Source organism: Salmo salar, chromosome ssa19 (genome assembly GCF_905237065.1).
Source record: "Salmo salar chromosome ssa19, Ssal_v3.1, whole genome shotgun sequence".
NCBI lineage: Eukaryota > Metazoa > Chordata > Actinopteri > Salmoniformes > Salmonidae > Salmo > Salmo salar.
In genome coordinates, this window is record NC_059460.1 from 60,578,341 (window position 1) to 60,822,133 (window position 243,793).

Here is a 243,793-nt window from a genome sequence, read left to right on the forward strand (position 1 = left end):
ACTAGACAAACCCGTGCCATACGGTCTATGGCCCATGCTCTCTTGCCTGCAATTGTAGGAGGATTTGAAAAAGTATATTTTTGGTAAGAAGAAGCATTTGCTCCTTTCCCTGCCTCTGTGCAACGTGGTCTCGGGGGGCAATTTGTATTATTCTATAGGTAATTCTGTGACACTCAATTTAGTATGAGATTTATATATAGAAGGTTGCGCAGGGATTGGAGCAAATGCTTTTTCGTACCAAAAATATACTTTTTCAAATGTGAGGGTACATTACGAATGAAATAGTGGTTGTACAATATCATGCGAACTGGAGGACATATTATCAAACATCTTACTTGGTTGTACAAAAGCATATGAAATAGATGACATAAGTTAATTATGATATGCCTTGGAGGAGGTATAGTATTGCAAATATTTATCTGAGACCAGATGTTGACGGTTAGGGGACCTAATGACAAGGGTTAGGTGAATTGGGTTAAGTTTGGAATAAAGGTTATCTTCAATGCAACCGTTGTCCCGACACGACTTGACCACGCAACTTTTGGATTGCGACTGTCGCGGATTACGCCCACCCATGCACCCTCCCCGACCAACCTTCTTACTCAAGTCACTAGACCATCGGGTAGGTTTTGGAGGAGCTCATACATTCGTGAAGTATATTTCCTATGGCTCTGATCCAGACTGCTCTGTGTCAATTAGCCTACAAATTCTGCGCTGTTCATAAAGCTGGTCTTCAATCACAATTTGACAATTGATAGTCACCCATCAGACTATTGTCAATGTATTAAGTTATTGCCTTTAGGCTATACATTATATGTGACATTTGTTTTGATATAGTTTCAGTTAGTGCCACAGTTTCTAGGTTGTGTTGGAGCCTCTGCCAGTGCCACATAGCTAAAGTTAAAAGATTTGTGAGATGGGGATTGCCTAACTGCATGGAGAGGTCACGTGTAGCCATACACATGATAGTTATCGATGCAATTGATAGGCCTAGAAGTCATGCAAGTACTGATGTTTTCTATTGGGGACTTTATGTTGAGTAGGTCTAAATATGGAAGGCTACTATTGTTGTGATGGCTGGTCAAATGTATGAATGGTATGTCTGTTTCCAGCACCTATTTGCACGTGCATATTTTGTGTATTTGCATGTATGGCATAGAAATGGTCTGTCATTGGTTCAGGTTCCCATCACTTTTTCTCGGGAAACGGGAAGAAGCTTTGTCAGAAAATCTCGGTATCCCAGTTACCTAATTATTGCTCCTATCATTGGTATTAGCAAGGTTCTTAGTTTTCGGTTATGGTAAAGTAAGACAGTAATCTCATAGGTAGGCCCAGAGCCTTATATAACGAAATAGCTTAATGACTGTTTATGAAAAAAATCTAAGCCACATTTTAAATCGGCCTACCAATGATTTCGTGGGACAGTTGCACATAGCCTACATACATTTTATGGGCTTTTTTTTTTTTCTCCAATTGCAATGTCCAACGGAATGATGACACCAATCAGACAGCGGTAATGCGGGAAACCGAGAGAAGGCAATCGTTTGTTTACTCACATATTATCCAATTGGCCACTCTAACAATGAAAATAATTGTCTTCAAACATGGAAAGCAGTTGGGAGGAGGCAAGATCAGGTGGGACCATTCTAGCCAATGAGAGGGCAGATACGCGTGTGAACATCCAGCACAACTCCAATACTGTTTTTTTCTCAAAGTTGCAGGGATGTCACGTGTCCTACTTATTACAGTAAACTCATAACCGAAAACAATGCACACACCGCACATTCGCAAATTCATTTTGTCCTCCCACACCAAACGTGATCATGACAGGCAGGTTGAAATATCAAAACAAACTCTGAACCATTTATATTAATTTGGGGACAGGTCGAAAAGCATTAAACATTTATGGCAATTTAGCAAGCTAGCTTGCCGTTGCTAGCTAATTTGTCATATTTAGCTAGCTTGCTGTTGCTACAGTAGCTAATTTGTCCTGGGATATAAATGTTGAGGTATTTTACCTGAAATGCACAAGGTCCTCTACTTTGACAATTAATCCACACATAAAACGGTCAACCGAATCATTTCTAGTCATCTCCTCTTTTTCTTCTTTGGACTTTATATGGCGATTGGCATCTAACTTTCATAGTATTACCACGACCGACCGACCTCAGTTCATCTTTCAATCACCCACGTGGGTATAACCAATGAGGAGATGGCACATAGGTATCTGCTTCTATAAACCAATGAGGAGACGGGAGAGGCAGGACTTGCAGTGCGTTCAGCGTCACAAATAGAACTGACTTCTATTTTAGCGCTTGGCAACGCAGACGCTCGTTGGTGCGCGCAATGATTGATTAACATGTATGTGTACATTTTGCAGCACACGCGACGTGAGCGGTGTGGTCAGCATGTTATTGACCTCCATACAAAAACTCCTCGCTTAGTGAGCAAAAAAAATAAATTCACCTGCTGGAGAAGACAGATTTCTTTTGCCTCATCCTCTCTGGTTTAGCCTACGTCAGAGACCAGAAGAGGAACCGACTTGAATGATGGCCAAAGATTATTATCAGGTTTCTGCTTTCATCTGTGTGACAGGTGAGTATGTAAGTACAAAAACTAAACTGTTTATCTTAATGGCATAGAAGACATCCCATTCAGAGAATGGTTTAACCACTGGAATTCCGTTGTTCAACCTGAGAAGAGTTTTGCAGGTTTGGTACTTCACTTGTGTCTGTGCTCAACTGCCACAGCTGTAAAAAGATATATTTAAAAAGTTTGTTCGTTTTTTTTTAATATAAATTCACTTCTGGATTACAATATGAATATTGGATTAGCTAGCTACTAGACAGACCACAGCCTGTCATTTCCAATGAGAACAAATTAGTCAGTGGGCAGAACAAGCAAGGAGGGTAGAGCCAAGCACGAGCTAGCAAGATCCTATTGGAGCGTTCTAACGTGCATCTGCATATTTCAAAATCAAATCAAATTTATTTATATAGCCCTTCTTACATCAGCTCATATATCAAAGTGCTGTACAGAAACCCAGCCTAAAACCCCAAACAGCAAGCAATGCAGGTGTAGAAGCACAGTGGTTAGGAAAAACTCCCTAGAAAGGCCAAAACCTAGGAAGAAACCTAGAGAGGAACCAGGCTATGAGGGGTGGCCAGTCCTCTTCTGGCTGTGCCGGGTGGAGATTATAACAGAACATGGCCAAGATGTTGAAATGTTCATAAATGACCAGCATGATCAAATAATAGTAATGACAGTGAACAGGTAATGGTTCCATAGCCGCAGTTGAAACTGGAGCAGCAGCATGGCCAGGTGGACTGGGGACAACAAGGAGTCATCATGCCAGGTAGCCCTGAGGCATGGTCCTAGGGCTCAGGTCCTAGGAAAGAAAGAGAGAATTAGAGAGAGCATACTTAAATTCACACAGGACACCGGATAAGACAGGAGAGATATTCCAGATATAACAGACTGACCCTAGCCCCCTGACACATAAACTATTGCAGCATAAATACTAGAGGCTGAGACAAGAGGGGTCAGGAGACACTGTGGCCCCATCCGATGATACCCCCGGACAGGGCCAACAGGCAGGATATAACAGCACCCACTTTGCCAAAGCACAGCCCCCACACCACTAGAGGGATAACTTCAACCACCAACTTACCATCCTGAGACAAGGCCGAGTATAGCCCACAAAGATCTCCGCCACGGCGGGGCGGGAGGGGGGGGTGGTGGTGTGTTGAAAACATTATGTTTTTGAATGACATCCCCAAGAGGTAAAATATATATTGAAAAAAATAGTGGTCCTAAAACGGAACCTTGAGAAACACCGAAATTTACAGTTGATTTGTCAGAGGACAAACCATTCACAGAGACAAACTGATATCTTTCCGACAGATAAGATCTAAACCAGGCCAGAACTTGTCCGTGTAGACCAATTTGGGTTTCCAATCTCTCCAAAAGAATGTGGTGATCGATGGTATCAAAAGCAACACTAAGGTCTAGGAGCACGAGGAAAGATGCAGAGCTTCGGTCTGACGCCATTAAAAGGTAATTTACCACCTTCACAAGTGCAGTCTCAGTGCTATGATGGGGTCTAAAACCAGACTGAAGCATTTCGTATACATTGTTTGTCTTCAGGAAGGCAGTGAGTTGCTGCGCAACAGCTTTTTAAATTTTTTTTGAGAGGAATGGGAGATTCGATATAGGCCGCTAGTTTTTTATATTTTCTGGGTCAAGGTTTGGCTTTTTCAAGAGAGGCTTTATTACTGCCACTTTTAGTGAGTTTGGTACACATCCGGTGGATCGAGAGCCGTTTATTATGTTCAACATAGGAGGGCCAAGCACGGGAAGCAGCTCTTTCAGTAGTTTAGTTGGAATCGGGTCCAGTATGCAGCTTGAAGGTTTAGAGGCCATGATTATTTTCACCATTGTGTCAAGAGATATAGTACTAAAACACTTGAGTGTCTCCCTTGATCCTAGGTCCTGGCAGAGTTGTGCAGACTCAGGACAACTGAGCTTTGGAAGAATACGCCGATTTAAAGAGGAGTCCGTAATTTGCTTTCTAATGATCATGATCTTTTCCTCAAAGAAGTTCATGAATTTATTACTGCTGAAGTGAAAGCCCTCTCTTGGGGAATGCTGCTTTTTAGTTAACTTTGCGACAGTATCAAAAATACATTTAGGATTGTTCTTATTTTCCTCAATTAAGTTGGAAAAATAGAATGATCGACCAGCAGTGAGGGCTCTTCGATACTGCACGGTACTGTCTTTCCAAGCTAGTCGAAAGTCTTCCAGTTTGGTGTGGCGCCATTTCCGTTCCAATTTTCTGGAAGCTTGCTTCAGAGCTCGGGTATTTTCTGTATACCAGGGAGCTAGTTTTTTATGACAAATGTTTTTAGTTTTTAGGGGTGCAACTGCATCTAGGGTATTGCGCAAGGTTAAATTGAGTTCCTCAGTTAGGTGGTTAACTGATTTTTGTCCTCTGACGTCCTTGGGTAGGCAGAGGGAGTCTGGAAGAGCATCAAGGAATCTTTGGGTTGTCTGAGAATTTATAGCACGACTTTTGATGCTCCTTGGTTGGGGTCTGAGCAGATTATTTGTTTCGATTGCAAACGTAATAAAATGGTGGTTAGGGAACTCCTCTTCTGTAAAGTGTGCGTGTGCAGTAACTCAATTCGCCTTTGCACTCCTAAACAACGTGATTTTTAAAAACTTTTGCAAAGGGAAAAGTCTACAAAACTTAGTCCATTCTGTTCATAACATATTCTAGTTTTGGGGAAATAACTGTATTGAGATCAAATGTTTCATTGATGAGAACATTGGCGGAATGTTGGCCAAAATACATTCGTTCCATCTTCTCCCACTGCCGGCCAGTGGGTTTCCTCTTACTAACATGTTTGACAGTGACTGGAAACGCTAAGCGGATGCTTCACATTGATACATCTGGTGAAATATCTGTCTCATTGTTCTATCGGTGACTATGAGATGGGTCCAATTTATGTCTGGCGAAAACCAAACACTGCATTCCACAGTAAGAACCTCATACCAATGGTCAAGCATGGCGGTGGTAGTGTGATGGTTTGGGGATGCTTTACTGCCTCAGGACCTAGACGTCTTGCCTTAATAGAAGGAACCATTAATTCTGCTAAAATAGAGAACATCAGAAAGGGGGCAAATACTTTATCACAACACTGTATGTTACCCCTTGGCAGCGTTATCAGAAAGCCCAGCATTGATTTTCACTGCTATGCAGACGATACTCAACTTTACATTACTGTGTCACCAGAGGATTTTAGCTCCATGGATAAATTATTAGACTGTATTAGTGATTTATATACTTGGATGGCTCACAACTAGCTCCAGCTAAATCAAGACAAGACCGAGGTACTTATTGTTGGAGCCAAAGCACAGGGAGAGAATCTAGCCGCACATTTTAATTCACGGACAATAAAGATAAAACACTAGGTAAAAAATGTAGGTGTTATTTTAGATTCTGAATTCAATTTCGAAGTACACATTAGGAATGTGACCAAGATGGCTTTTTAGCACCTGAGGAACATTGCCAAGGTGTGTCCGTTTCTCTCTCAGGCTGATACGGAGAGACTCATCCAAGCAGGCTTGACTACTGTAATGCTCTCCTATCTGGTCTACCAAAGACATCCATTTGTCAACTGCAAAACATACATATGCAGCAGCACGGGTACTGACCAAGACCATGCAGAGAGCACACATTACACCGGTTTTAAGGTCTCTGCACTGGTTGCCTGTGAGTTTTAGAATTCATTTCAAGATTATTCTTTTTTTTTTCATCCATCCACGATTGTGCACCCCAATACATGTCAGATATGCTTTTAAGTTACGTACCAAGTAGATCCCTCAGGTCCTCTGGCACTGGCCTTTTAACTACCCCAAAGCCTAGGAGCAAGAGGCATGTAGAGACAGCCATTAGTTATTATGCCCACAGCCTCTGGAATAGTCTGCCAGAGATCCTGAGGGGGGACAAATCTGTAGACATATGTAAAAAAGATCTTAAAACACACCTTTTTTAGCTTTGCTTTTCCTTTTCCTTCCTTTTATTCATTTAGTTATTCTTTATTTTTCTATCCTCGTGTTTTTTTTTGTGTAGTAAATATTTAAGTTGTTATGAATTTTTTCTGTGAAGGACATTACGTTGCATTCTGAAATGTGCTGTGTAAATAAAGCTTCATTTGAACTATCTAGCTAGGCGAGGGCGACGCCGTAGGGCTGGGCAATATGGCCAAAATATCATATCACAGTATAAAAAAAAAAAAACATTGATAGTATTTGACGGTATTTTATGTTTATGAATAATACAAAGGCAATCACACATCTGAGTTATCTTTGTTGCAGGTGCATGGTAACAGTTGAGTAAGATGAGAAAGAATAAGAAACCTGCAAACTGCTCTTGCTAGTATCACTGCTCTTTATTAAGCTGTTACGTATTGGCCTCAAAAGCTCTGACAAAGGCCTTGAGGCCGATACGTAAAAGCTTAGTAAAGAGCAGTGATAACAGCAAGAGCAGTGTGCAGGTTTCTTATATTTTCTCATGTTTTTGAATAATAAAAGTTCTAAACTGACTTTGAGTAGTGCGTGACCCAAAGGTGGCAACACATACAGTGGCAAGAAAAAGTATGTGAACCCTTTGGAATTACCTGGATTTCTGTATAAATTTGTCAGCAAACTTGAGTCACAACAATAGACAAACATAGTGTGCTTAAACTAAAAACAAACAAATTATTGTATTTTTCTTGTCTATATTGAATACGTAATTGAACCATTCACAGTGTAGGTTGAAAAAAAGTATGTGAACCCCTAGGCTAATGACTTCTCCAAAAGCTAATTGGAGTCAGGAGTCAGCTAACCTGGAGTCCAATCAATAAGACGAGATTGGAAATGTTGGTTAGAGCTGCCTTGCCCTATAAAAAACACTCCGAAAATTTGAGTTTGCTTTTCACAAGAAGCATTGCCTGATGTGAACCATGCCTCGAACAAAAGAGATCTCAGAAGACCTAAGATTAAGAATTGTTGACTTGCATGAAGCTGGAAAAGGTTACAAAAGTATCTCCAAAAGCCTTGATGATCATCCGTCCACGGTAAGACAAATTGTCTATAAATGGAGAAAGTTCAGCACTGTTGCTACTCTCCCTGCAGAATGCTCAATGACGTTTAGAAGAATCCTAGAGTGTCAGCAAAAGACTTACAGAAATCTCTGGAACTTGCTAACATCTCTGATGACGAGTCTACGATACATAAAACACTAAACAAGAATGGTGTTCATTGGAGGACACCATGGAAGAAGCCACTGCTGTCCAAAAAAAACAATGTTACAGATCTGAACTTTACAAAAGTGCACCTGGGTGTTCCACAGCGCTACTGGCAAAATATTCTGTGGACAGATGAAACTACAGTTGAGTTGTTTGGAAGGGACACACACCACTATGTGTGGAGAAAAAAAGGCACAGCATACCAACATCAAAACCTCATCCCAACTGTAAAGTATGGTGGAGGGAGCATCATGGTTTGGTGCTACTTTGCTGTCTCAGGGCCTGCACAGCTTGCTATCCGACAGAAAAATGAACTCCCAAGATTATCAATAAATTTTGCAGGAGAATGTTAGGCTATCTGTCCTCAAATTGAAGCTCAACAGAAGTTGGTTGATGCAACAGGACAACAAACCAAAACACCGAAGTAAATCAACAACAGAATGGCTTCAACAGAAGAAAATTTGCCTTCTGGAGTGGCCCAGTCAGAGTCCTGACCTCAACCTGATTTTGAGATGCTGTGCCATGACCTAAAGAGAGCAGTTCACAGCAGACATCCCAAGAATATTACTGAACTGAAACAGTTTTGTAAAGAGGAATGGTCCAAAATTCCTCCTGACTGTTCTGCAGGTCTGATCCGCAACTACAGAAAACGTTTAGTTGAGGTTATTGCTCCCAAAGGAGGGTCAACCAGTTATTAAATCCAAGGGTTCCCATACTTTTTCTTGCCACTGTATATTGTAAGTGATTTCAATGGGTCTTTCTCCATTCTAATTGTTTTATAGTGTTTTATTCAACAACAACAAAAAATTCCTGCACTCATTTGAGGTCATTTCCACACTGCCACGTAGGGCTGCACAATATGGGCAAACAATCTAGGCCTAATCTTATTGTTACGATTAGATGTGATTTAGAGCAAAACACTTGGGTAAACTGCTGGAAATAGAATGATTATTCTAATTCTATAGTATATAGTAGGGGGTGTAATATTCATATGTGAATACATACTGAATTATAATTGGATGCATTTTACCGCCGTATCATACTGTGCGGTGATTGGTTAAGACCACCCAGACGGTTAGGTCATGGTCAGTTGATCGTGGTTGGAGATAGGCTAACATGTAGTTGTAATTAGTTAATAAAGAGTTATGTTAAGAAACATCCTGTAGTTCTGCGTTTTATTATTTTGTACAAAGTGTACAAAACAAGACAGGGGGCACTTTGAATCGTGTTTGACATGACAGTAAATGAAAATGCCAGGGAGGAGTTATTGTGACAGTTGGAACCAAAGTGTTGACATGTGTTTCCTAGGGGACCGTGTAATCTGATGCTACATTCAATGTTTTCTTTTAGCTACTTCATGTAGCTAACATTCTTGCTTTGTGTATTCCTCTTTGATTTAGGAGATACTGTAGCACAAAAAACATGCAGATGTAGGTTTACACCATCACTGGTATTATCAGGCTGTATAGCTAGTTACGTTTGCTCTGACTCAGCACATTTATTAGCTAGATAACGATTAGCAGCTAACAATATTTAGGCCCAACTTACAAAAAAAATACTCTATGCCTCCTGCCTGTGCATTATTGCTGCTACCGCCCACCACCAATAGGAAGTGTCACCTGCGTCGTGTGTTTTGTTATACTGCACATAATCAAGCTAGTTTTTATTCAACCTTGACATTGTGTTTTGCCGTTGTTTTTCATTTGTGAGCTGTCTGCTTATAGTCAAAGACTATCTACAGTACTAGTCAAAAGTTTGGGCACACCTACTCATTCAAGGGTTTTTCTTTATTTTTTACTATTTTCTACATTGTAGAATAATAGTGAAGACATCAAAACTATGAAATAACACATATGGAATCATGTAGTAACCAAAAATAAAGTGTTAAACAAATCAAAATATATTTTAGATTCTTCAAAGTAGCCACCCTTTGCCTTTGACAGCTTTGCACCCTATTGGCTTTCTCTCAACCAGCTTCACCTGGAATGCTTTTCCAACAGTCTTGAAGGAGTTCCCACATATGCTAAGCACTTGTTGGCTGCTTTTCCTTCACTCTGCGGTCCAACTAATCCCAAACCATCTCAATTGGGTTGAGGTCGGGTGATTGTGCAGGCCAGGTCATGTGATGCAGCACTCCATCAGTCTCCTTCTTGGTCAAATAGCCCTTACACAGCCTGGAGGTGTGATGGGTCATTGTCCTGTTGAAAACAAATAATAGTCCCACTAAGTGCAAACCAGATGGGATGTCGTATCACTGCAGAATGCTGCGGTAGCAATGCTGGTTAAGTGTGCCTTTAATTCTAAATAAATCACAGACAATGTCACCAGCAAAGCACCATCACACCTCCTCCTCCTCCATGCGTCACGGTGGGAACCACATATGTGGAGATCATCCGTTCACCTACTCTGCGTCTCACTAAAAACACGGCAGGTGGAACTAAGAATCTTAAATTTGGGCTCATCAGACCAAAGGACAGATTTCCACCGGTTTAATATCCATTGCTCATGTTTCTTGGCCCAAGCAAGACTCTTCTTCCTATTGGTGTCCTTTAGTAGTGGTTTCTTTGCAGCAATTCGACCATGAAGGCTGGATTCACGCAGTATCCTCTGAACAGTTGATGTTGATGTGTCTGTTACTTGAACTCTGAAGCATTTATTTAGGCTGCAATTTCTCAGGCTGGAAACTCTAATGAACTTATCCTCTGCAGCAGAGGTAACTTTGGGTCTTCCTTTCTTGTTGGTGGTCCTCATGAGACACAGTTTCATCATTGCGCTTGATGGTTTTTGCAACTGCACTTGAAAAAACTTTAAAAGTTCTTAATTTTCCAGATTGACTGACCTTCGTGTCTTAAAGTAATGATCGACTGTCATTTCTCTTTCCTTATTTGAGCCGTTCTTGCCATAATATGGACTTGGCCTTTTACCAAATAGGGCTAACGTCTGTATACCACCCTTACCTTGTCACAACACAACTGATTGGCTCAAATGCATTAAGAAGGAAAGAAATTCCACAAATTAACTTTTAACAAGGCACACCTGTTAATTGAATTGCATTCCAGGTGACTACCTCATGAAGCTGGTTGAGAGAATGCAACGCTGTCATCAAGGCAAAGGGTGGCTCCTTTGAAGAATCTCAAATCTAAAATATATTTTGATTTGTTTAACACTTTTTTTCCCCTACATGATTCCATATGTGTTTTCATAGTTTTGATTTCTTCACCATTATTCTACATGTAGAAAATCATTAAAAAAAAAAAAAACTCTTGAATGAGTCGGTGTGTCCAAACCTTTGACTGGTACTGTATATACTGACAAGATACTGGACTGACAATGGAAATAAATGTTCGCGAAGGCAGGCGGGATCAGGCGGGAACATTCTAGCCAATGAGAGGGCAGATACGCTTGTGAACGACAGGCACAACACCGATATAAAATATTTTTTCTCAAAGTTGCTGGAATGCCACGTGCATCCACTAGTACTGTATCAATACATTGGAAACAACCTAAACATTCCAAAAGTATTTTCGGTCCAATAAGCCTCATGTAGCTAATTAGCAATTACGTTTTATGTTGACCAAATTCGACACTCATTGACCTCCATACAAAACAGCCTGGGAGACTTCAGTCTTAATATTATATAGTATCATATAATATAGTAATATGGAATGTAAAGGAACATTAATATTCACATTGCAACCTGCTTATGAACATGGACTTGTGATGGTCCATGTTCCTGCCAGTAGCGCATGCATGCTATTTCCAGCACAATATGAGTATTGTGAATTAACTGTTTTAACAAGCACGCAGGTTATTCATCATTCTGTCCTAGATGTGTCACAGTTTTTGTTTCTTCATTGATACTCACTTTTCCATCCTTCTCTCTAGCCCCCCATCAGCTGCACTGGGTGGCAGTGGGCGGCAGCGTAGCCTGGTGGTTAGAGCATTGGACTAGTGAAAGGTTGCAAGTTCGAATCCCCGAGCTGACAAGGTACAAATCTGTCGTTCTGCCCCTGAACAAGGCAGTTAACCCACTGTTCCTAGGCCGTCATTGAAAATAAAAATTTGTTCTTAACTGACTTGCCTAGTTAAATTATGGTAAAATAAAATAAATTAAAAACTGTGAGCAGAAGGGGAGTGCTAATATGAAGCAGGAGGACTCAGAGCCCACACCGATTAAAGAGGAACAGGTCTCTGAAACCTTCCAGCGTGAAAAGTGAATCTGATAATGATCAGAACCCATCTTAGGCTTCACATCTTTACCAAACCCAAAGTGAAGAAAACCGAGAGAGTGACTGTCTACCCAACAACACAAGTGCAGAGATCAAAACAGAAGTAGATGGAGAGGACTACGGAGTATAGGAACCAACCAGTGACTCTCAGCCCCTCTGCAGTAAACCCAAACTGTTCTGCAGTAAAGAGTGAAAACGGGGATTGTGTTGATGGGGTGGCAAGTGGAGGACTTATCTCAAAACTAAAGCCACTCGAATCAACTCGGGCAAAGGAAGAACAAAGCTTCTAAATGTCTACCAATGGCAGGAAAACCAGTGAGCTGAAAGTGCCATTAGGATCTAACACACGGGAGAGACTACATGTGTTCTGTTTGCCAAAAAGGCTTTTGGACAGCATACACTTCACAAGCAAATGGAATTATTCACACAGAGGAGAAATCTTTCAATGCGAAGGCTGTGGGAAATGTTTCAGCAGTAAGGGAAAACTGAAGAAACATGTTAAGATTCATACTGGGGAGGTGAGATACAAATCAGAGAGAAAATATACCTGTCCTGTATGCAGAAAAGGCATAAGCACAGCATTTGGGTTTAAAAATACATCAGAGAATTCACACAAGGGAGAAATTATTTCTGTGCCTTTTGTGTGGAAATGTTACCCATCAGCAAATTATCTTTAAAAAAAACACCAGCGCACTCAAACATTGAGAGAAGACATTTCGGTGCAAAAGCGCCCTGAACATGCATTTAAGGATACACACAGGGTACAAATGATGTTATTGATTAGAATGTGGCAAATAAAGTGCATTCAAAAAGTATTCAGACCCTTTGACTTTTTCCACATTTTGTTACGTTGCAGCCTTATTCTAAAAATGTATCATTTTTTTTCTTCATCAATCTACACACAATACCCCATAATGACAAAGCAATAAGTTTTTTTTTTTAAATTGCACATTTATAAAAATAAATGATCACCTTTACATAATTATTCAGGCCCTTTACTCAGTACATTGTTGAAGCATCTTTGGCAGCGATTACAGCCTCGAGTCTTCTTTGGTATGACATGTCAAGCTTGGCACACCTGTATTTGGGGAGTTTCTCCCATTCTTCTCTGCAGATCCTCGCAAGCTCTGTCAGGTTGGATGGGGAGTGTCGCTGCACAGCTATTTTCAGGTCTCTCAAGAGATGTTCGATTGGGTTCAAGTCCAGGCTCTGGCTGGGCCACTCAAGGACATTCAGAGACTTGTCATGAAGCCACTCCTGCATTGTCTTGGCTGTGTACTTAGGGTCGTTGTCCTGTTGGAAGGTGAATCTTTTCCACAATCTGAGGTCCTGAATGCTCTGGAGTAGATTTTCATCAAGGATCTCTCTCTACTTTGCTCGGTTCATCTTCCCTCGATCCTGACCAGTCCCTGTCACTGAAAAACATCCCCACAGCATGATGCTGCCTCCACCATGCTTCACCGTAGGGATGGTGCCAGGTTTCCTCCAGATGTGATGCTTGGCATTCAGGCCAAAGATTTCAATCTTCATTTCATCAGACCAGAAAATCTGTCAGATTGACCATCGGGTTCTTGGTCACCTCCCTGACCAAGTCCCTTTTCCCCAATTGCTCACTTTGGCCGGGTGGCCAGCTCTAGGAAGAGTCTTGGTGGTTCCAAACTTCTTCCATTTGAGAATGATGGAGGCCACTGTGTTCTTGTGGACCTTCAATGCTGCAGACATTTTTTGGTACCCTTCCCCAGATCTGTACCTCGAAACAATCCTGTCTCGGAGCTCTACGGACATTTCCTTCGACCTCATGGCTTGGTTTTTGCTCTGACATGCACTGTCAACTGTGGGACCTTATATAGACAGGTGTGTCACTTTCCAAATAATGTCCAATCAATTGAATTTACCACAGGTGCATTCCAATCAAGATGTAGAAACATCTCAAGGATGATCAATGGAAACAGGATGCACCTGAGCTTAATTTCGGGTCTCATAGCAAAGGGTCTGAATACTTATGTAAATAAGGTACTTCTGGTTTTATAAATGTGCAAACATTTATAAACTTGTTTTTCACTTTGTCATTATGGAGTTTTATGTGTAGAATGATGAGGAGTTTTTTTTATTAAATCTATTTTAGAATAAGGAGTAACGTAAGAAAATGTGGAAAAAGTCAAGGGGTCTGAATACTTTCTGAATGCACTGTACTTTGGTAGGAAGGCAAGGCTCACAGACCATTTGACAATTCACACAGGGTAGAAATCACACGTGTACAGTATGTGGCCCATGCTTTAATGTAAAGTCAGCACTTAGAAATCATGTGAGGGTGCACACAGGAGAAATCACATAAATGCACTTGGTGTGAAAAATGATTTAAAACACCACCTGCTCTAAAACAACACCGACGAAACCACACTTGTGCCTTTTAGAATGACCAGTGATCTCAAATGCCACCAGCGGCGAACTCATTGAGAGAAACAATTTCCATGCCCTGGATGTGGAAAGTGCTTCATGACATCGACTAAACTTAGCGGTCATCAGCTAATTCACACTGGAGAAGAACTGTGGCAAATGCTTTAGTCAACAGGAGCACCTGACAGGGCAAGGACTCATACAGTAAAGAAAAAAACGATTTAAAGATCCTGTGCAATAGAAATCTTAATAATATAACACAACAAATCATTGGCTCAGTTGTATTGGTCTATACCAACATTAATGGTATTACTTTACAATATGACCAATGTTTTTAGATGGTAGTTACAGTTGCGGCCAAATATATTCGCACCTTTGCATGATTCACTATTTCTTTTAAAATAAATGGAAATTTAAAGAACGTTTGGCGTTCACACTTGTATTTGCTTGATTAACAACTTCACAGGACTAAGAAAAATGTATTGGGTTGGCAGAAAGTGATTATTGTTAACTGTGTAACTTACGGTATCTAACCTGTGGTAAGTTGCAGATGGCTACAGGGTAAAAATAGCCATTCAATCAGTTCTGTTACACTTGGTTTGATTTACAACTCTGTACATGCAAATGAAGCAAATATATCACACAGTACTCAATGACATCAGAAATCTCAAATCAATCTTTGTCCTAAATCAACAGTAAACCAGTAAAGCCTACAGTACATGGATACCAGCAGACTGATAGCTTAATCAACGAATAGGTGTCAGTATCTTCACAGATCCTTTATAGGCATGATATAAACCAGGATAGAGTGGCTGAGTGAATGTGGCCTGGACTCTGTGGAGGAGGTTTATTGTGCCAGTTACGATGTAGAACAGTGGTCACCAACCGGTCGATCGTGAAAAGCCAACGAACGATAAAGTCTTGCGCTCCTTTTTTAAAATCGTGTTGAGCTGTTGCCGGTAGGTGCACTTGATTCAAAAGTCCTGCGCACCGGGTGAGCAAAGTGTTCCCATCAGACAAACTCCGCTTACTCAGCGGACCGGCCAATCTGTGACTAAATCGAGTGCACTTACTGTGCTGCCCTATCGGATAGCTCAAATCACCGTGGCTACAGAGCTTCCATGACCCAGGCCACAGCCAAATTTAATAGGCTACTAGCCTACGTAAGATTTAATAACTTTTAAAACCATGACCACAGAGACTGTCAACGAATACAGCAAAGAGCTGCTGTTTTTATGAGTGAGTTCATGTTTAAGTTTATATTCAGCACTGTCACAGTTTTTATTCAACACTATTACAAAATGCGCTTCTCTGTACCATGAACGAGTAGCCAAGTATCGATAGCCCTGGGTTTTATTATTATTAGCAGCTCGTCGTGACGATTTCAATATTAAGGAATATTTAACTTTATCTGGTCATTGGAACAACATGAATTTTTGCATGAGGCAGCGGTGCGACTCGAGTTTGGCCATCAGGTGGAAGACGGTGTCCCCTCTCTCTGGTCAGTCTCCCCGGTGGAAAGGGAGAGAGCAGGGACTGTGAGAGGCGGTTGGGAAAAATCGTAAATTGCAATTGTAAATTGTCCGTACTGTGAGACGCCTGAGACAGCACTACAGGGAGACAGGACGAACAGTTGATCGTCCTCGCAGTGGCAGACCACGTGTAACAACACCTGCACAGGATTGGTACATCCGAATATCACACAGGGCGGCAGGTAGCCTAGTGGTTAGAGCGTTGGACTAGTAAGCGAAAAGTTGCAAGATCAAATCCCCGAGCTGACAAGGTTAAAAAAAAAAGTTTAGAAAAAAGGTTGTTCTGCCCCAGAGCAAGGGAGTTGTTGAACAAGGCACTGTAATTGAAAATAAGAATTTGTTCTTTAACTGACTTGCCTAGTTCAATAAAGGATTAAAAAAAAATGAACAGCTGTGGTACAGGATGTCAACAACAACTGCCTGAGTTACACCAGGAATGCACAATCCCTCCTCAGACTGCAATAGGCTGAGAGACTGGACTTGCTTGTAGGCCTGTTGTAAGGTAGGTCCTCACCAGACATCACCAGCAACAATGTCGCCTATGGGCGCTAGACAGGACTGGTAAAAAGTGCTCTTCACTGACGAGTCGCAGTTTTGTCTCACCAGGTTCATCATCGAAGGAATGAGCGTTACACCGAGGCCTGTATTCTGGAGCGGGATCAATTTGGAGGTGGAGGTCCGTCATGGTCTGGGGCGGTGTGTCACAGCATCATCGGACTGAGCTTGTTGTCATTGCAGGCAATCTCCACGCTGTTCGTTACAGGGAAGACATCCTCCTACTTAATGTGGTACCCTTCCTGCAGGCTCATCCTGACGTGACCCTCCAGCATGACAATGTCACCAGCCATACTGCTTGTTCTGTGCATGATTTCCTGCAAGACAGGAATGTCAGTGTTCTGCCATGGCCAGTGAGAGCCTGGATCTCAATCCCATTGAGCACGTCTGGGACCTGTTGGATTGGAGGGTGAGGGCTAGGGCCATTCCCCCCAGATATGTCCGGGAACTTGCAGGTGCCTTGGTGGAAGAGTGGAGTAACATCTCACAGCAAGAACTGGCAAATCTGGTGCAGTCCATGAGGAGGAGATGCACTGCAGTACTTAATGCAGCTGGTGGCCACACCAGATACTGACTGTTACTTTTGATTTTGACCCCCCCTTTGTTCAGGGACACATTATTTCATTTCTGTTAGTCACATGTCTGTGGAACTTGTTCAGTTTATGTCTCAGTTGTTGAATCTTGTTATGTTCATACAAATATTTACACATGTTACGTTTGCTGAAAATAAACGCAGTTGACTCAGAGGGTGTTTTTTTTGTTGTTGCTGAGTTTATATAGTCTATAGTCTATAGTCTATGCCCTCATACAGTGTCTATAGGAAGTCAATACCCTACAGTGTTAGGAAGTCTACACATACGCACGCACACATCCACCACACACACGCTCACACACGCTCAACACACACACACACACACACACACACACACACACACACACACACACACACACACACACACACACACACACACACACACACACAATCATTAAGCCATTTAGTTTATACTATAGGATGTCCACACACAGTTTGTAAGCCATTCAGTCCCTACTGTAGGATGCACACACACGCGCATGCACACACACACACACACACACAGTCAGTAAGCCATTCAGTCTCTACTATAGGATGACGTGTCCATAACAGTAAGATTTTTCCCATGTTTTGAGACATGCTCATTTCATGTCATGCTTCCTTTCCATTTCCAGATATCAAAAACGAAAGCTAAATAGTCAAATCAAGAAAACTCAAGATCTGACAAAGAAGCAACATGAAAAGAAGAAAAAACAGTGGCGGGAAAACTCAAAAAGGTATTACGGATGAAAGAAACAGCGACAAGCTGTATTGGACATAACACCATCAAGCCAGGAAGATAACAAGAGAACAGCCATTCTCACCTCAGCAGGTAAATGTCCCTGCCACTCACTCAACTCCTAAAAGAGAGACACCATGACCAATGAAGACATCTACCCCAAAGGAATCACCCAAAAAGAGAAACAGAAGAAAGAAAACACTATCAAAATGGAGGTCAAAGTTGCGCTACACAGAAGAGAAGCTGCTGGAGAGGACCAAAGAGATGGTCAACCTAAAGAAAAGACTAAAAAGACTTGAGATGATGGCCAAGAGGGAGCAGGTAATTGTCAACATGGAAGGCAGAGAGTTCCAGAAGAAAACTACAAAGCGAGGTCATCAGAGAACATTACCCAGAGAAGACTAATGTGCAAACGTGTTAGCCGCTTCCTTCATCAAGATGAAGTCTCCACTGTACTAAATGGGAAATCCAGAGAAATTCGGAAAAAGAGACAGATATTCTGTAAGAGAGCCTTAACGGACACTATGAAAAATCTTCATAGAAGATTTCTGTCTGCGAATCCAAGGCACAACCTTTCCAAGGCTCACTTCTTTAAACTTAAGCCATTTTGGATTGGCCAGCGAAGAGTCACAGACAGAGAAACGTGCTTGCAAAACGCATAGAAACATCATCAGCAACGGACACTGTACGTGTAGTGTGTGTAGTGATGATGACGTGCTGTTCTAATGTTTTTGTATGTGTTGTTTTTATGTGTTCTCTGTTTTTAGCCTATGTATGTTATGTACTTTTGAAGCACTGCAAAATGAAATTGATTGAACTTGAATCCATGATCTTGCCAATATTATCTCAATTATTTTCAACATAAAATGTTATGTTTTTAACCATCAAAATAAAGAAAGTCGAACACTCCATGTGTAATCTCCCAGCAATTTAATGGGTATTTACCAACGTTTCGGCATCAGTGTGCCTTCCTCAGGGTAATATCATGAATACTTGAACCAGGTTATGTAGAAACACAGTGCAATTAGTGCAACCAATGACAGTAGTGAGGGGTGTGTCATAAAGTTAATTAAAATGAATTTGTGAAACTGTTAAAAAAAATAGTATATAGCATATTAAAGGATATTCAGTAAGCCTCCCTTTGTAGTAGTAGGATCTCGATGTTACCTCTCCTTGGTAGAGCAACATGCTCAATGCCTGTGTATTTGAGGGAGGAGATGGGATGGTTAGCTTCAACAAAGTGAGCTGCTACTGGATAGTCAATGTTCTTACACCTGATTGAGCTGCGGTGTTCAGCTATGCGTTGTTTTAATTGTCTTTTCGTTTGTCCTACATAGGCTTTTCCACATGAACAGGTGATGAGATAGAGTACTCTCTTGGTCTTGCATGAGATGATACCCCTAACAGGGCTCTTTCGACCTGTATGTGGGTGTCTGAAGAAATACATTTTTATAGTGCTGTTGCACTGTGCGCATGAGCCGCATTTGTAGTTCCCATTTGGGATAGGTGTCAAGAGTGTCTGAGTGGGCTCAGGGGGCATGTCAGATCTCACCAAACTGTCTCCAATATTACGACCATGCTTATAGACCACCAGTGGAGGTTCCTTGAAGAGGTGTGCGATTTTTTTGTCTGATTGCAGAATATGCCTGTGCTTTTTCAGGATTGCTTTCATTTTCTCCGAACCCTTGGTGTACTTAGTTCAAAAGACGGTTGCGTTGTGTTTCTTCTTTGGTTGAATTTTTAGTAATTCAGCTCTTGATTTTTTATATATTTTCATCACTGCCCCATCAAGAGTTTTGTCCTTGTAGCTTCTCATTTGGAATTTATGTCATTTTTTTTAGCATTTTTTTTTTTACATAAAAAATATTAGGTTGTAGATTGCGGAAGGTGTTGCGGTAATGAGAGAAATCAGTCAAAAGCAAATAAATGAGAATCACCCCATCAGTCCAGTAAAATAAAAAAGCTAATTATTTCAATTCATGCTCCACAGTGCCTCACAAGTGCTAAACCAACTGATCTATTTTATCAAAGCTCGAGTTTTGAAATATAATATGGTCTTATTAACAACATTGGCAGGCCAATCATATAGCCATTATGCTGTGATAATGTATTAGGCCTACTGCCCAAACCTCATTCCTATAAAACTGTTTGTGTGAGGCTAATGTAAGCAGTACACATCAGCTTGCTTTTTGACTGCGAAAGGGATATTGACTCAGAAAAGGTTGGTGACCACTGATGTAGAAGATGTAACATGCGTTTACCAAAAAACAAAACACGCAGAGATTACATTCGCTAAGTGCGTCGTTGAGGCGTGTGTCGATACTGATATGATCGAAAGAAAGGCAGCGCTGCAGTCTGATCTGCTTCCTCCATTCAAACTTAACATTAGAGTTATTCCACAATACTGACGAGGGATCAGCTCATAAAGAAATAGTCTAATGCTTACACTATAATAATGCACTAAATCAAGATTTGGCACATAATTGCGCACTTTAGGCTAAACATCAGGAAATATATTAAGGCAAAACATTTCACAGTAGCCAAATGTCAAAATAAAACAACTGAATGAACATGAAATTGATTAACATATCATCGAACTATATAGGCGTATTCCGTAGGTAGGCAGTTTATCTTTTAATGCAGTCATCTCGGTTTTAATTTGAAGCATGTTTTTATCCTTTGTTGTTTGTAACAATTGCAAAGACCGTGGCAACTTTAGTTGTAGTCAACTTCGTTGTGAAGTTATCAGTGGTCACAGAGAGACGGATAAACACTGTGATTCTATGTTTAGCGGAGAACTTCTGTGTATAAAGTGAAGTGGCAGTGCAAAAAAATCATCTAACGACGCACTTATGTTATCAATGTCCCCTTTGCCTTATATAACTTAGACCATCCCATATAACCCTCAGGACTTCATCCAGCTTCAACCGCAAAACTTTGTCCATTTCAACCAGCCTATATTAATATAAATATACTGCTCAAAAAAATAAAGGGAACACTTAAACAACACATCCTAGATCTGAATGAAAGAAATCATTTTATTAAATACTTTTTTCTTTACATAGTTGAATGTGCTGACAACAAAATCACACAGAAATAATCAATGGAAATCCAATTTATCAACCCATGGAGGTCTGGATTTGGAGTCACACTCAAAATTAAAGTGGAAAACCACACTACAGGCTGATCCAACTTTGATGTAATGTCCTTAAAACAAGTCAAAATGAGGCTCAGTAGTGTGTGTGGCCTCCACGTGCCTGTATGACCTCCCTACAACGCCTGGGCATGCTCCTGATGAGGTGGTGGATGGTCTCCTGAGGGATCTCCTCCCAGACCTGGACTAAAGCATCCGCCAACTCCTGGACAGTCTGTGGTGCAACGTGGCGTTGGTGGATGGAGCGAGACATGATGTCCCAGATGTGCTCAATTAGATTCAGGTCTGGGGAACGGGCGGGCCAGTCCATAGCATCAATGCCTTCCTCTTGCAGGAACTGCTGACACATTCCAGCCACATGAGGTCTAGCATTGTCTTGCATTAGGAGGAACCCAGGGCCAACCGCACCAGCATATGGTCTCACAAGGGGTCTGAGGATCTCATCTCGGTACCTAATGGCAGTCAGGCTACCTCTGGCGAGCACATGGAGGGCTGTGCGGCCCCCAAAGAAATGCCACCCCACATCATGACTGACCCACCGCCAAACCGGTCATGCTGGAGGATGTTGCAGGCAGCAGAACGTTCTCCACGGCGTCTCCAGACTCTGTCACGTCTGTCACATGTGCTCAGTGTGAACCTGCTTTCATCTGTGAAGAGCACAGGGCGCCAGTGGCGAATTTGCCAATCTTGGTGTTCTCTGGCAAATGTCAAACGTCCTGCACGGTGTTGGGCTGTAAGCACAACCCCCACCTGTGGACGTCGGGCCCTCATACCACCCTCATGGAGTCTGTTTCTGACCGTTTGAGCAGACACATGCACATTTGTGGCCTGCTGGAGGTCATTTTGCAGGGCTCTGGCAGTGCTTCTCCTGCTCCTCCTTGCACAAAGGCGGAGGTAGCGGTCCTGCTGCTGGGTTGTTGCCCTCCTACGGCCTCCTCCACGTCTCCTGATGTACTGGCCTGTCTCCTGGTAGCGCCTCCATGCTCTGGACACTACGCTGACAGACACAGCAAACCTTGCCACAGCTCGCATTGATGTGCCATCCTGGATGAGCTGCACTACCTGAGCCACTTGTGTGGGTTGTAGACTCCGTCTCATGCTACCACTAGAGTGAAAGCACCGCCAGCATTCAAAAGTGACCAAAACATCAGCCAGGAAGCATAGGAACTGAGAAGTGGTCTGTGGTCCCCACCTGCAGAACCACTCCTTCATTGGGGGTGTCTTGCTAATTGCCTATAATTTCTACCTGTTGTCTATTCCATTTGCACAACAGCATGTGAAATTTATTGTCAATCAGTGTTGCTTCCTAAGTGGACAGTTTGATTTCACAGAAGTGTGATTGATTTGGAGTTACATTGTGTTGTTTAAGTGTTCCCTTTATTTTTTTGAGCAGTGTACATTCCCAAATATGTGGACACCTGTTTTTCAAACATCTCATTCCAAGATCATGGGCATTAATATGGAGTTTGTCCCCCCCTCCCTTGCTGCTATTGTAACAATATAGCTTCCATCCCTCTCCTCGCCCCTACCTGGGCTCGAACCAGGGACCTTCGGCACACATCAACAACTGCCTCCCACGAAGCATCGTTACCCCTCGCTCCACAAGAGCCACGGCCCTTGCAGTGCAAGGGGAACAACTACTTCAAGGTCTCAGAGCGAGTGACATCACCGATTGAAATGCTATTAGCGCGCACCCCGCTAACTAGCTAGCCATTTCACATCAGTTACACTATAACAGCCTCCACTCTTCTGGGAAGGCTTTCCAGTTGATGTTGGAACATTGCTGCAGGGACTTGCTTCCATTCAGCCACGAGCATCAGTGAGGTCGGGCACTGATTTTGGGCTGTTAAGCCTGGCTATCAGTCGGCGTTCCAATTGTCATGTTGAAACAGGAAAGGGCCTTCCCCAAACTGTCGCCACAAAGTTGGAAGCACGGAATCATCTAGAATGTAATTGTATGCTATAGCGTTAAGATTTCCCTCCACTGGAACGAAAGGGTCTAGCCCTAACCATGAAAAACAGCCCCAGACCATTTTGTCTCCTCCACCAAACTTTACAGTTGGCACTATGCATTGGGGCAGGTAGTGTTATCCTGGTATTGGCCAAACCCAGATTTGTCTGTCAGACTGCCAGATGGTGAAGCGTGATTCACCACTCCAGAGAATGCATTTCCACTACTCCAGAGTCCAATGGCACCGAGCTTTACACCACTCCAGCCAAAGCTTGGCATTGCGCATGGTAATCTTAGACTTCTGTGCGGCTAGTCAGCCATGGAAATCCATTTCATAAAGCTCCAGACGAACAGTTCTTGTGCTGACGTTGCTTCCAGAGTCGGTTTGGAACTCGGTAGTGAGTGTTGCAACCGGGAAGGACTATTTTTACGCGCTTCACTCAGCGGTTCCGTTCTGTGAGATTATGTGGCCAACCACTTCATGGCTGAGCCGTTGTTGCTCCTAGACCTTTCCACTTCACAATAACAGCACTTACATTTGACTGGGGCAGCTCTAGAAGGGCAGAACTTTGACTAATTTACTTTTTGGAAAGGTGGCATCCTATGATGGTGCCACATTGAAAGTTTCAGGAAGGACATTCTACTGCCAATGTTTGTCTATTGAGATTGCATGGCTGTGTGCTCGATTTTATACACCTGTCAGCAACGGGTGTGGCTGAAAAGTCGAATCCACTAATTTGAAGTGGTGTCCACATACTTTTGTATATACAGTGTATGTATGACTATATAATGTAAATATATACCGAACATAAATATAAACGCAACAATTTCAAAGATTTTACTGAGTTACAGTTCATATAAGGAAATCAGTCAATTGAAATAAATTCATTTAGCCCTAATCTATGGATTTCACATGACTGGGCAGGGGTTTAGCCATGGGTGGGCCAGGGACGGCATAGGCCCACCCATTTGGCAGCCAGGCCCAGCAACTGGGGAGCCAGGCCACGCCAATCAGAGTGAGTTTTTCTCCACAAAAGGGCTTTATTACAGACAGAAATACTCCTAAGCACTACCACCCCCCCCCACCTCCCCCCATGCGTGCTGCTCACCATGGAGCGATGGGAAAAGGTTTTTTTTCCCACAACTTCATCCACATCACTCCAACCAACACCACAACCCCCACAGCTGTCCACCCCTCTGTCACCTGGACCCAGTGGGATTCGGCTCTCGCTTATGATGGAATGGCTACCGGGTGCCAGGGGTTCCTGCTCCAGATGGAACTCTACCTGGCAACCGTTCACCCGGTTCCCTCGGGATACGAGAGCGTGTCTGCCCTCATCTCCTGTCTGACTGGGAAAGCACTTGAGTGGGCCAACGCGGAATGGGGGAGTATAGACGCTACGTTGGTCCGCTATGAGGATTTCACCAGTCTCTTCCGGGCGGTCTTCGATCATCCACCTGAGGGGAGAGCGGCGGGTGAACGCTTATTCCATCTCAGGCAGGGGATGAGGAGTGCACAGGAGTTCGCACTGGACTTCAGGACCCTGGTTGCCAGCGCGGGATGGAATGAGAGGGCCCTGATCAACCATTACCGATGTAGTCTACGAGAGGACGTCCGTCGGGAGCTGGCCTGCAGGGACACCACCCTTACCCTCGACCAGCTGGTGGCTTTATCCATCCGGCTGGATAACCTGTTGGCTACCCGCGGACATCCGGATCAGGGTCCGCCCATTCTGTCCCCCAGCACCGCCAATTCTACACCTATGGAGCTCGGAAGTGCTGCTCTAAGGGGGAGCTATTTCCTGCACTACCTGTGGCCACAGAGGACACACTGCTGGTCAGTGCTGGAGAGGTACCCCAGGAAATCGAGGCAGCAGGCAGGGCACTGGTGGATCATCCTAGGTGAGTATGCACTCAACTCACCCAGAGCTTCCTGTTGCACACATGTATATATCTAAAGAATTTCCTGAGTTTTCCCCGCATTCTCAACATAAGGCGCAAGTAGATTCAGGTGCAGCTGGGAACTTTATTGATCGTTTGTTTGCTCGTAGATTAGGGATCACTATTGTTCCTGTTGATGTGCCCTTCCCTGTACATTCCTTAGATAGTCGTCCTTTAGGATTGGGTCTGATTAGGAAGGTCACGGCTCCACTATGCATGAGAACGCAGGGGGGGTCATGAGGAGAGAATTTGTCTCTTCCTGATAGCTTCTCCTGTGTTTCCAGTGGTGTTGGGGTATCCCTGGTTGGCTTATCATGACCCCACTATTTCATGGCAACAGAAGGCTCTGAAGGGATGGTCACATCAGTGTTCAGGGAGGTGTATAGGTGTTTCCGTAGGTGCAACTACGGTGGAGAGTCCAAACCAGGTCTCCACCATGCCCATCCCCTCTGAATATGCCGATTTGGCTCTCGCCTTCTGTAAAAAGAAGGCGACTCAATTACCACCCCATCGATGGGGGGAATTGTGCGATAAATCTCATGGTAGTCGCAGCACTTCCCAGGAGTCACGTGTATCCTCTGTCACAGGAGGAGACGGTGGCTGTGGAAACATATGTCACTGACTCTCTGGGACAGGGATACATTCGGCCTACCATTTCACCTACCTCCTCGAGTTTCTTTTTTGTGTAGAAGGAAGGAGGTTTGCGCCCGTGCATTGACTATAGAGGTTTAAATCAGATCACTGTGAAGTATAGTTACCCTCTGCCTCTCATAGCCAGTGTGACTGAGTCATTGCATGGGGCGCGCTTCTTCACCAAATTGGATCTCAGGAGTGCTTACAACCTGGTGCGTATCCAGGAGAGGGATGAATGGAAGAAGACATTTAGTACCACATCTGGGCACTATGAGTACCTCGTCATGCTGTATGGGTTGATGAATGCTCCATCAGTCTTCCAATCCTTTGGTGTATATAGATGACATTCTAATATACTCCGCTACATGCGCCGAGCATGTGGCTCTGGTGCGCAAGGTGCTTGGTCGACTGTTGGAGCATGACCTGTATGTGAAGGCTGAAAAATGCTTGTTCTTCCAACAGTCCATCTCCTTCCTAGGGTATCGTCTGTCAGAGTCAGGGGTGGAGATGGAGAATGGCCGCATTTTAGCCGTGCGTAATTGGCCGACTCCAACCACGGTAAAGGAGGTGCAGCGATTCTTAGGGTTTGCCAACTACTACCGGAAATGTATCCGGGGCTTTGGGCAGGTAGTGGCTCCCATTACCTCACTGCTTAAGGGGGGACCTGTGCGACTGCAGTGGTCAGCTGGGGCAGGCAGGGATTTTAATCAACTGAAGGCTCTGTTTACCTCGGTTCCTGTGTTGGCTCATCCTGATCCCTCCTTACAGTTCATAGTAGAGGTGGACGCATCCGAGGCTGGGATAGGAGCTGTGCTGTCTCAGCGCTCGGGTACGCCACCTAAACTCCGCCCCTGTGCGTTCTTCTCAAAGAAGCTCAGCCCGGCAGAGCGAAACTATGATGTGGGGGACCGGAAGCTGTTGGCTGTTGTCGGAGCTCTGAAAGCGTGGAGGCATTGGCTTGAGGGGGCTAAACACCCTTTTCTCATTTGGACTGTCCACCGCAATCTGGAGTACATCCGGGCGGCGAGGAGAATGAACCCTCGCCAGGCAAGGTGGGCCATGTTTTTCACCCGTTTTGTTTACTCTATCCTACCGACCAGGTTCCCAGAACGCTAAGGCAGACGCACTGTCTCGAATGTATGACACAGGAACGATTCACGGATCCCACTCCCATAATTCCGGCTTCTTGCCTGGTGGCACCGGTGGTATGGGAGGTTGACGCGGACATCGAGCGAGTGTTACGTGCGGAGCCCACTCCCACCCAGTGCCCAGTTGGACGTAAGTACGTTCAGTCTAATGTTCGTGATCGATTGATCTGTTGAGCTCATACGTCACCTTCCTCTGGTCATCCTGGCATCGATCGGACAGTGCGCTGTCTTAGTGGGAAGTACTGGTGGCCCACTTTAGCTAAGGACGTGAGGGTGTATGTTTCCTCCTGCTCGGTGTGCGCTCAGTGCAAGGCACCTAGACACCTGCCCAGAGGGAAATTACAACCCCCGTTCCACAACGGCCGTGGTCACATCTATCGGTGGATTTCGTGACGGATCTTCCTCCGTCACAAGGTAACACCACGATTCTGGTTGTTGTGGATCGGTTTTCTAAGTCCTGCCATTTCATTCCTTTGCCCGGTCTCCCTACGGCCCTACAGACAGCGGAGGCCCTGTTTACACACGTTTTCCGGCAGTACGGGGTACCTGAGGATATAGTGTCTAATCGGTGTTCACATCAAGGGTCTGGAGGGCGTTCATGGAACGTCTGGGGGTCTCGGTCAGCCTGACCTCAGGTTTTCACCCTGAAAAGTAATGGGCAGGTGGAGAGAGTTAACCAGGATGTGGGTAGGTTTCTGCAGTTCTATTGCCAGGACTGGCCGGGGGAGTGGTCGGTTTTTATTCCCTGGGCAGAGATGGCCCAAAATTCCCTCCGCCACTCCTCCACTAACCTGTCTTTGTTTCAGTGTGTACTAGGTTATCAGCCGGTTCTGGCACCGTGGCATCAGAGCCAGATTGAGGCACCTGCGGTGGATGATTGGTTTAGGCGCTCGGAGGAGACCTGGAATGCTGCCCACGTACGCCTGCAACGGGCCATCAGGCGACAGAAGGCGAGCGCCGACCGCCACCATAGTGAGGCCCCGGGATATGTGCCGGGAGACCGTGTCTGGCTCTCGACCCTTCACCTGCCCTGCCGGAAGCTGGGTCCGCAGTTTGTGGGGCCATTTAAAGTCCTGAGGAGACTGAACGAGGTATGTTATAGGTTACAGCTTCCCCCTAATTATCGTATTAACCCCTCGTTCCATGTCTCTCCTCAGGCCGGTGGTGGCTGGTCCGCTCCAGCAATCTGAGGTACGGGAGGTTCCTCCGCCCCCTCTGGACATCGAAGGGGCCCCGGTGTATACTGTGAGAGCCATCATGTACTCCAGGCGTTGGGCAAGGAGTGTTCAGTACCTCGTGGATTGGGAGGGGTACGGTCCGGAGGAGAGAAGCTGGGTGCCGGTGGAGGACATACTGGACCCTTCCTTGCTGCAGGAATTTCACCGTCTCCACCCAGATCGCCCTGCGCCTCGTCCTCCGGGTCGTCCCCGCTGCACGTCGGGGGGGGGTTACTGTCACAACTTCCGCCGAAGTTGGTGCCTTTTCTTGTTCGGGCGGCGTTCGGCGGTCATCGTCACCGGCTTTCTAGCTATCACTGATCCACATTTCTTTTTCCATTTGTTATGTCTTGATTGTTCACACCTGGTTCCCATCTCGTTATGATTATTTTCCCTATTTAACCCTCTGGTTCTCATTATGTTTTGTGCGTGATTGTTTGCTTGTCATTGTGTTAGTTGTTTTGTGTCAGGATTATTTATCCCTGTGTGGATTTTGACTTATGAGTTTCTTCGAGAGTAAAGCACGTTATTTTACTCAGTTCTGTGTCCTGCGCTTGACTCTATCCTCACCTCCACATAACTGACACTGACAGCCAACAGCAATGGTGGACATTCTTGCAGGCAGCATGCCAATTGCACGCTCCTTCATAACTTGAGACATCTGTGGCATTGTGTTGTGACAAACTGCTCATTTTAGTGTCCCCAGCACAAGGTGGACCTGTCTAATGGTCATGCTGTTTAATCAGCTTCTTGATATGCCACACCTGTCAGTTGAATGGATTATCTTTGCAAAGGAGAAATGGTCATTAACAGTGATATAAAAAAACGTGTGCACAAAATTTGAGATTACATTTTATTTCAGTTCATGAAACATGGGACCAACACTTTACATGTTGCATTTATATTTTTGTTCAGTATGCTATGAGGTTGGAATAATCCTGTGAAATTGTGAAAAATGATGATAATCCCCTTTGGGGTAAGAGCTGTTTGTGGAGTTTTGGCCTGCCACCTAGGCCCACCCATGCCTGCGCACCTGTTTTTTATTTTATTTTACCATTTTAGTTGAAAACAGTCATAGTAAGTTAATTTATACCTTAAGTGGTCCTAAAATTTAAAATCAAAACAGCAAAATTATCCTTGGCATGACATCTTTAAACAATTCCACATGTTAGCTTAGTAGAAACCCCAAGACATAAAAAAAGAGGCCATACACACCAGTCAGGGCTTGGCAGGAGGAGCAGCTTGGAGCCCTGTCTTCAGTTTCTCCACCAATTAAACAAAGTTAATGCTCCTGTTAAGAACAAGCCTTGGTATGAAAGTCTGTCTGCACTGGGGGTAGCTGTAGACTCCACTGTCATCTTGAGGGTGTTGAGCCAATAACTGAAAATTCACTGGTTCGATTCCCCGAGCCAGCAAGGTGGAAAATCTGCCGTTATGTCCTTGAGTAAGGCAGTTAAGCCCCAACAGCAGCTGTTCCCCAGGCGCCAAAACATTTTAATTATACAGATTAACAAAACACACAACAGTGTTCATACCTTGGTTTTTGTGGTAAATGTGAATGAAAAAAACTGCTTTGATAATAGTTTTCATACACATACCTTGTCCATAATGTAGAGGCCTATGGGATATTCATTGAAGAGGTAAGGGAGGAGGATGGTAAATGTGATCTGCACAACATGACAATACCAATTGACATACCTTTTGTATGCCTCCTTGTCTGTATACCTGCAGACACAAACACAAAAGTGAGCAGTTAGCCACCCAATACAGCTAGCCTTCAACATATTCTTATAGCCTACATATTCTTACCTCTTCGTTGCTTGATATCCATTGAATTGTGTCCATTCTCTGTTTTCAAAAGATTTGCACAAATATGAAAAGATAGACGGTATCATTATGAAACAATATCAATGTACAAGGGACAAACCTTACCTTAAATTGAGGAGATATTTACATTTTTCAGTTACATGCCTTCACCTGCTGTCCTTTCAAATTCTAATCCAAATGTTTCAGTTGGGCAGTTAGGTTGCTGCAAGAAACACCACCAACTAAGGAGGTTCCTCTATGAACCCCACCTCTTATGGGGTTCTTGGAAGAACCTTTTGGGGGCCATTTTCAGTGCCAAGAACCCTAAGGTTATTCTGAGAACTTTGAGGTTCTTAGAAGAACCCTTGTTGAACCCTTATTTTTTAGAGTGTGGCAGGTCTGTCCAGCAGAGGGCATGAGTGGTCTGTCACAGCCAGAGAGAGTGAACATTCTCACAGTGGTCTATGTTGTTCAAGATCAACAGCTCTGGATCATCATTTCTCCCTATTCCGTAACAGCCAGTGAATGCAGAGAGAGAATACAGGTGAAACAAATACAGCCCTCCAAACCTTCACTATAACTTTCTCTGTTTAATGGGACCGCGGCAGGGCCTTCGATGGGTTACAATGACCTGAGCATGGTAAGAGGGAGGTCCAGAAAAAACCATCATTATGAACCATCATCATCAATAACTTTAGTTACACTGTCAATAAACTTATGGAGGACTCTGTCCATAACCAACACAGCTACTTCACTGCTGATGGGGGTGTGGTTTATACACACCTCCCCTCACGTTACAGGCTCACTGAAGGGATTCAATTAAGCTGCCCGGGGTTTTTAAATTTAACTAGGCAAGTCAGTTAAGAACAAATTCTTATTTACAATGACGGCCTACCCTGGCCAAACCTGGACAACGCTGGGCCAATTGTGCGCCGCCCTATGGGACTCCCAATCACAGCCAGATGTGATGCAGCCTGGATTCGAACCAGGGACTACAGTGACGCCTCTTGCACTGAGATGCATTGCTATAGACAACTGTGCCGCTCGGGTGAAAAGGGGTTGCAGTGGGAAAGTTAATTTAGCATGGCCTGGTGTCCTCGGATTGGGGGAGTTTGTACATTTTAGTCCATTCCATTGGTCATTAAGTGAAATCTCCACCCACTCACGGCACCGGACCATGCAAAACGAACTTGCCCATTCATTTTATGCTGTATTCATAGCCAAGTGTTTCAAGCTGACCACCATTGTCCCAGTTTCCCAAGAACTCCAAGGTAACCTGCCTAAATGACTATCACCCTGTAGCACTCAGATATGTAATTATGAAGTGCTTTGAAAGGCTGGTCATGACACACATCATCATCCCTGCAGGACTTGTATATCAGGCGGTATCAGAGGAAGCCCAGAATAATTTCCAAAGACTTCAGCCACGGTAAACGGTACCCGAGCAACAGCTCTCGGACCAACAGGCTCCAAGACAGCTTCTACCCCCAAGCCATAAGACTGCCATAAGACTGCTAAATAGTTAAATGGTTACACAGATTATCTGCATTGACCATAGATTGCACTGACTATGGACACTCAGAAGGCTATATGTACGCACTATATACACACACACACTACATATGCACATACAAACACACACACACACACACACACACACACATAACATACAAACACATACCGACACACACACAGGCACATACCCTGCCCTGAACCTTAGTCACTATTCTAGCCGGCACCTTAGACTGCTGCACCACCGCTGCTAAATTGTGGATGCCAAAAAACATATATTGTTTATAATGTAGATGTATGCTCCAAGAAGACCCCATTTGCTGTCCCCCTGGCGGAAGACCCCACCCCCTCCGCAGGAATATCTCATCTCCCGTTAACTCCACCACTGCTGAAAAAGATCCTAGGGGAAACACTGCCTCTATGATAGTAAATAAATAGTGCTTGTGAAATACCAACTTTGGCCTTATGGTTAGAGGAGGTGTCCCATTCATAGGGCCCATTCAAGCTGGCCCGCAAGGTGGTTTAAGTGCGGCCCTCTGGACCTCGGTGAAGACCGAAATGCAGCCTGCAGGGAAAAATGAGTTTGACTCCCCTGGGTTAGTGTCTGCCCTGAGATTGGAAGGTTGAGAGTTTGATCCCCGGCTGAGTCATACCAAAGCCTGTAGAAATGGGACCCAATGCGTCTCTGCTTGGTACTCAGCATTAAGGAGATAGATTGCGGGTAAGGCCCTATGGGTTGTACACAGCTACTACACAGCTACACCTTCAATGGCTTAATGCTTCTCCCCATGCAGTGGTGGAAAAAGTACGCAATTGCCATACTTGAGTAAAAGTAAAGATACCTTAAAAGAAAATGACTCAAGTAAAAGTTAGTCACCTAGTAAAATACTACTTGAGTAAAAATCTAAAAGTATTTGGTTTTAATGAAACATAAGTATCAAAAGTAAAAGTATAAATAATTTCAAATTCCTTATATTAAGCAAACCAGATGGCACAATTTTATTTTTCTTTATGGCTAGCCAACACACAATATTTGACAAACCAAGCATTTGTGTTTTGTGAGTCTGCCAGATCAGAGGCAGTAGGGATGACAAGAGACATTTCTTTTGATAAGTGTCTGATTGGACCATTTTCCTGTCCTGATAAGCATTCAAAATGTAACAAGTACTTTTGGGTGTCAAGGAAAATGCATGGAGTAAAAAGTACATTATGTTCTTTAGAAATGTAGTGAAGTAAAAGTAGTTACACCATTTTCCTGTCCTGATAAGTATTCAAAATGTAACAAGTACTTTTGGGTGTCAAGGAAAATGCATGGAGTAAAAAGTACATTATGTTCTTTAGAAATGTAGTGAAGTAAAAGTAGTTGGACCATTTTCCTGTCCTGATAAGTATTCAAAATGTAACAAGTACTTTTGGGTGTCAAGGAAAATGCATGGAGTAAAAAGTACATTATGTTCTTTAGAAATGTAGTGAAGTAAAAGTAGTAAATAGTAAAGTACAGATACCCAAAAAAAGGAATTAAGTAGCATTTTAAAGTATTTTAACTTAAGTATTTTAAAGTTTACACCACTGTCCCCATGTGAGGGGGAACTGTAACGAAGCCAAGTGAAGAGTCTGGAGGCTTTTCTAGTACCTTCCCGCGAAGTACTGATGGGCAGTCCGAGTCGTATCGGTGAGCCGGGTCATTTGGCTACCAAACGGCTCTTCGTTCAAAATGCTTAAAAATCGACCTAGAACCATTTAAAAAAAAGCCAAACTACGTTTATTTCACGCACTGAAAACATCCGGGTGGACCAGATTGATGCGCTCTCCCCACTATTTATTGCTTCTGTCGTGAGGATTCATCCTCTGTAGATAATTATTATGTAACTTATCTTCAGAAAAACTTTGTTTTGAGCTCAAAAAGCAGTAGTAGCAGAATGAAAATCAGGGAGCCAACTGAATGGCTTTCACCGATGCGATTCGCTTCCCGACGTTCACCAAAAATATCCGTTCATTCGCGAACGACTCATCATTACCACGTAGGTAAAACCAGAGCTGTGTCTATAGGATCTGCTTCTTATGAAGCTGGACCAAGAATAAAAACAGAAAACTCACAACATGAATTGTCTGTTTTATTAGACTAGAGCGGAAATACATTACAATATGTCCCCACCCTTACCCATGTATTTAGGGTCTACATTGTAGTTTGTTTTACACTTGCATGGCTTTGTATTAACTAGCTTATATAAATAACGTTAGCTAGCTATAAGACGGAGGAGGTAGCGCTGCTATAACCAAAACGAGCATTCTCCCCGGAAGTGGGTGGTGCATGCCAATAGTTTTATGCTAACGTTAGTTAGCTATATAGTAGCAGCAACAGCTGGTTGCTAGTTGATTTTCTTGCCAAGACAATTAAAAACTGGCAATTACGATACCGGTAATGGTTCGATATGACAAACCGCAACATTCTGGGTAACATTAGCTAGCAAGCTAGCTAGGTAACGTTAAACGCAAAACGTTTGAAGGGCTTAGTTTTGGTGTTTCCTGTGCCCTATGATCTAAATCAGATTTGCTGTCTGGAAATAGGTAAGCGACTGATTGCACTCATGTTTTTCTTTACATTTCGAAATATTTGTAAACTAACTTGACTAACGTTAGCTAGCCTGCAACCTAATGCACGATTTGCATTTTATTTCTAAGGTCCTAACTAACTATCTAGTTGGTTATAATGTGTCGTCCAACTAACGTAATCAGATCGCTAACGTTAGTTAGCTACAGTAGCTGCTATCAACATGCATGTTTACTCTGGCAAACAAACCAGCTAACGTTACCTAGCCTATCTATGTACTTTAACAATACTCACTTAGCTAAATAGTTAGCTGGCTAACTAAGCTAGTTAACTACCTAGCTTCGAATCAAATAAAAATATCACACATGCGCCGGATATAACGCGTGTAGACTTAACCGTGAAACACTTGCATTGAGCCCTTCCTAACGGTGCTAGCAGTAAAGTTAGTTAAAGCAAAGACACTAGTTACAGTAGGCAACTAAGTTAATTGGCCAGATCACAAACTAATTTGTGCGTTGTTATAGCTAGCTAAACTGTTTATCACAACAAAAGTAGAACTGTCAATCAGCTGGCTAAACCCGAAAGCGAAATCAAATGCTCGCAAAATGGACATTCCATGATGTGGTGCTATGAAGATGCATGTCCACAACGCTGTCTCACACACATTCGTATTATATTATACATCAGTGTCAGTACACTGTATACATTGTAAACATGGCAAACACGCCATTTATACAGCTACCTATCAATACAAGTAATGGTATAATAAGTAACTGTCCAAAAACAAGGAACGGTTTTTAGACTGGCCAAAAACCCTTACTTGTGTTGATGGCTAGCTGCATGAATTGCGTGTTCAAATTTAATTGATCACATGCAGATGTTATTGCGGGCTTAGCTAAATGCTTGTGGATCAGTGTGCTGTTTGATTTTTGAGACAACATGCGAACAATATTTTTCTGCTAAAGGGTTTGAAGGCTTCTTGTTGGGCTTAATGCATACTACTAACTAGTCTCTCAAGCGTTTGCATTCATGTCAGCAGTTTGTAAGGCTAAATACTGGACTGAGAATAGTGTACCATGACCATACATTTGAGTATGCAAATATGGTTTTACAAACTTTGAGGAGTGGCAGCATCCATATCCCAGTGACACTGCAAACCTGGAAAAAGATGTGTGTATCTTCTATCCATGCAAAAGACTGGGCTGCATCGCTAGAGCCTACTCTGGCCTAAGGCTACTAGCTATGTTGTCATTCCACTCCTAACCCAGTGCTGGCACCAGATTTGGAAAGGAGTGGTAGGAGTGGGTTTAGGCTTAGTCAATGGCACACTTCCCATCACCTGTTAAACCAATGCTTTGGCAATGGCTTGGCTGGAGTAAGGTTTTTGCATGTCCTGATTTAATGAGGTTGTTGGTCAACAACATCCTGAGAGTCTGGCAGCTGCTGGCCCTTCTCATTCTGCCGGTGACAGCCTGGGGCGTAGAGTTTCTCCAGGATAGGACATAGCCTATTTATTTTATTGTCACCCCACACACACAATTTTAACTTTTCCCGTCTGTCTCCCCGCTACTCTTTCTTTTTCCTTCACGCATCTTGGACTCTATCCTTTCGCTTTACTCTCCCTCCCTCCTCACCCGTTTCCTCTGCTCTCCCTCTTATTTCTTTGTCCCATCTTTTCCTCTCCTCTACCCACTCTCCCCCCTTCCCCTTCTCCCCTTTCCTTCACTCGCCCTTTCTCCTCTGCTCTCCCTCTCCTCCACCCACTCTCCCCTGTTCTCCTCTACCAACTCTAACATTCTCTCATCCCTCCTCTGCCTCTCCCATCCACTCTCCCTCTTCTCTCCACTTCTCCGCATCTACCTCTCTCTCTCACCTCCTTCCTGTGTCTTTGTGTGCTCGGGGCAGGGGGCTGAAGGAGGATGGCGGTGTGGATCCAGGCCCAGCAGTTGCAGGGGGATGCGCTGCACCAGATGCAGTCGCTCTACGGACAGCACTTCCCCATAGAGGTGCGCCACTACCTGGCCCAGTGGATCGAGGGGCAGCTCTGGTGAGTTTACACCACTTTTCTCATGACTTTTATCCCTTTTCCCCTCTTATCCGGGTTAGTCTTATTGATCATATTGATGGCTGCAGTCCTAATGCATGTCTTAACATAGGCTTCTGTTTTTTTTTTCTTTTATACAAATTGTGGACAAATCATGCACACACTCTCAAATAGGTGCTTAAATGTCCCACACACAGGTATTTTACTTGTGCTTGAGACTTGAATTTGCATTGGCCTTGCTTAACAAGTGCATGGTATGCACTGCTTTTGCAGAGTTTCATTTAACATTGGATAAGCTTCAACTGAATGACGCTTTGACTTAGCCACAAAACAGTTGTTGCAAAGTGCACTGACTGAGAAAAGGGTGAAATGTGTATTGCATGCGGGTGTGTGCACGAGAGGTAGCAATGGCATTTGTTAGTTATTTTTTTGCTTATTCGTCCACTTGTTCTCTGTAGTCTTGAGTGGGTCTTGACAGTTTTAGTTCACTTCCAAACAGTGGAGAATTTAAGGTAAAACAGTGTGTGTGTGTGACTGTACAAGAAAATTAGTTTGTCTTGTATGCACATTTGATTTTACGTTTTATATATATATATTTATTTATTTATTATTTTTAAATGGTCTCTTAGGGACCTGGAAACCCAGAGAGAAAATTTTAGGCTAAATATGTGTGTGTGTTTCTAAAGAATTTAGTCTATTTGACAGGGACAGTAGCACATATATCATTTGAGTTTTCACATCGTCTATGTGCTGGAATTTGCTATGGAGCTAGTTTACATCTGTAGTACTTGTGTGCATGTGAGAGAACAATGTTGTGTGAAATGCACAGAAGGTTACACAGGAAAAAGAGAACCTGTGTGTGTTACATTGAGAGAGCTGGAGATAAAGGCATGGATAATGAGTATATAAAGCCATGTCCCACAACTTAATACTTTTGATGTTGTCTGTTTGACCCGGGCAACCCAGGGATTCTGTGGAGCTGGAGAACCCCCAGGATGAGCTGAAGGCCAAGCGTCTGCTGGACAGCCTGGTGCAGGAGCTGCAGAGGAAGGCCGAGCACCAAGTGGGGGAGGACGGCTTCCTGCTCAAGATCAAACTGGGACACTACGCCGGCCAGCTCAAGGTAAGAGACCAAAGGGGCCAGAGTGTGCACCCTAAGTAGAAGCGGAACTCTGGTGTAATGTAGCTTGAATTACATGTCTTCTGGTTATCCAGCACAGAAGACAAGACTGTAGGCATGAGCTGATTAGGCAACACTCTACCTCTATGGGAGAGACACCTACACTAGTTTGTGTTAATTAAGGGACGCAACATTTCGCAATGAAAGATGAAAACCCAGACCTGCCCATTTAGAGAAGCTTGTTTTCTTCCAATTGGTGCCTAATTAAGGCCCAGCACTGTTACAGCGGGAGGTGGCTAATCCGGCGTTGGATCACACAGAATTTTTGGCACCTTGAAATGAAGCAGAAGATTAGGAAAATTCCAAAGACGTTTCTCTGTAGCACTCTTTAACTTCACAACGTGGTACGAAATGGTCACTGCGTCGAGGGTCAAGTGGCAGTGTTACAAACGCCTGGCTCCCACACTGATGCTAGCCCACAAAACCCATTTCAGTTGATTCATCTGATTGAGTTAGCCTTGTTAGAGTATGTATGCAGTATGCTCTCACTCCCCTGGTGGTGCAGGGCTCCGTAATGGAACAGCAGCCCATGCTACTGGGGTGGCGTCGTGACTACAGTGGCTGTCCACTTCCTCACAGTGCAGCTGTTTCTTTGTGTGGGAGATTCTCAATTAGACAGAAGTCTTGTCCTCTCTTTGACTCCTCCGTCCTCCTCTCCTCTGAAAACCGATAAGTGGTCGAGAAGGGTGCCAATTCGGTAGTAGGCGAATGGAGGAGTTTGCTCCCCTTCTCAATTACCTCCTTCAGCGAAGGATACTGAAGTGTATCCTCTGCGGAAGAGTAGTGAAATCTTGTGTGTGCACGTTTTTGTTTTTGTATCTGCAGCTGTTTCTGTGTGTGTGTTTTGTATGACAAATGCATCCTTTCCTTCCTCAGAGCACGTATGACCGCTGTCCTCTTGAGCTGGTGCGCTGCATCAAGCACATCCTTCACTCGGAGCAGAGGCTGGTGCAGGAGGCCACCAACGTGAGACTTGCGCACACACAGTGTATATAGCTGAAATGACTCCCTATTCTACAAGACAGCAAATCATATCAGTTGTACAAAATGCTTTGTTCTATGATGTCGCTCTCTGTTGAACGGGCCCCCCAGCGGCCTTGACTACACTTCATCCTGCCGGAGCTCTGTCATCCAATTGGACGGCTCTCTCACGGCCTCTCTCCCCATTGGCAGGCCGTCGGGAGCAGCGGTGGGGGCGGGACCATGGACAGCCTGTCCCAGAGGCACCAGCAGATCAACCAGACGTTCGAGGAGCTACGCGTGTCCACGCAGGAGACTGAGAACGAGCTGCGCAAGCTGCAGCACAACCAGGAGTATTTCATCATCCAGTACCAGGAGAACCTGCGCATCCAGGGTGAGACGCTGACTGCCTATATTACAGCAGCGCTTCTCCATGCATTCCTGGAGGGATTAACCCACTTGGGCACACTGTAGCAAAATGTTTCGCAACCAAAACAAGCATTTCTTGTTGGACAAGTTCAGGTAGTTCTTCCCCATTTCACTCTGTTTTCTTCCATGTTGTGCCTAATGAATACGACCCAGATTCAACTAATCGACCGCGCCTCAGGGCCTTGATGAGCTGAATCATGTTAGAGTGGATCAGCCCTGTTAGTGGTTAGAGTAAAAGCCTGCATACTCCGTATAGTAGCTCTCCAGGTGGGTGTATGTAACGGGGAAATTAATGTATTTAACCATGCTGCCACCTCCGCTTCTCCCTCTTCTTTACTCCCTCCTCCTTCAACCTCCCTCCACTCCTCTACTCTTCTTCCTCCATTCATCACCCCCCCTACTTCAACCCTCCACCTCCTCCTTCCCCCTCTCCCTCCTCTCTGTAGCCCAGTTGAGCAGTCTGTCGGCCGTGCCGGCAGAAGAGCGAACCCAGAGGGAGACCAGCCTGCAGGCCAAGAGAGCCACCGTGGAGGCTTGGCTCACCAGGGAGGCCAACACACTGCAGAAATACAGACTGGTACGCTTCTGAACATGCATACATACACACACACACACACACACACACACACACACACACTGCAGTCTGTTTCTGCAGTGTGTGTGTATGCATGTGCATACACAAGCAACACATTCAATACTACTAGGGTGGGGCCAGAAGCATAAACATTTCCTCCAATTAAGGGAATTGGGGAATTAACGAATTTTACAATTTGGTGTTCTATTGATTTCGTTACTATAAAATGACTTGAGCTGGTACAGATGTTAGTAAACCATGCAATTTATTAGGCTACAGCTGAAATAAGTTCAGATGGGGCCTCCTGAGTTGCACAGTGCTAAAGGCGTTACTACAGACCTGGGTTCGATCCTGTGCTGTATCACAACCGGCTGTGATTGGGAGTACCATAGGGCGGTGCACAATTTGGCCCAGCATTGTCCGGGTTAGGGGAGGGTTTGGCCTTGGAGGCTTTACTTGGCTCATCGCGCTCTAGCGACTCCTTGTGGCGGGCCGGCAACTGCAGGCTGACCCCGGTCGTCAGTTGAACGGCGTTTCCTCTGACAGATTGGTGCTGCTGGCTTCCAGGTTAAGCGGGCAATTGTTACGAAGCGCGGTTTGGCGGGTCATGTTTGGCGGGTTATGTTTCGGAGGACGCTTTGATCGAAATTGGGGAGAAAAAGGTGGTCAAATACAAAAAATAAGTTCTAATGAACTACACTGGGTGGTGGAAGTGCATGGTGATGAGCTTGATGCTCCTTTCCAATAAATATTGAGGGTCTTATTCTGGTGACATGATGATCGATGCTTGGCTGCCGTTAGACAAATAAACTCTTGCTCTTATCCATAATAACCTCATGTAGACTAGTCTACCAGCACTGTGTCTGCCAGCTGTTGGCTAGAGTGCACGTGCCAAGACCAGGCACTTTTTTCTATTTAACGCAACAGTTTTTGTGACAATATCGGTAGAGTTGGAAATGCGATGGAAACACGTTGAACTTCAGATTTGTATTCGGTACATGGAAACTTAAGTGATAAAGTACATTTTGTGTGCACTTGAGCTGACAGTTTTTTTTATTTTTATATATTTTTTTGGTTTTTTTTATCCACAAAAAAAACATGCCACTGGTGGGAACATGCACATATTTTCTTTATGCAGATTCCAGAATATTCGAATTAAAATCTGTCGCCAATTGGATGGAAACCTAGCTTCTGTGTGTCTCTCCATTTTTGTGTTTGCGATTTTCAATTTTAATTTTTTTGTGTGTGTGTGTGTGTAGGACCTGGCGGAGAAGCACCAGAAGACTCTGGGCCAGCTGAGGAAGCAGCAGACGCTGATCCTGGATGAGGAGCTGATCCAGTGGAAGAGACGTCAGCAGCTGGCCGGCAACGGGGGGCCCACCGAGGGGGGACTGGATGTCTTGCAGTCCTGGTGAGTCCCACCACACACACACACTCCTAGCTGTCCATTGTAGTCGATGCGGGCGACGCTCCTCTTGGATTGCGGAGTAGGGGCTTAGTCTCTCTCTCGCCACTCTCCTTTACAAATTGAACACATAAACAGCTCTCCCGTCCCTCACTCTGATTCTGCTTTTGTGTGCGTGTGTTCTTGGGGGCTTGTTCTTTTTTTCCCTCTCCAGGTGTGAAAAGCTGGCGGACCTGATCTGGCAGAACCGGCAGCAGATCCGGCGGGCCGAACACCTGACCCAGCAGCTACCTCTGCCTGGCCCAATGGAGGAGCTGCTCACCAAGCTCAACTCTGACATCACCGACATCATCTCCGCCCTCGTCACCAGGTAGGGGGGGGGGGGGTTTGTTTGTTTTCCAGGTTATCCACAATAATGCAAAGAGTACAGGTGTGTTAATGTGCTGATCATGATGTGTGTGCTTCTGTACAAGTTTGCAGAACTGCATGCTCAGGGCAGTATAGCCCGATAGTTCTGTGTGTTTTGTATTTGTAATCATTTGCCTCCAATTCCAGTCTAATGGAACACATTTTTGTTTATTTAATAAAATACAAAGTGTTGGTCCAGATTCCATATATACTGAACAAAAATATAAACGCAACATGGAACAATTTTGAAAGAGTTTACTGAGTTACAGTTTATATAAGGAAATCAGTCGATTGAATTTTTTTTATTTGTCCCTAATCTATGGATTTCACATGACGGGGGAATATAGATATGAATTTTTTGGTCACATATGTACCTTAAAAAAAGGTATGGATGTGGATAGATAGGGTTGCAAAGGGTCGGAAACTTTCCATGGGAAGTTAAGCCCTGGAATTTGGGGAATTTTGCTTATATTCATAAAAAATGTCAGCTTATATCAGTGAAACTTTTTTTGTGGGATAGACATAAGGCAATTCTAGGTCTTGTGGCATATTTTGGTTAAACTATCCCCAATTCAATGGAATTGCAACCCTCTGCATGCACGGTGCACTCTTCCATCACATGTACAGCTGATTCTCAAGATCTTGCACACTGAGATGCTATTGAGCCCACACTACCACACTGTATGAGCCAAGGACTACATGCTTTCTGGTAAGTTTTGATTACAATACTGGATGGGGTGAATATATTTAATGAAGCACATTATTTTTTGTTAACTAGTAAATAGTAGCCTACAGCAAAGGGTTTAAATAATTTCTTAACAATTTCTGCTAGTTTTTGCTACCATGTGGGTCTTGGCTTGCTTGAGCCTGCTAACTGAGGAGTGTTAATAACCTGTTTCCATACATGTTTCATTATAAAACATTTATCTTACAAAGGAGTTGTTTAATCTAACTGCTTAACTATTTATCTGTACATGGAATTGTATTTTAAAAAAAATTTTTAAACGTTTTTTTTTCTTCACAGGATAATGCCACAGGCACTATCTGATGGGTGGAGTCATTTCACTGTAGCTAATGTAGAAGGAAAAGCTGTGTACATTTGCAAATACTGTGCCAAATCTTATGTGAAGAATGCAACAAAGATGCAGAATCATCTGGCCAAGTGCATAAAGTTCCCTCAGCGCTCACAACAAGCAACATCTGACAAGTCCCCCTACTTCTATTCGAGGTGAAAATGATGAATCAGACACCTTATCGATAGTAACAGCTCCTGGTCCTCCTGGAATCAGAAGCTTTTTTTTGACTCAGTGGAGGAACGTAGTCAGATGAATGTCTTGCTCGAGCTGTGTATGCAACTGGTTCACCGCTGCTCACAGGCAATGTGTATTGGAAGAGATTACTGAATGTTCTTCGCCCAGCATACACCTCTCCAACCAGACATGCTTTATCTACTCATTTGCTGGATGCAGAGTTCAACAGAGTTCAAGTGAAGGTCAAGCAAATCATAGAGAAAGCAATCATCTCTGATGGGTGGTCGAATGTTCGTGGGCAAGGAATAATTAACTACATCATCTCCACCCCTCAACCAGTATTCTACAAGAGCACAGACACAAGGGACAACAGACACACCGGTCTCTACATTGCAGATGAGCTGAAGGCAGTCATCAATGGCCTTGGACCACAGAAGATATTTGCACTAGTGACAGACAATGCTGCGAACACGAAGGCTGCTTGGTCTAAAGTGGAGGAGACCTACCCTCACATCACGCCCATTGGCTGTGCTGCTCATGCATTGAATCTGCTCCTCAAGGACATCATGGCACTGAAAACAATGGATATACTCTACAAGAGAGCCAAGGAAATGGTTAGGTATGTGAAGGGTCATCAGGTTATAGCAGCAATCTACCTCACCAAGCAAAGTGAGAAGAATAAGAGCACCACATTGAAGTTGCCCAGCAACACCTGTTGGGGTGGTGTTGTCATCATTTTTGACAGTCTCCTGGAGGGGAAGGAGTCTCTCCAAGAAATGGCCATATCACAGTCTGCCAATATGGACAGCTGCATCAAGAGGATCCTCCTTGTTGATGTATTTTGGGAGAGAGTGGTAAGCAGCCTGAAACTCCTGAAACCTATAGCAGTAGCCATTGCACAGATTGAGGGAGACAATGCCATCCTGTCTGATGTTCAGACTCTGCTTGCAGATGTAAGAGAACAAATCCGTACTGCCCTGCCCACTTCACTGTTGCTCCAAGCAGAGGAAACTGCTGTTCTGAAATGCATCAAAAAGCGTGAAGACTTCTGCCTGCAGCCCATACACGCCTCAGTGTACATGTTGGACTCCAAGTATGCTGGCAAGAGCATCCTGTCTGGTGCAGAGATCACCAAGGCCTATGGTGTCATCACTACCGTGTCTCGCCACCTTGGCCTGGATGAGGGCAAGGTTCTTGGCAGTCTGGCAAAGTACGCTTCCAAGCAAGGGCTTTGGGATGGAGATGCAATATGGCAGTTGTGCCAACATATCTCATCAGCCACCTGGTGGAAGGGACTTTGTGGATCTGAGGCTCTTTCCCCTGTTGCTTCCATCTTCCAAATCCCACCAACATCCGCCATCTGAGGGCAACTGGTCCTTGTTTGGGAACACACACATCAAAACATGCAACAGGCTGACCAATACAAGGGTTGAAAAATTGGTGGCTATCCAGGCAAATTTGAGGCTTTTTGAGCCTGACAATGAGCCATCCTCAACAAGGTTGGAAAGTGACAGTGAAGATGAGGCCTCAGTCTGTTCAAGAATTGGACATTGAGGAGGTCCAGGGAGAAGACATGGAAGCCTGAGAGGAAGACAACCAAAGCTTTAGTTTCTAAGACTATCATTTTACAGATGTATGTTGAAAATGTTATTGGGAGATGTGATGGATCATTCAATATTCCCTTTCGTTCAGTGAAATCATCCCATGTGAAGAGTCAACTCATTTAATTAAAGTTCAATTTGTAACTAAATTGTTTTTATTTCTATTGGAAGGATTTAATAATTTGCAAATGTCTACTTATAAGGTAAAATATTTGTTTCAGTCTCCATATGATATGGTAAATATATCCAATGCAAAAAAACATCTACATTTAAATGGTATTAATATTAATTCCCATGGAAAGTTTCCACCTCACAATTATCCCCAAATGTGCAACCCTAGACGTGGATCAGAAAACCAGTCAGTATCTGGTGTAACCACCATTTGCCTCGCACTTCTCCTTCGTAATGACTTGATCCGACTGTTGATTGGAATGTTGTCCCACTCCTCTTCAATGGCTGTGCGAAGTTTCTGGATATTGGCAGGAACAGGAACATGCTGTCTTACACAGCATCCCAAACATGCTCAATGGGTGACATGTCTGGTAAGTATGCAGGCCACTGGGACATTTTCATCTATCAGGAATTGTGTACAGGTCCTTTCAACATGTTTCATCTGCCCGGTACAGTTGAAACTGGGATTCATCCATGAAGAGCACACTTCTCCAGTGTGCTTCGAAGGTGAGCATTTGCCCATTGAAGTTGGCTATGATGCCGAACTGCAGTCAGGTTAAGACCATGGTGAGGACGACGAGCACGGAGATGAGCTTCCCCGAGACGTTTGTGGTCCCGTGTGGCTCAGTTGGTAGAGCATGGTGTTTGCAACTCCAGGGTTGTGAGTTCGATTCCCACGGGGGACCAGTACGGAATTTTTATTTTTTTTTAATGAAAAATGTATGCATTCACTACTGTAAGTCGCTCTGGATAAGAGTGTCTGCTAAATGACTAAAATGTACATGTAAAAAAAGGTTTGCAGAAATTCTTCGGTTGTGCAAACCGAGTTTCCTTAGCTGTGTGAATGGCTGGTGTCAGACGATCCCGTAGGGGAAGAAGCCGGATGTGGAGTTCCTGGACTGGTATGGTTACACGTGTTCACATGAGGCGGGTTGGAAGTACAGCCAAATTCTCTGGTAGACTTGAGACATCTGTGGCATTGTAGTGTGTGACAAGCTGCTCATTTTTAAAGTGGCCTGTGTAATGATCATGTGTGATGATCATGCTGTTTAATTAGCTTCTTGATAATCCACACCTGTCAGGTGGATGGATTATCTTGGCAAAGGAGAAATGCTCACTAACAGGGATGTAAGCACATTTCAAGGGTCTTTTATTTCAGCTCATGAAACATGGGACCAATACTTTACATGTTGTGTTTAATATTTTTGTTCAGTATATGATCATGAGTCATAATGCCTGATAAGGGCACAATCAGGAAAACCAACACTTTGTATTTTCTTAAATGAACACAAATAAAGTTCAATATGGGTTTGAAATCAATATGTAAACATGGCTGACATTGCATAGGCCTATGCTATAAGGTTCTCTTACGAAGAGAGAAATATGCACTTGTGTGACTCATAAAGGGGGTGTGTCTGTAGCACGTACTTCTCATTTCACCCACCCGGGTAATGTGATGGAAAATGACTAAAATGTCACTGTTAAGAAGCCCTGGAGGTCCATCCATCTGTAATAAGCACAACACCAGGTGCATTGGCCAATTCATTGACAACTTCTGCTTTAGCTTACTTATAGAGCGGGTACTGCTTGTTTGCTGAAGTCGGTGTGAGAGAGCGAAGTTCGTAACGTGGCACGAGCACTTTCACAATGTGCTGAAACCCCCTATTCTCAACTACCGAGAATGGGCGCATATCCACGGCTATAAACATACCTATCGCTCTCGTAATTTTCTTTGGCCCAATCAGAATCGGCTACGAAGGGCTGCTTGAATGCAGAGGGGAGGTGTAGTTATAATTGTTTTGCTCTGGTGCTAGGAATACTGGGGTGATAGGCTCTAGTTGTTTTAATGGAATAGCCAGAACACGAGAGATTCTGCCCCGATTTTCTTCGAGGCTTACAACCGTGTTGGCAGCCTATAGGTCCGGTGTGTTATATCTATTATGTATTCATTCAGGTTCACAGTGCGGCCCAAACTGAGATCCCAAAATGGTTTAGTATGAATACGTGTACCATTACACCCCTACAATCTGTAGATCATGTCATTTTATCTTCTTTGTACGCAGCCTCTAATCTTTTAAATACAGTATTTACCCACTTTCTCTCACTCTTTTTCTACCCAACCATCTTTCCTTCTTTCCTCCCTTGCTACATCCATCCCTCACCCCTTGCCCCCCTCCTCCCTCAATCCCTCACCTATCAGTACGTTTATCATCGAGAAGCAGCCGCCCCAGGTGCTGAAGACCCAGACTAAGTTTGCGGCTACTGTGCGCCTACTGGTGGGCGGGAAGCTCAACGTGCACATGAACCCCCCGCAGGTCAAGGCAGTCATCGTCAGCGAGCAGCAGGCCAAGGCCCTTCTCAAGAATGAGAGCACCCGCAAGTGAGACACCACACACAAACACACCCTCTGACAGGCATTCACACTAACATACACACACAGGGCCGCAGCCAGGGTCTGAGTTTTGGTGAGGTCCGGATGAGTTTTTTTTTTTGCCATGGGGTGGGGAGAAATGTTTGCTGTCTTAAAGCTTATTTCCTGCAATTTTACACTTTGCCATGACTTATGCCATGTTAATATATCTGAGAGTAACTAAAGAAATTGTGCCCTGCATACCCGGTCTATAATTCAGCCATGATTACTACAAGTGTAGATGGCTGGCTAGCTAGATGACCTACGGACATGGGCTAATTCGGTGACTGTCAGTGATTTGTTTAGAATCGCGCTGCGATGGATAGCTGCCGTTTTGCGGCCCTCCGACCAATTTTATTTATTTATTTATTTTTTGCGCTGATCTAAACTTTTTTTTTGTACATAATGTTTCCGCCATTGTTTCCTATGACCGAAAAGACCTTCTGGACATCAGAACATCGATCACTAACCTCGATTTGCATCACAGGAGGTTGGATTATAATTGGTTATATGGACACCGAGAAACGCACATTACACGGAGTTCACAAAACATTAGGAACACCTGCTTTTTCCGGTACACTGACTAGGTGAATCCAGGTGAAAGCTGTCATACCTTTATGGATGTCGCCTGTTAAAAACCACTTCAATCACTGTAGACCGGTTAAATAAGCATTTTTAAGCCTTGAGACAACGTTTGTTTATGTGTCATTCAGAGGGTGAATGGGCAAGACGAAATATTTAAGTGCCTTTGAACGGGGTATGGTAGTAGGTGCCAGGTGCACCGTTTTGAATGTGTTAAGAACTCCAACGCTGCAGTGTTTTTCACACTCAATGAACCTGATTGTGGAAAATGTATGCTCAGTTTGTTGTGCACGGTATTTCGGTACCGTGAGCAACATTTTAGCAACAGACTTATGTGCTAGCTGTCTAGTCTGTGTTTTCTAAATGTGCAATGAGCATAAAATGGATGCATAAGGAATTGGCAAATCGTTCTCATTCTGAGAAATTAGCATCTTATCCAGGTAGGCCATTTGATTTCAACATCTAAATAAAGTGAACTATCTATTGTTCAAACAGTTGGAGACAGACAGGAGGGTATATTCATAACAGTTCAACTGTTCTACCTTGTTAGCAAAGCAAATAGATCCAAGTTGGCTACACTTTAAATATAAAGATTAGCTGGCTACTCACTAGCACTGGGCTTGTGCTTGAGAGATTGTTTGAGACCTGTGTTAACTTTCTATAATGCCTGCTACCAGAAGTTGGTCATTATTAGTGGATGTGCATTGCATTGGATGGTTCTGGTTAGATTTTTAACAAAACCCCTTTTGTTAAAAATCTAAATCATATTCATAGACATGAAAGCCAGATCAGTGAATATTGCAAAAAAGCAGGTTAAACTATTTTGATTCAATTATTAACGTATTTGTGGGTCTTATGGTTGAAGGATTATATTAACTCTAGGTATAATTTTACAAGCCCCTGAATTCATTAATCATTCCTGGATGTTTGAAATGCAGTCTATTGACCTTTTTTTAATTGTCCAACAAAAGCAGCTGGTGTCTATTTACCACCACTAACCGATGCTGGCACAAAGACCACACTCAACGAGCTGTATAGGGCCAGAAGCAAACAGAAAAATGCTCAGACGCGGTGCTCCTTTCTTCCAGCATGTCACCTGTGCAACTAGAGGATACAAAAGTCCATCACCTTTACTCATTAGTCAGTGTGGAGCTGCTGGACGAATGGCAAGTCAGTTTGTTTGGCTTGTGTAGGTAGTTAGCTAGCTGGCTATGTGATCATTTGAATGATACATTAATACAGCACTCCCCCCCCACCTGCCCTGGTTGGATGAACAATGTGGACTGCGGTGTGAGGGGTTGAGAAGAGATGCCTGCCTCATAGGGGACTATTTCTGACTACTGCTGAGGTGTGGTGGTCTTTCTTGCGCTTATAGCTACCGAAGCATCACCTAAATGGGTGCTACACTTCAGTAGTGGACTATCCAGCCTACCTACGGAGGAGGAGGAGTCAACAAACAAGGTGCCTGATGAAGAGCTACGACCCTGTCTAAGTAACTGATTGATGCTGCTCCCTTTCTGTGCCATCGAAGCTCCTTCCGCTTAAGCTACTGCCAAGCCTTTCTGAATTGCCTTGCTGAACAACAACTTATCATCGGAAGTTGTGGAAGACCATCGCTCAAGACCTGCCAGATCTCTACATTTGTTTTGTTTGTTTTTACAGCGTCTTTGAGATTATCTTTGTAATGAAAAGCACTATATAAAATAAATGTATTATTACTCCACACACAGAATCGGATACAAAGATCTCCCTCGCCCTCCATTTGGCAAGTCTGACCATAACTCTATCCTCCTGATTCCTGCTTACAAGCCAAAACTTAAAACGGGAAGTACCAGTGACACACTCAATACGGAAGTTGTCCGATGAAGCAGATGCTAAGCTACAGGACTGTTTTGCTAGCACAGACTTTAACATGTTCTGGGATTCATCTGATGGAATTGGCATAATTAAGTGCATCGACGCCGTCGTCCCCACAGTGACCTTACGCACATATCCCAACGAAGCCAGGGATTACAGGCAACAGCCGCACTGAGCTAAAGGCTAGAGTTGCTGCTTTCAAGGAGCGGGATACTAATCCGGACACTTATAAGAAATCCCGCTACGACCTCCAAGCCATCAAACAGGCAAAGCATCACAACAGGACTAAGATCAAACCCTACTACGCCAGCTCTGATGCTCGTCGGATGTAGCAGGGCTTGCAAACTATCATGGATTACAAAGGGAAACACAGCCACGAGCTGCCCTATGATGCAAACCTACCAGACAAGCTAAATACTTTCAAAGCTCGCTTCGAGGAAAGTAACACTGAACCATGCATGAGAGCGCCAGCTGTTCCAGATGACTGTGATCACGCTCTCCGTAGCTGATGTAAGACTTTTAAACAGGTTAAAATTTAGAAGGTCGCAGGGCCAGGCGGATTATCAGGATGCGTACTCAGAGCAAAGTGTTGTCACTGACATTTATAACCTTTCCCTGACCCAGTCTAAAATACCTACATGTTTCAAGCAGACCACCATTGTCCCTATGCCCAACAACGCCAAGGTAACCTGTCTACATGACTATCGCCCCGTAGCACTCACATCTGTAGCCATGAAATGCTTTGAAAGGCTGGTCTTGGCTCACATCAAGGCCATCATCCCAGACACCCTGGACCCACTCCAATTCGCATACTTCCTCCACAGATGACACAATCTATATTGCACTCCACACTGCCCGCTCCCATCCTGACGAGGTACACCTATGTGAAAATACTCATTGACTACAGTTCAGTGTTCAACATCTTAGTGCCCTCAACTCATCACTAAGCAAAGGACCCTGGGACTGAACACTTGACGGACTGCCCCCAGGTGGTGCGTGTAGGCAACAACACATCTGCCATGCTGACCCTCTTACACGTGGGTGCATCAGGGGTGCGTGCTTAGTCCCTTCTTGCACCAGGGGTGCCAGGACAACTACCTCTCCCTCAATGTGAGCAAGACAAAGGAGCTGATCGTGGACTACAGGAAACGGAGGGCCGAGCACACCCACATTCACATCGACGGGGCTGTAGTGGAGCGGGTTGAGAGCTTCATGTTCCTCGGTGTCCACATCACTAAGGATCTATCATGGTCCACACACACCAAGACAGTCGTGAAGAAGGCACGACAACGAAACTTACCCCTCAGGAGGCTGAAAAGATTTGGCATGGGCCCACGGAACCTCAAAAGGTTCTACAGCTGCACCACTGAGAGCATCTTGACTGGCTTCATCACCGCTTGGTATGGCAACTGCTTGGCATCCGACCGTAAGGTGCAACAGAGGGTACACCAGGCGGTGTCAGAGGAAGTCCCTAGAAATTGTCAGACTCCAGCCACCCAAGTCATACTGTTCTCTCTGCTACCGCACGGCAAGTGGTACCAACGCACCAAGTCTGGAACCAACAGGACCCTGAACAGTTTCTATCCCAAAGCCATAAGACTACTAAATAGTTAGTCCAGGTAGCTACGGTTTTATCTATCAAATCCAATTTTTTGTCACGTGCTGAATACTACAGGTGTAAACCTTACCGTGAAATGCTTACTTACAAGCCCTTAACATTTACATTTACGTCATTTAGCAGACGCTCTTATCCAGAGCGACTTACAAATTGGTGCATTCACCTTATGATTAGAGGTCGACCGATTAATCGGAATGGCCGATTAACCTGTTTGGGATAGGGGGCAGTATTTTCACTTCCGGATAAAAAAACGTACCGATTTAATCTGGTTACTACTCCTGCCCAGAAACTAAAATATGCATATAATTAGTAGATTTGGATAGAAAACACTAAAGTTTCTAAAACTGTTTGAATGGTGTCTGAGTATAACAGAACTCATATGGCAGGCCAAAACCTGAGAAGATTCCATACAGGAAGTGCCCTGTCTGACAATTTGTTGTCCTTCTGTAGCATCTCTATCGAAAATACAGCATCTGTGCTGTAATGTGACATTTTCTAAGGCTTCCATTGGCTCTCAGAAGGCACCAGAAAGTGTAATGGGGTGTCTGCTGTCTCTGGGTGAAGAACAGCAGGAAAATTTGTTAGTGGTCAGCCTGGGAACAGTGACACTGGAGATGCGCGTCCACGAGACTACTCCATTTTTTTCTTTCAGCCTTTGAATGAATACAACGTCGCCCGGTTGGAATATTATCGCTATTTTATGAGAAAAATAGCATAAAAATTGATTTTAAACAGCGTTTGACATGCTTCGAAGTACGGTAATGGAATATTTTGTAATTTTTTGTCACGAAATGTGCTCGCGCGTAACCCTTCGGATAGTGACTTGAACGCATGAACAAAATGGAGCTATTTGAATATAACTATGGATTATTTGGAACCAAAACAACATTTGTTATTGAAGTAGAAGTCCTGGGAGTGCATTCGAACGAAGAACAGCAAAGGTAATCAAATTTTTCTTATCGTAAATCTGAGTTTAGTGAGCACCAAACTTGGTGGGTGTCAAATTAGCTAGCCTGTGATGGCCGAGCTATCTACTCAGAATATTGCAAAATGTGCTTTCGCCGAAAAGCTATTTTAAAATCTGACACCGCGATTGCATAAAGGAGTTCTGTGTTAGATATTGGTGAGGCGTTCCGCTAGCGGAACGTCTGTCCCTAAAAGGTTAATTAGGGCCGATTTCAAGTTTTCATAACAATCGGTATTTTTGGCCACCGATTTGCAATTAAAAAAAAAAAATGTCCCCCCCCAAAAAAACCATTTATTTTATTTTTATTTTACACCTTTATTTAACTAGGCAAGTCAGATTAAGAACACATTCTTATTTTCAATGACGGCCTAGGAACGGGGATAGCTGCCTTGTTCAGGGGGGATTCAGGGATTCGTTTATGCAACCTTCCGGTTACTAATCCAATCCAATGCATGAGGAGCCTGCATGGCAGGCTGACTACCTGTTAAGCGAGGGCAGCAAGAAGCCAAGGTAAGTTGCTAGCTAGCATTAAACTTAACTTCTAAAAAAACTATCAATCTTAACATAATCACTAGTTAACTACACATGGTTGATGATATTACTAGTTTATCTAACGTGTCCTGCGTTGCATTTTATCAATGCGGTGCCTGTTAATTTATCATTGAATCATAGCCTATTTCGCCAAATGGGTGTTGATTTAACAAGCGCATTTGCGAAAAAAGCACTGTCGTTGAACCAATGTACCTAACCATAAACATCAATGCCTTAATTTAAAATCAACAAACAAGTATATATTTTTAAACCTACATATTTAGTTAATATTGCCTGCTAACATGAAATTGTGTCACATCTCTAGCCTTCATTGCACGCAGAGTCAGGGTATATGCAACAGTTTGGACCGCCTGGCTCGTTGCGAACTAATTTGCCAGAATTTTACGTAATTATGACATAACATTGACATAACATAACTCGTAAGCATTCATTCAGACAGCACTTTCGTGCGTTTGCCAGCAGCTCTTCGCTGTTTCAAGCTGTTTATGACTTCAAACCGGGTGGGTATAATTTGTGGAACGTTCCAACAGGAATCTATTCCAAAAACTTCGAAAATAACAAGGTTGCCAAAAAACAACGCATACAAAGTTGTATAGCGGCAGAATAAGATACCGGGGTAGTGAGTTGTCTATTCCATTGCGTTTTTCACTCATCACGTTTATTCCGAAAAATGTCTGTCCTCACTCTGGTTGCCTATGGCCAAACATTAAGAATAAGCTACGTGGTGAGTTGATGCCTATTCGGCAGCTAGTTAGCTAGGATTGTATGCGTTGCTACTTTGAATGCGTTGTTGGTTGGCAACCTTTTACTTTACAGATTCCTGTTGGAACGTTCCACAAATTATACCCACCCCTTCAAGCCTGTCAACTCCCAAGATTAGGCTGGTGTAACCGATGTGAAATGGCTAGCTAGTTAGCGGGGTGCGCACTAATAGCGTTTCAAACGTCACTCACTCTGAGACTTGGAGTAGTTGTTTCACCTCCTCTGCATGGGTAACGCTGCTTCGAGGGTGGCTGTTGTCGATGTGTTCCTAGTTCAAGCCCAGGAAGGAGCGAGGAGAGGGACGGAAGCTATACTGTTACACTGGCAATACTAAAGTGCCTATAAGAACATCCAATAGTCAAAGGTATATGAAATACAAATCGTATAGAGAGAAATAGTCCTATAATTCCTATAATAACTACAACCTAAAACTTCTTACCTGGGAATATTGAAGACTCATGTTAAAAGGAACCACCAGCTTTCATATGTTCCCATGTTCTGAGCAAGGAACTTAAACGTTAGCTTTCTTACATGGCACATATTGCACTTGTACTTTCTTCTCCAACACTTTGTTTTTGCATTATTTAAACCAAATTGAACATGTTTCATTATTTATTTGAGGCTAAATTGATTTTATTGATGTATTATATTAAGTTAAAATAAGTGTTCATTCAGTATTGTTGTAATTATCATTATTATAAATAAATAAATAAATCGTCTGATTAATCGGTATCGGGTTTTGTGGCCCCCCCAATAATCGGTATCGGCACTGAAAAAAAAAATCATAATCGGTCGACCTCTACTTATGATATCCAGTGGAACAACCACTTTACAATAGTACATCTATATCTTTTTTTTGGGGGGGGGGGGTTAGAAGGATTACTTTATCCTCTCCCAGGTATTCCTTAAAGAGGTGGGGTTTCAGATGTCTCCGGAAGGTGGTGATTGACTCCGCTGTCCTGGCGTCGTGAGGGAGCTTGTTCCACCATTGGGGTGCCAGAGCAGCGAACAGTTTTGACTGGGCTGAGCGGGAACTGTGCTTCCGCAGAGGTAGGGGGGCCAGCAGGCCAGAGTAGGATGAACGCAGTGCCCTTGTTTGGGGGATAGGGCCTGATCAGAGCCTGAAGGTACGGAGGTGCCGTTCCCCTCACAGCTCCGTAGGTAAGCACCATGGTCTTGTAGCAGATGCGAGCTTCAACTGGAAGCCAGTGGAGTGTGCGGAGGAGCGGGGTGACGTGAGAGAACTTGGGAAGGTTGAACACCAGACAGACTGCGGCGTTCTGGATGAGTTGTAGGGGTTTAATGGCACAGGCAGGGAGCCCCGCCAACAGTGAGTTGCAGTAATCCAGACGGGAGATGACAAGTGCCTGGATTAGGACCTGCGCCGCTTCCTGTGTAAGGCAGGGTCGTACTCTGCGAATGTTGTAGAGCATGAACCTACAGGATCGGGTCACCGCCTTGATGTTAGCGGAGAACGACAGGGTGTTGTCCAGGGTCACGCCAAGGCTCTTAGCACTCTGGGAGGAGGACACAATGGAGTTGTCAACCGTGATGGCGAGGTCATGGAACGGGCAGTCCTTTCCCGGGAGGAAGAGCAGCTCCGTCTTGCCGAGGTTCAGCTTGAGGTGGTGATCCGTCATCCACACTGATATGTCTGCCAGACATGCAGAGATGCGATTCGCCACCTGGTTATCAGAAGGGGGAAAGGAGAAGATTAATTGTGTGTCGTCTGCGTAGTAATGATAGAGACCATGTGAGGATATGACAGAGCCAAGTGACTTGGTGTATAGCGAGAATAGGAGAGGGCCTAGAACTGAGCCCTGGGGGACACCAGTGGTGAGAGCACGTGGTGCGGGGATGGATCCTCGCCACTCCACCTTGTAGGAGCGACCTGTCAGGTAGGACGCGATCCAAGGGTGAGCCGCGCCGGAGATGCCCAACTCGGAGAGGGTGGAGAGGAGGATCTGATGGTTCACAGTATCAAAGGCAGCAGATGGGTCTAGAAGGATGAGAGCAGAGGAGAGAGAGTTAGCTTTAGCAGTGCGGAGAGCCTCCGTGACACAGAGAAGAGCAGTCTCACTTGAATGACGAGTCTTGAAACCTGACTGATTTGGATCAAGAAGGTCATTCTGAGAGATGGCAAGAGAGCTGGCCAAGGACGGCACGCTCAAGAGTTTGAGAGAAAAGAAAGAAGGGATACTGGTCTGTAGTTGTTGACATCGGAGGGATCGAGTGTAGGTTTTTTGAGAAGGGGTGCAACTCTCGCTCTCTTGAAGACGGAAAGGACGTAGCCAGCGGTCAAGGATGAGTTGATGAGCGAGGTGAGGTAGGGGAGAAGATCTCCAGAAATGGTCTGTAGAAGAGAGGAGGGGATAGGGTCACGCGGGCAGGTTGTTGGGTGGCCGGGGAGAGGTCATCTGGGGAGAGAGGGGAGAAAGGGGTCAAAGCATAGGGTAGGGCATTGTGAGCAGGACCAGCGGTGTCGTTTGACTTAACAAACGAGGATCGGATGTCGTCAACCTTCTTTACAAAATGGTTGACGAAGTCATCTGCAGAGAGGGGGGAGGGGGAGGAGGATTCAGGAGGGAGGAGAGGGTGTCAAAGAGCTTCCTAGCGTTAGAGGCAGATGCTTGGAATTTAGAGTGGTAGAAAGTGGCTTTAGCAGCAGAAACAGAGGAAGAAAATGTAGAGAGGAGGGAGTGAAAAGATGCCAGGTCCGCAGGAAGGCTAGTTTTCCTCCATTTCCGCTCGGCTGCCCGGAGCCCCGTTCTGTGAGCTCGCAATGAGTCGTCAAGCCACGGAGCAGGAGGGGAGGACCGAGCCGGTCGGGAGGATAGGGGACATAGAGAGTCAAAGGATGCAGAAAGGGAGGAGAGGAGGGTTGAGGCAGAATCAGGAGATTGGTTGGAGAAGGGTTGAGCAGAGGAAAGAGATGATAGGATGGAAAAGGAGAGAGTAGCAGGAGAGAGAGAGCGAAGGTTGCGACGGCGCAATACCATCTGAGTAGGGGCAGAGTGAGTAGTGTTGGAGGAGAGCGAGAGGGAAAAGGATACAAGGTAGTGGTCGGAGACTTGGAGGGGAGTTGGAGTGAGATTAGTAGAAGAACAGCATCTAGTACAGATGAGGTCAAGCATATTGCCTGCCTTGTGAGTAGGGGGGGACGGTGAGAGGGTGAGGTCAAAAGAGGAGAGGAGTGGAAAGGAGGCGGCAGAGAGAAATGAGTCAAAGGTAGACGTAGGGAGGTTAAGGTCACCCAGAACTGTGAGGGGTGAGCCATCCTCAGGAAAGGAACTTATCAAGGCGTCAAGCTCATTGATGAACTCTCCAAGGGAACCTGGAGGGCGATAAATGATAATGATGTTAAGCTTGAATGGGCTAATGACTGTGACAGCATGGAATTCAAAGGAGGAGATAGACAGATGGGTCAGGGGAGAAAGAGAGAATGTCCACTTGGGAGAGATGAGGATTCCAGTGCCACCACCCCGCTGACCAGATGCTCTCGGGGTATGCGAGAACACGTGGTCAGATTAACCACTGGATTCGTAGTAATATGTACATACAGTTTAAGTCGGAAGTTTACATACACCTTAGCCAAATACATTTAAACTCAATTTTTCACAATTCCTGACATTTAATCCTAATAAAAAATCCCTGTCTTAAATCAGTTAGGTTCACCACTTTATTTTAAGAATGTGAAATGTCAGAATAATAGTGGATAGAATGATTTATTTCAGCTTTTATTTCTTTCATCACATTCCCAGTGGGTGAGAAGTTTGCATACACTCAATTAGTATTTGGTAGCATTGCCTTTAAATTGTTTAACTTGAGTCAAACGTTTTGGATAACCTTCCACAAGCTTCCCACAATAATTTGGGTGAATTTTAGCCCATTCCTCCTGACAGAGCTGGAGTAACTGAGTCAGGTTTGTAGGATCCTTGCTCGCGCACTTTTTCAGTTCTGCCCACAAATTTTCTATGGGATTGAGGTCAGGGCTTTGTGATGGCCACTCCAATACCTTGACTTTGTTGTCCTTAAGCCATTTTGCCACAACTTTGGAAGTATGCTTGGGGTCATTGTCCATTTGGAAGACCCATTTGCGACGAAGCTTTAACTTCCTGACTGATGTCTTCTGATGTTGCTTCAATATATCCACATAATTTTCCTACCTCATGATGCCATCTTTTTTGTGAAGTGCACCAGTCCCTTCTGCAGCAAAGTACCCCACAACATAATGCTGCCACCCCCGTGTTTCACGGTTGGGATGGTGTTCTTTGGCTTGCAAGCCTCCCCCTTTTTTCCTCCAAACATAACAATGGTCATTATGGCCAAACAGTTCTATTTTTGTTTCATCAGACCAGAGGACATTTCTCCAGAAAGTATGATCTTTGTCCCCACATGCAGTTGCAAACCATAGCCTGGCTTTTTTATGGCGGTTTTGGAGCAGTGGCTTCTTCCTTGCTGAGCGGCCATTCAGGTTATGTCGATATAGGACTCGTTTTACTGTAGATATAGATACTTTTGTACCTGTTTCCTCCAGAATCTTCACAATGTCCTTTGCTGTTTTGGGATTGATTTGCACTTTTCGCACCAAAGTACGTTCATCTCTAGGAGACAGAACGTGTCTCCTTCCTGAGCGGTATGACGGCTGCGTGGTCCCATGGTGTTTATACTTGCATACTATTGTTTGTACAGATGAACGTGGTACCTTCAGGCGTTTGGAAATTGTCTACCACGGATGAACCAGACTTGTGGAGGTCTAAAATTTTGTTTCTGAGGTCTTGGCTGATTTCTTTTGATTTTCCCATGATGTCAAGCAAAGAGGCACTGAGTTTGATGGTAGGCCTTGAAATGCATCCACAGGTACACCTCCAATTGACTCAAATGATGTCAATTAGCCTATCAGAAGCTTCTAAAGCCATGACATGATTTTTTTGGAATTTTCCAAGCTGTTTAAAGGCACAGTCAACTTAGTATATGTAAACTTCTGACCCATTGGAATTGTGATACAGTGAATTATAAGTGAAATAATTTCTCCAACAATTGTTTACAGACAGGTTATGTGTCATGCACAAAGTAGATGTCCTAACCGACTTGCCAAAACTATAGTTTGTTAACAAGAAATTTGTGGAGTGGTTGAAATACGAGTTTTAATGAATCCAACCTATGTGTATGTAAACTTCTGACTTCAACTGTATCTACCTCAATTACCTTGTACACCTTCACATCGACTCGGTGCTTGTACCTGTGTGTATATAGCCAAGTTATACTTAGTCATTGTGTAGTAATTAATACTGTTATTACTTTTCTATTATTTCTCTATTTTCTTTCTTTCTGCATTGTCAGGAAGGGCCTGTAAGTAAGCATTTCACTGTTAGGCTACACCTGTTGTTTACGAATGTGACGTAGAAGATTTCATATATAACGAGGAAAGCTGCTAATGCACAACATAGTTTTGAAATTGCACCTTGTGTATTCAAACTTTCAACAGTAAGTTAAAGCCCTGATTGAGTTCCTATAAAAACCACTTTTTTTAACTGAGGTCCGGACCACGGTGTCTTCATTGTTGGCTACAGCCCTACACACACAAAATGTGAAACTTCTACTCAGTCCAATTCTAGGGCCACTACTGTCACCTGCAACCAAAAGTTGACAAATATACACATTTGTACATGTGTACACACACACACGACAGATTTATTTCTCTGTCTGTTTTGCAGTGACAGCAGTGGAGAAATTCTCAACAACAACTGTGTGATGGAATACCACCGGACCACAGGAACCCTGAGTGCTCACTTCAGGAACATGGTGAGTTAGGACAAATAAACACCAACATGCTTTAAAAAAAAAATACAATTATGTCAAACGTGTACTTGCGTATTAACCCTTTACACTGTTGGGAATTGGCCTACATGCATAGTGCTAAATTGAAATGTTTCTTACAGAAGAAATATGAAAAGCATATGCATAAGCTTGGTAGCAATTGAAAGGGAACCGTTGGGATATTATGGGAGCATTATTAGACCAAAGTTGAGGATACAACAGTTCACCTAACACAAGACTGAATTCAAACATTACACAGTTGATTTTATGTGCATTTTATATTGACTGTACTTTTCGCTGTATTTGTTGATAACGAAATCTGAAAATGCATGCAGTAACATAAGAATATTTCTGCAAAATATGTGGTAGGTGCAACATAAGACAAAACAAATGACAAGAAGAGCTCCCCTACCTGCTATTGAGGAACTAGAGCAAGCACAGAGCCCTGCATCACACAATTACTGTTTGCGGGCCATTTTATAAATCGCGATCTGAGGTGTGCATCATTTGAAAGCTTGTTCTATTGCCAACATGACCAGCTAAGTTATAAAATATGATCTTAGTGTTTGGGCTTTCACAGGGCAATTCGGGTAGAAATGAGTCGGGCGTGCGTTCAGGTGGACAAACCGGTTCATTCTGTTCTGAACAACACAGGGTTGTGATGCCATGTCATCTTGTAACTGTACATCAGACATGGTGATCATAAACTTTGAAACTGGATGTATTATGTTATGGAAAGGTGAAGTACACATTTGGACTCACGTGTTTGGCTTGCTTGTATGACATCAAAAGCGGTGTTTAATATAATTCTCAATGTCTCATCTTTCACAATCCATAGTCCTTTTAATTTAGTGTTTCCATCTCCCAGACAACAAATGTGCAAAGGTTGCCCAATTTAGCGGGAGGGAGGGGAGAAAGTTCTTGTTGCGAGCGGTGCTCAAGTTCAGAACAGCTGTCAGTCAAAACCCATAAAGTGCTTTGAAGCTCAGAGCCTAAGTTCTGACTTAACTTAAAGCGTTTTACTGTAAAGCCCCTAAATTGGAAAGCGATGGTAGATCAGTGCCCAAATCTGCCTTTTTCAACCCATATACAGGTACGAGTGTAAAGGGTTGATACGCATGTGTGAATTGGGAATGTGTTTTTTGCATATCCCAACTCCCCCTGAGACACCCTCGGAGAGTGGGGTCACGGCCAGGGTCTGCCATTATCAAAGGCAACCCTGGAGCTATTAGGTTTAAGTGTCTTGCTCAAGGGCACGTCGACAGATTTTTCACCTTGTCAGCTAGGGGATTTGTTACTGGCCCAACACTCTAACCGCTAGGTTCGAATGATTTATTCTTATAAATACAATTACATTACTGATGTATTGTAATTGGATTTAATTGCCATTTTACTCCAAAACCTTTTGTGGTTTTGCCAAATTGTGATATGTACATGTGGTCAAAATGTTGTAGCATTTTTGTAGTTGTGGTCGATAAGCAGAGATTGTGTTGTGGTCTTTCCTGTGCTGTGTAGTCCCTGAAGCGGATCAAACGGTCGGACCGTCGCGGGGCAGAGTCGGTCACAGAGGAGAAGTTCACTGTCATGTTTGAGTCTCAGTTCAGCGTGGGGGGCAACGAGCTGGTGTTCCACGTCAAGGTTACAGGAAAATCCACTTCCAGAAACACCAGGGCCCAGTTTGTCATAACATTTCATCCAAATCAAAATAATCCTGTGTTGTGTTAAATTCTGTGTGGTCCCGCCATTTTTGGGGGATGCAGTTTAAGACAAAGGGAAGCAAATCTCTAACATACCTCATAATGCTATTACAAAGATCATGTTATATGATATTTGGTTGAAATATTGTCTGTGTCCTTAAATGAAAGGGGAACACAATTTAATGGGGCAACAGGATTGAGACAACACAGGATCATTTTGATCAGATTTGATGTCTTTCATTTAATTGACATCCTTTCTGTAGTGAATTTTGAGTAGGATGACTTAAATTAGTGTAATTAATGCAGTCAGTGTAACTATTTTACATTTTTTCCCAGACATTATCTCTCCCCGTGGTGGTGATAGTTCACGGTAGTCAAGACAACAACGCCACGGCAACGGTCCTGTGGGACAACGCTTTTGCAGAGCCGGTGAGTTTATTGGCCTTTACTGGAAGACACTTTGCATACACCCCTTTTGCACATCTCTTATCTGCCACTGTAGTTTATCTAAGAGTTGGAAAAGCTCGGAACAACTCCTGTATATATCAATCTTATCTCTTTTTTTCTCTTTCCCTGATTTCACCCCCCCCTTTTTTTTTTTTTTTGCTGTTCCAACCCTCTCTTCCTCTCCCTCTCATACACACACACTCTGCTTTCATCCTCCATCCCCCCTCCCCCAGGGCAGGGTGCCATTCATAGTTCCTGACAAGGTGCTGTGGCCCCAGCTGTGTGAAGCCCTAGACATGAAATACAAGGCAGAGATGCACAGTGCCCGTGGCCTCTGCGACGACAACCTGATCTTCCTGGCCCAGAAGGCATTCAGCAGCGCCAGCATAAACCCAGAAGACTACCGCAACATGACCATGTCCTGGGCCCAGTTCAACCGGGTACGACCGTTTTTGATTTGACTTTTAGATTGTTTTACCACTGCACTGACTTACTACCGCAACATGACCATGTCTTTGGCCCAGTTCAACCAGGTATGACCTTTTTTTTCTAACGACTACTTTTTATTGACTGCCTACACAACCTGACCATGTCCTGGCCCCAGTTCAAACAAGTTCAACCGTTTCACCACTGACTCCTACTGCGACATGACCATTAAACCACTGGAATAGGGATGTTTCCACACAGACTTCAAGCTGGAATCCGATGACGAAACAGCCACGTCCGTTTGCAGTATTACAACAAAAGTAATTTTACTGCAAACAACAGTTCCCCCCCGGACTTCATTGCACACACGTTTAAAGAGCACTATGTATTGTAATTTATTTGACCATTCTCAACAACGCTCCTCAGCTCGGCAACAATAACAATGGTGGTGGGGCGGCCAGTGGCACTGTTTCACCCTATTGCGGATTCCATCTTTAAGACTTTAACAGCAATACCTGTGTCAAAATAGTATTTGTAATAGAAAGAAAATCAAACCTGGTTCACAATACCATTGGTTATCTATGCTATCCACAGGAGAGCTTGCCTGGAAGGAACTTCACTTTCTGGCAGTGGTTTGACGGAGTCATGGAGCTCATGAAGAAACACCTGAAGCCCCACTGGAATGACGGGTGAGAGAGGAGTGGTTCAATTCAGAGCTTTTCCATTAGTGGCTGTGTGGCCAAGTTCTCTGGACGCTTCTTCCCAATAGCTTAACACGCTCATGCGGCATTATCTACTTTACACAACAACAAGAAGTACGTTCCTGCTGCTCGCTCTGCTACTGCTTTCCCCTCCTTCCTGTTCTCACTCGCCCCAGACGTGATCTGCCGTTTTTGTCTGGTGTGCAAACTTTGACAGACTTTAACTGTAAAGTGCCTTTCTTTGTCGTAAGCTGTCTGTAATAAACGACAATCGAATTTACCCCACACACATTGTGACATCTGTGGGACGGGGCGGTTAAATTCGCTCGTGCAGCCTCAGCCTTTCCATTAACCCTGTTATTAGACAATTGTTGATGAAAGGAAGGTGTTGAATAAGCAGCCTTTTGACCATGCTCTTATTGTGAAAATACGTCTTTAGAATTGTGCAATGAAATAGTGCAACGTGTGTGCTTGTTCTTTTTGTTTTTACATATTGTGTGTGAGTGCTTGCGTGCACGTTAACTTTCATACTGTGTGTGTGCGCGCGTGTACTGCATACGCACGTGTGTATGTTTACGTACTGCGTCTTCGTGTTACGCAGGGCGATCTTGGGCTTTGTGAACAAACAGCAAGCCCAGGATATGCTGATGTCCAAGCCCAACGGGACCTTCCTGCTCCGCTTCAGTGACTCTGAGATCGGGGGCATCACCATCGCCTGGGTGGCAGAGAACCCTAACAAAGCAGGTACTGTACTCTACTGCCCACCTAGGAGTAAGCAGAGCGTTTTCAGACCAAAACGTGAGCCCATGCATGGCTGTCCACATCGTGTGAGGGGGTGTAGGTAATTGAGGCAGGAAAAACGTTGCCGATTTTATTCAGTTGGTTGACAAACGGCTAACATAACGTAGATGCATATGATCTTAATATGTAACTTGATGTAAACATTTTTAGCTGTAAAACTGCTGGAGCAATATGTAGAAATAGCTCTACCATTTCCTGGTTTCTAAAATGTAAACTGGATTCTTAGTTTATGTGACAAAATAAGCAGTACCTGACCTTTTCTCTTCCGGGGACCACCAAATTACCTTCAGAAGCTCTTGAGGAACCACCGTTTGCGTAGTCAGGGATATAAAAAAAAACATCTTGCCGGTAAAATTTGGTCCAGTTTAGCAGTGAATGTAACAAATTGAAGGCTTGTTTTTATTGTTATTATTATAAACAATTTGTGTTGTGAAAACCACCTGCAGTAACCAGGTTGAAAACCACTGTAGAGAATCATTCTACCATCAAAACCGTTTAGAAATATGTTTTCAATAACCAAAGATATACAGTACCAGTCAAGTTTGGACACACCTACTCATTCAAGGGTTTTTCTTTATTTTGACAATTTTCCAAGTTGTAGAATAATAGTGAAAACATAAACTATGAATTAACACATATGGAATCATGTAGTAACCAAAAAAGTGTTAAACAATTCAAAATATATTTTTGTTTCTTCAAAGTAGCCACCCTTTGCCTTGAGGAGAGCTTTGCACACTCTTGGCATTCTCTCAACCAGCTTCACCTGGAATGCTTTTCCAACAGTCTTGAAGGAGTTCTCACATATGCTGAGCACTTGTTGGCTGCTTTTCCTTCACTCTGCAGTCCAACTCATCCCAAACCATCTCGATTGGGTTGAGTTTGGGTGATTGCGGAGGCCAGTTCATCTGATGCAGCACTCATAGATGCACTATTGTAAAGTGGTTGTTCCACTGGATATTATAAGGTGAATGCACCAATCTGTAAGTCGCTCTGGATAAGAGCGTCTGCTAAATGACTTAAATGTAAATGTAAATAGCCCTTACACAGCCTGGAGGTGTGTTGGGCCATTGTCCTGTTGAAAAACAAATTATAGTCCCACTAAGCGCAAACCAGATGGGATGGCGTATTGCTGCAGAATGCTGTGGTAGCCATGCTGGTTAAGTGTGCCTTGAATTCTAAATAAATCACTGTCACCAGCAAAGCACTCCCACACCACCACCTCCATGCTTTACGGTGGCAACTACACATGCGGAGATCATCCGTTCACCTACTCTGTGTCTCACAAAGACAAAAGCAATTGAAACCAAAAATCAAAAATTTGGACTCATCAGACCAAAGGACAGATTTCCACCGGTCTAATGTCCATTGCTCGTGTTTCTTGGTCCAAGCAAGTCGCTTCTTCTTATTGGTGTCCTTTAGTAGTGGTTTCTTTGCAGCAGTTTGACCATGAACAGTTGATGTTGATGTGTCTGTTACTTGAACTCTGTGAAGCATTTATTTGGGCTGCAATTTCTGAGGCTGGTAACTCTAATGAACTTGTCCTTTGCAGCAGAAGTAACTCTGGGTCTTCCTTTCCTGTGGCGGTCGTCATGAGAGCCAGTTTCTTCATCAGTGCTTTATGGTTTTTGCAACTGCACTTGAAGAAACTTTCAAAGTTGTTGAAATTTTCCTTGTTGACTGATCATGTCTTAAAATAATGTACTGTCGTTTCTCTTTGCTTATTTGAGTTGTTCTTGCCATAATATGGACTTTTTGTTAAAAGACCATCTACTGTATACCACCCCTACCTTGTCACAACACAACTGATTGGCTCAAACACATTAAGAAGGAAATAAATTCCACAAATGTACTTTTAACATGGCACACCTGTTAATTAAAACGCATTCCAGGTGACTACCTCATGAAGCTGGTTGAGAGAATGCCAAGAGTGTGCAAAGCTGTCAAGGCAAAGGGTGGCTACTTAGAAGAATCTCAAATATAAAATATATTTTGATTTAACACATTTGGTTACTACATGAATCCATATGTGTTATTTCATAGTGTTGATGTCTTCACTGTCAGGTCGTACACAAAACTACATAATGGACTTTTTAGATGTTCTCTGTCTCCTTAGTCCAGGTCTCTCCCTCAAAAAAATGTGACGTCAATGAGCCTAATCTGGCTAAATTGAGGTTGAAAGGATGTTTTTCTATGATCTTGTTCTCCAGGGGAGAGGCTGGTGTGGAACCTCATGCCGTACACCACCAAAGACTTTTCTATCCGCTCACTAGCCGACCGCATCAGTGACCTCAACCACCTCATGTTCCTCTATCCCGACCGGCCCAAAGACGAGGTGTTCTCCAAGTACTACACCCCTCCCCTCTGTACGTACCCTCCTCATCCTTCACCTTAAACTTACATATTTTTTCTTAAATAAGTTATCTCAAATTTGGCTCTGTTCTCATTTTCTCTCAGCAAAAGCAGTGGATGGCTACGTCAAACCACAGATCAAGCAGGTTGTTCCAGAGTACGTATACTGTCATGCATATAACAATTTTTTACTATTTCTAAACCCACACACTGAACTGATAATACCCAATTCCAAATCTGGCGCTAGCCTCTACCCTATCATATGGTGATTTGTAATTGGGCAATTGTGTGAAAATTACTTTGCTTTGTTTCTCTTTTGGTTTATGATAAAGACTCATGAAGCATTTCTAAGTTATATTCTTCAATAATCAATGGGTAAATACCCCAAATATATAAATAGCTTCCCAAATCCCAGACTGTAGCTTTAATGTGATTGTACTTCCTGTCCTCCCTGTAGATTCACTACTCCCAACCCTGAGCCGTCCAGTGGGAACCCCACCTACATGGACCAGGCACCCTCCCCGTCAGTGGCTCACCCCATCAACTTTGCAATTTTCCCTCCCATGTAAGTACACTACAGATGGGAATGTATCAATGTACAGCAGTGACTAGTCATTAGATTACATGCAGTTCCCTCTAAGCTGCGTGCGTGCCCGGCTGCCCACCTCCCCCTCGACTGTCGCGCAGAAGAAATACCAGCCCACGCACAGATGCACAAGATTACTCCGTTAGTTTACACTATATATTTATATCAGCATTTTTCTCTAATATGGGACTTGTGATTGAATCAACATATCACCAACTCTTTGAAAGCAACAAACTAAACAAATCTAACTTTGCAAGATTGAGTCAAGGATTTTGTTGTAGGTAGAGCGCACTAGAGGAGAGTTCTGCCAGGTAGCCTACGAGCGGTATTTTTCTTTATCCCACCATCGCGAGAGGGTGCGCTTATCAGATCAAAGTGCAGAGTCGCGTGTGCACATTTGTTGACATTTGCAAGTTATTAGCCCATATATCTATAGATGTATATCTGTAGATATATTTATAGGTGTGTATGTATAATTAAAAACTACAAATTATGTTTTAAGTAGGAATTGGTTTGAAGCCGAAGAATAAAATAAATTCACATGAGCACCCAATGCGTATTTCACTCATGCGCTACCAAGGTTTTCCAGCACACAGCTTTGACCTACTACAGTAGCTATGTTGGTCTATTTTACTTCCAACAATGTGTAGGCAGGTTGCTTAGGATTCAAACATTCTCAAACAGCCTAATTCATACTCTTCAGCGGCATGATGGACTTTACAGTGACCTGCTATTAAAATCATGTTTATCATTAGGCTATAGTAAGTCAAATTTGTGTGCAACAAAACCTTGGTAGCGCATGGGTGAAGTACGCATGTGAATTTTCTTTATTTTTCGGGTTCAGACCAATGCCTACTTCTCATTTAAAGGTTTGTTTTTTGTTTTTCATTTCCTTACTTTTTACACCGCAAGTTGTTTATGCAACATTATTTTACAACATTTATAATACACCACAAAACATTGACAAATGTCAACAGAAATAATGTAGTTATTAGTATTTCTTTAATATTAACAGCTTTTTCCAGAGGGAAGCAAAAAAACATAAACCTATATGGACTAAACTGGGAAACATTTCCCTGATCTCTTAACAAAACAATCGAGCAAGCTCCTGGAAAATACACAAATAATCAACATGTAGCCTACCCATTAACTATTTACATTATTGACTGTCAAATTAGTTGGCTCAGAGAGCAAGGCATGAAGTGGCATAAACTGCTCGGTGTTCTGCGCCAGCAGAGGGCCTGTGCTACTTCTCCCCCTGACATCCTAGTCCTCCACCTCGGTGGAAACGACGTGGGATACACCCACGGAGGCGGCAGATGTGCGGATTTAGAGGTGATCATCCGATTTGTTTCCCGGGACAAGTAGTGGTACGTGGGTAAAATCACTGGGGAAGCCAAGCCAGGGGCTTATTACAACCTGTGTTGTGATAATTGCGTTGTTTGCTCTAACCTGTGAATTCATATGCCACTGGGATATATAGGCCTAAGGCCGAGACCATAAGAAGACAAGTCACACAGTGGCAGAATAAATTCAGCCACACGTTTGTTTCATCACAAAGCCAGAAAGCAACATTTGTCCGGTGAAGTCTACAAAGAACATTGCATTTAACAAACAGTTACTTGACTTACAACATGGTCAAGCAAGTTCATTTAATAAATTTGGGTATGTCATTTTAGGCGAAAATTGAAAAAAAGGGGATAAGAGGTTTGCTTCCAACATTTTCAGACCACTAAACAGCTGTTGATTTAGAACCAGAGTTACCACAAGTTGCAAAGAAAACAGGAGCCGCCTCCACTATTCCAGCACCATTTCAACATCAAATCACCTATGCTTAGTCTAATACAGTGACAACTTAGAAATACCAAAGACGTTTTTGTCCAATCAACTGTAAGCTAAATATGTTGTGGCTGTACATGGCACTGATTTCTGTGTGTGTTGACTCACTCTACTTGTAGAGGAACGCCAATGCCATCCTCTTTCATGTTGCTGAAACGGTCTATGACTCCATCATATAGTACACACTTTTAGATTTTTTTGTCCTAGGCTACCTGGGTAAATTGCTTGCTCGCTAGCCTAACTTCATTTCATGGGCAACTATGAGCCAGCATGTTAACATTAGCCTACTACATATTGAACTTCAATCATCTAAGGCCAGGCGTACAATGTATGAGTTTATGGCTAGATCAGAATCGCCATTATAATCATTAGCCGGTACGGAGAATTAAGTAAAACCACAAGTCCAAATCCCGATCTTCATCCATGGCTAATTTAGGAAATGAACTATTTTAGCTACTGGAGGACAACGACGCAATGAGATGTTCTGTCAATGACATTTTACTTTTATTGTGATTGGTGTGAAGCCAAATCCAAACTGGCTTCCCTTGACACTTTTTATTATTTATTTTTTTTTGGTACTCCAGAACCATTCAAAGTTGAGCTCACTCAGTTTAGCTCAACACTGATTGACTATTATTTTCTTATGAAAGGAGGCCAAATGCTCGCTGGTTTCCCTTGCTATTGAATTAATGCTATGGGGGGGGGGGGTTCTAAGCTGACATATGGAATTGTTTTAAGATGGTCAAACTGTGGATCATTTAGCTATTTGTTCTAGAATTTTAGGAACCCTTTAGGTATAAAACATATTTTGAGGGGATAAAATATTGCATTTGGCTTTCTTCAGCCCATAGAAACACATTGAATAACACATTCATAAATGGCAAAAAAAAAGTCTGTCAAAAAAAGAAATAATAAGTAACAAGGTTTTGAAGTGTTTGTCCTATATCTAGGAGATATGAGAGCTCAGGATATTATTTTAAAACATATTTAACCCCTTTTGGGTAGGCACAACTGCCTCCACACTTCCATAAATGTTTTATAACCAGTACCGGTTAACTTCAGACGAGTCCCGTGACACTTGTGGGAGTCATAGAGCAAAACATGTGTTCATGAGTCTCCCCTTGCCATAGAGTGGTCATAGTAGTTTTCTTGGCTAAACCGTTCGGACGCTGCAGATGTTTTCTTCTGAAGACCGATTTTTTTGGGGGGGGGGATGTCTCATGGTCTGATAAACGCCTCCGTTGCTCGGCCACCTTCCACTGCAGAGGCGGAAGGCAGCCATAGGCAAATGAGGTGGGTTGAGACGCAGCCCATGCAAAAACATATCTCAAGCTTAAATTGACGCATTTTGATGGGGATTTTTTTTGTTACCGTGTGTCAATCGACTCCAGGTGTTTTTAAGAGACCTCTAATAATAGAAAATAAGCACACACCGTGCTTGCGTGTGCGCCCCGGTCAGTCTCTGTGTGTGTTGGGACTGGGAGGAGGGGGTGTCAAAACTATACACGAAAGAGAAATGTCAAAATCCCTCCTCCGAGAGGAGAACTCAGGACCTTTAGATCCCAGGGCAGTGACGTTAACCACTACACTACAAACCCTGACATGAAAGCATTATCTTGACACTATTTAAATGGAAAGTCTGGTGGTGACAGGAAGCTTTCATTGCACAGTGTTTTGTTCGTTCACTCTGTACTGATTTTAAACATTTATTTCTCTGGCTTGGTTAAAAAAAAAATCTAAAACAGTTGCTGTATTGAAACCGGTAACATAGCTAACCAAGTTGGCAAGCGCAATGTTTTATACAGTACATTTTAGTACGTTACAGCCTTATTCTAAAATTGATTAAATAAAAATAAAAAATCCTCATCAATCTACACACAATACCCCATAATGACAAAGCAAAAACAGGTTTTTAGAAATGTTTGCAAATGTATAAAAAATGTAAAACGGTGACTTCCCGAGTGGCGCAGCATTCTAAGGCACTGATCAGTGCTAGACGCGTCACTACAGATCCTGGTTTGATCCCGGGCTGTGTCGGAGCTGGCCGAGACCAGGAAATAATTGGCCCAGCGTCGTCCAGGTTAGGGGAGCGTTTGGCCGGCCGGGATGTCCTTGTCCCATCGCGCTCTAGCAACTACTTCTGGCAGCCGGGCTCATGCATGCTGGCTTCAGTTGCCAGCTGTATGGTGTTTCCTTCCACACATTGGTGCGGCTGGCTTCTGGGTTAAGCGAGCAGTGTGTCAAGAAGGAGTGCGACTTGGCGGGGTCTTGTTTCGGAGGACGCATGGCTCTCGAACTTCACCTCTCCCGAGTCCGCCTGGGAGTTGCAGCGATGGGACAAGACGGTAACTACCAATTGGATATCACAAAATTGGGGAGAAAAGGGGGTAAAAAGTACATAAAAAAAAAAAAAACATTAATAATTAAATTAAAAAAACATTATTTACATAAGTATTCAGACCATTTGCTATGAGACTCAAAATGTAGCTCCTGTTTCCATTGATCATCCTTGATGTTTCTACAACTTGATTGGAGTCCACCTGTGGTAAATTCAATTGTTTGGACATGATTTGGAAAGGCGCACACACCTGTCTATATAAGGTCCCACAGTTGACAGTGCATGTCAGAGCAAAAACCAAGCCATGTGGTCAAAGGACTTGTCCGTAGAGCTCCGAGACAATATTGTGTCAAGGTACAGATCTGGGAAAGGGTACTGAAAAATTGCTGTGGATTTGAATGTCCCCAAGAACACACTGGCTTCCATCATTCTGAAATGGAAGAAGTTTGGAACCACCAAGGGACTTCGTGGAGCTGGCCGCCGAGCCAAACTGAGCAATTGGGGGGGGGCATTGGTCAGGGAGGTGACCAAGAACCCGATGGTCACTCTGATAGAGCTCCAGTGTTCCTCTGTGGAGATGGGAGAAAGTTCCAGAAGGACAACCATCTCCACAGCACTCCACCTATCAGGCCTTTATGGTAGAGTGGCCAGACAGAAGCCACCCCTCAGTAAAGGCACATGACAGCCCGCTTGGAGTTTGCCAAAAGGCACCTAAAGGACTCTCAGACCATGAGAAACAAGATTATCTGGTTTGATGAAACCAAGATTGAAGTCTTTGGCTTGAATGCCAAGCGTCACGTCTGGAGGAAACCAGGCACCATTCCTACGGTGAAGCATGTTGGCGGCAGCATCATGCTGTGGGGATGTTTTTCAGCGGCAGGGACTGGGAGACTAGTTAGGATTGAGGCAAATATGAACGGTGCAAAGTACAGAGATCCTTGACGAAAACCTGCTCCAGAGCGCTCAGGACCTCAGACTGGGGCGACGGTTCACCTTTCAACAGGACAACGACCCTAAGCACACAACCAAGACGACGCAGGAGTGGCTTCGGGACAAGTCTCTGAATGTCCTTGAGTGGCCCAGCCAGAGCCCGGACTTGAACCCGATCAAACATCTCTGGAGAGACTTGAAAATAGATGTGCAGCGACGCTCCCCATTCAACCTGACAGAGCTTGAGAGGATCTGCAGAGAAGAATGGGAGAAACTCCCCAAATACAGGTGTGCCAAGCTTGTAGCGTCATACCCAAGAAGACTCGAGGCTGTAATCGCTGCCAAAGGTGCTTCAACAAAGTACTGAGTAGTGGGCTTGAATACTTATGTAAATGTGATATTTCAGTTTTTGCTTTGTCATTATGGGGTATTGTATGTAGATTGATGAAGGTTAAAAACAATTGAATCAATTTCAGAATAAGGCTGTAATGTGGAAGAAGTCAATGTTTTTGAATACTTTCCGATTGCACTGTAAATGGCTATTTCCATGTGCAAATGTTATGGAATGCATTTGCTCCATTTGGTTTTACTAGTAGACCACTCTGATAGGCCTACATTATGCTCAAATAGCCACAGTAGCCTATTTGGCCACTATATAAAACTAATCTCGGTGTTTACGGTAAAGACACGCTGGAAGTTTCTCACAATGTTGAAGTTTCTGCTCACAGGACCTGAAATTGACTTTGAGCTGATTATTGTAAATGTAGTATTTCACATTTTGGATGATTTTATATCTATATTTGGCTCCAAGTATGTGTGTGTGTATGTATGTATGTATATATGTGTGTGTGTGTATGTATATATGTGTGTGTGTGTGTGTGTATGTATATATACATACATACATACATACATACATACATACATACATACATACATACACACACACAACCAGTCAAAAGTTTGGACACACCTACTCACCCAAGGGATTTTCTTTATTTGTACAATTTTTTTACACTGTAGAATAATAGTGAAGACCTCAACTATGAAATAACACATATGGAATCATGTATTAACCCAAAAAGTGTTAAACAAATCGAAATATATTTTAGGTTCTTCAAAGTAGCCACCCTTTGCCTTGATTAAAGCTTTGCACACTCTTGACATTCTCTCAATCAGTTTCACCTGGAATGCTTTTCCAACAGTGTTGAAGGAGTTCCCACATATGCTGAGCACTTGTTGGCTGCTTTTCCTTCACTTTGCGTTCCAGCTCATCCCAAACCATTGCAATTGGATTGAGGTGGGGTGATTGTGGAGGCCAGGTCATCTGAAGCTGGTTGAGAGAATTCCAAGAGTGTGCAAAGCTGTCAAGGCAAAGGGTGGCTACTTTGAAGCATCACACAGAAACGCCAATATAAACCGTTATATTCTCTCTTGAAATCGGAAAAAGTCCAATGGGAATCAAAATCCCTTCCCTTGGCTTTCAAGGCTAGCACACTACAAACTGTACCAGAAGCCCAGTCAATGCTTGCTTAGTCACGGGTTTCCTAATATGGTCATTTTCGGAAGGTCGCAACAAACGAAGCATTGCAGATTGAAATGCCCTTAAAAGAGCTGACGTGATTTCTAGGGCTGGGAATTGCCAGGGACTTAACAATAAAATATTATCAAGGTGCTTCGGTGCTGATACAATATGTTTTAGAGATTCTATATGTATCACGATTCTATATGTATTGTGATTCAATACTGCAATTTTTATGAGTCGATGTTCCAAACATTTCTCACTGTATGTCTGCTGCAGTGGGACAATGGAGAGCCATGACAAAACCACGTTTTAATCAGTCTTGGAGATACAGTAATGGGTTAAACTTGTTGGCTCGCCTTTTTTAAAAAGAAGAGAGCGAGATATAATGATGAGAAATACTGCCTAGTAAATCAATACTTGGAGTCACAGTATCTATATAAAATAGGAAAACAATTATATTGCGACACAATGCTACCCTCAAATTCAACTCTGGACTTGAAATTGCACTTTTTCATTGTTCCTCTCTAATCAGGGACTGATTTAGATGTGGGACACCAGGTGGGTGCAATTAATTATCAGGGAGAACAGAAAACCATCAGGCTTCGGACCTCGTAGGGTAAGAGTTCAATACCCCTGCCCTACTATATAGATTCTTAACCCCATCACTAATCATTCCTTTTCTCTACATGTCCGGCTTTTGGTACAGATATTCTATCAGATATCACACAACGTTATGCCTTACTGATCGCGGTCTGTATGTCTCCCTTCCCACCCCAGCAGAAGTGACCCCATGATGGACGCAGATGGAGAGTTTGACCTGGAAGACACCATGGATGTGGCCCGACATGTGGAGGAGCTTCTGCGGCGGCCCATGGCCAACCAGTGGGACGGCCAACAGTCCTGAACTTTCACCTTTGACCCCTGACCCTGCACCCCAACAAGAGCAAGCACCCACAAAACATCCAATGGTTTTGGTTCCATTGGTTTATATTGTCTATTTTTGTCAATTCTCAAAGGTGAAATGTAATATTTGACAGTTCTTGGATTCTTCTCTGATCTTCTAGACGTGGCAATTGATTATTTAAAAGAAATAGCTAATTGTACCTGAAGAAAAAGCACAGTAGAAAAGGTTTGTTTGGAAGTAAGTACTGAGAAAAATGTAGGAATGTGTGTTACTACAATATACAGCAATATTTTTACAAAAATGTTTAGCTATGCTGCTTATGGCCATACTCTAAAAATGTTTAAAGGGCAGGAAGGCCTGCACACTGTTTTTATGCTCCCAATTCACAGCTTTATTGACAACGTTTCGATCCGAACCGGATCTTCGTCAGGTCAAACGAATGGAGTGCTCACATCTGAAAATGTACACATTTCACCTCACATGACCATGACACATGGTGGGTGTGGAAACAATTCAATTAACTTTTTCTCATAGTTAATCAGAGTTACATATGGTCATAAAGTATTATATTCGTACAAATAGGGCTGAGTTAACCTAGGCAACATTTTAATACGGTGGCATACGGTGGCCATAGATATAATGACAGTGACCTATTTCAAAAACGAACTTGTGTACCTCTAATAATTTAGATCTCAATGAGATGGGCACATGTAGTAGTCTTAGAATATATAATATGTACAAAATGACCAAGTGGTGACCTGGCTGGCAAGACAAGTCAACATTAACATATTTTTGTAACAAAATAGTCTATCAAACTCTTTGTTCATAGCTTTAGGAGACATGGTGGACACGGGGAATCCAATGCAATTCTCTTCTCAGTAATAAATTAACTGTACCCCCCCCCCCCAGTAGCCTTAACATGTTCAATACCCATGTATCTCAGAGAGCTGTTGTGACAAGCCTCCGTGAAACGTGCAGCCACAGTTTCTGTGATCAGGAGTCCTGATATTTCTCTTGTGTTCTATGTTTTCAGAGCTCGTTTCTTTTTTTCCTGCATGGCATAGACCACATATGCACTTGATCAGGTATACCTTTTATTTTATTTTGTATAACACGTGATACACTTCATCTCAATGGCCTTGCCTGTGATGGGTTGATTGAACGTTGTGCATTTGTTCTTAAAGTTACACTGGGTACATCAGCCACATCTGTAATTACTGTCCGGCACGTTATCTAGGAAGGTGCTACGTGGAAGGGATGGTTTAGGAGTGAGAATAGGTAATGTTGTTCTAACAGTCCCGTGCATCATACAGCCAATCCTCTGGGTAACGGCAGGAAGCCTAGTGGTTAGAGCGTTGGGCCAGTAACCGAAAGGTTGCTAGATCGAATCTCCGCTCTGACGAGGTAAAAATCTGTCGTTCTGCCCCTGAGCAAGGCAGTTAACGCACTGTTCCCCCGAGCTCCGAAGACGTGGATGTCGATTAAGTGCGATTTTTAAATGCGGGAGACACATTTCAGTTGAAGTCATTCAGTTGTACAACTGACTAGGTATCCCCCCTTTCCCTGTTTTGAAGTGTTCATCCAGACAGTGCACTTGATTGTACTACAGATCCTGCTTATACAATTGTATTGGGTGATAGGGAGGCTCTTTTTCAGGGAAAGGTACCTTTACTCTTTTCAGGTTGGTATTGTCAAAGAGAGGCGCTTTAGTCAAAGTACACCGCATTTCTTTAAATGCTCAGTGCTGCATTTGTTTCTAAAGGTTTGGAATGTAACAATTAAATGATTTGAATCTTGCGTCTACACACCGTTAAATTCAAAATCAACATAACAAAATTGCCATTCAGAATGAATGAAAATGTTTGAAGTAGATTCCACCGTTGAGTATTTGATATACGATAGTACAGTATTTTGACCCTTTGCATCCTCAAAATGGGGCCCTTGGTTTGAAATGCCATGTGCTGTGTACATTCTGCCTCCCATTACATGCGTAATACATGTACAGCATCTTCTGCCTTTGAATGTCACATTTACTAGCCTTAATTCAAACTCCTCTTGCTTCTTATTACACTGAACTAGTTTCACTTAGTGTATCAGTTTATTTTTCTAAACAAATTAACTGGTAACTAGTAACTTAACTATTGAATTGCTACTCAAATTCATTAGACTACATTATAAACTCAGCGATTACCAATGACCCGCTCTCTTTTTGCTTGACTAATTTAGTATGAATTAAAAACAAATCAAAATAATGTACCTTTTGCCCGGATCATACCTTGTTGTTTAAGACGTTAATGTTAAGTGTTACCCATTCACTGAAAATATAAATTTTGAATGGGCTGTGTGATTATGTATTGATATTTTTTTAACTGTATGAAATCATGTTACCTATATTTGCAGGCCCTGTTCCTGACTCTTAGCTACCCACCCTTTATCTCAAGTACCACACAGCTACTACCTTATTTGCCTATTCAGAAGTACTTGCGCAGTATCGTAGCTTCTCTCCTTCTCTTTCTGTGCCTTAAGACACTGACCACGATTGTGAAGTGGCAACACCAATGTCCAGGCAAGAGATTGTATAACCACATCCCTTTAGTATGCTCTTCCTCGCCTTTACAGCACCGCGTTCAGGGCATGGGCAACGTTGTGGAGTGTAGATTAACAAAATACAGTGCCTTGCAAAAGTATTTATCCCCCTTGGCGTTTTTCCTATTTTGTTGCATTACAACCTGTGTTTTAAATTGATATTTATTTGAATTTCATGGTATGGACATTCACAAAAGTCCAAATTGGTGAATTGAAATAAAAAAAATACTTTATAAAAAAAAAAACGGAAAAGTGATGCGTCCATATATATATTTGCTATGAAGCCCCTAAATAAAGTCTGATGCAACCAATTACCCTCAGAAGTCACATAATTAGTTAGATTGCACACAGGTGGACTTTATTTAAGTGTCACATGATCTTAGTGTGTGTATATATACACCTGTTCTGAAAGGCTCCAGAGTCTGCAACACCACTAAGCAAGGGGCACCAGCAAGCAAGCGGCACCATAAAAACCAAAGAGCTCTCCAAACAGGTCAAGGACAAAGTTGTGGAGAAGTACAGATCCGGTTCGGTTAGAAAAAAATATCATAAACTTTGAACATCCCGCGGAGCACCATTTCAATCCGTTATTAAAAAATGGAAATAATATGGCACTACAACAAACCTGCCAAGAGAGGTCCACCCACCAAAACTCACAGACCAGGCAAGGAGGGCATTAATCAGAGAGGCTTCAAAGATAACCCTGAAGGAGCTGCAAAGCTCCACAGCAGATATTCGAGTATCTGTCCATAGGACCGCTTTAAACCGTACACTCCACAGAACTGGGCTTTACGGAAGAGTGGCCAGAAAAATAAGAAAACATGTTTGGTGTTCGCCAAAAGGCCTTTTAGGAAACTCTCCAAACATATGGAAGAAGGTACTCTGGTCAGATGAGATTAAAATTGAGATTTTTGGCCATTAAGAAAAATGCTATGTCTGACGCACATTCAACACCTCTCATCACCCCGAGAACACCATCCCGACAGTGAAGCATGGTGGGGGGGGGTGTATATGGCCAATATACCACAGCTAAGCGCTGTTCTTATGTACGACGCAACGCGGAGTGCCTGGATACAGCCCTTAGCCTTGGTATATTGGCCATATACCACAAACCCCCGAGGTGCCTTATTGCTTTTATAAACTGGTTACCAATGTAATTACTTGTGGTATACGGTCTAATATACCACGGCTGTCTGCTATCAGCATTCAGGGCTCAAACCACCCAGTTTATAATAAGGAATCACATGAACTCTGTTGACATTTCTGTCTGTGACGTTCCACGTTTGCCTACTGAACGTAGCCCAGGTTTAGCCCCTTATTACCCTCCCCATTATTACCCTTCCCATCGATCATAATTCACTACGATGCGGCTAGTCTCAGGAAAAGATACTTTGATGTATGGTTCATCCCAGAGATTTCGAGGTGACCACACCTTAGGCAGAGAAGAAACAGTGCCTACCGGTCTAAATTTACTGCATATATTCAAAGCTAGCTATTTTCTTGTGCTATTTTACCACCATAAATGCTATTTTACTACCAATATGTGGCATGCAAATTTGTATGTGAATTAAAGTTTACTAACAAATGTAAAATGGGCAGAGTGGATATGAGCTTTTCCACTCACAACACCATTTGTTTTGTTGCTTTGCTTAAGTCTATTTTCTCAGCATTTGTTTTTTCTTGTTCAAGTCGAGACATATATGGGAAAGTACTGTACAAATTGTCCTTTTTACTTGTAGTTCACCTGTATTTCTTAACTGTGTGGGTTTTAGTCTTGAATATATGGGTTGTATTACACAAAGCAGAACCAAGAAGTCAGAAAGCTAACTTTGATTAACAAAGAAATAACCAGTAAATAGTTAAGGTAAATTTCACTATGGGTTCTTGAAAATCATTGCCGTTATACCATACCTTTTGAAAAAAGAGATTAAATACTTTCAATGGAGAAACATTATTTTTAAGTCTTTGCTTCATCTGTTTCTGGGAAACCAGGTGCATGGAATAAACTGTATACAGTATAAAATGAAAAACTCCAGCACAAAATTTAGAATACTCCACAAGATATACCTTGAAGTTCAGTTGATGAACATTGACCCTGCTTTGTGAAATAGATTTTAATCTGTCCTGTGTTTTTACCTTGTTTGCTTATAAATATAGTATAGTGCCCTGAGTTTTTCCCATGTAACAAGACCAGGAAAAATTCTGGGCCCTACATTGAAGTTGGGGAAGGAGCCAGAAATAAAAGTTTTATAAATAATTTTAAATCAAGTTTGAGTGACAATTTTGTGTGTGAATATAAAATGTTTTAAATAAGGGATGTAGTTAACTAAACTCAACGATGGAGTTGAGCGGCGACTAGTGTCGGCGGACTGGATCTCGGTCACATGAAATTATCAAAAACTGATTTCAGCACCCAAAGAATAGCCATTAATTACACAGAACAGTATTGTGTGTAATTGCAGGCTATTCTTTGGGTGCTGAAATCAGTATTTTTTTAAATAAAAACGGAGCTCTAGTCTGCCTACACTAGTCGCCGCTCAACTTCATTGTAATTCATGGAGTTGAATCAGCTATAAGGCACGACGCAAAGCAACCAGATCAACTCGTATAACCCTTTTCATAAGTGCAAGTGAAACTATGATTCTGAACTGAGCAGGCCTTGCGGTGCACTGTTCTGTAAACCACATTGTGTATGTATTTATGTCAAATGTATTTGTTGTGAGAGCAAAATTGCAAGATTGTTGTAGTACTTTTATTGCATCAAATGGTTGTTTTATGCAACAGAATAAGGGGTTGTTTGAGTGCTCATCTGTGTGTGTTCTACTGAGGATGGGCCTCTGAGATTTACGATGTCTTTGGGTGATAACTCATACTCTGGAATGCGGAAATGTTTATTTTCTATAGGGTACCAAGGAGAGATGACCCCAGGGCTAGACCTTGGTCTCTCCACAAAGAGAACTGTTTTTACAGCAGATACTGTCTGCTGTGAATTATAATTATCTTTCATACAAATCTTAACCTTGTGACCCATTCCATACATCTCCTGCTCATCGTGTTGACTGAAAGAGGTGAATCTTGGCTATAACAGACCTTTGTACTTAGGTCTCGGGGCTCTTAAAGAAACATCTGAGGGGGATTCGTCGACCAGCCATCATTATCGTAGAGCACTCAATCGATTCACTTTATATGTGTGTGTTGTATTGACCTGCTCCCTTATTAATAAGTGAATAAAGATTTAGGTTAAGTATAACTCTGACTTGTGTGATAAGTTTGTCTCTCCTCGTTTGCTAGTAAAGAAATTAACCACTTTCTGTACTGGTTTTCATGGCTAATTGGACTTTGGTATAGTCTTTATAATGCAGGGAACATGGCACAGTCCAGAGGTTGAAGTATGTCGCTGTGCTATGAATTGTTTTCTTGTATCTGAAACAACCGTACTAAAATATTCTGAAACACTTTATACCTATATAACCATATAACCCTTATGTCTATGTAACTACAGTAACACCTTGCTATGTAATGAAATGGTACATGAGTTTGTGTCTGCGAGAATGTTTGGAGACGCAGGTTATCTGCTCCACAGTGACAGCCTTCGTCTCCAAAGATTTCCTTTCAGTTCCTCTTTTTTGCAGTTAACATTCACACAGATGGAAGCGTTCCATTTCTGCTTTCCATAGTATCATTTCTTCTCTCTGTTTATTTTTTTTTTAAATTTTGAGTGTGTTACTCTTATTTTAAAATTGACAATGACATTGTCCCTGCCAGGACACCAATGTCAATAAACCGTAAATGTGATCTTTCTGAACAGATGAGTTTGAACTCCCCACCGAAGACTGTGGAGATTATCATGGCCGGTATATCATCCTCCCCTGACACCTCTCCCCTAAGTCCAGTGCTGTTGCTATGACAATTGTGGTATAAGAGGACAGGGTATTTTCCTGTATAAGAATGGCCAGGTGACAGAGTGGGCTATGGGGGAAGAAGGATTCTGAACACCTAGGAGCTGGAGGGGGTAAACGTGTCTCTGAGGCTAAAAAACACTAAAGATTTCGATATAGCAGTGTACATATGAGAAGAACACCATGATAATGACAAAGATGAAGAGAGTTCAGGAGACAGTTGGAGGAAAATGGCAGACATGAAGTATAGGAATATGGAGGTGAAGGATAGAGAGACCGGTTAAAGTGCCTACTGAAATTATTCACACCCTTGCTGCGCAAGACAGCCCGTGGTTTATGCATGCCACATTTCAGCTTTACGCTGTAAAGGGGTTACGGTGAAAGTAAAGTAAAGTAACTTACTGGCAGCTGTTTTGATTTTGAGTTTGGCAGGCGTCTTAAGGAGTACAGAAGTACCTCATCCACTGATGGCGGGGCTCTGGTGCCATATGGCTTGAACCCCGCCATGGCTGCTTTCAGCTGTATTTGTTATTTAACTGATATGAAGTAGTAAGCAAATCTTATCATGAAACTCAGGTGACTGATTGGAGTGGCAGCAGGTCTTATACCTGGTTGGCATTGCAGTTATTTTGATCCTTCTTGCCCCGTAGACAATGTAAGTCTAGAAGCCTTTGAAGTTGAACCAAAGGGTTAGTACTTGTGAACTTTTGATTAGACCACGCTGAGCAGATAATTACATCCGGTAACAAATTCCGTCTAGTTGGACTTGATCCAACGCTTTTGCACTAAAGCATCCGTACCACAAGTCCACCAGCATTTTCTGATACTCAGATGAACTGCATCACATGCAGAAATGTGTCTGGACAGTTAGTTCACAGTGATGAGATGCGTAGTTCTTGAAATTCACACCACTTGCGACGAAAGTTTGAATCCTCCGGGGGGTCATTTTTTCTTTGACATGTGGACGTACATTGTGTTGAGAAGGTCGGTGCAGTCATCACCTTAAAAATGAAGATTAAGAATGAATTTCAGAAGGAGCTAGGCCTATGACTTCCTTCAGCCTTCTTCACACTGCTACTAGGGCCTAATAATATCTTAGCATATGAGAGCTGCATGGATGTGTACACTTGCCGACATGTAAGTTATGCCTAAAACATTTTGTGCTTTTTTATAATCATTAACCAAATATTTAGGAAGAGGTCATCATTTCATGGACTCTGAAGGAAGACACCACATGGAAAAAGTGGTAAGCAAGTTATGTAAAATAAATTGATTTTCAAAGTCAAATGAATGTATAGGTTTCATGATGCTTGTATCTAAACCAAAGAAGATTGTTTTATACATCAGTTGGTGTCTATAAGCTACAAAATGACTAGATCCTAAACCTATCATAAAAGTGACCCTTGTTGTGTGGGCTAATATAGTCCAAATGTTTGCCTTGGAGTAAGTTGAGGCAATGGCCACCATACCCCAAATGTATGTTTTATGCATTTGCAATGTATCATGCATATGAACTCAAGATAGTATATTGAACAAAAATATAAACGCAACATGCAACAATTTCAACGATTTTACTGAGTTACAGTTCATATAAGGAAATCAGTCAATTCAATAAATTCACTAGGACCTAATATATGGATTTCACATGACTGGGAAGCCATGGGTGGGCCTAGGAGGGCACAGGCCCACCCTCTTGGGAGCCAAGCACACCCACTGGGAAGCCAGGCCCAACCAATCAGAATTAGTTTTTCCTAACAAAAGGGCTTTATTACAGACAGGAATACTCCTCAGTTTCATCAGCTGTCCAGGTGGCTGGTCTCAGACGATCCCGCAGGTGAAAAGCCGGATGTGGAGGTCCTGGGCTAGCATGGTTACACGTGGTCTGCGGTTGTGAGGCCAGTTGGACGTACTGCCAAATTCTCTAAAATGACGTTGAAGGCGGCATATGTTAGAGAAATGAACAAATTCTCTGGCAACAGCTCTGGTTGACATTCATGCAGTCAGCATGCCAATTGCACACTCCTTCAAAACTTGTGTTATTGTGTGACAAAACTGCACATTTTAAAGTGGCCTTTTATTGTCCCCAGCACAAGGTGCACCTGTGTAATAATCATGTTTTTTTTATCAGCTTCTTGATATGCCACACCTGTCAGGTGGATGGATTATCTTGGCAAAGGAGAAATGCTCACTAACAGGGATTTAAACAAATGGGTGTACAAAATATGAGAGAAATAAGATTTTTGTGAGTGTGGATAATTTCTGGGATTTTTTATTTCAGCTCATGAAACATGGAAGCAACACTCTACATGTTGCTTTTATATTTTTGTTCAGTGTATAAGACATCACCAAATCTGAACTTTTAGGCCTAAGGCTCACATTTGGGCACAGGTCAGGTAGGCCACTTTTATGTTTACTCAAGCAAAATATATAAAAAATAAACATGAACAAAAAGGGTAGGGCTAAACAATTAACACAATTAAATAATGAATGTACATGAATTAGCTGGAGAAATAAGCAGAACACGAGAATGTAATCAAGCATACTATATACAGGGTCAATCAGTTACAGTACCATCTTAAGTAAAACTCAATCAATCAAATGTATTTATAAAGCCCTTTTTACATCAGCAGATGTCACAAAGTGCTATTCAGAAACCCAGCCTAAAACCCCAAACAGTAAGCAATGCAGATGTAGAAGCACGGTGGCTAGGAAAAGCTCCCTAGAAAGGCAGGAACCTAGGAAGAAACCTAGAGAGGAACCAGGCTCTGAGGGGTGACCCGTCCTCTTCTTGCTGTGCCGGGTGGAGATTATAAGAGTACATGGCCATTTAAGGCCAGATTGTTCTTCAAGATTTTCAAACGTTCATAGATGACCAGCAGATTCAAATAATAATCAGGGTGCAACAGGTCAGTAACTCAGGAGTAAATGTCAGTTGGCTTTTCATAGCTAAGCATTCAGAGGTCAAGACAGCAGGTGCGGTAGAAAGAGAGTCGAAAACAGCAGGTCCGGAACAAGGTAGCAAGCACGTCCGGTGAACAGTTCAGGATTCCCTAGCCACAGGCAGAACAGTGGAAACTGAAGCAGCAGCATGACCAGGTGGACCGGGGACAGCCAGGAGTCGTCAGGCCAGGTTGTTCTGAGGCATGATCCTAGGGCTCAGGTCCTCCAGGAGGGGAGGGAGAGAGAGAATTAGAGGAGCATACTTAAATTCACAAAGGACACCAGATAGAACAGGAGAATTACACCAGATATAACAGACTGACCATAGCCCCCCGGCACATAGACTATAGGCATAGGCCATGCTTTCCACCTGGCTACCCCTACCGCGGTCAACAGCACTGCACCCCACAAGTCTTCCCCATTTCTCCTTCTCCCAAATCCAGTCAGCTGATGTTCTGAAAGAGCTGCAAAATCTGGACCCCTACAAATCAGCCGGGCTAGACAATCTGGACCCTTTCTTTCTAAAATGATTTGCCGAAATTGTTGCAACCCCTATTACTAGCCTGTTCAACCTCTCTTTCGTGTCGTCTGAGATTCCAAAAGATTGGAAAGCAGCTGCTGTCATCCCCCTCTTCAAAGGAGGGGACACTCTTGACCCAAACTGCTACAGAGCTATATCTATCCTACCCTGCCTTTCTAAGGTTTTCGAAAGCCAAGTCAACAAACAGATTACCGACCATCTCGAATCCCACCGCACCTTCTCCGCTATGCAATCTTGTTTCAGAGCTCGTCATGGGTGTACCTCAGCCACGCTCAAGGTCCTAAATTATATCATAACCGCCATCGATAAGAAACAATACTGTGCTGCCGTATTCATTGACCTGGCCAAGGCTTTCGACTCTGTCAATCACCCCATCCTCATTGGCAGACTCAATAGCCTTGGTTTCTCAAATGATTGCCTCGCCTGGTTCACCAACTACTTCTCTGATAGAGTTCAATGTGTCAAATCGGATGGCCTGTTGTCCGGGCCTCTGGTAGTCTCTATGGGGGTGCCACAAGGTTCAATTCTTGGGCCAACTCTTTTCTCTGTATACATCAATGATGTCGCTCTTGCTGCTGGTGAGTCTCTGATCCACCTCTACGCAGACGACACCATTCTGTATACTTCTGGCCCTTATTTGGACACTGTGTTAACAACCCTCCAGACGAGCTTCAATGCCATACAACTCTCCTTCCGTGGCCTTCAACTGCTCTTAAATACAAGTAAAACAAAATGCATGCTCTTCAACCGATCGCTGCCTGCACCTGCCCGCCCGTCCAGCATCACTACTCTGGACGGTTCTGACTTAGAATATGTGGACAACTACAAATACCTAGGTGTCTGGTTAGACTGTAAGCTCTCATTCCAGACTCACATCAAACATCTCCAATCCAAAGTTAAATCTAGAATTGGCTTCCTATTTCGCAACAAAGCATCCTTCACTCATGCTGCCAAACATACCCTCGTAAAACTGACCATACTACCAATCCTCGACTTCGGCGATGTCATTTACAAAATAGCCTCCAATACCCTACTCAATAAACCGGATGCAGTCTATCACAGTGCCATCCGTTTTGTCACCAAAGCCCCCTATACTACCCACCACTGCGACCTGTACGCTCTCGTTGGCTGGCCCTCGCTTCATACTCGTTGCCAAACCCACTGGCTCCAGGTCATCTACAAGACCCTGCTAGGTAATGTCCCCCATTATCTCCGCTCACTGGTCACCATAGCAGCACCCACCTGTAGCACGCGCTCCAGCAGGTATATCTCTCTGGTCACCCCCAAAGCCAATTCCTCCTTTGGCTGTCTCTCCTTCCAGTTCTCTGCTGCCAATGACTGGAACGAACTACAAAAATCTCTGAAACTGGAAACACTTACCAGCTGTCAGAGCAGCTCACAGATCACTGCACCTGTACATAGCCCATCTATAATTTAGCCCATACTCTTCCTCTGCTGTATTTATTTATTTATTTATTTATTTTGCTCCTTTGCACCCCATTATTTCTATTTCTACTTTGCACTTTCTTCCACTGCAAATCTACCATTCCAGTGTTTTACTTGCTATATTGTATTTACTTTGCCACCATGGCCTTTTTTGCCTTTACCTCCCTTATCTCACCTCATTTGCTCACATTGTATATAGACTTATTTTTCTACTGTATTATTGACTGTATGTTTGTTTTACTCCATGTGTAACTCTGTGTTGTTGTATGTGTCGAACTGCTTTGCTTTATCTTGGCCAGGTCGCAGTTGTAAATGAGAACTTGATCTCAACTTGCCTACCTGGTGAAATAAAGGTGAAATAAATAAATATTGCAGCATAGATACTGCAGACTGAGAGGGGTGGGTCGGGGGACACTGTGGCACCGTCCGACGATACCCCCAAATAGGGCCAACCAGGCAGGATATAACCCCACCCACTCTGCCAAAGCACAGCCCCACACACCACTAAAGCGATATCAACAGACCACCAACTTACTACTCTGAGACAAGGCTGAGTATAGCCCACAAAGATCTCCTCCACCGCACGAGCCCGAGGTGGCGCAAAACCAAACAGGAAGATCACGTCTATGACTCAACCCACTCATGTGACGCACCCCTCCTAGGGATGGCATGGAAGAGCACTAGTAAGCCAGTGACTCACTACCCGTAATAGGGTCAGAGGCAGAGAATCCCAGTGGAGAGAGGGGAGCCGGCCAGGTAGGGACAGCAAGGGCGGTTCTTTGCTCCAGTGCCTTGCCGTTCACCTTCGCGCCCCTGGGCCAAACAATGCTGCTAGCTTTCGTGGCAATAAAGCTGTGTTTTTTATATTTTGGATCCAATTGGGTCCAATACAGACCCAAACCAATTTGGATCCGATTCTCCCTCATCTCTGACATATTTTGGTAGGATCTGGCAGTGGCGACCCATCATTCAAGGCACCTGTTTTGAGCCCCACCTGTTTAGCCTGTTTTAAATGTTATTTTGGAATTAATTCGTGTCACATATCAGTTTGCAAACAATGTAAAAACAAATGTATTGAGTCGAGTAAGGCAGCTCCAAAATGCAGGTGTTTCAGCCTAGCTCAGTGCTTTCTGTGGTGGAGGGGTAGCCAGTGAAAAATACAGAGCATAGGCATTGGTAATCTTCTCTAGTTGCGCCATGATTGGCTCAGTGTTTTGTGATTCATGGTGACACAACGTCACCGCAGAATCTAAAGGGAGAGCTAGGCAGTTCAAGCCCCCTTGGGTGCTGCCGTAGATTTATATTAGGACCCACCAAGAAGGCTCAAGATCATTGGCCACAGATAAAATGACATCAAATTACGTTATATCTACCGTAGCTTTGATTGGACTGACATCATACTTACTAAAGTAAGTATACTTACATCATACTTACAAAATCTTTACTAGCAAGCTAGACAAGCAGTTATCATCATGAATCACATCTACAATCTACTGGAAAATCCTTTTTAATCCTTGTCATATGAAGATAAATTATAGATAAAACGTACCGCTGCTCATCGGCCATTGGACATAAACATTACACAACAAGTTGAGAAATCGCAAATTCAAGGAATCAGTGCCTAACTGCAAGTATTGCAAAGCAATCACTATTTTGCTTCCCCTACCTGCTATTTGGTGGAGAGGGTGTGTGGTCCTATTCTGGGTTTAAGGGTTTAAAACATCTGTCTGAAAGGGTCTCTTTTCCAAGCTTAAAAGGATAAACATTCAGCACCAACACCATAGGCCAGAAAAGGTTGAATACATTGGCCAAGCTGTTAATCCAGCATGACTTCTGCGTTCCAAAAAACAGGAAACTCGTAACTGTGAAATATCAGGCTTCAGTGAGTTCAAGACAATTGGGAACTCCGACTGGGAAAATACGAGCTCCGACTGGGAAAATAGGTTTTGAAAAGTCTGGAACTCGTGCCTCTTTCTAGAGCGCCGACCTGAAGATCACTGATGTCATGATTCAACCTTGTTTTTTTCCCGAGTTCCTAGTTGTCTTGAAAGCTCCATAAATCCAGAGAATGCCAGATTTTTATGGCAATGTTTGATGACAAAATTTGCCCACAAGAAGGACCACCGCGTCACCTTCCTGTTCAAGGGAGCACAGCACAACAATGGTGAGTCCAATCATGTATTGTATGCTGCTGTAATGATGCAATATGCCAGGGAGATATGTATACTGTAGCTAAGAAAGTAATACAAAGTGTACGTTATGTAGTAAGCTGTTAGTAGCCCATATGCCTCACCCTAATAATTTGATCCCCAGAACTTAGCCTACTGTTCTGACTTGGTGGTGCACATTTAGCCTATAGCCTGTTTTAGAGAAATGTCATCATTGAATATTGTAAGAGCTTTCTATGTCTGCTTATATGCCCCCTTTATTTATCCTACGGTTCTGACTTGGTTTACAGGGAGAATACTCTAAGAATGGCCCATGTTCTGAATTATGTCATTGTACATTTTAAAGGTGCTGAACAAATAGTTATATTGACTATGTCCATCTTAGCTCGCTCGTTAATGTCTTCATCAAAATTACGGTTTGCCTCTTATCTGCTCATCGTTCCCTTATGACATAGCTTGTACATCTCAATTGTTATATTATTATATTGCTCAATTGCTTATATAGGTCTATTTCACTAGTATCTTATTCATCATTTTAGGCAATGTTGGAATGATTTTATTGTTTTGCTTACTTTTTATACTATAATTAGCTCATGTGCTTTTCTTGACGAGGAGGAGATACTATATAATGTTGTTGGGTCTGTAACCATGTTTACCAGTGACAGTCTCTTCCCATTCAAATTTTTGTTTTCAACAAAAAGTTCAGTAATAAACCCATGTAATTCCAGTTGATATTGCAAGGGTTGTTGTGTTTGCGCAATGCGCTATCTGTGCCTCGGTATATTGTACATAAAAGTGGATCCTCATGATTGTATTTTCCTTCTTTTTTAGACCACATAGGCCTAATAAAATACTTCAAATAGTAGGCTAACCGAGTCTCTCTCTCTCTCTCTTTCTCTCTCTCTCTCTCCCTCTGTGGTGACTTAAAGAAGAGTAAAGTTAATGCCTCAACATCTTGCTGAATTTATCCAAACTAACATTCTGTCGGTGTCCATTTTGAAAGTGCTGAACGAATAGGTCTACCTCGTCACAGCTCATTTGTTTATACTTGCTTTTACTTAGCGCTAAGTGTTAATGATATAAGAATAAACATTAGGAATTTACTGAACATAAATGTAATAATGTTTGTGTATGGTTCAAAAGTCAAAACTCATTTTGGCGTTCGTTATTATTGAAGGAGAATGCAGTTCTTATCGAGTTACACAAATCCACAAGGAGTCAGTAGAAACCACATTTATTTAAGCGAGTCAGCCATGTCAGCTATGGTTTTTAAAAAGACAGTAAATGAGGCTGAATGAACTGTTTCGCTGCCAGACTAGGCTCCGCTGATAGCCAGGTGTAGCGGTGGTAAGGATTCACTCCATGGTGCTGAAAGGAAAGCTCTGCTGTTGGGCCAGCTTTATGTAGGCCCTAACAGTTTGTGGACACTGTTATAGTGCAATTAATGCTGGCATGCGTCTAAAAAAATATGTTGTTTGCCCCACCAAGATTTACATGCTAAAATTGCCACTGGGATCTGGTATACCTCAGATCTAAATCGGATCGGTATTGATTTTGGGGGGAAAATGACTGGGTGCTGTCGGTCTCGGATGGGAATTTTACAGATCCAATTAGGTTCGGATCTCAATTTTGGGATCCGAAAAGACCTCTACCTCCAATTCCTATGATATTGTACGACCATTAATCCATTTGTAATGTAATGTAATATAACGTAACATATCATACTAAATGGGGGGGATCAAATTTACATCTCAAATGTTAGGCATTGCCCTGAGGCCAGGGTTCCTGCTGACACCATGGAGGAGAATGTCATGGCCCAGAAGTTCCTGCTGTGACTGCTGGGCTGGGGTCCGATGTCTCTCCAGGTGCCTCTGTCTCGTCATTTAACATTCAAACAACCATGTTCTTGACACCTAGAATCCAACCAACACAAATACTGCAAGCACTGGTTGAAAAGCAGCCATAAGTAGTAAGACAGAGTAAGTGGAGAGACATTTGCTGCTGTTCAAATGTGGATTGGATTGGACTGTGACTGAAGGAGTGGGATGTGTCTATGTTTGTATTTGCATGTCGTTTTCTCTGCCTTTTACCCGCAATGGATTGTTTTATTTTCTCGTTCACTACCCAGTACAGTAGGTGGCGGCAATACAGTTTATATGTTGTAGTCTGCCAATAAACTTCAAAGAAGAAGAATCAGCAGAGAGGAAGAGGCGAAGCGAGAGGGGTATACTCCGCCCAAAATTCGTCTACAAAAATAAGACCTTGAAGTGAGGAAGTTTTGTATGGAGGTCAACAAAAAATGAAATTACTAATTTGCTATGTGAGGCTTATTTGATCGAATATAAGTGTCGTAAATGTTAGGTTGTTACGAATGCACTGATATACGTGGACGACCGTGGCATTTCGCCAACTTAAAAAATGTACTTCTATCTTTGACGAAATGTATGTCCATTGTTAGTGGCCACTCGACCGTCTTGTCTATATAATAGAACATCTTTGGTGACCGGTCGAAACAAGGAAGTGAAATTCTTGCTTTAAAACATCTTGCAAAGTGAAGAATCCTCATGTTTTAAACTTAGTTAACGGACTGGACAATGCTTTTCCATTCGTTAAAGTTAACAAATTGACCGTTTTAACGTGAACGATAACCTTTGATCTTATTTTGAAATGTTTTATGAGTTGATCAGTTCGATGGCTGTATTAGTGCGCTCGAAATTGATTCGTTGTGCATTAGTCATTACAATTCTCTCCATTATTATAGCCACTGGACAAAGTCTTGGTAAGCTACATTATGAATATTTCAAGTGAACCATTGCTTTGACTACTGAACTGATAGCCTAGCGGTGATGTGTCCTTCCATAGTGATAGCCCTTTTTAAAGTTCATTAAACTTCCCGTTCTTGGTGGGAAAATAACTTCTTAGCCTATGTTCAGAAACAACTTAATGGAATATGAACAGCCCATGGCTATTTCTGACGAATGTAGATGGATCATGTTTATCGACTGATTGTTATGAATGTGTGTAGACCAACAGCGCTCTCGTGTGACCGATTCTGTGCTTTCTACCTTGTGTAACAGAGCTCCTCGGGATGCTGCGTCCTTTACCCAGTGTGCTTGGAGTCCTGTCTTTGGGTGGAATGGCCCTGCTTTGGAGGGACATAAGCTCGAAAGTGAAAGGGGAGAACCGGACTTTGAGCAGTCTGCTAAGCCAGTATTTTGCCGTGAAGGTTGTGGGTTGGCTGGGTAAGCGGCAAAGAGGGAAACTGGAGGCCGATACGCAGAATATACGGCAAGTTCAGGAGGAAACTCTTCTAAAGCGCCTGCGCAAGACCGCTGACACACGTTATGGAAAGCAGTATGATTTTAGCTCAATTAAAGGTAATCATTCCACGTTATTATAAGACACTTGCATAATAAGACACATTTGTTAACTTGCACGATATAGCCACCAATGACCATGCACGTTCTGCTCTCAGCATATTCGACCTCAGCAAAACCTTGTGATGTAAGGTCATTATGCCAGTGATATAACTTTTTGCTAAGTGATTGACTGCCTCTGATCTGATGACATGCTTGCGATAACTCACATCACGTTTCCTCAAATTGCAATAAATTGTATGACGTAGGCTAGCCCAAGAATGTACTCTTTTAAAAGTGGTGTAGATGAGCCTACCATTACTAATGCCTTTTCAGACTGTAAATCAGATTCAGTCTTTTACGATTACCTCTTGATGTTACCAAATTAAAATCTTGATACCAACCTGGCCAGATAGTTCGATTTGCGTCAGTTCTGCCGTCAACCAACCTGGCCAGACGGCAGAACTGACGCAAATCATACTATCAATCAACCTGGCCAGGTAGTATGATTTGCGTCAGTTCTGCAGTGACATTCTGTGATTGGTTTGCGAGACTGGTCAGCCGATTTAGGCTACGTCAACTGCAGCAGTGTATTTGATCTGTGCATGTGCCAGCAGCTCAGAGAAGGGTGTATTTGGTCCGCAATTCTGGGCATTCCTGCATCTCCCGGAACCCCTCTTTATACTTCTATTGGTCCATTTTTAACTTAGGACAGGCGTGAGGCAGGGGCGCTCAAGCACAGTAGGTGGCGTTAATGCACAACGTTGGATGCCAGCTGCGGATGAACCCCTCAGATGAAGGGGTGGGGCAACGGATATTGTCCATCGGTGTATGGCTAGCTAGCTGCCACCGTGCCTTCTTCAATGGTGTTCACCTGTGGCATCCAACGTTACATTATTGTGCATTAACGCCACCTACTTAAACGTAACTTAAAAATATACCCCGCCTGTCGGGCACTGTTTTCCCGCAGTTCTGTTAACGGCGAGGGAAGGTGTTTGGCGGGATTGACTCTGTGTGTTAGCTAGCTAACTAGCTATCAAGCTAGTTAGCACACAGTGTTGCTCCAGCCTCCTGCCTGCTGTGCTAGCGGGAGGTGGGGGTGACCGGTAGGGTTGCACATGTTCGGGAATATTCAGAGGTGGAAACTTTCCTTGGGAATTAACAGGAATATATGAGAATTAACGGGAATATATGAGAATTAACTTCTTTGGACTAGGGGTCAGTATTTTGACATCCGGATGAAAAGCATGCCCAGAGTAAACTGCCTGCTACTCAGGCCCAGAAGCTAGGATATGCATATTATTAGTACATTTGGATAGAAAACACTCAGAAGTTTCTAAAACGGTTTGAATGATGTCTGTGAGTATAACAGAACTCATATGGCAGGTGAAGACCTGAGAAAAATCCAACCAGGAAGTGGGAAATCGGAGGTTTGTAGTTTTTCAAGTGATTGCCTATCCAATATACAGTGTAAATGGGGTCATATTGCACTTCCTAAGACTTCCACTAGATGTCAACAGTCTTTAGAATGTTGTTTCAGGCTTCTACTGTGAATGGGGAGAGAATAAGAGCTATTGGAATCAGGTGTCTGGCAGAATGGCATGAGCTCAGTCAAGGGCGCAGCCATGAGAGCGAGCTGAGTTCCTTTTCATTTCTGAAGACAAAGGAATTGTCCGGTTGGAATATTATTTAAGATTTATGATAAAAACATCCTAAAGATTGATTCTCTACATCGTTTCACATGTTTCTACGAACTGTAATTGAACTTTTTTGACTTTTCGTCTAAACTTAGTGCTCGCGCATTTTGCATTTGGACTGAACGCGTGAACAAAAGGGAGGTATTTGGACATAAATATGGACTTTATCGAACAAAACGAAATTTTATTGTGGAACTGGGATTCCTGGGAGTGCATTCCGATGAAGATCATCAAAGGTAAGTGAATATTTATAATGCTATTTCTGACTTTTGTTGACTCCACAACATGGTGGGTATGGCTTGTTTTGGTGCCTGAGCGCTGTACTCAGATTATTGCAAGGTGTGCTTTCGCTGTAAAGCTTTTTTGAAATCTGACACAGCGGTTGCATTAAGGAGAAGTTAATCTTTAATTCTATGAATAACACTTGTATTTTTAATCAATGTTTATGATGAGTATTTCTGTAAATTGATGTGGTTCTCTGCAAAATCACCGGATGTTTTGGAAGCAAAACATTACTGAACATAACGCGCCAATATAAACTGAGATTTTTGGATATAAATATGAACTATATCGAACAAACATGCATGTATTGTGTAGCATGAAGACCAATGAGTGCCATCAGATGAAGATCATCAAAGGTTAGTGATTCATTTTATCTGTATTTCTGCTGGAAAATGGCTGTATGTATGTTTTTTTGTGACTAGGCGCTGACCTAACAATCGCATGGTATGCTTTCACCGTAAAGCCTTTTTGAAATCGGACACTGTGGTGGGATTAACAAGAAGTTTATCTTTAAAATGGTGTATAATACCTGTATGTTTGAGGAATTTTAATTATGAGATTTCTGTTTGAATTTGGCGCCCTGTCATTTCACTGGGTGTTGTCAAATCAATTCCGTTACCGGGATTGGCGCGGGAAGGGATCACTAAGAGGTTAACCTAAATATATGCAAATTAATATCAATACCATTTAAATGTAGATGTTTTTTGCATTGGATATATTTACCATTTTCATATGGAGACAAACATAAACATTTTACCTCATCATAAGTAGACATAATTGGAAATGATTAAATCCTTCCAATAAAAATAAAAACAATTTAGTTACAAATTGAACTTTAATTAAATGAGTTGACTCTTCACATGGGATGATTTCACTGAACAAAAGGGAATATTGAATGATCCATCGCATCTCCCAATAATGTTTTCAACATACATCTGTAAAACGATAGTCTAGAAACTAAAGCTTTGGTTGTCTTCCTCTCAGGCTTCCATGTCTTCTCCCTGGACCTCCTCAATGTCCAATTCTTGAACATCAGACTCTGAGGCCTCATCTTCACTGTCACTTTCCAACCTTGTTGAGGATGGCTCATTGTCAGGCTCAAAAAGCCTCAAATTTGCCCGGATGGCCACCAATTTTTCTACCCTTATATTGGTCAGCCTGTTGTGTGCTTTGGTGTATGTTCCCAAAGAAGGACCAGTTGCGCTCTGAGGCGGCTGATGTTGGTGGGATTTGGAAGATGGTGGAGGCAACAGGGGAAAGAGCCTCAGATCCACAAAGGATCTGGCGAGACACGGTAGTGATGACACCATAGGTTTTGTTGATCTCTGCACCAGACAGGATGCTCTTGCCAGCATACTTGGGGTCCAACATGTACACTGAGGCGTGTATGGGCTGCAGGCAGAAGTCTTCACGCTTTTTGATGTATTTCATCAGAACTGCAGTTTCCTCTGCTTGGAGCAACAGTGAAGTGGGCAGGGCAGTCCGGATTTGTTCTCTTACATCTGCAAGCAGAGTCTGAACATCAGACAGGATGGCATTGTCTCCCTCAATCCGTGCAATGGCTACTGCTATAGGTTTCAGGAGTTTCAGGCTGCTTACCACTCTCTCCCAAGATATATCATCCAGGAGGATCCTCTTGATGCAGCTGTCCATATCGGCAGACTGTGATATGGCCATTTCTTGGAGAGACTCCTTCCCCTCCAGGAGACTGTCAAACATGATGACAACACCACCCCAACAGGTGTTGCTAGGCAGCTTCAATATGGTGCTCTTATTCTTCTCACTTTGCTTGGTGAGGTAGATTGCTGCTATAACTTGATGACTCTTCACATACCTAACCATTTCCTTGGCTCTCTTGTAGTGTATCCATTGTTTTCAGTGCCATGATGTCCTTGAGGAGCAGATTCAATGCTTGACCAGCACAGCCATTGGGTGTGATGTTAGGGTAGGACTCCTCCACTTTAGACCAAGCAGCCTTCGTGTTCGCAGCATTGTCTGTCACTAGTGCAAATACCTTCTGTGGTCCAAGGTCATTGATGACTGCCTTCAGCTCATCTGCAATGTAGAGACCAGTGTGTCTGTTGTCCCTTGTGTCTGTGCTCTTGTAGAATACTGGTTGAGGGGTGGAGATGTAGTTAATTATTCCTTGCGCATGAACATTCAACCACCCATCAGAGATGATTGCAATACAGTCTGCTTTCTCAGATTTTTCTTGACCTTCACATGAACTCTGCATCCAGCAAATGAGTAGATAAAGCATGTCTGGTTGGAGGAGTGTATGCTGGGCGAAGAACATTCAGAAATCTCTTCCAATACACATTACCTGTGAGCATCAGAGGCGAACCAGTTGCATACACAGCTCGAGCAATTCATCCACATTTCTCTGACTACGTTTCTCCATTGAGTCAAAAAAACTTCTGATTCCAGGGGGACCATGAGCTGTTGCTATCGATAAGGTGTCTGATTCATCATTTTCACCTTGAATAGAAGTAGAGGGACTTTTGTCAGAGGTTGCTTGTTGTGAGCGCTGAGGGAACTTTATGCACTTGGCCAGATGATTCTGCATCTTTGTTGCATTCTTCACATATGATTTGGCACAGTATTTGCAAATGTACACAGCTTTTGTCCTTCTACATTAGCTGCAGTGAAATGTCTCCACACATCAGATAGTGCCCCTGGCATTATCCTGTAAAGATGAGAAAAAAATGACTAAAAACAAATACAATTCCATGTACAGATAAATAGTTAAGCAGTTAGATTAAATAACTCCTTTGTAAGATAAATGTTTTAAAATTAAACATGTATGGAAACAGGTTATTAACACTCCTCAGTTAGCAGGCTCAAGCAAGCCAAGACCCATATGGTAGCAAAAACTAGCAGAAATTGTTAACAAGATAGAAATGATTTAAACACACTTTGTAGGCTACTATTTACCAATGGCCTACAATAAACCATGTATGTCACATAAAATATTTTCACCCCACCCAGTATTATAATCAAAACTTACCAGAAAGCATGTCCTTGGCTCAGACAGTGTAGTAGTGTGGGCACAATAGCATCTCATTAGTGTGCAAGATCTTGAGAATCAGCTGTACATGTGATGGAAGAATGCACTGTGCATCCCGGGCTTAAAACATTTCCCGAAGGTTTCCAACCTTTTGCAACCGGTAGACAGTGTCCTTCACCCCTGCCTGTCGGGCACTGTTTTCTCGCAGTTCTGTTAACGACGGTGAGGGCAGGTGTCCTTGGCTCAGACAGTGTAGTAGTGTGGGCACAATAGCATCTCATTAATGTGCAAGATCTTGAGAATCAGCTGTACATGTGATGGAAGAATGCACTGTGCATCCCGGGCTTAAAACATTTCCAGAAGGTTTCCAACCTTTTGCAACCGGTAGACAGTGTCCTTCACCCCTGCCTGTCGGGCACTGTTTTCTTGCAGTTCTGTTAACGACGGTGAGGGCAGGTGTTCGGCAGACGAGACCAAAGGACACTGACTATCGGTATCTCCCGCTAGCTAGCAGGACTCTGGGTTCATGCAGAATCCAAATGGGGGGCTCATGCATGAACCAATGGGATGCTCTAGGAAGGGTTGTTCATTTTTTATATTTTTTTATATAACCTTTATTTAACTAGACAAGTCAGTTAAGAACAAATTCTTATTTGCAATGACGGCCTACCCCGGCCAAACCTGGACAACGCTGGGCCAATTGTGCACCGCCCTATGGGACTCTCAATCACGGGAACCAGAGACTTCAGTGACGCCTCTTGCACTGAGATATAGTGCCCTAGACCGCTGCGCCAATGCCCGGCGAACCCAAAGAGTGGTTCCCTGACCGGGAATCGAACCCGGGCCACGGCGGTGAGGGCGCCGAATCCTAACCACTAGACCACCAGGGGTTCTAGGAGGGGTTGTTCATGAAGGAACCAATGGGAGGCGCGGGGGGCTGGGTGTGTATAAAATCGAAGTATAAAAAGGGGTTCCTGCAGATGTTGGCTGCAGTCAAATCAAATCGGTCACATGCGCCGAATACAACAGGTGTAGACCTTACAGTGAAATACTTACTTACAAGTCCGTTAACCAACAATGCAATTTTAAGAAAATACCTAAAAATGTAAAAATAAATAAAATAAGAGTAACAAATTAAAGAGCAGCAGTAAAATAACAATAGCGAGGCTATATACAGGGTGTACATGTACAGAGTCAATGTGCAGTGGCACCGGTTAGTCGAGGTAATATGTACATGTAGGTAGAGTTATTCAAGTGACTGTGCATAGATATTAAGTTACTGGGATCTGCCAATAGTGTGCAGCTGCAGCCCGCAAGGGCGTTCCTGCATGTGGGCATTCCTGTATCTGCCTGACAGGAGGGGAGGAGAGGTGAAGGAAACTGTCTACCGGTCGCCCCCGCCTCCCGCTAGCAAAGCAGGCGGGAGTGACACCTTGTTATAACTAGCTAGCTAGCACACCGTGTTGTACCGGGGAAAACCATGCCTGACAGGCTGGGGGTGACACTGTGTGCTTGCTAACTAGCTAGCTTGCTTGTTAGCACACGTTATCGCCCCGCCTCCTGTGTACCTGAGAAAACCATGCCTGACAGGCAGGGGGCTAGGGTGACACCGTGTGCTAACTAGCTAGCTTGCTTGTTGGCGACACCGTGTGCTAACTAGCTAGCTTGCTTGTTGGCGACACCGTGTGCTAACTAGCTAGCTTGCTTGTTAGCGACACGTGTGCTAACATTCTAGCTAGGAAACAGTGTCACCCCTTCTCGTACATACTGGAGAAAACTGTGCCTGACAGGCGGGGGCTAGGACGACACCGTGTGCTAGTTAGCGTGCTAGTTAGCAAATGGTGTCGCCCCTACCTGTCAGGCACAGATTCCGCCCTAGCCCCCACCTCCCACCTGCTGTGTACCGTACTAGCTGGCTAAGCTAGCACACAGGTTCCTTCGCTCCCGCATGCCGAACACCTGCCCTCGCTGTCGTTAACCTCTATGGGCTAGGTGGGACGCAAGCGTCCCACCCGTGGTGCACTCCATCAACAGCAGGTGCATTTCAAGAGCGACAAATTTGAATCCAAATAAATGTCAAAATTCAAATTTTTCAAACATACAACTATTTTACACCCTTTGAAAGATAAACATCTCCTTAATCTAACCACGTTTTACGATTTCAAAAAGGTTTTACGGCGAAAGCATAAATTTAGAGTATGTTAGGACAGTACATTTACAAGAGTTGTGTGTAATGTTTTGTCAATTCAAAGACAGGGTCACCAAAACCATAAAACCAGCTAAAATGATGCACTAACCTTTTACAATCTCCATCAGATGACACTCCTAGGACATTATGTTAGACAATGCATGCATTTTTAGTTCTATCAAGTTCATATTTATATCCAAAAACAGCGTTTTACTATGGCATTGATGTTGAGGAAATCGTTTCCCTCCAATAACCGGCAGTCAAGTCAGCACCACAAATTAAATAATTAAAATTAGAAAACATTGGTAAAATATTATATTGTCATTTAAAGAATTATAGATTTACATCTCTTGAACGCAATCAACTTGCCAGATTTAAAAATAACCTTACTGGGAAATCACACTTTGCAATAATCTGAGCACTGCGCCCAGAAAAATACGCGTTGCGATACAGACTAGCCGTCATGTTGGGGAGATCTAAAATCGAAAATACTATGTAAATAATCCATTACCTTTGATTCTCTTCATCAGATGTCACTTCCAGGTATCACAGGTCCATAACGAATGTAGTTTTGTTCAAAAAAGCTCATCATTTATGTCCAAAAATCTCCGTCTTGTTAGCACATGATCTAAGCCCGCCGGACTTCACTTCATGAACGAGGGGAAAAAATATATTTACGTTCGTTCAAACATGTCAAACGTTGTATAGCATAAATCATTAGGGCCTTTTTTAACCAGAACATGAATAATATTCAAGGTGGACGAATGCATTCTCTTTTATAACGTATTGGAACGAGGGTACCCAACATGAACTCGCGCGCCAGGTGTCTAATGGACCATCATCGTTCCATGGCTCTTGTTCGGTCAGATCTCCCTCCAGAAGACTCAAAACACTTTGTAAAGGCTGGTGACATCTAGTGGAAGCAATAGGAAGTGCCAAAATATTCCTCAGCCCCTGTGTTTTTCAATGGCATAGGTTTAAAGGTAATACAACACATCAGGTATCCACTTCCTGTCAGAAAATGTCTCAGGGTTTTGCCTGCCAAATGAGTTCTGTTATACTCACAGACACCATTCAAACAGTTTTAGAAACTTTAGGGTGTTTTCTATCCATATATAATAAGTATATGCATATTCTAGTTACTGGGTAGGATTAGTAACCAGATTAAATCGGGTAAATGTTTTTATCCAGCCGTGCAAATACTGCCCCCTAGCCTTAACAGGTTAACAGAACTGCGGGAAAACAGTGCCCGACAGGCGGAGGCGAAGGACACTGTCTACCGGTGTACGGCTAGCTAGCTACCATTGTCGCCCCGCCCATTCTTCTGTGGAATTAATCAGCAGCTGGCCCCCACCGTTATTGTGGATTAACACCACCTACTGTACAGTAGCGCCAACGGCTTCTTCCTGTCCTAGCATAAAAATCAACCAATCGAAGTATAGAGGTTCCTGCAGATGCAAGAATGCCCACATGCAGGAGTGCCCCGAATTGCGAGCCGCAATTGCACCCTTCTCGGATCGACTCGCAACACCAGCCACATTACACAATAAAGGCAAAAAGGTTCTGACACTGCTACAACTTTGTCTGAGCCTACGACCGCACGTACCGGTACTTAATTTGCAGACTTAGACCATGTCACAGTCAGCCAAGACGTCTGACAATTGTTTACAACCTAAGAATTTGTCTACGACGTTGAACTTTGGTCTGGGAAGGCAAAATCGTGGCATAATTAGGCTAAAATCGTACAGCCTGCAAAGGCGTTTGTTTTTCCAGAGGTAGACTGTTTTGGCTGCCAGAGCCATTCAAATACTCCATCTAAATGTTCATGGATTCTCGATTGCTATACGATTCTAGAAAGAAAGCCCTTTTTTATATCACATCAAAATGAAATAATTTCACAAATGCAAAATATACTCTTAGTGTAGACTGTTTTAACCCGCTTTATCACAGTTTCAGGCGACAGTATTTTTCAGTTACAACACATTTTGGGCGGCCTTCTTCTGTTCCACACAGGTGTTCGGAGCATGCTAGATGGTAATGCTGGATAGCTAATTAGCATAAGTTGTCGTCTCGGTCTTCCGTTTGTCTTCCATAAACACGTGCTACAACATGGAGCTAAACCTAAAGGCAAAGACTGTGCTAAAGGTGTGTAGTAATTTAACCTTTTATTATTAATTCTCGTTGATATGGAAGATACCTTCATCAATAGGCATTAAAGGTACACTACAGTTCAAGTTTGGGGTCACTTAGAAATGTCCTTGTATTTGAAAGGAAAGGATTTTTTTTTTTGTCCATTTAAAATAACATCAAATTGATCAGAAATACAGTGTACACATTGTAAATGACTATTGTAGCTGGAAACGGCAGATTTTTTTTAATGGAATATCTACATAGGCGCACAGAGGCCCATTATCAGCAACCATCACTCCTGTGTTCCAATGGCACAGCTGAAAACTGTTGTTAGCAAATCCAAGTTTATAATTTTAAAGGCTAATTGATCATTAGAAAACCCTTTTGCAATTGTTAGCACAGCTGAAAACTGTTGTTCTGATTAAAGAAGCAATAAAACGGGCTTTCTTTAGACTTGTTGAGTATCTGGAGCATCAGCATTTGTGGGTTGGATTACAGGCTCAAAATGGCCAGAAACAAAGAACTTTCTTCTGAAACTCATCAGTCTATCCTTGTTCTGAGAAATGAACACTATTCCATGCGAGAAACTGCCAAAAAACTGAAGATCTCGTACAACACTGTGTCCTACTCCCTTCACAGAACAGCGCAAACTGGCTCTAACCAGAATAGAAAGAGTGGGAGGCCCCGGTGCACAACTGAGCAAGAGGACAAGTACATTAGTGTCCAGTTTGAGAAACAGACACCTCACAAGTCCTCAACTGGCAGTTTCATTAAATAGTAACCGCAAAACACCAGTCTCAACGTCAACAGTGAAGATGCAACTCTGGGATGCTGGCCTTCTAGGCAGAGTTGTAAAGAAAAAGCCATATCTCTGTCCAGTGTCTGTGTTCTTTTGCCCATCTTAATCTTTTCTTTTTATTGGCCAGTCTGAGATATGGCTTTTTTTTTGTGTTGTACGGTCTCGAGACCACATATTTGGGTGTCTCGGTGTAGGATGTAGTTTTATAACCCAGCCCTAGCCTGTGGTTGACCAATTAGAATTCCTTGCAATACAACTGGGCCAATGGCCAAATAAGAGGTATCCTATTTCAGGCTCAATGGTCCAAATCGTTTATACATTGAGAACTTGCAATGTAGCTATGAGTCCCTGAGTGAAATTCCATGTCACTGACCCATTGATCATTAATCCCCCATTACAGAAAAAACACTATTTCCATTGATCATTAGTACTCTATTGACTTTTAGTCCTCTTGACCTTTAGTACTCTATTGACCTCTCGTCCTCTGTGTTGTGTATTATCTTCTCTTTTTTATAAAACACAAAGGGCCAGTGGTGTAGTGGGCATTTTTTTCAGTGGGCATTGCTTATACTCACTTCTTAATCCCTACTGATGCGTATCAAAGTAGTGTAGTGGATGTATATGATTTATCAATTATGTAGTACAATAGAGAAATCATGCACAAAGTACCCTACAGTCGTAAAGCACGTGAAATATATTCACGTGGGCACCGCACACACAGCCTAGTTTCAGCAGAATATCATCTGCAGGCAGCAAGCGTGTGCAGCGTTCAACTGGTTTTGGGATGGAGCAGCTCACAGAAGAATGACATCGGTAGCTGGTAGGGTAGGAAAAACGTTTAAACTTATGATATCTGCCAGTAAATGCTAACTAAGGCAACAATGGATATGCAAATCATGTGTTGAAAATGTTTAATCCAATGTGTTGGTTAATAGGCTATTGTCATCATGTGCTGTTTGCATCAGTGGCGTCGACATGGATGGGCCTGGGTGGACAGAGGCCCACCCACTGGGGAGCCAGGCCCTGACAGGCCTACCCAATCAGATTGATGTGGTTTAAGCATTGTTGTGGACTTGTGGACATTTGTCTTGTCTATTAAAAAAAAGTGTAATTTTGAGAGTGAAAATCGGATAAATCTGTAGGAAAACTCATTAAAACAACATAGGAAAACAGGATTTTTCACACCTTTCCTTCGCTGAATGAGCCATTTGGGAACATTTTAGCAAAATTAGAATATACCCACTTCTTCAGGCACCACTTCACCACTGCATAGGGCTGATGGAAAGACAGCAGTCACACACATCATGATGTTAAAAGGATGAACTCGGACATAATAAGCCAGTAGGTCCCAATCATAAGAATACAAAAACACAACCGTTAAAAAAAACAGTTCGCGTTTAGCACACAAAGTAACCGGTGACCTAAAGTTTAAAGTGAAACTGACAGCATTTTAACTACTTTGCAGATATGAAACGCTCCAGCAGGTATATCTCTCTGGTCACACTCAAAGCCAATTCCTCCTTTGGCCGCCTTTCCTTCCAATTCTCTGCTGCCAATGACTGGAACGAACTGCAAAAATCACTGAAGCTGGAGACTCTTATCTCCCTCACTAGCTTTAAGCACCAGCTGTCAGAGCAGCTCACAGATCACTGCACCTGTACATAGCCCATCTCTAAACAGCCCATCCAACCATCTCATCCCCATACTGTATTTATTGATCTTGCTCCTTTGCACCCCAGTATCTCTACTTGCACATTCATCTTCTGCACATCTACCATTCCAATGACAAATTGCTATATTGTAATTACTTCGCCACCATGGCCTATTTATTGCCTTACCTCCCTTATCTTACACACACACAGTGAGTGCAAATGAGGTGTGTGTGTGTGTGTGTGTGTGTGTGTGTGTGTATATTTTTATATATAAACAAACATACAGTAGAAAAATAAATAAATGTATAAATAAATGTATTTATTTTTCTACTGTATTATTGACTGTATGTTTGTTTATTCCATGTGTAACTCTGTGTTGTATGTGTCAAACTGCTGTGCTTTATCTTGGCCAGGTCGCAGTTGTAAATGAGAACTTGTTCTCAACTAGCCTACCTGGTTAAATAAAGGTGAAATAATAACAAATAAAACGAACAGACAATCAACATTTCAGTCACAAATATCAAATTCCCAGTTTATGCCTCAAAACCAACTTTATAAGAAGTTTTAAAAATAGGTTCTATTTGACACAACGTTCCATGATGTACAGTAAGTCATTGTTGGCAGAATAGATGGATGCAGCTCAATGCACGATTAATATAATTCACCAATACATTTCTTGGTAGCCCCAAAAAGATTGCTATAAGGTTGTAAATCCCAGCTGGCCTGGTACATTGTTTGCTGCCTCCATTCTGGATGCACTGTTTCAGTTTCAATGACTCAATATTTTGGACAAAAACAGACATGTAACTAAGGCTGGGAATGTCAATACAATCAAACTAGCAAGGGCGACGACCACAAGTCTGTCATAACATGGCTAATAGGTTAGCGTATCTATTTATGTAGCAAACTAAAAACACAGAGGCTAACGTTAGCTAGATAGCTAGCTAGATGATAGGAGGATGTCATGCCATTGGAGGAGTGGCTGAGTAACAGCATTCTTCCCCTCATGTCGTTTTTTTGATAGCTATACACAGCTAGAGATGCAGGTGCCATTTGGTTAGCTAGCAAGAACTTGAGCGACTGTTATACATTTAGCATATCTCTTGCGTTCGCAAATCCACTCTGGCTGTCGACTCCGATTTTAGAGCACTCTCATCTGTGTGCCAGAGCGCAAAACAATGGATGAATTTTACGAACGTGCAGCACCTGCTGAAGATGACCGGTGTCCATAAATGTAGACAAAAAAGTAATAGTTAGTCAACAACGCTCTAGATAGCATGTAAACAACATAACCAGCTCTGCTACAGCAAGTAAAATGGTCAGAGTGAGGTGTTCTCTTTTGTGTCTGGAAGTAGCTAGCTGGCAAGCTAGCCAACTTTACCCAGTTAGCTTGAGTGCTTGGTTGGGACAAGCAGGCATTGGCAGGCAAGCTGCTGAAGGACGAGGAGGAGGCTACAATTCCCCATCGTTTAGCAGTATAATTTTGACGGCCAACTAGCTGTGTCTATCAAATATCCCTTCATTAGATTTTAGCTCATCTCGCTCTGCTAGCATTAGTTGTTGATGTGCATAACTGAGGGAGAGAGAGCGTACATTTTCATGGTTGTTTGATCGATAGGACTGTAAAGTTCCCAAATGTAAGAGGACTCCTGTGGTGTTAAAATATTTGCAGAAATCCATTCAGGTGTATTTTGTGGCTTTTGGCAAATGCGCTCTAATGATGTAAAGTCACGCTGTTGCAACTGCCTGTAAACTCACAGTCCAGTTCAAAGTGAATGATGGCAGGCCCGTGTGGCAAATGGCGTGTTTGTATAAAGGTCTACTGTAGCTCTGATTGGCTATAGCGCACCAGTCTGTGTAGACTCCGGCCCTGGACAAGACAGTGTTTTATTTACTGCAGTGTCTATTAATTATCCAAACGCATGCCCGCTTTCCCACTCTATAATGTTATAGAATTTTCACAAATGCCTCAGTATACCTAATTCCCAAACATTCCAAGAATTTATGAAATTGTGAAAATGACCATATCTAAGTGATCGCTTGTCAGAATATATTTTTTTTAAGTGTCATTCTTCCTGGGAGTGTATATGAACAGATTGTAATAAGATTTCATGTTGCTAAAATGCTGTCAGTTCCACTTTAAATTCAACAATGTTTCACACCTAAGTTATTTTCAAAGAGATGGCTAACAGCAAGCATGTTGCAATAAAAATAACAGTTCCACTCACCAGATGATGATCATTTGAAGCTTAACTTCTTGTTGAAAGTTATTCTTGAAAAGGGAGAAGCTAATAAATTAGCTACAACATCCTCTTTGATTACACCTACTGCAGCCGCTGCAAACTAACCACCAACAAAAGCTAGCTAGCTAGATCGTGGGAATACTACTGCTTGCAATTGCGCAGTGACCTGTTGTCCTTCAAGAAATGTTGCCCTAATAAGGTTGAATGGCAGATGCCTTTTATCTAGTTTCTGGTGGCCTAGCCAATGACTTAGCTAGCTAAATATATCTCCCCAGAGACCAGCAAAGAAAAATTCTGATTGGATATTTTTTTCTCTTCAGTGTTCACCCTTTCCTTTCCAGCAAAAACTGAAAAGATTAAATCAAACATCATTGAAAATAAGATTATTATTATTATTATTGGAATCATTATTTTATAAATCCCTATCCCTTCTCTGAAGGCATAGAAGGCCCATTCTTCCCCACAGTGTTTGGGTTAGTAAACATTTCTAGAGTGGATCTTTTTCCCCTCAGCATCCATTTTCACTATTCTGACTGTCTCTAAAGAATCCATATGAACACAGAAATACTGGACATTTTGAACAAAACTACAATTGGACTGACATATTTCTGGTCTCGGTCTTGACTCGGTCTCTTATATTTTTGTTCATTGTACAATTCAGACAATGTTCTGTGTCCTCAGACTGTGAGGCCTTTCGTACACGTCACCCGGTGACGACGTATGAGCACTATCGTGAGCTGGTGGCGCGAGTGGCGGCTGGAGAAGAGAAGGTCCTCATAGCTGAGAAACCCCTTATCTTAGCCATGACATCGGGTACATCTGGAGCCAGTGCCATGCTGCTGAGCACCAAGGACACCAACACAGAGTTCTTCCTACAGGTCAGTCAGTGGAAATACTCCCTATTAGCCCCAATGACAATTTTCCTTAGCTACCATTACTTGTTGGCATGTGTTGTGGTGAAATCAAAGCTTTCACCTATCCAACTGTAAATACTGTGCTTATAGGAAGAGAGGATGACCATTTTTATTTTGGTCATGACTGTGTGTGTTTGCGTGTTTTGTCCTTGACACTCTCACTGTGTGTGTGTGTGTGTGTGTTTCCCTCCACCCCAGGGCGTGGCTGTGTGTCTGGATGCCATGCGGCGTGCGTTCCCGGCCACCGACAGCCTCCAGCGCACGACCAAGCTCTTCTACTCGCCCACCTTTCGCCAGTCTGAGGCAGGCATCCCCATTGGGCCTAACTCCTCCACCCCGGCTTCGTCCCGCCACATGCTCAACCTATACACCACACCCGCACCCGCCTTCCAGGTAGGCTTGGCATCAGGGTTGTGTTCATAAGGGCACGCTGCAGCAAAATGTTTTGCAACGGAAAGGAAAACACTTTTCTTATTGGAGTTCATGTAGTATGTCTTTTCTGTTTTCTTCCTTTTTCCTTTCTAATAAACAAGACCCAGAATAGAATAGTGCGTTTTGTCAGTTTCGTGAGACCTGAAAATGTGCCTTCTGTGTTTGCCTTGGCTTTCTGGGCATCCCCAACGTACACATGCTTGGAGTGGCAGAGGGTCAGTGCCTTGCTCAAGGGCATAACGGCGGAAGAAACAGAATGCTGTTGTCACAGAAAACATGTTTTTCAAATTGGAAAGTGTAAATATGCTACTACGATAAACAGGGAAACAAAGGTTATCATTATGTGTCTTTGTGAACTTGAACACACTTCTATATTACTATAATTATGGTGCCAACCTCCCATCCAGGTGCCCAGTGAGAGAGACACCCTCTACCTGCACCTCCTCTTTGCCCTCAAAGACCCCAGTGTGGGCACCCTGGAGTCCAACTTCGCCTCCACTGTCTTTTATGCCTTCAGTGCTCTCCAGGTACTGTAGCTAGAGATAAACACACATACAAGGATTGGGAAAGCTGGTTTACTATATTGTGTAAATACTGTATAGTTATACTCTTATGTAAAGAGTACATAGGATAATCCTCCATTGCAGCACTCTTATTACTGTGTAATTATTTATATTTGACGATGCCATCTTCTGTCCGCCCCTCTCCCCTCCCCCAGGAGCGTTGGCAGGAGCTGGTGGAGGACATTAAGCTGGGTCGGGTCAGCCCTGCTCTGGCCCTGGAGCCAGGGGTGAGGGCCAGCCTGGAGGGCCAGATGAAGCCAGACCCGGAGCGCGCCACCCAGCTCCTGACCCACTTCCAGCAGGGCTTTGTGGGCATCGCGCGGCGCCTCTGGCCCCAGCTCAACCTGGTGCTGGCTGTGGACTCTGGATCTAATCAGATCTATGGGGAGATGCTGCGGGAGCGCTACTGCCAGGGGATTCGCTTCTACTCACCCTTCTACGCCGCCACCGAGGGTGAGTGCACAGGAGACTCATCACCTTGTGACATCAAGAGTATACAGTCTTCATCTATTGAGAATGACAATGTAACAGTGGCCCTGTCTGTGTGTCTGCCTCTTACAGTGCGTGTGTGTGCATGTGAGTGTGGTAGTTGGTTGAAGCCAAAATTATAGCAAAGACCATAACATAATCAGTGCTTGATTTAGACTAAAATAGGTGCCGGTACTCATTTTGGGTGCCAGTACTGTTTATAGTATTCTCTCGGGTATGCAATCTGGTTTCCACTCAGGTTATGGATGTTTCACTGCAACCTTAAAGGTACTCAATGATGTCACCATTGCCCATGATTCTAAGCAATATTGTGCTGCTATTTGTATTGACTTGGCCAAAGCTTTTGATATCGGTAGACCATTCTGTTCTTGTGGAAGGAGTATTGGTGTCTCTGAGGGGTCTTTCGCCTGGTTTGCTAACTACCTCTCTCAATGAGTGCAGTGTATAAAGTCAGAAAATCTGCTATCTCAGCCACTGCCTGTCACCAAGGGAGTACCCCAAGGCTCGATCCTAGGCCCCACGCTCTTCTCAATTTACATCAACAACATAGCTCAGGCCGTAGGAAGCTCTGTCATCCATTTATATGCAGATGATAGTCTTATACTCAGCTGGCCCCTCCCCGGATTTTGTGTTAAATGCTCTACAACAAAACTTTCTTAGTGTCCAACAAGCTATCTCTACCCGTAACCTTGTTCTGAACACCTCCAAAACAAAGGTCATGTGGTTTGGTAAGAAGAATGCCCCTCTCCCCACAGGTGTGAGTACTATCTCTGAGGGTTTAGAGCTTGAGGTAGTCATCTCATACAAGTACTTGGGAGTATGGCTAGACGGTACACTCCTTCTCTCAGCACATATCAAAGCTGCAGGCTAAAGTTAAATCTAGAAATAGTTTCTTCGATTGTAATCGCTCCTCTTTCACCCCAGCTGCCAAACTAACCCTGATTCAGATGACCATCCTACCCATGCTAGATTACGGAGACATAATTTATAGATCGGCAGGTAAGGGTGCTCTCGAGTGGCTAGATGTTCTTTACCATTCGGCCATCAGATTTGCCACCAATGCTCCTTATAGGACACATCGTTGCACTCTATACTCCTCTTTAAACTGGTCATCTCTGTTTTCCCGTCGCAAGACTGGTTGATTACTAGCATGGTGCCGACAGAGATGGTCGCCTCGCTTCGAGTTCTTAGAAAACTATGCAGTATTTTTTTTTTATGTATTATTTCTTACATTGTTACCCCATGAAATCTTAACTTCTTTGGGATAGGGGGCAGTATTTTCACGGCCGGATAAAAAACGTACCCGATTTAATCTGGTTACTACTCCTGCCCAGAAACTAGAATATGCATATAATTAGTAGATTTGGATAGAAAACACTCTAACGTTTCTAAAACTGTTTGAATGGTGTCTGTGAGTATAACAGAACTCATATGGCAGGCCAAAGCCTGAGAAGATTCCATGCAGGAAGTGCCCTGTCTGACAATTTGTTGTCCTTCTGTTGCATCTCTATCGAAATTACAGCATCTGTGCTGTCACGTGACACTTTCTAAGGCTTCCATTGGCTCTCTAAAGCTGCCAGAAAGTGGAATGGGGTGTCTGCTGTCTCTGGGCAAAGTATAGGAGCAGAGTTTGTAAGTGGTCAGCCTGGGGACAGTGAGACTGGAGATGCGCGGTCACGAGAACTCGCCATGTTTTCTTTCTCTCTTTGAATGTTGCCCGGTTGGAATATTGGAATATTATCGCTATTTTACGAGAAAAATAGCTTTAAAATAGATTTTAAACAGCGTTTGACATGCTTCGAAGTACGGTAATGGAATATTTTGTCACGAAATGCGCTCGCGCGTTACCCTTCGGATAGTGACCTGAACGCACGAACAAAACGGAGGTATTTGGATATAACGATGGATTATTTGGAACCAAAACAACATTTGTTGTTGAAGTAGAAGTCCTGGGAGTGCATTCTGATGAAGAACAGCAAAGGTAATCCAATTTTTCTAATAGTAATTCTGAGTTTAGGTGACCCCGAAGTTGGCGGATGTCAAAATAGATAGCCGTGATGGCCGAGCTATGTACTCAGAATATTGCAAAATGTGCTTTCGCCGAAAAGCTATTTTAAAATCGGACATAGCGATTGCATAAAGGAGTTCTGTATCTATAATTCTTAAAATAACTTAAAATAACTGTCAACGTTTATCATGAGTAATTTTAGTAAATTCACCGGAAGTTTTCGGTGGGTATGCTAGTTCTGAACATCACATGCTAATGTAAAAAGCTGTTTTTTGATATAAATATGAACTTGATTGAACAAAACATGCATGTATTGTATAACATAATGTTCTAGGAGTGTCATCTGATGAAGATCATCAAAGGTTAGTGCTGCATTTAGCTGTGGTTTGGGTTTATGTGACATATATGCTTGCTTGGAAAATGGCTGTGTGATTATTTTTGGCTATGTACTCTCCTAACATAATCTAATGTTTTGCTTTCGCTATAAAGCCTTTTTGAAATCGGACAATGTGGTTAGATTAACGAGAGTCTTATCTTTAAAATGGTGTAAAATAGTTGACTGTTTGAGAAAATTGAATAGTGGTAATTTAGTTGGTTTTGTATTTCGCGCAGTGCGATGCCATTGGCTGTTGGCTAGGGGCTCCGCAGGCGGAACGGAGTTCCGCTAGCGGAACGTCTGTCCTCAACAGGTTAAGTCTTATTACATACAGACGCGAAGATCTATTGGATATAAGAGCAACGTCAACTTACCAACATTACGACCAAGAATACGATTTTCCCGAAGCAGATCCTCTGTTCGGACCACCACCCAGGACAATGGAGCGAAGTCCAGTAGGCGATCCAAAACAATGACGTCGCAGACGAAGCAGCCACCTGGCCAGGCTCCATAGACGTGCACACCGCTCCTGAGTATACTACTATCCAATGTCCAGTCTCTTGACAACAATGTAGATGAAATTCGAGCATGGGTTGCCTTCCAGAGAGACATCAGAGATTGTAACATTCTGTTTCACGGAAACATTTCTCTCTCAGCATATGTTGTCAGAATCGGTTCAGCTACCGGGCTTCTCCATGCATCGCACCGACAGAGATAAACACCTCTCTGGGAAAAGGAAGGGCGGGGGTGTATGCTTTATGATTAACGGCTCATGGTGTAATCATAACAACATACAGGAACTCAAGTACTTCTGCTCATCCGATCTAGAATTCCTTACAATTAAGTGCCGGCCATTTTACCTACCAAGAGAATTCTTGTCAGTTATAGTCACAGCTGTGTACATTACCCCTCAAGCAGACACCAAGATGGCCATCAAGGGACTAGACTGGACGATATGCAAACTGGAAACCATACATCCTGTGGCTGAATTTATTGTAGCTGGTGATTTTTAACAAAGCAAATTTCAGAACAAGTCTACCTAAATTCTATCAGCATATTGATTGCGTTACATGCATGCGCAATACCCTCGACCACTGCTACTCTAACTTCCGCGATGCCTACAAAGCCCTCCCCCGCCCTCCCTTTTGCAAATCCGACCATGACGCCATCTTGCTCTTTCTGTCTTATAGGCAGAAACTCAAACAGGATCTACCAGTGACAAGAACTATTCAACGCTGGTCCGACCAATCGGAAGACACGCTTCAAGATTGTTTTGATCACGTGGACTGGAATATGTTCCGGTCAGCCTCAGAACAACATCGACCTATATGCTGACTCGGTGAGTGTGTTTATAAAGAAGTGCATTGGAGATGTTGTGACTATTAAAACCGACCCTAACCAGAAACCGTGGATGGATGGTGGCATTCGCGCAAAACTGAAAGTGCGATCCACCACATTTAACCATGGAAGAGGTCTGGGAATATGTCTCAATATAAACAGTGTAGCTATTCCCTCCACAAGGCAATCGAACAAGTGAAATGCCAGTACAGGGACAAGGTGGAGTCGCAAATTCAATGGCTCAGACTCGAGACATAGGTGGCAGGGTCTACAGGAAATCACGGACTACATAAAGAAATCCAGCCCCGTCACGGACACCGACATCACGCTTCCAGACAAACTAAACCCCTTCTTTGCCTGCTTTGAGGATTATACAGTGCCACCGTCGATGCCCGCTAACAAGGACTGCACCCCCCCCCCCCCTCTCCTTCTCCGTGGCTGATGTGAGTAAAACATTAAAACGTGTTAACCCTTGCGAGGCTGCTGGCCCAGACGGCATCCCTAGCCGCGTCCTCAAAGCATGCGCAGACCAGCTGGCTGGTGTGTTTACGGACATATTCAATAGCTCCCTATCCCAGTCTGTTGTCCCCACATGCTCCAAGATGGCTACCATTGTTCTTGTACCCAAGAAGTCAAAGATAACTGAACTAAATGACTATCGCCCCGTAGCACTCACTTCTGTCATCATGAAGTGCTTTGAGAGACTAGTCAATGGTCATATCACCTCCACCTTTCCGGCCACCCTAGTCCCACTTAAGTTTGCACACCACCCAAACAGATCCACAGACGACGCAATCGCCATCACACTGCCATATCCCATCTGGACATAAGGAATACCTATGTAAGAATGCTGTTTATTGACTACAGCTCAGCATTCAACACCATAGTACCCTCCAAGCTCATCAACAAGCTGGAGGCCCTGGGTCTCGACCCCGCCCTGTACAACTGGGTCCTAGACTTCCTGACAGGCCGACCCAGTTGGTGAACGTAGGTAACATCTCCACTTCGCTGATCGTCAACACTGGGGCCCCACAAGGGTGCGTGCTCAGCCCCCTCCTGTACTCCCTGTTCACCCACGACTGCGTGGCCATGCACGCCTCCAACTCAATCATCAAGTTTGCAGACAACACAACAGTAGTGGGCTTGATTACCAACAACGACGAAACAGCCTACAGGGAGGAGGTGAGGGCACTCGGAGTGTGGTGTCAGGAAAACAACCTCTCGCTCAACGTCAACAAAACAAAGGAGGTGATCGTGGACTTCAGGAAACAGCAGAGGGCGCACTCCCCTATCCACATCGAAGGGACCACAGTGGAGAAGGTGGAAAGTTTTAAGTTCCTCGGCATACACATCACAGACAAACTGAAATGGTCCACTCACACAGTGTGGTGAAAAAGGCGCAACAGCGCCTCTTCAACATCAGGAGGCTGAAGAAATCTGGCTTGTCACCCAAAACCCTGACAAACTTTTACAGATGCACAATCGAGAGAATCCTGTCAGGCTGTATCATAGCCTGATTCGGCAACTGCACCGCCATCAACCGCAAGGCTCTCCAGAGGGTAGTGAGGTCTGCACAATGCATCACCGGGGGCAAACTACCTGCCCTCCATGACACCTACAGCACACGATGTCACAGGAAGGCCATAAAGATCATCAAGGACATCAACCACCCGAGCCACTGCCTGTTCACACCGCTACCATCCAGAAGGTGAGGTCAGTACAGGTGCATCAAAGCTGGGACCGAGAGACTGAAAAACAGCTTCTATCTCAAGGCCATCAAACTGCTAAACAGCAATCACTAACTCAGAGAGCCTGATGCCTACATTGAGACCCAATCACTGGCCAGTTTTAATAAATTGATCACTAGTCACTTTATACAATGCACTCTAAAAAAAATATCTTATATTACTCATATCACATGTATGTACTGTATATACTCTATTGCTCCTTCCCGATGCCGCTTGGCCATCGCTCATCCATATACTTACATCTACATTTTCTCATTCACCCCTCCTAGATTTGTGTGTATTAGGTAGTTGTTGGGGAATTGTTAGATTACTTGTTAGATATTACTGCACTGTCAGAACTAGAAGCACAAGCATTTTGCTACACTCGCATTAACATCTGCTAACCATGTGTATGTGACAAATACAATTTTGATTTGATTTTATGCTTATTTATAAAACCCTCTTAGGCCTCACTCCCCCCTATCTGAGATATCTACTGCAGCCCTCATCCTCCACATACAACACCCATTCTGTCAGTCACATTCTCTTAAAGGTCCCCAAAGCACACACATCCCTGGGTCGCTCCTCTTTTCAGTTCGCTGCAGCCAGCGTCTGGAACGAGCTGCAACAAACACTCAAACTGGACAGTTTTATCTTAATCTCTTCATTCAAAGACTCAATCATGGACACTCTTACTGTCAGTTGTGACTGCTTTGTATGATGTATTGTTGTCTCTACCTTCTTGCCCTTTGTGCTGTTGTCTGTGCCCAATAATCTTTGTACCATATTTTGTATTGCTGCCATGTTGTGTTGCTACCATGCTGTGTTGTCATGTGTTGCTGCCTTGCTATGTTGTCTTACGTCTCTCATTATGTAGTGTTGTGTTGTCTCTGTTGTAGTGATTTGTGTTTTGTCATATATTTTATTTATATATTTTTTTAATCCCAGCCCCCGTCATTGTAAATAAGAATTTGTTCTTAACTGACTTGCCTTGGTAAATAAATCATATTGAATATATTTAGGTGCAGGAATTCCACAATACTTTTGAGCTAATCGGCTAAAGAGGTGCAGGGGGGCTCAAGCAGTAGTAAATCTGAGGTGCCAGTGCTCAGCCCCGGTGAGCACCAGCCCAAGTCAAGCACTGAACATAATTTAGATGGTACTACACGTGTGTATCTGGGTCTCTTTTATTTGTGTCTCTGTGTTCCTGCCCTCTTACGTTATGTCTCTGTGTTAACATCGCTGTGCCCCTGCAGGTCTGATTGGGGTGAACCTGTGGCCTGAGGAGGAGCGGAGGAGGTACTTGCTGTGTCCTCGCTCCATGTTCTGTGAGTTCCTCCCAGAGGCCAGTTTGGACCAGGAGACACCCGAGAAACACACACTGCTCATGGAGGAAGTGCAGGAGGGACACAGTTATGAGCTGGTCGTCACCAACGCATCTGGACTCTTCAGGTAAAACATCATTGTACTTTAAAATATGCTAATATCAGGTATTTTGACTTCCATTGGTTTTTGGTTGGAGAAATCATTACATTTTATGAAGAATCAGACTTTAATGTAACTTCAAACCAAGTTACTGAGCAAAGTCACAATCCCTTTCAGAGACCTTAGGATGATTTGGGCATGAGATTTAAAACTTGCTATTATTGGGTACATTGACTTCCATTGGTTTTTGGTTTGAAAAATTCTAAACTTGGCCAAAAAAATGGCAGTGGCTTAGTGTAAAAAAAAATGTGTGGATTACACTCTGTCCTTGTCCATAGACTGCTTACAAGGTAGGGAAACAAATATAACATTTTGTAAATTGAGTGAACTATCCCTTTAACTGAAGCTCCTCCTGTTGTTATCCAAGCACTGCATTTGTGTTGACTGATATGTGATTTGACAGGGATATCTCTTTTTTTTTTTGTTGTCTCATAGATATCGCATGGGAGATATAGTAAAAGTGGTTGGCTTCCACAATCAGTGTCCAGTTGTAGAATTTCAATACAGGTACAGTACTGCATCCGGTGTGTACCTTATCTGTACGTATGTGGGTTTGTGAGAATACCTTTGTGCTGATGGGGATAGATGCTGAGGGGATGGTATTTGTGCCTGTGTGTGAGACAGTTCTAAAGTACTCTGTGTGTGTGCTTGTGTGTGTTTGTTTATGTGCATGACCGGTGTGTGTGTAGGCGGGGTCAGATGCTGAGTGTGCGGGGGGAGAAGGTGTCTGAGGTGATGTTTCTGGGGGCTCTGAAGCGAGCCATCAGCCAGTGGCCCGGGGCTCAGCTAGTCGACTACTGCTGCGCAGAGAGCGCCATAATGGGTAAGACGGCTCTCTACTTGCTTTTGTAGTAGTGCCAATTGGTGTAGGGTGAAGTTGTTCCTAGACGCTGATCTTAGGTCAGTATTGCTTTTCCCCCCTCTAATGGTTAAAGTTAGGATTTGGGGAGGGAAAGCTGATCCTAGATCTGTACCTAGGGGAAACTTCACCCCAGAGTAATGCTGGGGTGAAGTTTTACTGGAACCGTATGATTTGGATGTTCCCTCAAAGGGGGATTAGACCATTGAAGATATTGTATGTGGGCTCCAGATTGATTTGTGCAGTGGTTGATCATCATGTATCTGTTGCAGGAGAGTCATGTGGCGGTTCTGATCCTCACTATCAAGTGTTTGTGGAGCTAAAGGGGGTGAGGAACCTGACAGAGGAGCAACGCTACAAGGTAGGGAAACGTTTGTGTTCAGTTTCACTTGTTTCATTTCTGTACCCGTCAACATGAGTTTGAGTTCATTTCTTTCTGTTTGATGCCAATTGCTGGAGAACGTATTCCATAACTTGTTGTGGTTATGTGGTTATGATGGAAAATAATATATTGCTCCTGAAATCCCTTGTATTTTGGCCCTCTTCTCTTTCTCACTCTCTAACTCCCTCTTTCACACACACTCTAAAATACCCTCTCGCTTGCTTGCACACACATACAAACAAAACAAAAATATACACATACACCCCACCTGCACCTGTTCACCAGTTGGACCAGTGTGTCCAGGAGGACTCGGCCGTCTACAAGTCGTTCCGGTTCAAAGGCAGCATCGGACCAATGAGAGTGCAGATGGTGGCAGAGGGTGCATTCAAGGAACTGCGTAAACAAATGATGGCCTTCTCCAACACCTCGGCCAACACGTTCAAAATGCACCGCGTACTACGCAGAAAGGAGTACGCCGACTTCTTGTTAGGGAAGACCATCTGAACGGCATTATGGGAAATAAACTTGAGTGGAGACGTGTGTGTTGTGCACTGCAACCGTGGAGAGGAATATTATTCTCTATGAAAGTGAATGTCATTTGTTGACACAGTCATTTTAGGAGAGAGGCAATCTGTGAAAATGACAAATTACAACTCGTTTGGTAACCCACTGAACAGCTACAGCGACAAGTCCAACTGGTTGTCTTGTCAACATTCTCCACCCCTTACATGGTGGAAATCAGTATCTTTCCCTCCAAACTTAGACAAAAAAATCACTCAAGTCTTTCGACAATAATGGAACAACTGATTGTAAATCCACAGGCATCTAATGCCCACTCCTTCAGTGAAGACGATTTTCTTGCTCTTTTGGACAGTTAAAGCTGTGCTGGATAAACTTTACATACATACAATGTTTATGGACATTATAATATGTTACATTTTGCTTTGCCCCCATCATGTCCAACTTCATGGACTGACTTTGCCCTTTGAACCTTGTCTTGTACAACAATGATTTTTATTTGCAAATAAAAGTGCTAATACTGTATTCTGTTCTTACTGTCTTACACCTCCACAACGCAGTCAAAGTGAGAGTGGAGCTGCCCCTTGGCCATCTTGCTAAAGGCCAGGGGTGTCTCAATTCCTGAAGGGCTGTTTGTCTGCTGGTTTTTGGTCATTTCCTTTCAATTTGTGTCCAATTAAGACCTAGACATAAAGGGGAGTTCCTAACTAATCAATTACCTTAAATGACCAATCAAGCAGCAGGAAAAGTGAAAACCTGGAGACACTCAACACTCCAGGACTGGGGTTTGACAGACCAGGGCCCGGTTTCCCAAAAGCATCTTAAGGCTAACTTCATTTTAACATTTACATTTACGTCATTTAGCAGACGCTCTTATCCAGAGCGACTTACAAATTGGTGCATTCACCTTATGATATCCAGTGGAACAACCACTTTACAATAGTACATCTATATCTTTTTTTTGGGGGGGGGGGGTTAGAAGGATTACTTAATCCTATCCCAGGTATTCCTTAAAGAGGTGGGGTTTCAGGTGTCTCCGGGAGGTGGTGATTGACTCCGCTGTCCTGGCGTCGTGAGGGAGCTTGTTCCACCATTGGGGTGCCAGAGCAACGAACAGTTTTGACTGGGCTGAGCGGGAACTGTGCTTCCGCAGAGGTAGGGGGGCCAGCAGGCCAGAGTAGGATGAACGCAGTGCCCTTGTTTGGGGGATAGGGCCTGATCAGAGCCTGAAGGTACGGAGGTGCCGTTCCCCTCACAGCTCCGTAGGTAAGCACCATGGTCTTGTAGCAGATGCGAGCTTCAACTGGAAGCCAGTGGAGTGTGCGGAGGAGCGGGGTGACGTGAGAGAACTTGGGAAGGTTGAACACCAGACGGACTGCGGCGTTCTGGATGAGTTGTAGGGGTTTAATGGCACAGGCAGGGAGCCCCGCCAACAGTGAGTTGCAGTAATCCAGACGGGAGATGACAAGTGCCTGGATTAGGACCTGCGCCGCTTCCTGTGTAAGGCAGGGTCGTACTCTGCGAATGTTGTATAGCATGAACCTACAGGATCGGGTCACCGCCTTGATGTTAGCGGAGAACGACAGGGTGTTGTCCAGGGTCACGCCGAGGCTCTTAGCACTCTGGGAGGAGGACACAATGGAGTTGTCCACCGTGATGGCGAGATCATGGAAAGGGCAGTCCTTCCCCGGGAGGAAAAGCAGCTCCGAGGTTCAGCTTGAGGTGGTGATCCGTCATCCACACTGATATGTCTGCCAGACATGCAGAGATGCGATTCGCCACCTGGTTATCAGAAGGGGGAAAGGAGAAGATTAATTCTGTTTCCGTCTGCGTAGCAATGATAGGAGAGACCATGTGAGGATATGACGGAGCCAAGTGACTTGGTGTATAGCGAGAATAGGAGAGGGCCTAGAACTGAGCCCTGGGGGACACCAGTGGTGAGAGCACGTGGTGCGGAGACGTAGGAGCATTGTTTAATCTCCAAACTGTTTTCCAAAACCATCGTTAGTAAAGTTGCACTTAAACGCTGGTTATTTGCCGACTGCTTCAGACCACTGGTAGAACAGCTCAACCTGGTCTAGTAGCATTTCGCATTATTCTGTACGTAAATCAGAGACACTCCACTTAGTATGATATGTTACCTTACGTAAGATATGTATTCATTTGTGGATGTCCATCACCCATTTTGTATGATGTTACAAATTACAATTTGCTAAATGTACAATATGTTAAGAATTTGCTAAACCTATGGTATGTTACGAATTGTAGCTAGCTGGCTAACGTCAGCTAGGCTAGGGGTTAGGGTTACGTTTTGGAGTTAGGTTAAAGGGTTAAGGTTAGCTAAAAGCATTAGGGGAAGGGTTAGCTAAAAGCATTAGGGGAAGGGTTAGCTAACATGCTAAGTAGTTGCAAAGTAGCTAAAAAGTAGAAAGTAGATGAAAGTTTCTAAAATGCTCAAGTTGTCCGTGATTCAAAACCTTTGGGTTGCTAGACGTTTACGTTATACCACCCTACTTCCGTTTTTCTTTAAGTAACCATCTGGCTTATGTAACCAAACAAAACGGATTTACTTTTACTATGTTACGTCTAGTCTATGAGACCAGGCTCAACAGCTAAGTGCTTTGTTTGATGATTTGTTTTGCCTTTACTCGTCACAATATACATAGAAGAGCTCCACTAAACATATAATCAAGCTGTTTATCTGTCTCTCTGTGACCGTCGATAACTTGGGAACGAAGTTGACTACAAATACAGTTGCCAATGTCTTTGCAATTGAACAAGCGAATGATAAAAAGATGCTTAAAATGAAATCCAAGATGACTGCATTAAAAAAATATATATAGTAGGCCTATACTTTACCTAGGCCTATACAGTATTTCAATCATATTGAAATAAATGTAATGTTTGGTCAATTGAGTTCTATTTGTATGTGATATATACAGTGCCAGTCAAAAGTTTGGACACACATACTCATTTAAGGGTTGAGCACTTGTTGGCTGCTTTTCCTTCACTCTGCGGTCCAACTCATCCCTAACCATCTTAATTGGGTTGAGGTCGTGTGATTGTGGAGGCCAGGTCATCTGATGCAGCACTCCATCACTCTCCTTCTTGGTCAAATAGCCCTTACACAGCCTGGAGGTGTTTTGGGTCATTGTCCTGTTGAAAAACAAATGATAGTCCCACTAAGCACAAACCAGATGGGATGGCGTATTGCTGCAGAATGCTGTGGTAGCCATGATGGTTAAGTATACTTTGAATTCTAAATAAAGTAGTGTCACCAGCAAAGCAGCCCCACACCATCAAACCACCTCCTCCATGCTTCACGGTGGGAACCACACATGCGGAGATCATCCGTTCATCTACTCTGCGTCTTAAAGACAGATTTCCACCGGTCTAATGTCCATTGCTCGTGTTTCTTGGCCCAAGCAAGTCTTTTCTTATTGGTATCCTTTTATTAGTGGTTTCTTTTCAGCAATTTGACTTTGGAGGCCTGATTCACGCAGTCTCCTCTGAACAGTTGATGTTGGGATGTGTCTGTTACTTGAATTCTGTGAAGCATTTATTTGGGCTGCAATCTGAGGTGCAGTTAACTCTAATGAACTTATCCTCTGCAGCAGAGGTAACTCTGGGTCTTCCTTTCCTGTGGTGGTCCTCATGAGAGCCAGTTTCATCATAGCGCTTGATTGTTTTTGCGACTGCACTTGAAGAAACTTTTTAAAAGTTCTTGACATTTTCCACATTGACTGACCTTCATGTCTTAAAGTATTGATGGACCGTCGTTTCTCTTTGCTTATTTGAGCTGTTCTTGCCATAATAAGGACTTGCCTTTTATCAATTAGGTCTATCTTCTGTATACCCCACTACCTTGTCACAACACAACTGATTGGCTCAAAATGCATTAAGAAGGAAAGAAATTCCACAAATGAACTTTTAAGAAGGCACGCTTGTTAATTGAAACGCATTCTAGGTGACTACCTCATGAAGCTGGTTGAGAGAATGCCAAGAGCGTGCAAAGCTGTGATCAAGGCAAAGGGTGGCTATTTGAAGAATCTCAAATATATTTTGATTTAACACTTTTTTTGGTTACTACATGATTCCATATGTGTTATTTCATAGTTTTGTCTTCACTATTATTCTACAATGTAGAAAGAAGGAAAAAAAACGTATGATTAAGTGTTCTAAAACTTTTGACTGGTAGTGTGTGTGTGTGTATATATAATTTATGCCTCAGTATAATTTGTGCCTCAATATCGTGATGTGTAACATGCGCAATGGCGTGCCAAATGAATCAGTGCTTTACTATAGGTTAAGCATTAGAATAAATCACCTCAATATTTGCAGCCATATCTCTCTAGGATCTGATCCTCATCAGTATTGTGTAATAATTATAATGATAACATTTACATTTTTTTACATTTAAGTCATTTAGCAGATGCTCTTATCCAGAGCGACTTACAAATTGGTGGAATCACCTTATGATATCCAGTGGAACAACCACTTTACAATAGTGCATCTAAATCTTTAGGGGGGGGGGTTAGAAGGATTACTTTATCCTATCCTAGGTATTCCTTAAAGAGGTGGGGTTTCAGGCCACCATAAGGTAAGATTTGAATGGAGAAAGCTTATCAGAGTGCAATGCTGCCTTTCTTTCAAACCTATCAGTATCTGCCTGGTGTTTTGGGAAATGCATGTTACATCTTCGGCCGTTGTAGGAAAGATGTGTCATTAAAACACTCGTAAGCCTAATATCCTTCGTTATCAGGAAACCAGGCCCGGGGCTGTTCAATTCCACTCTCCATTCTCTCACTGGTGTCCGAGAACAGGGTTTCCCAAACTCGGTCCTGGGGCCCACCCTGGGTGCACATTTTGTTTTTTTCCCTAGAACTACACAGCTGGTTCAAATAATCAAAGCTTGATGAGTTGGTTATTTAAATCAGCTGTGTAGTGCTATGGCAAAAAACAAAATGTGCACCTGGGGGGTCCCCAGGACCGAGTTTGGGAAACCCTGCTCTAGCTGCTCTAGAGTCTAGAGCAGGGCTGTTCAATGTCGGTCCCGGAGGGCCAAACCACTTGGGTTTCTTGTTTCTGCCTGTTAGTTAATTGCACTCACCTAGTGTCTCAGGTCTGAATTTGTCCATTATTAGAAGGAAAGGATGAATAACCAACGTGTTTTCGGCACTCCAGGTCAACATTGAACATCCCTGCTCTAGACTCTAGAGGGCACTAGTGCCCATTGTTGAGAATGGAGAGTGGAATTGAACAACCCCGGGCCGGTTTCCCGATAGCAATGGAACTTGAAAGCTCTGCAATGTATTGGGTTCTGAATGAAGAGTATGTTGTTAATTCTATTCTCATGCCCTGCACGTCCTCTGTGCTCAAAGTGGGCTAGTATTTTTAGAAACGTCCCAATTTGCCAGAGATTTGACACTGCTCTCAATCTGGTCAGGCTTCTTTCTGTGATTTAGACAAACCAAGAGAAAATGACGAGAGCTAAATTTACCTCATCAAGACCTCATCAATCCTACCCTTCCAAGTTGGCGATCTGAAAGTGTCCAAAAATCTTGTATCTGAAGCATTTAACTAGGGGGGAGGGAGAGTACGAAGCAAGAGGCTCATCTCGTTAGCTTTTTTATAAATCATAATTTGGTTGCGTTGTTAAAACCCATATCGTGTCAATATGTGATGGTCGTTCCCTTTTCATTAGCCAAAACTCTTGATATGCTCTCTTTTGTCATTTAGCCACTTGGGGGTAAATCACATTTTCACATAGTCATGTATTGACCTCAATGGGATATTACAGTAACTCAAATTTGGCTTCAGTGGAGATTTGCCCTTTTGTTATAATTACCAGCCACCGCACCAAAGGCCCCTCCTGCAAATCAGGTAGATCGGGCGGTGACCGCAGCAAAAGTTAGATCACCTGCTTGACAGCATGGCATCTTTTAATAAAAAATATACAGCACTGCAATGGCATGTTTGCTCTGCGTAAAGACGTCGTTAGATTAGGTTCAAACACCGCTACAGTAGGATGTGGGATTGTAGTCTTAGACGGCTTCAAGAAATCCATAAATACGCCAGTGTTTATCACATAGAGTATAAGAATATCAGCCATAGCGGATCAAGATATTCAACCCCTGCTTAACTTTCTAACACGTTTAATCTGATAGCGGCTGCTGGTATAAAATGTGGTCCCTGGTGTGTGTGTGTGTGTGTGTGTGTGTGTGTGTGTGTGTGTGTGTTGTGGCCTGCCTAGAGCCCTCACATGCCCAGAGGATTCAAACACAGCTCAGCTCACCACATCTGCTCAGATTACTGGGTTATTCAACATGAACACCCGCGGGTAGTTTTGCGAATGGTGGCCTGAAAGATTTCTCAATGGCTTATATGGAGACCACAGGATCTAGTAGTGATGACTTGATGTGAAGGAAGCATGCGTGCCGCCGAGACGTACGTGCTATGATTATGTAGTAGCAGCTATACAACTTAAAGACCTAGCCACAGCTGAGATCTTTAACTGAAACAGACCTATAGGTGAGCATGGGGCCAAAGAGCAACAGCATACAGTCCAACTCCATGTTTACCTGAGTAGGACACTACAGCTCCAGTGTCGTGGAAAGGGAAACTGCACAGGCGATCGTTATAGTCTCACCTCCGGCTCTATTCTACCCCGCTGCGTTAGGCTTTGGGGGTAGAAAGGAACAGAGAGGTGTAGGGAGGTGGCGGTGGGGCATATATAATGGATTGGTCTCTTTATTTGTGACAAGAGGAGATGGATGCACTACAAGGAGGCAGGACAATGAAGCCCCATTAAAAATGGATTACAGCGAATAGCTCGGAGGGGGTTCTTATTTTCCTACTTGTCCTAGCTGTATTTATATATCTACTATTAGTACAGTACAGCTGGTTTCTCTGGATTAGTCCCTCGTCGTGCTCTCACGCTCTCTTTCTCTCATCTCTTTCTCTCTGTATTTTCTGTGTCTTTCGCTTTCCGCCCTGCTGTCTCGTTCCAGCGCGCTGACTTTTTACCACGAGGGTGAACACTTCTATCCATCACCCTGCCAGCACTGCGCTCTTCCTCTCGTGCTCTCTCTCTGCTCTCTCCAGTCTCTCTCCGGTCTCTCCCCATGCCCCTACTGCTCAGCCCATCTGTCTGACATGAGTTAGTGCTGCGCCCTGCGCTTCCCGTCTCCAGTGTCTGTCTGTCTTTTGTCTTCCTCGACCAGCCCGGCTCTGAACATGGTGCCACAGAGAAATACTGTAGAGCTGAGGAGGAGGAGCATATTGGCGTGTATTAAAACTGATATTGATTTCCATGTGATGCTCAGAGGCTGAGCAACACAGATCTGAAGACAATTTGACAATGACCTTTTGTGTTAGAGATATGGCCCTCTGTGCAGTAAGGATCTATCCACGATGATCACAGGGAAATAAGTATGTTTTCCCTGTGATGTTCAGAGGCAGAGGGACAGTGGTCTGAAGTTTGACAAAAAAATGTCAAAATTAGATTTACGACTTTGATACAATAATCAAACATTTGGCTCTAAATAATGAACAGTTGGGTCTATCAACTCAGGGGGGAGAGCATATGAAAGAGGACATTCTCAGCTACTGGAAAATACATTTGTGGATATTAAAATATATTTATGATCTTGATATACTTAGTGTACGGGTGAAATTGACCCGGAACATAAACGGTGTTCGAATTGAACATAAAGGGTTAATATAATTTCATTTAACTGTATAAAGCAGTACACACTGGTAAACCAGCTTTTTGTTTTGTGCCCCACAAGATGAAAATGGTTAGATACTGATTGATGAGCTTTTGTTTACACTTCTCTTTTTCATATTTAAAATGAGGTGTGTCAATTTTATTGCAGTCCATTCAATAAATGTCCCCAAAATCATTCTGTACAAACTTTTTAGTATGCTGAACAAAAATATAAACGCAACATGTAAAGTGTTGGTCCCATGTTTCATGAGCTGAAATAAAAGGTCCCCAAAATGTTCCATACACACAAAAAGCTTACATCCCTGTTAGTGAGCATTTCTCCTTTGCCAAGATAATCCATCCACCTGACAGGTGTGGCATATCAAGAAGTTGATTAAACAGATCATTACATAGGTGCACCTTGTGCTGGGGAGAATAAAAGCACACTCTAAAATGTGAAGTTTTATCAAACAACACAATGCCACAGATTGCCACTCAAGTTTTAAGGGAGCCTGCAGTTGGCATGCTAACGGCAGGAATGTCCACCAGAGGTATTGCCAGAGAATGTTATGTTCATTTCTCTACCATAAGACAATTTTAGAGAATTTGGCAGTACGTCCAACCAGCCTCACAACCGCGACCAAGTGTAACCACGCCAGCCCGGGACTTCCACATCCGGCTTCTTCACCTGCGGTGTCGTCTGAGACCAGACACCCGGACAGCTGATGGAGGAGGAGTATTTCTGTTTTGTAATAAAGACCTTTTGTGGGGAAAAAAACGAATTCTGATTGGCTGGGCCTAGCTCCCCAGTGGGTGGGCCTATGCCCTCCCAGGCCCATCCATGGCTGTGCACATCCGAGTCATGTGAAATCCATAGATTAGGGCCTAATGGATTTATTTCAATTGACTGATTCCCTTATATGAACAGTAACTCATTAAAATCATTGAAATTGTTGCATGTTGCGTATCTATTTTGTTCACTATAATTTTCTATTTTCCTTAATTCATATGAGATGCCATAATAACACCCCTAGACTCTAGTTTAATACAAAACAAAGTATGCTACAGGGATAAAGATCCGTTTTGGTATTCATTTTAGAATGCATCCTCTTCAGAAGCTATTATACTTTCTAGCGGGAATTCTGTTTGACCAATGGGTCAGAGTGAATTAAGATCTGCGGTTAGTTATGTGCTTAGCTTAAAGTCTTCATTATAAAACATCTCCCGGTTTATCCTTTTAATACCTTTCCAGCGGCTTTCCTTCCGGTAATTTCCTTGGAAGGACAGGGTGGGTGCAAGAGAGAACAGATGAGATTATCATACAAGTGATGATGAGACATACAAGGAACAGGTATTTTAGGAATGGCATTCTGAACTATACTCACTGATGATACACTAACAAATTGAGGTACCATGGTTACGGTTAAATAAAGGCGTTTTTCCGTAAAGCCCCCTGGAATAACATTGTCAATTTTAGGCCTATAAATGTGTTCCAAAACGATTTACTTGTTTACACTACCTCATAAAAGATGCAACATAATACAGTTCATCCCATAACTGCAATACACATATTCATAAAATCTTGAAAGGCATAAAAATGATTTTTCTCATCGATTCCAAAATGTGTCCAAGAGCAGCCTCTCATCACTATAGGAGAATAATAGGAGAATAGTCCAATAAAATATGGTGAAATAGAATACAATAGCCTTTTATTGATCTCCCAGCAAGTAATCTATCTTTCCCCAGGCGTCAGACACGTAGACAACACCTGAGGGTTGATAGCAGAAGTACAGGCTGGAATTGTCCTGTCAACGCCCACTCCTAGAGGAGTCCACCCCCACCCCCCCTCTTTATCCCCCCAGACGAGACCAGGTTTCTATAGAGAATGCCAGCCGTGTGAAACCTAAGAATCTCATTGGCTGAGCCACCACAGGAGTGGATGAAAGAGGGAGTGCAGAGAGAAAGAGAGATGGGGGGGGCAGAATGAGAAGGCTTACGAAGATGTAACTGCTCTGCCTGCCACAGCAACTCGGCAGAACAGAGAGAGAGGGGGGGGAACAAGGGAGGGACACACAAAGAAAGAGAGAGGTAGAAAGACGCCTTGCCGTTTTGTGGATTCTCTCTCCCGTGGTAAACAGAAGCCCCATTGGACTGAAGAGGAAGACTTAGGCTACAACTTCTGGACTGGTGCTTGGGAGAGGGCGAGCAGCAGCACCTGAAGAGACGCACCGGAGCAAGTACAGCAGGTCTCTTTTGGATCTCGACAACACCTGAACATCCAACTTGATCCCTTTTCTTATCTATCGTTCTACATACCTTCGCCGCTCAGCAAAAGCGCCAGGACCCGGCTGAACTTCTACACTGATTCTGATCACTGACTCCACCCTAAGACCAAAGTGGAGGGACCCAACTGGGACTCTGCGTGGATGGACTCCGCCACGGTGGCCTCTTTTAGATGTGCTTCTCTCCCCTCGCTATACTGCCGGACTGGCCCCGCACCCACCTGTACTCCCTGAGAGGCCTCAGCGGACCCTCCCCCCACCACCCTGGTGCCTCTGGGATGGTGTGATCATTGCGGGAACCATCGCTGACCTTAGATCAGGGCCAACATGCCGGTGATGAAGGGCCTCCTGGCCCCCCAGAACACCTTTCTGGACACCATCGCCACCCGCTTCGATGGCACCCGTGAGTACATCCTAATATACCGTAGTATGTCCTAATATACCCTAGTATACCATAGTACTGTAGTTGTACTGTAATGAAACATGCCTGTCCACGCCACGTTTTGATCGGAATGTACCGTAGTGTACTGTAGTACTCTACCACTACTCAAAACATGCCTGTCCACTTTTGGAAGACATTCATAAGTGACAGTAATAATAATAGATTTTTTGGCATAGTGCTTTTTATTACATGGTGACTTTCAAAGTGCTTTACAGTGGCTCTGCAAACAAGTTAACTTCTATGGGCTGTCACTCTGCTACTTAATAATAAACCACAGCAATGCCAGCTAGATTCAGGGGCCACATGTAACGTTATGAGCCTTAAAGATAAAAGGAGGCTTGCGCCCAGAGACAAACTCACACAGAGTAGCACCAAGCTGAAACTGTATTCAGGCCAGTTCATGACCTCTTTAGGCCTGTTTGTGACAGAGTGTGTTTTACGTGGCCAGAAACACACTCTTGAGTTTGAAATAGTTGAGGCTAGTCAACAGCCATTACTGTCAGGTTCTACATGCGAGCGCCTTGGGCTTATTAACTTCACCATCCCAGCTGATCTTAAAACACAAGCAAGTTGCTGCAACAATCAATGCAAAAATCATAGATTCACAAGTAAATATTTATTCAGTCCAAAACAAAAATGATGCAAACACACCACGTTTTGATCTTGGAGGGCCGAAACGATGTGTATGAAGAGTTTCTCTCTGTCTTATAAAATACGTTTTGGGATCTTCCATGTATAATATTTTGAATTTGTTTTTGCAATGCACAGTGTATAAACGTGAATGGATTATCTATTTTGTTGTGCTTCCACTGTCGCCCATGTAACCTGTGCCACAAACACTGCCTGTGTTTAGACCTCTGCGCCTAGCTGATGCTTTAAACACCATGTTGCATGGGAGAAAAATATTGTAGGTGTAGTATTGTCACACTTTATTTAAAGTCATCATATGCTTTCTTTACTTGGTATAAGGATGTATGAGCTTTTATAATGTCTCATTATTGTGTATTTCTATGTGGCCATTTGTCGACAAACTGAAAGTTATACATCTTGGCTTTAAGCTACAGTGTCTTCGGAGAATATTCACACCCCTTGACTTTTTCCACATTTTGTTGTGTTACAAATTAATTTTTAAATTGATTAAATATACCCCATAAAGATAAAGTGGAATTATGTTTTTTGCTATTTTTATAAATTAATGAAAAATGAAAAGCTGAAATGTCTTAAGTCAATAAGTATTCAACGCCTTTGTCATGGCAAACCTAAATACGTTCAGCAGTAAAAATGTGCTTAACAAGTCACATAATAAGTTGCATGGACTCACTCTGTGTGCAATAATAGTGTTAAACATGATTTTTCAATGACTACCTCATCTCTGTACCCCACACATACAATTATCTGTAAGGTCCCTCAGTCGAGCAGTGAATTTCAAACACCGATTCAACCACAAAGACCAGGGAGGTTTTCCAATGCCTCGCAAAGAAGGGCACCTATTGGTAGATGGGTAAAAAAAAAAGCAGACATTGAATATCCCTTTGAGCATGGTGAAAGTATTAATTACACTTTGGATGGTGTAGCAATCCAGTCACTACAAATATGCAGGCATCTTTCCTAACTCAGTTGCTGGAGAGGAAGGAAACCACTCAGGGATTTCTCCATGAGGCCGATGGTTACAGATTATAATGGCTGTGATAGGAGAAAAATGAGGATGGATCAACAACATTGTAGTTACTCCACAATACTAACCTAAATGACAGACTGAAAAGAAGGAAGTCTGTACAGAATAAAAATATTCCAAAACATGCATCCTGTTTGCAACAAGGCACTAAAGTAATACTGAAAAAAATGTCCTGAATGCAAAGTGTTATGTTTGGGGAAAATCCAATACAACACATTACTGAGCACCACTCTCCATATTTTCAAGCATAGTGGTGGCTCCATCATGTTGTGTTTATGTTTGTAATTGTTAAGGACTGGGGAGTTCTTCATGATAACAAAATAAATGGAATGAAGTGAAGCACAGCTTCCAGAAAATAGTATCTTTCAAACTGGAGATTTCATGACTAATTGAGGTAAGACAGTAATTCTTCTCATAGATTATGCATGTATGAACTGCACATTGACACATCCAGCCCAAAAAAGGAGGTTTAAAAAATACAGTCGTGGCCAAAAGTTTTGAGAATGACACAAATATTAATTTTCACAGTCTGCTGCCTCAGTTTGTATGATGGCAATTTGCATATTAAACTCCAGAATGTTATGAAGAATGATCAGAAGAATTGCAATTAATTGCAAAGTCCCTCTTTGCCATGCAAATGAACTGAATCCCCCAAAAACATTTCCACTGCATTTCAGCCCTGCCACAAAAGGAACAGCTGACATCATGTCAGTGATTCTCTCGTTAACACAGGTGTGAGTGTTGACGAGGACAAGGCTGGAGATCACTCTGTCATGCTGATTGAGTTCGAATAACAGACTGGAAGCTTCAAAAGGAGGGTGGTGCTTGGAATCATTGTTCTTCCTCTGTCAATCATGGTTACCTGCAAGGAAACACGTGCCGTCATCATTGCTTTGCACAAAAAGGGCTTCACAGGCAAGGATATTGCTGCCAGTAAGATTGCACCTAAATCAACCATTTATCGGATCATCAAGAACTTCAAGGAGAGCGGTTCAATGTTGTGAAGAAGGATTCAGGGTGCCCAAGAAAGTCTATCAAGCGCCAGGACCGTCTCCTAAAGTTGATTCAGCTGCGGGATCGGGGAACCACCAGTACAGAGCTTGCTCAGGAATGGCAGCAGGCAGGTGTGAGTGCATCTGCACACACAGTGAGGCGAAGACCTTTGGAGGATGGCCTGGTGTCAAGAAGGGCAGCAAAGAAGCCACTTCTGTCCAGGAAAAACATCAGGGACAGACTGATATTCTGCAAAAGGTACAGGGATTGGACTGCTGAGGACTGGGGTAAAGTCATTTTCTCTGATGAATCCCCTTTCCGATTGTTTGGGGCATCCGGAAAAAAGCTTGTCCGGAGAAGACAAGGTGAGCGCTACCATCAGTCCTGTGTCATGCCAACAGTAAAGCATCCTGAGACCATTCATGTGTGGGGTTGCTTCTCAGCCAAGAGAGTGGGCTCACTCACAGTTTTACCTAAACACAGCCATGAATAAAGAATAGTACCAACACATCCTCCGAGAGCAACTTCTCCCAACCATCCAGGAACAGTTTGGTGACAAACAATGCCTTTTCCAGCATGATGGAGCACCTTGCCATTAGGCAAAAGTGATAACTAAGTGGCTCAGAGAACAAAACATCGATATTTTGGGTCCATGGCCAGGAAACTCCCCAGACCTTAATCCCATTGAGAACTTGTCGTCCATCCTCAAGAGGCGGGTGGACAAAAAAACAAACAAATTCTGACAAACTCCAAGCATTGATTATGCAAGAATGGGCTGCCATCAGTCAGGATGTGGCCCAGAAGTTAATTGACAGCATGCCAGGGCGGATTGCAGAGGTCTTGGAAAAAAAGGGTCAACAATGCAAATATTGACTCTTTGCATCAACTTCATGTAATTGTCAATAAAAGCCTATGAACTTATGAAATGCTTGTAATTATACTTTAGTATTCCATAGTAACATCTGACAAAAATATCTAAAGACACTGAGGCAGCAGACTTTGTGAAAATGTATATTTGTGTCATTCTCAAAACTTTTGGCCACGACTGTACTTAGTAGTCTCCAACGTTCCAGAGCATGTCTTTAAATATCTGCTCCGAAATAGCATTAAAAGATGTCTGCAGAAAGAATGGGGTATCAGCTATGACTTGACACCTTGACCTTGAAAAAAATCTATTTTGGTTATTGAACAACAGTAAGTGAAGTGGATTTACACCCGGTAACGGAATTACATCATGGGTCCCTGATCTGTACTATACAGAAATGCATAATTATGGATATGAATATCACTCTCTTCATGGTGATATAGCCTGAATAGGTACACAAAGGTTGAAATATGCAATATCCTCCTTTGCATATTTGGGTATTATTCTAATCTACACACTCGTTATTATTTTACTGAGCTCCACCCCCAAACAAGACCAAATTTGGTTGGACCGGACCAAATCTGAACCAATCACGTCTGTTTCACAAGTTTGTACAGTTCAGTAGAATACAGTACAGCACAAAACAGTACAGTAGTGTTCAGTACACTAGAGTAAAGTATAGTTCAGTACAGTACATTATATGTTCTCAACTCTAGTATGCTCTACTGTATTAAACTATATTCTACTGTAGAGTACAGCACAGGACTGTACTGAACAATACTCTACTCAATTTTATTTAACTTTAATTTACTTTACTGTACTCTATTGTACTCAACTGTGCTCTAATGTACTGCACTGTGCTCTCCAAACTTGTGAAACATAGACGTCTATGATTGGTTCAGATTTGTTCCGGTCTGGACTGGACCAAATCTGAACCAATCATCCATGTCTATGTTTGTGAACTTTTTGAAATTAAAACCAGTCCGGACCATATAAAAAAAACAACGTCTGTGGATGTTGAAATCAAGGCCGGGGGGATCTGACCAAATTTAAACTACTTTTCAATTTCCATGGACATCCAGTGTCGGTCGGTGCTCAGTGGGTAAGGATGCTGGTTACAGTAAATGGAAAGAGAGGGGGCTTATGGGTAGGTGTCAGTAAGAGCTGGGAAAGGTGACATTAAATAGAGAGAGAGAGAGGGGGAGGGAGGTGTTGTTTTCACACTTGCTTTGACCACCAGATGACAGAATAAGAATGGAAACAGTTATGAGCTGAACATAGTACTATGCAAGTGGAAGAGGGGTCTGTAGTAGGTGACACAACTGTGGTTTTTGACTGCTATACATTCCCATTGTAGCCAATTCAATTGCAGTAATTCTGTTACTGATTTTTGGAAAAAATCAGGCAATGTTTCTTAAACTTACAGTCATTTGGAAAGTATTCAGACCTTTTTCCACATTTTGTTACGTTACAGCCTTATTCTAAAATTGATTAAATAATTTTTTCCCTCATTAATCTACACACAATACCCCATAATGACAAAGCGAAAAACAGGTTTTTAGACATTTTTTGCAAAGAAATATACACAAAAAACAGAAATACCTTATTTACATAAGCATTCAAACCCTTTGCTATGAGACTCGAAATTTGGCTCAGGTGCATCCTGTTTACATTGATCATCCTTGTGCTGTTTCTACAACTTCATTGGAGTCCACCTGTGGTAAATTCAATTGATTGGACATGATTTGGAAAGGCACACACCTGTCTATATAAGGTCCCACAGTTGACAGTACATATCAGAGGAAAAATCAAGCCATGAGGTCGAAGGAATTGTCCCGTAGAGCTCAGAGACAGGATTGTATCAAGGAACAGGTCTGGGGAAGGGTACCAAAACATTTCTGCAGCATTGAAGGTCCCCAAGAACACAGTGGCCTCTATCACTCTTAGATGGAAGAAGTTTGGAACCACCAAGACTCTTCCTAGAGCTGGCCGAAGGGCCAAACTGAGCAATCGGGGGAGAAGGGCCTTGGTCAGGGAGGTGACCAAGGCCTTGGTCACTGTGACTGAGCTCAAGACGGAAGCCATTCCTCAGTAAAAGGCACATGACAGCCCGCTTGGAGTTTGCCAAAAGGCCACAAAGGCCACAAAGGACTCTCAGACCATGAGAAACAAGATTCTCTGTTCTGATAAAACCAAGATTGAACTCTTTGGCCTGAATGCCAAGCGTCACAACTGGAGGAAACCTGGCACCATCCCTACTGTGAAGCATGGTGGTGGCAGCATCCTGCTGTGGATAGGTCTTTCAGTGGCAGGGACTGGGAGACTTGTTAGGATCGAGGAAAAGATGAACGGAGCAAAGTACAGAGCGATCCTTGATGAAAACCTGCTCCCGAGAGCTCAGGATCTCAGACTGGGGCGAAGGTTCACCTTCCATCAGGACAACAACACTAACCACACAGCCCAGAGCTTGAGAGGATCTGCAGAGAAGAATGGGAAAAACGCCCCAAATACAGGTGTGCCAAGCTTGTAGCGTCATACTCAAGGCTGTAATCGCTGCCAAAGGTGCTTCAACAAAGCACTGAGTAAATGGTCTGAATACTTATATAAATGTGATATTTAAGTTTCTTATTTTTATAAATGTGCTAAAAATGAAACTGTTTTTGCTTTGTCATTGTGGGGTATTGTGTGTAGTAGAATAAGGTCGTAACGTAACAAAATGTGGAAAAAGTCAAGTGGTCTGAATACTTTCTAAATGCACTGTACACAAGGCAAATAATTTCTCCAAAACACAATATGTGTTGATATTGGGTTGCAGGGGTCTTTACTCCAATATTATTGTGTTTTGATGTATTTCTAATACCCTTTAAGACTTTTTCTGGTAGATGTTTTCTAAGACCCCCTTTCCATATTTTTGCCTTAAATATGCCACAAAAATCTATTCAAATTGACTCTTAGCTTTCATTTGACACCCAATTTGACATGCTCCTATGAACTTCACATGTTGGTGCTCACATGAGTCCTTTTACCTGGAAATGTCCATCTATTAATTTTACACATATACTGAACAAAAATATAAACACAACATGTAAAGTGTTGGTCTTATGTTTCATGAGCTGAAATTAAAGATCCCAGAATTTTTTCAAATGCACAAGAAGCTTTTCTCTCAAATTTTGTGCACAAATTTGTTAACGTCGCTGTAAGTGAATATTTCAACTTTGCAAAGATAATCCGTCCACCTGACAGGTGTGGCATATCGAGATGCTGATTAAACAGCATGATCATTACACAGTGCACCAATAAAATTCCAGTCTAAAATGTGCAGTTTTGTCACACTACACAATGCCACAGATGTCTCACGTTTTGAGGGAGCGTGCAATTGGCACGCTGACTGCAGGAATGTCCACCAGAGCTGTTGCCAGAGAATTTAATGTTAATTTCTCTACCATAAGACGCCTCCAACTTTGTTTTAGAGAATTTGGCAGTATGTCCACGTGTAACCACGCCAGCCCAGGACCTCCACATCCAGCTTCTTCGCCTGTGAGATCGTCTGAGACCAGCCACCCGGACAGCTGATGAAACTGAGTATTTCTGTATGTAATAAAGCCCTTTTGTGGGGAAAAACTGATTCTGATTTGTTGGGCTTGGTGGGTGGGCGTGGCTTCCAAGTGGGTGTGCCCCTGCCCAGTCATGTGAAATCCATGGATTAGGGCCTGATTTGAAAAGGGCCTGATTTGACTGATTTCCTTATATGAACTGTAACTCAGTAAAATCGTTGAAATTGTTGCATGTTGCATTTAGAATTGTGTTCTTTATATTTTATTTGGGTTAAGAGAGCTTTCTGTTTGTCTGAAGAGACTTATAAATATATTTTCCTTTTACTACTTTGTGCTTGCCTTGATGATAGATGCAATAAGCCAGTAAATATGAAATGAATTATTATGTTACCATAAATAAGCTTGATCGCTGGACTTGACAACACTGTTCCCAGGCAGTTGCAACATCTCAATGGAGCTGTATACTGTAACAGTTCTTGTGCTCTGAGCTGCCATGCCACACAGTGTAATTTCTGCATGGGCTGTCTTCCTTGTTTTGTACCTAGTGGAGAGACTCCAGGGACAGGGAGGCTGTGTCTCATTGTAAACTAATACCAGGGGGACAGGAGTGTTGCTGCTTGTTGTCGATTCACCCCATCTTCCCCCAGTCACCCTTTGTAACACTGAACCGTTGTGTTGCCTGACAACGCCTCTGTTCTACATACTGTATCTGACCAAGGGTAGCAAAGGGAGGGTATATTACTGGAAACTTTCTGTTTACTAGTAAACTACCTGAATTTTGGTAACTTTAAAGGATTTTATGATTTTATCATGAGACATCTAGTGGCCATTTTGGGTACTTCAGATTATCACAGGTGTCTGTAATTATCTCTGACTTTCTGATCTAAATATATATAAAATAATCAAATATGATTATTTTTAAATAATAAATGTAACGAAAACGCTGAAAACCAATATCCTATATATAAACCATCAACTTAGTGAATACCACTGGTATTAAATATGAGGATTTCAGCATGAAATACTGTATTCTTTATATAGGGCGGCAGGGTAGCCTAGTGGTTAGTGCATTTGGCTAGTAACTGAAAGGTTGCAAGTTCAAATCCCCGAGCTGACAAGGTGCAAATCTGTTGTTCTGCCCCTGAACAAGGCAGTTAACCCACTGTTCCTAGGCCGTCATTGAAAATAAGAATTTGTTCTTAACTGACTTACCTAGTTAAATAAAGTTAAAAAAAAATTTTTTTACAGACTTTTATTTTTTTTACAATGTCATTATGTCTTTGTTGTAAATGTTTTGGTGCCAAATTGGTGGCAGTTGCAGAGATAATTGAAAATAATGTCATTGTTGATTAGATGCTTTTTTCAAGGTAAAAATCGCTGACAAGGTAAAAATCTGTCGTTCTGCCCCTGAGCAAGGCAGTTAACCCACTGTTCCTAGGCTGTCATTGAAAATAAGAAATTGTTCTTTACTGACTAAAATAAATTGCCAGAGTTACCACAGATTACCTGTTAAATACAAAAATTACCCAAGATTCTGGTACCATTGGAAAATGATTGATAACCCTAATCAGACCATCAACTACAAATGAGTAGTTGTGTTTAATGTTTCTAAAAAGTTAGTTGTTAATAGAAGGGCATAGTTGTATTTTTCTCAGCAGATAATGAAAGCTCAGAAGCTGTCTTCTGAGCATGAAGCACAAATCCAATAACGTTGATTAGGGATTGTGATTGTGAGCCTTGGGTAATGAAACAGTATATTGTAAATACTTAATTGATAGGAAGAAGAAAAAATCTAAATGAAAAAATGTCTTAAACCATTAATATCATGACGTGATGATTACATATTTTTTGTTATTTTCATTACGATCTGGGACGAGCCCCCAAGTGCCCCCCAAAACACGTTGACCGAGCACATAAACAATTGATGTAAAAGCAGCCTTGCATTGGAGAGGTTATAAAATCAATCCAAGGAAGAAGTTACCACAGTAAATACATGTGTTTGTTATCTTATCAAATATTAGGTGTGTCCACATTACCAATGTCAAGCTTCCTTCCCCCTTCAAATGAATGATATAAATGTATGATAGAATTATCTTTATTCTTTGTAGGAAACAAGTGCCGTAACAGAGCACTATATTGCCCAACCAATATAGGTGGATGAGTAGCCTAAAGTAAGGAGGCTGATATCTCTTGAGACGCCCTAAGCTTTGATTGATGGTTCTATTGTCTGTCCGTTACTGTGTTACTACTGTAAGTGACTGGAAGGAGATACCAGATGCTCTGTCATTTTTCAAGATCAGATGAAGCCGTAACACTAAAGGTTATCATAAAAGCACTGTATTCCTTTCCTTCGCTTTCATTTTCTTATCTTGTAGCTTTGATGTGCGATTCCTGTCCAGTCGTGAATACGCTTATGATGTCTATCTCCAAACGTCAGTATCAGTGTGTTAGGCTGCCTGGAGCAGGGGAGGCCCTCACTTCCTCTCTATGCTCCAAAGGGTCAAGGCATGAACCTCAAAGCCATTTCCAGAGGGGCCAAACAAATACATAAGCCAAACCTTCTTCATTAAAAACCACAACACGGAGGCCAACTGAGTTAATTTCTCAATGCCGTTTCGGTATTTAGAATACATTTTTATGAGTGAGTCACTTGTTCACATGATCCAGATTGTCTGTATAGTTCAGAATTTGTGTAGGCCTGTTGCAATACCCTCACTGTAAGAGTTGTTAATTTTTGTTGTTGTCAGAGATGGCTTTTAATTTCTTCCTTTGAGTGGTCTTCCCTTAGAACTTTGTTTGCTTCATTATGGGCAGAAGCACAATAAAATAGATGAGTAGGCTACCGCAGGCAATCGATGTTGGAAGCGCTTACCGGACGCCAGAGCTTTCAAAGGCTCCGCGAACTGCTACTTGACAGAAACTCTCTGGGTGGCACAGTGCCCACGGCTGAAAGTGTGTGCGTATCTGCAGCTGTGAGTGTGTATTTCAATATGTGGGTGTGTGTATATGTTTGTGTGTATTTATTTGTTCATGTGTGTATTTCCACAGTGTCAACTCTCCAGTCTGACCTCCCCAGTAGCGGTAGGCAGGGAGGCAGCAGTCACCCTGTGGGTAGCATGGTTATGGGGCAGCTGGGAGCCGAGATAAGACCTTAGTTCATTTCTCCCCGCACACTTTTCCTTGAAAGGCGGTAGGCAGATAAACCAAGAGGGGACAAGGCGAGCGGCGTCAGTAGATTGAACCAGGTGGCGTCATTGTTAACTGGCTGATGAATGGGGTCTGAGGGCCAGCACTAAGGGTTGAATAGAAGAGCTGCCTATGACAGCTAGTGGACAGTTGAAGTGATTGGGTTAGCTACTTCTGTCTCTTTCTCTGTGTGTGTCTGTGTGTGTGTGTGTGTGTGTGTGTGTGTGTGTGTGTGTGTGTGTGTGTGTGTGTGTGTGTGTGTGTGTGTGTGTGTGTGTGTGTGTGTGTGTGTGTGTGTGTGTTGTGTGCGTGTGTGTGTGTGTGTGTGTGGTGTGCGTGTGGTGTGCGTGTATTGTGAGTGTCTTTGAAGCTGAGGGATGAGATAATAGAAACACCATCCTCTGTGGCATTCTGCTTTAAGGATGAAGAATGTGTTGTAGTACCAGGTTAGCTCCAGAGTAGACAGTCTGTTTTAGATTAAATACATTTAGCTAGATATGGTCATTTTACCTTGATTTTGATTGGGTCATTGATTTTACATTGAATGATCGATTGATACTGGCATTGAGTTAACTCTGTGTTGGCCAATTGTGCAGGTCATTGCTTGCGGTGCAAATATGTTCACTCTGAACGAGACAGTAACATTAACCTCAGCTAATGACAAGGGAGAATGCTACGTACCCAGCTAAGCAGCGCAATTACGTGCATCACAATGCTGCTCCGAGCTGGATCATTTTTTACTAAGGGTTGAAATTAGCTTTTGTGACATGGCCCTCCATCTGTGTGCTTTGAGTATCACATTCACACTGGCTGACTCTATATAGTCTAGCATCTCGTATGTATAAGGTGAATAGCAGTCTCTTGCTCTAAGCATAGTCCCAGCCTGTTGTTAGCTTAGCATCTTGTAGCTACAGTCTGTTATTGTTAGCATTAGCTTCTAGCTCCAGTATGTTGCTGTTAGCGTCCTACTCCAGTCTGTTGTTGTAGCATTAGCATCATACTCCAGTCTGTTGTTGTTAGCATTAGCATCTACCTCCAGTCTGTTGCTGTTAGCATTAGCACCATTCTCCAGTTTGTTAATATAATAATAATATATGACAATTACCAGACACTTCTATCCAAAGCAACTTTCATTCATGCCTGCATACAATTTTGTATGGGTGGCTCCAGCGGTAATCAAACCCACGATCCTGGCACTGAAGCGCCGTGCTCTACCAACTGAGCTACACAGGACCTGTTGTTAGCATTAGCATCTAGCTCCAGTCTGTTGCTGCAACCATTAGAATCTAGCTCCAATCTACAGTTCTGTGCCTTACAGATGTGTAATTAAATTATATAGAGGCAAGATCCTTGAAAGAAGTTCTTTAAAGCTGCAATATGTAACTTTTTGGGTAACCCTGACCAAATTCACATAGAAATGTGTGTTATAGATATGTCATTCTCGTTGAAAGCAAGTCTAACAAGCGGTAGATCTCTTCTATGTACATTATTTCTATTCTTCCCAATCTTACATTTAATTTTTTCATCTTTTAATTTTGGTTTTGTACACCAGCTTCAAACAGCTGAAAATAAAATATTTTTGTTCATGGAAAAATATTTCACAACGGTTTAGATGGTATAATGTTGTGTTACATAAACTATTAGAATTTTAGCAACCAGGAAATGGAGGAGTGATTTCTGCATAGAGCATCTTTAAGAGGATTATGGCCAAGGACTGAGGCACTGCGGAACACACACAAAAACGCTCACCCACACAGTCACGCTCACAGGCACACACAGGCACACACACACACACACACAGACACACACACACACACACACACACACACACACACACACACACACACACACACACACACACACACACACACACACACACACACACACACACACACACACACACACACACACACACACACACACACAGTGCTGTGAAAAAGTATTTGCCCCCTTTCTAATTTTCTTTACTTTTGCATATTTTTGATACTGAATGTTGTCAGATCTTCAACCAAAACCTAATATTCGATAAAGGGAACATACGTAAAAAAAAATCATAAACAGAATTATGCCCAATGCCCCTGTGTGGAAAGTAAATTCCACCTTACACTCAATAACTGGTTGTGCCAACTTTAGCTACGATGACTCCAACCAAACGCTTCCTGTAGTTGTTGATCAGTCTCTCATGTCGCTGCGTACGAATTTTGTCCCACTCTGGCTTGCAGAACAGCTTTAACTCAGCGACATTTGTGGGTTTTCAAGCATGAGCTGGTCCTCTCAGTTGGGATTAGGTCTGGACTTTGACTAGGCCATTCCAAAGTTTTGACTCGTATGTCCATAGAACATTCTTCCAAGAGTCTAGATGATCATCTAGGTGCTTCCAGGTTGCTCTTTATGTCTGGCGAAATCCAAACACTGCATTCCACAGTAAGAACCTCATACCAATGGTCAAGCATGGTGGTGGTAGTGTGATGGTTTGGTGATGCTTTACTGCCTCAGGACCTGGACGACTTGCCTTAATAGAAGGAACCATGAATTTTGTTCTATATTAGAGAATTCTACTGGAGAATGTCAGGCCATCCGTCTGTGAGCTGAAGCTGAAGCGCAGCTGGGTCATGCAGCAAGACAATGATCCAAAACACACAATCAAGTCTACATGAAAATGGTTAAAAAGCAACAAACTTGTTTTGGAATGACCTAGTCAAAGTTCAGGCCTAATTCCAATTGAGATGTTGTGGCAGGACTTGAAACGAACAGTTCATGCTTGAAAACCACAAATGTCGCTGAGTTAAAGTTCTGCATGGAAGAGTGGACCAAAATTCCTCCACAGTGATGTGAGAGACTGATCAACAACTACAGGAAGCATTGCAGTCATTGCAGCTAAAGGTGGCACAACCAGTTACTGAGTGTGAGGGGGCAACTACTTTTTCACACAGTGGAATTGGGTGTTGCATAACTTTGTTAATTAAATAAATGAGGTAAGTATATATATTTTTGTGTTATTTGTAAACACAGGTTCCCTTTATTTTTTTTATATATATATTTTTTTACCACTTTTTTCTCCCCAATTATGTGATAGTTACAGTCTTGTCTCATCACTGCAACTCCTGTACAGACTCAGGAGAGGCGAAGGTCGAGAGCCATGCGTCCTCCGAAACACAACCCAACCAAGCCGCACTTCTTGACACAATGCCCACTTAACCCGGAAGCCAGCCGCACCAATGTGTCAGAGGAAACACCGTACACCTGGCGACCTGGTCAGCTTGCACTGCTCCCGGCCCGACACAAGAGTCGCTAGTGCGCGATGAGACAAGGATATCCCTGTCGGCCAAACCCTCCGTAACCCGGACGAAGCTGGGCCAATTGTGAGCCGCCCCATGGGCCTCCCGGTCGTGGCCGGCTGCGACAGAGCCTGGGCTCAAACCCAGAATCTCTGGTGGCACAGCTAGCACTGTGAAGCAGTGCTTTAGACCACTGCGCCACCCGGGAGGCTCGGTTCCCTTCATTTAATATTAGGTTTTGGTTGAAGATCTGATTTAGTATAAAAAATATGCAAAAAATAAAGAAAACCAGAAAGGGGGCAAATACTTTTTCACAGCACTGTATACACACACAAACATGCTCACCCTTACACACGCACACGCATGTTTTCATCAGTTGATGATGCACATTGTGCACTTACAGTTGAAGTCGAAGTTTACATACAGTTAGGTTGGAGTCATTAAAACTCGTTTTTCAACCACTCCACAAATTTCTTGTTAACAAACTATAGTTTTGGCAAGTCGGTAAGGACATCTACTTTGTGCATGACACAAGTCATTTTTCTAATCACAATTCCAGTGGGTCAGAAGTTTACATACACTAAGTTGACTGTACCTTTAAACAGCTTGGAAAATTCCAGAAAATGATGTCATGGCTTTAGAAGCTTCTGATAGGCTAACTGACATCATTTGAGTCAATTGGAGGTGTACCTGTGGATGTATTTCAAGGCCTACCTTCAAACTCAGTGCCTCTGCTTGACGTCATGGGAAAATCAAAAGAAATCAGCCAAGACCTCAAAAAGACCTCCACAAGTCTGGTTTATCCTTGGGAGCAATTTCCAAACACCTGAAGGTACCACGTTCATCTGTACAAACAATAGTACGCAAGTATAAACACCATGGAACCACGCAGCCGTCATACCGCTCAGGAAGGAGACGCGTTCTGTCTCCTAGAGATGAACGCACTTCGGTGCAAAAGTGAAAATCAATCCCAGAACAACAGCAAAAGACCTTGTGAAGATGCTGGAGGAAACAGGTACGAAAGTATCTATATCCACAGTCAAACGAGTCCTTTTTTGACATAACCTGCAAGGCCGCTCAGCAAGGAAGAAGCCACTGCTCCAAAACCGCCATAAAAAAGCCAAACTACGGTTTGCACTGCACATGGGGACAAAGATCGTACTTTTTTTTTTGTCCTCTGGTCTGATGAAACAAAAATAGAAGTGTTTGGCCATAATGACCATTGTTATATTTGGAGGAAAAAGGGGACGCTTGCAAGCTGAAGAACACCATCCCAAATGTGAAGCACAGGGGTGGCAGCATCATGTTGTGGGGGTACTTTTCTGCAGGAGGGACTGGTGCACTTCACAAAATAGATGGCATCATGAGGTAGGAAAATTAAGTGGATATATTGAAGCAACATCTCAAGACATCAGTCAGGAAGTTAAAGCTTGGTCGCAAATGCGTCTACCAAATGGACAATGACCCCAAGCATACTTCCAAAATTGTGGCAAAATGGCTTAAGGACAACAAAGTCAAGGTATTGGAGTGGCCATCACAAAGCCCTGACCTCAATCCGATAGAAAATTTGTGGACAGAACTGAAAAAGCGTGTGCGAGCAAGGAGGCCTACAAACCTGACTCGGTTACACCAGCTCCGTCAGGAGGAATGGGCCAAAATTCACCCAATTTATTGTGGGAAGCTTGTGGAAGGCTACCCAACACGTTTGACCCAAGTTAAACAATTTAAAGGCAATGCTACCAAATACTAATTGAGTGTACGTAAACTTCTGACCCACTGGTAATGTGATGAAAGGTATATAATAGATGAAATAAATCACTCTCTCTACTATTATTCTGACATTTCACATTCTTAAAATATAGTGGTGATCCTAACTGACCTGAGACAGGGAACTTTTACTAGGATTAAATGTCAGAAATTGTGAAAAACTGAGTTTAAATGTATTTGTCTAAGGTGTATGTAAACTTCTGACTTCAACTGTATCCTGGACTCCACTATGTTTTGGGTCCTTTGTCAGTGTGCTTCTATCAGACTTCAAAATGGCCCCCTCTGTTGTGAGGCAACTACTGCCTCTTTTCCTAGCCTGATCTTAGAGATAACCACACTGTAGCCTACAGTATATTAGTTCTCAAGAAGCTTAGTAGTGAAGTAAATGTATATTTTCAGACATGAGACAGCGGCATACACTGTCAGGCTTAACACATTTTAAGCTTGAGACACAAAGCCTTTATTGACAACAATTGACCCTACGCCTTACTGTTGCAAACTCTGGCAACATTTTCCCGGGCAGCCTAATTCCTCATTCATACCACTGAAGAAAATCACTCAAAATTATCTCAAACTTGTTTTTAATACACAATTAAATGAAACACACACTACACCTTGCTGATAATGAGACTCTCGGGTACGTTGTGGTGGACTGCCAATACAATTGCTTCACAGGAACCTGGTAAAATTATTTTTCTAGTGTGGCTAGCCACTGGATGGCTCTGCATGCACTGTCAGCATGCAGTCAAAGCTACAAACTACTTTTGGAGCTAACTAGTGCTCTCAAATCGTATCCTGATGTTGACAGCAGATTAGTTATATACATAATATAACTTAACTAGCTAACATACGTTTGGAGAAAACAAGTTATATTAACTAGCTAGCTAGCGTTAGCAACACTGGTAGTTCATGAGAGCTAGCTAGCCAGCTAGCAAACAATACAACAAAAATGATTCTTAAAAATACTCCAACAGGCTCAATTCAATCTATCACAGCTAAAGGACAACCACAATGCGGGTTCACTCGGAATCTTTATTCTGTGCTGTGATTTTAAGGATAGGTGTGTTCAGGACAATATCTGTGTCAATACCCAATAACAACATCCACAAGAGGAACTTGTGGGGTATGTTGGTGTTTACAGCGTTAACATTCGGAGTGAAGCAGCGGTGTGGTTTTCCTGTATTTACAATTGATTAAATTGGGGCAGTTGCATCAATGAAGAAAGTTTCAAATCCAACACTAAAGATGACAGCGCAAGTGAGCATGGTTAGTCAGTATCAGAGAATGAAAAATACATTACAGTACAGAATAGCTCAACATTTTGGTGCCAAGATATTCTTACACTGTGATTTATGGGGTACCCTTGACCCACTTGGGAGACAATATAGAGATACTGCTGACTAGAGTTAGTGCATGTATTCTTAGACCAAATTGCATAAGCTGAAGATGTAAAGGGTTGAGTTTAGCAAAAACCTTAACCCCCAAGAATGGTCAAAACAAATTGTAGTCGATAGGCCTACTCTGCTACATGTAGATAGTGTTTGACAGTTAGGACTACAAGATAACAAGTAAAGAGTACATGGAGGCCTATAGTATTTATTACGTTGTCAGTGTTTCTCTCTGGACCTCAGGAGTTATTGGCATTGGTTCAGTAGACGCTCATTGTTTGACACTCTTTGAACTTGTTTGGTGAGGTGCAGTTTTCTTACATTTTATAGCTACAAAACGATAAAACAGTCAGTGTGTCCTCATAACGAACCACTTTAATCCCCCAATTCAGACTCTTTCACAAAGGGCCATAAATACCCAATCAAGTGTCAGGTTCTCAAGACACAGCTTGCCAGGAACCGTGTGCCACGAAACTTCCATTGACTGCCGGTGTCGAGGCGGTGGATCCGGTTGCTGCTGCCCGCTTCTCTTTATGTAATTCCTCTGTGGCGGTTTTGTTGCCGCTCGCTGCACGCCCGTGAAGGCTGTCACCACTTTGAAAAATCCCCAGTGGATGGCTTCCTGACTGTCGAGGACGGGCAATTAAAGCGCTAGTTTGTCTAAAGCGTGTCGTCAGCTGCTTAGCTCTCCTTCGTCGTGCTCTTGCGCTCCTCCTCCGAGTGTATCCTACTCCCTCTGGAATTTTGAATCGCCGGTGGTGTGTGTGTCAAGCTTGCCTTGATTCAGTCTTTGACTTGAATGTTTTTACATTGGAAACATTGTAGCCTTCCTCCTCAAGGAACCTAGGTTACATACCTAGTGAACATGTAGACCTAAAGTGTCGATCCAAATCCCTGCCCTTACTTCAACACCGAGATGTTTAAATGATGTAAATGCCAGTTATGCCAGACACAGTCAGGTGTACTTGACTGTTGCTTTTCAGCACCACAAACTGCTTACGGTGCACAGTTATTTTATTCTGTGGAATACAGGTGGGAGAGCATGTCTGTTGCCACTGGGCATATGTGAACATATTGTTATGTGATCCCTACATTTACAGGAATGGGTTGATTCCCTGGGTAGATGTATTGGTGTTTGGTAATCTGTGGTGGTAGAGCCTGCAGGCATAGCTAAACTAATAGAGGTTGTGATCCCAATAAATCTCTACTTTCTTCCAAAATGTGCACTTGCTCACTTCCCTTCATGGATTTTAAGGTAAATGACTGGTCCCTCTTGCCCATGCATACAACAATCCAATGCTTTTGCAGTGAACACGTGCAGCCTTGGAGAGAAAGGAGAGATTATTGGAATTTAGCCATAATGTTTGAATACAGCACTGATGCTCTGTGAGACTACTATTGTACTGTTTAGGCTGACACTGTCCATGGTGCTGATGAGATGGAGAGAAAAAAGGGAAATAGAATGGGGGTAGATGGAGAGCGAGGTGTGGATAGAATGAAAGGGCAAGAAGAGCATTGTTTTATGTCAGATGGGCTGGTGCTTGGTGCTCTGCCAGGAATTGCTACCTATTAGGCAGGCATAGGCCTACCTATTACTGTAAGTCTATATAGCCCATGCAAGAACCAAACAGTTCTTTCCAAAAACTCCTGATTAACAAACATTCTCATTCTCTTCCTCGACCCCACAGACAGCAACTTCCTGCTGGGCAACGCGCAGGGCCATCGCGGCTACCCAATCGTCTACTGCTCGGACGGCTTCTGCGAGTTGACGGGCTTCGCGCGCACCGAGGTGATGCAGAAGAAGTGCAGCTGCCGCTTCCTGTACGGCAACGACACCAGCGAGCATGTGGCCCAGCAGATGGAGAAGGCCCTGGAGGGACGAGAGGAGTTCCAGACTGAGGTCCACTTCTACAAGAAGAACGGTGAGAGTGAGACCGTAGAAATAGAATTCTATTCTATTTAATGGGGATGTCTGTTCTAGAGATTCTATTGCGATGATTGAGTGTGCCCTCGAGCATAGACGCAGACCTGGGTTCAGCTACTATTTGAAATCTTTCAAATACTTGGAGCTTTTGCTTGGAGCAGTTTGCCTGGAGGGCCATATGGGTGGGGTTTGCAGTTTGGGACTACTCTATTAGTCCATTAAACCAGGCACACTCATTCAAGAACCGATAAAGTATTTGAAATCAGCACCATACTACATACTACAAAATGCACCATGCTATTGACAGAGTTCAATCTGAGCAGTTTGACCTGAGTGAAGAGTTTGGACAAGGTCAGGTCTGAATTTGGAGAGCTCAAGCTGTGACGGAGGTGAGCCTGTAACCCATGAGGGATGGAAGGAGCTAATAGCAAGCAGAGACGGAAATATGGACGAGAATCTATGCAGTCAGTTTAACAGGGCTGCAGTGTTTACCTCAAGGAATTAGTGTGTGTGTGAGTGCGTGTGTGTGTGTGTCCATGTGTGAACATACACTAGCCTCTGAATGACTGAATTTTAAGTAGGATTCTAAACTAATTTCTTAGAAAATTGCCAGTGTTGTCCTGTGGCCCACAATAAGATGTAGCGCGTGCACACAGAACACAGCACTAAGAGCTTCTCCCACCTCCGAAACAGGCTTATTATAAGCTATGTTCCCTCAACAGAGACCAAAACCGTACACAAGAAATGGTGTGAACCACTGTGTTGCTAATTACTGAATGGAAAGTTTGTTGACAGTCTGGGTGTCTACAGATCTAAATAAAGCAAGAGACCCGGAATTGCTACTGAATTGCTACCGAAATGCTACTGAATTGCTACTTTAGCTAAACTCAGCCTTAACATTAGACATCTATTGCAGGGTTTCAACTCTCCCTATCCAAGGAGACCAAGAGAGCTTAGCTAGCCAATGTGAGCGATCGGTTGCAAGAGTTGTTTTCTTAAGGACAATGCTCTGAACCTTTATCTGCTTTATCACTGTTATTAAGGAAATGCCAGCAGTACCCTTTTCATTCTTAGCAACGTCCTTTTTTTGCGGTATCATTTTTCATTAATTTATTTATTCATTACATGTAATGATGCAAGGAAGCTCATGGATCATGTCCTACATTTTTTTTCTCAATAAATCTTTGTTTGTTTGATTTGTTCAGGGACCTCTTTCTGGTGCCTACTGGACGTTGTGCCCATAAAGAACGAGAAGGGGGAGATGGTCCTATTCCTCTTCTCATTCAAGGACATCACTGACATACACGGCAAAGTGCATCACAAGAAAGAAGGTAGGCCAAACTTCAAATTGCTCTCACCAAAAACTATTTTCCTTTGGTTTGGATGTGATTTATGATTTACCATCTTTTTCCCCTCCGCTTTCATCTCCGCAATGTTCTCCTGTTTGTCATTATTATTTATTTATTATGCCGTTGGGCAGCCATTTTGTTAAATTCAAAGATATTGTTTGAGTAGTTAAATCATATAGACACCAAGCTGTAGACTTGTATTGTCTTGTGACATGACACAAGCGTGTTAAAAAACAGATGGAAGTCGTCATGGAGATGACTGTGTGATTGGACGTTTCAGAGGATAAGAGGCGGAGCAGGAAGAGTGGCAGCTCTCACTTCAGCGAAGCCAGGAAGCGGGGGCGGACCATGATCTACCATCTGACCAGCCAGTTCTCCAGAGGCGGCAAGAGAGAGGTCAACCTGGGCAGTGTGAGTACTGGGACCGCCTCTATTCATTCTTCTATTGGTAAATTTGGTTGATTAGCTGATTCCTGATTGGTTAATTGGTTCACATACGTGCGTTGTGCTTTCATGAAAATAATCTCCATAAGTTTGTTGACGGCTAAAATGGCTTCTTTCTTTCAATTTCATCTGTGATGTAAACTGTTTGGATAATTATTGAGCAAGGAACAACAATCATTCAAACTTTAACCAAATTCATAATGGTCATTTTTAAGTTCATATACTCAAACTTATCCCAAAGATAAATGGGTATTTCAAGTACCCAATAAAACTAGAATGTGTGAAGTTCAAAGCCTCTGTTTGGGCTTGTCAATAAATAACTAACAAAAGACAGGTTCTACATCATACAGTTCCACTGGTGTGGTCTAACATGAAACTCCATTTCTCCCTCCTCTGCAGGTTGAAACTGGAGTCACAGCATTAAAATGGCAAAATCTTAGCCTCCCAGCCATGGTTGCCGGGAGACTCAAGGCAGTTTCTAAGGAATAGAGTCACTGGCATTGTGGATTAAGGGTCAGAGTGGAAACTAATTACATCATCACACTGGGTGTTACTGGGTTTCAACTAGACAGCCACAAAGTCAGATTCCACAGCCACAAAGTCAGAATTGGTTATACCAATTAGCTTTTTGGTCTTAATGTAAGGTTAGGCACAAGGTTAGTAGTGTGGTTAAGTTTAGGTTTTCAAATCAGATTATATGAAGATACATTTTCGAAATGGGCGGGATTTAGCCAAAATTCTAACTTTGTGGCTTTGTTAACTAGTGACAACCGTGTTACTGTGGCTGTCTTGAACATGGCAATGCTGCACTAACAGCAGCTGCGTTATATAGGTCATTATATATGTCCCTGATGGTTTTCTTACTCCCCTGGGTGTTGGGATGTCTATAGTGCGTATAGGGCCTCCAGAGAGATTTTTCATACTGTAAAGCAGGGGCTGAGGGATGTGTTCCAGGCCAGCCCACCTTGCCCCTTCTTGGGCATCGGTGTGCTACGCCTCCCCCTCGTCTGCCAGAGGCCTGGTGCCACGCTTCCGATCCCACCTACTCGCAGATGGCACTGTTTACGCCGCCATACACACTCACTCACACCTGCTCGGGAATGAATCACACTCGGACACACAGACGCATATGCTCACGTACCCGCACACGGACATACACACTGGCGCACACAGCAATTCCCATGTACACTCCGCTTCCCACAAAATTCTACACACGCATGCACAAACCAGGTCATTTTCAAAGTCAGACTCATCTCTTGGGTGGCTGCTGAAAAATCACTAATTAGAGGATTAGTAGCAAACCTACAACTCTGTTATTTTTTAGCACCGGTTAAGTTGACTGAGAACACGTTCTCATTTACAACAACCACCTGGGGAACAGTTACAGGGGAGAGGAGATGAATGATCCAATTGGAACCAGGGGATGATTAGGTGGCCATGACGGTATGAGGGCCAGATTGGGAATGTAGCCAGGACACCGGGGTTAACATCTCTACTCTTACGATAAGTGCCTTTAGTGACCACAGAGAGTCAGGACATGTTTACCGTCCCATCCAAAAGACAGCACCCAAACACAGGGTGTCCTTGAACCAAAGAAAAGAGTGCCTACAACACCACTTCCAGCAGCATCTGGTCTCCCATCCAGGGACTGACCAGGACCAACCCTGCTTAGCTTCAGAGGCAAGCCAGCAGTGGCATGCAGGGTGGTATGCTGCTGGCATTTCAATATATGGCATTAAAGCTGGAATCCATACTTGGGGAAACTGCCGTGTCAGTTTGCAATATTACAAAAACAAAGAAATTACTTCAAACAACGAATACTGTTTTTGTCCCTCTGACATCATTGGATAACATTGCACATCATTGCATGTGCGATAAAACAGCAGAGTATGCTGCAAAAAATGTTTTCACGATGCTGGATGCTCCTCTCCTCCATTTCAACAAAAACAATAACAAATGCGCTGGGGCGGACAGTGGCGCTGTTTCAACTTGTGCAGATTTCAGCTTTAAGATTATGTTTACCTGCTATAGATAAAATATATTAAAAGATAGATTGTCCCTTACCCACTGCAGGTTGATAAATCTAAATGATATTATTATAACATAATTTTAACACAATATCATTAACATAGTATTACATATTATTATGAACATCTATTATTACAGTATATTTGGGGAACATGGCAGTATATTGTAACATATATTGCAGTACCATAGGGATATGGTAATTGTAGCTGTTTCTCTTGGCATTTTCATCTACCTAGAGACCCAGAATGAGGATCATGTTTCCTCTCCAAGTGTGAGTGTGTGACAGAGGGGGACGCCAACTATAAATCCAACACAGAGGGAGGTGGAGAGATGACACTCTGTCATATGTGCGCTCGCGTGTGTGCACATGTGTGTAGAGAGAGTGTTTTGGGTATTTAAAAAAAGCTTGTGGTGTGTGTGTGTGTGTGTGGTCATATATGCGCACAAGTATGAGGTATTACTCTTCTCTCTATATTACACACACATGGGATTTCTATAATCGTTGCTGGCTAAGTTACAGGACTTACTCATTTACATTCTTGGAACGCTCATGGGATCACAGAGAATCAGTCTCTCTCTCTCTCTCTCTCTCTCTCTCTCTCTCTCTCTCTCTCTCTCTCTCTCTCTGTCTCTCTCTCCGTCTATCTCTCCCTCTCCAGACCCATTCCCTTTTTCCACATTTTGTTACGTTACAGCCTTATTCTAAATTGTATTAAATCCATTGTTTCCCTCATCAATCTACACACAATACCCAAATAGAAAAAATAAATACATTATTTACATAAGTATTCAGACCCTTTGCTATGAGACTTGAAATTGAGCTCAGTTGCATCCTGTTTCCAATGATTATCCTTGAGATGTTTCTGCAACTTGATTGGAGTCCCCCTGTGGTAAATTCAATTGGCCATGACGTCAATGGAATTGTCCCGTAGAGCTCCGAGACAGGATTGTGTCGAGGCACAGATCTGGGGAAGGGTACCCAAAAATTTCTGCAGCATTGAAGGTCCTCAAGAACACAGTGGCTGGATGAAGTTTGAAACCACCAAGACTCTTCCTAGAGCTGGCCGCCCGACCAAACTGAGAAATCGGGGGTGAAGGACCTTGGTCAGGGAGGTCACCAAGAACCCAATGGTCACTCTGACAGAGCTCAAGAGTTCCTCTGTGGATATGGGAGAAACTTCCAGAAGGACAACCATCTCTGCAGCACTCCACCAATCAAGCCTTGATGGTAGAGTAGCCAGACGGAAGCCACTCCTCAGTAAAAGGCACATGACAGCCCTCTTGGAGTTTGCCAAAAGACACCTAAAGGACTCTCAGACTTTGAGAAACAAGATTCTCTGTTCTGATGAAACCAAGACTGGCAAAGGGAAAGGGAAAGGGGAAACCTAGTCAGTTGTACAACTGAATGCATTCAACTCTGAATGCCAAGTGTCACGTCTGGAGGAAACATGGCACCATCCCTACGGTGAAACATCATGCTGTTGGGATGTTTTTCAGTGGCAGGGACTGGGAGACTAGTCAGGATTGAGAGAAAGATGAACAGAGCAAAGTACGGAGACATCCTTGATGAAAACCTGCTCCAGAGTGCTCAGGACCTCAGACTGGGGTGAAGGTTCACCTTCCAACATGACAATGACCCTAAGCACACAGCCAAGACAACGCAGGAGTGGCTTGTGGACAAGTCTCTGAATGTCCTTGAGTGGCCCAGCCAGAGCCTGGACTTGAACCTGATTGAGAATTGCTGTGCAGCGACGCTCCCGATTCAACTTGACAGGGCTTGAGAGGATCTGCAGAGAAGAATGGGAGAAACTCCTGTAGTGTTGTCAGCACATTCAACTATGTAAAGAAAAAAGTATTTAATAAGATTATTTATTTCATTCAGATCTAGGATCTTGTTTAAGTGTTCCCTTTATTTTTTTGAGCAGTGTATATATACATACATACATACATACATACATACATACATACATACATACATACATACATACATATAGTTGAAGTCGGAAGTTTACATACACTTAGGTTGGAGTCATTAAAACTTGTTTTTCAACCACTCACAGATTCAACCACCCACAGATTTCTTGTTAACAAACTATAGTTTTAGCAAGTCCGTTAGGACATCTTCTTTGTGCATGACACAAGTAATTTTTCCAACCATTGTTTACAGACAGATTATTTCACTTACAATTCACTTTATAACAACTCCAGTGGGTCAGAAGTTTACATACACTAAGTTGACTGTGCCTTTAAACAGCTTGGAAATTACAGAAAATTATGTCATGGCTTTAGAAGCTTCTGATAGGCAAATTGACATCATTTGAGTCAATTGGAGGTGTACCTGTGAATGTATTTCAAGGCCTACATTCAAACTCAGTGCCTCTTTGCTTGACATCATGGGAAAATCTAAAGAAATAAGCCAAGACCTCAGAAAAAAAAATTGTAGACACAAACAAGTCACAAACAAGATTCATCCTTGGGAGCAATTTCCAAACGCCTGAAGGTATCACGTTCATCTGTACAAACAATAGTACTCAAGTATAAACACCATGGGACCACGCAGCCGTCATACCGCTCAGGAAGGAGGCGCTTTCTGTCTCCAAGAGATGAATACTTTGGTGCCAAAAGTGCAAATCAATCACAGAACAGCAGCAAAGGACCTTGTGAAGATGCTGGAGGAAACAGGTACAAAGGTATCGATATCCACAGTAAAACGAGTCATATATCGACATAACCTGAAAGGCCGCTCAGCAAGGAAGTATCCACTGCTCCAAAACCGCCATCGTTATGTGACCATCATTATGTGACCATCGTTATGTTTGGAGGAAAAAGGGGGAGGCTTGCAAGCTGAAGAACACCATCCCAACCATGAAGCACAGGGGTGGCAGCATCATGTTGTGGGGGTGCTTTTCTGCAGGAGGGACTGGTGCACTTCACAAAATAGATGGCATCATGAGGTAGGGAAATTATGTGGATATATTGAAGCAACATCTCAAGACATCAGTCAGGAAGTTAAAGCTTGGTCGTAAATGGGTCTTCCAAATGGGCAATGACCCCAAGTATTCTTCCAAAGTTGTGGCAAAATGGCTTAAGGACTACAAAGTCAAGGTATTGGAGTGGCCATCACAAAGCCCTGACCTCAACCCCCCCCAAAAAAAGTGTGTGCGAGCAAGGATCCTACAAACCTGACTCAGTTACACCAGCTCTGTCAGGAGGAATGGGCCGAAATTCACCCAACTTATTGTGAAGAAGCTTGTGGAAGGCTACCTGAAACGTTCGACCCAAGTTAAAACAATTTAAAGGCAATGCTACCAAATACTAATTGAGTGTATGTAAACTTCTGACCCACTGGGAATGTGATGAAAGAAATAAAAGCTGAAATAAATCATTCTCTCTTCTGTTATTCTGACACTTCACATTCTTAAAATAAAGTGGTGATCCTAACTGACCTAAGACGGGGAATTTTTACTAGGATTAAATGTCAGGAATTGTGAAAAACTGAGTTTAAATGTATTTGGCTAAGGTGTATGTAAACTTCCGACTTCAAGTGTACACTGAGTATACCAAGCATTAGGAACACCTTCCTAATATTGAGTTGCACCCACCCATTGATGTCCGCAGAACAGTCTCAATTCGCCAGGGCATGTTGACACCAATGCTTCCCACAGTTGTGTCAAGTTGGCTGGATGGCCTTTGGCTGGTGGACCATTCTTGATTCAGACGGGAAAAACGTGAAAAACCCAGCAGCGTTGCAGTTCTTCACACAAACTGTTGCGCCTGGCTCCTACTACCAGGGACGCAACTTTGGTTTTAGAAGTGGGGGGGACATACCCAGACCCCCCACCAGGTTATCTTAAGCGAATTTCCTGCATTTCTACAATCTAATATGACCCATGGTCCTTCGAGCCGTCTCTATTTAGAACAACATAAAGTACGCAAAAATTCCCAGTCAACAAGCTAAGTAAGAGATCATTTTTAAATACATTTTACATTTTACATTTTAGTCATTTAGCAGACGCTCTTATCCAGAGCGACTTACAAATTGGTGCATTCACCTATAATATCCAGTGGAACAACCACTTTACAATAGTGCATCTAAATCTTTTAAGGGGGGGGGTTAGAAGGATTACTTTATCCTATCCCAGGTATTCCTTGAAGAGGTGGGGTTTCAGGTGTCTCCGGAAGGTGGTGATTGACTCCGCTGTCCTGGCGTCGTGAGGGAGCTTGTTCCACCATTGGGGTGCCAGAGCAGCGAACAGTTTTGACTGGGCTGAGCGGGAACTGTGCTTCCTCAGAGGTAGGGAGGCGAGCAGGCCAGAGGTGGATGAACGGAGTGCCCTTGTTTGGGTGTAGGGCCTGATCAGAGCCTGAAGGTACGGAGGTGCCGTTCCCCTCACAGCTCCGTAGGCAAGCACCATGGTCTTGTAGCGGATGCGAGCTTCGACTGGAAGCCAGTGGAGAGAGCGGAGGAGCGGGGTGACGTGAGAGAACTTGGGAAGGTTGAACACCAGACGGGCTGCGGCGTTCTGGATGAGTTGTAGGGGTTTAATGGCACAGGCAGGGAGCCCAGCCAACAGCGAGTTGCAGTAATCCAGACGGGAGATGACAAGTGCCTGGATTAGGACCTGCGCCGCTTCCTGTGTGAGGCAGGGTCGTACTCTGCGAATGTTGTAGAGCATGAACCTACAGGATCGGGTCACCGCCTTGATGTTGGTGGAGAACGACAGGGTGTTGTCCAGGGTCACGCCAAGGCTCTTAGCACTCTGGGAGGAGGACACAAGGGAGTTGTCAACCGTGATGGCGAGATCATGAAACGGGCAGTCCTTCCCCGGGAGGAAGAGCAGCTCCGTCTTGCCGAGGTTCAGCTTGAGGTGGTGATCCGTCATCCACACTGATATGTCTGCCAGACATGCAGAGATGCGATTCGCCACCTGGTTGTCAGAAGGGGGAAAGGAGAAGATTAATTGTGTGTCATCTGCATAGCAATGATATGAGAGACCATGTGAGGATATGACAGAGCCAAGTGACTTGGTGTATAGCGAGAATAGGAGTGGGCCAAGAACAGAGCCCTGGGGGACACCAGTGGTGAGAGCACGTGGTGCGGAGACAGATTCTCGCCACGCCACCTGGTAGGAGCGACCTGTCAGGTAGGACGCAATCCAAGCGTGCGCGGTGCCGGAGATGCCCAGCTCGGAGAGGGTGGAGAGGAGGATCTGATGGTTCACGGTATCAAAGGCAGCAGATAGGTCTAGAAGGATGAGAGCAGAGGAGAGAGAGTTAGCTTTAGCAGTGCGGAGAGCCTCCGTGACACAGAGAAGAGCAGTCTCAGTTGAATGCCCAGTCTTGAAACCTGAATGATTAGGATCAAGAAGGTCATTCTGAGAGAGATAGCAAGAGAGCTGGCCAAGCACGGCGCGTTCAAGAGTTTTGGAGAGAAAGGAAAGAAGGGATACTGGCCTGTAGTTGTTGACATCGGAGGGATCGAGTGTAGGTTTTTTTCAGAAGGGGTGCAACTCTCGCTCTCTTGAAGACGGAAGGGACGTAGCCAGCGGTCAAGGATGCGTTGATGAGCGAGGTGAGGTAGGGGAGAAGGTCTCCGGAAATGGTCTGGAGAAGAGAGGAGGGGATAGGGTCAAGTGGGCAGGTTGTTGGGCGGCCGGCCGTCACAAGACGCGAGAGTTCATCTGGAGAGAGAGGGGAGAAAGAGGTCAAAGCACAGGGTAGGGCAGTGTGAGCAGGACCAGCAGTGTCGTTTGACTTAGCAAACGAGGATCGGATGTCGTCAACCTTCTTTTCAAAATGGTTGACGAAGTCATCCGCAGAGAGGGAGGAGGGGGGGAGGGGGAGGAGGATTAAGGAGGGAGGAGAAGGTAGCAAAGAGCTTCCTAGGGTTAGAGGCAGATGCTTGGAGTTTAGAGTGGTAGAAAGTGGCTTTAGCAGCAGAGACAGAAGAGGAAAATGTAGAGAGGAGGGAGTGAAAGGATGCCAGGTCCGCAGGGGAGGCGAGTTTTCCTCCATTTCCGCTCGGCTGCCCGGAGCCCTGTTCTGTGAGCTCGCAGTGAGTCGTCGAGCCACGGAGCAGGAGGGGAGGACCGAGCCGGCCTGGAGGATAGGGGACAGAGGAAATCAAAGGATGCAGAGAGGGAGGAGAGGAGGGTTGAGGAGGCAGAATCAGGAGATAGGTTGGAGAAGGTTTGAGCAGAGGGAAGAGATGATAGGATGGAAGAGGAGAGAGTAGCGGGAGAGAGAGAGCGAAGGTTGGGACGGCGCAATACCATCCGAGTAGGGGGAGAGTGAGAAGTGTTGGATGAGAGCGAGAGGGAAAAGGATACAAGGTAGTGGTCGGAGACTTGGAGGGGAGTTGCAATGAGATTAGTGGAAGAACAGCATCTAGTAAAGATGAGGTCAAGCGTATTGCCTGCCTTGTGAGTAGGGGGGGAAGGTGAGAGGGTGAGGTCGAAAGAGGAGAGGAGTGGAAAGAAGGAGGCAGAGAGGAATGAGTCGAAGGTAGACGTGGGGAGGTTAAAGTCACCCAGAACTGTGAGAGGTGAGCCATCCTCAGGAAAGGAACTTATCAAGGCGTCAAGCTCATTGATGAACTCTCCAAGGGAACCTGGAGGGCGATAAATGATAAGGATGTTAAGCTTGAAAGGGCTGGTAACTGTGACAGCATGGAATTCAAATGAGGAGATAGACAGATGGGTCAGGGGAGAAAGAGAGAATGTCCACTTGGGAGAGATGAGGATTCCAGTGCCACCACCCCGCTGGCTCGATGCTCTAGGGGTATGCGAGAACACGTAGTCAGACGAGGAGAGAGCAGTAGGAGTAGCAGTGTTATCTGTGGTGATCCATGTTTCCGTCAGCGCCAGGAAGTCTAGGGACTGGAGGGTAGCATAGGCTGAGATGAACTCAGCCTTGTTGGCCGCAGACCGGCAGTTCCAGAGGCTGCCGGAGACCTGGAACTCCACGTGGGTCGTGCGCGCTGGGACCACCAGGTTAGAGCGGCAGCGGCCACGCGGTGTGGAGCGTTTGTATGGCCTGTGCAGAGGAGAGAGAACAGGGATAGGCAGACACATAGTAGACAAGCTACAGAAGAGGCTACGCTAATGCAAATGAGATTGGAGTGACAAGTGGACTACACGTCTCGAATGTTCAGGAAGTTAAGCTTACGTTGCAAAAATGTTATTGACTAAAATGATACAGTACTGCTGGCTGGTGGAGTAGGCTAGCTAGCAGTGGCTGCGTTGTTGACTTTGAACGTGTAGCTGGCTAGGTAACCTCGGTAGTTTCAGTACTACACCTTGTCATGATACAAAGCAACTTTGTAGCTAGCTAGCTAACATAACACTAATCAAGACGTTCCTTGTAGTGTATTTAGTTTCAACAATGCTGCTCGTCGGTAATAGTTGGCTAGGTTAGGAAAAATGGCGTCGCGGGGGACGGAAATAGCTGGCTAGCTAACCTCGATGGCTGGCTAGCTAACAATTATCAATTAACAATTAACAATTAATATGTTTAAGTGATTGGTAAGACTGAACTAGATCAATGATAATTCAATAATATTTTGTTGCACCTTTAACCAATAGCCTAACAAATTTACAACTCTTACAAATAAAGTACAAAGACTTTTGATTGTCTTTATCTTTATCAAATCTTAACCAGACCGAATATTCATTATTGGTTTCAGGTGTGTTAGGCAAAGGCCAGAGTGATAACGACAGTACGGCAGACCCCCAGGGCCAGGACTGAGCAGCCCAGGAGCTAGGGATTTCCTAAATAGGAACTGTATCTCCCCTGATGTGGGCATGTTTTCAATACAGACTCCTTTTGTCGTACTGTATTCCATATAAGACATCACAACCTTATGAACGTTGCACAGTATACCCTTAATCTTACAATAAATAAAATCTAGTGATACATAACTTGACATTTCTTCCATCTATTGTGGGAGGATTAAAAAAAATGGCAATGCATTTCTTTACCACTTTACATATTAGGTTACAGTTTCTTCTGATAAAAGTCTCCACTATCAAACTTTTCCAAGCAAACAAAACAGGGAGAAGGAAGAATCTGTAGACATGCTAAGATAGAAGAACATACTCTTTGATAGAATTCAGCCAGCCTTCACAAGACCATAACATATGCAAATATGTCCCTGTTTGTGTTTTACACCTCCAGCAGAATAATTACATTTCTGTGTGCATGATATACAGTTTCACTGGCATATAGTATGTTCTATGAATGGTCTTAAACTGCAGAAATGTATGTCTGAGATTATATGAACATGACTGGGCATTCTAACATATCTGTATCCATTCATCATCATCAATAGCGTATCCTAGGTTTTGTGTCATCGGGCAAAGCCTCTATCAACCCTTGATACAGTTTGGAAATCGACTTTAGAGGTTTATCAGACTTCCTTAAAAAAGTTTAAATCTTTGAAGCTTCTTGCTTGTCCTATAAATGTCAGAATATCGGTCTTCAATCGTTTGGCTGCTGATTTCATTGTTTCATTCAGGTCTAATGTGATTGAGGCAAAAATAATAGCTACATTTAGGGAGCTAGCTAGCGTTAGCCAACTTTTGGCTAGTAATGAGTGAGGTAATGGAGTCCAGGTGTGCTTAATGATGAAGCACAGGTTCACGTAATGATGAAAGCCAGGTGTGCGTAATGATGGTTCCCAGGACCAGTGGTTAGTAAACCGGCGATGTCAAACGCTGGAGGGGAGGAGCAGGAGTAGATGTGACAGATGCTGCTACCTGACAGATAGCTAGAGGCTAGCTAGAGCTGAACTGGCTGTGGTAGCTACTAGCTAGCTAACTAGCTGCTAGGTGTTCATTCACTTCAGTCGAGAGGGGATGAAACATTAGTTAACATAAAATGTCAGTTACACTACTAGCTCAGCACTAGGAATAAACATGTATTTTTCTGTAAAAAAAAACAGTTTTCTTGCCAGCTAGATCAGCCAACTAAAGAGTAGCCAGTTCCTGCTCTCCTTGCTTTTACAACTTAGAGAAAAAGAACAACACAGACAGCAGCTGTCTCTGTTCATCTCTCCCATGCTGGTCCAATACGCCAGCCTTTCAGAAGCTTTGACTTCACACAGCCTGTCCGCACGCTCTGTGGTGGTGTCTGTGAGGTCCTAAATCCAGCCGGTTGAAACTGGAAAACAGCCTACCCGATCGCTCTGAGGCTTCTACACGGTCTTATAGTACACCTAGAGCTGCGTTTTGCATCACAGTGCAATGATAAAACTGGGGGGGACAAAAATGCAATTTCAGAATGTGGGGGGCCGTCCCCCATCCCAAGTGAAAGTTGTGCCCCTGCCTAATACCATACCCTTGTTCAAAGGCACTTAAATATTGTGTCTTGCCCATTCACCCTCTGAATGGCAAATATACACAATCCATATCTCAATTATTTAACCTGTCTCCTCCACTTCATCTACACTGATTGAAGTGGATTTAACAAGTGACATAAATAAGGTATCATAGCTTTCACCTGGACTCACCTGGTCTGTCTATGTCATGGAAAGAGCATGTGTTCTTAATGTTTTGTATACTCTACATGACCAAAAGTATGTGGACACATGCTTGTCGAACATCTCATTCCAAAATCATGGGCATTAATATGGAGTTGGTTCCCCCCTTTGCTGCTATAACACTCTTCTGGGAATGCTTTCCAGTAGATGTTGGAACACTGGAAGAAAGTCCCTCGCAATCAGTGTTCGAACTTATCCCAAAGGTATTCGATGGGGTTGAGTTCAGGGTTTTTGCAGGCCAGTCATGTTCATCCACACAGATCTCGACAAACCATTTCTGTATGGACCTCGCTTTGTGCACAGGGGCATTGAAATGCTGAAACAGGAAAGGACCTTTCCCAAACCGTTGCCACAAAGTTGGAAGCACAGAATCATCTAGAATGTCTTGTATGCTGTAGCGTTATTTGCCTTCACTGGAACTAAGGGGCCTAGCCCAAACCATTAAAAAAACAGCCCAGACCATTATTATGGAATCATGTAGTAACCAAAAAAGTGTGAAACAAATCAAAATATATTTTAGATTTGAGATTCTTCAAAATAGCCACCCTTGATGACAGATTTGCACACTCTTGGCATTCTCTCAACCAGCTTCACCTGGAATGCTTCCCCAACAGTCTTGAAGGAGTTCCCACATATGCTGAGAACTTGTTGGCTGCTTTTCTTTCACTCTGCGGTCCAACTCATCCCAAACCATCTCAATTGGGTTGATGTCGAGTGATTATGGAGGTCAGGTCATCTGATACAGCACTCCATCACTTTCCTTCTTGGTCAAATAGCCATTACACAGCCTGGAGGTGTGTTTTGGGTCATTGTCCTGTTGAAAAACAAATGACAGTCCCACCAAACGCAAATCAGATGGGATGGGGTATCGCTTCAGAATGCTGTGGTAGCCATGCTGGTTTAGTGTACCTTGAATTCTAAATAAATCACTGACAGTGTCACCAGCAAAGCACCCCCACACCATCACACCTCCTCCATGCTTCAAGGTGGGAACCACATAAGCGGAGATCGTCTGTTCACCTACTCTGCGTCTCACAAAGACAGCGGTTGGAAGCAGAAATCTCAAATTTGGACTCATCAGACCAAAGGACAGATTTCCACCGGTCTAATATCCATTGATCATGTTTCTTGGCCCAAGCAAGTCTCTTCTTCTTATTGGTGTCCTTTAGTAGTGGTTTCTTTGCAGCAATTCGACCACAAAGGCCTGATTCACGCAGTCTCCTCTGAACAGTTGATGCTGAGATGTGTCTGTTACTTGAACTCTGTGAAGCATTTATTTGCTCTGCAATTTCTGAGTCTGGTAACTCTAATGAACTTATTCTCCCCAGCAGGTGTAATGCTTGGTCTTCCTTTCCTGTATCCATCCTCATGAGAGCAAGTTTCATCATAGCGCTTGATGGTTTTTGCGACTGTACTTGAAGAAACTTTCAAAGTTCTTTAAATGTTCCGTTTTGACTGACGTTCATGTCTTAATTAACCTCTTACATCTAGACGTTCCGCTAGCGGAACACCTGCTCCAATATCTAATGATAGGCGTGGCACGAATTACAAATTCCAAAAAAAAAACCAAACTTCCATTTTTCAAACATATGACTATTTTACACCATTTTAAAGACAAGACTCTCCTTTATCTAACCACACTGTCCGATTTCAAAAAGGCTTTACAGCGAAAACAAAACATTAGATTATGTCAGCAGAGTACCCAGCCAGAAATAATCAGACACCCATTTTTCAAGCTAGCATATAATGTCACAAAAACCACAGCTAAATGCAGCACTAACCTGTGATGATCTTCATCAGATGACAACCCTAGGACATTATGTTATACAATGCATGCATGTTTTGTTCAATCAAGTTCATATTTATATCCAAAAACCAGCTTTTTACATTAGCATGTGACGTTCAGAACTAGCATACCCCCCGCAAACTTCCGGTGAATTTACTAAATTACTCATGATAAACGTTGACAAAATACATAACAATTATTTTAAGAATTATAGATACAGAACTCCTTTGTGCAATCGAGGTGTCCGATTTTAAAATTGCTTTTCGGTGAAAGCACATTTTGCAATATTCTGAGTAGATAGCCCAGCCATCACGGCTAGCTATTTTGACACCCACCAAGTTTAGCCCTGACCAAACTCCGATTTACTATTAGAAAAGTTTAATTACCTTTGCTGTTCTTCGTCAGAATGCACTCCCAGGACTGCTACTTCAATAACAAATGTTGGTTTGGTTCAAAATAATCCATAGTTATATCCAAATAGTGGTACTCTGTTCGACCACTATCAAAATGCCCTGGCTGAAAAACATTAGCGCCTGCAAAGCCACGATTCAGCTTTTTGCCGCCTTCTGAGAGCCCATGGGAGCCGTAGGAAGTGTCACGTAACAGCAGAGATCCCCTGTATTGGATAGAGATAATCAAGAAGGCCAAGAAATGGTCAGACAGGGTACTTCCTGTACAGAATCTTCTCAGGTTTTGGCCTGCCAAATGAGTTCTGTTATACTCACAGACACCATTCAAACAGTTTTAGAAAGTTTGGAGTGTTTTCTATCCAAAGCTAATAATTATATGCATATTCTAGTTTCTGGGCAGGAGTAATAATCAGATTAAATCGGGTACGTTTTTTTATCCGGCCGTGAAAATACTGCCCCCTAGTCATAACAGGTTAAAGTAATGATGGATTGTTTTTTCTCTTTGCTTATTTGAGCTGTTCTGGCCATCATATGGACTTGGTATTTTACCAAATAGGGCTATCTTCTGTATACCAACCCTACCTTGTCACAGCACAACTGATTGGCTCAAACGCATTAAGAAGGAAAGAAATTCCACAAATTAACTTTTAACAAGGTACACCTGTTAATTGAAATGCATTCCAGGTGACTACCTCATGACGTTGGTTGAGAGAATGCCAAGAGTGTGCAAGCTGTCCTCAAGGCAAAGGGTGGCTACTTTGAAGAATCTCAAATATAAAATATATATTTTTAACACTTTTTTGGTTACTACATGATTCCATATGTGTTATTTCATAGTTTTGATGTCTTCACTACTATTCTACAATGTAGAAAATAGTAAAAACAAAGAAACACCCTGGAATGAGTAGGTGTGTCCTGTATATACTGTGCCTTCGGAAAGTATTCAGACCCCTTGACGTTTCCCAGATTTTGTTATGTTACAGCCTTATTCTAAAATGGATTAAATAAATAAAAATCCTCAGCAATCTACACACAATACCTCGTAATGACAAAGTGAAAAGAGGTTGGTTGAGATGTTTGCAAATGTATTAAAAACAAAAAACCTTATTAACATTAGTATTCAGACTCTTTGCTATGAGGCACGAAATTGAGCGAGGTGCCTCCTGTTTCCATTGATCATCCTTGAGATGTTTTTGCAACTTGATTGGAGTCCCCCTGTGGTAAATTAAATTGATTGGACATGATTTGGAAAAACATACACCCATCTATATAAGGTTCCACAGTTGACAGTGCATGCCAGAGCAAAAACCATGCCATGAGGTTGAAGGAATTGTCCGTAGAGCTCCAAGACAGGATCGTGTCAAGGCATTGAAGGTCCCCAAAGAACACAGTGGTCTCAAGTTTGAAACCACCAAGACTCCTCCTAGAGCTACTCGCCTTCCAATATGAGAAATCGGGGAGAAGGGCCATGGTCAAGGAGGTGACCAAGAACCCATGGTCACTCTGACAGAGCTCTAGAGTTGATGGACAACCATCTCTGCAGCATTCCACCAATCAGGCCTTTATGGTAGAGTGGCCAGACGGAAGCCACTCCTCAGTAAAAGGCACATGACAGCCCGCTTGGGATTTGCCAAAAGGAACCTAAAGCCGCTCATGAGTAACAAGATTCTCTGGTCTGATGAAACCAAGATTGAACTTTGAATGCCAAGCGTCACGACTGGAGGAAACCTGGCATCGTCTATACGGTGAAGCATGCTGGAGGCAGCATCATGCTGCGGGGATGTTTTTCAGTGACAGAGACTGAGAGACAAGTCAGGATCGAGGCAAAGTACGGAGAGATCCTTGATTAAAACCTGCTCCAGAGCGCTCAGGACCTCTGACTGGGGGCGAAGGTTCACCTCCCAACAGGACAACAACCTTAAGCACACAGACAAGACAACGCAGGAGTGGCTTCGGGACAAGTGGCCCAGCCAAAGACCGGACTTGAACCCGATTGAACATCTCTGGAAAGACCTGAATTAGCTGTGCAGCAACGCTCCCCATCCAACTTGACAGAGCTTGAGAGGTTCTGCAGAGATGAATGGGAGAAACTCCCCAAATACAGGTGTGCTAAGCTTGTAGCATCATACCTAACAAGACTCGAGGCTGTAATCGCTGCCAAAGATGCTTCAACAAAGTACTGAGTAAAGGGTCTGAATACTTATGTGAATGTGATATTTCCATTTTTTATGTTTAATTAATTAGCAAAACTTTCTAAAAACCTATTTGAGCTTCATCATTATGGGGTATTGTGTGTAGATAGATGAGGAAATACTATTTAATCAATTTTAGGATATGGCTGTAACTTAACAAAATGTGGAAAAAGTCAAGGGGCCTGAATACCTTCCGAAGGCAGTTTGGAGTCAATTAGAAATGTCTTGGTTTTTGAAAGAAAAGCACATTTTTTGTCCATTAAAATAACATCAAATTGATCAGAAATACAATGTAGATATTGTTAATGTTGTAAATGACTATTGTAGCTGGAAACAGCTGATTCTTAATGGAATATCTACATAGGCCAGCAGCCTGGAGTCGCCTCTTCACTGTTGACGTTGAGACTGGTGTTTTGCGGGTACTATTTAATGAAGCTGCCAGTTGAGGACTTGTGAGGCTTCTTTTTCTCAAACTAGACTCTCTAATGTACTTGTCCTCTTGCACAGTTGTGCACCGGGGCCTCCCACACCTCCTTCTATTCTGGTTCGAGTCAGTTTGCGCTGTTCTGTACACAGCGTTATACGAGATCTTCAGTTTTTTGTCAATTTCTGGCATGGAATAACCTTAATTTCTCAGAACAAGTATAGACTGGCAAGTTTCAGAAGAAGGTTATTTGTTTCTGGCCATTTTGAGCCTGTAATCGAACCCACAAATGCTGATGCTCCAGATACTCAACTAGTCTAAAGAAGGCCAGTTTTATTGCTTCTTTAATCAGAACAACACTTTTCAGCTGTGCTAACATAATTGCAAAGGGGTTTATTAATGATCAATTAGCCTTTTAAAATGATAAACTTGGATTAGCTAACACAACGTGCCATTGGAACAGAGGAGTGATGGTTGCTGATAATGGGCCTCAGTACGCCTATGTAGATATTCCATAAAAAATCCACAGTTTCCAGCTACAATAGTCATTTACAACATTAACAAAGGCTACACTGTGTTTCTGATCAATTTTATGTTATTTTAATGGACAAAATTTTTAGCTTTTCTTTGAAAAACAAGGACATTTCTCAGTGACCCCAAACTTTCGAATGGTAGTGTATATCATAACCCCCCCCTTTCATTTCTTCCCTGTTAGCAGTTGGTCGTGCTGTGAATAGCTCACTATTTGTAGCATCAGTCCAGAAAGGCAGGAAGGAAGGAAGGAACACCTGTGTGTGAGAGAAGAGAGAACAGCCTGTCAAAGGATTGACGCTGTAACTTCAGAGAATGTGTGGGATAAATGCAAAGCATCTCAGTGCCCTAAAATGCACAATGATTACCCCCAATTCCTATATTTAGGCTGTTTGTTCAGAGGAGTTGGGAAGAACTATCTCAATTCGTCTTTCTGTGGGTTTTAAGGAGGTAAGGAATCGATTATGTCAGGGTTGGCTAACCCTCCTCCTGGAGAGTTACTGGGTGTTCAGGGTTTTGTTCCAGAACTACTCTATAAAACACCGGATTCAGCTAAGTATTTCTCATTTCTGTCCTCTCGATGCCTCTTCCACTCTCTTTTTCTATCTCCCTATGGGGTTGGGAGTGTGTAATTCCCCCCTGGTTTATATAATCTACTGTAACCCAGTTTCCAATGAGTCCACCAGTCTTGACCTGCTTTTTATGTGAGCAGGTTGTTGTGGATTGTTCAAGAGGGATGATGAAGCAACTTTGTGGAGTTGGTTGTTGTACATCCGTCTACTGCGGTCAAATCTAACAATTTCAGCTGGTTGGATCTTTACTCTGTGCTGTATTCTGCTTGAGAGAAAGTCTGTCTTCTTGTGTCACAGGTGAGATATGAACCCGGGTCGCTCACGAGAGAAACCAACGTCTTCACCGTTGAGGGCTGACACTGATTTTGAAGTCACAGGCAGGGCTACCTCATCAAGAGACCATGGGAGACCATGATCTGTCTGTGTCATGGTTTGTTTTTCTCAGCTCAAAGCATGCTGGGGGATATACGCGTTAGGGTTGCCTGGGTGAAGTTTGATGAAGTACAAAGATCAGCTGTTGCTGCAGGGAGATTTAGCAACACTTGGTGCCCGCAGCGGGATTTTTCGCCTCTCATCAACACTAGGACGTGCTCTGTTGGCTGTCGAACGGAAGGATGGATTGACCCGATCCCGGTGATGTAATGTGAGCCAAATTAAAAAAGAAGTCCCAGCGTTCGCTGACGTCCCTGACTCATTCGCTCAAAAAAAAAACATTAAATCGGCCCGAGCAGCTTGGCTTTTCCTTAGGATTTGCCTCAGTGCCATTCAACTTCTTAATTGAATTGGGGGAAACATCCCAGCAGTCGAAACAAGTGGTAAATAACACATGGTCATTGTAACTGTGAAGTGTTCCTCTTTTCTTCTTCCCTTTATATTGCACATTTACACAATCGAGAGGAGCCTGTCATTATGGGTCATGAGGTGATGGTTTGGGGACAATTCCGACATTTACAACACACACACGCACCAGGGTTGGGGTCAATTCTGAATTGAGTTGCGAAGTGCTCTTTATTTTCAATTGAATTCTTGAATTTGAATTGACCACACCTCACAGGAAGCAGAATTTTAATTAAAGGTAGAATTTCTATTCAATGAAAATGAAATGGGTAATGGCTATTCAAATGGCTGTTATGTACTGTATGGAGACACATCCCTATACAAATGTGGATGTTGACATCATGTATGGTAAACAATACCATGTATAACATATGGTTGAAATATTACATTTTTTAACTCATTCTCCTAAAACTATAAATATTATTGTATAATTTTGTAGGTTGTCTACAATAATTCAAATTTCACTTAAATGTTAGAAAAAATAAATTTCCCAGAATGCATTAGATCAAATCAAAGACTCCAGAATGGAAGAGAACAATCTAACATCTCATCACAAAAAAATACTGTTTGACATCTGAGTTATAATCAAGTTCATATTTGAAATGGTATCTGTATATCTTTTTAAATTATGTAACAGATGCTTTTGGTAAAATATTTGTCAAAGGAATTACTTTATTTCACGTCTGTTGAATTTCTTTGAATTAAATTATATTCCAATTTTGCTTCCTCTGAGGTGTGTCCAATGCAAATTCTAACTTAAATTCTTGGGTTTAAATTAAGAAATTCCTAATTGATCCCAATCTTTTTATATTTTAAAAATTCCTTTTCCTTGAATTTTTTTCTTGCCCTCCTTTCCCCCCCCCGTGGGGACTAGCAAAATGTTTGTTCGTTTACTATTCCCCACACACATACAAAATTAGGAATGTTATAATTACGCCACTCTCCTCCTCTCCCTCCTTTTTTTGTGCGACCACAATTCCCTTGCTCCCCCAATTATTTCCCTACGTAAGGGCTATCCATCCCGAGGAGCCTCATTAAGAAGATTACACAGCAGCACAACGGTGCTCGCCGCCTCCCGGACACATACCAGGGAAATTACATTTCATACTTAATTACCCAGGCTGACCCCCCCCCCCAAAAAACAATACGCACATATTCCAGAAAGTAACAAATAAATGAAATTATACGAAATATCTGAACAAGCAATTTCAGGTTCCTGAGTGTGTATGTATGTATGTATGTATGTATGTATGTATGTATGTATGTATGTATGTATGTATGTATGTATGTATGTATGTATGTATGTATGTCATGTATGTATGTATGTATGTATGTATGTATGTATGTATGTATGTATGTATGTATGTATGTATGTATGTATGTATGTATGTATGTACACTGCTCAAAAAAATAAAGGGAACACTAAAATAACACATCCTAGATCTGAATGAAATAATCTTATTAAATACATTTTTCTTTACATAGTTGAATGTGCTGACAACAAAATCACACAAGAATAATCAATGGAAATCCAATTTATCAACCCATGGAGGTCTGGATTTGGAGTCACACTCAAAATTAAAGTGGAAAACCACACTACAGGCTGATCCAACTTTGATGTAATGTCCTTAAAACAAGTCAAAATGAGGCTCAGTAGTGTGTGTGGCCTCCACGTGCCTGTATGACCTCCCTACAACGCCTGGGCATGCTCCTGATGAGGTGGCGGATGGTCTCCTGAGGGATCTCCTCCCAGACCTGGACTAAAGCATCCGCCAACTCCTGGACAGTCTGTGGTGCAACGTTGGCGTTGGTGGATGGAGCGAGACATGATGTCCCAGATGTGCTCAATTGGATTCAGGTCTGGGGAACGGGCGGGCCAGTCCATAGCATCAATGCCTTCCTCTTGCAGGAACTGCTGACACACTCCAGCCACATGAGGTCTAGCATTGTCTTGCATTAGGAGGAACCCAGGGCCAACCGCACCAGCATATGGTCTCACAAGGGGTCTGAGGATCTCATCTCGGTACCTAATGGCAGTCAGGCTACCTCTGGCGAGCACATGGAGGGCTGTGCGACCCCCCAAAGAAATGCCACCCCACACCATGACTGACCCACCGCCAAACTGGTCATGCTGGAGAATGTTGCAGGCAGCAGAACGTTCTCCACGGCGTCTCCAGACTCTGTCACGTCTGTCACGTGCTCAGTGTGAACCTGCTTTCAATTGTGAAGAGCACAGGGCGCCAGTTGCGAATTTGCCAATCTTGGTGTTCTCTGGCAAATGCCAAATGTCCTGCACGGTGTTGGGCTGTAAGCACAACCCCCACCTGTGGATGTCGGGCCCTCATACCACCCTCATGGAGTCTGTTTCTGACCGTTTGAGCAGACACATGCACATTTGTGGCCTGCTGGAGGTCATTTTGCAGGGCTCTGGCAGTGCTCCTGCTGCTCCTCCTTGCACAAAGGCAGAGGTAGCGGTCCTGCTGCTGGGTTGTTGCCCTCCTACGGCCTCCTCCACGTCTCCTGATGTACTGGCCTGTCTCCTGGTAGCGCCTCCATGCTCTGGACACTACGCTGACAGACACAGCAAACCTTCTTGCCACAGCTCACATTGATGTGCCATCTTGGATGAGCTGCACTACCTGCGCCACTTGTGTGGGTTGTAGACTCCGTCTCATGCTACCACTAGAGTGAAAGCACCGCCAGCATTCAAAAGTGACCAAAACATCAGCCAGGAAGCATAGGAACTGAGAAGTGGTCTGTGGTCCCCACCTGCAGAACCACTCCTTTATTGGGGGTGTCTTGCTAATTGCCTATAATTTCCACCTGTTGTCTATTCCATTTGCACAACAGCATGTGAAATGTATTGTCAATCAGTGTTGCTTCCTAAGTGGACAGTTTGATTTCACAGAAGTGTGATTGACTTGGAGTTACATTGTGTTGTTTAAGTGTTTCCTTTATTTTTTGAGCAGTATATATATATATATATATATATATATATATATATATATATATATATATATATATATATATATATATATATATATATATATATATATATATATATATAGTGTGTGTGTAGACAGTATGGACAGTATATACATGGAAAAGGTGTGCACAGCAGTAGTTATATAGGATGAAACATGACTAGAACAGTGTATACATATAAAGTGGGTTAAACAGTATGTAAACATTATTAAAGTGACCAGTGTTCAATGACTTTATGTACATAGGGCAGCAGTCCCTACGGTGCAGGGTATAGTAGGCCAGCTAGTGATGACTGTTTAACAGTCTGATGGCCTGGAGATACAAGCTGAGACCGAGAAATGCTTCTATGCACCTGTACTGTCTCCGCCTTCTAGATGGCAGTGAGGTGAACAGGCCGTGGGTTGGGTGGCTGGAGTCCTTGATCCATTTAGCCTTTTCTGTTTCCCTTCACTCCTCTTTCATTTCTGTCCAAGGTAATAGCTTTACTTAATGTCTCCTCAACATTGTTATGGCTATAATGTCCAATAGTCAGATCTGCGCTGTCATTATGCCAACCCCGGATGGACACTCCGATTCGCTATGGTATTATAATATATCTCACCCATGATTAGCTTTCTCAATCAAAAATTATAACGAGGGGGGAATGAATAAGTGCAATTTCAAATTTTTATGGCGAAGTTCAGTCTATTCGGCACTTTTCTCATTTGTCTTTAATGAGACGAGATTAGAAAAGTTGAGAAATACACTTGGGCAGAAATAGCTGATGACTTTTGGATGAGGGGATGTTGAAGGAAGAGTTGAAATCATGCATGTCATTCAGATGCTCAGTGTGGCGTAGTTGGTCATTTCCCCTTCATCGTCGCCTCACTTCCTCCCTCACAGGAAGTCATCTTGATCGGAGGACCTCGTTTTTTGATAGGGCACTGATGGACAAATGTGATACCTTTGGATTCATGATATGTAGCAGAAACAATGAGAAACTGGCCCAAGTGGATGACTGTTTTGGTCAAGAGCTTATTCAACACCTCACTTCACACACAATCCCATTCATCCTTTAATCATTCTACCAACACATCTCTCTCTCTCCCTCCACCAGAACATGTTTGAGAAGCCCTCGTCCCTCCCGGAGTATAAGGTAGCGGCGGTGCAGAAGTCCCGCTTCATCCTGCTTCACTACAGCGTATCCAAGGCATTATGGGACTGGATGATCCTCCTGGCCACCTTCTATGTGGCGGTCACCGTGCCCTACAACGTCTGCTTCACGCCTTACGACGAGCTGGACACGGCCGCCCGCGCCACCATCGTCAGCGACATCGCCGTGGAGATGCTCTTCATCCTGGGTGAGGAGATGGGCGGAGTAAGGGAATAGGAGGTAGGAGGTAGGTTGTAGGATATAGGAAGTAAGGAATATGAAATAGGACGTGCCATCATTGTTAACGACATTGTTGAGGAAATGCTCTTCATCCTGGGTGAGGAAGTAAGGGAGTAAGGGAAAAAGAAAGGAAAGGTATAGGAGATGGGAAGGTTGTAGGAGATAAGGAATAGGACATTGGATGCTTCTCCATCAAAAACCACACTGTCATGGAGATGTTCTTATGAAATAAGGGGATAAGGTGAAAGGATAGGAGGAGATAGGAGGTAAGTTGTAGGAGATAAGGGATAGGAAATAGGAGCTGAAAGCGGCCACCTGCTCCACCAACGTCAACGACATCACCATGGAGATATTCTATAGGCGGTAGGATCTAGGGAATAGGAGGCAAGAGATTGGAAATAATCACGTCAGGATTTGGCTTAATTATGGTTTGCTGTTCTCTTAGTCTTAACTGTATTATCTGTTATGTCCAGTAATTACATCTGACCCAGTGTTTCTCCTGTAGTAGATACATTTCCAAGATAGATAGTATGTGTCCTGGTCAGACTAAGACCTTGGTTCAAATACATTCTTATTTAAGTACACTGCTCAAAAAAATAAAGGGAACACTTAAACAACACATCCTAGATCTGAATGAAAGAAATAATCTTATTAAATACTTTTTTCTTTACATAGTTGAATGTGCTGACAACAAAATCACACAAAAATAATCAATGGAAATCCAATTTATCAACCCATGGAGGTCTGGATTTGGAGTCACACTCAAAATTAAAGTGGAAAACCACACTACAGGCTGATCCAACTTTGATGTAATGTCCTTAAAACAAGTCAAAATGAGGCTCAGTAGTGTGTGTGGCCTCCACGTGCCTGTATGACCTCCCTACAACGCCTGGGCATGCTCCTGATGAGGTGGCGGATGGTCTCCTGAGGATCTCCTCCCAGACCTGGACTAAAGCATCCGCCAACTCCTGGACAGTCTGTGGTGCAACGTGGCGTTGGTGGATGGAGCGAGACATGATGTCCCAGATGTGCTCAATTGGATTCAGGTCTGGGGAACGGGCGGGCCAGTCCATAGCATCAATGCCTTCCTCTTGCAGGAACTGCTGACACACTCCAGCCACATGAGGTCTAGCATTGTCTTGCATTAGGAGGAACCCAGGGCCAACCGCACCAGCATATGGTCTCACAAGGGGTCTGAGGATCTCATCTCGGTACCTAATGGCAGTCAGGCTACCTCTGGCGAGCACATGGAGGGCTGTGCGGCCCCCCAAAGAAATGCCACCCCACACCATGACTGACCCACCGCCAAACCGGTCATGCTGGAGGATGTTGCAGGCAGCAGAACATTCTCCACGGCGTCTCCAGACTCTGTCACGTCTGTCACGTGCTCAGTGTGAACCTGCTTTCATCTGTGAAGAGCACAGGGCGCCAGTGGCGAATTTGCCAATCTTGGTGTTCTCTGGCAAATACCAAACGTCCTGCACGGTGTTGGGCTGTAAGCACAACCCCCACCTGTGGACGTCGGGCCCTCATACCACCCTCATGGAGTCTGTTTCTGACCGTTTGAGCAGACACATGCACATTTGTGGCCTGCTGGAGGTCATTTTGCAGGGCTCTGGCAGTGCTCCTGCTGCTCCTCCTTGCACAAAGGCGGAGGTAACGGTCCTGCTGCTGGGTTGTTGCCCTCCTACGGCCTCCTCCACGTCTCCTGATGTACTGGCCTGTCTCCTGGTAGCGCCTCCATGCTCTGGACACTACGCTGACAGACACAGCAAACCTTCTTGCCACAGCTCGCATTGATGTGCCATCCTGGATGAGCTGCACTACCTGAGCCACTTGTGTGGGTTGTAGACTCCGTCTCATGCTACCACTAGAGTGAAAGCACCGCCAGCATTCAAAAGTGACCAAAACATCAGCCAGGAAGCATAGGAACTGAGAAGTGGTCTGTGGTCTCCACCTGCACAACCACTCCTTTATTGGGGGTGTCTTGCTTATTGCCTATAATTTCCACCTGTTGTCTATTCCATTTGCACAACAGCATGTGAAATTTATTGTCAATGAGTGTTGCTTCCTAAGTGGACAGTTTGATTTCACAGAAGTTTGATTGACTTGGAGTTACATTGTGTTGTTCAAGTGTTCCCTTTATTTTTTTGAGCAGTATATTTGTATTTTAAATACAAACACTTATTTAATGAATATACTTATTTAATGATTTTCAAATTACACTGCTCAAAAAAATAAAGGGAACACTTAAACAACACAATGTAACTCTAAGTCAATCACACTTCTGTGAAATCAAACTGTCCACTTAGGAAGCAACACTGATTGACAATAAATGTCACATGCTGTTGTGCAAATGGAATAGACAACAGGTGGAAATTAGCAAGACACCCCCAATAAAGGAATGGTTCTGCAGGTGGGGACCACAGACCACTTCTCAGTTCCTATGCTTCCTGGCTGATGTTTTGGTCACTTTTGAATGCTGGCGGTGCTTTCACTCTAGTGGTAGCATGAGACGGAGTCTACAACCCACACAAGTGGCTCAGGTAGTGCAGCTCATCCAGGATGGCACATCAATGCGAGCTGTGGCAAGAAGGTTTGCTGTGTCTGTCAGCGTAGTGTCCAGAGCATAGAGGCGCTACCAGGAGACAGGCCAGTACATCAGGAGACGTGGAGGAGGCCGTAGGAGGGCAACAACCCAGCAGCAGGACCGCTACCTCCGCCTTTGTGCAAGGAGGAGCAGGAGAAGCACTGCCAGAGCCCTGCAAAATGACCTCCAGCAGGCCACAAATGTGCATGTGTCTGCTTAAACGGTCAGAAACAGACTCCATGAGGGTGGTATGAGGGCCCGACGTCCACAGGTGGGGGTTGTGCTTACAGCCCAACACCGTGCAGGACGTTTGGCATTTGCCAGAGAACACCAAGATTGGCAAATTCGCCATTGGCGCCCTGTGCTCTTCACAGATGAAATCAGGTTCACACTGAGCACGTGACAGACGTGACAGAGTCTGGAGACGCCGTGGAGAACGTTCTGCTGCCTGCAACATCCTCCAGCATGACCGGTTTAGCGGTGGGTCAGTCATGGTGTGGGGTGGCATTTCTTTGGGGGGCCAACAGCCCTCCATGTGCTCGCCAGAGGTAGCCTGACTGCCATTAGGTACCGAGATGAGATCCTCAGACCCCTTGTGAGACCATATGCTGGTGCGGTTGGCCCTGGGTTCCTCCTAATGCAAGACAATGCTAGACCTCATGTGTCTGGAGTGTGTCAGCAGTTCCTGCAAGAGGAAGGCATTGATGCTATGGACTGGCCCGCCCGTTCCCCAGACCTGAATCCAATTGAGCACATCTGGGACATCATGTCTCGCTCCATCCACCAACGCCACGTTGCACCACAGACTGTCCAGGAGTTGGCGGATGCTTTAGTCCAGGTCTCGGAGGAGATCCCTCAGGAGACCATCTGCCACCTCATCAGGAGCATTGCCAGGCGTTGTAGGGAGGTCATACAGGCACGTGGAGGCCACACAAACGACTGAGCCTCATTTTGACTTGTTTTAAGGACATTACATCAAAGTTGGATCAGCCTGTAGTGTGGTTTTCCACTTTAATTTTGAGTGTGACTCCAAATCCAGACCTCCATGGGTTGGTAAATTGGATTTCCATTGATTATTTTTGTGTGATTTTGTTGTCAGCACATTCAACTATGTAAAGAAAAAAGTATTTAATAAGATTATTTCTTTCATTCAGATCTAGGATGTGTTGTTTAAGTGTTCCCTTTATTTTTTTGAGCAGTATATTTGGCTGAATTACTTCTATTTGAAGTATTTGAAAGTATTCTCAAATGATTTCCTATAAATAATATTTGAAACTATTTTCAACAATTGTTTCCAAGTATATTTCAAATATCATAGGACCTAACAGACATATTGAAATATGTGTATTTGGAAATACCCTTGTCTCTGTATTTTAGTATTTTCAAATACATACCAATACTTTCCAAGTGTATTTCCAATATTCAACTATTTTTAAGAAAAAATATCCAAATACTTACTACGAAATGAATGTGAAATTAATTGAAATACCTGAATAGTATTTGAACCCAGGTCGGATGCTGGTCCTGAAAAACTTGGGTGTGCAGTCTTTTGCTCCAGCCAGAAACGACAACACCTCTTGGTGAGATATATGTTGAATTAGGTCCTGTAGTGCAGGGCTGGAGCAAAAGCATGCACAGAGTTTTCCCCAAGGGTTGGGTGACCACTATGCTACCATGACTGAAACATTTCTGTGACCACTAAGCAAACATTTAGCTATTTTGGAACCTTATCACTTATTTCATATTATTTATTTCACACAGACATCATCCTGAACTTCCGAACATCCTTTGTGAGCACGTCGGGTCAGGTGGTGTACGAGGCACGCTCCATTTGCATCCACTACGCCACCACCTGGTTCTTTGTCGACCTGGTGGCTGCACTGCCCTTTGACCTGCTCTATGCCTTCAACATCACTGTGGTGGGTATATGAGGTCGTATATTCACATACACTCTACTGTACCTATACACATACAAATTCACTTCAAAGAATAAAAAAATGGCCTGGATAAATTCTAATTAATTTGGTTGGAGGCAAGTGATTCTCAGCAAGTGTAATTTATAATACCTTTGGTAAGCTGCAGGTGCCTACAGGGCAGTGGCAATTTTAGCATGTAAATCTTGGTGGGGCAAACTCCCCCCAATTTTTTTAGATGCATGCCAGCAAAGACACTACACAACACTAAACAAAACATTAATTGCACTATAACGGCGACAAGTGGTGCCCACATAAAGCTGGCCCAACAGCAGAGCTTTCTTTCCAGCACAATGGAGTGAATCCTTACCACCGCTACACCTGGCTATCAGAGGAGCCTTGTCTGGCAGCGCAACAGTTAATTCAGCCTCGTATACTGCCTATTTAAAAAACATAGCTGATATGGCTGACTTGCTTAAACAAATGTGGTTGCTACTGTTAATTGAGATGTACAAACTATGGCATAAGGGAACGATGAGCAGAGAAGAGGCATTCCGTAATTTCGATGAAGACATTAATGAGCGAGCTGGAGTAAGATGGACATAGTCAATATAACTATGTGTTCAGCACTTTTGAAATGTACAGCAACAGAATGCAGAACATGGGTCGTTCTTACAGTATTTTCCCTGTACACCAAGTCAGAACCGTAGGATAAATAAAGGGGGCATATAAGCAGACAATGAAACCTCTTACAATATTAGATGATGAGATTTCTCATAAACAGGTTATAGGCTACATGTGCAGCACCACCGAGTCAGAACAGTAACGTTAGGCAAAATTAAGAGGTGAAAATAGACCAAATCATTAGGGTGAGGCACATGGGCTACTATCAGCTTACTACACAACATACACTTAGTATTACTTTCTTAGCTACTGTATACATATCTCCCTTGCGTATTACATCATTTATGCAGCAGCATACAAGACATTTTTGGATTCACCTTGGCTTGTGATGTGCTCACTGACGGTGGCGCGGCAGTCCTTTGTGGGCAATTTTTTTAATCAAACTTTGTCATCAAAGTCTGGCATTCTCTGGATTTATAGTGGGAACTGAGGAAAAAAATACACAGCCACTCCATTGAATAGCAGGCTACTGGTTGCTTTGCAATGCTTGCAGTTCGCCACTGATTCCTTCCAAACGACTCATGTTGAATTTGCGATGTCCAACTTGTTGTGTAATCTTTATGTCCAATGGCCGATGAGCACCGATAGTTTTATCTATAATTTCTCTTAATTATTTCTCTCCATATGACAAGGATTAAAAAGGATTTGCCAGTAGATTGTCGACTTGATTCATGATGATGACTGCTAGCTAAGATTTTGAAAGTAAGATGTTGACATGATCCGTCCAATCAAAGCTACTGTACACACAACGTGATTTGACGTCATTTTATCTGTGGCCAATGACCTTGAGCCTTCTTGGAAGGGCACTTGTAACATAACTCTATGGCAGGACCCAATGGGCTGAAGATTGGATGTCTACCCTTACTAAGGACTTAAACTTGGCGATGACGTAGTGTCCTCTATGAGTGACAGAACACTGAGCCAATCACGGCGCAATGCTCCTATTTTTTGCTGGCTCGCCCCACCACCACAGAAAGCACTGAGCTAGGCTGAAACACCTGCATTTTGGAGCTGCCTTGCTCTGGAAAACACAAAAAGACCATGTGTGTATGTGGCTTTATTAACTCGGATGATATACACTGCTCAAAAAAATAAAGGGAACACTTAAACAACACAATGTAACTCCAAGTCAATCACACTTCTGTGAAATCAAACTGTCCACTTAGGAAGCAACACTGATTGACAATACATTTCACATGCTGTTGTGCAAATGGAATAGACAACAGGTGGAAATTATAGGCAATTAGCAAGACACCCCCAATAAAGGAGTGGTTCTGCAGGTGGGGACCACAGACCACTTCTCAGTTCCTATGCTTCCTGGCTGATGTTTTGGTCACTTTTGAATGCTGGCGGTGCTTTCACTCTAGTGGTAGCATGAGACGGAGTCTACAACCCACACAAGTGGCTCAGGTAGTGCAGCTCATCCAGGATGGCACATCAATGCGAGCTGTGGCAAGAAGGTTTGCTGTGTCTGTCAGCGTAGTGTCCAGAGCATGGAGGCGCTACCAGGAGACAGGCCAGTACATCAGGAGATGTGGAGGAGGCCGTAGGAGGGTAAAAACCCAGCAGCAGGACCGCCTTTGTGCAAGGAGGAACAGGAGGAGCACTGCCAGAGCCCTGCAAAATGACCTCCAGCAGGCCACAAATGTGCATGTGTCTGCTCAAACGGTCAGAAACAGACTCCATGAGGGTGGTATGAGGGCCCGACGTCCACAGGTGGGGGTTGTGCTTACAGCCCAACACCATGCAGGACGTTTGGCATTTGCCAGAGAACACCAAGATTGGCAAATTCGCCACTGGCGCCCTGTGCTCTTCACAGATGAAAGCAGGTTCACACTGAGCACGTGACAGACGTGACAGAGTCTGGAGACGCCGTGGAGAACGTTCTGCTGCCTGCAACATCCTCCAGCATGACCGGTTTGGCGGTGGGTCAGTCATGGTGTGGGGTGGCATTTCTTTGGGGGGCCGCACAGCCCTCCATGTGCTCGCCAGAGGTAGCCTGACTGCCATTAGGTACCGAGATGAGCTCCTCAGACCCCTTGTGAGACCATATGCTGGTGCGGTTGGCCCTGGGTTCCTCCTAATGCAAGACAATGCTAGACCTCATGTGGCTGGAGTGTGTCAGCAGTTCCTGCAAGAGGAAGGCATTGATGCTATGGACTGGCCCGCCCGTTCCCCAGACCTGAATCCAATTGAGCACATCTGGGACATCATGTCTCGCTCCATCCACCAACGCCACGTTGCACCACAGACTGTCCAGGAGTTGGCGGATGCTTTAGTCCAGGTCTGGGAGGAGATCCCTCAGGAGACCATCCGCCACCTCATCAGGAGCATGCCCAGGCGTTGTAGGGAGGTCATACAGGCACGTGGAGGCCACACACACTACTGAGCCTCATTTTGACTTGTTTTAAGGACATTACATCAAAGTTGGATCAGCCTGTAGTGTGGTTTTCCACTTTAATTTTGAGTGTGACTCCAAATCCAGACCTCCATGGGTTGATAAATTGGATATCCATTGATAATTTTTGTGTGATTTTGTTGTCAGCACATTCAACTATGTAAAGGAAAAAGTATTTAATAAGATTATTTCTTTCATTCAGATCTAGGATGTGTTGTTTAAGTGTTCCCTTTATTTTTTTTAGCAGTATATATATTTTTTTACATTGTTTGGAAACTGATGTGACACGTATTAATGGCAAAATAACATGCAAAACAGGCAAGCCACAACATGTGTTATTTATTTATAGAAATTTATTTTATTTGCTAGAAATGTGGGGCTCAAAACAGGTTGGGCTCTGCCCCACCTGCCCTGAATGACAGGTCGCCACTGCTACAGGGTAGAAATAGCCATTCAACCAGGTTCAAAAACAGAAAACAGAACATTCGGCTCCATTGCACTCCATTGTAAAGTGCAAGGGTGCCAATATATTTGGTCGCATCTGTAACATACAGTGAGGGAAAAAAGTATTTGATCCACTGCTGATTTTGTTCGTTTGCCCACTGACAAATAAATGATCAGTCTATAATTTTAATGGTAGGTTTATTTGAAATGTGAGAGACAGAATAACTACAACAAAAATCCAGAAAAACGCATGTCAAAAATGTTATAAATTGATTTGCATTTTAATGAGGGAAATAAGTATTTTACCCCCTCTCAATCAGAAAGATTTCTAGCTCCCAGGGGTCTTTTATACAGGTAACAAACTGAGATTAGGAGCACACTCTTAAAGGGAGTGCTCCTAATCTCAACTTGTTACCTGTATAAAAGACACCTGTCCACAGAAGCAATCAATCAATCAGATTCCAAACTCTCTACCATGGCCAAGACCAAAGAGCTCTCCAAGGATGTCAGGGACAAGATTGTAGACCTACACAAGGCTGGAATGGGTTACAAGACCATCGCCAAGCAGCTTGGTGAGAAGATGACAACAGTTGGTGCGATTATTCGCAAATAGAAGAAACACAAAATAACTGTCAATCTCCCTCGGCCTGGGGCTCCATGCAAGATCTCACCTCATGGAGTTGCAATGATCATGAGAACGGTGAGGAATCAGCCCAGAACTACACGGGAGGATCTTGTCAATGATCTCAAGGCAGCTGGGACCATAGTCACCAAGAAAACAATTGGTAACACACTACGCCGTGAAGGACTGAAATCCTGCTCAAGAAAGCACATATACATGCCCGTCTGAAGTTTGCCAATGAACATCTGAATGATTCAGAGGACAACTGGGTGAAAGTGTTGTGGTCAGATGAGACCAAAATGGAGCACTTTGGCATCAACTCAACTCGTGGTGTTTGAAGGAGGAGGAATGCTACAAATGACCCCAAGAACACCATCCCCACCGTCAAACATGGAGGTGGAAACATTATGCTTTGGGGGTGTTTTTCTGCTAAGGAGACAGGACAACTTCACCGCATCAAAGGGATGATGGACAGGGCCATGTACCGTCAAATCTTGGGTGAGAACCTCCTTCCCTCAGCCAGGGCATTGAAAATGGGTTGTGGATGGGTATTCCAGCATGACAATGACCCAAAACACACGGCCAAGGCAACAAAGGAGTGGCTCAAGAAGAAGCACATTAAGGTCCTGGAGTGGCCTAGCCAGTCTCCAGACCTTAATCCCATAGAAAATCTGTGGAGGGAGCTGAAGATTCGAGTTGCCAAACGTCAGCCTCGAAACCTTAATGACTTGGAGAAGATCTGCAAAGAGGAGTGGGACAAAATCCCTCCTGAGATGTGTACAAACCTGGTGGCCAACTACAAGAAACGTCTGACCTCTGTGATTGCCAACAAGGGTTTTGCCACCAAGTACTAAGTCATGTTTAGCAGACGGGTCAAATACTTATTTCCCTCATTAAAATGCAAATCAATTTATAACATTTTTGACATGCGTTTTTCTGGATTTTTGTTGTTGTTATTCTGTCTCTCACTGTTCAAATAAACCTACCATTAAAATGATAGACTGATCATTTATTTGTCAGTGGGCAAACGTACATAATCAGCAGGGGATCAAATACTTTTTTCCCTTACTGTACCTTCAACATCACTGTGGTGGATATATATGAGGTTGTATATACACCTACACTATGTACCTGTACACATACCATACCTTCAACATCACCATGCTTGGTAGATATATAAACAGGTACCTGTATAGCAAGGGTATCAAACTCATTCCATGGAGGGCCTAGTATCTGCTGGTTTTTAGTTTTCAAGGGAGGATCTAAAACCCGCAGACACTCGCACCTCCGTGGAATGAGTTCGACACGTGCTGTATAGTATACACCAGTGATATTCAACGTTAGGTTGTAATTTTTTCCCCCAAAAATTATTATATAGGATAATTATTATATAAGAAACTATATATATATTTTAAGATATTTAAAAAAATACAATTGTATTGAGTAAATGTCTTTATTGATAAGGGATACAAATGTAATGAATGTAAGGTTATTTGTTGATGTAAAAATCTAAATGTTTCAATTTTTAAGGTAGTGTCATTATATTTGGGGTAGAGTCGTGAGAAATAATTGCAAAAAAATGGGGTCATTGTTGTGTAAAAATGGGATCCCTGATGAAAAAGTTTACCACTGGTATACACATATATAGGTAACTGTCAAAATAAAGGGTGCACTTGAGTAAATTAAGTTTAAACTCTATTATGGTTTGGGGTGCATTTTCCATGGTTAATGTCCACTCAACCCCTTAGAGGGCAAGGTAAACCGTAATAAATACACAGCTATTCTGAGTGATCACCTTCAACCTATGGTGAATCATTTTCTATCCTAATGGGAGTGGTCTCGTCCAAGATGACGTCTCCATCCACAGGGCACGAGTGGTCACTCAATGGTTTGATGAGCATGAAAATGATGTAAACCATATGCCATGGCCGTCTCAGTCACCAGATATCAACCCAATTGAACACTTATGTGAGATTCTGGAGAGGCGTCTGAGACGGCGTTTTCCATCAACCATCAACAAAACACCAAATGATGGAATTTCCCATGGTAGAATGGTGTCGCATCCCTCCAACAGAGTTCCAGACAATTGTAGAATCTATTCCAAGGCGCATTGGAGCTGTTCTGGCAGCTCGTTTTCATAGTTTCCACATTTTGCTGTCATGAATGTTGCCTTAAATGTAAAAAAATACATTTAATTCAGATTTAATTTCAGTTATCTTCAACCTACTCCACACCAAGTGAATGTGGAAAACAATTCTAATTCAAAAAATGTAAATTACAATTTAATTTCAATGATCTACACAACTTACTCCACTCTCTCAAAATGAATCTTAAAAATAAAATAAAAATCTGTTCTTATCTTTGTCCTCTCTGTCCTCTTGGTCCCAGACCTCCCTGGTCCACCTGCTGAAGACGGTTCGCTTGCTGCGGCTGTTGAGGCTTCTCCAGAAGCTGGACCGTTACTCCCAGTACAGTGCCATGGTGCTCACCCTGCTCATGTCCATGTTCGCCCTGCTGGCCCACTGGATGGCCTGCATCTGGTACATCATTGGACGCAAGGAGATGGAAAACAACGACCCAGACACCTGGGACATAGGTGAGTCTGGCTGGCTGAGTGAGGAAGGTGAGGGCCCTTGAGAGGGGAGACACACACAAATACTAGGGCCTGGGGTGTACAGACATATTCACACACACGCAATGCGCACCCACACATTGATCATACTCGATAGATGCACCAAATGTAAGTCTCCAGCCCCGTGTGTGTGTGTGTGTGTGTGTGTGTGTGTGTGTGTGTGTGTGTGTGTGTGTGTGTGTGTGTGTGTGTGTGTGTGTGTGTGTGTGTGTGTGTGTGTGTGTGTGTGTGTGTGTGTGTGTAGGCATGCGTAAGTGTGTGTGTGCATGTGTTCAGGTGTGCGTCAAAGGAAAGCAATACTGGGCCTTATTTATCCGTGGAGGACACAACCTCATTCCACCAGCTCCATTAAGTCCATGCCAGCTTCCTGACTCTTGGTGTGCCCTGGCAAGGGTGGCAACCAGCGAGTGCCTTGCCAACGCCCCCATCACTCCAAGTCTTTGATGACAGACCACCTGAACAGTGACATAGGCAGTGTACCGCAACAGAAGATGTTCACGCTTGCTCTCTAACGATACAAACAGCATTTATTTTACAGTATTAGAGTAGAAATGTCTCCTCTTGCACATCCAGAACATCGCTCTTAAAGGCATGATCCACCCCCAGAAATAAAAATCATGGAAGTCCTATCAATTTGTTGGAAGCCTATGTTCAGTGGTTCAAATAAAAATGCACCCCGTGATTTAACTTCTAAGTGGTCCGTATGTGAAATCCGGAACTTGTGTCGGAAAGCGTCATACTTCATGGTTCTCGTCACTGGAGATAGTGTGTTATTCCCTATCACATTACATAATGCTTTTATAACAATTACCTGCACTCCAGATCGCCAAATCAGCCAATAGATGGTATGGGCATACTTGTCTAGAACACATCCATCCGTTTATATCGTCATGACTAAGTAGATGTTTCACTTAGATGTGCTCAATTTAAAAAGTGTACCAAATTATTCAACTCAGCTTCTCCCTCAAGTACAATCTCACAATGTGCCCTGTGTCTTTGGGAAATGTGGGAAAGGCCCATTGTTGCAATAGCGACATACTCTGCACTCGCTCTGGCAAGTTGAACTCGGTGAGATATACTCTTAAATTGATAGTGCAGTTTGTTTAGGCGACTTTACAGCTTGCTAGATACTTCACATGCTGATTTTAACTTTAGTATTATTGTGTTTAGCTAAGTTTGCTAGCTCGCTAACTAGCTAGCCAGCCAGCCAAGAGAGAGAGTGTTGCATTCAGGGTTTTGTAGTCGACCTGAGCTGCAACAGATTTCCACAACAATTTGTTTTATAATGTCGACAAAATGAAATATTTGTTCACAAAAAATAATGTTTTCTCTCTCCCCAGCCCAGTTTTCTTCCAGCACAACTTGTCTGAATTCTCAATGTTGATTACTAATTATTTATTTGTTTTTAAACCCTAAGTTATACAAGTAAGCGTGGCTTGGAGTTATATGAATGCTGACCTTCTGACCTGGTCTCACCCGTACACCCCCTACCCTCCAGGTTGGCTCCATGAGCTGGGCAAGCGTTTGGAGACTCCATACGCCAACAGCACACTGGGCGGACCCTCAGTACGCAGCTCCTATATCGCTGCCCTCTACTTCACCCTCAGTAGCCTCACCAGCGTGGGCTTCGGCAACGTGTGTGCCAACACTGACGCTGAGAAGATCTTCTCTATCTGCACTATGCTCATAGGGGGTGAGTGTGGCACCCTGGTTTGGCGCTGTCACCCGGGCAAGCGGGCATGCCAGGTCCAGGCCCAAAGTTTGGATGCAATTTGGCGTCTTCTCATTTGTAAGTCGCACTGTGGTTATGGGGATGTAAAATGTGTGTCTTGTTCCTCTGCATCTCCTCTCCTTTCCTCTCCTCTTCTGTTCTCTCCCCCCCCCAGCCCTGATGCATGCGGTGGTATTTGGTAACGTGACGGCCATCATCCAGCGGATGTACTCCCGGCGCTCCCTCTATCACACGCGCATGAAGGACTTGAAGGACTTCATCAGGGTTCACCGTCTGCCCCAGCAGCTCAAACAGCGAATGCTGGAGTACTTCCAGACCACCTGGTCCGTTAACAATGGCATCGATGCCAACGAGGTAAGGCCATACGACCATAATGCAACCACAATACAACAACAGAACGATGCATAAAACACACTGATCCATTTCAGCTTTATGCTATCTTATTGTATTTTGCATTTATTATGGATCCCCATCAGCTCCTGCCAAGGCAGCAGCTACACTTCCTGGGGTGCAGCAAAAATTAAGACAGTAATATACATTATAATATTTTTTGGTTTTACATGAAAATACATTTTACAACTTTAATTGTGTGCCCTCCAGCCACTACTCTATTACAACACACTATATGGTAGCCATATTGACAAGTTGACATGGTCCTTTTTACATTGGTCAAGTGCTCTCTCTCTCTCTCTCTCTCTCTCTCTCTCTCTCTCTCTCTCTCGCTTTCCCGCTGGCTTTCGCTCTCTCTCCCTCACTCCTCCCTCCCTCTCTCTCTCTCCCGTCCTCTTTCTCTCCGTTCCAGCTCTTGCACGACTTCCCGGACGAGCTGCGGGCCGACATCGCCATGCACCTGAACAAGGACATCCTGCAGCTGCCCGTGTTCGAGGGGGCCAGCCGTGGCTGTCTGCGCTCGCTCTCCCTCCACATCAAGACCTCGTTCTGCGCCCCTGGCGAGTACTTGATCCGGCAGGGCGACGCGCTCCATGCTAACTACTTTGTCTGCTCGGGTTCCCTGGAGGTGCTCAAGGACAGCATGGTGCTGGCCATCCTAGGTTAGTATAGGGGACAAAGGTCATTGTCATCTGTAGGTCATATTTGGGATTGAAGAGAGAGGGTGAAGTTCCCCTTAGGTACAGATCTAGGATCAGCTTCACTTCACTTCCCTCAATTCAAACCTTAACCATTAGTGGGGAAAATGCTAAACTGACCAAAGATCAGTGTCTAGGGGCAACTTCAACCTACTCTGAAGAGAGACTAGTGGGGATGGAATATGATAAACATTTGATCACCTTGCTTATACCAGAGTTTCCTTAACCTCTCCTCGAGTACCCAGATCCACTCATTTGATCTATTATTCTTTTAGCACAGCTGATTCGACTGGTTAACTGCTCATCAAGTCCTTTACTAGTTGAATAACGTGTGCTAGTACTGGATTTGTTCAAAAAAGTAGAACTGGCTGGAGGAACCTAAACTGGCTGGGGTACTAGAACTGGCTGAGGGTACTAGAACTGGCTGGGGTACTAGAACTGGCAGGGGGTACTAGAACTGGCAGGGGGTACTAGAACTGGCTGGGGGTACTAGAACTGGCTGGGGTACTAGAACTGGCTGGGGGTACTGGAACTGGCTGGGGGTACTAGAACTGGCTGGGGGTACTAGAACTGGCTGGGGTACTAGAACTGGCTGGGGGTACTAGAACTGGCTGGGGTACTAGAACTGGCTGGGGTACTAGAACTGGCTGGGGGTACTAGAACTGGCTGGGGTACTAGAACTGGCTGCGGTACTAGAACTGGCTGCGGTACTAGAACTGGCTGGGGGTACTAGAACTGGCTGGGGGTACTAGAACTGGCTGGGGTACTAGAACTGGCTGGGGTACTAGAACTGGCTGGGGGTACTAGAGGAGATTTCCACAAGTACCTATGGGGTACAGGCTAGGGGGTTTTCTGGACAGGGCCAATGATTCCTCAGCAGCACCAACACGTGTCGTACTGTATGTTGCTGACTGGTTGGTTACAGGGAAGGGGGATCTGATTGGCTCCGACCTGCCGGGGACGGATCACGTGATCAAGACTAATGCGGACGTGAAGGCGCTGACCTACTGCGACCTGCAGTACATCAGTGTGCGGGCTCTAAGGGAGGTGCTGGAGTTCTACCCGGAGTACGCCAGCCTGTTCACCGCAGATATCCTCCACAATCTCACATACAACCTGAGAGAGGGCAGCGAGGCAGAGGTGAGACACACACACACACACACACACACACACACACACACACACACACACACACACACACACACACACACCACCTCCACAGCAACCTCTAACAAAACTCTAAAAACATTTGAATGAAAGAAGTTGATGCTATGCGCATGTAAAATCGCATATACAACATTTTTAGAGGTGAATAATGCAAACCATTACATAGGCTGTTTTTACACTAAAATGCCTCATGTCATTGTCACTCTCCTTGACGTTCCTTCTGCACAATTGATCAATCCTCTCTTGACCAATCAAATTCGGTGACTTTATTGTCATGGCAATTCTATTTGTCAGTGCTACTGCCACGCATATCCTAGTCCCACTCTACACATAACAGAGTGGGATAAACTTGTCCCTAGATGCTAATCTAACATCAGGTTTGTGGTTTTCGCCGCTAATGTTTAAGGTTAGGGGTTGGGGAGAGAAGCTGATCCTAGATCTGTGCCTAAGGGCATGTTCTACCCACAGCGGTCATTACCCCAGAACAAGTAACAGTTGCTTAATTCACACAATGCAACAACAACAACAAAAATGTAATTAGTGTGTGATTACTTTGGAAAAGCTGTAAACAGAGGAAAGTCTGGTGCTTTACTTGAAGGGTACCTATATAAGGACTTCATAACACATTCATAACCCATACATGTCACCTTCATAAACTGTTCATAAGAATTTCAGAAATGCTTTATATTTTTAGTATGTCTTGCAGTTGTTAACATAAGTATTTACTAAATGTGTCTGTACTACATAAATGCCGTAGGTTTGAGTTATGACTGTGGTATGTAGTCCTTATGCTGGCGTCAGCTCACAGACTCCCCTCAATCTCTTCCAAACAATAGAAGGGAATGGAGTTTTGTAAACCCCTTGTGGTTTGACAACATGGCGAATCAAATGACAGACGTGAAGAAATAGCTACTAGCTAAGCTTTCATCAGTCAAAGGCGTGTAATTTTTACAAAGTCTTTATATTGCCGCCTTGTCATATTTTGGATTATTTGAGCGTTTTTTTCCCTCATCACGTTGCATGCATTTCATCTCGTTTCCTTTCATGTCTTCAGAAACGAGATTTGAGCGACGTTGATATTACATATGTTCAAGCGTTCGGATTGGATTCAAATGTATTCTTTATGTGTTTTCGGGGGGTGTAGCAATTTGAGCATCGCGCACAAGAAGAAATGAAATGAAGGCATTTGGTTGAAATGAAATGATAGTTGTTTCTCATTCATTTGGCAGCCTTGCACTGTCTGTCTTCAACACTGTGCGTTGAATTGCAGGCCCGCAAAGTGGTTTGTAATCAGGTTTTGGGTCTGAGCAATGCTCTAGGTCCCTCTCACCATCTGTTCGAAGTGGGCTCTGGCATGAGGCCAGGGGTGCAGACTTCAACCACGCACAGACTGAAGGAGAACTCAGTGCTGAAAATCTGGATAACACTTTAGCCAAGGGTATAATGCTTATTATAATGTCCTTTATAATGCCTTATAATAGTACTACACTGACTATAAGAGTCCATAATATACTCATAAGCAGTTCTAAAACTCTGTTATAGATACTTAACTTCCACACTGGTAGCCAGGCCCCTCTCCACTGTCCACACACACAAACACTCACAGACAATAGCCCCTATCACTTTCTCACTAGCAGTTTTTTGGACATACGCACGGCATGCGCAGACACACACACACACACACACACACACACACACACACACACACACACACACACACACACACACACACACACACACACACACACACACACACACACACACACACACACACACACACACACACACACACACACACACACACACACACACACAGCCTACAGAGTCACCACACTCTCTTTTGAGTTAAGAGATAACAATATTTGATTGAACTCTCTCTAAATCTATTTGCTATGTGGGCCACTGGCAGGACTTGAAATGCATAAGTTTTTGCATTAATTGATAACAATTAATGTCAGTAATGACATTCCCATTAGCTTCAGGGAGGCTTTCTCCCTTTGGAAAACTTTTCCCCCAGTGTGAAAGATGAGCCCTTCTTTTTCCAGTAATAGCTCACCTATATTATATACATTGTTCAATATTGTTACCAAAAGACTCGATGTTGTCACTGAAAGAAATCTAAGAAAGGAAGCCTGTTTATTGCATTTCTTTTTATTGGCAGTAAGGGAGATACTTGTATTTTCTCCAAGGAGGCTTACTGTCACTTTCCTGAGCTCCCTGTGCCGTGTGTTATGATCAAAGAGAAAGCAAGGATTATGCTGCTGTATATTGTACATACAAGAAACCGTACTGTCAGAGAGAAAACATGTACTCAGAATATGTGAAGATAGGCTTCGACAAAACTAAAGTTTCGGGTGTAAAGTGTCATAGTCGCAGCCCGTAATTGCGATACGTTGCTGGCAATTTCCCTCCACGGCAGAAGAGAGAAGAACTCTCTCTGGAATCCAGCCGCCATCCAATGCAGGACCAATTAACAGATTCAGTCTGCGTGGCAAAGATGCCATCCCTAGCAACACTTAGATAATGATCAAAGAAATAACATGGGGGCTTAGGAAACAGGTTCATGTGATTTTATAAGACATAATATATCCCTGAAAGGAGGATTCTGAAAAGTGGACAACCTGAATGCATAGAGGATGTATTAAAGTGCGTGTGTGCAAATCGATAAAAATGTCATACTATGAAAACATTTAATTTGTCTTCCTTATTTACAATCATCCCTGTTGTATTACTCTTTCCACAGGGCCTGACAAGGTTCTCAAGGTCGCCCAGGCTTCCACACGTGAGTGCCGTCCATGCAACTTCAATAATATTCTCTCCATGTAGCCTAACTGACCATTCTTTTCCCCATTCCACTAGTCAAAGTTCCCCGTTCCACATAAACCTGCCTGTCACTTGCCATTTCAAATGCACACTTACTTACATCCCACTACAGTTGAAGTCAGACGTTTACATACACTTAGGTTAGTCATTAAAACTACTTTTTCAACCACTCCACAGATTTCTTGTTAAACTATAGTTTTGGCAAGTCGGTTAGGACATCTATTTTGTGCATGACACAAGTAATTTTTCCAACAATTGTTTACAGACAGATTATTTCACTTATAATTCACTGTATCACAATTCCAGTGGATCAGAAGTTTACATAAACTAAGTTGACTGTGCCTTTAAACAATTTGGAAAGTTCCAGAAAATGATGTCATGGCTTTAGAAGCTTCTGATAGGCTAATTGACATCATTTGAGTCAATTGGAGGTGTACCTCTGGATGTATTTCAAGGCCTACATTCAAACTCAGTGCCTCGTTGCTTGACATCATGGGAAAATCAAAAGAAATCAGCCAAAACCTCAGAAAAAGAATTGTAGACCTCCATAAGTCTGGTCATCCTTGGGAGCAGTTTCCACGCCTGAAGGTATCACATTCATTTGTACAAACAATAGTGCGCAAGTATAAACACCATGGGACCACGCAGCCGTCATACCGCTCAGGAAGGAGACACGTTCTGTCTCCTAGAGATGAACCTACTTTGGTGTGAAAAGTGCAAATCAATCCCAGAACAACAGCAAAGGACCTTGTGAAGATGCTGGAGGAAACGGGTACAAAAGTATCTATATCCACAGTAAAATGAGTCCTATATTGACATAACCTGAAAGGCCACTCAGCAAGGAAGAAGCCAGTGCTTCAAAACCGCCATAAAAAAAGCCAGACTACAGTTTGCAACTGCACATGGGGACAAAGATCGTACTTTTTGGAGAAATGTCCTCTGGTCTGATGAAACAAAAATAGAACTGTTTGGCCATAATGATCATCGTTATGTTTGGAGGAAAAAGGGGGAAGCTTGCAAGCCGAAGAACACCATCCCAACCATGAAGCACGGGGGTGGCAGCATCATGTTGTGGGGGTGCTTTTCTGCAGGAGGGACTGGTGCACTTCACAAAATAGATGGCATCATGAGGTAGGAAAATTATGTGGATATATTGAAGCAACATCTCAAGACATCAGTCAGGAAGTTAAAGCTTGGTCGCAAATGGTTCTTCCAAATGGATAATGACCCCAAGCATACTTCCAAAGTTGTGGCAAAATGACTTAAGGACAACAAAGTCAAGGTATTGGAGTGGCCATCACAAAGCCCTGACCTCAATCCTATAGAAAATTTGTGGGCAGAACTGAAAAAGCGTGTGTGGGCAAGGAGGTCTACAAACCTGACTCAGTTACACCAGCTGTCAGGAGGAATGGGCCAAAATTCACCCAACTTATTGTGGGAAGCTTGTGGAAGGCTACCCAAAATGTTTGACCCAAGTTAAACAATTTAAAGACAATTCTACTAAATACTAATTGAGTGTATGTAAACTTCTGACCCACTGGGAATATGATGAAAGAAATAAAAGGTGAAATAAATCATTCTCTCTACTATTATTCTATTATTCTAAGACAGGGAATTTTTACTAGGATTAAATGTCAGGAATTGTGAAAAACTGAGTTTAAATGTATTTGGCTAAGGTGTATGTAAACTTCCGACTTCAACTGTATCTGTATAAGATTGGTTCCTGCCATGACTTGATGATTGTAATAGAATTGCATTCGTGGGCAAAATTGTAATGCACGTTTTCTGAAGTGTGTTTGGATTTGTAAAAAAATTCCGGGTCATGTTGCTATAACTTCTCTGTAGGGATTAGCGCCAGCTCGTCGCCAGGGTCGGGTTCATTAGGCACCAAATGGAAGAAAGCAGACTGGAACAGAGAGGGACTACTTGGACACATTTTTTGTTTCACGTTTCGAAACGTTTCCCATTATGCCCTAATGAATAAGACCCAGGACTTCCCCCTAAAGGTTGGAACTCATTCGGAGCAGAGAAAACGGTTCACTCCCTGGAGTCAGATCGCTAACTGGGTCAATATCTCTGTTAATAATAAGCCTTATGAGCTTATGAATGTAGGTTTGGCTAATGTTTTTTGACACCTCGCTTGCCCAATTGAATTCTCCTTCAGTGTCAGCGCATGTTTTCTTTTTCAAAGAAAGATTCAGCAACAGCATCAACCTCGCAATTTCTCCTATCCACCCGTAGCTTGATAAAACTACATATGAATTCAATATAAAGAACTTGAATCATATCATATAATCCCCAGCTTCCAATTGGTTTATTCAATTCCACTCATCCCTCTGTAAATGAGAACATGTTCTCAGCATGTTCATTAGGTGTGAAACGAAAGAGAATGGGACTAAAACCGAAGGGACTTCCTAGACTTATCCAATAAGCAACATTCTTGTTTCCCCCACTTTGCAAACTATTTTTAATAATTTTCCATTTTGTATTCTAATGAACGCCACTCTGCTCAAATAAGGGTGAAATAAATATGAGAAATTGATACATTTTCTTTTTTTTCCCTGCCGCCCAGAACCGCCGAGGTTCCACAGAGCACAAGCTCCCGTCCATCATTGAGACAAAAGGAGGTCTCCACGACGACTCAGATGAGTACTACCACCTGTCACCAGCGTCCCGCACCCGCCGCGCAAACCTCCTCTTGCCCAGCCTGAGCAGCCCCGTGCGCCGCACCTCCCTGGGCAACCTGCTGGGTGACGAGCTGAGGCAGTTCAATGCCCTGCGCCGCTGCCGTTCGCCCAACCTGAGCCGGGGAGGCCTACCCCGGGGCCACAGCCTGTCTTCCCCACAGCCGCTGCAGAAAAAGGAGCACAGTGTCCCAGTGGCAGCCCCTGCTAGTCCCCCTACCTCAGGGGAGTTGGGAGCAGGGAGTCAGGGCCGCAAGCCCTCCAAGCTGCTGATTCCCACTGTCAGCTGTTTTGTACCGCCGGACCTCAGTCCAAGGTAAACCACACACAGAGGCCCAAGTTTTGTTGGACTTTCACTTTATCTCTGTCCGAATATTCAAACTTGTGCACTAGGTAATATTAAGTGATGCCAGCATTGGCAAAGTGTATTAAGTAGTGTGGTAGTGTGGATACTGTGATATAGTAATTTTGTTTTGTAAAGAGTCATTCGCCAAGGCTAAACTGGACAAATTGCAGTAAAACATTTTAAACTTCAACCACATTTCCATAGGGCAATTATAACTAAATAGCAATGTATACACTGTGTAATGATATGGGATTGCATTTACAAGCTTCTCCAATAGCATTTAATGCTAATTTAATTGCATATCTCACCAGATCTCAAACCACTTTAGTAAAGCAATAAGATTATCTAATTATATCCAATCCCTACCACACACCATCCATCCATATTCATAATGTATCGGCCGGTGTCTAGTGAGCCCCACATGAAGGCAATACTGTAATGTGGCCCATAAGGCTCCGATGTCCTCCGGCCCAGAGAGTTTCAGCTCTACTCAGGTTAATCCTGCATGGGCAGCTGCCAGTGGGGCTCCCATTGCGGCTCCTTGGGTCGTGTGGCAACGGATGATAATTTGATAATTGAAAGGGGCTCTACTGTTACTGTTGCCCCCCCCCCCCTGCCAGGATTGTCGACGGCATCGAGGACAATGGTCGCACGTTCCTCTTCAACATGGAGCACAGTGGGCCCAAGGCCAGCACCACGGGACGTCCCAGCGAAGGTAACGCTAAACCGTCTTAAACCCAGCGTTGACCGCACCCTGACCGCACCCGCTGCGGGAGTCTCACCGGGGAGCCAGATGGCTTGAAGGTGAACGTGGGGTTCAAACCGGGGCAGACGTCATGCTGTCCCATATGCAGAATATAAGTTAGAGAAATGAAATGACATCTCAGGTGTCTTCAGAGGTGAGACAAGGCAGTAAAGGACATATTGGGCAATGTAATTCAATCAAAACTAGTTTGGGCTTAAACAGTATTCCTTTCATGCTTTAAGTGTTTTATGATTTAGTTCTTCTTTTGTTTCTTAAATTAAACATTCAATTAATCCACACTATAAAACAAATCGAGTTGTTTCAACTAATTATTATTAAGTAACTGCTTCCACAGCCATTGTTTTGTTTACTCAACTTTTCGGTCCAAGTGTTACCTGAACTAAAAATGACTAGTTGGCCCAAACTTAGCTCCCAACTTGAGAAAACGTAAGCGAAAATGTGCTTTTAACATACAATGTTTTCAACTTACATACAGTGCATTGCATATTATTGTGTTACAAGGTGGGATTAAAACGGATTTGTCATTTTTTGTCAACAATCTACACGAAATACTCTGTCAAAGTGAAAAATGTATATATTGTTTTTATAAATCAAAAATACATAACTAAAATATAGTTGTTGCATAAGTGTAATGGATTCAGGCCCTTTGTTTAGGCAAGCCTAAATTAGTTCGGGCTTAACAAATCACATAACTTACATGGACTACAACTGAAGATCTCGTACAACGCTGTGTACTACTCCCTTCACGGAACAGCGCAAACTGGCTCGAACCAGAATAGAAAGAGGAGTGGGCGGCCCCGGTGCACAACTGAACAAGAGGACAAGTACATTAGAGTGTCTAGTTTGAGAAACAGACGCCTCACAAGTCCTCAACTGGCAGCTTCATTAAATAGTAGTTTCTTGGCAATTTCTCGCATGGAATAGCCTTCATTTCTCAGAACAAGAATAGACTGACGAGTTTCAGAAGAAAGTTCTTTGTGTCTGGCCATTTTGAGCCTGTAATCGAACCCACAAAGACTGATGCTGAAGATACTCAACTAGTCTAAAGAAGGCCAGTTTTATTGCTTCTTTAATCAGAACAACAGTTTTCAGCTGTGCTAACATAATTGCAAAAGGGTTTTCTAGGTTTTCTTTTTCCTTTTAAAATGATAAACTTGGATTAGCTAACACAACGTGACATTGGAACACTGGAGTGATGGTTGCTGATAATGGGCCTCTGTACGCCCATGTAGATATCCCATTAAAAATCCGCTGTTTCCTGCTACAATAGTCATTTACAACATTAACAATGTCTACACTGTATTTCTGATCAATTTGATGTTAATGACAAAAAATGTGCTTTCCTTTGAAAAACAAGGACATTTCTAAGTGACCCTAACATTTTGAACGGTAGTAAACTCAACAAAAAAGAAATGTCCCTTTTTCAGGACCCTGTCTTTCAAAGATAATTCATAAAAATCCAAATAACTTCACAGATCTTCATTGTAAACGGTTTAAACACTGTTTTCCATAAACAATTAATGAATATGCACCTGTGGAACGGTCGTTAAGACACTAACAGCCTACAGACGGTAGGCAATTAAGGTCACAGTTATGAAAAATTAGGACACTAAAGAGGCCTTTCTACTGACTCTGAAAAACACCAAAAGAAAGATGCCCAGGGTCGATGCTCATCTGCGTGATGTGGCTGCAGATGTGGCCAGGGCAATAAATTGCAATGTTCATACTGTGAGACACCTAAGACAGCGCTACAGGAAGACAGGACGGACAGCTGATCGTCCTCACAATGGCAGACCACGTGTAACAACACCTGCACAGGATCGGTACATCCGAACATCACACCTGCGGGACAGGATGACAACAACAACTGCCTGAGTTACACCAGGAACGCACAATCCCTCCATCAGTGCTCAGACTGTCCACAATAGGCTGAGAGAGGCTGGACTGAGGGCTTGTAGGCCTGTTGTAAGGCAGGTCCTCACCAGACATCACCGGCAACCACGTCGCCTATGGGCACAAACACACCATCGCTGGACCAGACTGGACTGGCAAAAAGTGCTCTTCACTGATGAGTCGCGGTTTTGTCTCACCAGGGGTGATGGTCGGATTCCCGTTTATCGTTGAAGGAATGAGCGTTACACCGAGGCCTGTACTCTGGAGCGGGATCAATTTGGAAGTGGAGGGTCCGTCATGGTCTGGGGCGGTGTGTCACAGCATCATCGGACTGAGCTTGTTGTCATTGCAGAGTTTATATATTAAACCACCCGGACACATCAAAGATACAGTCGTCCTTCTGAACTGAGCTGCAGGAATGAAACTGCTCAGTGATGCTAGCATTGGTGGTTTTAAAACAGCTAGAGTTCAATGCCTGTGATGGTAGAAAACTAAGGCTGGATCAACAACATTGTAGTCACTCCACAATATTGACCTAAAAGAAAAGAAGAATACAAATATACAGAATAAAAAATATTCCAAAACGTGCATTTGTATGCAACAAGGCCCACAATCCTTGAGGAAAACCTCCTTCAGTCTGCTTTACACCAGAGACTGGGAGAGGATGAATACACCTTTCAGCAGGACAATGACCTACAACACAAGGCCAAACCCACACTGGAGTTGCTTACCAAGAAGACATTGAATGTTCCTGAGTGGCCAAGTTACAGTTTTGTCTTCAAGGTCCCGAACAGTCATTCTGATTCCCATGTAAAATAGCCTTTTGAGTTACTAAAGCTAGCCATTATTTAGCTAACACCAGACACAGATGCAAGGGGAAAAATAGAAGTATCAGTGCCATAGATGAAGTGTAAACATTTAATTGTATTCGCTAGCACACTCCAGTATTGTAAATCAATCAATCACACACAGCCACTCAACCAATCAATCACACCAAACAACCAATGAACCAATCAATCAATCAATCAATCCCTATTCATTGTTTTATGAGCCTAAGAGGTATTTGTCTTCTTCTGTTTCTTCCTCCACAGATACTAGGCAGGTGAACGCCACTTTGCTTCTGGAGTCGGAAGAGGTTAGACAGAGCATCAGTCAGCTCAACCAGAAGGTACAGTACATTACAGTAGAGTAAGCCTCAGTGCAGCCTAACTGCTGAGTGAGAAAGAGAACACTAGTCCTATATTTCTTGCTGAGACTACTCCTACGTTTCTTGCTGAGACTTCTAGTACTTTCTTGCTGAGACTACTCCTATGTTTTTTTGTTCAGACTAATACTACTTTCTTGCTGAGACTACTCCTATGTTTCTTGTTGAGACTACTACTACTTTCTTGCTGAGACTACTCCTATGTTTTTTTGTTGAGACTAATACTACTTTCTTGCTGATACTACTCCTATGTTTCTTGTTGAGACTACTACTACTTTCTTGCTGAGACTACGCCTATGTTTTTTTGTTGAGACTAATACTACTTTCTTGCTGAGACTACTCCTATGTTTCTTGCTGAGACTACTCCTATGTTTCTTGTTGAGACTACTCCCATGTTTCTTGTTGAGACTGCTACTACTTTCCTGCTGAGACTACTCCTATGTTTATTGCTGAGCAGACACTTCTGTCTAAAGTCACTTTCATAGAGTTTCTATATTCTGTACAAGGCAGCGAAGGCTTGATGTTGATACAACAAGTTCAATTGCTGAAGGGCACGGCAGGATTTGAACACCTCATTTTTGTACTTTTTTATTTGCCTAGCTTCTTTACCAGACTTCGCAATAGTTTGACATATGCATAATCTTATGTATGACCTTATATGGGCCCTTACAAGTGTGCAACAACTCTGCATATTCTCTTTATGTTTCATCCTTCACTTTGCCCCTTTAACATGAAGCCCCTCTTAGACAGAAACCTGGAATGGGTATACCTACTCAATATGTATAATAAGAGCATGAATATGCATGTGTACAATAAATGTTGAATCAAATACTAACAACAATTGGTGATGCAATACTGCAATTAGTGAAAATATCTATAGCATTAGGAATTTGCATATTTGCACATTCAACGCCACATCTTGGATTACATGTGAACCACTTGGTGATACTACAAAGAACGACAGAAAGTACAGATCATAGCTTGAGCGGTGAACCTTGTGATTTAACAAACGTGTTACCAAGGCTCATAAATTCTCTCCGAAGAAAATGTATCAACTGTTAATAAATGCATATCGATAAATGGATGGCGGCATCCACCACAATCTCTGGATTTCTATTCTATTCCAAATGTATTTTATTCTATTCCTATTCTATTCCAACTCTATTGTATTTTATTATATTCCAACTCTATTGTATTTTATTATATTCCTATTCTATCCAAATTCTATTCAAGTCAAATTGACTTTATTCTATTAAATTCTTTGCTATTTCTACCTTTATGTAGCACAATGTGTTCTTCCATCCCTAATGTGGATGCAAATGTGTGGCAGGTGGGGCTGGAGTATACAGATGGTTCTAGGTAGGCCTTGTCTGAAGTGGGTATTAATTAATCAGCAGGGTGCTTCTGCATTGCAGAGAAAAACCTGCAAGCGCTGACTCGACAATACCAAAAATACCTGATGATGACAACCCAACCCACCCTAACATTCTCCTCGGATTCCTTCTACCCCCCCCCTCCTCGCACGTGCCCTTCCACTTTCCTCCCTTTTCGAATTGTTACAGTGTCTCCCTCCTTCTCTCTCTCGGGAGTTTTGGGATGCATGTGAAAACGGGTCATTTCTTAGTCACAGAGAACAGTAGCTAGTCAGTGTTGGATAGACGTACGTTGTGCAAGCTTCAGAGTCACACTGTGAGGGCTGGAAATTAGTTGCAAAGACATGCTTGAGAGAATAAAAGTCGCTGTTGTTTGGGTTGGGCTATTTTGTAAGTGGTGGTCGTGTTATGAAAAGTGGCTACTGTGTAGTGACGTCAGTGGGAAACTTGCATGAATATTCGACTTCAACGTGCAGATCAAAGGTCTGAATACATTCATATGTTGTCGCTTAGCCCTCCCCAATCTAACCCCTGAGTATATGTTATCTCTTCCTAGATGGGCAACTTGAACAACGAAGTGTCTCAGCTGACCAAGGACCTCCATCACATGATGCACCTTCTTCAGGCCCAGGTGGCTGTGCACCACTACACAGCCTCCCTGTCCTCCTCCTATCCCTACGCCGTCCAAATGGTCTCCAACCCCAACCCCACCGCCAGCACTGGCACAGCCTACAACCTGGCCCCCAGCAGCCTGCACCGCCATCAGGACCCTGGGAGCATGGAGGGGGGACACACGGACCCACTCCACCCTTGCTGGGGCTACAGTGAGGCTCCAGGGGGGAGCTGCCAGTCTAGCGCCACAGGGGGGGCACAGCCAGAGGGCCACTACCAGACCCAACCTCAGTCTTCCAGCCCAGGGCCCCCTAGCTTCTACCACGTGACAGACTCGGCGGCCGTGCCAGGACCCTGCCGGGGATCTGGTAGAACCTCACCCCATCCCTGGACTGGCCCTTCCTTGCTTAGCATGAGCCCAACCTTACAGAGTGGTGGTAGCCCAGGCACGGCTCCCACTGCTGGGCATGAGGACTTTGGCGACAGTCGCCCTGGCCTTGACACTAGCCCAGTTAGCATTAGCCAGTCCCAACCCAGCTTGTGTCTGCAGCCGCCTAGCGGCGGTTTGAACAGCTGTCTGCTGTCTAGTGCTCCCACGTCTACTCACAGCCTCCTGGATGCCAGCCCCAGCACCTACCCGCACATCTACCTGGCCTCAGAACCCCTTTTACACCCTGCAAGGCCTACCCTGGGGGAACCTGCTGCAGTCCTGGGGCTTGACGGGGGTCCAAGCCACGACTTCCCCCAGCAATACACATCCACCTCCAGCCTCCTTAACGAGGACCTGCACAGTCTGTCTGTTCACTCCAGCCCTGGAACGGCCCCCTCCTTCCCCAGGCCATCGTCCGTCTGTTCCCAGGACTCAGAGTCTCCTCCTAGGCAGGACAACTGCGCTCCTCCCCACATCCCCTTGGGAGACTCGGCAGCGGTGGGACACACCAGTCTGGAGTGCCTGCTGGGGAATGGGGGCTCCACGGAGAGCAGGGACAGCGAGAGCCCCGGGACCAGGTCGAGGAGATCCAGCCTGGGAGTTCAGACTCAGTGCACAGAGCAGTCCTGGTGCCTGGACCTGACGGACTAGTACCCTTTACATACAAGAGAAAATAAAACAAAATATCTGGGCCAGAACACTAGGGTCTGCGCTGGCACGATAGTGTGAAAAGGTTATGCTTGGCCCTACATTTGGCCCCAACAACTCAACCCCAACCACCATCATGGGGAACTAAAAACTGGACAGGGAACTGAACAATCTTTACAAAGACAAGAAAAGTGGATATGTTACAGAGCATTATAGGTACTGTAGTACATTGTGCAACACTACGGACGTGCACTTTTGAGTGTTCTTAATGTGTGGCGTGTTTTCCCCCATTTTATGGGATCACTTGTTAGTCCGCGTTCAAGCGACTTACAGCTTTACTATGCAAACGCATGTCATTTTGTGCGTTATCTTGGATTTGATAAAGTGTGTCCTTTTTAGATTTAGCTCATTTTGAGGAGTTTCTCTCTTCGATTGAAAGATCAACCTGAAAATGTGTATTATTGAAGTTGAAATCACGTTCGAGGTTAGAAGTGATTGTGACATAGGTAGAGGTTCTTGACTGAAACACCTCGATCAAATGTTAGCGTGGAACAGTGGTCATCGTTACGTTCCTACACAAGTCCTCTAAAAGGGGAATTAATCAAATACAAACCACGATTATATTATGAATATATAAATATATAAATGTTTAATTCAGTTCAATGAAACAACATTACACTTGGTTGAAATGGCTACCTTGGACAAAAGTAATCAAAGAATGCAACCAACGTATTAAAGTCTCAAGAAAATAGATTCAAAATACTGAAAACAGTTCATGTTTTCTATTTGATGAACAGTCGTTATTTAAAAAACGCTTTCAATTTTCTCAGATTAACAAGGTTGGAGGCTGCTTACCATAGCCATACTATGGCTGTGTTTACACAGCCACCTTAAGAACCCAAATCTAATTTTAGTTCTATATCTGATCTTTTTGTCTACACTCAGTTTTACATGTGACCCATATCAGATTTGCCCATTCACACCAGAGATCTGTATATAACGCTCATGTCTCCGTCATAACAATGGGAGGCGTTGTCCCAAAGGCGGGAAGGCAGGCGACAACCTTAAGTCCAAAATAAGCCCATAGAAACGCTTTGGGCTTATTTTGGACAGATTTTGGCAAGAGTGAAACCTCTCATTTTGCCTCTTCCTCTCTGCTCACACTGATGTAGCCTCTGAAGTAGCACACAGATGCAATTCTCATTTCCTGTCACTGCTCCTTTAAATTTTGGGGTGGTTGTCATGGTCATGGCAAATCATGGTAAAAAAAACAAAAAACCTTTCAGAGCAAAATCTGATCTGAGCATCCAGACAGAGGTCACATATGGAGGATTGGGTTTGTATCAGGATTCAGCTCCACATATGGAGGTGGTATAAATCGGAAGTCAACAGATCTGATTCCATGTGGTCTTTTGCTGTTTACGCGTTAGGGAAGAACAGATAGGTATCAGATATGCAAATAATTGCCAAAAGATCTGAATTGGGCTGCTTCTGTAAACGCAGCATAAAGGCGTCCAATTATGAATAAATCTCTATACTACACATAGGGGCATTTGCTTGTTTAACCAAAATATGACTATTTACACATTAATTTGTCAAGCAGTACTACAAGCAGTAAGCTAGTGATAGAGAGCGTCCAAAATGGCACCCTATTCCCTATATAGTGGCACAACTTTGGACCAGGGCACATAGGGGTCTGGTCGAAAGTAGTACACTATATAGGGAATAAGGTGCCTTTTTGGGACGGAGCCATACACAACTGTGAACTAGTGGGTTCCCTTAAGCTATTCAGTTGAGATAAAGCCAATCGATATTGGGTAACCACAAAAAAATGAATTTACCTTAACCTGTTCCCCCACAGCTGGTTATTGAGCACAAGATGAGTTTCATAAGAATTTCAAAAAGATGAAATGTGGACCTTCGAGTCAGCCATAGAGTATATCATTTGAATGATGTGTTCTGAATAGAGCTGTGTGTCTGCACTCCGAACCAGACTAGGGCTTATCTGGAAAGAGGGGTCTAACATAGCCCAAGGCAGGAAGAAATGGAACGGACCTTGTGGAGGCCTTGGTGCGATGAGGCCGAAACAACTTCTGCACTCACACAGAGAACTCCTACAAGTAAGAATACAAGTTAAAGTATACATTTAGGCTTCCTCGCAGAGGAATTGGCTGTTATGACCTGTTACCTCATTGCATGGTGAAGTTGTTTATTCTTTTTCCTAAGGAAAAGGTATCGACAATATGTTAGCATTCTATTTGAGATACTGTAGATTATATAGACGAATACTGTACTTGCATGACAGGTCGAGGCCGAGTGATTCACACGCACGGTTGGATGTTTTGACTTACTATTACATACTGGGCATATACGTTTTCAGATAACAGAATATATCTATTCATTATTTTTGGTTGACGTGGTGTTTTTTTCCAAGTTAAGGCATGTTTATGTTGGAAGATAAATTGTTTTGTGTATTATCAACCTGAATCAATTCATTATTCACAACCAAATAACATCTTGAGATCATTTAAAAAGCTTTTTTTTATATATTCCTAACACCTATTAAGGGCTAGATTGAATCCGTATCATGGAAGATCAGCATTATAGCGCGATTGAAATTGAAAGGGCATTTCTTATTGAGCCAACATATGCAGTGTTTACCGTGAATTTGCGAACGCAGAAACATTGCCTTTAAATTTCAATTGAGCTAGTGCGGATCTACCTCTATAAGGATAGGCCTAAGTGTACAATTTATCACCCTTATACAAAGCACACATACGGTATAGTAGGAATATTCAAATAAAGCTGCAAAAAGCAGTGTACCCCCATTTTGAAAGTTTTAATACTATTCATTCCTAGCTAGGAAAACAGTTCCCTGAGTAAATATACTTCATATATTCTATAACTTCCAAACTATTTATGCCTGAGGGAGAAAAAACATAATCTCACGTCAATATTCAGAGTATACCATTATTTTGTTTGAGATGATTTCTCCTTGACTGACATAATAAAATATGCTGACAAATCCTGCTGTGTATTTTACTCAACTTTCTCTTAACTAGGGGTGTCAAACTTAACTCCCAAGAGAGAGCGCATGTTCCCTTAATCCATTAGAAACAATATTTCACAATCCATCTGTTTGTCATAGTGGCAGGCTCATGCCTTTCTGTCAGAGGAGGCTGGTTGAGGAAGAAATGCCATCCCCATTTCTCCCTACACCAGCCGCCACTGCTTTCTGTATGGCACGATGACAGCATGAGTGACACACACCAGGGAGGGGCTGTCACCGAAGAACGCCACTAAATATCCAGTAATTAACAGATTACAAAGTTTCAGTCGTTCTAGTGGCTACATTACCACAAATAAATGAGGAGTTTAGGAATTACCCACCCAGAGTTACCCGCTCTCGTCAGGTTGGCCAGCTCTCATCAGGCCACAGGAAGTGACAGTTCAGCTTAAGATCACTGTGGAGCTCAGTTTGGCCATTCCGCAACACACACACCAGACCTGGGCTCATATACATGCTTATTTAACTCTTCGTGTGTTAAATACTTATTTTCTCTGTATTTGAGTATTTTCTAATCATTTTGCTGAATCAACGACTTCTACTCAAAGTCTGAATTACTTTGTTTTATTATTATGAACTCAGTCGGTGTCTCAACTTACTGTTGAGTGAGAATAGTATAATACACGTGAAATTTCTAAATCCTCTTGTTAGGTCAGTGACTGACAGTCACTCAATGTCAGCTATTTTTTATTTTTTTAGATTGCTAGGTAAATTGGGGCTCTATTCAATTAGTAAAGCCGAAGCGTTACAGATTCCGCAATAGAAATGTAAGCATGTGCCCAGCGGTCCTGACCACCAGGGGGCCCCCCATTGATTTTGTAATTCACCCAGATATCATATGAACATGACATAAATCATGGCAAAAGTTGTAGAATTGCAGGAAATTAGCTTTGAAACTGCAACATTTGCACAATTCTTTGTTTAACCTTGTGCATCTTTATTTAACCTCCCTGATGCACTTTGTTACTTATTATCAAGGACAAAAGGAGATCAGCAGGATCCATGTTCCCCTTATGTATTTTGAATCAGAAATGACTTCACATGGATTCAATTTTCTCGGTGCACTCTATAAATAACTTGATCCCTTGAGGCTGCTGCCTGCCTGCCTATGTACCTTCGTTCCCCCGTGCAGCGTCTGTCATTCTGTGTCAGTGCGGCACGAGAACCTGGCGCCTAAATGACCCGTCACTTTTTTCACCTGCCGAGTCACTTGGCTGCATTCGCTCATACTGTATGCTTGTCGCTGTCACCCCGACCTGCTTTTGGGATCTAATGTCTTTACCACAGATCGTGTTCCCCCCAGGCGGGCACTGCCCCCCTGGCATCTGCCACTTTGCCCCTATTAGTTTTGGTAGGTGGTGATGGTGAGGGCTGTGGCGGGTGGTACTGGGTTGTGTGCCCATAACTCTCAACACAACAGCCCTGGGAGGGTGAAACGGTTCAGCTGAAGGATGGCTTATAGTCTGGCTGTATGGTGCTGTCTTGTTATTAGATACCTGCACCTGCTCGACTTCCACTACCTTTAAATTGCCCGATCAATGCTAATAGCCTGTTAATGAAAGTGCTTTTTTTATGGGTCCCTTGGCATGCAGAGGAAGCAGTCAGGTCTGCCAGGTGGCTCAACCTAAATCCAGGGTTATGTTCACTGGGCACGAAATGGAAGAAAGCAGAACGGAACCGGGAGGTACCATCTAAGCTTTAAGAAAGGCTGGTTGTCATTTTCCTTTGCAAAACGTTTTGCTACGATGCACCCCATGAACACGAACCAGTGAATAAGGTTATCATATATTACTTATACTGAACAAAAATATAAACGTAGCACGCAAGAATTTCAAAGATTTTACTGAGTTATAGTTCATAGAAGGAAATCAGTCAATATAAATAAATTAATTAGACCCTAATTTAGATTTCAGATGACTGGGCAATGGGTGGGCCTGGGAGGGCATAGGCCCACCAACTTGGGAGCCAGGCCCAGCCAATCAGAATGAGTTTTTCCCCACGAAAGGGCTTTATTACAGACATAAATACTTCTCAGCACCCCCCGGATGTGGAGGTCCTGGGCTGGCATGGTTACACACGGTCTGCGGTTGTAAGGCCGGTTGGACGTTCCGACAAAATCTCTAAAACTATTTTGGAGTCAACTTATGGTAGAGAAATTAACATTACATTATCTGGCAACAGCTCTGGTGAACATTCCTGTAGTCAGCATGCCAATTGCACGCTCCCTCAAAATTTGAGACATCTGTGGCATTGTGTTTTGTGACATAACTGCACATTTTGGAGTGGCCTTTTATCGTCCCCAGTACAAGGTGCACCTGGGTAATGATCATGCTGTTTAATCAGCTTCTTGATATGCCACACCTGTCAGATGGATGAATTATCTTGGCAAAGGAGAACTGCTTACTAACAGGGATGTAAACGAATTTGTGCACAACATTTTAGAGAAATACACTTTTTGTGCATATGGAACATTTCTGGGATCTGTTATTTCAGGTCATGAAACATGGGACCAACACGTTACATGTTGCGTTTATATTTTTGTTCAGTATACATTAAAAAGTAACATGTTTGAGATTGTAATATTGTAGCAACATTAGGAACGTCCTTACCTTGTCATGTTGTCAGGAGCAGTACATGGTCACTGTTAGGCCAATAACTGTGGCAGACAGACAAGACACGTATCTGGCAGCGGGAAAATATAAGGTTGTCCTGGAGAATACACTCGGTGCAAAAAACTGGGGGGATAGCTATAAAAAAGTGAACAGTGAAGGGAGGGAGGGAGAAAAGGACGAGTGATTCGGAAAAAGACCAACTGACTCATGTAATAAATTGGTGAAGTCAGGCCCTCAAAATATCTAGTTACCGTCACAAATATAGCCAGTGAGTTTTAAGCCCCAAATATCTAGATACCGTAACAATTAAACCCAGGGAGTCTTTCCTTACCAACAGACAAGGAAAAACCTCAAGTCAGGTCAAGTGAAGGAAAACCTCCCTTACCTGGTAAAAATGCAGAGGCTCAAAGGGATGTGTGTCTATTGAGCCTGGGGAGAGGTGAGATTTGGATGTTCCTTCTTGTTTGTTATCATGTAGCTCCCCCCTCTGGAGTGGAAAATATAGATGTTAAGTATGCATCCAAGGCAGCAATCTTCGCATCTGACTATGTAATGTTTGCGGTCAGCAGAGCACACGTCCTATCCATTTCACTGAATGCTTCACCTTTTCCTCTGAACTCAGTTATGCTATGTAGTATTAGGATTGATCCAAGCCGTGTGCAAATGTGTATGGCACATTGAAGTTGAATATGGGGATAATTCTCCTTTAAACAACTGTTAATTCTGCAGCTATGCAATCAATATGTGTGGGGTCAAGTAAGTGTCAGGCACATAACGGAAAACAAAAGTGTTTTATTATACAAGTGACAATTCCCTCCTTGTTTCAATCATTTTGTTTTTAATTTGGTGTGGTGTTTAAATAACACGGCCAATACATTCTGTGACCATTTATTACTGGATAGTATATCAACACATTGGGTATTGGGAAACATTTTTAGAGAAAGGGCATTGGCCAAATTAGAACCTGTGACCTTCTGGTCCCTAAACCAGTGCTTGGACCACTGCGCCAGCAGGGGTCAGGGCACCATTCTTGTTTTTAATATAAAGCTGTTTAGTTAGTGATTTAGAGTAGAACACAATTGCGATTAGTTAATAATGTTGAAAAACAAAAGCTGCATTGGAATTCAAAATGACAACCTTGTATGTCACAAACCGCGTCTAACGCCAACCATCTACACTGTCGTGTCTTTGGCATCATTAAAACGGAAGACATGTTTATCAAATAACTCTCTGTAATTATTATTACGCGATTAAACTGATTAATCGTGTAACTGTAATTAACTAGGAGGTTGGGGCACCAAGGAAAATATTCAGATTACAAAGTTATAATTTTCCTAATATAACTTTCAGATATCGTAATATCTGATCTATTAGTCTTCGGATTAATGATGTATTCGTTTACCTCGTCAGTCTCATTCCAAACGTCGTAAATTGTTGGTTATCTGCACGAACTCAGTCTTCACTATGAGTCATCCATACATCAATTGTCTTAAAATCATTTATTTACTAAGTAATTCACAGAAATGCATAACAAACAGTAGCTATGGTTACAAGGAAATGATAGGAGAATGTGCCCTAGTGGGCTAAACCGGCATGGCGGCTTGTTAGACAAAAGGTTGATAAGAGTTGATAATTATAACAATTGATATGCTAATCCTTTGCACATGAACGCTCACTCATTCGGGAACAATTGCAATCAATATATATATATATATATATATATATATATATATATATATATATATATATATATATTTACGCTCAGTGTGTCATCGGGATCTTTGTTGAAAAGTTCGTTCTGTTGGAGAGTTTTGTCCTCGCGTTCTCTCTCTCTCTCGGTTAGAATAGATATTTCAAAGTGACATTCATTAATGTCGTTATAGGATAGATGTTTTGTCGGTCTTCGCGTTCAATGATACCGAATTCCTAGCTGCAGACTAGTAATTAATATCAAAGACTTGTTATTATTCTGTCGGTATCAATAGTCTAAGAGTTTAACCACGTGGTATGGTTAAAGTTCAGAATGAGGAACGCATGGTCAAACCTTCAGCCAACTCGTAATGGAGGTCAGCTCGGTTTGGTGATAGAAACCCTGGGTGGGGGTTATATTCGGAATAACGGAAAAAGGCTGTCTCATGACGCCAGGTCCCGTCTGTTCATGGGGGCGTGCCGATGACTTTGTGAAACTTTAAACAGAAATACAATTCTCTCACATTAACATCTTACAAGCATCCCAACATATTCAAAATAGCTTTATCCTTATTCATTCATTTTATACAACCATTAGATGTAAGTCTCACAACTGATGCTATTATATAAACAGCTCCATGGTAATGTGGCCGTATTGTCTCTCATGAGTTTCACAAAATTGTACCAAACGGACCAGTTCGTAGCTGGATTCTTCACCAATCTTTTATACCTTCTCAAGAACATAAATGTTGTTCGGTTCTCCAGTCCTGTGAGGTGGAAGAATTCCTGGGTTCTTTCTATGAAACCCACTCTGTCTCAAAACTGTGGCCATGAGGTAGGACATTCTTTTAGGAATTTACGACCGCTCTCACAGAGCCTGGGTAGGGGGAGGTAGGTAGGGGGATGGTGCATTGAAAACCCAAAGAGGGCAACGTCATGACAACACTGAGCAAAAAATATAAACGAAACATGCAACAATTTCAAAGATTTTACTAAGTTACATACAGTGCATGTAAAGAAATCAGTCAATTGAAATAAATTCATTAGGCCCTAAGTTATGGATTTCACATAACTGGGCATATAGATATGCATCTGTTGATAACAAATACCTTAATAAAAAGGTAGGGGCATGGATCAGAAAACGAGTCAGTACCAGGTGTGACCACTATTTGCATCATGTAGCGCAACACATGTCCTTCGCATAGAGTTGATCAGGCTGTTGTTTGTGGCCTGTGGAATGTTATCCCACTCCTCTTCAATGGGTATGCAAAGTTTCTGGATATTGGCCGGCACTGGAACACGCTGTCGTACACGTCTCTCTAGAGCATCCCAAACATGCTCAATGGGTGACATGTCTGGTGAGTATGCAGGCCATGGAAGAGCTGCAACATTTTTAGATTCAAGGAAGTGTGTACAGATCCTTGCGACATGGGGCTGTGCATTATCATGCTGAAAAATGAGGTGATGGCGGCGGATGAATGGCACGACAATGGGCCTCAGGATCTCATCACGGTATCTCTGTGCATTCAAATTGCCATCGGATAAAATGCAGTTGTGTTTGTTGTCTGTAGTTTATGCCTGCCCAAACCATAACCCCACCACCAACATGGGGGACACTGTTCACAACGTTGACATTAGGAAACCGCTCGCCCACATGACGTCATTCACATGGTCTGCCATCTGCCCATTACGGTTGAAACCGGGATTCATCCGTGAAGAGCACAGCGCGCATCAAATTAATGGTGAGCATTTGCCCACTGAATTCAGTACGACGCTGAACTGCAGTCAGGTCAAGACCCTGGTGAGGACGACAAGCACGACAGTTTGTGCAGAAATTCTTCGGTTGTGCAAACCCAAAGTTTCATCAGCTGTCCGGGTGGCTGGTCTCTGGTCTTCACGCAGGTGAAGAAGCTGGATGTGGAGGTCCTGGGCTGGCGTGGTTACACATGGTCTGCCGGTTAGACGTACTGCCTAATTCTCTAAAACGACGTTGGAGGCAGCTTTTGGTAGAGAAATTAACATTAAATTCTCTGGCAACAGCTCTGGGGGACATTCCTGAACATAGATAATAGACCCATTTCCCGGCCGGGTCATTAAGTTGCAGTGCGCAGTTCTTCCTCAGATCTGGGCTTGTCAATACAACAACATCCAACCTCAGATGCAGCTTATGCAAGTTAACAAACATGTAGTCAGATGGTTATCGTCTACAACGTCGCAGATGTCTACCGAGGATGAATTACCTAGCAAGCTACCAAGCCAGCTAGGTAAAATATCACAAATAGAGCTCGATAAAGCCAGAAGACTCTTCTAGAACATAGTTATAGCCACCAGTCTTGTGTTTTCATAGTCATCACTATTAAGTTTGTCAAGGTCCCGACATCTACATATAAATATTCTGCTAGAGGGCTTTTTTAACACGAGAATGCGTGTGCATTACTCAAAGTTGACATTTGTTTGTAAACCAAACATGTCTCTATTCAAAGATAATAAAATAAGAACCAAAATCACAAGTAAAATGGTGAAGGTCAGGAATTACAATTACTCAGAATCTTCAAGCAAACTTGCTCTAGTATATTTTTTCAGCTGACCGTGCCTAAATTGTTGATGTCTGCTCCAACCTTGTTTTGAAAGTCTTCCTTCCCACAAGCTTAACACTGAAAAGGCTTCTCCTTTGACTGAGTAAACATATGTCTTTGTAGCTGTTTATTCGTGATAAAGCGTTCTTGGCATAAAGTGCACGCAAATGGCCGCTCTTCTGTATGAAGGAGTTGATGGGTTTTCAAACTACCCTTCAAAGTAAAGTGTTTGCTACAATCCGTGCAAGGATTCTGCTCTCCTGTGTGTACTCGCTAATGTCTTTTCAGACTGGGGCACTTTTTCTTATATTTCTTCAAATTAAACTTCAGCTTAAAAACATGTCCACAGTCCCTTCAAGCTCCTGGTAAGGGAGCTGATCATGTTGGGATTTTAGGTGTTTTCTCATTAAATACGGACTGTTGAAAGTCTTGTTACACAAACAGCATATTCTGGCTTTGGAGGAAGGCGTAGAATGGCACCTTGCCTTATGTTCCCTCAAATTGAACTTCCTCTTGAAATTTTCTCCACAGTCGAGGCACTGGTAAGGGAGCTGGTCATGTTTGGAATTCAGGTGCTTTCTCATTAAATATGCACTATGGAAGACTTCATGACACACGTGGCACGTTCTGGCTTTGGAGGACTGTCTTGGAGTAGGACAAACATTTGAAGTGTCAGGGCTCTGGGCTGAAGTGCCATGGGCCTGGGATGTCTTATACTCAGAAGATGTTCTAGACATTTTATCCTCTTCTGGCTGAGCTGCCTCCTCATGCCCAATCTGCTGATGTTTTTGTAAGTCCTTCTGATTCTCTGGAAAACTTGCTCTAGTATGTTTTTCCAGGTAACAACGCCTAAATTGTTGATGTCTGCTCCAACCTTGTTTCGTTTTGAAAGTTTTCCCACAAGCTGAACACTGAAAAGGCTTTTCCCTTGTGTGAGTAAACATATGTCTTTTTAGGTGTTTATTTGTGATAAAGCGTTGTTGGCATAAAGTGCACGAAAATGGCCGTTCTCCTGTATGAAGGCGTTGATGGATTTTCAGACTACCCTTGCAAGTAAAACATTTGCCACAATCCGTGCAAGGAAAAGGCTGCTCTCCTGTATGTACTTGCAAATGTCTTTTCAATCGGCACAGAGATGGGAAGTCTTTACCACATGTATCACATAGATAGGTTGAAGGCTGGGGGATATTTGTCTCAAGTTCCCTTGGTGCCAGCAAGCTGCTGCCATCTGCTGGATCAACATCTCTTTGGTGCTGGTTTGGGTTAACTCCCTCACTTGACACCCTCAAGTCTGGCTGTTGTCTCTGAACGTGCTGCAGCGTTGATTGAGAAGTCTTTTTAACACACAAAGGACACTTTCTGGAGCCCAAATGAATGCCAGAATGTTTCTGTAGTTCAGATTTGCTTTGGAATGTCTCCCCACAATCAAGGCACAGGTACGTACGTACATCATGTTGAAATTTCATATGCTTTCTCAGATTCTCTCCATTTTCAAATGTTTCATTACACAAAAGACATGTTTCATAATGGTTGGCTATTTTGGAGGATTGTCCTTGAATTGTGAGAGTATTGGAGGTTGTTGGGTTCTGGGGTGTAGTGCTGAAGGACTGGGGTATATCCATCCCATTTTCCACTATTAGAGTCGTGTTGGTCTCTTGGTGATCCCCCCTAGGAGCCTGCTGTTGGTTCACCTGGTTACACCTCTTAAGCTTAGAGAGCTTAAAAGTCTTACCACACTCACAACAAGTGAGGAGCCTCTTTGCTGCCGAGCAAACTTTTTCATGTTTTAGCAAGTGAGAATTTTTGTAGAAATGGTCTCCACAGCCGAGACACTGGTAAGGGAGCAGATCATGTTTGGATTTGAGGTGCGTTCTCATTAAATGTACACTAACAAAAGTCTTGTGACACACATGGCATGTTCTGGCCTTGGACAACTGTGTTGGAGTGGGTTTATGGCACTCTTTCTGATGTTCTTTCAAATTAAACTTCTTCCTGAAGTTTTCTCCACAGTGGAGGCACTGGTAAGGGAGCTGAGCATGTTTGGAATTCAGGTGCTTTTTCATGAAATGTATAGTGTCAAAAGTCTTGTGACACAAACGGCATGTTCTGGCTCTGGAAGACTCCTTTCGAGTGGGAAGGACATTGGAAGTGTCGTTGGGCTGAGATATCTCTGTCCCATCCTCAAAAGATGGCATCGACGTGTTGTCCTCTTCAAATTGAGCTGGCTCTTCAAACACATTCTGCAGATGTGTCTGTAAGTCCTCCTGACGTTCAAAGCTTTGCAAACACTTGGTGCACTGATAAGTGTGAGATCTCACGTGTTTTGTCAAATTGCTTGCTTCAATGAAAGTTTTGTCACACAGAGAGCAAGAGAGGAGACTCTTCGCCACCAAGCACTCTTTTTTATGCTCCTTCAAATGAAAGTTCCTTTGGAAATTTCCTCCACAGCCAGGGCACTGGTAAGGGAGTTGATCATGTTTGGATTTGAGGTGTTTTCTCATTAAATATGGACTGTCGAAAGTCTTGTTACACAAACTGCAATTTCTGTCTTTGGAAGACTGATCTGGAGTGGGACGAATGTTGGAAGTTGTTGAGCTCGCCGCCAAGCACAATTTCTTATGTTCCTTTAAATGAAACTTCCTCTTGAAATTTTCTCCACAGTCGAGGCACTGGTAAGGGAGCTGATCATGTTTGGAATTCAGGTGCTTTCTCATTAAATATGCACTTTGGAAAGTTTCCTGACACACATGGCAAGTTCTGGCTTTGGAAAACTCTCTTGGAGTGGGACGAACGTTAGAAGTTGTTGGGCTCAGGGGCGAAGTGCCATTGGGCTGGGATGTCTCGATCCCATCCTCAAAATATGTTGTAGACATGTTATCCTTTTCAAAAGATGCCGTAGACATGTTATCCTTTTCAAAAGATGCCGTAGACATGTTATCCTTTTCAAAAGATGCCGTAGACATGTTATCCTTTTCAAAAGATGCCGTAGACATGTTGTCCTTTTCAAAAGATGCCGTAGACATGTTATCCTTTTCAAAAGATGCCGTAGACATGTTATCCTTTTCAAAAGATGCCGTAGACATGTTGTCCTTTTCAAAAGATGCCGTAGACATGTTATCCTTTTCAAAAGATGCCGTAGACATGTTATCCTTTTCAAAAGATGCCGTAGACATGTTATCCTTTTCAAAAGATGCCGTAGACATGTTGTCCTCTTCTGGTTGAGTTGCCACCTCACACCCAATCTGTTGATGTTTCTGTAAGTCTTCCTGATGTTCAAAGCTTTGCAAACACTGGGTACACTGGTAAGGACTCTGCTCAGTATGAGATCTCACGTGTGCCGTCAAATCCTTTGCTCCAATGAAAGTCTTCCTACATAAGGAGCAGATTTTGACCCGCTTGCTTCTATTAGACTGCCCAATTACATGGGATAGGTCAGGGGCCAAAGAATACTGAGGCATACTGTCAAAAGGTTCTCTGTTCTGTCCACTGCACTCCTCTGAGTGAAAGTCCTTGATGTGGTGGTGCAGTTTCTCTTCCTCTAGGTCTCTACCTAGAGTTGAAAATAAAAAAAATTGTGATCTCAAAACATCACAAAATCTGGGAGAACAAGTAAGGGTCAAATGGTTATAGAGATACACTGTCTGGCTAAGATATGCAAATTGCTTTAACTTTAGCAGCCATAGGTTTTATGCTATTAACAAAATTGCCAAATGTGTGACTTTTTGAACATGCACTCCAAGGCAAGTTTTTGAAGGGGAAGTACTTTAAAAGTTAATGTCAGATGGTTTCTCCCCCTGATAGTCGTCTATGGGCCGGGATAAACTGTAATCCATGGTTTGGTTTTCTTTTAAACAGCCACTACAAACTCCAGCTAACTTTAGCCACAGCCTAGCTAAAAATCAATGGGAGGGGTGGTGCCTGTTATGCATGAGTTGGCCATTCTTTTCAACAGGCACCGCATACACCTACCACTCCCATTCATTGTTAGCAAGCGGTGACTGAAATTAGCTGAAGTTTGTAGAAAACTGAACCATGGATTACAGTTTCTCCTGGCCTATAGTATACTTTCAGGGTGAGAAACCATCTGACATCACGTTGTAAAATACTGAGCTTACCATTAACATATTATAAATGTTGAGCCAAATATCATTTTAAGAAGCTGATTCTGTATAAAATTGACAGCCTGAATCATAACTAGGATGATGATTTTCGTACCAGCTTTCCTTTTCCTGGGAGCATCATCGTTTGAGGTTACACCGTCTTGTCTGAAAAATACCAAATTGAAGGAGCGTTAGGATTGTAATGGAAGATGACCAGTAGCAAGAATTGTTTCCAGTATAATAAATTCACAAATTCTTACTCAGTCTCTGGTGGTGGCTGTCCATTGGCATTCCTCTTACTTTCTGGTGATATGACCCATCCTGCTCTCTGTCCTTGGGATCCCCCTTTTTTAATTTGAAGCCTCTTTCTCCTCAATGTTGGACTCAATGTTGGAGATGACACAGGTAACGGCATATCAGTAAAGTCAAGTCGGTGCAGAAGCACCGTGGGCTGACGGAGCAGACAGGAAGTTGACAAACTAGAACTGTCCTGCACTTTCTGTTGGATGCTGTGAGGTTTTTGTATTTTTAGCCCACTGTCAGTTTGAGGTTGGTGAAAAGCTCCATCTAGTTCCCTCTCTCTGGCTGACTCGTTGTCAGTTGTCTCGTGTTTGAGGTTTCCCTCAGTAGTTTCCTTGTGTATACACACCTCTTCTGAACCTTGAATTTGTAATGACAAAATCTCAACATTCAAATTTCCGTCTGAATGCATCCCTTCTACGCTCTTCACGTAATCTGACTCCAACAAAGGAAGCATTTCTGAATCGTTGTCAGATGAGGCTGGGCTTTGAATGTTCATATGTTCATATGGCAAAGGTTCCTCCATGGGTTCTGATTTGATCTCTGGGTCAGTTTGATCTGGAAAGATCACAACTGTCTTTAGTGGAGAGAGCGACAGCGATGAGAGGATGTAGTCGACCGAAGATAGAGCTGAGACAGGAAGACAAGGAAAGTCAAACAAACCCTGGTTCTTCTTTTTTAGTTTTAGGGACACAAACCAATGTCTTTCTATGGCATTGATAATAAACAACCAGCAGTTATATGATATAGTAGTGAACGATAGTTACCGGAGTTGTAACTCCAATTCTATGAGTGGAGCGGAGCCCCATAGGGGAGCTCTGCTCCTAGTGGTTTGAATAGCCTGAGAGAAAATTATGCACACACCTGCAGCCAATGGGAGCACAGGTGTCCCTATATAAGGGGACGCTTCCCCTCAATCAGCCTCCCGAAAAATTATCTTCCACAAGACTGGGGGTCGGCAGGGCCTTAAGTCCTATTGGGCTCTGCTCCACTCAAAGAACTGGAGTTACCACTCCGGTAACTATCGTTCTATATCGTGGAGCGGAGCCCCATAGGGGAGCTCTGCTCCTAGTGGTTTAAGGTGGAGCGCAACGCTCCAAAATGTACTTTCCGCCGAGCCTAACACTTCCAACTTAATGAAAAGGTCGGGCCCAGCAATGGCTGTGACCAAGTCCCACAGTACTGTGACACACTGTGTCACAATATACTGTGTCCTCAGTACAACCCCCCCCCACTCAGTCCAGAGACATAGTCAATGGCTAGTGGGCAGATAAACAGAATATGAGCCTTACTAATCTGAACCAGCAGATAGATGATACTTCAATATCCTGTCAATATTCAATGATTGGTCTAATAGCACTGTAAAACTAGTTGCAGAAACTATTTCCCTCATCCTTCCGCCCAAACATAGTCATAGACTTGTGGGCAGGTTAGAATACATGACCTCTACTGTACTGATCTCTCAGTCAGGAGTCATGTCACATAGTCACCCTAACAGGTAAAAGTTGACCTGAAGGAAACCAGTCCATCTGTCCTGCAGTTTTTCCACTTAGTTCAAGTCCTCCAATCCGCTATGCTGAGTACAGACTGAACCATGGTTAGAAGATATATCATACTGATTTCTCAGTAAATCCGCCATATTTAATCTAGAGGCCAAAGCCTATGATTTGTGGGCAGATAGACAGAACATGGGCCATACTAATCTGACTAGCAGATAGATAATACCTCAATATCCCGTCAATACACATCGACCGGTATAACAGTAGTGTAATACCAGTTACAGCACATTTCCCTCATCCTTCCGCCCCAACACAGTGATACAATGGTGGGTGAGTCAAAAAACACGTTCTCTACTGTACTGAATATCAGTCAGGAGACGTGACATATGTCTCTCTCTCAGTGGAAAAGAACAGGGCCTAATGGGAACCATGCCCAACAGCCCTTCATCTTTTCCTCCTAGCTCAAGTCCTTCCATCAGCCACGCTGAGTACAGACTGAGCCAGAGAGTTAGAAGACATATCCAAAAGGTAGAAACGGATAAAAGGAGCCGGTGACGACCATGACGCTGCTGCACAGATATCCTCTATTCCTGTTCCTCTGAAAAGGGCAGTAGATGCCGCTACTCCACGAGTGGGCTGGGCTCTTACACCCTGAGGCAATGGCCGCCCTGCCGCTTCATAAGCCGTCTCAATGCCAGTGAGACAGCCGCTGTTTAGAAAGTGGTCTCACACCGTGACACACAAAGAGCTTGTTGATGACCTAATCGCCGCTGTACACTCCACGTAGCGCGCCAAGCAATGAAGCCTCTCCTATCTCCGCTCCACATTGGGAGGGGGGAGAGGGCCCACAGCTCAACGGTCTGTGACCAATATGAGCTCTTAATAACCTTCGGCATAAATGCTGGGTTAGGACGTAACGCCGCCCTGCTCAGATCGCTATTAATGGCCAGGCAGTTGGGTCTCGTCGAAAGAGCACACAAATCACTGACACGCTTAGCCGTAGTCAAAGCGAGCAACAGTGCCGCCTTCAGAGATACCATTTAATCAAATCCCCCTCAAGATGTTTCGATCGGCGTCTTGCAGAGCGCCTCGAGGACCAAGGCCAAATCTCACCGAGGAAGCGTGGCTCTAGGCATCGGCCAAAGCTGCCGCGTTCCCAATAGGAACCATTTCACTAGAGGGTGGCTGAAGACAGTGTCTCCGCCAAACCCCTCATGACAAGCTGAAATCGTCGCCACAACACCTTAATGGTGGTGGGTGAGCGCTGCTCGTCAAACATGAACGGTAGGAAAGAGAGCACACTCTCGACCTGACAGCACACGGGGTCCACATTTTCTGTGGCGCACCATTGTGAAAACACGTTCCATTTGCTGGCATAAGTCCTGGATGTAGAACGGGCACGTGAGCCCTGTATGGTTCTGATTACTGAATCAGATAACCCACGGCGCTCTCAGGAGCCAGACCATCAGTGGTTGGCCGATTATGGGCAATTGCCCTATCATGCCTCTCGCCTGAGATGTCGCGTGCCATCGATGCGGAATAGGCCAAGGTGGCGAAAACAGCATCTGAATCATCTCCGCGAGCCACTGGGCGATCGGGGGCTATCAATATGATTGACAGCCCACCTGTTCTCACTCGGGCTAACAGTGGGAGAATGCAGGACAGCGGTGGAAATGCATACAGGAGAACATTTGGCCACGGCTGGTGCGCAAAAGCTTCCGTCCCTAGTGGTGGTTCGTCCTGGGCTCGAAGAGAGAACCAGAGGGGACAATGTGTGATGCGAAAAAGTCCACCTCAGCTCTCCCGAACCGTTCCAATATTTGGAGAACAATGTCGGGGTGCAGATGCCAGCACGTTGCAACCCCGCAGGGTAGGCGCGAAGGGGGTCAGAACCAGTAGAACTGTTTCCAACTCTAGGAGGTTGATGTGATGTCCCGAGGGAGACCACACACCTCCGATCGCCAAAGTCTGACATGTCCCTCCCCATCCAGTCAGACAAGCGTCTTTAAACCCTGGAGTGGAGGAGGACACTCTGCCTATTGGGAGCCCTTGCGTCAGAATGTACGGGTCTCTCCAATAGTTCAGGTCCACTCTGAGCGAGAGGGGAACCACAAACAACCGACGAAGATGCCGCACTGGGTCTAGTCGTAGTTGGGCGAACCATCGCTGTGTTCTGCGCATGTGCAGTAGTCCCAGCGGAACCTCGGAGTGGGCAGACGTCATGAGACCCAGGAGTGTCATGACCGAATGCGCCATCACTGTGTGATTTGGATGAAACTTTCGTAAATCTAACAACAGGGCAGCCCGACAAGGATCCGAAATTAGAGCCTTCATAGTCACAGTGTCTAGCTGCAATCCCAAGTAGACAATCCGATGACTGGGCCAAGGTGCGCTCTTTTCCCAATTCACAGCAAACCCCCAGACGCGTGAGATGAATCACAATCTCTGTCGTGTGTGCGATCGCCAGCTCTGCTGATGGGGCGAGACCAGTAGGTCGTCTAGTTAGGCCAAGTCCCTTATCCCTTGACGACGCAACGGTTCGATTGCCGCATCCACGCATTTGGAAAAGGTGCGCGGTGCCAGGGAGGCGAAACGCAGAAACTTACTGTGATGCGGATGTACCGGCACATGGAAGTACACGTCCTTTAGGTCTATGCTTATACAAAAGTCTGTTGTGGACACATCCCAGCAGATGCTTTGTCGTAAGCATTCGAAAGGGCCCTTTGGCTACACTCTCGTTGAGAATGTGTAGATCCAGTATTGGCCTCATTCCCCCCGTCTTTTTTGGCACTAGGAAGTAGAGCGAATATAGCCCGTTGTTCCTTTGCTCGCGGGGATCTACTGTGACCGCCTCCTTCGCCAAAAGTTCCATAATCTCTGCAGTGAGAGATTTCCACGCCCGGAAACAGGGGAGGAGTCCAATGGAATTGGATGGCATAACCCTTCTCCAACGTCCCAGGCTGCTCTTTAAAACCTCAGCCACATTACTCCTAGGAGTTTGTGGTGTGGGTTTTTTATGAGGTATAGCATGGCGGCTCATCAAAGTCGTCCGCTTTGCCGCCCTCTTATCATTCCCACTCACACCGTCCTCATGTGTGCGCTTAGCTACGCACTCATAGTGGGGCTGTGTGACACTCAAGAGTGGTGAGAGGAAGAGAGAGAGAGAAAGAGAAAGAGGGAACCTGAATGTTTTTTTGGTTTGTCTTGGAAAAGAGGTTCTCTAGTGACAAAGTCGACGTCTCTTCTGGCCAACCTAGGGTGCCGCTAGGGTGACGTCACGACCACCTTTCTTGCCGGCGGGGCAGGGCCCACTCTCGTGGCGCGGGATGTTGTCGTCTGTCGCCGGGCTCGCCGTCTGGCAGTAGACCCAGGTCTATTGGCGACGTCCTGCCAGCGGCAGGTGTCTAGATAATTGCTTCCTCTCGTAATCCAGCTTCCCAACACGCTCCGTCGCTTCTTTGGCGGTGACTCCAACGAGGCCGTCGTCAGAGATGGGGGCGTTCAACAGCATGGCTTTGTCGGTCTCCTTCATGGCTGTCAGAGACAGCCAGCAGTGTCGTTCCGCGACCACCGAAGTGGCCATGGACCTTCCCGCACACACAGCCGATGCTTGGGTGATGCTTCTTCTCTCTTCCTCCGACAGCCCAGTCTTACCCGTGGTGAGACGGGACAGAGAGGCTGCCAGGAGGGCAAATTTATTTGCTGCTGCTACAGCCTGGGCCCCTAGTACAAAGGACTTCTCAACCAGCTGCGTTGTGAGTCGGTCCTTTGATGTGGGTAGAGTGGCCTTCTTGGACGAGGGCCAGAAGCTCGAACCTGGGACGAGATACGCAGCCATTGCGCTCTCGAGCCTGGGGATCCCCTGGGAAATTCCCACTCGTCTGCCGTCCACTCTGGTGAATGGGATATAAACTATGGCCGGCGCTCGCGCCGTCAAAGGTGACTCTTATGAGCCCTCTACGTACTTTCTGAGCGAGAGCATGGCAGGAGCCAATGGCTCCGCCGCCCTTCTTGGCCGAGAATAGGGGCCGCCCTCCATCATATCCACCTCCGGGTTGGGGGGGCAGCTGGATCTCTAGCCAGCTCGCAGCCCTCTCAATGAGCACTGGAAACTAAGAGCGCAGAGAGGCCGTGACGTAGGAGGGGGCTGCTGAGTAGTCAGAGTCCATCTCGTCCTCGCCCAAGGATGAGAAAAACCTTGCACTCTCCTGAGGGAGTTTTTTTTCTCCAAATTCGGTCAGTGGAATGGAGTGTTCCGGAGAAACATCCATGCACCTACCGACATCCTCGTCATCTCCAGAGGCGGCACCGTTAGATGATGCCTCAGAAGCTGAGGCTAACACTGACATTGCGTCCTCTAGAGGAAAATCCTCCCTAAAAAATGCCCACCGCTGCTTCCTCTCCTTTAACCTCTTACATCTAGACGTTCCGCTAGCGGAACACCTGCTCCAATATCCAATGATAGGCGTGGCGCGAATTACAAATTCCTCAAAAATACAAAAACTTCAATTTTTCAAACATATGACTATTTCACAGCATTTTAAAGACAAGACTCTCCTTTATCTAACCACACTGTCCGATTTCAAAAAGGCTTTACAGCGAAAGCAAAACATTAGATTATGTCAGCAGAGTACCAAGCCAGAAATAATCAGACACCCATTTTTCCAGCTAGCATATAATGTCACAAAAACCCAGAAGACAGCTAAATGCAGCACTAACCTTTGATGATCTTCATCAGATGACACACCTAGGACATTATGTTATACAATACATGCATGTTTTGTTCAATCAAGTTCATATTTATATCAAAAAACAGCTTTTTACATTAGCATGTGACGTTCAGAACTAGCATACCCCCGCAAACTTCCGGGAATTTGCTAACAATTTACTAAATTACTCACGATAAACGTTCACAAAAAGCATAACAATTATTTTAAGAATTATAGATACAGAACTCCTCTATGCACTCGATATGTCCGATTTTAAAATAGCTTTTTGGTGAAAGCACATTTTGCAATATTCTAAGTACATAGCCCAGCCATCACGGGCTAGCTATTTAGACACCCGGCAAGTTTAGCACTCACCAATATCAGATTTACTATTATAAAAGTTTGATTACCTTTTGTTGTCTTCGTCAGAATGCACTCCCAGGACTGCTACTTCAATAACAAATGTTGGTTTGGTCCAAAATAATCCATCGTTATATCCGAATAGCGGCGTTTTGTTCGTGCGTCCCAGACACTATCCAAAATGGTAAATCAGGGTCGTGCGCATGGCGCAATTCGTGACAAAAAAAATCTAAATATTCCATTACCGTACTTGGAAGCATGTCAACCGCTGTTTAAAATCCATTTTTATGCAATTTTTCTCGTAAAAAAGCGATAATATTCCGACCGGGAATGTCCATTTAGCTAAACAGAGGAAAGAAAACAAAGCTTTCGGTCGACGCGGGCACGAGCCTGAGTCTCACAGTACTGTAACCAGCCACTACCCAAACGCGCTACTTTGTTTCAGCCAGAGCCTGCAAAGACACGATTCAGCGTTTTGCCGCCTTCTGAGAGCCTATGGCAGCCGTAGGAAGTGTCACGGGACAGCTAAGATCCTCACTCTTCAATAAACAGAGACAAGAAGAACGACACCTTGTCAGACAGGCCACTTCCTGCATGAAATCTTCTCAGGTTTTTGCCTGCCATATGAGTTCTGTTATACTCACAGACACCATTCAAACAGTTTTAGAAACTTTAGGGTGTTTTCTATCCAAAGCCAATAATTATATGCATATTCTAGTTACTGTGCAGGAGTAGTAACCTGATTAAATCGGGTACGTTTTTTATCCAGCCGTGAAAATACTGCCCCCTAGCCATAACAGGTTAAAAAAAAGGAGGGCGCAGCTAGGGCATTGTGGGGGATTTATGAGGCCGCTCCTAGCGTGCTTTGACCCTAAGCACACAAAACACAGGTCGTGTGAGTCTACAGCCGCCATAGAGGAGCAGCGACACTGAGCTCTTAAAAGAGCCTTTGGGTTGGGTGGAAATACTGGTGTGCTCATTTTAGATGGACGATGAGACTTCGAAATCAACGGCAGGTTTTTCCTGAGACTTATCTTCTCTTCTCAGCTTCTTCAGTCCAGTCCAAGTCGCTGAAGATAATGGGAGGCTGATTGAGGGGAAGCGTCCCCTTATATAGGGACACCTTTGCTCCCATTGGCTGCAAGTGGGTGCATAATTTTCTCTCAGGCTATTCGCTGCCTAGGCAGCGGGGTAAACCACTAGGAGCAGAACTCCCCTATGGGGCGGAGCTCCACGATATAGAACAGTGAGTTCAAGTTTGTTTAATTTTAGGTCATACATTAAAGCTCAGAGTAACGTAGCTCTTACCGTTGGTGTCCACATATTCATATGTGTTGTTGTGGTACTGGAGTAGGGTCTTCAAAGGCTCGGGGTGACACACAAACTGCACACAGTCCTCCAGGATAGAAGGGTCAGGTAGAAACCAAGATGCAGTCTAATGGACAGAGGAATGGCAATGGTCCCCGTTTCTATAATATCATCTGCATGAATATTTTATATAAAACCGGTTAATAGAAACATCTCTCTATGGATGTTGCATTCTACCATAATTGGATCCAATTAATAGACATTTTGCATTTATATAATTTCAACATTTGGATTAACCCATAGAGTTGGATAGAGGGCACATCTATGCAGTGGCAGCATTGAGAGCTATCTCCATTTTAAAGTAGCCAATTTCTTCTTCTACTTCTATTAGTGTATTGACAGTCTGTAAACAAACTGAAAGGGTGCGTACTGCCACCCTTTCTGAATAGGTATAAGCCTACTTACCCAAAGTGGATTCCTTTGTAAGGTGATTGTTGTATGAAAGTAGACTGATGATGGCAATAACATCTTAGCATGGTACCTGTTGAAGGGTTGGTGTTGGAAGTAGCTTCTCCAGCCTAGACAGGAACTCCCACACCAGACTCTGCAGTGCGGAGTCATACTTGAGGCCGAATTCCTCTGAATAAACATTCTAGAAAACAAACAAGAACATCATGTCCATGCTTTTGAATTAAAACAATTATCTACAATGCATGTGAAAGTATTCATACCTTTCCCATTTTGGTAACCTTCTAAAGAAAAATGTCATGAATAATTTATCAGCTACACAGTCAGTGACAACACTGACCTGGAAGAAGTGTTCCCTCTCAATTGGGTCTTCTAGCAGGCTTTGTATCAGCTTCAGGAAGTTGGATTCTGATGCCTCCACCTCTGGATCAGGAATCTACAGCAAGCATTGAACAGTCAGTCAATTTAACTAGCCAACGTTAAACAACAGCAAAGTTATCATTCTTGATATTTCACTGAGTAGCAGCACTCACCTCCTTTTCCCTATGAGTGATGACACAGGATCTAAGCCTGTTCAGGTGTGGTTGGATGGTCTCGGAGTCGGCTAGGTGATCTGTACGACACAACTCCAGAACCAGCTGATGGAGTAAAAAAATACAATGAATTATTATTTACACCAACCTGCAAGTAAGAGACTATGGGAAACATTTTCGTAGTGCAAAAGCAATGTGTTAATTGCTAAATTTACCATAAACCTCATTGTAATCTGGCATCATGATTTAATTTTATTTAAAATAAAATAAATTCAACATTTATGTATTGCTCAGTTCACTAAACTAGTTAAATAATCGCCTCCTTACAATGTACATTGTTGAAGAAATGTTTCTAATTAAATCTTGGTGCCAGATTACAATGAGGTTTATGGTAAATTTTGCACCAACAAATTGATTTTGCACTACGAAAATGTCACCCTACACATGTACAGTGCCTTCAGAAAGTATTCACAACCCATTACTTTTTCCATATTTTGTTGTGTTACAGCCTGAATTTAAAATTTATTAAATTTAGATTTTGTGTCACTGGCCTGCACACAATGCCCCATAAATGTGAAAATGTTAAAAATGAATAAAAAATGAAAAGCTGAAACGTCTTGAGTCACTAAGTATTCAACCCTTTTGTTATGGCAAGCCTAAATAGGTTCAGGAGTAAAAATGTGCTTAACATGTGTGCAATTATAGTGTTTAACATTATTTTTGAATGACTACCTCATCTCTGTACCCCACACACACAGTTAGGAAACCATTCAGGGATTTCACCATGAGACTAATGGTGACTTTAAAGCAGTTGCAGAGTTTAATGGCTGTGATAGGAGAAAACTGAGGATGGATCAACAACATTGTAGTTACTCCACAATACTAACCAAAATGACAGAGTGAAAAGAAGGAAGCCTGTAGAGAATACAAATACTCCAAAACATGCATCCTGTTTGCAATAAGGCACTAAAGTAAAACTGCACAAAATGTGTCAAAGAAATTAACTTTATGTCCTGAATATAAAGTCTTATGTTTGGGGCAAATCCAACAACCCTGAGTACCATTTTTCATATTTTCAAGCATGTTGCTGGCTGCGTCATTTTATGAGTATGCTTGTCATTGGCAAGAACTAGTGAGATTCTTTAGATAAAAATAAACAGAATAGAGCTAAGCACAGGCAAAATCCAAGAGGAAAACCTGGTTCAGTCTGCTTTCCAACAGACACTGGGAGACATTCACCTTTCAGCAGGACAATAACCTAAAACACAAGGCCAAATATACACTGGAATTGCTTACCAAGACGACATCGAATGTTTTTGATTGGCCTAGTTCCAGTTTTGACTTCTATGCTAAGACTTGTCTAGCAATGATCAACAACCAACTTGACAGAGATTGAAGAATAACATTTCTAAAAAAGAATGTGCAAAGCTCTTACAGACTTACCCAGAAAGACTCACAACTGTAATCGATGCCAAAGGTGATTCTAACATATATTGACTCAGGTGTGTGAAAACTTAGGTAAATTATATATTTATGTATTTGATTTTCAATAAATTTCTAAAAACATGTTTTCACTTTGTCATTATGGGGTATTGCGTGTAGTAGGCTTGGGCGGTATACCATATACTGGGGAAATTTTCAAAACCGTTGAAACTATTTATTCGAAGTTTTTCAATACATTTTAATATTTGTAGATATTTTTTGAGTAAATACAGTTGAAGCTGGAAGTTTACATACACCTTAGCCAAATACATTTAAACTCAGTTTTTCAATATTCCTGACATTTAATCCTAGTAAAAATTCCCTGTCTTAGGTCAGTATCACCACTTTACTTTAAGAATGTGAAATGTCAGAATAATATTTGAGAGAATGATTTATTTCAGCTTTTATTTCTTTCATCACATTCCCAGTGGGTCAGAAGTTTACATACACTCAATTAGTATTTAGTAGAATTGTCTTTAAATTGTTTAACTTGGGTCAAACATTTTGGGTAGCCTTCCACAAGCTTCCCACAATAAGTTAGGTGAATTTCGGCCCATTCCTGTTGACAGAGCTGGTGTAACTGAATCCGGTTTGTAGGCCTCCTTGCTCGCACATGCTTTTTCAGTTCGGCCAACAAATGTTCTATAGGATTGAGGTCAGGGCTTTGTGATGGCCACTCCAATTCCTTGACTTTGTTGTCCTTAAGCCATTTTGCCACAACTTTGGAAGTATGCTTGGGGTCATTGTCCATTTGGAAGACCCATTTGCGACCAAGTGTTAACTTCCTGACTGATGTCTTGAGATGTTGCTTCAATATATCCACATAATTTTCCTACCTCATGATGCCATCTATTTTGTGAAGTGCACCAGTCCCTCCTGCAGCAAAGCACCCCCACAACATGATGCTGCCACCCCCATGCTTCACGGTTGGGATGGTGTTCTTCGGCTTGCAAGCCTCCCCCTTTTTCCTCCAAACATAACGATGGTCATTATGGCCAAACAGTTGTATTTTTGTTTCATCAGACCAGAGGACATTTCTCCAAAAAGTACAATCTTTGTCCCCATGTGCAGTTGCAAACTGTAGTCTGGCTTTTTTATGGCGGTTTTGGAGCAGTGGCTTCCTCCTTGCTGAGCGGCCTTTCAGGTTATGTCAATATAGGACTCGATTTACTGTGGATATAGATACTTTTGTACCTGTTTCCTCCAGAATCTTCACAAGGTCCTTTGCTGTTGTTCTGGGATTGATTTGCACTTTTCGCACCAAAGAACACGTCTCCTTCCTGATCGGTATGACGGCTGCGTGGTCCCATGGTGTTTATACTTGCTTACTATTGTTTGTACAGATGAACGTGGTACCTTCAGGCGTTTGGAAATTGTTCCCAAGGATGAACCAGACTTGTGGAGGGCTACAATTATTTTTCTGAGGTCTTGGCTGATTTCTTTTGATTTTCCCATGATGTCAAGCAAAGAGGCACTGAGTTTGAAGGTAGGCCTTGAAATACATCCACAGGTACAGCTCCAATTGACTCAAATTAGGTCAATTAGCCTATCAGAAGCTTCTAAAGCCATGACGTCATTTTCTGGAACTTTCCAAGCTGTTTAAAGGCACAGTCAACTTAGTGTATGTAAACTTCTGACCCACTGGAATTGTGATACAGTGAATTATAAGTGAAATAATCTATCTGTAAACAATTGTTGGAAAAATTACTTGTGTCATGCACAAAGTAGATGTCCTAACCAACTTGCCAAAACTATAGTTTGTTAACAAGAAATTTTGTTAAAAAACGAGTTTTAATGACTCCAACCTAAGTGTATGTAAACTTCCGACTTGAACTGTACCTGCAGTCAATGCATTAGGAGATAAAGCAGAAAGGCGTTCTTCATTTCACCTGTCACATTATGAAGCTTACCTAGCTCCCCAGAACAGTTGAGCCAGTCACATGTTTGTTTGTAAATAGCACAATGGGAGAAAGCGGGATCAGGTGAGTCCAGCTGTGTACTGACAGGCGTCGTGTTTTATATTGAAAGGCAACAGTGTTTGCTTCAACAGAGTGATCAGGGACGTGCAACTATAGTTTTCCTTCACAGAAAATACATTAGTGCAACACACTCGGCAGAAAATAGCTTCATCAGACGACAACAGAAGTGCAACGCTCTGGCTGGCAGAAACACAAGTAAATGAGCGTACCATGAAAAGGCAAGGTATTTTTTTGATCATAGAAAGAATGTAGCCAGCTACATATCCTAATGTTTTGCTTAAAGTTAAGTTAATATTGCATTTTACCTGAGAAAAATAGGCTGGCAACAGCGAGAAAAGTAGCGACAGATCAGTCAATTGTCATCTGATGCCGAGCAGAAATTTCAGATCTGCGTTTATAAAACGCAGCAAGATATTTCTTACACGTTTTATATTTTTTCCCTGTGTGAAAAACACATAATTCTATATTAGTATGAACCCTAAGTTTAAATTGCTATCTAAGTAAATGGGTGAATTAATAAGGTGATGGAGCATCATATTCTGTTAGCTTTCTGCCGTGTTTGAGAAGTCCTTTGGATGAGTTATTTGTACAGCTGCCACTGCAATCTTGATTTCCTTGTGTTCTTGACCTGTCTGCTCCTCCCCCCTCTTCTCAGAGCAGAGCAGGCAGGCCTGTTGCCCTAGCAACTCCAGACACAGAGTTTAGACATGCTGCTGGAGAGCTAGCGCTGTTCTTCCTTCAGACAAGCACTCGTCAAAACTTTGTTCATTTGCACAATGTCTGTCGTTCACATTTGTTGTAAATATCCAAACTCACCAAAAATGACATTCGGTAGCCCCTAGACTTGGTCATTTACCAAGACTGGACACACCTACTCATTCCAGGGTTTTTCTTTATTTTTACTATTTTCTACATTGTAGAATAATAGTGAAGACATCAAAACTATGAAATAACACATATGGAATCATGTAGTAACCAAAGAAGTGTTAAACAAATCAAAATATATTTTATATCTTAGATTCTTCAAAGTAGCCACCCTTTGCCTTGAGGACAGCTTTGCACACTCTTGGCATTCTCTCAACCAGCTTCATGAGGAAGGCTTTTCAAACAGTCTTGAAGGAGTTCTCACATATGCTGAGCACTTGTTGGCTGCTTTTCCTTCACTCTGCGGTCCAACTCAACCCAAACTATCTCAATTGGGTTGAGGTCAGGTGATTGTGGAGGCCAAGTCATCTGATCCAGCACTCCATCACTCTCCTTCATTGTCAAATAGCCCTTACACAGCCTGGAGGTGTGTTTTGGGTCATTGTCCTGTTGAAAAACAAATGATAGTCCCACTAAGCCCAAACCAGATGGGATGGCGTATTGCTGCAGAATGTGTCCTGAATTCCAAATAAAAATGCCTTGAATTCAAAATAAATCACAGACAGTGTCACCAGCAAAGCACCATCACACCTTCTCCTCCATGCTTCACGGTGGGAACCACACATGCGGAGATCATCCGTTCACCTACTCTGCGTCTCACATCGACAAGGCAGTTGGAATCAAAAATCTCAAAATCACAGATTTCCACCAGTCTAATGTCCATTGCTTGTGTTTCTTTGCCCAAGCAAGTCTCTTCTTCTTATTGCCGTCTTTTAGTAGTGGTTTCTTTGCAGCAATTTGACCATGAACGCCTGATTCACGCAGTCTCCTCTAAACAGTTGATGTTGAGATGTGTCTGTTACTTGAACTTTGTGAAGCATTTATTTGGGCGGCAATCTGAGGTGCAGTCAACTCTAATGAATTTGTCCTCTGCAGCAGAAGTAACTCTGGGTCTTCCTTTCCTGTGGTGGTCCTCATGAAAGCCAGTTTCATCATAGAGCTTGATGGTTTTTGCAACTGCACTTGAAGAAACATTCAAAGTTCTTGAAATGTTCCAGATTAACTGACCTTCATATCTTAAAGTAATGAGGGACTGTCATTTATTTTTGCTTATTTGAGCTGTTCTTGCCATAATATGGATTTGGTCTTTTACCAAATAGGGCTCTCTTCTGTATACCCCCTACCTTGTCACAACACAACTGATTGGCTCAAACGCATTAAGGAGGAAAGAAATTCCACAAATTAACTTTTAACAAAGCACACCTGTTAATTTAAATGCCTTCCAGGTGACTACCTCATGAAGCTGGTTGAGAGAATGCCAAGAGTGTGCAAAGCTGTAATCAAGGCAAAGGTTGACTACTTTGAAGAATCTCAAATATAAAATAAATATTGTTTAACACTTTTTTTGTTACTACATGATTCCATATGTGTTATTTCACCCCGTCTTCACTATTATTCTACAATGTAGAAAATAGTACAAATAAAGAAACACCCTGGAAAGGGTAGGTGTGTCCAAACTTTTGATTGGTACTGTATATATGTATAACTTTAAGAGCTGGATTGCCTGTCACTGCAATTCGTTTATTTTCTTTTGAGCTCGTTAGCATATTTAGCTAGCAGCCTCCATGGAAATTCGCTATTACTTGTGCTCATTCTGTTAGCATTCTGGTAATAGACGCCCATGTTTTTTTATTCGTTTTTGGCGCCCCCTTGTGTACTAAGCCAGTAATACTGTAAATCACAGGGTGAGAGAAGGACGATGTGAAAATCTGAATACCTCCCAACCCAAATGTGTAGATGGGTGAGAGAAAAAAATCTATTTAATTCATTTTGAATTCAGGCTGTAACAACAAAATGTGGAGTAAGTTAAGAGGTCTGAATACTTTCTGAAGGCACTGTATATAGTCTGTGACCTCACCCCCTGTACTTGAACAAGTGTCCCATCCCTCCTCTTCTTTTCCATCCATGCCATTTCTCACCTGTGCTCGCAGTCCCATGATGAGTTGGACTCGCTCTCTGTAACTCATCAGATCAGGAACTACCTCCAACACAGTGGTGACAAACTCCTCCACCAAGCCATAGTCCATTATGTCTCTCCGCTGAACAACTTGCCACAGAGCTGCAGACACCAGACGCAGTGGAGGAACAAAAAGGCGCAAAGACGACAGCGGAATAGGTCCATCTACACAAAGCACAAATTCAGAAAGTTAGCTTGATGACAAATACCTTATAAAATACTTATATGAAGACAATTTCATAATAAGCAATATATGTTCGATTTTCTTGTTTTCAAACAAGGCTTTGAAAAAACTATGTAAAATAAAAGAATTATGTGAAATAATATTTATTGTATTTTTCTAGAGGCAATCTGCAGTCACCCCACCGCTGGAGAAATGTAACCACTCTCAAATTCATGAACAGAGCTATGGATACAAGGCCTGACCATCCATGACAAAATAAGTTTTAACCATGTGTTGCGGCTATACAGTATTTGTTTACAATTACATTGTTTACAAACAAACAAGTAAAAACAGCTTTTATTTTGGGTTCTGATGGAGTACAACAGTTGAACTAAGCTCATGAGGCATACATTATATTCTTCAAGAAGTTGGTTCAATTATTTGAATTCCATTTCGTTCGGGTTTTTTTGTGCGCTCTATGTGCACACTTCAGTTTCTCTACAGATAAATCCGATACAGCCCGAACTGTGTGATGTAGTAGGGAGTTGCCAATTTTCAACATAGTTTAGCGCATAAAACGTGGTAATTAACTACAATGACCATTATCCATTGTGCATCTACTTGTCCTGTCTGTTTCTTTTACGCTTTCTACGGAAAAGACCAGAATGTGCGATCGTGAGGGGATATAGAGAGCAGCTGTTACTTCGCGAGGTATCTCTACCTGAAAATACATGATCAAAGTGATTGACAGTTGGTATTCAACACTCATAAAAGTGTGTCTTATTTACTTTGAAGAACTACAAAATAGTGATTGTCAGACTGCATTGGAAGCGGCTCTATAGAGATCACTTAGACTGAAATTATAGTCATCAAATAATATGCACAACTGAAATATTTTAGTAAAGTAATGTGAATAAATGATGGTTAATAAGTGATAAGCAGCAATGGGCAGTCACTACCATCATGGGACTTTTATTAATTGTTTATTCTGTGTTGTTACAGCATTCAACCCAAATCAAAAAACGTGTTTTTTTATTTTTATAATCGAACCGACCTCAAAAAGCACTAAATCGCTCAGCACTATTAATTTTAAAGTAAAAAAATGTATATAGAAATCACAGATTGCCCCTTAAATAGTCTTTGATGTAAAGTCCCCTGTTTAGGGAACCTGCGTGGTTCTGGAACCGTTTCCGACCGACATTTTCGCTTATAAATCTATCTGTGGACACCGTAGATCAAAATGTCTCACATTGAGCGGTAGCCCTGAGTCTCATGGACACAGGAGTTTGTCTCTTCTGCCTGTATGAAGCAGGATGTGAAATCTGACACCACTTGAAGCTGGGCTGTCCCTCGTACCATTTAATTTGCTCTTTCGACTATCCAACTCCTGGCTGAACCCTACGTCACAGCCACTAACAATGCATATGCCCGGAATCCTTACACCATAACGCAGCAGGAGAGTGGTTTCGTCACTGTAGCATATTCAGAGGTCGATTTACTAAGGCTGTCCCCAACTAAAAAAAATATTGTGTCAACCGAAAGTCATCAGTTCTTTCGACCAATTGATTGCTCTAATTGTTTAAACCTGTATTTTTACATATATAGACATAGAATGTCTATGTGTTTTAATAAAATCAACTATATGTATTGAGTTTGTCTGATGCCTCAAGAGGGTGCCAGAGATCTAGATAACCAGAAGAAGAAAAAATACCTGACTCAACTATTCTCCTCCCGCTCCTGCTGGCTTTCGCATATTCGGCCATTACTCTCCTGAAGTTGACAGCAATAGGCTACACGAGGAGTCGTCAACCTTCCTCATGTGGAATGCCAATTTATCTTACCGTTTCTACCGATCTGTGTGCCAGTTATGGTTTTCATATGCAAATTTTCGTGACACAGTTTCATTTAATTTATAATGACGTCTTCATACCTCAAAACCATTGTCATGTGGTTAATCAAAATTCTATCCAAATCTAAATGAAAAAGATACAAACCTAAAACATGACTGATAATGCCATTGACAACTATGTAAAAATATCCTACATAAAGCCAACAAATAAAAACATTGAAGCCTGCAGGTAGAAAATATCCTGATAAAAATAAATATCCTATAAATCATATTGGCTACACATGGCCTGTCTGCAACGAACTTGAAACATTGTATTAACTATTAACTTGGGTCAGGCCTGAAGCTTGTGCTAGCAAACTTGCAACAGAGTATAAAATATTCTGGGCTCTCAGACTTTCCTGTGCCAGTGAGCTCGGAACAGACACAGCTTTAGGCTATTTGCGCAGGGGATCAGAAGCAGTGCTTGACTTGGGCAGGAGCTCATCGAAGCTGAGTACCGGCATTTGTTCTACTGCTTGAGCTCCTGTTCCTCTTTTAGAATATTAGCTCAAAAGTATTGTGGCGCTCATGCACCTAAATATAAACAGTACCAGCACCCAAAATGAGTACCGGAACCTATTTCATTCCAAGTCAAGCACTGATTCCACTGGATCAGAGCATGACAGGTCATTAGTGGTGGTGTGTTAAGCCAATCAGAAATACTATCAGATCCCCAAATGGTCACATATATATGCCTACATTTGCACGCAGGCCAGGTAGCCTATAGGCCTACTTCTATGCATGCGTGTACTTACTCAACATTGACAGGAGCGCTCCTAACAAAAGACAATGTATACATTTACATTACTCATAAATGGAATGAAATAAACCAAAACTTGTTTCTCACAAGTGTACCATAAGCTGTGCACTCTGCAAACAACGTGTTCACTCTGACAGTGAGAATGGGAAGACTGAAATAATAATATTGAATGCATTAAAAGAAATGACCGTAACCAAAGTAACAAACATTGTAGATTACAAACGATAGGAATTAACGGTAAATGTACTACTGGTGATTTATGGAATGGGGAATTGATATACACTAACAATCAAATGCAAACAATTCACACAATGAAGTTATGAAACAATAAATATGCACAAATTGGCGAGAGAGAGCTCATTGTGGAGAGAGAAGAGCATTGTGCATCTGGGCGAATAGTCAATACAACGTCTACATTGGCCAAGCAGAAGTCAGGGCATTCATACTTCTTGCGCTTCGCGGAGCAGTGCAGAGCTGTTATCAAGGAAGTGAGTCTGTGTTTATATAGGATGTACCACTGCCACCTACTGTCAACCAATCAGGTCAATGCGGAGCTATACAGAGCCCTCTGTATTGTTACAAAATTTGGGAGGTACATGGCGATGCAGTACAGAGCTTGATTTGGCCTCTGCATGCCTCCACAAGTGTGTCACACCCTCCATATGGAGCCTCCGACCACATTTTCGAATCAAGCATAAATTGGCCTCCGCAATGGATTAGTTCACTGAGATGGGCGCAACTATATGTATTTGTTAATGCTCGACTAAAACCATCTCGGTCGACCAACAGCCTAACGACCAAACAATCGCCCAGTCGACTAATTGGGGTCAGCCCTACGATTTATAGACAGAAATCTAAAATAATTAATAGATTTGAAACAAAAAACACTTTGTCATTGACAGACAATATTAATATGAGATGAAAGGCGAGTTCCTAACTAGTTCAGGAAGCCAAGCTAGAGCTCTGTGAGAAAGTTCACAGCAGTGGGGGGAAATTTAATCAAGAGAGACCTTTCAAAAAAATATGCACATTTCAAGCCATATTCATACAGAAATATAAAATATTTATTATTTTCATATTTGTACTGTGTACTTGAGCGTGTGTCTTCACAAGTGACTATACCTCAGCAATTATTATTTTTTAATTACCAGAAAGGTGAGATTTTTGAGGGCCATAAACTAGTAATTGTTTATGGCCCTCATGATAAATGGGGTGACTTTCGGCGATTACGTAAATTACATTCAAGAGGTTTTAATAATATTGTACTACAAATAATTCGTGGAAATAAAGCGCTAGCTATTTGCATTTGCAATTTTGCTCTATTGTTTTGTTGGTGTTTTGTACCTAGCAAAAATGTCTAACGTCAGGAAACCGGTGTGTGCGTTTCCATTGAGCAGAAGTCAGCCTGTTGTGATTCTGGAATAGCCAGACTGCTAGCAAGAATGACAAGCAACTGACGTAAGTGGCTTCTTTCGTCTTGTTATTGATACCATGTCTTGTTTTCATGTCAATGCTAATATGATGTATTTGAGAGAGAACCAGTGGTCATTGTGTACATTTATTTATGTTTTCAATAAACATTGGAGACCAAATAAAGCTTACATGTTGTCAATCTAAACCAACCTCATCTGTTTTGCCCCATGGTTGCGCGCCCCTCATTTTTGTTGCTAAACAACCAACCAGTCTATAGACATACCGTTAATAATATCAGTGTTTCATTTCATACCTTGCCTAGCTAGCTAATTCCAGAGATGTTCATGCAATAACTTTGCTCCCATGGCTGGCAGCTAACGTGCTAGCCAATAAATCAGCTAGAAAGCGAACGTTAGTCTTTGGTAAAATCTCTGCAGAGGTGGCGACTACGATAACTGCTTTTATTTACCTTCTTCCTTAAGATCTTTTTGCATGTCGAGCTTCCAGTGTTAACTGTAGTGTATTACTTAACTGGCTTTTTTGGAAACAAAATGTGCTAACGCCACTCCAGAGTTTACCAATAAAACCAGGAAGAAACAGCGTCACTTCTTCTTTGAGATTTGGTTGGCGGGTCGCATCCAAATGTTAAAGTGCATACACCGCCACCTACTGTACTGGAGTGTGAGGCCAGTCACTGCCTACCGGACTACATCATTTTATCTTCATTAGTCCTGCTCTTCTAAGAAAGTGAAATAGAGCCCTAGACACCACTTCCCTCTCCCCACCCTACCAACCCAAACCTGTCCAGCCTTCTAACCCTTTCACACAATCTCTCCCTATCTATGTTATACAGTTCACAAAATATTGACACATGTGCCACTGTTTCCTCCACTAAACACTCATCACACAGACCTGTTTCATGTCTCCCTATCATCCATAATGTGGCATTTGTAGTTTACTCCACAGAACTTCCTCTCCTTACATCCCATACTCCCCACCTCCTTCTTAACTGACTGGTGTATGCAATAAAATTGCCTCCCCTTACTACTGGCATCCCACTACCTTTGCCAAAGATCGAGCCCTTTTACCCAGATCAAGGACTTGACTTCCCTGCGGTACCTGAATAACTACCCCCTCTCTCCTCACCGCACTCTTAGCCACCACATCAGCCTTCTCATTACCCTCCATGGGCGGGAAACCAGCAAAAGCTTACCCCCACTCCCATCCTCTCCAATCCCATTAACAGCACCATCATCTCCACAAACAAGTATCCCCTATCCAACCTGCTCGTCTTCACACTGCTCAAAACTGCAGCTGAATCAGAGCAGATCACCACTGAGTGGATTCACCTCCTCCACCCATCTCAAACCTATAATCATGGCCATCAACTCGGCCAGCATACACTGACACATAATCAGTTAACCGCTTACAAACTCTAACATTGAAGTCTTTGATATACACCCCTGCCTCCACCCCACTACTGCCTGGATCCTTTGAACCATCTCTATATATCCTTAAAAACAAATACAACCGATTATCTATATACAGTATCTCTCCACACACCGTCTCACGTCCTCACCCCATTCTCTCCTACCCTCAATCATATCCACATCTACACGTGGTTTCGGAAACAGCCAGGGAGGAACGTTCCCCAATGCAATTGCTGGCCTTATCACTCTCTCCCCCAGTCCATATTCTACCACTTTCTTCCCAGTTGTCCACCCGTACTCCCTCTGAATACCCCCTCCTCGCTCCCAGCATTCCCCAGTTGCTGTGACTGCAGGATGTCCCTCTGAACTCCCTTTCAACCTCGCCCTGCAAGTTTGTCTGCCTTATCCTCCGTGGCAGTTCCCCACTATCCACCTGCAATGCCTCAACAGGGGTCGTCCTGAAGGCACCCTCACACAATCTCAGGGCTCTTAACTTTATCCTATCAAGGCGCTGTAGTACCGTTTTGGCTGCCGATCCATATACAAACCACCCATAATGCAAATATGGAACCTACAGGTTATTTTTTTCTTATTATTTACATTTGTTTAGCGGATCGCAACCAACCTGAAGGTGCCTACATCGCCAGCTAGTGGAGTGTGAGACTGGTCACGGCCTACCTACATTAAATTGTCTTCATTATTCCTGTTATAAATGTTTTTTTATTATTATTTGCACCACCAACTAACCCTACACCTATATACCACTACTCCATTAACTTTTCTGCAGTAAAATTTTGTACACCAAGTTACTTCTCCGCAGCTGCCACATACACTCATTAAAAACCCACTACCCAATTCCACTACTTTGACACTATCTGCTCCTGTACCATGCCAATGACCTGGGAGGACAGGACACCATACTTCAACACACCCTGTAACTCTTCTGAAGTAAAATCTGGTATACCCAAGTACTTCTCTACAGCTGCCACCACATCTATTTTCTGTGATTTACATTCCATTTCTGCAGTACAGTTGATAACCATTGCTATGAATGCTAAGAAGCAAACCTTACCAAAGCATAAATCACTCCCTCAGTCCTGACACAAATATACTGCTCACTAGGATCTTCTCAGCAACCCTCACCCTTGACCCATCCTCCTTTACTTTCTTCATTGCCTCTGCATACGAAACCTTCTGCACTACTCTGACTCTGGCCACTTCAACCTGCCTCTCTCACACCGGACACTTTCGATCCCCAGCAACATGGGCACCCTTACAGTTGACACACAACTTTATCCACCGAAACTACACAATCCTCTGTCCCATGCCCTCCTGCACACTTCCCACATCTTGGAATCACCTTCCTACACACTGCTGCGACATGAACAATTACACACTGTATTGTTAAGTGCATTGACACAATAACAAAAATATCAGCAAAACAAAAAAATCATTAACATATAAGTATACAAGGCACCATTGCACCTACAAGGTGTTGCACCTGAAACAGCGCAGTGGATTCTGCACAAAAACTCAAACAGGATAACTGATATATCCTAACATGACTGTCGTGGAGACTCTGACTCAAAACTCAAAAGGACTGACAATGACTCCTATGAACCCCTGGAATTTTCAACTTCAATTGCTCCACCTCTACAATTAACCCTACCCTAGAAATCACTTAATGGTACCCTGTTCCTAAAAGCAAAGCAAGAAACAAATCATGACCCAAGTTGTGTGACACGGACCTTCTCCCTCTGGTCAGAAGAAACACAAAACAAATATCACAAGTCCACTACAGGTTACCGTCACTGATTCAACTGAACCAACACCCTGAAACCACAAATGGATCCACCAAAAGGCAAGGGTCCACTTTCTCCAAAACTGTCACTCCTACTGGTCCAGATTCTTCTTTATCATGTCTGGTGCCATTTTTCCTCAACACACATCTTCCCACTACACTTGGCTCTTCTCCTTCTTCCTCACTGTCTATAATATCATCTATCCGTTCACCACGCTCTTGCCGCGCCTTCATCCGCTACATTGCTTGCAGAGCACGCACTGATGGCAATTTCTCCAAAACCAAACTTCTGTTCCTTAGCCCAGTTTACAAGTGCAGCTATCTCTGACCTCTCCGTGCTTCCTTCACCGCCACACGTTCCGTCAAAGGACCTCTACGCCACTTTATTCTGTTACCTAATCCTCTATTTCTATTCAAATAAAGCCCTACAAACCTCACAGGTTTTTGTTGTTGAAATCCTTCAAAATAAGTAACGTCCTGTAGTCTTTATAAGTGAATAATGAACATCAAACGTGATCAAACTTATTTTTTTAGAAAGGCAGTTCTAACCTTGAATATGACTGGGCAAAGTGTTAAGAATGGGAGAGCCATCTATTTTATAGTACACTAGAGCACAGTAAACATGGACCACAAGTCTAAACATAGCTGTGGGCAATAGAGCAAACTAGATGACAGCAAAGGGACCTCTCACGACCCTACAGGAAAGGTGAGAAATCCATATCTTCATTTAAACCAGGGTACTTACTTTTCTAATTGAGGCCGGAACATGATCAATACCCATAGCTTGTAGGGAGGCTAGGTTGCCATGGTGTAAGGACTTATAGTGACTTGCCATGGGGTAGTCTTCATTGCCTACCCGTGTGGCGCACTTGTGTTCCGCTAAGTGGTCTTGAAAGCGTCTCTTTGTCTGTCCAATGTAGAACACCTTGCACTTTGGACATTCCAACCCGTAGATGACGAGTAGTTTTGCAGTTCATTAAATGCTTGACTTGATGCTCCATTTAAGAAGCTGTCAACAAAATACTTTTTCAGAAAAATATTTCTGCCATGGTTGCATTTAAAAGAGCCCCTGGGTTTGTGGTCTAGCCAAGTTTTTTGAGAATCACCAGGAAGATAGCTGTGGACTAATTTGTCATTTAGGGTAGGACATCTCTTAAAGCGTATGACTGGTGGCTCTGGGAAGACTTTGCGTAGTAGTGTATCACATTGGATGATTCCCCAATTCTTTTTAATTATTATTTTTAATGTTCTCTGCTTCAGTGCTGTATTTTGTAACAAAGTACACTCTGTCTGGTGCATCACGAGGCACTCCCCTTCACAACAGGTTCTCTCTGTCAAGTCGTCCGGCCCTTATGCCTGCATCTTTCAGGACCTGAGCGCTGTAGCTCCGATTCAAGAAGCGATTCTCCAATTAAGCAGATTTAACACTGTAGTCTGTTTCCTGATCGCAAATTATGCGGACTCTTTGGAATTGGTCATATGGAATGTTCTCTTTTAGCCTTTTGGGGTGGAAGCTGTTTGCCCTCCGAATGGTATTCCCATCTGTAGGCTTCCTAAAGATTGATATGTGCAAACAACCTTTATCATTGTTACTGATGTCAAGGTTCAACAAAATGAATGTTATCCTTGCTGTACTCCATAGTTAGTTTGATGTGAGGGTTAATGCTGTTAAGGTATTGGTGGAAGGAAATGCGTTCATCTTCTGAGCCAGACCAGAACAGACAAACATCAATACAGCATTCCCACCATATAATCCGGTCAAAGAACTGGTTTTTAGAAGGGTCCAAAATGAAGTAATTTACCTAAGTACAAACTAGTGTAGGAAGGGCTGTAGCATGCTCCCATCCTTTGACGTGTATAAAAATACAGTCCTGAAAGACAAAGATATTATTATTAAGAGTCCATTCAGTCAGTGAGACAATGAATGAATTCTGTGGGAGGCATCTAAGTCTCAGGCCCGTTACTCAAGAAATGGTGCATAGCTGCCAATCCTTGTTCATGTTCATTGGTGGTGTATAGAGACTCCACATCCATGGTGACTAAAAAGGAAGCTGTACGTATATATTGTTCAATTCCTTAATTTTGTTCAACACATCAGTGGTGTCTTGAAGATTGGGAGTGACAGAAGAAAAGGCTTAATAAAGTAATCAATGTACTTGGAGATGGGTTCTGTCAGACTTTCATTAACACTAATGACTGGTCTGCCTGGGAGGTTTAAGATTCTTGTGGACTTTCGGAAGATAAAAAGAAGCCATACACGGACTGCCATTGAAAACACATTTGAACTCATTGTCTGAAATGTAGCCATTCTCCTTAGCTTCTGTGAGAATCCCTTTCAATTCAGTTTTTAGGTCCTCTGTGTGGTTGAAGGTAAGAGATTGGTAGAATTCATCATTTTCTAATTGACGGCAGGCTTCTGTCACGTCTTTACTCTACACTACACAACTGTAGCGCCACCTTTGTCTGCTTTTTTAACCACAATCTGTCCATTTTTGGACAATGATTCAACTGCATCATTGTATTGAAATAACTCAGTAGCACCAATACTATCCAAAACCACAAAGAATACCCACCCACTCTTATTGCTGATATTTATTTGGAAAATCTTTCAATTTGTACACATACAAAATAAATAACATGGAGGGATAACAAAATTTACCATTGTGTACAAAATAATGGGTTTCTTGTGTTATGTTTATTTCAATTAATCTTCGCCACATATTACAGTTTGTTAATTATATTCACAATGGGTTGCTGAAGGCTAAACTACAATGCTGAGAAGTAGATTTACTGAAATGCTCATTTTTTACATTTTCTCTGCATGTAAACAACCAGTGGTGGACAAAGTACGCAATTGCCATACTTGAGTAAAAGTAAAGATACCTTAATAAAAAATGACTCAAGTAAAAGTGAAAGTCACCCAATAAAATACTACTTGGGTAAAAGTCTAAAAGTATTTGGTTTTAAATAAATTAAGTATCAAAAGGTAAATGTAATTGCTCAAATATAATTAAGTATCAAGAAAGTATAAATCATTTAAAATTCCTTATGTTAAGCAAACCAGGCGGCACGAATTTCTTGGATATTTATTTTATTTACGGATAGCCAGGGGCACACTCAAACATAATTTACAAATGAAGCATGTGTGTTTAGTGAGTCCGCCAGTTCATGGGCAGATGGGATGTTCTCCTGATAAGTGTGTGAACTGGGGCATGTTCCTGTCCTGTTAAGCATTCAAAATGTAACGAGTACTTTTGGGTGTCAGGGAAAATGTATGGAGTAAAAAGTACATTATTTTCTTTTGGAATGTAGTGGAGTAAAAGTAAAAGTGGTAAAAAATATAAATAGTAAAGTACAGATAGATACCCCAAAAAGACTTATGTATTACTTTAAAGTATTTTTACTTAAGTACTTTACACCACTGAAAATTACATGTGGCATGACTAATAAAACACAGAAGATGCTTAATTGACTTGTAGCACAGGATCAACACATATACACCTAATGAGGCAGTAATGTTATCAATTCTCCACAAGGAATACAATCTAAAACAACACATTCATCATAATAATGAGTCAAAATAAAAGTAAATTGCAGTACTAAAAGTCAATTCAATAGAAAAATCTGGTGAGAAGAGGTTGCTGGTGTTACTTACTGGATTCAAGACCAGGTCTCCTGTGCACCACAAGACTGTGTTAGCCTGCTGAGCTTAAGTCTGCCCATCACCTTGTGAAACCAAGTCTTCAGGTCTCAGGCTGGGTTACTTAAATAGGAAAATGTACACACAACAGCTGTACTCAACTGACTACTCACTGTAAAAAAAGCTTTTGCACATCATACACACCGTTAAAATGTTTTGTTTAATGTTTTTTCACATGTCTTTGCAGGTGTTTTTTTGTGAGATAGCGTAACTTGCATAAAGTGCATGCAAATGGCCGTTCTCCTGTATGAATCAGTCGATGGGATTTCAGACTGGCCTCTGTAGAAAAACGTTTGCCGCAGTCTGTGCAAAGGAATGGCTGACCTTCTGTATGAATCAATCGATGGTGTTTCAGACTCCGCCTTCTGCTAAAACCTTTGCCACAGTCTCGGCAAGGGAAAGGGCGCTCTCCTGTGTGTGCTCTCATATGTTCTTTCATTCGAAACAGCATCAGGAAATCCTTACCACATATTTCACAAAGATAGTGTTTCTGAGTGGGGGGTGTATCGGAGGTTATAAGGTTTAAAGAGCTGTGGGACTGTGGAATCTCTGTCTCACTCTCCCTTGTTGCCAGAGAGCTGCTGCTATCTGCTGGATTAACATCCCTTTGGTGCTGGTTTGGATCGACTCCCTCGTTTGACTCCCTCAAGTCTTGCTGTGGTCTCTGAATGCACTCTTTTTTATGCTCCCTCAAATGAGAGTTCTTTATGACATTTCCTCCACAGCCCAGGCACTGGTAAGGGAGCTGGCCATGTTGGGATTTGAGGTGTTTTCTCATAAAAAATGTACTGTCAAAAGTATTGTGACACAAGCGGCATGTTCTGGCTTTGACGGACTCCTTGGGTTGGAGACTTGAAGTGGGATGGCACTCTTACCTATGTGCTTTCAAATGAATCTTCTTCTTGAAATTCTCTCCACAGCAGAGGCACTGGTAAGGGAGCTGAGCATGTTTGGAATTCAGGTGCGTTCGCATTAAAGCTATACTGTTGAAAGTCTTGTGACACAGACGGCATGTTCTGGCTCTGAAAGAGTATTTTTGATTGCGACGAACATTGGAAGTGTTGTGGGGCTGGGATGTCTCCAACTCCTCCTCAAAAGATGGTGTAAATGTGTTAACCTCTTCTAGTTGAGCTGCCTCCTCACGAGCATACTGCAGATGTTTCTGTAAGTTCTCATGATGTTGAAAGCTTTGCAAACACTGGGTGCACTGGTAAGTGTATGATCTCCAGTGTGCTTTCAAATCGTGTACTTTAATGAATGTTTTATTACACGTCGAGCAAAAGTGGCGTTTTTTTGCAGCTAAGGACACCTTAGGTTCTTTCAAATTAGAAATTTTCTCGTGAGATCTCATGTGTGCGGTCAACCCCCTTGCTTCAATGAAGGTCTTCTTGCACAGAGAGCAAGAGAAGAGCTTTTTCACTGCCAAGCACTCTTTTTTATGCTCCTTCAAATTACACCTTTCCTCAAACCTTTCTCCACAGCTGAGGCAGGGAAACATTGTGGGGCAGTTTTTCTTATGTTCCATCAAATGACATTTCCTCTTAACCTGTTATGGCTAGGGGGCAGTATTTTCACGGCTGGATAAAAAACGTGCCCGATTTAATCTGGTTACCACTCCTACCCAGTAACTAGAATATGCATATACTTATTACATATGGATAGAAAACACCCTAAAGTTTCTAAAACTGTTTGAATGGTGTCTGTGAGTATAACAGAACTCATTTGGCAGGCAAAAACCTGACAAGGTTTCAGGCAGGAAGTGGCCTGTCTGACAAGGTGTCGTTCTTCTTGTCTCTGTTTATTGAAGAGTGAGGATCTTAGCTGTCCCGTGACACTTCCTACGGCTGCCATAGGGTCTCAGAAGGAGGTAAAAAGCTGAATCGTGGCTTTGCAGGCTCTGGCTGAAACAAAGTAGCGTGTTTGGGTAGTGGCTGGTTACAGTACTGTGAGACTCAGGCGCGTGCCCGCGTCGACCGAATGCTTTGTTTTCTTTCCTCTGTTTAGCTAAAAGGAGATTCCCGGTCTGAATATTATCGCTTTTTTACGAGAAAAATGGCATAAAAATGGATTTTAATCAGCGGTTGACATGCTTCGAAGTACGGTAATGGAATATTTCGATTTTTTTTGTCACGAATTGCGCCACGCCGCGACCCTGATTTACCATTTCAGATAGTGTCTGGGACGCTACGAACAAAACGCCGCTATTCGGATATAACGATGGATTATTTTGGACCAAACCAACATTTGTTATTGAAGTAGCAGTCCTGGGAGTGCATTCTGACGAAGACAACAAAAGGTAATCAAACTTTTATAATAGTAAACCTGATATTGGTGAGTGCTAAACTTGCCGGGTGTCTAAATAGCTAGCCCGTGATGCCTGGGCTATGTACTTAGAATATTGCAAAATGTGCTTTCACCAAAAAGCTATTTTAAAATCGGACATATCGAGTGCATAGAGGAGTTCTGTATCTATAATTCTTTAAATAATTGTTATGCTTTTTGTGAACGTTTATCGTGAGTAATTTAGTAAATTCTTAGTGAATTCGCTGGAAGTTTGCGGGGGGTATGCTAGTTCTGAACGTCACATGCTAATGTAAAAAGCTGTTTTTTGATATAAATATGAACTTGATTGAACAAAACATGCATGTATTGTATAACATAATGTCCTAGGGTTGTCATCTGATGAAGATCATAAAAGGTTTGTGCTGCATTTAGCTGTCTTCTGGGTTTTTGTGACATTATATGCTAGCTTGAAAAATGGGTGTCTGATTATTTCTGGCTTGGTACTCTGCTGACATAATTAAATGTTTTGCTTTCGTTGTAAAGTCTTTTTGAAATCGTACAGTGTGGTTAGATAAAGGAGAGTCTTATCTTTAAAATGCTGTGAAATAGTCATATGTTTGAAAAATTGAAGTTTTTGTATTTTTGAGGAGTTTGTATTTCGCGCCACGCCCATCATTGGATGTTGGAGCAGGTGTTCCGCTAGCGGAACGTCTAGATGTAAGAGGTTAAAATGTTCTCCACAGTCGCGGCACTGGTAAGGGAGCTGATCATGTTGAGATTTGAGGTGTTTTCTCATTAAATATGGGCTGCCGAAAGTCTTGTTACACAAATGGCATGTTCTGGCTTTGGATGACAGAGTGGGATGGCACTCTGCCTTATGTTCCCTCAAGACTTTAACCTGTCTGGGCTAGGGGGCAGTATTTTCACGGCCGGATGAAAAACGTACCCAAAGTAAACAGGTTACTACTCTGGCCCAGAAACTAGAATATGCATATTATAGATTTGGATAGTGTAATAAAGATAATCTAACGTTTTACCTAATGATATATAAGGAGGGCATTTGCACAACATGTTTCACAACAGCACACAACAAAATTCCAGAGACATATTGAGCAACCAACTGATACCAATCAAGACCACACCCAGAGACTGATGGCTGACTTAAGCACTCACACGAACATATCAAGACATGAAAGCGCCCTAGCCACACGAACTGACCACTGGTGTAAAAAACAACATTCCATGAATATCGCAACCACCCAGACACGAATTACCAGAAATACACACACACACACACACTTAGGGGTGTTGGACTCCGAGGACAAAGGACACTGCCAAGGGCCAATGGGAAGTCGACACCACCTGGAGAATGGACCGTCCCTCCACTCATCGACCAGTCAGGAGAGCGGACCTACTAGACTCAACCTACGTCAACACACTGTTATTTCATTGTATAAATTGGATGCACACTATGTTTCGGGGCTCTCTTCTGCTAGTTCCCTATGAGCTAAACGAAGGAGTCCGTGCACGCTTTGCCAAATATCTTTGTCTCATAATAAACTGCCTTACTATAAACTGAATCCACCCGGTCCAGCGTCTTGACTTGGTCTCCTTCTCAAGTAACTGATCATCAACAATAGAAAACACTCTGAAGTTTCTAAAACTGTTTGAATGGTGTCTGTGAGTATAACAGAACTCATATGGCAGGCAAAAACCTGAGAAAATACCAAGCAGGAAGTGGAAAGTCTGAGAATTGTAGTTCTTCTTTTGATTCTCTATCGAAGCTACAGTGTCTGTGGGGTGACATTGCACTTCCTAAGGCTTCCATTGGCTGTCTAATGCCTTCAGAAAGTGGTTTGAGCATTTTCCTGTCACTGGGCAGATAATAGGAGCTCAGTTACTGAGTGGTCTGCCTGGCAACAAAGGGATTGGATATGCTAGGTCCCGCGAGCGCGCCCCTCCTTTTTCTTCTTGAATGAATATGCTGTTGTCCGGTTGGAATATTATCGCAATTTTATGTTAACCTGTTGGGTCTAGGGGGCAGCATTTGCACGTCTGGATAAAAAAAATGTACCCGATTTAATCTGGTTACTAATCCTACCCAGTAACTAGAATATGCATATACTTATTATATATGGATAGAAAACACTCTAAAGTTTCCAAAACTGTTTGAATGGTGTCTGTGAGTATAACAGAACTCATTTGGCAGGCAAAACCCTGAGACATTTTCTGACAGGAAGTGGATACCTGATGTGTTGTATTGACTTTAAACCTATCCCATTGAAAAACACAGGGGTTTAGGAATATTTTGGCACTTCCTATTGCTTCCACTAGATGTCACCAGCCTTTACAAAGTGTTTTGAGTCTTCTGGAGGGAGATCTGACCGAACAAGAGCCATGGAACGGTGATGTCCCATTAGACACCTGGCGCGCTACTTCATGTTGGGTACCCTCGTTCCAATACGTTATAAAAGGCTATGCATTCGTCCACCTTGAATATTATTCATGTTCTGGTTAAAAAGGCCCTAATGATTTATGCTATACAACGTTTGACATGTTTGAACGAACGGAAATATATTTTTTCCCCTCGTTCATGACGAGAAGTCCGGCTGGCTTACATCATGTGCTAACGAGACGGAGATTTTTGGACATAAATGATGAGCTTTTTTGAACAAAACTACATTCGTTATGGACCTGTGATACCTGGAAGTGACATCTGATGAAGAGAATCAAAGGTAATGGATTATTTACATAGTATTTTCGATTTTAGATCTCCCCAACATGACGTCTAGTCTGTATCGCGAACGCGTATTTTTCTGGGCACAGTGCTCAGATTATTGCAAAGTGTGATTTCCCAGTAAGGTTATTTTTAAATCTGGCAAGTTGATTGCGTTCAAAAGATGTAAATCTATAATTCTTTAAATGACAATATAATATTTTACCAATGTTTTCTAATTTTAATTATTTAATTTGTGACGCTGACTTGACTGCCGGTTATTGGAGGGAAACGATTTCCTCAACATCAATGCCATAGTAAAACGCTGTTTTTGTATATAAATATGAACTTGATAGAACTAAAAATGCATGCATTGTCTAACATAATGTCCTAGGAGTGTCATCTGATGGAGATTGTAAAAGGTTAGTGTATCATTTTAGCTGGTTTTATGGTTTTGGTGACCCTGTCTTTGACTTGACAAAACATTACACACAACTCTTGTAAATGTACTGTCCTAACATACTCTAAATTTATGCTTTCGCCGTAAAACCTTTTTGAAATCGTAAAACGTGGTTAGATTAAGGAGATGTTTATCTTTCAAATGGTGTAACATAGTTGTATTTTTGAAAAATTTGAATTTTGACATTTATTTGGATTCAAATTTGCCGCTCTTGAAATGCACCTGCTGTTGATGGAGTGCACCACAGGTGGCACGCTAGCGTCCCACCTAGCCCCAAGAGGTTAAAAATACCATAAAGATTGATTTTAAACAGCGTTTGACATGCTTCTAAGTACGGTAATGGAACATTTTGACTTTTCGTCTCTCGTTCCACGCTCGCGCGTTACCCTTTGGATAGTGACCTGAACGCACGAACAAAACGGAGGTATTTGTACATAAATATGGATTATTTCGAACAAAAACAACATTTCTTGTGGAACTAGCAGTCCTGGGAGTGCATTCTGACAAAGATCAGCAAAGGTAAGAGAATATTTCTAATACTAATTCTGAGTTTAGGTTGCCCCGAACTTGCCCCGAATAGCTCACCGTGATGGCTGAGCCATGTACTCAGAATATTGAAAAATGTGCTTTCTCCGTAAAGCTATTTTAAAATCTGACACAGCGGTTGCATCCAGGGGTAGTCTATCTATAATTCTTAAAATAATTGTTATATATTTTGTCAACGTTTATGATGAGTATTTTTGTAAATTGATGTGCACATTCACCGGGCGTTTTGGTGGGAATACATTTTCTGAACATCACGCGCCAATGTAAAATGCTGTTTTTGGACATAAATATGAACTTTATCGAACAAAACATACATGTATTGTGTAACATAATGTCCTAGGAGTGTCATCTGATGAAGATCGTCAAAGGTTAGTGCTTCATTTAGCTGTGTTTTGGGTTTTATTGACACATGTCCTTGCTTGGAAAATGGCTGTGTGATTATTTTTGTCTATGTACTCTCCTAGCATAATCTAATGTTTTGCTTTCGCTGTAAAGTCTTTTTGAAATCGGACAATGTGGTTAGATTAACGAGAAGTTTATCTTTAAAATGGTGTAAAATAGTTGTATGTTTGAGAAAACTGAATTATGACATTTTGTTGTTTTTGA

The 243,793-nt window shown here is 43.1% G+C and overlaps 4 protein-coding genes and 1 non-coding gene across 10 annotated transcripts; 3 read left to right on the forward strand and 2 right to left on the reverse strand.

Annotated features, from left to right (window-relative positions):
* The first annotated feature begins 33,440 nt into the window (after positions 1-33,440).
* Positions 33,441-77,709, forward strand: LOC106579144 (signal transducer and activator of transcription 5B). 3 transcript variants are annotated; one of them, XR_001322596.2, is made up of 20 exons: positions 33,441-33,746; positions 35,635-35,776; positions 36,740-36,896; positions 37,830-37,919; positions 38,127-38,307; positions 38,789-38,919; positions 40,176-40,327; positions 40,536-40,691; positions 45,952-46,131; positions 58,217-58,304; positions 59,835-59,957; positions 60,353-60,445; positions 60,697-60,903; positions 61,484-61,578; positions 62,192-62,334; positions 64,599-64,754; positions 64,846-64,897; positions 65,198-65,305; positions 72,488-72,571; positions 72,736-77,709. XR_001322596.2 is itself a non-coding variant. In XM_014158743.2 (19 exons), exons 2-19 carry the CDS (start codon positions 35,649-35,651, stop codon positions 72,857-72,859), a joined length of 2,367 nt encoding a protein of 788 aa, XP_014014218.1. In that variant the 5' UTR covers positions 33,441-33,746; positions 35,635-35,648; the 3' UTR covers positions 72,860-77,709. The 3 variants fall into 3 exon arrangements, 2 of the variants coding, with proteins under 2 accessions (XP_014014218.1, XP_014014219.1); XM_014158743.2 differs by lacking the exon at positions 72,488-72,571 and having other exon boundaries at positions 72,733-77,709; XM_014158744.2 differs by lacking the exon at positions 72,488-72,571.
* A 10,931-nt stretch (positions 77,710-88,640) lies between these two features.
* On the forward strand, positions 88,641-115,410 carry ghdc (GH3 domain containing). Of its 2 annotated transcripts, none has more exons than XM_014158542.2 (11): positions 88,641-88,706; positions 89,517-89,816; positions 104,475-104,671; positions 104,906-105,100; positions 105,547-105,666; positions 105,858-106,155; positions 112,897-113,092; positions 113,561-113,632; positions 113,815-113,948; positions 114,257-114,345; positions 114,652-115,410. In XM_014158542.2, exons 2-11 carry the CDS (start codon positions 89,528-89,530, stop codon positions 114,868-114,870), a joined length of 1,809 nt encoding a protein of 602 aa, XP_014014017.2. In that variant the 5' UTR covers positions 88,641-88,706; positions 89,517-89,527; the 3' UTR covers positions 114,871-115,410.
* On the reverse strand, positions 95,600-95,671 carry trnae-cuc (transfer RNA glutamic acid (anticodon CUC)). The gene has a single exon. It is a non-coding gene; the product is annotated as a tRNA-Glu (tRNA).
* A 9,174-nt stretch (positions 115,411-124,584) lies between the features above and the next one.
* On the forward strand, positions 124,585-196,868 carry kcnh4b (potassium voltage-gated channel, subfamily H (eag-related), member 4b). The gene is made up of 16 exons (XM_014158742.2): positions 124,585-125,278; positions 143,712-143,945; positions 145,153-145,278; positions 145,577-145,707; positions 168,140-168,383; positions 172,767-172,924; positions 179,455-179,662; positions 181,197-181,391; positions 181,585-181,784; positions 182,233-182,482; positions 183,444-183,658; positions 186,429-186,467; positions 189,081-189,508; positions 190,159-190,253; positions 193,289-193,365; positions 195,331-196,868. Exons 1-16 carry the CDS (start codon positions 125,203-125,205, stop codon positions 196,465-196,467), a joined length of 3,813 nt encoding a protein of 1,270 aa, XP_014014217.2. The 5' UTR covers positions 124,585-125,202; the 3' UTR covers positions 196,468-196,868.
* Positions 196,869-205,656: 8,788 nt separating this feature from the next.
* On the reverse strand, positions 205,657-230,857 carry LOC106579141 (zinc finger protein 91). 3 transcript variants are annotated; one of them, XM_014158736.2, is made up of 9 exons: positions 230,721-230,857; positions 225,990-226,192; positions 219,686-219,790; positions 219,493-219,588; positions 219,226-219,336; positions 218,685-218,811; positions 210,769-211,438; positions 210,624-210,673; positions 205,657-209,958 (listed from the first exon to the last, which is right to left on the reverse strand). In XM_014158736.2, the coding sequence occupies exons 1-9, from the start codon at positions 230,743-230,745 to the stop codon at positions 206,735-206,737; spliced, it is 4,611 nt and encodes a 1,536-aa protein (XP_014014211.1). In that variant the 5' UTR covers positions 230,746-230,857; the 3' UTR covers positions 205,657-206,734. The 3 variants fall into 3 exon arrangements, with proteins under 3 accessions (XP_014014211.1, XP_014014215.1, XP_014014213.1); XM_014158740.2 differs by having other exon boundaries at positions 219,150-219,336; XM_014158738.2 differs by having other exon boundaries at positions 230,565-230,828.
* Between the last annotated feature and the right edge of the window lie 12,936 nt (positions 230,858-243,793).

What these genes read in the sequence shown, in the direction of transcription:
- LOC106579141 (XM_014158736.2), bottom strand. Translation starts at nt 230,745, where the DNA reads ATGCAAAAAGATCTTAAGGAAGAAG. An exon ending in CAACACCAACCCTTCAACAG is followed by an intron (nt 218,812 to 219,225) that starts GTACCATGCTAA and finishes TCTGTCCATTAG; the next exon opens with ACTGCATCTTGGTTTCTACC. An exon ending in TCCCAGGAAAAGGAAAGCTG is followed by an intron (nt 209,959 to 210,623) that starts GTACGAAAATCA and finishes TTTCAACTCTAG; the next exon opens with GTAGAGACCTAGAGGAAGAG.
- ghdc (XM_014158542.2), top strand. Translation starts at nt 89,528, where the DNA reads ATGCTGCGTCCTTTACCCAGTGTGCTTGGAGTCCTGTCTTTGGGTGGA. An exon ending in TGATTTTAGCTCAATTAAAG is followed by an intron (nt 89,817 to 104,474) that starts GTAATCATTCCA and finishes CTGTGTCCTCAG; the next exon opens with ACTGTGAGGCCTTTCGTACA. An exon ending in ATGCCTTCAGTGCTCTCCAG is followed by an intron (nt 105,667 to 105,857) that starts GTACTGTAGCTA and finishes CCCCTCCCCCAG; the next exon opens with GAGCGTTGGCAGGAGCTGGT.
- LOC106579144 (XM_014158743.2), top strand. Translation starts at nt 35,649, where the DNA reads ATGGCGGTGTGGATCCAGGCCCAGCAGTTGCAGGGGGATGCGCTGCAC. An exon ending in GGAGAACCTGCGCATCCAGG is followed by an intron (nt 38,308 to 38,788) that starts GTGAGACGCTGA and finishes TCCTCTCTGTAG; the next exon opens with CCCAGTTGAGCAGTCTGTCG. An exon ending in AGAGAACCCTAACAAAGCAG is followed by an intron (nt 62,335 to 64,598) that starts GTACTGTACTCT and finishes CTTGTTCTCCAG; the next exon opens with GGGAGAGGCTGGTGTGGAAC.
- kcnh4b (XM_014158742.2), top strand. Translation starts at nt 125,203, where the DNA reads ATGCCGGTGATGAAGGGCCTCCTGGCCCCCCAGAACACCTTTCTGGAC. An exon ending in CATGGTGCTGGCCATCCTAG is followed by an intron (nt 182,483 to 183,443) that starts GTTAGTATAGGG and finishes GGTTGGTTACAG; the next exon opens with GGAAGGGGGATCTGATTGGC. An exon ending in TCAGTCAGCTCAACCAGAAG is followed by an intron (nt 193,366 to 195,330) that starts GTACAGTACATT and finishes ATCTCTTCCTAG; the next exon opens with ATGGGCAACTTGAACAACGA.